Below are 288,358 nucleotides of genomic sequence, written 5' to 3' on the forward strand. Positions count from 1 at the left end.
CTCATTGTTACTGTCAGGAAGGAGGTACAGAAGCCTGAAGGCACACACTCAACATTAGGGACTCTCATCGCTCAGGACGCCCTCTTCTCATTGCTACCATCAAGGTGCTGGTACAGGAACCTGAAGGCACACACTTCAACAGCAGCTTCTTCCCCTCTGCAATCAGATTTCTGAATGGACAGAACAACTCAGGAGTAGCTTCTTTCCCTCTGCCATCTGATTCTTAAATGGGCATTGAAACCATGAACACTTCCTCACTTTTTATTTCACATTATTTCTGTTTTTGCACTATTTTTAATTATTTAAATACTGTAATTGATTTACTTACTTGTTCTATATTATCATATATTCTATTATACTGCTGCAGCTAAGTTAACAAATTTCATGACATATGCTGGTGATATTAACCCTGCTTCTTGTACGAATGCCATCATGTTTTCCCCAATTTCAATTCATCTTCTCTCAACATTAGGCCATCCAATCCAACCCTCTGAAATGTCCTTTTTAGGGAATATAGGTTCCCTTGTACTGTAGTTGATAGAGTGCGCTCAATAATATATTTGTTCTTTACTCTGCCTTCCTTCAGACAAAACAGGGCTACATTTCTCTGAGTCCTCACCTTTCCTCCAGTCTCTGCATCCAGCACATCATCCGTCATCATTTCCACTAGCTAGAATTGGATCCCATTACCAGTCACATCATCTCCTCACTACTCCTTTCCATCTTCCACAGGGACCACTAACTCCCTAATCCATTCAATACATCCTAACACCTGGCACTTTTTCCTGCTCCACGGAAGTGGCTGTTCTTCTTTCTCCTCCCTCACAACCAGCTAGGAAGTCAACAGTCCTTCCAGGTGAGGCACTTCCGTGCATCTCAACCAACCTCATCTACTGCATTTAGTGCTCCCAGCCATAGTAGCTTACAGGTTAGCGCTACACTATTACAGCTCAAGGCACTGGAGTTCAGAGTTTAATCCTGGCATCCTCTGTAAGGAGCTAAACAACTGTTTAATCCTTTCAATGGATGTTACCTGGCCTGCTGAGTTCCTCCAGCAATCTGTGCGTTACTCTAGATTTCCAGCATCTCGTTTTATGTTCTCTGTAAGGAGTTTGTACATCATGCATGGAATGTCTGAGTTTTCTCTGGGTGCTCCAGTTTCCTCCCACAGTCCAAACACCTACTAATTAAGCAGGTTAATTGGCAATGGTAAATTGTCCTGTGATGAAACTTGGTTAAATTGGGGGTCACTGAGCGGCATAGCTTGAAGGGTCAGAAGTGCCTATTTCATGCTGTATCACCAAATAAATAAACCTGGCTTCCTCCAAATGCATAATGATTGAATGATTTGTAGAGCACCTGTACAGTTAACAATGGCCATCCCAATCCAGAGGAACAACTCATTCTGTCTGGGTAGTCTAAACTCAATGGCATGAACATTGAATTTTCCACTTTCAGGTAAACCTCATCTCAGGGTTTTCACTCTGCTGTTTTCTCTCCTTTTAATCCTCCTATAGTTCTCATCCCCCCCATCTTAGTCCTCTTTCTTGTACCTTCCAACTAGCCTCTCTGATCACTCCACCCCATCTCTCCCACTCCTGGTCCCAACCATTCACACAATTCACTCACTTGCTTTCTCCTAACTCTCTGTTAATTGCTGTTCTATAAACTAGGTGGAATTGATAATAATGTGGGTGGATTAAATGGGAAAGTGTAAATAGGTGCAGACTCAGTGAGGTTAAATCTGTTTCAATGGTGAATCTATGATGTTGTAATAGACTATATAACCAGCAATGGGTATAACTGAATAATGAAAACTTGACTTTCCTAATGCATTTCATCCCCAATATAGAGTAAGTAACAAAACAATGAAATATGACTGGAGGTCTGTAATTCTTCAGTTATAGTACTGATACTAATGACATCGCTAATGTTTAAGTGTAGATGGACAAAATATAGTTAATAACCTAAAGTTCAAAAAATACAACATTTAGCAATAATTTTCATAAAGATCAGCTGTGCAAACACCAACAGTTCAGAACTTATCTATAAACTATGCTATAAGGTATCAAAATCTTACCTAGAAGATTTAGAGCTGATCAATTACTAAGTTATTTTTTTCTTTAATTTGCAGATTGGTTGTATTTCTGGTGATTCGTGATGCTTTATATTGGACTTTGAGTATAGTGCAGTTGACAAGGTTATTTAGATCAGCAATAAGGAAGAAATGACAAAATATTTTCAAAGTAATATAGCGGGTGAAGGTGGTGTGTATTTTGTTAATATACACAACACCCAAATACATTGTCATGGTATAGTTGATAAGGTGATGATTAAGCCTTGTTTTACTTCCTACACCCTAACTGTTAACACTGGTTGGTGGCGCATAGACATCGGCGCAATGGCATCAGTGCCAGACTCCGGAGTGAAGGCTTCCGAGTTCGAATCTAAGTTTGGCTACCCCCAAGCCTGCTAACCATCCGTGCCGGGTTGAGTATCAAGCTAGCCACCTGGCCTCGTAACCAAAAAAGGGTCGAGTCAGGAATGTTCATATCATGACCTGGTTAATCCGAAAGGAGACCAATCCTGACACTACACGCTAGACAAGAATGGCTGACTGTCTGGTGTGACATGCTAAACATCTTCCTACATATGCCTCATATGCTATGTCCAGCATTTTCCATTTTTGTTTTTGAAGATCAAGAAACTTCCTTACTTGGATAGTGTCAAACATCTTGACAGTTATTGAAAGTGCAAGTGGAGGGAATTCCTTCACATTCTCGATTTTAGCCTTGTAGATTATAGAAAGATATTGTGGAAAATAAACTTATCCCAAGATCCCTTATAATCTTTTCTCACTTTTAAAAAAAATGATTTTGATTTTCTACCTCATTACCTGCTGTCTCGTTATATCACTGTCATTGTCAGATTTGTACAATTTATTATAGGGTGCAATGTATAACCAAGATAAACTAAATCTGAAACATTTCCAGCCAGATGGAAAACAAAACTGCAAGAAATTAAGTTCTTAAAATCTCTTCCTTTTGATGATCTCTGGTTTCCAGTTGACAGGGTGAGTTTCTTCAGTCTAGGATTAAAAAAACAGAATATTACCCCACCAGATCGAAAAAATATATTCAAGTTAAAACACTGCAAATTTTAAGGCTTTCCTAGCAAAATGAAACATTACAGAATGATTTGCCCAATCCAACAATGACTGATTGAAAATATAAGATTCATGGATTAGTTTATCATGTGATACTCAAATAATTAGAACATAAAACAGTACAGGCCCTTCAGCCCACAATGTTATACCGACCTTTTAACGTGCTCTAAGATCAATCACACGCTTTACTCCAACACAATCCATTTTTAGACTACAAGGTACAGGAGCAGAATTTGGCCACTTGCCCCATCAAGGCTGTTCCACCATTACACATGGCTGATCAAATTTTCCTCTCAGCCCCAATCTCCTGCCTTCTTCCTGTATTCGTTCATGACCTGCCTTAATCTCTGCCTTAAATATATATAAAGACGGCCTCCATAGCTGCCTGTGGCAAAGAATTCCACAGATTCACTCTCTGGCTACAGAAATTCCTCCGCAGCTCCATTGGAAAAGGACACCCATCTATTTTGAGGCTATGTCCTCTGGTCATAGTCACCATCATCCTCTCCACATCCACACTATCAAGTCCTTTCACTATTTGATAGGTTTTAATTAAGTCACCCTTCTGTCTTCTAAATTCCAGTGAATACAGGCCCAGCACCATCAAAACTGTGTGCAGTTTTGGTCACAGAATTACAGGAAGGATATTAATAAGGTTGAAAGAGTGCAGAGAAGGTTTACAAGGATGTTGCTGGGAATTGAGAAACTGAGTTACAGAGAAAGGTTGAATAGGTTAGGACTTTATTCCCTGGAGGGTAGAAGAATGAGGGGAGACTTGATAGAGGTATATACAATTATGATGGGTATAGATAGAGTGAATGCAAGCAGGCTTTTTCCACTGAGGTTAGAGGAGAAAAAAACCAGAGGACCTGGGTTAAGGGTGAAGGGGGAAAAGTTTAAAGGGAACTATGGGGGGGGGGGGGGGGGCTTCTCCACACAGAGAGTGGTGGGAGTGTGGAATGAGCTGCTGGATGAAGTAGTAAATGCAGGCTCACTTTTAACATTTAAGAAAAACTTGGACAGGTACATGGATGGGAGGTGTATGGAGGGATATGGGCCGGGTGCAGGTTAGTGGGACTAGGCAGAAAAATGGTTCGGCATAGCCAAGAAGGGCCAAAAGGCTTGTTTCTGTGCTGTAATGTTCTGTTATTCTAAAGCGCTTCATACAACCTGCCCCTCCTCCTATTTTCATATCATCTGCAAACTTTGCAACAAAGCCATCAATTCCATCATCCAAATCACTGACATACAATGTAAAAAGAATCGGCCCCAACACAGTCCCCTGTGGAACACCACTAGTCACCGGCAGCAAAACTGGAAAGGCTCCCTTTATTCCCATTTGTTGCCTCCTGCCAATCAGCCACTGACTTATCCATGATAGAATCTTTCCTGTAATACCGTGAGCTCGCACTTTGTTAAGCAGTTTCATCTACTGCACCTTGTCAAAGGCATTCTGAAAATCCAAGTGCAGAACATCAACCAATTCTCATTTGTCTACCCTGCTTGCTATTTACTCAAAGAATTCCTACAGATTTGTCAGGCAAGAGTTTCCCTTGAGGAAACCATGCTGACTCTGGCCTAGTTTATCATGTGCCTTCAAGTACCCCGAAACTAAATCCTTAACAATCAACTCCAAAATGAACCAGAAATGTAATTGTAAACCAATTGTCTAATGAACCAGAGGTGAAATGGAAGTGAAGGAACCTTTAGGAGGCAGTGATCACACCATGACTGAGTTCACTGTGAAATTTGAGAAAGAGAAGCCGAAATCCGATGTGTCGGTATTTCAGTGGAGTAAAGGAAATTACAGTGGCATGAGAGAGCAACTGGCCAAGGTTGACTGGAAAGGGACACTAGCGGGAAGGATGGCACAGCAGCAGTGGCTGGAGTTTATGTGAGAAGTGAGGAAGGTGCAAGACAGATACATTCCAAAGAAGAAGAAATTTTCGAATGGAAAAAGGATGCAACCGTGGCTGACAAGAGAAGACAAAGCCAAAGTAAAAGCAAAGCAGAGGGCATACAAGGAAGGAAAAATTAGTGGGAAGACAGAGGATTGGGAAGTTTTTAAAAGCTTACAAAAGGAAACTAAGAAGGTCATTAAGAGGGAAAAGGTGAACTATGAAAGGAAACTACCAAATAATATCAAAGAGGATATTAAAAGTATATAAAGTACTTTATATACTTTTTCAAGTATATAAAAAGTAAAAGACAAGTGAGAGTAGATATAGGACTGATAGAAAATGATGCTGGAGAAATTGTAATGGGAGATAAGGAGATGGCGGAGGAACTGAACGAGTATTTTGCATTAGTCTTCATTGAGGAAGACATCAGCAATATACCAGACATTCAAGGGTGTCAGTGAAGAGAAATATGCGCAGTCACAATTACGACAGAGAAAGTACTCAGGAAGCTGAATAGCCTAAGGGTAGATAAACCTCCCAGACCAGATGGAATGCACCCTCGTTTTCTGAAGGAAGTAGCTGTGGAGATTGCAGAGGTATTAGCAATGATCTTTCAAAAGTCAATAGATTCTGGCCTGGTTCTGGAGGACTGGAAGATTGCAAATGTCACTCTGCTATTTAAGAAGGGGGCAAGGAAGCAAAAAGGAAATTATAGACCTGTTAGCTTGACATCGGTGGTTGGAGTTGATTGTCAAGGATGAGGTTACGGAGTACCTGGAGGCATATGACAAGATAGGCAGAACTCAGCATGACTTCCTACCTGACAAACCTAATGCAATTTTTTGAGGAAATTACGTAGGCTAGATAAGGGAGATGTAGTGGATGTTGTGTATTTGGATTTCAGAAGGCCTCTGACAAGGTGCCGCACATGAGGCTGCTAAACAAGAGCCCATGGAATGATGGGAAAGTTACAAATGTGGATAGAGCGTTGGTTGATCGGCAGGAAACAGAGAGTGGGAATAAAGGGATCCCATTCTCGTTGGCTGCCAGTTACCAGTGGTGTTCCACAGGGGTCCGTGTTGGGGCCGCTTCTTTTTACGTTGTATACCAACGATTTGGATTATGGAATAGATGGCTTTGTGGCTAAGTTTGCTGATGATACAAAGATAGGTGGAGGGGCCGGTAGTGCTGAGGAAACAGAGTCTGCAGAGAGACTTGGATAGATTGGGGGAATGGGCAAAGAAATGGCAAATGAATTACAATGCTGGAAAGTGTACGGTCATACACTTTGGTAGAAGAAATAAACGGGCAGACTATTATTTAAATTATTATTTAAGTTCTGAGATGCAAAGGGACTTGGGAGTCCTCATGCAGGATACCTTTAAGGTTAACCTTCAGGTTGAATCGGTGGTGAAGAAGGTGAAAGCAATGTTGGCATTCATTTCTAGAGGAATAGAGTATAGTAGCAGGGATGTGATGTTGAGGCTCTATAAGGCACTGGTAAGACGTCACTTGGAATACTGTGTGCAATTTTGGGCTCCTTATTTAAGACAGGATGTGCTGACATTGGAGAGGGCTCAGAGAAGATTCACTGGAATGATTCCGGGAATGAGAGGGTTAACATGTGAGGAACGTTTGACCGCTCTTGGACTGTACTCATTGGAGTTTAGAAAAATGAGGGGGGACCTCATAGAAACATTTCGAATGTTGAAAGGCATGGACAGAGTGGATGTGGCAAAGTTGTTTCCCATGGTGGGGGAGTCTAGTACGAGAGGAAATGACTTGAGGATTGCAGGGCGCCCATTCAGAACAGAGATGTGGAAAAAATTTTTTAGCCAGAGGGTGGTGAATCTATGGAATTTGATGCCAAGGGTGGCAGTCATTGGGTGTATTTAAGGCAGAGACTGATAGATATCTGAGTCGTCAGGGCATCAAAGGTTATGGTGAGAAGGCGGGGGAATGGGACAAAAGGGGAGATTGGATCAGCTCATGATGAAATGGCGGAGCAGACTCGATGAGCCGGATGGCCGACTTCTGCTCCTTTGTCTTATGGTCTAAAATCTTCCCAGCCACTGAGGTCAGACTAACTGGCCTATAACTTCCTTTCTTCTGCCTCTCTCTTTTCCTGAAGAGTCGAGTGATACTTGCAATTTTCCAGTCTTCTGAAACCATGCCAGAATTAATTGATTCTTGAAATAGCATTACTAAAGCCTCCTCTTTCAGAACCCTGGGGCATACATCATCTGGTCCAGGTGACTTACCTAACTTCAGACCTTTCAGCTTCCCAAGAACCTTCTTTCCAGTAATTGTAACATCACACACTTCATGACCCTGGACACCTGGAACTTCCACCAAACTGCTAGGATCATCCGCAGTGAAGACTGATGCAAAATACTTATTCAATTTGTCCGTCATCTCCTTGTCCCCGTTGCTACCTCTCCAGCAATTGTTACAGCAGTCTAGTATCTCACTCTTTCCTCTCTTCCACAATTAATAATCTGAAGAATCTTTTGGTTTTGTCTTTACTGTTACTGGCTAGCTTAATTTCACATACCATCGTTACCTTCTTAATCACTTTTCAGTTGCTTTCTGCTGGCATTTAAAAGCTTCTCAATAATTTTTGCTTTATTGTATGCCCTCTCTTTGGCTTTTATGTTGGCTAGTTAGCTATGGTTCGTCAATACTCCTTCCTCTTTGGGGTGTATATATCCTGTGCCTTCTGAATAGCTTCCATCCCTGCCAGTGTTCTTTTCTTATCAATCTGACCAACTGCCTCTAATGCCTCTGTAATTTCCGTAAGTCCACTGAGCCTCTGGCAACGATCTTTGCATCATCAATGGGGACAGCAGAAGTTCCGGAGGATTGTAGGGTTGCGGATATTGTTCCTTTATTCAAGAAGGCTAGTAGAGATAGCCCAGGAAATTATAGACCAGTGAGTCTTACCTCAGTGGTTGGTAAGTTGATGGAGAAGACCCCGAGAGGCAGGGTCTATGAATATTTGGAAAGGTATAATATGATTAGGAATAGTCAGCATGGCTTTGTCAAAGGAAGGTTGTGCCTTACAAGCCTGATTGAATTTTTTCAGGATGTGACTAAGCACATTGATGAAGGAAGAGCAGCAGATGTAGTGTATATGGATTTCAGCATGGCATTTGATAAGGTACCCCATGCAAGGCTTATTGAGAAGGTAAAGAGGCACGGGATCCAAGGGGACATTGCTTTGTGGATCCAGAACTGGCTTGCCCACAGAAGGCAACAGAGTGGCTGTAGATGGGTCATATTCTGCACGGAGGTCGGTCACCAGTGGGGTGCCTCAGGGATCTGTTCTGGGACCCTTACACTTGGTGATTTTTATAAATGACCTGGATGAGGAAGTGGAGGGATGGGTTAGTAAGTTTGCTGATGACACAAAGGTTGGAGGTGTTGTGGATAGTGTGGAGGGCTGTCAGAGGTTACAGTGGGACATTGATAGGATGCAAAACTGGGCTGAGAAGTGGCAGATGGAGATAATCCAGATAAGTGTGAAGTGGTTCATTTTGGTAGGTCAAATATGATGGCAGAATATAGTATTAATGGTAAGACTCTTGGCAGTGTGAGGGATCAGAGGGATCTTGTGGTTGAAGTTGATAGGACGCTCAAAGCAGCTGCGCAGGTTGACTCTGTGGTTGGGAAGGCGTATAGTGTATTGGCCTTCATCAATTGCGGAAATGAATTTAGGAACCGAGAGGTAATGTTGCAACGATATAGGACCCTGGTCAGACCACATTTTTAGTACTGCGCTCAGTTCTGGTTGCCTCACTACAAGAAGGATGTGGAACCCATATAAAGGGTTCCTATGAGAATCTATCCTGAAACGAGAGTACAGGGAGTTAGGAAGGCAGTTAAGAAGAAGGACCGCAAAGGTAGTAATCTCGGAATTACTGCCTGTGCCACGCGACAGTGACAGTAGGAATGGAATTAGGTGGAGGATGAATGCGTGGCTGAGGGATTGGAGCAGGGGGCAGGGAATCAAGTTTCTGGATCATTGTGACCTCTTCTGGGGCAGGCGTGACCTGTTCAAGAAGGACGGGTTACATTTGAATCCTGGGGGGACCAATATCCTAGCGGGGAGGTTTGCTAGGGCTACAGGGCAGACTTTAAACTAGTAAGATGGGGGGGGGGCGGGAATCAATTTGAGGGAACTATGGGAGAGGAGGTTAGTTCACCAGTAGAGCAAGTAAGTAGACTGTGTGTGAGGGAGGAAAGGCAGGTGATGGGGAAGGGATGCGCTCAACCCGAAGATATAGGGGAGAAGAAAGAAAAGGATAATAAATTTGAATGCATTGTTAGGGATGAAAAGAGAGGAGGAGGTGGAGAGTATCTTAAATGTATCTATTCTAATGCTAGAAGCATTGTAAGAAAGGTGGATGAGCTTAAAGCGTGGATTGCTACTTGGAATTCTGATGTTGTAGCTATTAGTGAAATATGGTTGCAGGAAGGGTGTGATTGGCAACTAAATATTCCTGGATTTAGTTGCTTCAGGTGTGATAGAGTAGGAGGGGCCAGAGGAGGAGGTGTTGCATTGCTTGTCCAAGAAAATCTTATGGCGCAGCTTTGCAAGGTTAGATTAGAGAGCTCCTCTAGGGAGGCTATTTGGGTGGAATTGAGGAATGGGAAAGGTGTAGTAACACTGATAGGAGTGTTTTATAGGCCACCTAATGGGCAGTGTGAGTTGGAAGAGCAAATGTGTAAGGAGGTAGCAGATATTTGTAGTAAACACAAGGTGGTGATTGTGGGAGATTTTAATTTTCCACACGTAGATTGGGAAGCTCATTCTGTAAAAGGGCTGGATGGTTTACAGTTTGTGAAATGTGTGCAGGGTAGTTTTTTGCAACAATACATAGAAGTACCGACTAGAGATGGGGCAGTGTTGGATCTCCTGTTAGGGAATGCGATAGGTCAGCTGTCAGATGTATGTGTTGGGGAGAACTTCGGGTCCAGTGATCACAATAGCATTAGCTTCAATATAATTATGGAGAAGGACAGGACTGGACCTAGAGTAGAGATTTTTGATTGGAGAAAGGCTAACTTTGAGGAGATGCGAAGGGATTTAGAGAGAGTGGATTGGGTCAAGTTGTTTTATGGGAAGGATGTAATAGAGAAATGGAGGTCATTTAAGGGTGAAATTATGAGGGTACCGAATCTTTATGTTCCTGTTAGGTTGAAAGGAAAGGTTAAAGGTTTGAAAGCACCATGGTTTTCAAGGGATATTAGAAACTTGGTTCGGAAAAAGAGGGATGTCTACAATAGATATAAGCAGCATGGAGTAAAGGAATTGCTCGAGGAGTATAAAGAATGTAAAAGGAATCTTAAGAAAGAGATTAGAAAAGCTAAAAGAAGATACGAGGTTGGTTTGGCAAATAAGGTGAAATAAATCCGAAAGGTTTCTACAGTTATATTAAAAGCAAGAGGATAGTGAGGGATAAAATTGGTCCCCTAGAGAATCAGGGTGGTCAGCTATGTGTGGAGCCGAGGGAGATGGGAGAGATTTTGAATGATTTCTTCTCTTCGGTATTCACTAAGGAGAAGGATATTGAATTGTCTAAGGTGTGGGAAACAAGTAAGGAAGTTATGGAACCTATGACAATTAAAGAGGTGGAAGTACTGGTGCTTTTAAGAAATTTAAAAGTGGATAAATCTCTGGGTCCTGACAGGATATTCCCCAGGACCTTGAGAGAAGTTTGTGTAGAGATAGCAGGAGCTCTGACGGAGATCTTTCAGATGTCATTAGAAATGGGGATTGTGCCGGAGGATTGGCATATTGCTCATGTGGTTCCATTGTTTAAAAAGGGTTCTAGAAGTAAGCCGAGCAATTATAGACCTGTCAGTTTGACATCAGTGGTGGGTAAATTAATGGAAAGTATTCTTAGAGATAGCATTTATAATCATCTGGATAGACAGGATCTGATTAGGAGTAGCGAGCATGGATTTGTGCGTGGAAGGTCATGTTTGACTAACCTTATTGAATTTTTTGAAGAAGTTACGAGGAATGTTGACGAGGGTAAGGTAGTGGATGTAGTCTATATGGACTTCAGCAAGGCCTTTGACAAAGTTCCACATGGAAGGTTAGTTAAGAAGGTTCAGTCATTAGGTATTAATGCTGGAGTAATAAAATGGATTCAACAATGGCTAGATGGGAGATGCCAGAGAGTAGTGGTGGATAATTGTTTATCAGGATGGAGGCCGATGACTAGCGGGGTGCCTCAGGGATCTGTTTTGGGCCCAATGTTGTTTGTAATATACATAAATGATCTGGATGATGGGATGGTAAATTGGATTAGTAAGTATGCCGATGATACTAAGGTAGGAGGTGTTGTGGATAATGAGGTGGGTTTTCAAAGCTTGCAGGGAGATTTATGCCGGTTAGAAGAATGGGCTGAACGTTGGCAGATGGAGTTTAATGCTGAGAAGTGTGAGGTACTACATTTTGGCAGGAATAATCCAAACAGAACATACAGGGTAAATGGTAGGGCATTGAGGAATGCAGTGGAACAGAGAGATCTAGGAATAACAGTGCATAGTTCCCTGAAGGTAGAGTCTCATGTAGATAGGGTGGTGAAGAAGGCTTTTGGAACGCTGGCCTTTATAAATCAGAGCATTGCGTACAGAAATTGGGATGTAATGTTAAAATTGAACAAGGCATTGGTAAGGCCAAATTTGGAATATTGTGTACAGTTGTGGTCACCGAATTGTAGGAAAGATATCAATAAATTAGAGATAGTGCAGAGACGATTTACTAGGATGTTACCTGGGTTTCAGCACTTAAGTTACAGAGAAAGGTTGAACAAGTTAGGTCTCTATTCATTGGAGCGTAGAAGGGTGAGGGGGGATTTGATCGAGGTATTTAAAATTTTGAGAGGGATAGATAGAGTTGACGTGAATAGGCTGTTTCCATTGAGAGTAGGGGAGATTCAAACGAGAGGACATGATTTGAGAGTTGGGGGCAGAAGTTTAAGGGAAACACGAGGGGGTATTTCTTTACTCAGAGAGTAATAGCTGTGTGGAATGTGCTTCCCGTAGAAGTAGTAGAGGCCAGTTCAGTTGTGTCATTTAAGGTAAAACTGGATAGGTATATGGACAGGAAAGGAGTGGAGGGTTATGGGCTGAGTGCAGGTAGGTGGGCCTAGGTGAGATTAAGAGTTCGGCACGGACTAGGAGGGTTGAGATGGCCTGTTACCGTGCTGTGATTGTTATATGGTTATAAAGACACAGAGGAGATTTACAAGGATGTTGCCTGGATTGGGGAGCTTGCCTTATGAAAATAGGTTGAGTGAACTCCGCCCTTTCTTCTTGGAGCGAAAGTGGATGAGGGGTGACCTGACAGAGATGTATAAGATGATGAGTGGCATTGATCGTGTGGATAGCTTTTTCCCAGGGCTGAAATGGCTGCCACAAGAGGACACAGGTTTAAGGTGCTGGGGAGTAGGTACAGAGGAGATAGAAACACTGAAAACCTACAGCACAATATAGGCCCTTCGGCCCACAAAGTTGTGCTGAACATGTTCTAACCTTAGAAATTACTAGGCTTACCTACAGCTATTATTACTAAGTTCCATGTACCTATCTAAGTGTCTCTTAAAAGACCCTATCATACCCGCCTCCACCGCTGGCTCATTCCACACATTCACCAGTCTCTGAGTAAAAAACTTAACCCCTGACATCTCCTCTGTAGCTACTCCCTGGCACCTTAAACCTCTTGGCTCCTAACTTCAATTCCACAATTGATGAAGGGCAATACACGATTCGCCTTCCTAACCACAGAGTCAACCTGCGCAGCTGCTTTTGAGCGTTCTATGAACTTGGACCCCAAGATCCCTCTGATCCTCCACACTGTCAAGAGTCTTACCATTAATACTATAGTCTGCCATCATATTTGACGTACCAACATGAATCACCTCACACTTATTTGGGTTGAACTCCATCTGCCACTTCTCAGCCCAGTTTTGCATCCTATCAATGTCCAACTGTAATCTTTGACAGCCCTCCACACTACCCACAACACCTCCAACCTTTGTGTCATCAGTGAACTTAATAACCCATCCCTTCACTTCCTCATCCAGGTCATTTATAAAAATCACGAAGTATAAGGGTCCCAGAACAGATCCGAGGCATCCTACTGGTGACTGATCCCCGTGCAGAATATGACCCGTCTACAACCACTCTTTGCCTTCTGTGGGCAAGCCAGTTCTGGATCCACAAAGCAATGTCCCCTTGGATCCTATGCCTCTTTACTTCTCAATAAGCCTTGCATGGGGTACCTTATCAAATGCCTTGCTGATATCCTTATACACTACATCTACTGTTCTTCCTTCATCAATGTGCTTAGTCACATCCTGAAAGAATTCAATCAGGCTCATAAGGCACGACCTGCCCTTGACAAAGCCACACTGACTACTCTTAATCATATTATACCTCTCCAAATGTTCATAGACCCTGCCTCTCAGGATCTTCTCCATCAATTTACCAACCACTGAGGTAAGACTCACTGGTCTATAATTTCCTGGGCTATCTCTACTCCCTTTCTTGAATACAGGAAGAACATTCGCAACCCTCCAATCCAATGGAACCTCTCCCGTCCCTAGTGATGATGCAAAAGTCATCGCCACTGACTCAGTAATCTCCTCCCTCACCTCCCACAGTAGCCTGGGGTACCACTCAACTGGTCCTGGTGACTTATCCAACTTAATGCTTTCCAAAAATTCCAGCACATCCTCTTTCTTAATATCTACATGCTCAAGCTTTTCAGTCTGCTGAAAGTCATCACTACAATCACCAAGATCCTTTTCCATATTGAATACTGAAGTAAAGTATTCATTAAGTACCTCTGCTATTTCCTCAGGTTCCATACACACTTTTCTACTGTCACACTTGATAGGTCCTATTCTTTCATGTTTTATTCTCTTGCTCTTCACATACTTATAACCATATAACAGTTACAGCACAGGAAACAGGCCATCTTGGCCCTTCTAGTCCATGCCAACCACTTACTCTCACCTAGTCCCACTGACCCGCACTCAGCCCATAACCCTCCGTTCCTTTCCTGTCCATACACCTATCCAATTTTACTTTAACTGACAATACCAAACCTGCCTCTACCACTTCTACTGGAAGCTCGTTCCACACAGCTACCACTCTCCCCTCGTGTTACCCTTAAACTTTTGCCCCCTAACTCTCAACATGTCCTCGTTTGAATCTCCCCTACTCTCAATGGAAAAAGCCTATCCATGTCAACTCTATCACCCTCATAATTTTAAATACCTCTATCAAGTCCCTCCTCAACCTTCTACGCTCCAAAGAAGAAAGACCAAACTTGTTCAACCTTTCTCTGTAACTTAGGTGCTGAAACCCAGGTAACATTCTAGTAAATCTTCTCTGTACTCTATTTTGTTGACATCTTTCCTATAATTCGGTGACCAGAACTGTACACAATACTCCAAATTCAGCTTTACCAAAGCCTTGTACAATTCTAACATTACATCCCAACTCCTACACTCAATGGTCTGATTTATAAAGGCCAACATACCAAAAGCTTGTTTCATCACCCTATCCACATGAGATTCCACCTTCAGGGAACTATGCAACATTATTCCTAGATCACTCTGTTCTACTGCATTCTTCAATGTCCTACCATTTACCATGTAGAATGCCTTGGGGTTTTCTTTAATCCTGCCTACCAAGGCCTGCTCATGGCCCCTTCTGGCTCTCCTCATTTCCTTCTTAAGCTCCCATTAGCCTTATAATCTACTGGATCTCTAACATTACCTAGCTCTCTGAACCTTTTGTAAGCTTTTCTTTTCTTCTTGACTAGATTTATTACAGCCTTTATACACCATGGTTCCTGTACCCTACCGTAACTTCTCTGTCACATTGTAATGTACCTATACAGCACTTCACACAAATATTCCCTGAATATTTGCCACATTTCTTCCACACTTTTCCCTGAGAACATGTTTCCAATTTAAGCCTCCAATTTTCTGCCTGATAACCTCATAATTCCCCTTACTCCAATTAAACACTTTTCTAACTTGTTTGTTCCTATCTCTCTCCGATGCTATTGTAAAGGAGATAGAATTATGATCACCATCTCCAAAATGGTCTCCCACTGAGAGATCTGACACCTGACCAAGTTCATTTCCCAATACCAAATCAAGTACAGCCTCACCTCTTCTAGGCCTACCTACATATTGTGTCAAGAAACCTTCCTGAACACACCTAACAAACTCCACCCCTCTAAGCCCCTTCTCTAGGGAGATAGACAATAGACAGTAGGTGCAGGAGTAGGCCATTCGGCCCTTCTAGCCAGCACCTCCATTCACTGTGATCATGGCTGATCATACACAATCAGTACCCCGTTTCTGCCCTCTCCCCATATCCCTTGACCCCACTATCTATAAGAGCTCTAACTCTCTCTTGAATGCATCCAGAGGCTTGGCCTCCACTGCCTTCTGGGGCAGAGCATTCCACATATCCACCACTCTCTGGGTGAAAAAGTTTCTCCGCATCTCTGTTCTAAATGGCCTCCCCCTTATTCTTAAACTGTGGCCTCTAGTTCTGGACTCACCCATCAGAGGGAACATGCTTCCTGCCTCCAGTGTGTCCAATCCCTTAATAATTTTATATGTTTCAATCAGATCCCCTCTCATCCTAAATTCCAGTGTATACAAGCCCAGTTGCTCCAATCTTTCAACATATGACAGTCCCGCCATTCCAGGAATTAACCTTGTGAACCTACACTGCACTCCCTCAATAGCAAGTATGTCCTTCCTCAAATTTGGAGACCAAAACTGCACACAATAATCCAGGTGGGGTCTCACCAGGGCCCTGTACAGCTGCAGAAGGACCTCTTTATTCCTATACTCAATTCCTCTTGTTATAAAAGACAGCATGCCATTAGCTTTCTTCACTGCCTGCTGTACCTGCATGCTTGCTTTCATTGACTGATGTACAAGAACACCTAGATCTCGTTGTACTTCCCCTTTTCCTAACTTGACTCCATTTAGATAGTAATCTGCCTTCCTGTTCTTGCCACCAAAGTGGATAACCTCACATTTATCCACATGCCAACTGACATTTGGGAAATTAAAATCTTCCATCATAACAACTGTTATTATTACACCTTTCGAGGATCTGTTTCCCTATCTACTCCTCAATATCACTGTTACTACTCAGGGTTAAGTTTTTTTACTCAGAGAGTGGTGACTGTGTGGAATGGGCTGCCGGCAATGGTGGTGGAGGCGGATACGATAGGTTCTTTTGAGACTTTTGGATAGGTACATGGAGGTTAGAAAAACAGAGGGTCATAGGTAAGCCTAGTAATTTCTAAGGAGGGGACATGTTCGGCACAACTTTGTGGGCTAAAGGGCCTGTATTGTGCTGTAGGTTTTCTATGTTTCTAAGTAATACTGATACATCTGACCTTAGCTTCTCTCTCAAATTTCAGAGTGAATTCAATCATATTATGGTCAGTTGCCTCCAAGGGTTCTTTTGCCTCAAGCTCTCTAATCAATTCTGGTTATTGCACAACACTTAATCCAGAACAGCTGATCCCCTCCTGGGCTCAACCACTGAGCTGTTCTAAAAATCTGTCTCATATAGGCATTCTACAAATTCACTCCTTTGGAACTTGCACCAACCTGATTTTTCCAATCTACGCGCATATTGAAATCCCCCTTTTCGTACGCGTTTTCTATCTCCTGTGGTAACTTGTAGGCCACATTACTACTGTTTGGGGGTCTGTATACAACTCCCATCTGGGTCTTTTTACCCTTTCAGTCCCTTAGCTCTAACAACAATAATTCAACACCTTCCAACCCTCTTTGTAATGATTTAATTTGTTACCAAAAGAGCCTATCCTTTCAATACAATTTGTATTCTTGGATGTTAATCTCCCAGCTTCTTGCAGCCATGATGCCTACAACATCACACCTGCCAATCTGTAACTGTGCTACAGGTTCATTTCTCTTATTCTATATACTGCACATTCAAATACAACACTTTTAGTTCTGTATTCATCTTTGATTTTGTTCACCTTTTTTGATTTTTTCACCTTTTACCTTGTAACTCATCCTGTTGACTGCAAGTTTGCCCTATCATCAACCTCTTCTTGCTAAAACTCTCACCACACAATGCTTGTTTGTAAACCAATGATCTCATCTTCCACACTATTACTCTGGTTCCCATCCTCCTGCCAAATTAGTATAACCACCTAAACAACTCTAGCCAACCTGTCAGGAAGGATATTGGACCCCCTTGGGTTCACGTGTAACACATTCTAATGATCCATAAATCTGATCCCCTGCCCACTGCATTTCCTCAGCCATACATTCATCTGCCAAATCATCCTATTCTTGCATATGGCACAGGCAGCAATCCAGAGATTACTTTATATTCCTCGAGCACCTCATTTACTCCATGCTGCCTATATTTATTGTAGATCTTCCTCTTTTTCCAAACCAAGTTTCCAATATCCCTTGAAAACCATGGCTCTCTCAAACTTTTAACCTTTCCTTTCAACCTAACAGGAACATTAAGATTCTGTACCCTCAAAATCTCACCTTTAAATGACCTCCATTTCTCTATTATATCCTTTCCATAAAAAAAATTGTCCCAATCCACGCCTAAATCCTTTCGCATCTCCTCAAAGTTAGCCTTTCTCCAATCAAAAATCTCAACCCTGGGTCCAGTCCTATCCTTCTCCATAATTCTATTGAAACTAATGGCATTGGGATCACTGGACCCAAAGTGCTCCCCAACACATACCTCCGTCACCTGACCTATCTCATTCCCTAACAGGAGATCCAACACTGCCCCTTCTCTAGTTGGTACCTCTATGTATTGCTGCAAAAAACTATCCTGCACACATTTTACAAACTCCAAACCATCCAGCCCTTTTATAGAAAGGGCTTCCCAGTCTGAGTGGAAAATTAAAATCTCCCACAATCACAACCTTGTGCTTACTACAAATATCTGCTACTTCTCTACAAATTTGCTCCTCCAATTCTCGTTCCCCATTAGGTGGTCTATAATACACCACCGTAAGTGTTACTACACCTTTCCCATTCCTCAATTCCGCCCAAAGTCTCCCTAAATGAGCTCTCTAATCTATCCTGCCAAAGCACCGCTGTAATATTTTCTGTGACAAGCAATGCAACACCTCCTCCTCTTGCCCTTCCGGTTCTATCACACCTGAAGCAACAAAATCCAGAAATATTTAGTTGCCAATCACACCCCTCCTGCAACTATATTTCACTAATAGCTACAACATCATATTTCCAGGTATCAATCCATGCTCTAAGCTCATCCACCTTTCTTACAATGCTCCATTAAAATAGATGCATTTAAGAAACTCTCCACCTCTTACTCTCCATTTATCCTTAACAGTGCAAACAACTTCATTATCTTTTTCTTCCTTCTCCCCTACATCTTTGGTCTGAGCGCTCCCCTTCTCTGTCACCTGCCTATCCTCCCTCACACACTGTCTACTAGCTTTCTCTATTTGTGAACTAACCTCCTCTCTCCTAGTCTCTTCAATTTGATTCCCACCCCCCAACCATTCCAGTTTAAAGTCTCCCCAGTAGCCTTTGCAAATCTCCCTGCCAGGATATTGGTTACCCTAGGATTCAAGAGCAACCCGTCCTTTTTGTACAGGTCACACCTGCCCCAAAAGAGGTCCCAATGATCCAGAAACTTGAATCCCTGCCCCCTGCTCCATTCCCTCAGCCACACATTTATCCTCCACCTCATTCCATTCCTACTCTCACTGTCGTGTGGCACAGGCAGTAATCCCGAGATTACTACCTTTGCAGTCCTTCTTCTCAACTCCCTTCCTAACTCCCTATATTCTCCTTTCAGGACCTCTTCCCTTTTCCTACCTATGTCATTGGTACCTATATGTACCACGATCTCTGGCTCCTCACCCTCCCACTTCAGGATATCTTGGACGCGATCAGAAACATCCCAGACCCTGGCACCAGGGAGGCAAACTATATATGTGGTCTCCTGACTGCTTCCACAGAATTGCCTATCTGACCCCCTAACTATTGAGTCCCCTATTACTACTGCCTTCCTCTTCCTTTCCCTACCCTTCTGAGCTACAGGGCTGGACTCTGTGCCGAAGGCACGGCCACTGTTGCTTCCCCCAGATAGGCTGTCCCCCCCAACTCCCCTAGACAAACGATCGAGCTGTTTCTTATTGATGGTTATTATTAAAACCGTGCTTTTAGATTGAGTAGTGACGACGTATATTATCTGAATGTTTGTACTAATCTTATTTTTGTGCCCCTTCATAAATAAAGACTTTTAAAAATAGTATCATCAGATTTCAACGGACCTCTCTATCCTTGCTGGTAAGTGATCCAGTTATGGGATTTCGTAACACAATCCTGGCACCAGGGAGGCAACATTCTGGGCATCTCTATTGTTGCCACAGATGCTCATCTCTGTTCCTTCCTATCAACACTGCAGTCTTCTTCACCTCTCTGCTCGTCTGAGCCACGGCACCAGACTCAGTGCCTGACACTTGGTCACTGTGTCTTCCCAACACCGCCCCTAGTAGGTCGACCCCTCAACGGCATCTGAAGTTATATACTTAATATTGAGGGGAACAGCCACAGGTGTACTCTGCACTGGCTGTGCATGTCCTCTCCTCCTCCTGACAGTCACCCAGTTACGTGACTCCTGCAAGTTAGGAGTAGCTTCTTTCTATCACCTCCTCATTCTCCCATGAGTCAAAGGTCATTGAGTTGCAGCTCCAGATCCTCAATACATTCGCTCAAGACCTGTAGCTTGGTACACCTGGTGCAGATGTGTTTCCCAGTCTCCAGTCCCCTAGCCTTCCCACACCCCACACACAATACAAAAACACCGGTGACCCCTGTTTCCATCCAAGGGGTCAGTGTGGACATGGTGGAGGATTACAAATACCTGGGGATACGAATGGACAATAAACTGGACTAGTCAAAGAACACTGAGGCTGTCTACAAGAAGGGTCAGAGCCATCTCTATTTCCTGAGGAGACTGAGGTCCTTTAACATCTGCCGGAAGATGCTGAGGATGTTCTACGAGGCTGTGGTGGCCAGTGCTATCATGTTTGCTGTTGTGTGCTGGGACAGCAGGCTGAGGGTAGCAGAATCAACAAAGTCATTCGTAAGGCCAGTGATGTTGTGGCGTTAGAACTGGACTCTCTGATGGTGGTGTCTGAAAAGAAGATGCTGTCCAAGTTGCATGCCATCTTGGAAATGACTCCCATCCACTCCATAATGTACTGGTTAGGCACAGGAGTACATTCAGCCAGAGACACATTCCACCAAGATGTAACACTGAGCATCATAGGAAGTCATTCCTACCTGTGGCCATCAAACTTTACAACTCCTCCCTGGGACTGTCAGACACCCTGTGCCAATAGGCTGGTCCTGGACTTATTCCCACTTGGCATGATTAACTTATTGTTTAATTATTTATGGTTTTATATTGCTATATTTCTTCACTATTCTTGGTTGGTGTGACTGTAACGAAATCCAATTTCCCTCGGGATCAATAAAGTATGTCTTTCTGTCTGTCTGTCTGCCCCAGCGCCATTCTCACTATACTATGCCAGATAAGAAATGAACAAATACGAACAGAGAGAGTAACTTACAAGACAATCTACCTCACTCAAGCCTGATCTCACCCACACCTGATGAGCCAAGGCCACTCTAAAGACCGGCACACTCACAGGAATGGCTGCTCTGCTTGCACTTGAATTATTCTTATTGGCCCTCTCTAATGGATCCCTCCTCAAATCAGAAAACTGCTGCGAAACATTGCCTTCAAAATCTTGATCGCCACCCTGATTAAAAAGTAGCTCTTTTCACACACCCCCGGTGTGGATTGTGCAGTTCAGTGAAAACTAGCTGAAAGCTCTGCTTTTTTAAAAATCTTGAATGTTTCTATTATCCATGGGCTTATCTAAAAGTTTTGGAAATGTCCTAAAGTACTACGCACCTGGCAAGGCATTCCATGCACCCACCTGACATCCCCCCCAATCATCTTAAAAACACACTGATTTTACTTTTTCCGCTCTGGGGAAAAATGTCTCTGACTATCCACTCTATCCATGTCTCTTATTACCTTGTACACCTGTATCAAATTTCCTCTCAACCCCCTTCACTCCAAGGAGAAAAGCCTGAACTCTCTCGATGAATCCTCATAAGGCATGCCCTCTAGACCAGGTAGCATCCTGGTATATCTCCTCTTCAAACTTTCTAAAGCTTCTCCATCCTTCCGAAAATGAGACAAACAGAACTGAACACAATACTCAAAGTAAGGTTTAACCAGGGTTTTTATAGAGTTGCAACATTAACTCACGACTCTTGAACTCAATCCCCTGACTAATGAAGACCAACCTTCTGCACAACCGTATCAACATGCACAGCAACTTTGAAGATCTATGGACATGGACCTCAAGATTTATCTGTTCCTTCACACCACCAAGAATGCTGACATTAATCTTGTTTTCTGCCTTCAAATCCAGCCTTTCAAAATGAATCACTTCACTTTTCCAGGAAGAACTCCATCTGCCACTGCTCAATCCAGCTCTGTAACCATATAACAATTACAGCATGGAAACAGGCCATCTCGGCCCTTCGAGTCCCTGCCGAATGCTTACTCTCACCTAGTCCCACCTAACTGCACTCAGCCCATAACCCTCCATTCCTTTTCTGTCCATATACTTATCCAATTTTACTTTAAATGACAAAATCGAACCTGCCTCTACCACTTCTACTGGAAGCTCGTTCCACACAGCTACCACTCTCTGAGTAAAGGAATTCCCCCTCGTGTCCTCTTGTTTGAATCTCCCCTGCTCTCAATGGGAAAAGCCTATCCATGTCAACTCTATCTATTCCCCCTCATAATTTTAAATACCTCTATCAAGTCTCCCCTCAACCTTCTATGCTCCAAAGAATAAAGACCTAACTTGTTCAACCTTTCTCTGTAACTTAGGTGCTGAAACCCAGGTAAACCTCCTCTGTACTCTCTCTATTCTGTTGACATCTTTCCTATAATTTGGTGACAGAACTGCAGGGACATGAGGTTTTCTGTTGACTAATATAATACATGGTGTGTAGACCTCGCTGGCAATTCTGGTGTTGTGACCCAAATCGAGACAAACACCACGCTGCCCACTCCACCAACAACATGGCACAGCCGGACACATAACAGGGGACTTTACATCTCACAACACTGGATTCAATGATGAAACCCGTAATTAATGTTGTTGTCCCACTGAAATCATAAGAAATGTCCATTAAGGTGTACCCTGCCAATGTCCTCAATGCAACCTACAACAACCCTCCAAACTATTCACAACTCTGCCATTAGCATGGGTCCAGAACAGATCCCTGTGGATCACCACTGGTCATTGACCTCCAGGCAGAACGTTCTCCACCTACAACCACACTCTGCTTCTACTGACAAGCCAATTCTGCATTCACACAGCCAAAATTCCCTGGATCCCATACCTCCAAACTTCCTGAATGAGTTTACCATGGAGAACTTTATCAAACACCACATCCAGGGCTCTACCTTGTTTAGTATAATTGTCAATCATAGAAAAGCACAGCACAGGCCCTTCTGCCCATCTAAGTCCATACCAAACCAATTAAACTGCTTATTCCCATCGACCTGCATCAGGGCCTACATTCCTCCATATACCTACATTCCATGAACCTATCCAAACTTCTGTTAAACACTGAAATACAGCTTGCATGACAGCTCATTCCACTTTCACACCCCTCTTTGACTGAAAGTTCCCCCTCATGTTCTCCTTAAACTTTTCCTTTCACCAATAACCCATGACCTCTGGCTGTAGTCCCACCCAACCTGAGTGGAAAAAGTCAGCTTGCAATTACACATCTATACCTTGTAATTTTGATCATCTCTATCAATATATCATTTTATGCCACACTGTTGACCAATTTAGAAATTATCCAACTCTTTACAAGTATTATTCTAAACTTTGCTCTTTTTTTCTTTCTGCACATTACAAATTGCATTAAGTTTCTGGCATATTTTTAGACAGATAAGGCAGTTTCTATTCCAGTAGCTTGATTAAATTGGACAAAGATAATTCACATCTGGTCATAAAAACATGATGAAATCCAGTCACAAAAAATTGATATTGCTATTCCTTATAGAACAAGAATACGTTAATACATACAGCCATGTCATCTTCCTTGTAGACTTTGATTGTTTTATCAGCTTCTGCTGTAAGTAACCTGCTTTCTGACTGGTCAAATGTGCATGCAAAAATCCCAGATTCACTATCCAAGGAGCCTGGCTGCACAGCAGCATGTATTCTTTGGAAGTTATACCCAGTTCTCCAGTCCCAAAGATGCATAGTGCCATTGTCAGCTGTTGATATAAATTTAAAATAACAATGTATTAAGCATGCAAATACATGTAACAACATAAGAATGTGTAATATTTTTGTTGTGACTTACACTATCTTGTTCAGTGTGGTACAATTCCTGTGTGGTAGCTGATAACAACATGCATCATTGTGCTCTTGGAAAACTAACATTCTTAAAATATTGCAATGCCAACATTTTGCTTAACAGTTATTTAAATAGACATAGCTTTAAATTAATACAGACAGTGGAAAAAATCTACTCAAGTTAATTTTACGGTGCAGGTAATCAGCAATTTCTATATACAGGCAACCACTGGGTTGCACGAAGGTTGGTTTCCTGATTGTTGTCTGTAAGCAAATTATTCTGTATTATCAGAAACATATGTTTATCCATAACTGTATCATTCTGGAAACACTTAATATTTCTTTAATTTCACTGCATATTCACCTTAATACTAAACTGATAAGACTACTTTATTAGTGTACTGCCCTAAGCAGTGAGCTTAACACCTTCTCAAAAATCATTGACGACTTAAAGCCTTTAAGATCCAGTTGGTGCCATTGCTCATGTTTCTCTCTTGGGAGTGGGACGTCCTGTCCACAAGTGTCTGAGGTCAGCTTTCTGAACATGAAATGCCCCTGGATAGCAGCAGCAAATTCAAGAGGATCAGATAAGCTGCTGATAGTCGAAAACATATCATATTGTCAGTGACCAGGGAAGTAAAGGTGTTCATAATGAGGTCCCATCCAAGGTCCAGACTGCACTTCATAGGAGGGAGATCCAGTACAAGATCAAAATTCTGTAGACCTCGGGCCAGATCTTCAGATGGGAAATGTTGCATGATTGCTGGATGCAATCTTAGAAGTCAGATTAGACTGTGCCAACATGTTTTGTGCTGTGTTCAGCATGTTGACTGCTCCTTCTGCACTAGAAAGCGATTTAAGACCATCATCAATATAAACATGTCCCTATGTGCCTCTGTGCTTCAGTACCGAATACATTCTCTCCCTCGCTGTCTTCTTATTGTCACAGCTGGTGAGGGCCAGCCACCAAATACATGAAGTCCCATGTGGTATTCCACAATCCCCTTGCCCAGTTGATGATCAAAAAAACCACAAGAATCTGAGGTAGTCTCAATGATCCTGTCTCACTCAGAAATTGGGGAACATTTATTCAGTGTTTGCTATCACTGCGATGGACTCAGTTCTGAAGCACATGAGGACTCTGAGCAGACCGCTATTAAGGTCTGGCGCCACAAGGGCACGTCATTCAGAAAAATGGTTTTGACATTTCTTATTTGTGCAGGTTTTTGGGGGAGGGAAACACCAATGTTGGGCAAATACCACTTTTCTTTGTAAAATCTTGTGGAGGAGCTGGTTCAGCATGAATGTTCTTGAAGAATCTCCCAATGAAAGAATTTTTTTCTTTCATTTAGGGTTTCCTTCTGACTAAGGGACATGAGACATGCTCTGTCGTTAGGTAGGAGTTGTTGTGGAGAACAGCTGTGTGATTCCAAGATGGTGGCGCGATGCAGTTTGCAGCAACCACTCCAGAGCTGATTATCTGTTTTTTGTGAAGTGGGGTGCCGTGCGCAATCATAATCGATTGAAAACGGATGTGCGAGCACGTATGAACATCAGGAAATCTCCAGAAAGACCTTCTTCATTGCTGCTGCTGTGAGGTCCGGGACTCTGCTGGGAAGAACAGGCCCCAGTTCTCAGGGTCGCATTGCCGATGGCGGGGCTGTCTTAATACGCTCAGCAGAGGATGGTGCTCGGAGCAGCTGTGCCGGAGGGGATGGTTGTTGGCTCGGAGGTTCAACTGACTCGGAGTTTGCTGCGGTCAGGTCACTTTTGGCGAGGCTGAATCGGGCGGCGCCATGGAAGTCCATAGCGGGGGTATTCCCTCCTGCCGCCAGCGTGGGATGGCGAGTCTGTCAGGACCCTCAGGACTTGTGGAAACTGTGTGGTGATTTCTTTTGAACTTACAGTCCTTTAACATCTTTGGACTATTTTTACTGTGCTCATGGTCTGTTTTTTTAATCAATTATGCTATTGTTTGCACTGTTGTAACTATGTGGTTTTGTGCAGGTCTTGTGGCTTTAGTTTTTGGTCTTGTTTGTCTGGTGGAATTGGAGCTCCTTTCTGGGAAACGCGCTAAGACGGTAGCGCGATATTAATACGCAGCAGTCTCTCCAGACTCTGAATTGGGGATTGCCAAACGTTATGTGGATTTTCTGGTTTAGTCTGTTTTGTCGTATGCTTTTGTGATATCTTTCTGGAGGAACATTGTCTCATTTTTTAACTGTATTGCATTTGTGGTTTCTAAATGACAATAAACTAAATCTGAATTCAAAGGAAGATCTCAACTTCAATGGAAGGGGCCAGCTTATAATCATGCTGTAAGTGACAGAAGATCAACTTGCCTAAATCTGGTAGAGCAAAAGTATATCATGGTATTTGGTTTGCTTACCTACAAGCTACACTTACATACAATGCCAGAAAGTATATTGTGCCGAAGAGGGGCGTTGCCAAGTATGGAAGTGCTTTTGAGGGGCATTGGCAAGTATGGAAGCGTTTCAGGGCTAAGAATGGTTGGGAAACACTGCTCTAGAGTCATCTGATGGTATATGGTTGAAATATATTGATTGCTTCTTTAGAAAGTGTGGCCAATCTGCAAGTGTTTTTCTGAATCCTCTGCAATTCCTTAAGGAGTCAGATTTCTTATGGATAGGGCATCATCTATTGGAGAGTTTTCTACAAACCCCATTTCCAGAAAAGTTGGGATATTTTCCAAAATGCAATAAAAACAAAAATCGGTGATGTTAATTCATGTGAACCTTTATTTAACTGACAAAAGTACAAAGAAAGGATTTTCAATAGTTTTACTGACCAACTTAATTGTATTTTGTAAATATACACAAATTTAGAATTTGATGGCTGCAACACACTCATCAAAAGTTGGGACAGAGGCATGTTTCCCATTGTGTTACATCACTTTTCCTTTTAATAACACTTTTTAATCGTTTTGGAACTGAGGATACTAATTGTAGTAGATTTGCCGTTGGAAATTTTGTCCATTCTTGCTTGATATAAGACTTCAGCTGCTCAACAGTCCGTTGTCTCCGTTGTCTGATTCTCCTCTTCATGATGCGCCATGCATTTTCAATAGGAGATAGATCTGGACTGACAGCAGGCCAGTCAAGCACACGCACTCTGAGTCTACAAAGCCACGCTGTTGTAGCCCGTGCAGAATGTGGTCTGGCATTGACCTGCTGAAATAAGCATGGATGTCCCGGGAAGAGACATCACCTTAATGGCAACATATGTCTCTCTAAAATCCTTACATACACCTCAGAGTCAATGGTACCTTCACATACATGCAACTCACCCATGCCGTGGGCACTGATGCACCCCCATACCATCACAGATGCAGGCTTTTGCACCTTTTGCTGATAACAATCAGGATAGTTGTTTTCATCTTTGGCACGGAGAACTCGACGCCCATTTTTTCCGAAAACTAGCTGAAATGTGGACTCAGCCGATCACAGCACATGGTTCCACAGTCTTTCAGTCCATCTGAGATGAGCTCGGGCCCAGAAAACTCACTGGCGTTTCTGCATAGAGTTGATGTATGGCTTCCTCCTCGCGTAATACAGTTTCAAGTTCCATTTCTGGATGCAGCGACGGACTGTGTTAAGTGACAATGGTTTTCCAAAGTACTCCCGAGCCCAGGTGGCTTTGTCATAGTAGCATGATGGTTTCTTAGGCAGTGCTGCCTGAGGGTTCAAAGATCACACGCATTCAACAGTGGTTTCCGACCTTGCCCTTTACGCACTGAGATGTCTCTGAATTCTCTGAATCTTTTCACAATATTATGTACTGTAGATGTTGAAAGACCTAAATTCTCTGTAATCTTGCATTGGGAAATGTTCCTTTTGAACTGACTAACAATTCTCTCACAAATTTTGGCACAAAGGGGTGAGCCATGACCCATCCTTGCTTGCAAAGACTGAGCCTTGATGGACGCTTCTTTTATACCCAGTCATGATACCTCACCTGCTACCAATTAGCCTGATTAATGTGGAGTCTTCCAAACCGGAGTTACTTGAATATTCTGTGCACTTTTCAATCTTATTTTAACTCTGTCCCAACTTTTGTTGAGTGTGTTGCAGCTATCAAATTCTAAATTTGTGTATATTTACAAAATACAATTAAGTTGGTCAGTAAAACTATTGAAAATCTTTTCTTTGTACTTTTGTCAGTTAAATAAAGGTTCACATGAATTAACATATCACAGATTTTTGTTTTTATTGCATTTTGGACAATATCCCAACTTTTCTGGAAATGGGGTTTGTACTTCAGTTATGTTGACTGTGATAGGGGTTCTGGTTTCCCATATTTTTGCTGCAGACCTCTCTTTGAATGACGTTACCAGAAGTTGAGAGCATAAAACTAGCAACATTTCACATTTCTGCTTGGTGACAGACGAATTCACCAGGAATGAAAATGGCGGATAGTTGGCACGATGCTTTGTTTTCTACTTGACTATTTCTCTACTACAGGGTTTATTCTTCTTGCTGTCAGTCCGAGTACGTAATCATTGCTTTTTGTGACTTGTAGTTGAGAGGGAGGTCTGGAAAATTACCAAGTCTACTGATGAGAGATTCTTTGACTGCCTCTGGACAGCCATAGCATTTGTTCAGTCTCCAGCTAAACACCTTCTTAAAAAACACCCAAGACAGAAGCTTTCTTCAGGGTTTTTAATGAGATCTTACTAGTGAAACTGCAGCAAATAAGTACAATACAGAATGTTGCATAGCTGAATATACTGAATAAAACTGTAGATTATTCTTGCTATCAGTGTTAACCAAAGTAATACACATATGGAACACTCCATTACCATGCTGTGTAGAGAACTTGTGGTGCAACGATAACAATAATAAACATAGAACTCCCTTCAAAATATATTTACAATGTTTACTGTTATTAACAAAACTTAAAACCTACAGAATTTGCTATTCCGAGGGCAAATAAATGATAAATTGAATCCAAATGAACAGTGCAGGAAATGATAAAATACAGCTTACACACAGGAAGCGATGTTCATACAAATTGAGCGGCCCCGCTAGGTAAACCTGTACATCTCCTCGTTAATGAGATACATAATCAGTTGATCACGTGGCAACAACCCAATGCATAAAAGCATGCAGACATTATTAGTCAGACCAAACATTAGAACGTGGAAAAAAATCTGATCTTAGTGCTTTTGACTGTGGAATGATTGATGCCATACAGGCTGGTTGGAGTATCTCAGAAACCATTGATCTCCTGAAATTTTCACGCACAACATTCTCTAGGGTTTACAGAGAATGGTGCAAAACCAGAAACCATTTGGTGAGTGGCAGTAGGTGAAAATACCTTGTAATAAGCTCTCATTCAGGCTGACAAGAAGGTATGCAGAATAGCACCTCTGAACACACATGTCAAACCTTGAAGTGGATACAGCAGAAGACCTCACTGAGTGTATATTGTATCCAGTCATTAGTGAAAACCACAAAATATATTATTACTATCCTGAAAAGTGCTTTAAAAAGTGTACAAGAGAACTTGAGTAAAGCTAGATTCCCTTAAGTCAGGTCATTTGTCACCATGGGAGCTCCTGTAATTGATCACCATTACACATTTCACAAGATTATTTTGTGCACTTTACCACACTATCGAGGTTTAATTTATAGAGATCTAGTGAGGTGTCATATTATAGAACACAGACACAGGTCCTTTAACCCATGGAGTCTCTACTAATCATCAACCACCCATTACACTAATCCAACATTAATCCCAAATTTTCATTTTCACCAGATTTGGCCATTCATCTAGACTAGGTGTAATTAACCCAACAACTCATAAATCTTTGGGATGTGCAAGGACACCAGAGCACCCAAACTAAATCCAAAAGGTGCCATGAAGAATACGCAAACACCACAGACATAGTAATCAAAGTCAGCATTGAAACCGTGCCTCTGGGACTGTGAGGTAGCAGTATTACCAAATGCATCACTGCCACTCTGAAGTTTAATTAATCCTGCCCTAATATGGGCAAAAAATGTGGTTTTGGCCTAAAGAAGATAATTCCCTTTTTTTTGATACTATGGCTTACCTCCAGATACTAACACGCCATCTGAGTTGACAGCAAGTGTGTTGATAATAGCATTGTGACCGGGTAGATTCTGAATAAAAATACCATCTGGACACTTCCACTGCTTTATATTATCTGGAGAACCAGAAGCAAAGGTATACCTATAATAAAATAAATACATTGATCACATAACACATGGTTGATAAACTTTGTGAATAAATAAAACAAAGTAAAATTCACAATGCCCAATTTTAACCAAAGTAACCACCTCATTAATTGTTCAATCAGACCAAAAATATTAACACATTATAGAAACAATATAGAATAAGACGTACTGTCTTGGATGGAGAATGAGAGAACGAACAGACTTCTTATGATTGGTTAAAGTGACTCTAGTTTTCCCTGCTACCAAATCCCACAGTCGTATAGTTGTGTCGTGGCTTCCTACAAGAAATAAACAGATTTACTCAAGCATTCAGTTTACACAATTTCATTAACAATTAAGCAGTTAAGGGTCAGTGCTAATGCAGCAGTTATTGATGTAAGATATGCTATTAGGTTAATTGATTTTTTTGTGATTTATTTTTTTATTGAAGTTCATCAAGCAAACATTTCCATGAGATGTATTTCAGACATTGTACATATATATCAAATAATCATATATATCACAAAATCTCTACAAAGTAAGAATGGAAAGAAAAAAAAGCAAAAGGAAAGAACTATGTACAAATAGGGAGTGATCTTTTTTTTTACAACAGATTCATTGATTTGTGGGAATAAAATCAGGCCTATGAGGCATTATGTAGTTAAACCATTTTTCCCAGTATGAATCAAATTGTTCCAGCTTATGATTAACAGATGCTGTTATCTTCTCCATTTTGTAAATGTCCATTGTAATTTCCATCCATGTACTTAAAGTTAGGCTCTTCTGTGATAACCATTTCCTAGCAAGAGTCTTTTTACCAACCACCAACAATATATTCATAAATATTTATCTTTTTTCAACCATTCTTGAGGTATATATCCATAATATATGGTCTTACTCTCCAAGGGCATTTCACATTTAAAGGTGTCTTGTAGGGCATTGAGTATCCCCCTCCAATAGTTTTTGATAACAGGGAAGTCCCAAAAAATGATAATGATTTGCATTTTGATTTCCACAATTTCTCCAGCAAACAGGAAGGTTACTATCATGATGGGATTTCTGAGAGGGTGTAATAAAATACCTTATCAAGTTTTTCCATCCAAACTCCCTCCATTTCTGTGAACTGGTATACTTCCATTGATATCTCCATATTATTGTCCATTCTTCCTCAGATATAATTATCCCTCCTTCTTTCTCCCAGTTTGTTTTAATGTATGAAATCGAATGTGTTTTAAGATTTGACAACCCCTTATACATGCTTGAAATGATTCTACTACCATTATCTGAATTATATGCTTTTCTAAAGAGCTCTATCAAGCATGTATTTGCCTTAGTTAATTTTTAAGTGTCTTATTAACATATTGTCGCATCTGTAAATACCGATAAAAATCTTGTTTTTCTAATAAGTGTTTCTCTTCAAGCATTTCAAAACTGAACAGTGTTCCTTCTTTCATTATGTTGCAAAGAACTGTTATTCCTTTAGCTGTCCAGTCCTTAAATCTAGCATCCAATTTATTTGGGGTAAAATTCCAGTCATATGCACACCATTTAAGAATTGCAATATCTCCCTCTAGATTATATTCTTTTACAGTAGTTTTCTATATTTTAAGAGTCAATTTCACCCATGGGTTATCAATAGCATTTATGTACCTTTGCAGGTTGTCATCAGCCAAAATTCCTTGTATGGGGATGGGAAATACCTGCTCCTCAATGTTTTTCCATTGAGTGTCCATTGGGATGCACCAACGTATCACAACTCTCAACTGTGCTGCAAAATAATAATCTCTAAGAGAAGGTAAGCCCCATCCCCCCTTTTCCTTTGCTAATTGCAAAGTTTTGAGACGAATTCTAGGCCTTTTACTCTTGTTCCATTCATTGAATTGATTTTGATTAATCTCTATTGGTAGGGTCTGAAAGAGATATAACAGTCTGGGCAGTATATTCATTTTAACAGACAATCCTTGAACTGAGACTGAAAAAAAGGAATCAGGTTCCATCTTGCCACATCTTCCTTAATTTTTTTATATAAAGGCTGATAATTACATTCTGATAATTTTGCCAAATCTTCTGGCATAATGATGCCCAAATATTTGAAAGACTCTGTGTGCCATGCCCAGGGGTATCGATTTTCTATTTCTCTTGGTGGACTATAGTAATTTGAAAGTAATTGGGTTTTATATATGTTGATCTTTTATCCTGATAATTGACCATATTGTTCAAAGGATTGCATCAATTTAGGCAAAGAGTATGTTGGTTGCCCCAGATGGATCAAAATGTCATCCGCATAACAAGCCAATTTATGCTCTGTCCCTTTAATAGTAATTCCCAATACCTTCATTTTGTCAGATGTATTGAGCTAATGGTTCCAGATATAACGCGAAGAGTAGCGGTGACCATGCACAACCCTTTCTCGGGTAAGACTATTTGATAAATATCCATTGATTTTAATCCTAGCAGTAGGATTGTCATATAGTGTCTGTATAGTTTTAATAATTGCATCTTGGAAACGAAATCCATGTACAACTCTGTAAAGGAAATTCCAATTAACCGAATCAAATGCTTTTTCAGCGTCCATGCTTATCACTATTACTTCGATTTTATTTTTTTGTATATGATCCATAATGTGAAGTGTCCTTCGTATATTGTTTTGTGTCTGGCACTGTATAAAACCTGTCTGATCATTATGTATCAGTATGGGTAGAAACTCTTCTAATCGTTTGACCATGATGGAGGTAAATAACCTATAATCTACATTAAGAACGGATATTGGTCTAAATGACCCGTATTCCATTTTATCCTTGCCTTCTTTCGGTATAGCTGAGATGATCGCTTCCTTCCAACTGGGTGGCATTTGTGCCTTTTTTTAGAGCCCAGTTCAATGTGGGGAGTAAAATAGGAATTAATTCATTTTTAAATTCTTTGTACCACTCTGCCGTATACCCATCTGATCCTGGTGACTTGCTTAATTTAAGCCTATTAACTGCAGATTTTAATTCAACAGTTATGCCAGCAGTCATCGTACTATTTTGTTCTTCGCTTAAAGTGGGTAACTCTAGAGAATTCAAGAAGGTGTCAATTTGGGTTATGCTTCCCCCTGGAACTTCGCAATATAGAGTTTTGTAAAACACTTTTCAAAAGCTTCTTGAATTTCACTTAGCTTATTTCTTATCATTTTCGTTCTTGGGTCCCTAATTCTATGAATTGTATTTTCTGCTAGCTTTTTTTTCAGTTTCCACGCCAGTATTTTCATAGATTTCGATCCACTTTCATAAAGTCTTTGTTTCAGAAACATTTAAGTTTTTTTTGATTTCTTGCGTAGCCAAATTATTTATTTCATTCCTTATTCTTTTAATTTCCCCTAATGTATCCTGTGCCAAATTCAATTTGTTTTTTCTCTAGTTCCTTCAGCCTATTTTGTAATTTCTCTAATGTTTTATTCCTTATATGAAGATATCGCTATAATTTTCCCTCTTAAACCTCCTTCAGAGTATCCCATAAAATGGGAGGTGAAACCTCTCCATTATCATTAAATTCTAAGTAGACACCAATTTCTTTTTTAATTTGTTCCTTAAAATATGGATCATTGAGTAGACTTGAATTCAGTTTCCAAATAGTATTCTTTGGTTGCAGGTAAAAATCAACAGATAAATATATAGGTGCACGGTCACTTACGTCTATTGTCCCAATTCCACAGGTTTTTATTTTGGCTTTGTCTTTTCCAAATCTTATGTGTTATGATCCCAGCCCCCTCCTTTGTGAGAATCGCAAGAGCACCTGTTGAAAGGGGGGGGGGGGGGGGGGTCAGTAGACCCAGGAAGTGAGAGAGAGAGAAACGTGCCAAATTGCACGTCCCACCCGGGATACAGAATAAGACGACAGCGACTACTGTCTCACGGAGACCACGTGAAAAGCCCTCGGGCAAGGTGGGCTGGTTGAGAGAGAGATTGCATCATCCCAACCTGATTGACACCTGCGACCCCGTGAGGAAGTATAAAGGAGAGTCTCAGGGGGACAGCCCCCTCAGACGCACCAAGAATTCACGAGAGAGTGTTCCCGCAGCAGCGGGAAGCCATTCTGAAGGAAGCCACGTGCGTTAGATTCCGGGATTGGAATTTGTGGCTGGAATCACAGAAAGCCGCTTTTAACTAACATCGGGGAGAGGAAACCAACGCTCCCCCGATTTCACGGAAGCTTCATCAAGACTCGGCAAGTTCTTTCTCTTCTCCCCCAATCTCTCTCTCTCTCTCGGTCACCCCACATGAAACCCAGCGATTTTCAAAGGGCTGAGGCCTGCAGACTTTCTGAGTGACTTTTATATTTCCAACGGACAATCTATTAACCCCTAGACAACAGCAGAGCTCACTTCTTAATGATGATTATTACTATACCCGCGCTTTAGATTGAGTGTTGACGATGTGCACTATCTGAATGTATGTATTAACCTTACTTTTGTGTCCCTTTATAAATAAAAACGTTTGAAAATAGTGACATCAGACTTCAACGGACCTCTCTATCTTTGCTGGTAAGTTCTCCAGTTACGGGATTCGTAACATATGAAATAGTCCATTCTTGTATATACAGAATGGGGAGCAGAATAATGAGTGTAATCCCTTCTGTCAGGGAAAAGGTCCCTCTATGTATCAATTAAACCAACATCCTCAAAAAGTGTATTAACTTTCTTATGTAAAGATTTTGTTTCATAGGTTTTTCTATTGGAAGAGTCTAAGTTTGGTTGTAATTGTAAATTTAAGTCTCCCCCGCATATCAGGGGACCTTCTGTTTCCGTTACCATAATATCAGTAATTTTCTGAAAGAAACCAGTATCACTTCCCGGGGGTGCGTATATATTCAATTAGAGTAACTGAATTGCCTTCTATATTCCCCCTTACCAGAATATATCTGCCCTCTTTATCTCCCATTTCGAATACTTTTTCAAAATTTAGCTTACTTGAGATAAGAATAGAAACTCCTCTCCTATGTCCTGATTTATATGAGGAGAAAATAGTTTACAATTGTAAACAATATATATTAATGATTTAGATGAGGGAATTAAATGCAGCATCTCCAAGTTTGCGGATGACATGAAGCTGGGCAGTGGTGTTAGCTGTGAGGAGGATGCTAAGAGGATGCAGGGTGCCTTGGATAGTTTAGGTGAGTGGGCAAATTCATGGCAGATGCAATTTAATGTGGATAAATGTGAGGTTATCCACTTTGGTTGCAAGAACAGGAAAACAGATTACTATCTGAACAGTGGCCAATTAGGAAAAGGGGAGATGCAACAAGACCTGGGTGTCATTGTACACTAGTCATTGAAGGTGGGCATGCAGGTACAGCAGGCGGTGAAAAAGGCAAATGGTATGTTGGCATTCATTGCAAAAGGATTTGAATACAGGTGCAGGGAGGTTCAACTGCAGTTGTACAAGGCCTTGGTGAGACCGCACCTAGAATATTGTGTGCAGTTTTGGTCCCCTAATCTGAGGAAAGACATTCTTGCCATAGAGGGAGTACAGAGAAGATTCACCAGATTGATTCCTGGGATGGCAGGACTTTCATATGAAGAAAGACTGGATCGACTATGCTTATACTCACTGGAATTTAGAAGACTGAGGGAGGATCTTATTGAAACGTATAAAATTCTGAAGGGATTGGACAGGCTAGATGCAGGAAGATTGTTTCCGATGTTGGGGAAAGCCCAGAATGAGGGGTCACAGTTTAAGGATAAAGGGGAAGCCTTTTAGGACCGAGATGAGGAAAAACTTCTTCACACAGAGTGATGAATCTGTGGAATTCTCAGCCACAGGAAACAGTTGAGGCCAGTTCATTGGCTATAGTTAAAAGGAAGTTAGATATGGTCCTTATGGCTAACGGGATCAGGGGGTATGGAGAGAAAGCCGAATGGCCTACTCCTGCACCTATTTTCTATGTTTCTATGAAAAACAGATTAGTGAAGCTCATTCTCTTTAGTTTTTTATGCTCATTATCACTTAAATGAGTTTCCTGTAAATATACTACATGGGCTTGTTCTTTTTTCTTTTTGGATAAAATTCTCTTACGTTTGTTTGGATTTAATAGCCCATTGACATTAAAAGAAATGAATTTTATCTTGTCCTTAGCCATCTGTATTTATCTGTCACTGTATCATTGAAATTAGAATAAAATGTAATCGATCAAATAAGAACCAAGAAATGCAAATAATAACAAAAATGGCAACGAAAGTGTGATTCCCAAGACTGAGGTCTCTAGTAGATGACTCTGCATTGAGCTAGAGGAAATGTCTAGCTGTGGGGGATAACCCTTCCTACTTGTGAGTTGAAGGCCCCCATTGCAGTATTCATAAAAGTCTGAACAAATCCATTACACAAAAGAGATCTCCCTGTGTACTCCTCCTATACACACACACACACACACACATACATATATATTCTCATTTTGGTGGGGAAAATGGAGTAAGTGAGTGAATAAAGAATAACAACTAAGTAATATAAAATCCACATTATAATAAGTATTTCTCTAGATAGGTATATCAACGTGTACTTTTGCTTCCGTTTAGCTTCTCTACATTTTTAAAGTTAGCCAAACCTTATGGCTCTTCTGAAGGGGATGAGGACTGTCTTTGGGAAACTCCTGGTCTCTTCCTGATATATTTCTCTTGGCCTCCTCCCATCTCCTGCCTATTAATTTTCTCACTATTTCCCAAGCGGAGCGGGATAATTCCTCAGCCAGGCTTTCCTTCGTTTTGGTCATGCTGACGGGTAACCCTGTCGCCTCTTCCACTGTTTGGTACAACTGCGTCCCGTTATCATAAAACACTCCAAGTTTAGCAGGGTACGGAGTTTGAAATCTAATCATTTTTTTGCTTTAGTACTCGCTTTACCTCTTTGTATTCTTTGCGTTTCTGCAGGGCTGCGGGGATGAAATCTTGGTCGAAATATATTAATTTATCGTCGAAAAACACTCTCTTCTTACCCCAGGCCCTTTGTAGAATCTCTGCCTTGGTGCTGTACCGAAGGAATTTAATTATTATCGAGTGTGGCTTTCTATCTTGAGTAGGTTTTGGGACTAATGCGCGATGGGGTCTTTCAACTTCCAGCTTCGTAGCCGAGGGAAGATCCAGCACGTCCCGCAGTAACTTTCCGACAAACTCCGTCATAAATGAGCCCTCTGCTCCTTCGGGAACGTTGTAGATTCTGATATTTTTCTGCCGTGATCTTCCCTCCAGGTCAAGCAGCTTACCTTCTTGGTGATGTAATCTTTTTATTGTCTTACTCAGTATCCGTTCCACATTTTGAACGCGATCTTCCACCTTCTCAATTCGAGTCTCTTCCTGATATATTTCTCTCGGCCTCCTCCCGTCTCCTGCCTTCTTGATTCTTGCACTATTTCCCAAGTGGAGCGGGATAATTCCTCAGCCAGGCTTTCCTTCGTTTTGGTCATGCTGACAGGCAACCCTCTGGCCTTCATGTCTGTAGTCGCCTCTTCCACTGTCTGGTACAACTGCGTCCCATTGTCATAAAACACTCGAAGTTTAGAAGTGTATGGAGTTTGAAATCTAATTTTATTTTGCTTTAGTACTGCTTTACCGGAGTATTCTTTGCGTTTCTGGAGGACCGCAGGGGGGGGTAATCTTGGTTGAAATATATTAATTTATCCTCTAAAAACACTCTCTTTTTACTCCAGGCCCTCTGTAGAATCTCCGCCTTGGTGCTGTACCGAAGGAACTTAATTATTACTGAGCATGGCTTTCTATGCTGGGTAGGTTTCGGGACTAATGCGCGGATAGGTTCTTTCGACTTCCAGCTTCATAGCCGGGGGAAGATCCAGCACGTCCTGCAGTAACTTTCCAACAAACTCCGTCATAGACGAGCCCTCCACTCCTTCAGAAACGCTGTAGATTCCGATATTTTTCCGCCGTGATCTTCCCTCCAGGTCAAGCAGCTTACCTTCTTGGTGATTTAATATTTTTATTGTCTTACTCAGTATCCGTTCCACATTTTGAACGCGATCTTCCACCTTCTCAATTCGAGTCTCTGCCACCGCTACTTTTTGATTGACGCTGGTGAGCTCTGACTTAATATCACGGAGCTGCTGCTTTATATCTTTCTGGACCTCCATTATTTCTTTCAGGATTTCAAAGATATTTGCCGCTTCACCCGAATGAGGCCCAGCGTCTGCCTCACTGGCCTCAGAAGATGTGCAGAAGATGCCTCAGAAGATGTGCAGGGAGTTGAGACTGATGGGATTATTCTGCTAGGAACTGGCATAAACCTACTTCATTACAAGAATATATTTAAAATTCACATACAGTGCCATTACCTGTAATAATTTGTGGTTCTCCAGCCTGGCACTTCACAGTTGCTACTGTATTTGTGTGCCCTGTTAACGTGTGTACATTTGCTTTTGTTCGAATGTCCCACACCTGCACAAAAAATACCAGTATAAGAACGTGCTGATTTTGAAGGGCATTGTAACGATATTTATTGTTTGGCCAAAGCTATAAATCAGATTGCTGCTGCCTTGCTCATCATTCATAAAGGAAACATTGAATATCATCTTGAAGAATTCCTTGGTTTTAAATCTGACTAAATGTGTAAAGTCAATAATATATTACAATAAAGTTGGAAACAATGAAATTGAAGACTAGATTAATAGGAATATACAGTGGAAGCTTCATTGCCCAATTCCATTTTTGGTACCATTGAGATTTGGTGCTGGGCTGGCAGCTTTTCTGAACTATTTATCTTATTTGGTCCAATCCACCAAATGCCTTTGATTTAGGAAAAAATTTTCATACAAAGGTGTAATATTGTAAATTCTCCCACAAACCCATTTTGTTTAACAAGTGCAGGAAACAGGGTCCCAGAAAGTAGAATACAGTACCAGTGAGCCAGGTTCAATTCCTGCCACTGTCTGTATGATCATTCTCCCCATGACCGTATGAATTCTCTTCGGGTGCTCTGGTTTCCTCCCACTATCCAAAGATGTACGAGCTAGTAGGTTAATTGGTCATTGTAAATCGTCCCATGATTAGACTATGATTAAATCTAGGGATTGCTGAGTAACGCAGCTGGAAGGGCCTATTCTGCACTGTATCTCAATAAATAAATAAATGTAGTTTCATTTCGATAAATGCTAATAAGATAGATTGGACAAACATGATTAATAATCCACTACACAGAGGTGTGGACTTTTAGAAAACAACTTACCCTTGCTGTTGAATCTCTGCCGCATGTTATCAAGACATCAATAGTAGGATGCAAATCAAGCCCGTACACTGCACTTAAATGACCGTGGTAATGACGAATAACCTGAATAAGCAGCAAAAGAATGTTCAAATATTCAGGAATTAATACAATAGGCATTCAGTATTAACAGTTAAATTCAAACTGAAAACTGCAGCATTTTTACCTTGTTATATTCCAGATCCCAGCATTTCACTTGCTTATCTTCTCCACAGGAAAAAAGATATGGGCTGCGTGAACTGACTGCCACTCCACGTACAGTGCTGATGTGCCCAGTCAAGGACAGCTTCAATTTACCACTAGCTAGATCCCAGATCTAAGCAACAAAAACACTATTATTTTTCTTACTATAAAATAAAGCAACTTTATATAAGTCAGCCATGGTCCCTGATAATACCTGAATCTATATCTTGTAAAAAAAACATGACAAACTCCAGAACAGTCTTGTTTGTTCTGCAATTTAATCTAATGAGGTAAAATTAGGGAAACATACCCTCTCATTACAAAATTACAATTTCAGCTACAAAAGTTGTGGGAATAACTCAAAATAAATTGAGTTAATTTGGAGAAAATTTGAAATAAAATTGCTGGGAACATGACTAGGGATGCCTTGACCCATACTTGTCCCTAATCAGACCACGCACCCAAAATAATAATAAATCCTATCCTTAAGAATCCTCTTCATTAGTTTCCGCTACCATTGATATGACACTCACCTGTATTTAGTTATCTGGATTATCCCCAATCCTCTTATTGATCAAAAGAGTATCATTACTCATCAGTCCTCCAGGGTCTCAATTGTGGCTAGAGGATGTAAAAGGTCAAAATCTCATCTCTTGCCTCTCTCAGTAACCTATGGTGCATTCCATCAGGCTCTGGGGACATTTATTTCAAAGTTATTTAAAATGACCTAACACTACTCCTTTCTTAATTTTGAAATGCCCTGGCATTTTAACACACTCCATGTCCTCCTACTTACTAAATACTGGTACAATTTACAATCTCATCTACATCCTCTGCCTCTAAGCACATGTTGCCTTAATTTTTAAATGGTCCTACCCTTTCTTTAGCTGCCTACTTGCTCTTGATTTATGTGTATCTCTTCAATTCTGTTCGATAGGTACTTTTCATGACCCCTTCTAGCTTTCCCAAGTCCCTTCTGGAGTTTCCATCTGGCTCCTTTAGAGTCCTCAAGCACCCTACATATACTCCCTGCTTCTTCTTGACTAAATTAACTACCCCTTTCATCGTCCAAGGTCCCCATACCTTGCCTTTCCTCTAACTGGAACATACCTGACCTGTGCACATACCAGATGTGGATTTTCCCACATTTTAATACTTTCCTGCAAGATCCAATCATCCTTATTCATGGCTAAAGGAGCTCTGTTCACTGTTCACCCATGGACAGGCCAATCACCTGCCCAGACCCTAGAATAAGGGTCTGCTTTCTGGTTGGACTATCCATATACTTCATTAAGAAACCCTTTCGGACACACCGAAACCTTCTAAACCATCTAAACCTTCGGCACTGAGGAGTTCCCAGTCTACACTGTGGGAGTTGATGTCACCCACAAAGATAACCCTGTTGTTAATGCTCCCATCCATAATCTATCTGCATATCTGTTCCTCACTGTCCCTATAGCTATTTGAGGGGTATATAGTATAAAACCATCAGGGCAATGATATGTTCTTATTTTTTTTAAAAAACTTTTTTTATTGAGTTTTCAAATATTTACAGAAATAAAAGAAAATATATGAAAAAAATATATACCCTTCCCCCCTCCCCCCCTATCATCCCTATATAAAAAAAGAAAGAAAGAGTGCCTGGATATCAGAAGATCCCCACATGCTCCATGGAGTTCATAATAACTTTAGTATATATATTTATTTCTTTCCCCAAATAACCAATTATTTCATCTTCAGAGCACCTATATATTTAATCCTGTCTTTTGTAAATAAGGGCGCCAAATTTTCAAAAATGTTTCATATTTATCTCTTAAATTGTAAGTAATTTTTTCAAGTGGAATACAGCCATAAATTTCCTTCTTCCAATGATCTAGACTTAAGTAAGTATCCGATTTCCAAGTAACTGCAATAGCCTTTTTGGCTACCGCCAATGCAATTTTTATAAATTCTTTCTGATATTTATTCAATTTGGGTTTCGGTTTTATCCCTTCAATATCGCCTAGTAAGAATAATATTGGATTATGTGGAAGTTGTGTTCCAATAATTTGTTCCAATAAAACTCTTAAATTTGTTCAAAAAGGTTGAATTTTAGAACAAGACCAAGTAGAATGTAAAAAAGTACCGATTTCTTGGTTACATCGGAAACACTGATTGGATAAATTTGGGTTTAATTTATTTATTTTTTGTGGTGTAATATATAATTGATGTAAAAAATTATATTGCACTAATCTTAACCGGACATTTATTGTATTTGTCATACTATCAAGACATAGTCTTGATCAATTTGTTTCTTCAATTTTAATATTCCAGTCACTTTCCCATTTTTGTCTTGACTTATGGACTCCTTGTTTAATTGCCTGTTTTTGAATCAAGTTATACATACAAGAGATAAATTTTTTAATTTTTCCTTTTTGAATTAAAGTTTCTATTTCATTAGACATTGTTTGACCTAATTTTTCTCTTAAATAAGCTCTTAGTTGGAAGTAACAAAAAAGAGTGTTGTTTGATACTTTATATTTATTCTTTAATTGATCAAATGACATTAATATACCTTCTTCAAAACAATCTCCTATATATCTAATCCCTTTTTGAAACCAATTATATATATAAGTTGATTATCCATTGTCAAAGGAATAAGTCTATTTTGAATTAAAGATCTCTTTGCTAATAAAGATTTCTTTGTCTCATCATCAACATTCATCTTATTCCATAAGTCAATCAAATGTTTTAATATAGGAGATTCTTTCTTTTCCGATATCCATTTAGAATCCCATTTATATATAAAATCTTCTGGTGTATTTTCTCCTATTTTATCCAGTTCTATTCTAATCCATGCCAGTCTATCTTTCTCAAAAAAAGATGCAATACATCTAAGTTGATTTGCTTTGTAATAATTCTTAAAATTTGGAAGTTGTAACCCTCCTAGATCGAATTTCCATGTCAATTTTTCCAACAATATTCTTGACATCTTACCTTTCCAAAGAAACTTCCTCACATATTTGTTTAACTGTTGAAAAAACTTCTGAGGTAGTTGTATTGGTAGTGATTGAAATAAGTATTGTAGTCTAGGGAATATATTCATTTTTATGGTATTTACTCTACCTACTAATGTTATTGGTAATACCATCCATTTATCAAGATCTTCTTGAATTTTTTTCAGTAACAGTAAGTAATTTAATTTATATAAGTTCTTTATATCATTTATCAACTCTTATACCTAAATATTTTATACCATTTGTCAGCCATCTAAATTGAGTTATTAATCGACATTGACTATAATCTCCTTTAGTAAGAGGTAAAATTTCACTTTTATCCCAATTTATTTTATAACCTGATATTTTCCCATATTCTTCTAATCTATAGGATAATTTCGCAACGAGTGCAATGGGTGTGTTAAATAAAGCAGAACATCATCAGCAAATAAGTTAATCTTGTATTCTTCCTGATTAATTCTAAAACCCTTAATATCTGGGTCCATTCTAATTAATTCAGCTAATGGTTCTATCGCCAACACGAATAAAGCAGGTGATAATGGACAACCTTGCCAAGTTGACCTTGTTAGCTGAAATGGTGTTGAAATTTGACCATTTGTCACTACTTTAGCTTTGGGATTAGTATTTAAGGTTTTAATCCATTTTATAAAAGATACTCCTAATCCATATTTTTCCAATACTTTAAATAAAAAATCCCATTCCAATCTATCAAATGCTTCTTCTGCATCCAAAGCAACTGCCATACTCATTTCCTCCCTCTTTTGTGCCAAATGAATTATACTAAATTACATTATCTGCCGATTGATTTTAATAAATCCTGTTTGATCCATATGTACTAATTTTGGTAAGTATTTAGATAATCTGTTAGATAAGATTTTTGCTATTATTTTATAATCAGTGTTTAATAAAGAAATAGGTCTATATGATGCTGGCTTTAAAAGATCTCTATCTTTTTTTGGCAATACTACTAAAATAGCTGTCGAAAAAGATTCTGGAAGTTTATGCGTTCTTTCCGCTTGATGTATTAACTCCATAAAAGGAGGAATTAATAAATCTTTAAACTTCTTATAAAATTCAGGCGGAAAACCATCTTCTCCTGGAGATTTATTACTTTGAAGTGATCCTAAGGCTTCTTCGACCTCTTTCAATGTAAAAGGCATATCTAATCCCTTCTGTTCTTCCGTATTTAATTTGTGATAAAAACCTTTCTATCTTGACATTATCATTTTGTGATTCTGATTTATACAACTCAGAATAAAAATTCTTAAAAGTTTCATTAATTTCTAAAGGTTTATAAGTAGTTTTATTTACTCTTGTTCGAATTGCATTTATTGTTTTAGAAGTCTGGTCTGTTTTTAACTGCCATGCAAGGACCTTATGTGATCTTTCACCTAGTTCATAATATATCTGTTTAGTTTTCATAATTGTTTTTTTTGTTCGATATGTTTGGAGTGTATTATATTGTAACTTCTTATTAATAAGTTGTCTTCGTTTTTCTTCTGTCATATTTCTTTGAGATTTTTTTTCTAATTTTATAATCTTTTTCCAATTGATCTATTTCTATCATACATTCCTTCTTAATTTTAGAAGTATAACTTATTATCTGACCTCTCAAATATGCCTTCATTGCTTCCCCCAATATGAATTTATCATCAACTGAATGTGAATTTGTATCTAAAAAAAACTGAATCTGCTTTTTCATAAAATCACAAAAATCTTGACGTTTTAGTAAGATTGACTTAAATCTCCATCTATAAATTGATTCCTCTTGATCTGTCATTATCATTGTCATTATATTCTCCCTTTATATTCCACATTTTTCACTCTATCTTGAATATTCGTTGATAGTAGGAAAAAATCTATCCTTGAATATGTTTTATGTCTATTTGAATAAAATGAGTAATCTCTTTCTTTTGGATTAACTCTTCTCCATATATCAATCAAGTTTAAGTCTTTCATCAATGATAGAGTTAATTTTACTACTTTTGATTTTGTGACAACCTTTGTTGATCTATCTAAAACTGGATCTAGACAAGAGTTAAAATCTCCACCTATTAATATTTTGTCATGTGCGTTAGCCAAATTCAAAAAGAACTCTTGTATAAATTTTACATCATTTTCATTTTGGTGCATAAATATTCATAAGAGTCCATAGTTCTGAAAAAATTTGACAATGTATAATTACATATCTCCCCGCCGAATCAATTAATACATTTTGTATTTTAATTGGTAAATTTTTATTAACCAAAATTGCAACTCCTCTCGCCTTTGAATTAAATGAAGCTGCAATAACATTTCCAACCCAGTCTCTTTTTAATTTCTAATGTTCTTTGTCTGTTAAATGTGTTTCTTGTAAAAAAGCTATATCTGTTTTCATTTTTTTAATGTATGTTAAAATTCTTTTTCTTTTTACCGGTCCATTAAGCCCATTAACATTAAAACTTCAAAAATCCAGTAAATCAGTCATTATTTTTAATTATGTTACTCCAATCTATAATAATACCTAATCTTTCAACTTTCGTGGTATCTTGGGAAATCTTTTTAAAATTCTCCATGTTGCTATGTGTGTCCCCACCGATTATCCAGGCAGAAAGATAGAAGAAAAATAGAATATAAAGAAAAAAAACAAAATATCCCCCTACTAATGTTGTGAAAAATAAGGAACACAACATTACCCCCCTCTGTTGTATGGGTCATGGCAATCGCCATGATTACACACGTGTATCCCGCAGTAACCGATCCAAAGCTCCCCAGCCCCCCCGCAACATGGAAAAGTATATATATAAGAAGAAAAAAAATACTATTCTCAATTAGTATTTCTGAAATTTTGCTTTTCTCCCTTGTATCATCCTTAAATGTCCATCACTTCCATTCACTGTCTCTATCTTCATCTTTAATCCATTACGCTTGGAAGTCTCTATGTGTAATTAGCGAATAGATGGAAGTTTTTGTGCGAACTCCTCCACTTCTCCATAATCGGTAAAAAATCTTCTTTTTCCCTCCTCCAAAAAAATTATCAGCGTTGCTGGGTGACGCAATATAAATTTATAACCCTTTTCCCTTAAGACTTTTTTCGCTGGGTTAAATTCCTTCTTTCTCTTCAAAAGGTTATAACTTATATCAGGATAAAAAAGAACTAACTGCCTTCCCTGCTATCATCAATGGTTTCTCTTTTTGGCACATTGGGCAGCCGCCTTCAGGATCTTTTCTTTATCTTGGTATCTTAAGCATCTTATTAAAATTAATCGTGGATTTTGATCAGCTTGAGGTCTTGACCTTAAGGCTCTATGAGCCCTTTCAATCTCAATTAGAGTTTCTCCTTCCATTTCCAATTTTTCAGGGATCCATTTTTGAAAAAAAATTATTGGATCTTCTCCTTCTATATATTCTTTAAGTCCAACAATTTTAATATTGTTTCGTCTACTAAAATTTTCAAGCTTATCAATTTTTTCCATAAATTGTTTTCTTTCTGATGTCCAGTCAGTAGTATCATTTTCCATTTTATTCATTCTTTCAACTATGTCTTCCATTGTAGTTTCCAAATCTATAATTCTCTTTTCCATTTTTTCCTGTCTTTTTGTCATTTTATCAAGCATCATCTCCATATTTGTCATTTTTCTTTTAATTACTTTTAATGCGCCTAATTTACACATTATTTGCATCAAAGTCTTTTCTATATTTCCAGAAAGACTTTTACCTCCATCTTCGTCTGATTTTTCCAGAGAATCTGACTCCCTCAGATTCACTTTCACTTTCGGTTTCAGTCGTAACTGGGATTTGTAGTTCTGGTTGCGCTCGTTTGCGCATGCTCCTTCCTTCACGTTTGCGCAGTTCTCGTTGGTCTTTTTCTTTAGAAATGGTCGATGTTGCCGCAGTTTCCTGTTCTGTATCGCTGGTGGTATAATGTACCTGAGCCCGCGGTTCTTTGGCAGAAGTGGGCCTTGATTCTGTTCCAACTTGCATTGCCTTCATGGTAGTAGTTTTCTTCATCTTCTGTTTGTGATGCATAACTTGAAACAATCCGGAGTAGTTTATAAGTAACTTTTAAAAAGTATTGACTAACTTTTCTTCACTTAAACATTAATTTATTGATTTTTTACGGGAGAGCTGGGTTCCAGCGTCTTGATCCTATGTCATCACGTGACGTCCCCATGTTCTTATTTTTGAGTTTTACTCATATTGACTCCATTAACGTGTTCTTCATTTCTTCCCGTCTGACTTATTTGTGCCATTTTCTCTGATTTCTAATGCAACCCCTTCCACCTCTTTTACACCCCCTATCTTTTCTAAACCATTGAAACCCTGGAGCATGCTAAGGACGTCATTATATCATTACTTAAAGAAATGCATTACCAACAGTGCTACTATGCCGGAAAACTGGTGTAAATTGTAGCCCTATATAGTATGGTGCCAATGCTTGATGGCTACTGATTCTGTTAACAAAGAGAAAGATCTGAAAAATAATTCAGTTCTAAATTGCCACAATATTTTTAAATTATAATTTCACCTTAATAGTTCTATCAGCTGAGCCAGTAACAAACCATTGATTGCCAGGTTCCACTGCAAGACATCTCACCCAGCCCAAATGTCCACTGATTACCTGCAGGATAACAAAATATTCACAATTGGAAACACTGGGCATTATACTTGTTTGTGCATGTACAAGTAAAGGATCTTTATACAAATATTCAGCATCATCTGTCTCATATCACCTTAATATTACAGGTTTACAGCTGAGATCATTTTTAGAAACCTTTTTATCAATTACACTTCCATGTAATATACAATGATCCAGTTTCTTTGTTTATTTTTGTTTGTGTCCCATCAAACTCTTGTCACAATTATTTTTTACTTCAGCACTATAGGGTAACTGACAGCATTTAATGACTTCACATTTAAACGTTTAGCTATGCTTGCAATTGACAAGGCATAACCTTCTGCTTTGAAGTTAGCTCATAACTCATGCAAACCTAGCAACTTCATGACATTCACACTCAAGACACCAATAGCAAGGTAAACAGCACAATATTTTTGTAAACCTAGCAGCATGTTTTTTTAAAATCTGAGAAACAGCTATCAACAGCATAATATTTTCCTTCAAGTCTATCTGCTTTTCATTTATAAGACCATAAGACTTAGGAACAGAACTAGGTCATTAAGCCCACTGAGTCCCCCCACCATTTCATCATGGCTCATCCCGGATCCCATACACCTGCCCTCTCACCAAATCCTTTGATGCCCCAACCAATCAGGAATATATCAACTTCTGCTTTAAATATACCCACGGACTTGGCCTCCACCACAGTCTGAGGCAGAGCATTCCACAGATTCACCACTCTTTGGCTAAAAAATATCCTCCTTACTTCTATTCTAAAAGGTCGTCCTTCAATTTGGAGGCTGCGTCCTCTAGTTCTGGATACCTCCACCAAAGGAAACATCCCCTCCACATCCACCTCATCTACATTTGATAGGTTTCCATGAGATCCCCAAGCATTCTTCTAAATTCCAGTGAACACAGGCCCAAAGCAGCCAAACACTCCTTATATGTTAACCCCTTCATTCCTGGAATCATCCTTGTGAACCTCCTCTGGACTCTCTCCAATGACAACACATCCTGAGATATAAGGCCCAAAACTGTTGACAATACTCCCAAGCACAGCCTGACTAGCATCATACAAAGCCTCAGCATCATTTCTTGCTTTTATATTCTATTCTCCTTGAAATAAATGCCAACATTAAATTTACCTCCTTTACCACAGACTCAACCTGTGAATTAACCTTCTAGGAGTCTTGTACGAGGACTCGTAAAGCCTGATTTATACTTCTGTGTCGCATCTATGCCGTAGGGTGACATGTACCTCCCCAAAAAAGTAATTCACATGTTGCGGCAACACAAACCACAATAACTATGATTGGTCTGCTTGGTAGCATCGCATTTCCTCCTACACATTTCAAGTTGCTTCTTCTCCACCATGTCTGCAGACCAATGCAAAACAGATAAACCAAATCGTCAAATCTACCTGCTGATATGCAAAAATGTTTGAAACGCATTTCCTCGTCCATGTCTCTAACAAGAAACTCAACACAGTGGCAACGAAACCCCATCGCTAATAAGTGTTTTGGCACAGATGAACACATGCTTGTTGTGGCGTAGAGCCTATACACATAAGTATAAATCAGCCCCTTTGTTTAAATGGTCCCTTTGCACCTCTGATGTTTGAAATTCCTCCCCATTTAGATAATAGTCTACACTATTGTTCTTTTTACCAAAATACATCGTACGGTTCCCAACACTGTACTCCATCTGCCATTTTTTTGTCCAAGTCTTACTGCAATCGCATTGCTTCCTCAGCACGACCTACCCCTCCATCAATCTTCATATCGTCCACAAACTTTGCCACAAAGCCATCAATTCCATTATCTAAATCACTGACAATGAGAAGTAGCAGTCCCAATACTGACCCCTGAGGAACACCACCAGTCACTGGCAGCCAACCAGAAAAGCCCTCTTTTTATTCCCACTCACTGACTCCTGTCTGTCAGCCATTCCTCTATCCATGTCAGTGTCTTTCCAGTAAAACCATAGGATTTTATCTTGTTAAACAGCCTCATCAAACGCTTTCTGAAAATCGAAGTAAATGACATCCACTGCCTCTTCTTTGTCCACCCTACTTGTTATTTCCTCGATGAGCTCCAACAGATTTGTTAGGCAACATTTTCCTTTAAAGAAACCATGCTGTCTTTTGACTTGTATATCATTAGTCTCAAAGACATAACTTAGCTTTCACTAACAAAGTTCAGACAATGGATTAATATTGGTCAGCTCCTGTCATTATGCCATTTTTCCCTGAAAGCTACAAAAGCAAATTATTGCAGACGCTGCAAGTCTGAAATAATGAAAACAAAAAAAAATGCACTTAACAGGTCAAGCTACTTTCGTGATGAGAGAAAGTGTTAACATTTCTATAAATGCTGAGTATTTCCAGCACTTTTTTTTCCCCACTTAAAATGTTATCAGAATTTGCCCAAAATTGAATATTCTCTTTTTTCATCTTTCCCTCCCTATAAAGTGGCAGCTCTCTGGCCAATTTCTAGTTCCTACTACAATTTTAAACTGAAGAATGATAGTGCCCAGTGAATTTCCCACCAGGTTCATTTTTTCATGTAAATTTGTAAAGTATTTCCATTTGGTTAGGCAATTTGTAAAAAAGGAAAGCACTGAATGTTCATGCATACTGAACAAATTCTGAGGACAGCCGGAAATGGCTCTTTTATCCAAAAAAAAATCACACAATAATTTTCTCACTCTGTATAGTTTCCAAGGTGGATGCCATTGTGGTTTTGGCATTGTAGGAAGTTTTCTTGCTACTTGTAAGGAATTCTTTGTGCTTCCAGCTTCCAACACAGCCTGTAACATGAATCAAAGATAAATAAAGGCAAACTTGTACATCTTTCTTTGAAAATTAAATGAATTTATTTTTCCCATTAGAAATAATGCATTTTAGTATTTACAATTTATTAACTCCAAAGAAGCCATACCATGGATGACACTGGAGGCTGTGAACGTTCAGCAATGCCTGCATGTCTGTGGATGTCAACAACACTGGCAGCGGTATGATTAACTTCTTGCCTTAAAGTGAAATAATGAATCAAACTGAGTAATAGTCAACTGTAGTGTTATTAAAAAGCTTACATTATCTGTTTCCACTTTTTGCACCACTAAAATATTTAATTAATAAACGTCTGGCCTTTATAACAAGAATTCAGTATAGGAGTAAAGCGGTCCTTCTGCAGCTGTACAGGGCCCTGGTGAGACCCCACCTGGAGTATTGTGTGCAGTTTTGGTCTCCAAATTTGAGGAAGGACATTCTTGCTACTGAGGGAGTGCAGCGTAGGTTCACAAGGTTAATTCCCGGAATGGCGGGACTGTCATATGTTGAAAGATTGGAGCAACTGGGCTTGTAACTGGAATTTAGAAGGATGAGAGGGGATCTGATTGAAACATTATTAAGAGATTGGACACGCTGGAGGCAGGAAGCATACTCATACACTGATGAGTGAGTCCAGAACTAGAGGCCACAGTTTAAGAATAAGGGGTAGGCCATTTAGAACAAAGATGCGGAAAAACTTTTTCACCCAGAGAGTGGTGGATATGTGGAATGCTTTGCCCCAGAAGGCAGTGGAGGCCAAGTCTCTGGATGCATTCAAGAGAGAGTTAGATAGAGGTCTTATAGATAGTGGGGTCAAGGGATATGGGGAGAGGGCAGGAACAGGGTACTGATTGTGTATGATCAGCCATGATCACAGTGAATGGTGTGCTGGCTAGAAGGGCCAAATGGCCTATACCTGCTCCTACTGTCTATTGTTTATTGCCTGTAAATTGTGAAAATAAGCACCATAACCTCCATCTTGGATTCAGCAGGCAATCACTAGCTACAAGTGTGATGATGTGTGGACTCTGATCTACAAAATCCACTGTCAAACTATTGATTAAAGCATCTTTCTAAGTCTCCCAAGTTTTGGACCTGAATAAAAATGGGGAAAATGTTACAGATCAAGCAAAACCATGTATAACAAGCCAATTTAAATTTATTGGGAAAAATTAGCTTCTATAGAAAATTATGTAAACTTCCATTTATTTTAGGTTAAATGTTGCAACATGCATGCAGATATTTATTATTTAACCATAGAACCACAGAACATTACAGCACAGAAACAGGTCTTTTGCCCCTTCTTGGCTGGGCCGAACCATTTGTCTGCCTAGTCCCACTAACCTGCACCTGGCACATATTCCTCCATACACCTCTCATCCATGTACCTGTCCAAGTTTTTCTTAAATGTTAAAAGTGAGCACGCATTTACAACTTCATTTTGCAGCTCATTCCACACTCCCACCACTCTGTGTGAAGAAACCTCTCTTCATGTTCCCTTTAAACTTTCCCCCTTCACCCTTAACCCATGTCTTCTGGTTTTTTTTTCTCCCCTAGCCTCAGTGGAAAAAGCCTGCTTGCATTCACTGTATCTATACCCATCATAATTTTATATACCTCTGTCAAGTCTCCCCTCATTCTTCTACGCTCCAGGGAATGAAGTCCTAAGCTATTCAACCTTTCACTGTAACTCAGTTTCTCAAGTCCCAGCAACATCCTTGTAAACTTTCTCTGCACTCTTTCAACCTTATTAATATCCTGCCTGTAATTCGGTGACCAAAACTGCATACAATATTCCAAATTCGGCCTTACCAATGCCTTATGCCTTAATTGTTGACACGTGGCCTAGTGGATAAGGCATCGGTCTGGTGATCTGAAGGTCACTAGTTCAAGCCTCAGCTGAGCTCAGTTGTGTCCTTGAGCAAGGCACTTAACAACACATTGCTCTACGACGACAACGGTGCCAAGCTGCTTGGGTGCTAGTGCCCTTACCTTGGACAACATCGGTGGTGTGGAGAGGGGAAGGCTTGTAGCTTGGGCAACTGCCAGTCTCCCATACAACCATGCCCAGGCCTGCGCCCTGGAAACCTCACAAGGCACAAATCCATGGTCTCACAAGACTAATGGATGCCTATATACAAACGTTTGTAAATGCCTTATACAACCTCACCATAATATCCCATTTCAACATAACATTTGATGGTTCCTTAATTAAGGTGAATGTTTGTAAATGTCAAAGGCATTCACAAATGTTCAATTTAAACAACAGGTCTGAAAGCCATCAAGTTGGGAGCAGAGCACCATCAACACTCAACTTCCAGTGGGCTACTTGCATCAGAAGTGATACCGGCTTACTGGGCTACTGGTGGAAGGAAATGCAAAAATGGAAAAACTTCAGAATACTAAATGTAAAATATTTTTTATCCCGCCACCAAGCACATTTTTCCCTCCCCCTCACTTTCTGTAGGGATTGCTCCCTATGCGACTCCCTTGTCCATTCGTCCCTCCCCACTGATCTTGCTCCTTGCAAGCGGAACAAGTGCTACACCTCCTCTCTCACTACTACTCAGGGCCCCAAACAGTCCTTCCAGGTGAGGAGACACTTCACCTGTGAGTCTGTTGGTGTCATAATTATGTTCGATACTCTCGATGTGGTCTCCTGTATATCAGGGAGACACGACGTAGATTGAGAGACTGCTTCACCAAGCACCTATACTCTACTCCACAGAAGAAGCAGGATCTCCCAGTGGCAACCCATTTTAATTCCACTTCCCATTCCAATGTTAATTCATGGCCTCCTCTACGGTTGTGATGAGGCCACACTCAGGTTGGAGGAACATCATCTTATATTCTGTCGAGGTAGCCTCCAACCTGATGGTATGAATATCGATTTCTCAAACTTCCAGTAATACCAACCCCCCCCTCTCCTTTTCTCTCTTTCACCTTGCCTACCCATTGCCTCTCTCTGGTGCTCCTCTCCTCTTCTCCAGCCCTGTACCTCTTTCACCAATCAATTTCCCAGCTCTTTACTTCATTCCTCCTGAGTCCCGGTTTCACCTATCACCTTGCATTTCTGCCACCCCCCCCCCACCCACCTTTTAAAAGCTACTCTTCATCTTTTTTTCTTCACTCCTGATGAAGGGTCTCAGGCCGAAATGTCGACTGCTTACTCTTTTCCATAGGTGCTGCCTGGCCTGCTAGGTTCCTCCAGCATTTTATGTGTATTGATTTTTTTTTTATTCCTATTTTTATTTTCAATAAAATATCTAAATAAATATAACAAATTTGTAAAAGCAGCAAATTTACAGTTACATGTCATCTTTATTACTCTTGTGCTTTGCAGAACCTTAATACAGCACATCGGTGCCCACTTAAACTCACCGAATTATTTAACATACTTATTTTAAGAGAAACTGAATTAGAAGCACATCAAACGAATAATTGGAATAGCATTCAACTGTCTACCAGTCTAGTTCGACTGAAGACCCAAGTTTGCTACCAGATTTACTGCACAAGTACAAGTACTTTGCAATTACCTGGATTTCTGCATTAATTAGTCGTAACATGTGATCTGATCTTCATCTTAGTCACAATAATAGACAAACACAATTTGCCTAAACTAATACACACAAACAATCGTACCTCTTCTCAATACTGAGTATACCATTTAAACAATCAGTCTAAGTTCAAAAAAGTATGTGAACCTCTGGGGTACTGCCTTCTACCAAAGCTAATTGGAGTCAGGGGTTTCACTCAATCAGATGAGATTGGAGGTGTGGGTTGTGGAGATGCCCTGCCCTATTTAAAAAAAAGGGTGACAGAGCCTCCTGCCCTTCTCAAGAAAGATCTGTTTATGTAGAAGAATGTAGAGAAGCATGAAGCTGGAAAAGGCTACAAAATAATTTCTAAAGACCTGAGACTTTATCAATCCACAGTAAGTGAAATTGTTTACAAATGGAGGAAATTCTGTACTGTTGCTGCTCTCCTTTGGAGTAGATGTCCTGCAAAGATTACACCAAGAGCACAATGTGCAATGTTGAAAGAGGTGAAAAAGAACCCAAGGGCAACAGCAAAAGACCTGCAGAAACCTCTAGAACTTGCTAAGGTCTTTGTTCATATGTCCACTATAAGAAAAACACTGACAAAAATGGTGTTCATGGAAAGGAACCACAGTGGAAACCACTGTTCTCCAAAAATAACATTGCTGCACGTCTCAAGTTTACAAAAGACGACCCGTATCATTGTTCTGTGGTCAGATGAGACAAAAGTTTAACTTTTTGGCAGAAATGCACACCGCTATATTTGGATGAAAAGGCACACCAATACCAAAACCTTATCCCAACTGTGAAGCATGGCGGAAGGAGCATCATGGTTTGGGGCTGCTTTGCTGCCACTGGGCCTGAAAAACTTGCAATCATTGAGGGAACAATGAATTCAAAATCGTATCAAGACATATTGCAGAGAACGTCAGGGTAGCAATCTGTCACCTGAGGCTAAATAGAAGTTGGATGATGCACTAGAAAATTATCCAAAATACAAGAGTAAATCAACAATGGAATGGTCTAAAAAGAAGTAAATTTGTGTTTTGGGAAGGCCAATGCTGTGGCATGACCTGAAGAAGGCTGTTCATGCAAGGTATTCCAGAAATATTGATGAACTGAAACAGTTTTGTATGAAGGAATGGTCTGAAATTCCTCCTTGCAGTTGTGCAAGCCTGATCAGCAGCTACAGGAAGCATTTGATGGAGGTTATTGCTGCTAAAGGAGGTTCTACCAGTTATTAAATACAAGAGGGCACATACTTTTTCTAGCCTGGACTGTGAATGATTAAACAAAGTGTTCAATAAAGACATGAAAAGTATAATTGTTTGTGAGTTATTTCTTTAAGCAGATTGTGCTTGCCTACCAAAGCTCTGAGAAAATAACAGGCAGGATAGACAAAGGAGAGTCAGTGTAAGCTGCTTATTTGGAGTTTCAGAAGGCTTTTTTACAAGGCACCACACACAAGAGCCCAGACTATTACAGTTAAGATGTTAGCATAGATAGAAAATCAGCACTTGGCAGGAGGCAAAGATTCAGAATAAAGTGGGCCTATTCTGGTTGGCTGCCGGTGACAAGAGGTGCCCCGTAGGGGGTCAGTATTGGGACCAAGTTTGTAGATGTTAAAAAGATAATCGGAGAGGCAGGTAACCTTGAGGAAGTAGGAAGTCAATTTGGACAGACTGGGAGAATGGGAACCGAAATGGCAGATGGAATGTAGTGTAGAGAAATGTAAGTTAGAAGGAATAAAGATACAGACAATTTTCTAAACTGGGAGAAATTTCAAAAATCTGAGGTCCAAAGGGACTTGTGCAGGATTCCCTAAAGGTAAATTTGCAGGCTGAATACAGGTAAAGAAGGCAAATGCAATGTAAGAGTAAGGATGTAATGCAGAGGCTTTATAAGGCACTGGTCAGACATTGTAAGCAGTTTTGCACCCTTTATCTAAAATACACACACAAAATGCTGGAGGAACTCAGCAGGCCAGGCAGCACCTATGGAAAAGAGTATAGTCGATGTTACGGGCCAAGACCCTTCAGTAGGACCTTATCTAAAAGATGTGCTGGTGTTGAAGAGTCCGGGATGTTCTTGAGAATGATTCTGGGAATGTAAGGATAATATATGAGGAGTGTTTGATGACTTTGGACCTAAACCCCCTGGAGTTTAGAAGAATAAGGGAGGCTGGGGCGGGGGGGGGGGGGGGGGTATCTCATTGATCCCTTTTGAATATTGAAAGCAATATACAGAGTGGATGTTTCCTATAGTGCACCAGAGGGCACAGCCTCAGAATAGAGGGATATCCTTTTACAAGTTCTTAGTTAGACAGAGCATCACAGATTAATGGAATAAGTGGCAATTCTGTTCCTATGCCTTATGGTCTTAAATACAGTGGTCCCCAAACACCGAGCCGCAGACTGGTACTGGGCCGCTAAGAGACGATATGAGTCAGCTGCACCTTTCCTCGTTCCGTCACGCCCACTGTTGAACTTGAACGCAGGCGAGGTCATTACCCACGTGAGGTCATCAGTCGCCTAAATGCAGTGATACCCTCACACCAGGGAACACTGGTTGGCCTCAGGTGGCCGGTGAGAAGTGCCGTTGGTCCTGGCCTGGAGCACGGACAGATGGGTGCCGCCTCTAAACCTGTTCACCACACCGAATGTTCGTGGGGAAGCTGGTGCTAAAATATTCGCAGATGACCTAATTCGGTCTCAGGGTTTCGTAAGTAGCGCAGCAGCTACCTCGCTGCGATCTACTGAAAGTCATCCCTCGAGACAAACTTTTGTCAGCCGATAGATCCTACCAGGAGGGCGGGGACGCACCCTGTCGCACTCCTCGCTTGGTTGGCCACTCTCTCTGGACCTCGACTGCCATGGCCCTGGCACAGGGATCTCTGACTCTTACTTTGTCCTCTCACCCCATCCACGACCAGCCGCACCTGGCCAAGGCATCTGGCGGTGGGCAGGCGGGAGGCTAGAGTTTGGGCCCGGAGGCTGTCTAATGAGGAAATGAAGCTCTCAAAACTGCTTCAGTACCTTGAGTTGAAGCACCCTGCACTTAAAGACAAACCCATTGAGTATTTTGAGCGGAAAAAACGTGAGCAAGAGGGACAGAAGCAAGTGCTGAGCGCCACGTAAACTAAATTGCGGTGGGGAAAGTAAGCTTCTGACTCTGGACTTTGGATGCTCCGCAGCCTACTCCCTAATGGGAGTGGGATAAACAATCCATGAGCAGGGTGGGTGGGATCCTTCACGATGCTGTTGGCCTTTTACTAGCACCTTTCTATATATACACGTCCTTGACAGTGGGTTGGCTACTGCCGGTGATGCACTGGGCAGTTTTGACTCCCCGTTGTAGAGCCTTCACAACCACTGCTGCGCAGTTACCATACCATTCAGTGATTCTCGCCACTGCACATCCGTAAAAGGATATGAGTATTGATGTGCAGCTCTCTTCAGACAGTAAAGGCGTTGGTGACCTATATTGATTAAAAGAGACCGATAAACCTTTAAAAAAAACTCAATCAAATTCATCTCACATGATCTCCCACGCATAAAGCCCTGCCAAGTATTCCTAACCCTGCCCTTTCTTTTCAAATCCATGTATATCTTTCAGAATCTCCCTGCAGTAAACTGTCACTGGATTGAACTCGGGAACCTCCATTCTCAAGCCCGGTGGTGATCTCACTGTGCCACCAGCCAGCCGGAAAGTGGAGGGGGGTTGGTCAGGGTGAATCTTGCTAAGAAAACTTTAAGCCAAATACAAAGTTACACACTCAACACAGTGTCAATGGCAACAACTTAAAATTGCGGAAGGCAGCGCAATCTGACTTAAAATGGCAGATGGTGTCATAATCCGACTTAAAATGGATTTCGTTAGCTTCTTTATTCGGAGCTTACCTTCCGTTTTCACTCTCCAGAGTAGGTAGACAAGCTCTCAACCCTATTGTTACACATACTTTAAAAATTTGGTTTCAATTTTGTAGATTTTTTGAATTAAATGATTTTCTACTTTCTAGTAATATTTATTCTAATTTCTTTTTTAAACCATCAACTTTGGATAAGGCTTTTTTAGCTGGGCCTCGTTCAGGCGAAGTGACGAATATCTTCAAAATCCTGAAAGAAATAATGGAGGTCCAGAAAGATATAAAACAGCAGCTCCATGATATTAAGTCAGAGCTTGCCAGCATCAATCAAAAAATAGCGGTGGCAGAGACTCGAATTGAGAAGGTGGAAGATCGTGTTCAAAACGTGGAATGGATCCTGAGTAAGACAATAAAAAGATTACATCACCAAGAAGGTAAACTGCTTGACCTGGAGGGAAGATCACGGCAGAAAAATATCAGAATCTACAACGTTCCCGAAGGAGCAGAGGGCTCATTTATGACGGAGTTTGTCGGAAAGTTACTGCGGGACGTGCTGGATCTTCCCTCGGCTACGAAGCTGGAAGCTGAAAGACCCCATCGCGCATTAGTCCCAAAACCTACTCAGGATAGAAAGCCACACTCGATAATAATTAAATTCCTTCGGTACAGCACCAAGGCAGAGATTCTACAAAGGGCCTGGGGTAAGAAGAGAGTGTTTTTCGACGATAAATTAATATATTTCAACCAAGATTTCATCCCCGCAGCCCTGCAGAAACGCAAAGAATACAAAGAGGTAAAGCGGGTACTAAAGCAAAAAAAGATTAGATTTCAAACTCCGTACCCTGCTAAACTTGGAGTGTTTTATGATAACGGGACGCAGTTGTACCAAACAGTGGAAGAGGCGACAGGGTTACCCGTCAGCATGACCAAAACGAAGGAAAGCCTGGCTGAGGAATTATCCCACTCCGCTCGGGAAATAGTGAGAAAATTAATAGGCAGGAGATGGGAGGAGGCCAAGAGAAATATATCAGGAAGAGACCAGGAGTTTCCCAAAGACAGTCCTCATCCCCTTCAGAAGAGCCATAAGGTTTGGCTAACTTTAAAAATGTTGAGAAGCTAAACGGAAGCAAAAGTACATGGTGACATACCTAGCTCGAGAAATACTTATTATAATGTGGATTTTATATTACTTAGTTGTTATTCTTTATTCGCACACTTACTCCTTTCTCCCCACCAAAATGATAATATATATGTGTGTGTGTGTGTGTGTGTGGGGGGGGGGGGGGGGAGGGGAGAGGGAGAGAGGAAGGGAGAGAGGGAGCGAGGGAGGGAGAGGGAGAGGGAGGGAGAGGGAGAGGGGGAGGGGGAGAGGGAGAGAGAGAGAGAGAGAGAGAGAGTGTACACAGGGAAATCTTTTCTGTGCAACGGATTTGTTCACTTACTTTTATGAATACTGCAATGGGTGCCCTCAACTCACAAGTAGGAGAGGTTATCCCCCACGGCTAGACATTTCCTCTAGCTCAACGCAGGGTCATCTACTAGAGACCTCAGCCTTGGGAATCACACGTTCGTTGCCATTTTTGTTATTATTTGCGTTTCTTGGTTCTTATTTGATCAATTAAGTTTTATTCTAATTTCAATGATACTAAGGACAAGGTAAAATTAATTTCTTTTAATGTCAATGGGCTATTAAATCCAATCAAAAGTAAAAGAATTTTATCCAATTTGGAACAATTTGATTCATACTGGGAAAAATGGTTTAACTACATAATGCCTCATAGGCCTGATTTTATTCTCACAAATCAATGAATCTGTGTAAAAAAAAAAGTTCACTCCCTACTTGTATAAAGTTCTTTCCTTTTGCTTATTTTTTTCTTTCCACTCTTTTCTATAAGTGTGTACCTCAGATAAATACTTTGTGGAGAGTTATGATATATATGTTATTATATAATAGATAAGTACAATGTCTGAAATACATCTTATGTAAAAGTTTGTTTGATGATGAACTTCAATAAAAAAATAAATTACAAAAAACAAAAAGGGCTGCACAGATTGACTGGGGTTGTGAAGATGACATATAGCATACTTACCTTTCTTAATCAAAGCACAGTTCAAGAATAAGTACGTTATATTGTAGCATCATAGAAATTCGGGTTAGGCCACATCTGGAATATTCTTATCTGGTTGTCCCTTTATATAAAGAATGTGGGGTGTCTGAACAGGATGCAGAAGAGATTTTCCGGGAAACTGCCTGAATTAGAGGACATTTTCTACAAGGAGAGGTTAGACAAACTTGGGTTCTTTCCTCTGGAGCAGCAGAGGCTGAGGAGAAATCTGATAGAAGTTTATAACATGAGAAACATAGATAGGTAGACAGTAACTTTCTCCCACAAGGTTGAAATGGCTAATGCTAGAGGGCATGAATTTAAGGTGAGCAGAATAGGTTCAAAGGAAATTCAAGGGGCAAGTTTTTCTTTCAATGGAGAGTTTTGGGTGGCTGCAACGTGCTGGCAGATGTGATTCCTGTCTAATGTCATCAAAATTAGCCTCTCCCAATTCAGGATATTTAATTGTGGACCAGACTGTTTTCTATTACTGTTTTAAGGATTTGCTTTGCTTGTCACATGTACATCGAAACACATAGTGAAATGTGTAATTTGCATCAAATCAAGTCATTGAGGTTTGTGCTAGGCAGCCCACAGGTGTCGTCACACTTCCTGCACCAATGTAGCATGCTCGCAACTTCCGAACCCTAAAACTAACTGTACATCTTCAGAATGTGGGAGGAAACCAGAGGACCTGGAGAAATAGTCTTGGGGAGTACCTGCAAACTCTTTACAGACAATGACAGTGGCAGGAATCTTACAGTCATCTTACAGTCAATATGATAAAGCATTGTAGTAATTGCTACACTACTGCGCCACCTATGAAAATTAATAGAATGGTTACTAGTTCCACAGTGTCAAAATTCAGTTCTGAGGTTCCTTAAAGAGCTTACCTGGATTTTGAAGATGGAATTGCCATAGCCAATGCATGAGAGCTTGCTTCACTGGGCATTTTTTGCAGCTGTGTATCACCTGCCAGTGCTACTCCTACAATTTAGAAAGGCAATAAATAAATATTTTATATTAAGCAGGGGATGCTCATGTTCAGTATTACTCTGAAGTAATGCATTGTTCATAATTCTAAAGTTTTATATTTAAAAATTCCAACTTGCTTTGCTAAGCAGTCCCCAGGTTAAAACAGGGCTCCATTCAAGAGAGTGAACAGCTACAGGAAGATTGGCTACTAGTTGGGCTCACTGACTCAGTGAGTTTGCTCAACACTCCCATTTTGTTTACTTTGAATAAGTCCCAATTTTTGAGGCACAGGGGTAAGAAGAAAAGGCACAGAAAGGTTCTGTGTTTCTCAAGAGTACAAATGAATTCAACTCCATGCATTCCATCAGTCTCCCAAACTGTTTGTTGGTATGGATGAGATGCCCATAAGCTGTGCATTTATTTATAAGCCAGAGAGCTGATACGGCAATTTAACTTGCAAATGGAAAATAAACCAACCTTTGCAGAGTGCAAGTTAGTCTAAAACATTCCTAATCTCAAAGTTCACAGTAACACCCCCCTCTCCCCCAAGAAATCTGCTAACCTGGACCTGATGGGTATGGATGAGTACCAGTTATAACATATTCAGGTTCTTGATCTATAACAGAATAGAAACAAAATATAAGGTTTTAGGTTAGATACCGAAGTAAATTTTACAATACAATTGTAATAACCAGCATTCAAATAAAAGTACACAAATGACATTGAATGTTTGCTTACAAAATTGTCTTTCAAATGTAAAATAAAGTTATTTGGAAAAAATGGCATTTGCTAAAACCAGCCACTGATGCTATCCTTATTATGGTTTTCAGAGATCTTTTTCAAGGATGATGCCTGGGCAAGTCTAGTCTGGAATATAGGGGTATAAATACACCAGACTAGACTTGCCCAAGCACCATCCCTGAAAATCGTAAGAGTTTGTCATCGAAATATTGGTTATAGTCGATACTTGTACCAGGCTTGAAGCCTGAAAAGAGTTTATTCATCATATACTCTGGGAAAGCACTAGTTCCTTTTGCATTCAGGTTGTCATGTGTAAACTTGAAATGTGCAGCAATGTTTTTTTTGGAAAGCAGTGGTTTCCTCTGTGGTGTCCTTCCATGAACACCGTTCTTATTCAATGCTTTTCTTATAGTGGACACATGAACAGAGACTTCAGCAAGTTCCAGAGATTTCTCTGTCTTTTGCTGTTACTCTTGGGTTCTTTCTCACCTCCTTCAGCACTGCAGTGCGCTCTTGCTGTGACTGTAACAGGACAGCCACTCAGAGGGAGATTAGCAACAATACTGAATTTCCTCCATCTGGAGACAATTTCTCTTACTGTGGACTCAGGTCTTTAGAAATGCTTTTATAGTCTTATGCAGCTTAATGCATCTCTACAATTCTTCTTCTAAAGTCCTCCGAAAGTTGCTTTGATCAAGGCATGATGCACATAAACAAATCTTTCTTCAGAAGATTGGAACATCAGACTCCAAATAGTTTTTGTAGATGGCATTACCCTGGAGGTTCACATACAGTCAGCCCTCCTATCTGTGGATTCTGAGTGTGTGGATTCAATCAACCGCGGATCGGGAAAACCCGGAAGTTCTCTCCAGCACTTGTTATTTGAGCATGTGTAGACTATTTTTTCTTGTCATTATTCCCTAAACAATCCAGTATAAACAACTATTTACATAGCATTTACATTGTATTAGGTATTATAAGTAATCTAGAAATGACTTAAAAGTACAGGCAGTCCCTGGGTTATGAATGAGTTCCATTCCTGAGTCTGTCTTTAAGTCAGATTTGAAGTCGGAACAGGTACATCCGGTATTACTTAGCGTCAGTCAAACGTTTTTCTTAGTATATAGTACATATTTCACCTTTCTATGCATATAAAACACTTACGAAACATATGTATTTCGATAATTAAACCACTGCATTGCTTAGTAATAATAGTAGTTTTCATCAGGGTAGGGCCTTTCACATGCTCCATTAAAATTGTTCTGATCGTTGACCAACTATAGTCTAATGCTTTTCCAATGACCGATGGCGTTTCACCTCTTTCTGATCGCTTTATTACTTCCACCTTATTTTCAATCACGATCATGATTACTTTTATGAACAGAAACATTGCGGATTCAGAGCTACACCGGGTCCTAAAGACCACCATATTGATTCAGGTTAAATAAGGGACTTGAGCATCTGCGGTTTTTGGTATCTGCGGGGGATCTCGGAACCAATCCCCTGTGGATAAGGAGGGCCGGCTGTACTTTTATGAACTTAGACTGTGATGTTTAAATGATGTACTCAGTGTTGATGAGAAGTACAGTGTTTGTGTTATTAGCTTAGGCAGATTGTGTTTCTCTATTATTGTGACTTATGTGAAGATCAACCATATTTTATGAGTAATTAATGCAGAAAACTAGGTAAGTGCAAATAGTTCACAAACTCTTGCTACTGTAAATAGGAAGCTTGGCATAGTACATGAGTGAGAACTTCAGAGTTTTGTGGTACTGGGGCAATTTTCTAGGATGGGAGGCACTTAATGAACAATCACACCAGGGAATTTCTCTCTGGTCCAAGAAGAACTCAACAGAGAATCCTGGCAACACAATGAGGCATAGCTAAAAAGGACTACATGTATTGAAGTAAAAATACAGTAGCAGCTATTTAGTTGCTAAATACACTCAGTTCAGTGTAAACCAGAATCTGTGGCATTTTGCAATATTAGCAGAGTTAAACCAGAGGACATGGGTTAAAGGTGAAGGGGGAAAAGTTTAAAGGGAATATTGGGGGGGGGGCTGCTTCACATAGAGGATGGTGGGAATGTGGAAATGAGCTACCAGATGAAATGGTAAATGCCGGCTCACATTTAACATTTAGAATAACTTGGAGGGTACATGGATGAGAGGTGCATGAAGGGATATGGGCCGGGTGTAGGTCAGTGGGACTAGGCAGAAAAATGGTTCAGCACAGCCAAGAAGGGCCAAAAGGCCTGTTTCTATGCTGTAATGTTCTATGCTTCCTCCAGTAAAATCAAAAATTTATAAATTAACACTCCTGAAAGGACAAGTCGAAATATAAAATACAGCTGATTCTAGTTAATTTGGGCATCAGTTAATGGAATCAGTCGCTGATTTGGGACAACTCTTAAAGAACAAAACCCAAATGAGAAAACAGCCAGGTTTCCTTTATTTACTTGAGCAGTAACTGGGACAGGATACTGTTGCCAAAGAAGTTCTGATGAGCATCAGTCACACGCATTTGTGTGGCCATTAGACATTATACCCTGCTTACAGCAAACAGTTTTTAAATAGTGTCAGTTGTCTATGTTTGTTCAAAGCTCAAGGTAAATTTATTATCAAAGTACATAGATATCACCAGACACAACCATGGGTTTCATTTTCTTGCGGGCAATCACAAAACAGTAGGAAAGTAACCATAATAGAATCAATGGAAGACAGCAACAACTTGGGTATTCAACCAGTGCACAGAAGACAACAAACTGGGCAAATACAAAAGAAATAATAATAATAATAATAATAATAAAAATAAATAAATAAATAAATAAATAACATGAATATGAGAACATGAGATGAAGAGTCCTTGAAAGTGAGTCCAAGGGTTGTGGGAATATTTCAATGATGGAGCAGGTAAGGTTGTTCTCTTTGGGTCAAGAGCCTGAGGGTTGGGGGGGTGGGGGGTAATAACTGTTCTTGAACCTGGTGGTGAGAGTCCTGAGGCTCCAAACCAACTTTCTGATAGCAGCAGTGAGAAGACAGCAAGACCTGGTTGTTGTGGGGGCGGGGGGGGGGGGGTCCCCTGATGATGGATGCTGTTTTCCTGCAACAGCACTCTGTGTAGATGTGCTCAGTGGTGGGGAGGAGGGCTTTACCTGTGAAAGATTGGGCCATATCCACTATTTTTTTTATAGGATTTTCCCTTCATTTGTATTTCCATATCAGTCTGTGATGATGTAACAATACATGTTACACTACCATCTATAGAAGTTTGTCCAAGTTTTAGATGTCATGTCGAATCTTCACAAACTCCCAAGTACAGGCATTGCTTTGTTTCCTTTGTAATTGCACTTACGTGCTCTCAGGACAGGTCCTCAAAATAATAGCACCAAAGAACTTAAAGTTGCCGACCTGATCCTCCAATGAGGACTGGCTCATGGACCTGTTTCCTCCTCATGAAGCCCTTGGTCTTGCTGACATTGAGTAAGAGGTTTTTGTTATGGCACCACTCAGCCAGTTTTTCAATCTCCTTTCTATAAGCTGTTCGTCACCTTTGATTCGGCCCATGACAGTGGTGTCATCCGCAAACTTGAATATGACATTATAGTTGCAGTAAGCCACAGTGTCATTAAGTGTAAAGCGAGTAGAGCAGGGGACTAAGCACACAGTGTGGTGGTGCAACTGTGCTAATGGAAATTGTGGAGAGGGTGCTGTTGCCCGAGAAGAATTGATGATCCAATTGTACAAGAAGGCATTGAGGTCCGAAAAGCAGTGATTTTTTTCGCTGATTGTTGGTGAGAAATAAGCAGTAAGACAATTCAAAACTGTATTACTCACTGGGGTTTCAAGCATTCAGGCTTGGAGATGCCAGAAATGGTCAGGTACAAAAATGAAATTACTTCATTACTTCAACAAGTTAGAAACTATATAGAATTTAGAGCATAAGATTTAGGTGCAAAATCAAATGATCAGATGATGATTCAATCTGATCATCAGCCATGATGATCAGATTGAATCTGGTCATCATGGCTCTTAGCCTCAATCTCTTGCCTTCTCCTTGCATCCCTCCATGCCCTGAACAATCGAGAATCTATCAACCTCTGACTTAAATATATACACAAAGACTTGGCCTCCACAGCTGTCTGTGGCAAAGAATTCCACAGATTCACCACTCTTTGGCTAAAGAAATTCTTACTCATCTTCATTCTAAAAACATTTCCCTCTAAACTGAGGATGTGCCCTCTGGTCTTAAGATTCTCCCACCACAGGAAACATCCACTCTATCAAGGCCTTTCAACATTTGATAGGTCTCACCTCTCATTCTTCTGAATTCTAGTGAATACCGGCCCAGAGCCATCTAATGCACTTCATATGACAAGCCATTCTATCCTGGAATCATTTGTGAAACTCCTTTGAACTCACTCCAGTTTCAGCACATCCTTTCCAAGATAAGGGGCCCAAACCTGCTCAGAATACTCCGTGAGGCTTCACCAGTGTCTTATAAAGTTACAACACGACAGCTTTGCATTTATATAGCAGTCCTCTTGAAATGAATGCTAACATTGCATTTGTCTTATTCATTAGACTCAACCTGCAAATTAACCTTTAGAGAATTCTGCACAAGGAATCCCAAGTCTCTTTGAAGTCTTTTGTATTTTCTGTCCATTTAGAAAATAGTCAATTCTTTAATTTCTTTTACCAAAGTGCATGACCATACACTTCCCAACACTGTATTTCACCTGCCCATTTTCCTAATCCAAGTCCTTCCAAGTAGCCTACTTCCTCAAAACTACTTGCCCCTTCACGTATCTTCATATTGTCTGCAAACTTTGCAACAAAGCCATTAATTCCATCACCCAAATCATTGACATCTAATGTAAAAAGAATCAGTCTCAACACAAACCCCTGTGGAACACCACTAAGCCAGCAGCCACCAGTAAAGGCTCCATTCATTTCCTCTTTGCCTCCTGCCAATCAGCCACTGCTTTTTCCATGCTACAATCTTTCCTGTAATACCATGGGCTTATAGCGTGATAAGCAGCCTCATGTGTGGCATCTTGTCAAAGGCCTTCTGAAAATCTGAGTGCACAAAATGACGTGATGCTCCTTCGTCTGTCCTGCTTGTTACTTCTTCAAAGAATTCCAACAGGTTTGTCAGGCAAGAATTTTCCCTTGAAGAGACCACACTGACCAGGGCATATTTTAACATGTGCCTCCAAGTACACTGAGACCTCATCCACAATAATCGACTCCAACATCTTCCCAACCATTGAAGTAAGGCTAACTGGCCGAACGCTTCCTTTCTTCTGCCCGCTCCCTTCTTGGAGTGACATTCGGATTTTCCATTCTTCCGAAATCACGCCAGAATCTTGTGATTCTTGAAAATCAATACTAATGCCTCTACAATCTCTTCATCCACCACTTTCAGAACTCTGGGGTGTACACCATCTGGTCCAGATGACTTAACTACATTGAGACTTCTCAGCTTTCCAAAAACCTTCTCTCTAGTAATAGTAACTTCATACACTTCATGCACGATATCCAGAACTTCCATATACTGCTAGTGTCTTCCACAGTGAAGACTGATGCACAATTATTCAATTCGTCTACCATTTCCTTGTTACTATTACTATCTCTCCAGCACAGTTTTCCAGCAGTCCAATATCCACTCTCACCTCTCTTTCACACTTTATGCATCTGAAGAAACTTTTGGTATTCTATTTCGTATTAGTGGCTGGCTTACTTTCATATTCTATTTTTGCCTTCTTAATGACTTTCTTTTAGTTATCTGTTCGTTTTTAAAAGCTTCCCAATACTCTAACCACCTACTAATTTTTTTTCTATCATATGCTCTCACTTTGGCTTTTGTGTTGGCATTGACTTCTCTTGTTAGCCACGATTGTGTCATCTTTCCTTTACAATACTTCTTCCTCTTTCGAAAGTATATATCCTGTGTCTTCTAGAAAGATAGAAAACCTACAGCACAGTACAGGCCCTTCGGCTCACAAAATTGTGCCAAACAAGCCCTTAACTTAAAATTACAAGGCTTACCTACAGCTCTCTATTTTGCTAGGCTCCATGTACCTATCTAAAAGCCTCTTAAAAGACCTTATCGTATCCACCTCCATCACCGTTGCCAGCAACCCATGCTACGTACCCACCACTGAGTAAAAAAACTTACCCTTAACATCTCCTCTGTACCTACTCCCCAGCACCTTAAACCTGGTCCTCAAGTCTCTATTTCCTGAGGAGACTGAGGTCCTTTAACATCTGCCAGAAGATGCTGAGGATGTTCTACGAGGCTGTGGTGGCCAGTGCTGTCACGTTTGCTGTTGTGTGCTGGGGTAGCAGGCTGAGGGTAGCAGAATCAACAAACTCATTCGTAAGGCCAGTGATGTTGTGGGGGTGGAACTGGACTCTCTGATGGTGGTGTCTGAAAAGAGGATGCTATCCAAGTTGCATGCCATCTTGGACAATGACTCCCATCCACTCCATAATGTACTGGTTAGGCACAGGAGTACATTCAGCCAGAGACTTATTCCACCAAGATGTAACACTGAGCATCATAGGAAGTCATTCCTACCTGTGGCCATCAAACTTTACAACTCCTCCCTCGGAGAGTCAGACACCCTGAGCCAATAGGCTGGTCCTGGACTTATTGCACTTGGCATGCATGATTAACTTATTATTATTTAATTATTTATGGTTTTATATTGCTATATTTCTTCACTATTCTTGGTTGGTGCAGCTGTAACGAAACCCAATTTCCCCTTGGGATCAATAAAGTATATCTGTCTGTAACCATTTCAGCCCAGGGAAAAAGCCTCTAACGATCCACACGACCAATGCCTCTCATCATCTTATACACCTCTATCAGGTCACCTCTCATCCTCCGTCGCTCCAAAGAGAAAAGGCCAAATTCACTCAACGTATTCTCATAAAGCATGCTCTCCAATCCAGGCAACATCCTTGTAAATCTCCTCTGCACACTTTCTATGGCTTCCACATCATTCTTGTAGTGAGGCGAACAGAACTGAGCACAGTACTCCAAGTGGGGTCTGACCAGGGTCCTCTATAGTTGGAACATTACCTCTCGATTCTCAAATTCAATTCCACGATTGATGAAGGCCAATACACCATACACCTTCTTAACCACAGAGTCAAACTGTGCAGCTGCTTTGAATGTCCTATGGACTTGGACCCCAAGATTCCGCTGATCCTCCACGCTGCCAAGAGTCTTACCATTAATACTATATTCTGTCATCGTATTTGACCTACCAAAATGAACCACTTCACACTTATCAGGATTGTACTCCCATCTGCCACTTCTAAGCTCTATCAATGTCCTGCTGTAACCTCTGACAGCCCTCCACACTATCCACAACACCTCCAATCTTTGTGTCATCAGCAAACTTACTAACCCATCCCTCCACTTCCTCATCCAGGTTATTTATAAAAATCACAAAGAATAAGGGTCCCAGAACAAATCCGAGGCACTCCACCGGTGACCAACCTCCATGCAGAATATGACACGTCAACAACCACTCTTTGCCTTCTGTGAACAAGCAAGGTCTCCTTGGATTCTATGCCTCCTTACTTTCTCAATAAGCCTTGCGTGGGGTAGCTTATCAAATGCCTTGCTGAGATCCATATACACTTCATCTACTGCTCTTCCTTCATCAACATGTTTAGTCACATCCTCAAAAAATTCAATCAGGTTCTTTGCCCTTAACAAAGCCATGCTGACTACTCCTAAGCATATTATACCTCTCCAAATGTTCATAAATCCTGCCTCTCAGGATCTTCTCCATCAACTTACCAACCACTGAGGTAAGACTCACAGGTCTATAATTTCCTGGGTTATCTCTACTCCCTTTCTTGAATAAAGGAACAACATCTGCAACCCTCCAATCCTCCGGAACCTCTCCCGTCCCTAGTGATGATGCAGAGATCCTCGCCAGAGGCTCAGCAATCTCCTCCCTCACCTCCCACAGTAGCCTGGGGTACATTTTGTCCTGTCCCAGCAACTTATCCAACTTGATGCTTTCCAATAGCTCCAGCACATCCTCTTTCTTAATATCCACATGTTCAAGCTTTTCATTCTGCTGCAAGTCATCACTATAATCACCAAGATCCTTTTCCACAGAGAATACTGCAGTAAAGTATTCATTAAGTACCTCTGCTATTTCCTCCAGTTCCATGCACACTTTCCCACTGTCACACTTGATAGGTCCCATTGTTTCACGTCTTATCCCCTTTCTCTTCACATACTTGTAGAATGCCTTGGGGTTTTCCTTAACCCTGCCCACCGAGGCCTTCTCATGGCCCCTTCTAGCTCTCCTAATTTCCTTCTTAAGCTCCTTCCTAGTAGCCTTATAATCTTCTAGATCTCTAACATTAGCTAGCTCTCTGAACCTTTTGTAAGCTTTTCTTTTCTTCTTGACTAGATTTATTACAGCCTTTATACACCACAGTTCCTGTACCCTACCATAACTTCCCTGTCTCATTGGAACATACCTATACAGAACTCTACACAAATATCCCCTGAATATTTGCCACATTTCTTCTGTACTTTTCCGTAAGAACATCTGTTTCTAATTTAAGCCTCCACTTTCCTGCCAGATAGCCTCATAATTCCCCTTACTCCAATTAAACGCTTTTCTAACTTGTCTCTTCCTATCTCTCTCCAATGCTATTGTAAAGGAGATAGAATTATGATCACTATCTCCAAAATGCTCACCCACTGAGAGATCTGACACCTGACCAGGGGTTCATTTCCCAATACCAAATCAAGTACAGCTTGTAGGCCTACCTACATATTGTGTCAAGAATCCTTCCTGAACACACCTAACAAACTCCACCCCATCTAAACCCCTTGCTCTAGGGAGATGCCAATTGATATCTGGGAAATTAAAATCTACCATCATGACAACTCTGTTATTATTACACCTTTCCAGGACCTGTTTCCCTATCTGCTCCTCGATATCCCTGTTACTATTGGGCGGCCTATAAAAAACATCCAGTAAAGTTATTGACCCCTTCCTGTTCCTAATCTCCAGCCACTGAGACTCCATAGACAATCCCTCCATGGTGTCCACCTTTTCTGCAGCCATGACACTATCTCTGAACAATAATGCCACACCCCTACCTCTTTTCTGAAACACTTAAAACCTGGCACTTTAAATAACCAATCCTGTCCCTGAGCCTTCAAAGTCTCTATAATGGCCACCACATCATATCTCCAAGTACTGATCCACGTTCTAAGCTCGTCCGCTTTGTTCACAACACTCCTTGCATTAAAATAGACAAATCTCAATCCTTTGGTCTGAGCGCACCTGCCTATCCTCCCTCTCACACTGTCTTCAAGCTTCCTCTATTTGTGAGCTAACCTCCTCTCCCCCAGTCTCTTCAGTTCGGTTCCCACCCCCCAACAATTCTAATTTAAACTCTTCCCAGTAGCCTTAGCAAACCTCCCTGCCAGGATATTGGTTCCCCTGGGATTCAAGTGTAACCCATCCTTTTTGTACAGGTCACTCCTGCCCCAAAAGAGGTCCCAATTATCCAGAAATCTGAATCCCTGCACCCTGCTCCAATCGCTCACCTCATCCTATTCCTATTCTCACTATCACGTGGCACAGGCAGTAATCCCGAGATTACTACCTTTGTGGCCCTGCTTCTCAATTTCCTTCCCAATTCCCTGCAGTCTTTTTTCAGGACCTCTCCCCTTATCCTATCAATTTTCATTGGTCATTGATACCAATATATACCACAACCTCTGGCTGTTCTCCCTCTTACTGCAGGATATCTTGGACACGATCTGAAACATGCCAAGGTTGTACCTGGGAGGCAAACTACCATCCTAGTTTCTTTTCTACGTCCACAGAATCGCATTCTGAATTGCTTCCAGAAATTCTACCGTTGCTGCTCTGCTGTCATCTCTGCCAAAGTTCTTTTCTAATTAATTTTGGCCAACTCTTCTCTCAAGCCCCTGTAATTCCCTTCAATCCGCTGCAATACTGGTACATCTGACTTTAGCTCCTCCTTCTCATTTCAGGGTGAATTCGATCATATTATGATCATTTTCCCCTAAGGGTTCTTTTACCTTAAGCTCTCTAATCAATTAGGGTCCATTGCACAACACCCAATCCAGAATAGCTGATCCTCTAGTGGGCTTTTACCAACAGAGCAAGGCCACTTCCTTTGCCTTTCTGCATATCCTTTTGATATATGTATCCCTGGACATTCAGCTCCCAGCTATAATCTCTTAGCCATGATTCAGTGATGCCTACAATATCATATATGGCAATCTGCAACTATGCTGCAAGTTCATCTGCCTTATTCTGTATTCCGCATGCACTCAGATATAACATCTTCAGTCCTGTATTCACCCTTTAGATTTTGCCTGTGCTCAACCTTTTGATCTCTAACTTTGTCTGAGATCTTACAAGCATCTGCCTCCACAACCTCTCCACTAACTGTTATCATCCCCTTGCAACTCTAGCTTAAACCCCACTATGTACTTTTAACAAACCTTCCCCTAGGATATTAGTTCCACTCCAGATCAGGTGCAAATAGTCCCCCTTTCTGGAAGAACGCCCAATGATCCAAAAATCTTATGCCTTTCCTCCTACGCCAACTCCTTAGGCAAGAATGAAACTGTATAATGTTCCTAGTTCTAGCTTTGCTAGCACATGGCATGGATAGCACTCCTGAGATCACAACTGTGGAGGTCCTGCCCTTTAACTTAGCACCTAACTCCCTGAACACCCTATGCAGAAACTCATCACTCATCCTACCCATGTCATTGGTACCTACATGGATCATGGCTCCTGGCTGTTCACCCTCTCACTTAAAAAGGCTGAGGACTTGATCTGAGATATATCAGTCCCAAGCACCTGGGAGGCAACATACCATATAACAATTACAGCATGGAAACAGGCCATCTCGGCCGTTCTAGTCTGTGCCGACGCTTACACTCACCTAGTCTCACTGGCCCGCACTCAGCCCATAACCCTCCATTCTTTTCCTGTCCATATACCTATCCAATTTTACTTTAAATGACAATACCGAACCTGCCTCTACCACTTCTACTGGAAGTTCATTCCACACAGCTACCACTCTCTGAGTAAAGAAATTCCCCCTCATGTTACCCCCAAACTTTTGCCCCCTAACTCTCAAATCATGTCCTCAATTCCCTTCTGGGAATCTCTTTCTCGCCCACAGAATCTCCTGTCCGTTCACCAAACTAATGACCCCTATAACCACAGCGAGTCTCTTCTTCCCACTTCCCTTTCTGAGTCACAGAGGCAGACTCAGTGCCAGAGACCCAACCAGTGACTTTCCTGTTAGGTCATTCCCCCCCCTCCCCAGCAGTATCCAAAGTAATATACCTATTGTTGAGGGGGGCGTGGCCAAAGGGTATTCTTCACTGGCTCCTTAACCCCTTTTCCCTTCCTGACTGTCACCCAGTTGCCTGTGTCTTGTACCTTAGGTGTAACTACCTCGCTGTATGTCTATCACTCCTCAGCCTCTCAAACGATCCAGATTTCATCCAGTTCCAGCTCCACGTCCTTATTGCAGTTTGTGAGAAGCTGCAGCTGGATGCACTTCTCGCAGTTGTAGTTGTATATTTTGAATGTATCTACAATCATTTTGAATGTTGCAATCAAAACAAAGATTAAGAGGATGCAATTATCAGGAGCATTGTATGAAGGCAGTCCATTATCTGCACCACATATTTGCACTGATTTTATTCATTTACAGTCAATCAGAAAACATGACAGCATTCACTGGGTGAATTGCTCCGTCAGTAACTATTGGAACTAATATGCTGTTTTATCACATTGTAGTAGTATTAGTAGAGTTCTAATTTGTTCCGTATTTCATTTAAATACATAATTTGTGATTCTGTTAAATGGCAGTTTGTCTTTTTGTACCTTATGGAATTGCCATTGACAATCATATGCATATTCTTTAATGTGTGTAAGTCACTGATGTTGTTTAGTGTATATTTGCAGATTGTGAACATCACTGGCAAGGGTGATATTTACTTCTCCCAGATGATAAGAGATCACTTTACGTTATCACAATATGCTGGTACTTCCACTCTGTTGCTGCATACTGTTGTAACAGGACTTTTAACCCAAAATATTTACACTCATCTACCAAATGTTGCTGTTATTGTTGCATAACGATTGGCATACTAGCATAGCCAGTTTCAGAACTACAATTTGAACACAAAATCCAAAACTTATTGGCCAAGTTTCATTAGCCATCTTTTGATTGTGCTCTGCACTGGACACTCTATGGAAGAAGTTGTTGAAATCCCCACACAAGGGAATCTATCCAATCCACCAACTCAGTGATTTCACTGAGTACTGGAGGACCACTGGGGGAGCGGGTTGAGAAGAAGAAATGATAATGTTGAGGTTTCTTTAATCATTTGTGGTTTATGAGGGGTATTTTTTTTTTAATTGTTGGATCACTAGACATTTTAAATATCGGTTTGTTTTAATTTTCAAATATCTTTTAAAATTTACCAAGTATGCCAAAATTAAAGATCTAAAATCAATAACATGGAATCTTAAAAATCACCAGAGATTACACAAGAGAACCTAGATTCAACAGGTAAAGACATTTGTATGATTTAATTACATAAACAAGTGAAAATAATAGGAGGAACATGAAACAATGCAGATTATCTTTTGATGTGAATACTTACCTTGACTTAGGCTATAACGTCCATGGTTATAGGAATCAGACTGAGAACTTTTTTCTCTGATTTCTTTAAGTACAGGCATGTGAAGCACAGGACTGTACTCTGTTTGCAACTTCACATTCATCTTGAGCTTGTAACTGATCAATTACAAAAGAAACAAAACAGCAAAATCATACAAATTTCATCAGTCTCCATAGCACTTATCCAATAGCATATCAGCAATGGCTTTGAATAAACAGAATGCAATTTACAGTAAGTCATGAAATTCCCATTTTCTTTTACGATAATGCAGATACCATTTTACATCTAAGCTACATGAATTTTGGGGTGTGCAGGGAGGGGTAGCACCTCTGGTGAAGCTCACTCATCCTTGGTCACCACAGGACACTCAGCTCTCACCTGTAGAAGCAAGTAGCTGTTTACACGTGACAGCAACCACACCCCAGTACACTGCTTCGACAGCTGGGCTGAAAAAGGTGAGGGTAGCCGGCAACCTCATACCCCAATGAAGCAGGGACATGCCTGCCTTAGCATGCAACGTCAGCTCTGGCAGACTGGGTGGATGAGATCTACAGTGAGATCCAATTGCCAGGAAGTGATACGACAATGCTCTGTGGAGAGCAAAGGACACAGAAGACATCATCGTGGTCATTACTGCTACCAAGGAAGACCCCAGTTTGTGATGCTTATTCATACCACTCGACCCAGACTTCTGAGGTTGAGAGAGCAAAAATACCCAAGTACAACAGCTTTTCCACTTTAAAAACCTCATTGTTGAGACATGATGAATTCTGGCTTAAATTGTGATAAGCCAAATTTCCAATTTTTTCCCAATCAGGGGAAGGGGGAAGAGAACCTTAATCCTCTCCTGCCTGTAACCCACCTACTCCCTTCACTGAATTTTACTCAAATTCCTTTTCCTTAATTATCCTTTTACTCTATGTAAAATATTCCAATTATATTTAACAAAGAAATTAAAGACCAAAAAATATTTTAACGACACATTTAACTGTCATTATTTTTATATTACCTGAATTAAAATGTTAAATATACTAAAGCACTGAAGAAATACTTTGCATCAATCTTCACTGCAGAAGACACAAGCAGTATGCTGGAAGTTCTGTAGTCATGGAGTGTGAAGTTACCATTACCAGACAGAAGGTTCCTGGGAAACTTGGGAAGGTAGATAAGTCACCTGGACCAGATGGTGTACACCCCAAGGTACTGAACGAGGTGGCTGAAGAGATTGAGGAGGCATTAGTAATAATATTTCAAAAATGACTAGATTCTGGAATGGCTCTGGAAGAATGGAAAATTGCAAATGTCACTCCACTCAAGAAGGGAGAGAGGTAGAAGAAAGGAAATTAAAGGTTTTTAGTCTGAACTCAGTGGCTGGGAAGATGTTAAAGTTGATTAATAAGGATGAGGTCAAATGATAAAATAGGTATAGTCAGCATGGTTTCCTTAAGGGAAAATCTGACCTGACAAATTTGTTAAAATACAAACTCCATTTCCAGAAAAGTTGGGATATTTTCCAAAATGCAATAAAAACAAATATATGTGATAAGTTAATTCACATGAACCCTTATTTAACTGACAAAAGTACAAAGAAAAGATTTTCAAGTTTTACTGACCAACTTAATTGTATTTTGTAAATATACACAAATTTAGAATTTGATGGCTGCAACACACTCAACAAAAGTTGGGACAGAGTTAAAATAAGATTGAAAAGTACACAGAATATTCAAGTAACATCGGTTTGGAAGACTCCACATTAAGCAGGCTAATTGGTAGCAGGTGAGGTATCATGACTGAGTATAAAAGTAGCGTCCATCAAAGGCTCAGTCTTTGCAAGCAAGGATGGGTCGTGGCTCACTCCTTTGTGCCAAAATTCGTGAGAGAATTGTTAGTCAACTCAAAAGGAACATTTCCCAACGCAAGATTGCAGGGAGTTTAGGTATTTCAACATCTACAGTACATAATATTGTGAAAAGATTCAGAGAATTCAGAGACATCTCAGTGTGTAAAGGGCAAGGTCGGAAACCACTGTTGAATGCGCATGATCTTCGAGCCCTCAAGCGGCACTGCCTAAGAAACCGTCATGCTACTGTGACAATTATAGCCACCTGGGCTCGGGAGTACTTCGGAAAACCATTGTCACCTAACACAGTCCGTCGCTGCATCCAGAAATGCAACTTGAAACTGTATTATGCAAGGAGGAAGCCATACATCAACTCTATGCAGAAATGCCAGTGAGTTCTCTGGGCCTGAGCTCATCTCAGATGGACCGAAAGACTGTGGAACCATGTGCTGTGGTCAGATGAGTCCACGTATCAGCTAGTTTTCGGAAAAAATGGGCATCGAGTTCTCCGTGCCAAAGATGAAAACGACCATCCTGATTGTTATCAGCAAAAGGTACAAAAGCCTGCATCTGTGATGGTATGGGGGTGCATCAGTGCCCAAAGCATGGGTGAGTTGCATGTATGTGAAGGTACCATTGACTCTGAGGCGTATATTAGGATTTTAGAGAGACATATGTTGCCATCAAGGCGACGTCTCTTCCATGCTTATTTCAGCAGGACAATAGCAGACCACATTCTGCACGGGATACAACAGCGTGTGCTTGACTGGCCTGCTGCCAGTCCAGATCGATCTCCTATTGAAAATGTATGGCGCATCATTAAGAGGAGAATCAGACTACGGAGACCACGGACTGTAGAGCAGCTGAAGTCTTATATCAAGCAAGAATGGACCAAATTTCCAATTGCAAATCTAATACAATTAGTCTCCTCAGTTCCAAAACGATTAAAAAGTGTTATTAAAAGGAAAGGTGATGTAACACAATGGTAAACATGCCTCTGTCCCAAGTTTTGTTGAGCGTGTTGCAGCCATCAAATTCTAAATTTGTGTATATTTACAAAATACAATTAAGTTGGTCAGTAAAACTATTGAAAATCTTTTCTTTGTACTTTTGTCAGTTAAATAAAGGTTCACATGAATTAACATATCACAGATTTTTGTCTTTATTGCATTTTGGAAAATATCCCAACTTTTCTGGAAATGGGGTTTGTACTTTGAAAAATTAACAAGCAGGACAGACAATGGAGAATCAGTTGATGTTGTGAGATTTGATTTTCAGTAGACCTTTGACAAGGTGCCACATATGAGGCTGCTTAACAAGCTGTAATGGTATTACAGGAAAGATTCTAGCATGGATAAAGCAGTGGCTGATTGGCAGGAGGCAAAGAGCAGGAATAAATGGTGCCTTTTCTGGTTGGCTGCCACAGGGGTCTGTGTTGGGACCGATTCTTTTTACATTATGTCAATGATTTGGATGATGGAATTTATGGCTTTGTTGCAAAGTTTGCGAAGATAGGTGGAGGGGTAGGTAGTTTTGAGGAAATGGAGAGGCTACAGTAACATTTAGACAGATTAGGAGAGCCTTTAAAGAAGTGCCAGATGGAATAGTGTTGGGAAGTGTATGGTCATGCACTTTGGTAAAAGAAAGGGTTGACTACTTTCTAAATGGAGAGAAAATACAAGGAACTGAGATGCAAAGGTATTGCTGAGTTCTGATCATTTGGACTGTGTAAGTATTTATTATGCATGAGCACTCTCCCAGCTATGTGCGTGCACGTGGGAGGTGAAAGCTGAAATTGTGGGATGCAAAGGTCCTCAAGTAGTGAAGGTAAACATTGAAAGTAAAGTTGCTTAAACAAAAGAATAACAGGTCCTGGTTGTTTGGCCATTAACAGTGGTAGCAGAGGATGGTTTCCAATTATAGGATCCCACTGGCATTTAATGAGTGCAAGCCTCATGAAGGTTGGGGAAATAAAACTGGAATATGGACTCATGTTATGGAACTGGAGAAGATGAAGCAAGCCTTGGCTGTTGCATTGTCACTTTCAGGAAGAATGAGAGACTGCAATGGGAATTTCAGTGGAAGACTTGAACAAAGATGATGGTATGAATACGCTAATAAACACATGTCACTCAGTTTTCCTGAAGGAAGAATAGGATCAGATTTATGAGGTATATTCACACTTTGACAAAATTTATAGAGACAGATCTAAAAAATATGGCTGATTATGTTATTGATTTTGAACAAAAGTAGTTGCATGTGTAAATAAAAAATGGAATTTACGAATTGTTGGATATTATGTGTCTAGACATAAAGGACAGGCAACTGGTGTTAACTGCATGCACAAAACTTACATTTGCATCTATGAAATCAGTACTGAAGAGGATTTTTGGAGAAAAGGCCACTAAGACAACAGACAGAATTAACCTGAGTCAGGAAATGGCATACTTCACTGAGCAGAAACAAAAGTATAGCAGGTGTAGATCCCAGAGGGACCAGACAAGGGTATCATTACCTGGCACAAATCCAATAAACAAGTACAGTAGGAGATCGAAACGTTGTGGTATGTCATGTTTACTCAGAGAATGGTGAGTGCGTGGAATGAGCTGCCAGCAACAGCGGTGGAGGCGGATACAATAGGGTCTTTTAAGAGACTTTTGGATAGGTACATGGAGCTTAGTAAAATAGAAGGCTATGGGTAAGCCTAGTAATTTCTAAGGTAGGGACACGTTTGGCTCAACTTTGTGGGCCGAAGGGCCTGTATTGTGCTGTAGGTTTTCTATGTTTCTATGTATTTACCACTGGGCCAGAAACTGTCCTTGGAGAACCAAACAAGTGAGGCTAACTGAGGAAATAACAAATCTGAAGATGTAGAAGAGTGCCATATCACATTATTTGTGAAGGAATCACTTACTAATGTAGAGAATTTGATGACCGAATCTCTAGGAACTGTTATTGATACAGCATGTACACATAAAGTGCGTAGAGAAAAATAGCTTAAAAGCTATGTAAGTGAACAAAACCAGAATGAAGTGCAGAAGCTGATGAACATAGATACATCCAGTAACAAAGCACTCAAACTTGGAGATGGGAAGATTGTACATTCCACCCGGAGTGAAAATTCCCATACAAATAGGGCAGACAAAATGTTACATTGAAACAGAGATGGTACCAGTGAACATTCCATTGCTCTCGAGTAAACCTCTCTAAAGAAAGCAGAAGCTGTACTGGATATGGAGAATGACCAGACAACAATGATTCAATACCAGTGTCTCTGGAGCTCACCAGCTCAGGACATTACTGTGAACAGTCTAGATAAAGACACTACTGAGAACTGATGTGAGAATGTAGTACTAACTGTCCTCCAAGCTCAGCTGATTGAATCAAAGAAGTGCCAAAATGCTGGCATTGCATCACTGGAATATGCAAAGAGGCTACGAAGAAGCAACAGAAAGACATGGAGCTCTTAACTCAGCACTTTGAATAGAAGGCATCTGCCTAGGTTAAACTGGAAAAGACCAAGAACCGTTTGAAGCAACGGATGAACGATGTAATTGTGGGCCTGAGCTACCTATGGCAGATTGTTTCTGATCTTGAAAAGAAACAGAGGAAACGATCAGTTGCTGGATGAGGAAAAAAAAATCACTTCCTTAAAGAACACAGAGAAGCAGGAGCAGGCACAGGCTGAAGCACGCGAGAACTTTGTCACTGATTTGTGCCCTAGAGAAGGCAATAGAACAGAAGGAAGAGAATCAATCAGCTGCTGTGTGCAAAGATGGAAGACCTCATCAGCTCGTTTTTTCCAAAAGCTAGCTGAAATGTGGACTCATCTGACCACAGCACATGGTTCCACAGTCTTTTGGTCCATCTGAAATGAGCTCGGGCCCACAGAACTCGCCGGTGTTTCTGCATAGAGTTGATGTATGGCTTCCTCCTTGCATAATACAGTATCAAGTTGCATTTCTAGATGCAGCGACAGACTGTGTTTAGTGACAATGCTTTCCTGAAGTACTCCCGAGCCCAGGTGGCTATAATTGTCATAGTAGCATGACGGCTTCTTAGGCAGTGCCGCCTGAGGGCTCGAAGATCACGCGCAATCAACAGTGGTTTCCGACCTTGCCCTTTACGCACTGAGATGTCTCTGAATTCTCTGAATCTTTTCACAGTATTATGTACTGTAGATGTTGATAGACCTAAATTCTCTGCAATCTTGTGTTGGGAAATGTTCCTTTTGAACTGACTAACAATTCTCTCATGAATTTTGGCACAAAGGAGTGAGCCACAACCCATCCTTGCTTGCAAAGACTGAGCCTTTGATGGATGCTATTTTTATACCCAGTCATGATAACTCACCTGCTACCAATTAGCCTGCTTAATGTGGAGTCTTCCAAACCGGTGTTACTTGAATATTCTGTGCACTTTTCAATCTTATTTTAACTCTGTCCCAACTTCTGTTGAGTGTGTTGCAGCCATCAAATTCTAAATTTGTGTATATTTACAAAATGCAATTAAGTTGGTCAGTAATACTATTGAAAATCTTTTCTTTGTACTTTTGTCAGTTAAATAAAGGTTCACGTGAATTAACGTATCACATATTTTTGTTTTTATTGCATTTTGGAAAATATCCCAACTTTTCTGGAAATGGGGTTTGTACAATTGTGTTATTAGTTTAGGCAGTTTGTGTTTTTCTATTATTGTGTCTCAATGACAATCAGACCACATGTTATGAGACATTAATGCAGAAAACCAGGTAATTGCAAAGGGTTCACAAACTTTTTCTTGAAATTGTAAATGTTTCTCCAGGACATTAATGTCTCTCTATATGGGCTGAGCTCAGAAAGGGTTCAGGCTTGTTGTATATAACAATATAATCTGCCACATCAAATTGAATATGGCTTGCACAGATGTACGCATTAATTCCAGCAACCTAGATTAACCCATGGTAAACGGAAACAATGTCGCTCCAATTGTGAAAAATTTCCATATTTTAAACACCAGTGATAAAAAGTTTTTAACATGACAGCAATACAGTCAAGGGCTTTTCATCATAGAAATGCACTCAAGATCCGTCTATGACACTCCTACAGAGAATGCACTTACCTTTTCTCATCAACCGCAATAGGCTTTGCATGATCACTAACAAACATGTCATGAGTTCGCTTCAGTGATCTGAACACCAGTGTGTGTACTGAGTGTTTCTGCACTTCCTAATAAGAAAAATAAATTCCTTTAATTGAAATTTATGAATCAACACTGAACAATGTACACCATTCAAAAATGTGTCTTATAAATACAATGCATTATTAACATTGATGGTATGGGTTTAAATGAAGTGATGAATTCAAACAATGGTATCTCCTTTCTGGATCCATTAATTTAACTTCCAAAAATGCATCACTTCACACTTGTAAATTTCTATTTGCCATTCCCTTGCTCACTTTTCCAGTTAGCCCATGATATAGGAGCTGAATTATGCAATTTGGCCCAACAATTATGTTTCACCATTCAATCAGGCCTGATTTTTTGGACTCCATTCTGCTGCCTTCTCCCTGTAACCCCTTAGCAATCAAAAACCTATCTATCTCTACCTTAGACACAGCCCTAACTTGGCCCCGATAGCCGTCAGTGGCAACAAATTCCACTGATTCACCACCATCTGGTGGAAGAAATTTCTTAACATCTCAGAAATATTCTCCCTATGTTCACTCTATCCAGGTCTATCAGGATCCAATAGATTTTAATGAGAAACAATCCTTGCCCCCACACCAGTACAAACACAGCTTTTAAAAAACCTTTTGTTTGTTCTTTGCTTTTGTAACACTTAATAAAATGGCTGTAGCCACATTTTATGCCTCATTCTTGACTTCAGAAGAACCCCTGGATCAAAATAACAGTGCATTATCACTCTATTATTTGGTGGCATCCGTTAGTCTCGCGAGACCATGGATCTGCGCCTGAAATGGTTTCCAGGGCGCAGGCCTGGGCAAGGTTGTATGGAAGACTAACAGTTGCCCATGCAACAAGTCTCCCCTCTCCACACCACTGATGTCGTCTAAGGGAAGGGTAAGAGCCAATACAGCTTGGTACCAGGGTCATCGCAGGAGTTGCCAGAACGAGGTTGAAGGCAATGTCAGACTGCCTTAGGGACTCCAGCTCCAGATTTGTCCTGAGGACTCTTATCATTTATGACTCTAAGAAACAGTGGGTCGATGAGGTAAGGGATTGTAGACATTTCAAGTTATGACTGCATAATCACTCGTTTTTTGATTCCCTTTCTATATTTCAAAGCCTTACCCCTGCAATCTCACTAAGACTGAGTCTTCTCTGTATGAACCAAGAGATCTGCAATCTGCTAAGGCGGGGGGGGGGGGGGGGGGCGGTTTAAGTACACCTGAAATGTAGGACCCTAAGACATCCCACCCCCTCCCCTGTCTTCATCCTGGCTAATGTACAGATACTGGAAAATAAAACTGCAAACCTCAGTACCAGAGAGACATCACAGAAACATGGTTCAACCCCACATTCCAACCTGGGGGCTTCACTTTCCATGCACAGATTGAACAGTGGCATTTATTACATGGTTAATTCTTGTGGTGTAGTCCTGTTCCCCTCAACCTGGAACACCAGTGGTTAAATGTTGCTTGTTCTCCCTGTCAAGGGGGTTCTCCTCCCTGTCCTGGTAGCAATGCACACTCCCACCCTTGGCTGACAGCAAGCTGGGACTGGAGCTGAGCAATGATCAACAATCACAAGGAAGCACGTCGATCATCATGGGGGGCCTTAATCATGCTAGCTTGAAACAGTACCCTGACCAACTGACACCAACAATTCACCTGTGGGACCAGAGAATTTAAGATCACTGTACATCTCTAACACGCCAATCCAGTCCCACACCTTGGCAAGCTTGATCACCTCCTCCCAGCACATATGCAAAGACTAAGGGCCACAATACCAATGGTGAGGAGGGCAAAGGTATATTCAAGGAAGACAGAGAAGAATTTACAGGATTGGTGGACTGGATCATATTCAGGGATTCATCTTTGAATCCAAATGAATATGCTACAGCCATCGCTAACTTCATCAAGAACTGTGAGGATGTGTATGCACCTTCCAAAAATACCAAATCTTCCCAAACCAGAGAAGCCTTGGAAGAACTAGGAAATTTACAGTCTGTGATGTTGAATGCTGACAATACAAAATCTACAAGAACTGCAGGTATGACATCGTGAGAGTGAAGAGGTAAGCCCAAGTGAATCTAGATACAGAATTGAATGTGTGGTTGGGTTGACACACCATTTCTTCAGTAAGGCAAAACTCCAGTCACCAATATGCACACTTTGAATAAATGCAGTGTTTGTAAAAAACTACATCTGGTGACACTATAATTCCTGTCTTAGCCAATGTTAGAACATCCTTTGAAAAACAGAACCCTCAAGTCGTCAAGCCCATCTACTGAAAAGCTGTGCTGAGCAACTAGCTGTAGTGTTCGAAGCTACCTTCAATCTCTCAATGCTTTCGCCTGAGATTCCCACCTGATGAAGGCCAGTATGCTAACCCACTTTCTTCACCAACCTATCTACTTGTGTAGTCACTTCCAGCCAAATGTGCATTCTTCCTCCCAGTTCCCTCTGTTCTACACTTATCAGTGCCCTATCATTCACTCCATGGGTCCTACATTGGTTTGATTGCCCAAAAGGCCACACCTCTTACTTATCTAAGCTGAAATTCATTTGCCATTCTTCAACCCATCTCCTTAACTGATCAAGATCTCTTTGCAAGTTTTTGTAACCTGCTTCACTATCAACAGGTCATGCTAATTTAGTACATCAGAAAAATTGATAATTATGCCACGTACATCTAAATCATTTACATAAAAAGTGAATAACAAAGATCCCAACCATGTCTCCTAGGGTGTTCCACTAACCACAGGCCTCCAGTTGGAGAATCAACCTTCAACTATCATCCTCTGCTTTCTATCATCAAAACAATTCTGAACCCATCTCACTAGCTTCTTCTGAATTCCATGCGACCTAACCTTCCAGATCAGCCTGCCACATGGGACCTTGTCAAAGGCCTTACTAAAGTCCACTGTCCCACCTTCATCTAGATTCTTTGACATCTCTTTGAAAAACCCCAAGATTTGAAAGACTTCACCAACCATGCATAAATGCTGACTATTTCTGTTCAGGTCTTGACTATCCAAGTGAAGAACATCTTTTCCCTCAAAATCACCTCCAGTATCTTCCCTACAACTGAAGCCAGTAATGCCCAGTTCTTTCTTCACTACCATCATTAAACAGTGGGACATTAGCCTGCCTGCAGATTTCTGCAACTTCACCAGTGACTAACAATGAAGCATTGGTGCCAGTGACAGAGGTAGGAAGTGACAAGGTTCTGCAAAGTGAGTTCAGGGAGTTAGTTGCGAAGTTAAAGAGCAGGGCCTCCAGGATTATGATCTCAGGATAGCTAGCTGAGCCACACGCTAGACCAGATTATACAGTCTAACACATGTATAAGGAATTGGTGAAAGAGGGAAGGCATCAGATTTTTGGATCTCTTCTAGGAAAAGTTCCAGAAGAGATTATTTGCACTTCAATGAGAGGGACCTTCCTAGTGAGAAGGTTTGTTAGTGCTGCACAGTGGGGTTAAACTAGTATTGAAGGGGAATGGGAACTAGAGTGCCAAAACAGATATTGGAGAGGTTGTGGAGAAAGATGTTGTAAGACCACAAAGTCAGGAATCAAAAGGTTCAGCATGGTGCGACTAATATCCTGAGCTGCATATAGTTTAATGCAAGTAGTATTGTTAGAGACAAATGAACTCAGGGCATGGATCAACATATAGAATTACTTTATCGTAGCCATTAGTGAGACGGCTGCAGGAGCAGCAGGACTCGCAGCTCAATAGTCCTTGTTTTGACGCAAAAGAGCAGGAGGGATGAAAGGAGGATGGTTGACTTTACTAGTCAGGGAAAATATCACGGCAGTGCTCAGTCAGAAATGGAAAAGTGTGTCTTCATGGGTGGAACTGAGTAATAAAAAAGGTATGACCATGTTAATGGGCTATATTATAGATCACCCAACAATACATGGGATTTAGAGGAACAATTTTCCAGAGAGATCACAGACTGCGGAGGAAACAAGAGTACATAATTTTAACTTTCCACATATTGACGGGGACTCCCATACTGTAAAAGGACTAGATTGGATGGAGCTTGCCAAATGCATTCAGGAAAGTTTCCTTAATCAATACATTGAGGTCCCAGTGAGAGTGTGCAATATTTCATCTCCTATTAAGGAATGAGACAGGCCAGGTGACAAAAGTTTGTGCAGGGGAACACTCTTCATTTACTGATCACTTATTCCATTAATTTCGAGGTAAATATGCAAAAAGACAGATCTGATCCATGGGTTGAGATTCTAATTTGGAGGAAGGACAATTTTGTTGGTAACAGAAAGGATCCACAAGTGTAGATTGGGGCAGGCTGCTTTCTGGTAAAAGTGTACTCGGTAAGTGGGAGGCCTTCAAAAGTGAAATTTTGAGAGTACAAAACTTGTATGTGCCTGTCAAAATAAAAGGTAAAGATAACAAGTTTAGGGAGCCTTGGTTTTCAAGAGTCATTGAGGTCCTGATTAAGCAGAAGACTGAGGTGCTTATAGGCAGGTAGGAACAAATAGGTACTTATGAAGTATAAGAAATGAGAGAACACTTAAGAAATCAGGAGGGCTAAAAGAAATCATGTTTCCCTAACAAACATGGTGAATCCTCAGGGATTCTACAGTTATGCTAGAGCAAAAGGATTGCAAAGGACAAAATTGGTCCTCTGGAAGATCAGAATGGTAATCCCTGTGTGGAGCCAAAATAGTTGGGGAAGATTACAAGTGGACTTTTTCCATCTGCATTTACTGGAATACAGACACAGACTGTATAGAAGTGAAGCACAGCAGCAGTGGGGTCATGAACCCTATACAGACTACAGAGGAGGAGGTGTTTGCTGGCTTGAGGCAAATTATGATGGACAAATCCACAGGGCCTGACAAAGTGCTCCCTCAGCCCCTGTGAGTAGCAAGTGCAGAAATTGCAGGGTCCTAGATATTTAAATCATCCATAGTGACAGGTGAGGCAACGGAGGGCTGGAGGATAACTAATGCTGTCTAAGGAAGGCTCATAAAAATAAACCAGCAATTATTGGCCAGTGAGGCTGTCATTAGCAGTAGGAAAGTTATTAGAAGTATTCTAAGTGACTGGACATATGACTATTTGGATAGATATGGACTGATTAGTGATGGTCAGGATGCCTTTGTGCACAGTAGGTCATGTCCATACAATCTGTTAAGTTTTTTGAGGAAATTACCAAGAAAGTTGATGAAGGCAAAGCAGTGGATGTTGTCTACATGGACTTTAGTATGGCATTTAACCAAGTCTCACATGGTTGGTCAAGAAGGTTAAGTCCCTTGGCATTCAAGATGAAATAGTAAACTGGATTAGATATTGGCTTTAAGGGAGAAACCAGACAGTGGTTGTACAAACCCCATTTCCAGAAAAGTTGGGATATTTTCCAAAGTGCAATGAAAACAAAAATCTGTGATATGTTAATTCACGTAATTAACTGACAAAAGCACAAAGAAAAGATTTTCAATAGTTTTACTGACCAACTTAATTGTATTTTGTAAATATACACAAATTTAGAATTTGATGGCTCCAACACACTCAACAAAAGTTAGGACAGAGGCATGTTTACCATTGTGTTACATCACCTTTCCTTTTAATAACACTTTTTAATCATTTTGGAACTGAGGAAAATAATCGTAGTAGATTTGCAATTGAAAATTTGGTCCATTCTTGCTTGATATAAGACTTCAGCTGCTCAACAGTCCGTTGTCTCCGTTGTCTGATTCTCCTCTTCATGATGCGCCATACATTTTCAATAGGAGATCGATCTGGACTGGCAGCAGGCCAGTCATGCACTCGCACTCTGTGTCTACAAAGCCACGCTGTTGTAGCCCATGCAGAATGTGGTCTGGCATTGTCCTGCTGAAATAAGCATGGACGTCCCGGGAAGAGACGTCGCCTTGATGGCAACATATGTCTCTCTAAAATCCTAATATATGCCTCAGAGTCAATGGTACCTTCACATACATGCAACTCACCCATGCCGTGGGCACTGATGCACCCCCATACCATCACAGATGCTGGCTTTTGCACCTTTCACTGATAACAATCAGGAAAGGTTTTCATCTTTGGCACAGAGAACTCATCGCCCGTTTTTTCCAAAAACTAGCTGAAATGTGGACTCATCTGACCACAGCACATAGTTCCAGTCTTTCGGTCCATCTGAGATGAGCTCGGGCCCAGAGAACTCGCCGGCATTTCTGCATAGAGTTGACGTATGGCTTCCTCCTCGCGTAATACAGTTTCAAGTTGCATTTCCGGATGCAGCGGCGGACTGTGTTAAGTGACAACGGTTTTCCGAAGTACCCCCGAGCCCAGGTGGCTATAATTGTCACAGTAGCATGACGGTTTCTTAGGCAGTGCCGCCTGAGGGCTCGAAGATCACGCGCATTCAACAGTGGTTTCCGACCTTGCCCTTTACGCACTGAGATGTCTCTGAATTCTCTGAATCTTTTCACAATATTATGTACTGTAGATGTTGATAGACCTAAATTCTCTGCAATCTTATGTTGGGAAATGTTCCTTTTGAACTGACTAACAACTCTCTCACGAATTTTGGCACAAAGGGGTGAGCCACGACCCATCCTTGCTTGCAAAGACTGAGCCTTTGATGAACGCTACTTTTATACCCAGTCATGATACCTCACCTGCTACCAATTAGCCTGCTTAATGTGGAGTCTTCCAAACCAGTGTTACTTGAATATTCTGAGCACTTTTCAATCTCATTTTAACTCTTGTTGAGTGTGTTGCAGCCATCAAATTCTAAATTTGTGTATATTTACAAAATACAATTAAGTTTGTCAGTAAAACTATTGAAAATCTTTTCTTTGTACTTTTGTCAGTTAAATAAAGGTTCACGTGAATTAATGTATCACAGATTTTTGTTTTTATTGCATTTTGGAAAATATTCCAACTTTTCTCGAAATGGGGTTTGTAGATGGTTGCCTCTCTGAGTGGAGGTCTGTGACTGAGTGATGCAGGGGTCAATGTTATGTCATTGTCATTTGTCATCTATGTCAATGATCTGGATGATAATGTGATTAACTCGGTCATGTAGGGATTCATTACTTCCATTAATTCATCCAGACTATGAAGGATTAAGTTCACCCTTACGTGTTATTTTGTACGTTATTATGTTTTGGGAATGTGGTTTTTTCTGATATTATATATATAATAAACGCACACACACGATGTCACCATTTGTTTGCGGGGTAATAAAGTGTACATTAGAATTACACTGGTGTCGATTTTTGCCAACACTGCTGCAATCAGCAAATTTGTAGATGATACCAAGATTGGGGGGTGTAGGCAACAGTGAGGAAGACTTACTTGGCTTGCAGCAGGATCTGGCCCAGTTGAAAAAAAATGACAAATGAAATTTAATGCAGACAAGTGCAAGGAGTTGAACTTCAGTAGGACCAACCAGGGCAGGTCTTTACACAGTGAACGGTAGGGCACTGAGTAGTGTGGTAGAACAAAGGGATCTGGGAATACAGGTCCACAATTCATTGAAAGTGGTGGCACTGGAAGATAGGGTTGTAAAGAAAGCTTCTGGCACATTGGCCTTTATAACTCAAAGAGCTGAGTACAGGAGATGGGATGCTATGTTGAAGTTGTAGAAGACATTTGTGAGGCCTAGTTTGGATAACTGAATGCAGTTTTGGTCCATTTATCCACAAGAAAGAAGTAAATAAGCTTGAAAGAGTGCAGAGAAAATTTATAAGGATATCACCCAGTCTGGAGCACCTGACTTATGAGGCAACATTAAATAGACTAGGACTTCATTCTTTGTAACGTAAAATTAGAGGTTATTTAGAGGTATATAAAATTATGAATAGTAGGGTAAATTCAAGCAGCCTTTTTCCCACTGAGTTTGGGTGGGACTACAACTCGAGGTCATGGAATATTTATGGGGAACATGAGGGGAAAACTACTTCTCTCAGAGGGTGGTGAAAGTGCCAGCTCAAGCAGTTCCTCTCCACCACCACTTTCCTCTGTCTGCTGGAACTTGTCCTCACTCTCAATATTTACTCTTTGATTCCTCCCACTTCCTTCAAACAAAACGTGTAGCCATGGGCACTCACATGGGTGCTAGCTAAACCTGCCTGTTTGTTGGCTACATGGACAGTCTATGTTCCAAGCCTACACTGGTGTCCATCCCCTACTTTTCCTATGCTACAGCGATGACTGCACTGGTGCTGCTCCCCGCAACCTTGGTGAATTTGTTAGCTTCATCCACTTTGCCTCCAACATCCACCCTGCTCTCAAATTCACCTGGTCATTTCCGACACCTCCACCCTCTTCCTTTTCGACCTTACTGTCTCTATCTCCGGAGACACCTTATCCACTGATGTCTATTACAAATGCCATGGATTCTCACAGCTACCTGGACTACACCTCTTCCCACCCTGTTACTTGTAAAATCCCCTTCACTCAATTTCTCCATCTCAGCCGCATCTGCTGTCAGGATGAGGCTTTTCATTCCAGATAGAAAGGAGATGGCCCCCTTTTTCAAAGAAAGAGGCTTCCCTTCCTCCACTATCAATGCTATCTTCAACCACACCTCTTCCATTCACACACGTCTGGTCTTACTACATCCTACCATCCTCCTGGTAAGATGTACCAGGATAGGGTTCCTCTTGTCCTCCCTTACCACCCCACATCCGTGTCCAGCACGTAATTCTCTGAAACTTCCATCACCACCAACAGGATCCCACCACCAAGCACACCCCTCCCCCCCCCACTTTCTGCTGGGATCACTCCCTAAGTGACACCCTTGTCCATTCGTCCCTCCCATTGACCTCCCTCCTGGCACTTTTTCTTGCAAGCAGAACAAGTGCTACACCTCCTCCATCACTACCGTTCAGGCTCCTGAACAGTCCATCCAGATAAGGTGACACTTCACCTGTGAGTCTGTGAGGTCATTTACTGCGTGCAATGCTCCCAGCATGGCCTCTTGTATACTGGTGAAATTGCTTTGCTGAGCAAAGTCTGCCAGAACCAGCGGGATCTCCCAATGGCCACCCATTCCAATATGTCCATCCATGGTCTCCTCCACTGTCACGATAAGGCTACACACAGGTTGCAGGAACAACATCCTATATTCTATTTGGATATCCTCCACCAGGAACATTGATTTCTCAAGCTTCCAATAATATCCCTCCAATCCCTCCTTCACCATTTCCCATCCCCTTTTCCCTCTCTCACATCTCCTTGTCTGCCTATTGCCTCCCTCTAGTGCTCCTCCACTTTCTTTCTTCAATAGCCTTCTGTCTCTTCCACCAATCAACTTTCCAGTTCTCTCCATTCCTCCCTCCCCGCCCCTTTTTAACTCTACTCCAGTTTTTTTTCTCTAACCCTTCCAAAGGGTTTCAGTCTGATCTACTCCACTTTTTTCCTCTAGCCCTTCCGAAGGATTTCGGCCCAAAATGTCGACTGTACTTTTTTTTCCCGTGGATGCTGCCTGGCCTGCTGACTTCCTCCAGCATTTTGTTGATCAAGTGGCGCATGCAAGCTCTGTTTTCAACGTTTAAGAGAATTTTGTTTGGTATGGGTGCAGGTGGGCGGGAGTTGAAATGGTTCGGCACAGACTAGGGCCTGTTTTTGTGTTGCACTTTTCTATGACTCAATTATTTCTGTGAAGGAAACCTAGTTTCGCATTTTCTTCCCTGGCCTCCCATAAGGGGAACTTGGTCAGAGGATTATAGTAACATACTTCAAGACTGCAAATACCGCCTTCCACGTAATATGTATGCAACACACACAAAATGCTGGTGGAACACAGCAGGCCAGGCAGCATCTATAAGGAGAAGCACGGTCGACGTCTCGGGCCGAGACCCTTCGTCAGGACGTAATATGTATGTTTGAAGACCACACTACTGCCGCACACTCCACCCCTTATACAATGGATGCAATGCTACAAACGGCAGAAACTGACCAAAAATCGGGAAGTCACGGTGTAAAAGCCAACCAACCGCCCCACTCTAATTTTCTATCAATGGGTTACAAAGTTTTTCATAACGCCAGGTTCCGAGACGCCTGGGCGCCAAATGAATCCGACCAACCCCTCACCCAAACCACAGAGGCCCAGACCCGAAGATGTTCAACAACAATCCCACCTCCACCATGGTGCCACTTGCTGACAACCGCCAAAACTCCAGCCGCTTTTGAAAACTGCTGTAAGTCCAGCCAACGCCGTAAGCTTCCTGAGCGAAACTCCGCAAATATCAGCGAGGACCAGAGCTCAGGCCTGAAGCAAGATTCCGCTCGCGTCTCTTCCGCGCCGCACTCCGCCGACAGCGACACTCCCGGCCAGCGGCTGCACGCCACACGTACAGCTCGGAGCTGGGAGGCGAACAACAACAATGCTGTTGTCAATCAGGCTGAGGCGACAGGCGGTTAGGTCCTGTTGAAGTCTCTCAGCCCAGAACGTCGACTGTACTCTTTTCTTTGTACTCAGTGCTGCTCCAGCAATTTGTGTTCCTTCATCTCCCAGTATCTGCATATTTTCTCTTGTTAGGGCCAATCAAACGGGATTTAATAAGTAAAAGAATCAACATAAAACTGATTTTTAGCAAACACCCAAGAGTCTTCATACTGTAAGGTTATTTCTATTTTCCCTTTCCATGGATGTCACCTGATCCACTGAGTTTCTGTCAAATCAACCACTTGTCTATCATAATTTGCCAGAAATACCCGGTGAATTGAATATTTAATTGACAATATCTGATTACCACTGAGCAAATACATTCAATTTCCATTGTCATATTGACACTCATAAGCTGATGATATTGGCCTCAAATCATACTACAACACCAAAACCATACACTCATTAGCTATGCTGAACATAATGTCAAGTTAAATTAATCCCATCAACCAGCACATCCTTCTCAACCACAAGGTAAACTGCAGATGGCTGGGGTCAAAGCAACACGTACAACATGCTGGAGGAATTCAGCAGGTTGGGCAGAATCGGTGGAAATGAGCAGTCAACGTTGGGCCAAGACCCTTCGTCAGAACTGAAGAGGGAGGGGGCAGGGGCCCTATAAAGAAGGTGAGAGGAGTATGGGAAAGAGAAGGCCTGGTGAAAAACCAGTAAGGGGAAAGATTAAGGGGTGAGGGAGGGGATAGGCAGGAAAGGTGAAGAAGGAATGTAAAGGGAGCGGTAGGACCCAGCGGCAGTAATAACAGTCCCGGTCCAGAGAGGGTCAGGATCTCGGTCCGAGCTGGATCTAGAGCTGGGGGTGTCGGAGCCTGTGGCCTTCAAGGCACCAGAACTGAGGTCTGAGTCACATCCTTCTAACCTATGACTGCCTAAATCCCTGTTTAGCATTGATATAATCTGTTTCTACACTACCCTTGCTTTTGTGTTCCAGGCCCTATCACTGTGTGCATTAAAAAATACCTCTCAAATCTCCTATATTTTTTACCTCTCACCTTAAACATATGCCTCTAGCATAGGACTTGGGCAATATGAAAGCTCAAAAAAAAATTAACAGCTGATCAAGGGGGAAAGTGATTGAGTTTATTCATACTGAAAATAATTCAGAGCCATTACCATTTTTACTTACCTGTAGATTGGAGGTACAATGATAAAGAAAGAAAGTTACACACTTTCAGTAATTTCTTCCCCTTTTTGCTATCTTCCCACTTTAAATTAGGATATTAAAGTATTTCATTATTTTCATTGTCACTATTTTGAAGTTATTGTATATTTCTGTAAAGTGTCTGAAAGTGTACTTGTCTATCTTATTCCTGATTATTTGGTGATCTAAAATATAAACAGGTCATCTTAATTTGATTCTGTTTTGAACTCATTTGCTTCTCATTATGCAACAAGTTAGTTGTTCAGTATTGTGGCAACATGATCATTTAGTCATTGCTACTAAGAAGAAGGAAATGACAAAAATGTAGCTCCAATCAATTGTATTATATCTTTATTGAAATGATTCTTCAATTAATAACAGGAATGAGAAAATAGTTGATAAGGGCTGATAATCTTTGGGAAGTCTTCCATTGTCTTGACTTGCTGCAAAGTAAAGCAGATGAATTTTATTGATATCATACAGATTATATTGCACACACTAGTAAAAGATCACAGCTGACAAAAAGTGGTTGAATTCATGGAGTTTCTACTCATTATTTTTCAATCAGCCTTAATAAAACTGAGTAATAGATCATGGTGGTTTGGAACATCTTTAGATCATGAGAGGTGTTTCTTTATGATGTTTGGATAAAGAGAGAAACCATCACGCTGGCTATATTGTTACAGATGAAATGGGGAAAAACATGAACGAAGGAAGAAAAGAAGAAGTGAAGGAAAATATAAACAGAATTCAACAAGCAAATGCGAACAATGAGAAAAAATAGGAGAATCAAAGACATTCAAAGAAAAAGTGGTGTTGAAGAAATAAAGGTGAATAAATTGAGATAGAAATTAAAGATTATATTTCTTTACCTTATGAATGCAGCAAATAGACATAAAACAGACAATAATAATTTCAAACAAGAGAAAGTCTGCAGATGCTGGAAATCCAAGCAACCACACAAAATGCTGAGGAAATCAACAGGCCAGGCAGCATCTATGGAGAAGAGTACAGTCGACATTTCGGGCCAAGTCGCTCTATCAGAACTGATAATAATTTCAGTCTGGAGGGAAATTCCACAAGTGGTTTGGAGTCAGGATCACTGCCCTTTGTAATACATTTATTAATGACCTGGACCCTGGCACACAAAGCATAATTTTAAAGTTTTGGGATGATCCTAGACTTATTTTTCAAGACCAACTCCTTACAACAGAGTCAATTAATGAGCAATTTGGAAAAAAAATGTTCAAAATGATGAAGGATTTTGTGCAGGTTAGGGTTTGTAAATCATTTAGATGTAAGATAATTGAGAGGAGATCGAGTAAGATGAGAAGATTCTTTTTCATGTACTGAGTTATTATAATCTGGAAAACATTGACTGGAAAGATAATGAAAACCCATTCAGTACATTTTTAATTCTCGGATGATACTTATTTGAAGAAGAATCACTTTGTCAGATCCATTCACCACACACCCCACCACATTCTTTGCAATCTAAAACTAACATCTTTTTCTCTCAGTGAACCCAGTTCACATGAAAATTCTGTGACTTGTAATGTTTGCTCACAGTTGCGACTGGAGTTACTAAGTGTTTCCAACATTTTATAGTTTTGTTTTAAATCTTCAGAATTGTTGACAAGTTCTTACTGGGATTTTACCCTCCCCATTTCTTCTTACACTTTTACAATTCGCAAAGAAATCTGTGTTTTTTAACCCTAATGCATTCAAATTTCCTGCATGTTACATTATCAGGTCTTTAATTCCTCTAGTACTGGAATTCACAGTTTAAATCTTGTTATCTCTTCATAATTATTTCTTCCTTTAGGACCACCCTTAAAATGTAAACCTTTGACCACCTTTTGGTCATCCCTAACTTTGTCAAGTTGTGCCAAGTTTTCTTGGTGCAATGTAGTATCATAAATATGTAAATTGCTATGATAGTTCTTGACAAGGACATTTCTGTTATTAACCCCCAGGGGTGGTACTGTCATAGAAACATAGAAAACCTACAGCACAGTACAGGCCCTTTGGCCCACAATGCTGTGTTGAACATGTACTTATTTTAGAAATTACCTAGGGTTACCAGTAGCCCTCTATTTTCCTAAGCTCCATGTACCTATCCAGGAGTCTCTTAAAAGACCCTTTTGTATCCGCCTCCACCACCGTCGCCAGCAACCCATTCCACGCACTCACCATTCTCTGTGTAAAAAACTTACCCCTGACATCTCCTCTGTGCCTACTTCCAAGCACCTTAAAACTGTGTCCTCTTAAAACTGTGTCCTCAGCCCTGGGAAAAAGCCTCTGACTATCCACACGGTCAATGCCTCTCATCATCTAATACACCTAATAAAATGTCATTGCATTAAGAATTTTGTAAAATTTGCTGTGATAGTCAATCTTGAAAAAAACAGGAACATTTGGGACTGATATTGAATTGGATACCTGAAACTTGGATTGCATATCTTAAATACTGATTTTGTTAGTGGACTAAGAATATATGCCTGAAGATCCTTATTAACTGTTTGAATTTGGTTCCAACAAAGTGGCTATATTGAAGCTGCTTAATTGATTCTGGAATTTTTTTGAAGCTTTTCATCCCACAGTATTAAATTTTCAGACATTAGCGAATGCCATGCAAATTCTATAATAAATTATTTTACATAGCCAAAAACAAACTCTCATAAATGTATAATTAAAGAAAGCATACTTGTGGAGCCTACCTTTTATCTCATTTGGCCGCTTGCATGATGGTCTCTATTTTCACCAATGAGAAGATCGGACACATTCACGCCATGGCTAACTGTGAATCCCTTTGGTCTACTGTTACTGGACCACTGAGTAATTGTAGTTTTTTTTGTTGAACTACTAAGTCCCTCCATTCCGACACTTGGGTCACTACTAAAATCACTGAAGTCCCCCAGGTTTGAGAAGTCACCTGATTGGCTAGTGACTGTGACTGTCTTTCTGTGAGTTACCTTACCACCTGTCTTAGATGTTGATTTTGTATGGGAAGTTCGAAGCCTTTCAGTTTCAGGCAAGTGAATTATGGATGTGCTAGTAGCAGATCCCTTACCCTTCGCATGTGATGGTATTCCTAACTCGTCAAAAAAATGTTGAAATGAAGTTGAGAAGGAATCAGGCACACCTGATGTGACTGTTTTGGTAACTGTACCATCTTTTGAAATGGTTGTTTCAGTAATTATAGACTCATGTGAAGAGTGCATTTTATCAAAGGAGCTGTGGCCGAAATATGAACTTTCATCAATATGGCCTTCTTGGAAGTGCCCATCACCCCGTGATATGCTACCTACATGAGTTGCACTAGTTGGTATTTTCACATCTGAATGTGGAGTTGCACTAACTGTTTGATTATAAGCTATTAAATGTTTAGTTTCACTAACACTTGAATCTTCCTTATTTGTTTCTAGGGTATATTCCCTCATGCTTATAGCATCCCAGAAAAATGGATATTTTTCATCCGTTGTACGAGATTTAAAATGGCTGTTTGGATTGTCTTTCAATTGACGCATTTTGAACGCATGTGTTGGTTTTCCATATACAGAGCTTCTGATTCCAGATGAAATCAAATGTTCAAGATTTTTTTTCAATTGTGCATTACGTTCTCTATTAATGTTGTAAATGAATGATTTTGAACAAGATCCTCTGCAGGCCCGTATCTTTATGTCGATGTCAACCTAACAAATAAGGATAAATTAAAAGATTTTTAAAAACTTGTTAAAAATGAAAAATATTTTATACACTTTCAAGAGAAATCTTTTTTCTTTTTCAATTTCCAAATTATTTTAAAAATGCACTTACGATAATTCAGTTAAACAATTGGCAAAATGTTCTTCAGCTGGGATCAACAGCTTCTGACACCATAAAAAAAGCACCAAACAAAATCTTAATATTAAATTAACCTGAAAAGTTGATCCCAATTGTACTAATGCGCTCAATATTCCTGTTGTAGGTGCATCTACTCTACAACTTCAGCAGAGTTTCAATTGAAAAGATGCTCAGAGTACACCTTGGGGACCTGGCTGTGCTGTGTTGGATTTCTTCTTCAACTTGCAGAAATACAGCTTTGTGTTGCTGCGCATCTTAAACTGACACTTCCCATTTTCTCATCCTTGCACACTCCCCTACCCCACTGAGCCTACCCGGAGGCTGTCTGCTCATTGCAACCATGTTAAAAGCTGGGGCCAGTTTAATTTTCTCTCTGTAGTCCTTAATACAGATTGGGAGGCAGCAGGAGCACTGAAGAAATCTTCAGTGTACAAATAAAGCAACTGTCATTTTAACCACGTCATCAATGATGCAAAATACATAGCAGAAACTATGCCCTTCTTATGACTAAAGTGGATCTGTAATTTACTTTAATCTCAATCTGAAATATGAACCAAGCCCTCTCTGCAAAAATAGAGAAATAAAAGAAAAATTGAAGTTTTAAATGAATGAAATGGTAGATTGAAAGACAAGCACTAACTAGAAAAAGTCAGCATGATTTTCTGCAGGAGAGATCATGTCTCAGAAATCTGACTGAGTGTTTTGAGGAGATAACAATGGAAATTAATGAAGCAGAGTAGTAGGTGTGATTAATAAAGACTCTGACAAAACAATTGAGAAGGTCCTGCCTAGTAATGTGAAAATGTGAAAAAGACTAAGGAGCTGGTGGTGGACCTGAGGAGGGCTAAGGCGCCGGTGACCCCTGTTTCCATCCAAGGGGTTAGTGTGGACATGGTGAAAGATTACAGATACCTGGGGATACGAATTGTCAATAAACTGAACTGGTCAAAGAACACTGAGGCTGTCTACAAGAAGGGCCAGAGCCGTCTCTATTTCCTGAGGAGACTGAGGTCCTTTAACATCTGCCGGAAGATGCTGAGGATGTTCTTACAAGGCTGTGGTGGCCAGTGCTATCATGTTTGCTGTTGTGTGCTGGGGCAGCAGGCTGAGGGTAGCAGACACCAACAGAATCAACAAACTCATTTGTAAGGCCAGTGATGTTGTGGGGTGGAACTGGACTCTCTGACGGTGGTGTCTGAAAAGAGGATGCTGTCCAACTTGCATGCCATCTTGGACAATGACTCCCATTCACTCCATAATGTACTGGTTTGGCGCAGGAGTACATTCAGCCAGAGACTCATTCCACCGAGATGTAACACTGAGCGTCATAGGAAGTCATTCCTACCTGTGGCCATCAAACTTTACAACTCCTCCCTCAGAACCCCTGAGCCAATAGGCTGGTCCTGGACTTATTTCCACTTGGCATGATTAACATTATAATTTAATTATTTATGGTTTTATATTGCAATAGTTCTTCACTATTCTTGGTTGGTGTGGTTGTAACGAAACCCAATTTCCCCTCAGGATCAATAAAATATGTCTGTCTGTAAGCTGGTCAAGAAGGTTATTAAAGCGCGAGGTGTCCAAGCATGTTGGCAAATAAGATCCAAAATTGGCTTGGAGATAGAATGCAAGGGGTAGTGATAAAGAAGTGGTTTTCTGACAGGATGTTTTCAATAAACGGTATACTGCAGGGGAAGGTGCTGTGACATTTGTTATTTGTGATGTATATTCCTTCAATAAAAGTGTAGGTGGGCTGGATGGTAAGTTTGCAGATGGCACAATAATTGGTAGTAGATAATGAAGAAGGCTGTGAACAAGGTGATGGAGTTTAATTCATGCAAGTCTGAGGTAAGATATTTTGTTCAGTCTAATTCTGGTAGGATACAGCGGAGTAAATGGCATGACCTTCGGAGTGATGGTGTACAAATTTAGTTGAAAAAGGAGTCACAGGTGAATAGCGTAGTAAAGAAGGTATTTGGTAAACTTGTTAAAATAAGACATGGGCCAAGACATTGAGTTCTTGAAATTCCATATAGCTGCTGGATGAAGCATTGTTTAGGCCACTCTTAGTATAATGTACAGTTCTTATCACCATTCTACATGGAAGACAAGGTAGCAATAGAAGAAATTTGCCAGAATTGAACCAGCAGTAACAAAGCGAAATTGAATAAACTGGGGTTATTCTCAGTCGAAATGAGGAGGCTGAGGGGGCAATAGTAGTCTTAATCCCAGGGGAGGGAGACAGAACTAGTCAGCAGAGTTCAAGATCAAAGCATAGAAATTTGAAGTGGATCTCACCACACAGATGGTGGTGAGAATCTGAGCTGCCAGAGGAACTAATAGAAACAGAAACAATTACTGTGGTTAAAAGGTTACAGCCCAGTGGGAGCAGTCATCGTAGTCAACATGCTTGAGCTGGGTAGAAAATACCTATTTCTGGACTACATTACAATTCCATAAAGTTATTACCTCCAGTCTTGTAATGTCTTTGTATTGTTCCAAAATACTTTGTCGCAGTACATTTATTTTATAAATTTGTTCATTGATTTTGGTCTGCAAAATGATAAGTCTGGAATTCAGTTGATTTACTTGCTGATAGTATGTATCACCAAATTCTAAAGAAAGTAAAATATACAAAATTTCTGTCAGAAATCACTGAAGAGAAAAGGCTATATATAAAATTTCAAAATTTCTGAATGGAAGTTACAATTGAGTGAGGGAAAGGAATTGAAAACGACATGCACCACCTAGGTGCAACCTTTCCTAATAGCTAATATTTCCAATACTTAGTTTGGGCTTTACAAAGTCTTTACATAGTCAGTCAGTTTGGGAGAATAACATTAAGAATACTATGACTATAAATGCCAACGAGAATTGTCTTGTTGCAAAAACAATCAAGCCATAACTTCCAGTGAGTTAGTGATAACATTTTAAAAGGCAAAATCCATAAATGTTAAAAGTGAACAACTTTAAACTCCTTATGTTTATGCAAACTCACAAGGTGAATATTTCTAGAAACACTCACTTCCTAGTCCATCCAAAGACTGTTTGATTCTATTGATGGCTTCAGTCACTGTAATGTGAGTGCTCCCAAACATTTTGGAATAATCATCCAACATCTGACGGATGTCTTTTATCTGCTCATCATTTTGTTGGTTTTTAACATCTATTAGTCCTTGCATTCGGCATCCAGATGGACATTTGGGACCCTATAGTAATAATGCATAATTATATTATTTTATTTCTGCGCAATGTTGCAAATCTTCACAAAAATTGATATGATGACCACACCACTTACCCAGTCACTGTCAGTGCAGATTGCCCATTTTGTCTCTGAACATGAAGATGACTTTTGTTGAGCAGTCGTGCTAGGTCGTGGACCACGCGGAACGAGTGGTGTATTCATAGTTTGAACCTTTGTAAAAATCAAAGAATAGGATATTAATTTCACGCTGGCAATGCCAAGCCACAAACATTTCACATAACTGGCTTCTGTTGATCAATTCAAACTTGCAGATGTTGTTGTTTTAAACAGGATGCAAATTAACAATTTTTCATTTGTTTCTGTAAAAGGAAATTTATCATAATTAAAATAAGCATGTTTAACTTTCAAACCAAGACAAACCTACTTCACTTTCATCCCAATGAAAGCAAACTTACTAAGTTGATGAAGCATATTATCAAGCCCAAGACCAATTTCCTTTGCATTTTACCAGCTCTAGAGTATCTAGAATGATTCTGTTCTGTCAAGTTTTAATCCCAAAATCAGCAGGCAGTGCCTGTTTATCAAAACAAGGTTTGTCAAATATTTACCATTCAACTATTTCACAATGTGCATCTGATTGTTCAAAAATCTGTTGGCATAACACAGTATTTTGCAATAAGTAGTAAAGATAGGCTCTTCCGGCCCTATGAGCTACACTGGCCAGCAATCCCCCAACATAATCATAGTCCAATCATGGGACAATTTACAATGACCAAATAACCTACCAACTGGTACATCTTTCGGCCGGAAACGTCATCACTACCTCCTCCCATAGATGCAGTCTGGCCTGCTGAGTTCTGCCAGCATTTTGTGTTTTTATAATGGTGCATGTTGTGTAACAGGAGTGAAAGTGGAGCAGACATTTGTGCTGAATATGCAGCCACAGGACATAGGTTAAGGGTGAAGGGGAAAAAGTTTAAAGGGAAAATTAGAGGGGGTTTCTTCATACAGAGAGTGGTGGGAGTGTGGAATGAGCTGTCGGATGAAGTGGTAAATGTGGGTCACTTTTAACATTTAAGAAAATCTTGGACAGGTACATGGATGGGAGGTGTATGGAGGGATATAGTCCAGGTGCAGGTCAGTGGGACTAGGCAGAAAAATGGTTTGGCACAGCCAAGAAGGGCCAAAAGGCCTGTTTCTGTGCTGTAATGTTCTATGGTTCTATGAGGCTGCAGTAGGCTCTTCTGTGATCTACCAACTGAGTGAACCAACATCTGGTCCTGTTGGGCTCATATCCCTGAGCTCAATATCTGCAAAGAGTTTTGACAAAGCCTTTAAACAAGTTTCTTAAATGTTACCCACACATTACTTCTTATCCATGCTGCTTTCTGTAACTAAATTAATCAATCCCATTCCCCCTCCTCCTGAAAATGGTGTTTCTAAGTATGGCTGAGACTGTATGGCTTGTATGGTAAAGTATGGCCTGATAATTCATTGCTGTAATAATCTGTGGCTGCATATTCAGCACAGATGTCTGCTCCACCTTCACTCCTGTTACACATGCACCATTATAAGTAGTGACAGGGTGAGCCAGAGCCTGTCTCCCTGCTGCACAACTCCACAATTCTGAAACAGCACAGTATTTAACAATGCCACAGGAAGATTGTCGTTGAAATCAATATGAAATGTTAGTGTAAGAATGGATTCCTAAATGTGAAGAAACCTTGAAAACAGAGGAAAAAGGGAAGCAACAAACAATTTTGAGTTTGAGGGAGATCAGCGAGCTGCTTTTTGCAACACTCTCCAATGCTGCAATGCTCAGCATTTATGGGGGTTCCTCCTGAAAACTGAAAGTAACTCAGCTCTAAAACAATTGCATTCTTCAATAAGATTTCTTTCAGTCCCATTTCCAACCCTACTCCAATCAATGAAGTTGAATTATTGTGTGTAGTTCCTCTCAAATCGGTGAGATGAACAACCTTATTGCCTGAATTGGATGTTGGATTGGGGAGATATTGATACAACTTTCTAGGGCATTGGTTGGGCCACAGCAGAGGTATTTTGTACAGTTCTGGTTGACATACTGTGAGAGAATGGAGTGCAAAAGTCACAGTGAGGATAATTGATATAGCTTGAATGCAAGTCCTTTCAATAGTATGTATTTTTAGGGAACTAATTTGAGTAAGACAGTAAATTAATAGAGTCAAAGAATGTAAGATTGAAACAGATCATTCAGCACACCAAATCTGCATGGACTATCAACCTCCCTTTTAAACTAATTAACCTAATTTTTCTCCCCCATCATTCACATCAACTCCCACCCCCTTCAAGATCATACACCTCATCTTCTATTAAGCAGTTTAGTTCGTCAACTAACTATGAAGTCACTTGTTTGTGATGTTGGGGAAAAATTGAAGCTCCTGGAGGAAAACTACATGGTTACGGAGAATGTGCAAACTCCACTCAAACATGCCTGAGATTACATTGAAACTCTCAAGTTTCAATACCCAACACACATTGAGCAGCTTTAGGGTGTTGTATTAATTATAAAAAGGGAAAAGATGAAATATGAGGGCAGACTAGCCAATGATATGAAGCAGGATACCAAAAGTTTCTTCAGTTATATAACAAGTAAAAGGCAGGTGAGAGTTGATATTGGACCACTGGAAGATGATGCTGGTAAAGTAGTAATGGGAGACAAAGAACTTAATGGATACTTTGCTCTGTTTTCACTGTGGAAGGCACTAGCTGTGTGCCAGAGGTCCGTGACTGTCAGGGAGCAGGAATAAGTGTCATTGCTATTACAAAGGAAAAAGTGCTAGGCAAACTAAAAGGTCTTAAGGTGGATAAGTCATCTGGACCAGATAGACTACATTCCAGATTCCTGAGAGAGGTTGCTGAAGAGATAACGGATGCATTATGGGTCATGATCTTTTAAGAATCATTTGATTCTGGCTTGGCCCTGGAGGACTGGAAGATTGCAAATGTCACTCCACTCTTGAAGAAGGGAGGATGGCAAAAGAAAGGGAATTATAGACCAGTTAGCCTATAACTGGTCAGAAATCTGCAGCAAATCTGCAGTCCTTCGGCCTACAATGTTGTGTCGACCATGTAACCTGCTCTAGAAACTGACTAGAATTTCCCTATCGCATAGTCCTCTATTTTTCTAAGCTCCATGTACCCATGTAGAGTCTTTTAAAGTTCCTTGTTGTATCTGCTTTCACCACCGTCGCCAGCGGTGCATTGAAAGCACCCACCACTCTCTGTGTGAAATCCCCTGACATCCCCTCTGTACCTACTCCCCAGAACCTTAAAACTATGTCCTTTTGTGTTAACCATTTCAGCCCTGGGAAAAAGCCTCTGGCTATCTACATGATCAATGCCTTTCATCATCTTATACACCTCTACCAGGTCACCTCTCATTCTCTGTAGCTCCAAGGAGAAAAGGTCAAGTTCACTGAACCTATTTTCATAAGGCACACTCTCCAGTCCAAGCAACATTCTTGAAAATCTCCTCTGCACTCTCTCTACAGTATCCATATCTTTCCTGCAATGAGGTGACCAGAACTGAACATAGTACTCCAAATGGGGTGTGACTAAGGTCTTATATAGCTGTAACGTTATCTCATGGCTCTTGAGCTCAGTCCCATGGTTAATGAAGGCCACCACACCATACACCTTCTTAACAACACTGTCAACTTGCACAGCAGCTTTGAGTGTCGTATGGACTCCACCACATTTCTTGGTGTTCACCTGATGAAGAATCTCACCTGGTCCCTCAACACCAGCTCCATAGCAAAGAAAGACCAGCAGCGTCTCTACTTTTTGCGAAGGCTGAGGAAAGTCCATCTCCCACCCCCCATCCTCATCACATTCTACAGGGGTTGTACTGAGACCACCCTGAGCAGCTGCATCGCTGCCTGGTTCGGAAATTGCACCATCTTGGATCACAAGACCCTGCAGCGGATAGTGAGGACAACTGAGAAGATCATCGGGGTCTCTCTTCCAGCCATCACGGACATTTACACTACATGCTGCATCCGCAAAGGAAACGGCATTATGAAGGACCCCATGCACCCCTCATACAATCTCTTCTCCCTCCTGCCATCTGGGAAAAGGCTCCAAAGCATTCGGACTCTCACGACCAGACTATGTAACAGTTTCTTCCCCCAAGCTATCAGACTCCTCAATACCCGAAGCCTGGACTGACACCTTGCCCTACTGTCCTGTTTATTATTTATTATAAATGACTGCACTTTTTTTGTGTACTTTATGCAGTCCAGTGTAGGTCTGTAGTCTAGAGTAGCTTTCTCTGTGTTGTTTTTTTTATTACGTAGTTCAGTCTAGTTTTTTGTACTGTGTCATGTAACACCATGGTCCTGAAAAACGGTCTCATTTTTACTATGCACTGTACCAGCAGTTATGGTTGAAATGGCAATAAAAGTGACTTGACTTGACTTGACTTGACTCGACCCTCAAGATCCTTCTGATGCTCCACACTGCCAAGAGTCTTACCTTATTCTACTATATTCTGTCTTCAAATTTGACCTACTGAAATGAACCACCTCACACTTATCTGGGTTGAACTCCATCTGCCACTTCTCAGCCCAGTTTTGCATCCTATCAATATCCTGCTGTAACCTGTGACAATCCTCCAGATTATCCAAAACACTTCCAACTTCTGTGTCATCTGCAATCTTACTAACCCACCCGTCTACTTCTTCAGCCAGGTCATTTATAAAACTCACAAATAGGAGGGGTCCCAGAACAGATCTCTGTGGAACACAACTAGTCACCATCCTCCATCCTCCATCTACAACCACCCTCTTCCGTGGGCAAGCCAGTTCTGGATCCACAAAGCAAGGTCTCCTTGATCCCTTGCTTCCTTACTTACCTCCTTATACACTACATCCACTGCTCTACCTTCATCAAAGTGTTTTGTTACATCCTCAAAGAATTCAATCAGGCTCGTAAGGCACAACCTACCTTTGGCAAGCCATGCTGACTATCCCTAATCAGACTATGTCTCTTGAAATGCTCATAAATCCTGCCTCTTAGGATCTTGTCCAACAACTTGCCCACTATTGAAGTCAGACTCATTGATTTATAATATACTAGGTTATCTCTACTCCCGTTTTTGAACAAGGGAACAACATTTACAACCCTCCAATCCTCTCGTACTTCTCCCGTCCCTATTCATAATGCAAAGATCATCACCAGAGGTCAGCAATCTCCCCCTTTGCTCCCCACAGTAGCCTGGGGTACATCCCAACCAGTCCCGGTGATTTATCCAACTCGATGCTTTCCAAAAGCTCCAGCACATCTTCTTTCTTAATGTCTATGTGCTCAAGTGTTTCAGTCTGCTGCAAGTCATCTCTACAGTTGCCAAAGTCTTTTTCACTGGTGAGTACTGAAGCAAATTATTCATTAAGTACCTCCGCTAACTCCTCCGGCTCCATGCACATGTTTCCACTGTCACTTTTAATTTGTCCTATTCTTGCACAGCTCCTCCTCTTCACATAATTGTAGAATGCCTTGGGGTTTTTCTTAAACCATTCCGCCAAGGCCTTCTCATGGCCCCTTCTGCTCTCCTAATTTCATTCTTAAACTCCTTCCTGGCAACTTTGTAATTTTCTAGAGCTCTATCAGTACCTAGTTTCTTGAACCTTTCATAAGCTTTTCTTAACTAGATTTTCCACATCCTTTGTACACCATGGCTCTTTTACCCTACCATCCTTTCCCTGCCTCAGTGGAACATACCTATGCAGAATGCCATGCGAATGTTCTCTAAACAGTTGCCACATTTCTGTTCTGTATTTCCCTGAGAACATCTGCTCCTAATTTATGTTCCAAGTTCCTGTCTAATAGCATCATATTTCTCCCTACCCCAATTAAATGTTTTCCCAAATTGTCTGTTCCTATTCCCCTCCAGTACTATGGTAAAGCAGTTGGAGTTGTGATCACTATTTCCAAAATGCTCTCCCACTGAGAAATCTGACACCTGACCAGGTTCGTTTCCCAACCCCAGATCAAATTAGCCTCTCCTCTGGTTGGCTTATCTACATATTGCATCGGGAAACCTTTCTGAACACACCTAACAAACTTCACCTCATCTGAACTCCTTGTTCTAGGAGATGCCTGTCAATACTAGGAAAGTTAAAAATCTCCCATCACAACAACCCTATTATTATTGCATTGTTTCAGAATCTGCCTCCCCATCTGTTCCCCGATGTCTCTGTTACTGTTGGGGGGGGGGTCTATAAAAAAACACCAAGTAGAGTTATTGCCCTCTTCCCATTCCTAATTTCCACTCACAGTGACTCAGTAGACAATCCCTCCATGACTTCCTCCTTTTCTGCAGTTGTGACACTATCCCTGATCAGCAGTGCCATACCTCTTTTGCCTCACTGTTCTTTTTGGAACATCTAAAGCCTGGCACACTGTGCAGCCATTCTTGCCCCTGAGACATCCAAGTCTCTGTAATGTCCACAATGTCATAGTTCCATGTTTTGATCTACACTCTAAGTTCATCCATCTTGTTTATGATACTCCTTGCATTAAAATAGACACATCTCAAACCATTAGGTTGAATGCATCTTTGCTCTATCATCTACCTATCCTTCCTCACCAACTCCCTACAAGCTGTCTCTACTTGGGCACCAACAGCCTCATCCTCTGCCTCTTCACTTTGGTTCCCACCCCCAACAATTCTAGTTTAAACTCTCCCCAATAGCCTTAGCAAACCACCCTGCCAGGATATTGGTCCTCCTGTGATTCAAGTGCAACCTGTCCTTTTTGTACAGGCCACACCTGCCCCAAAAGAGGTCCCAATGATCCAGAGATCTGAATCCCTGCCCCCTGCTCCAATCCCTCAGCCACACATTTATCCTCCACCTCATTCTATTCCTATTCTCACTGTCACGTGGCACAGGCAGCAATCCTGAGATAACTACTCTTGAGGTCCTGCTTCTCAGCTTCCTTCCTAACACCCTGTTTTCTGTTTTCAGGACCTCAACCCTTTTTCTACCAATGTTGTTGGTACCAATATATACCAGGACCTCTGGCTGCTCACCCTCCCTTTTCAGGATATTGTGGATGTGTCCTGAAAGATATTGTGGAGGCACTCAAAAACATCATGAACCCTAGCACCTGGGATGCAAACTACCATTCTTGTTTCTTTTTCGCGCTGACATAATCGCCTATCTGACCCCCTAACTATAGAGTCCCTATTACTGCTGCCATCCTCTTCCATTCCCTACCCTTCTGAGCCACAGGGACAGACCTGTGCCAGAGACACGGCCACTGGTGATCAGAATCAGAATCAGGTTTATTATCTCTGGGATGTGACGTGAAATTTGTTAACTTAGCAGCAATAATTCAATGCAATACATAATATAGAAGAAGAAGAAAAATAATAGTAATGATAATAATATATAAGTAAACCTTATTCAGTATACTTTATACAGTATATGTATATTGAATAGATTAAATATCGTGCAAAAAACAGAAATACTGTATATTTTTTAAAACGTGAGGTTGTGTCCAACGGTTCAATGTCCATTTAGGAATCAGATAGCAGAGGGGAAGAAGCTGAGAATTGCAGAATTGCAGAGAGTGTGCTTTCAGTCTTCTGTACCTCCTACGGTACCTCCTGATGGTAACAGTGAGAAAAGAGCACGCCCTAGGTGCTGGAGGTCCTTAATAATGGACACTGCCTTTCTGAGACACTGCTTCTTGAAGATATCCTGGGTACTTTGTAGGCTAATACCCAAGATGGAGCTGACTAAATTTACAACCCTCTGCAGCTTTTTACATTCCTGTGCAGTAGCCCCTCCATTCCAGACAGTGATGCAGCCTGTCAGAATGCTCTCCACGGTATATTTATAGAAGTTATTGAGTGTATTTGTTGGCATACCAAATCTCTTTTAACTCCTAATGAAGTATAACTGCTGCCTTACCTTCTTTATAACCACGTCAATGTTTTGGGACCAGGTGAGATCCTCAGAGATCTTGACACCGAGGAACTTGAAGCTGCTCACTCTCTCCTCTTCTGATCCTTCTATGAGGACTCCTTCGTCTTACCCTTCCTGAAGCCCACAAACAGCTCTTTCGTCTTACTGACATTGAGTGCCAGGTTGTTGCTGTGGCACCATTTCACTGGTTGGCATATCTCACTCCTGAACGCCCTCTCATCACCACCTGAGATTCTACCAACAATGGTTGTATCATCAGCAAGTTTATAGATGGTATTTGAGCTATGCCTAGCCACACAGTCATGTGTATATAGAGAGTAGAGCATTGGGCTAAGCACACACTCCTGAGGCGCACCAGTGTTGATCATCAGTGAGGAGGATATGTTAGACCATAAAACCACAAGACCATAAGATATAGGAGCAGAGGTAGGCCAGCTGGCCCATCGAATCCACTCCACCATTCAATCATGGGCTGATCCAAACCTTTCGGTCATCCCCACTCCCCTGCCTTCTCCCCATACCCTCTGATGCCCTGGCTAATCAAGAACATATCTATCACTTCTTTAAAAACATCCAATGACTTGGCCTCCACAGCCACTAGTGGCAACAAATTCCACAGATTTACCACCTTCTGATTAAAGTAATTTCTGGGCATCTCAGTTCTAAAAGAATGTCCTTCAATCGTGAAGTTGTGCCCTCTTATCCTAGAATCTCCTACCATGGGAAATAACATTGCCATATCTAATCTATTCAGGCTTTTTAACATTTAAAATATTTCTATGCGATCCCCCCTCATTCTCCTGAACTCCAGGGATTATAGCCCAAGCGCTGCCAGATGTTCCTCATACAGTAACCCATTCATTCCTGGAATCATTCTCATGAATCTTCTCTGAACCCTCTCTAATGTCCTTTATCCAGTCTCCGACATCCTTTCTAAAATAAGGAGCCCAAAACTGCACACAATACTCCTAGAGTGGTCTCACAAGTGTCTTCTAGAGCCTCAACATCACATCCCTGCTCTTATATTCTATACCTCTAGAAATGAATGCCAACATTTCATTTGCCTTCTTCACAACCAACTCAACCTGGAGATGAACCTTTAGGGTATCTTGCCCAAGGACTCCCAAGTCTCTTTGCATCTCTGCATTTTGAATTCTCGCTCCATCTAAATAATAGTCTGCCTGTTTCTTTCTTCCACCCAAGTGCATGACCATACACTTCCCAAATTTGTATTTCATTTGCCACTTCTTTGCCTATTCCCTTAAACTATCAAAGTCTCTCTGCAGGCTATCTGTTTCCTCAACACTACTGGCTCTTCCACCTATCTTTGTATCATTGGCAAATTTAGCCACAAGTCCATTAATACTGTAGTCCAAACCATTGACATACATCATAAAAAGCAGTGGTCCCAACACCAATCCATGTGGAACTCCACTGGTAACCAGCAGCCAGCCAGAAGAGGATCCCTTTATTCCCACACTCTGTTTTCTGCCAACCAGCCAATGCTCCACCCATGCTAGGAATTTCTCTGTAACTCTATGGGCTCTTATCTTGCTAAGCAGCCTTATGTACAGCATCTTGTCAAAGGCCTTCTGAAAATCCAAGTACACCACATCTACTGTATCTTTTTGGTCTACCCTGCTTGTAATTTCCTCAAAGAATTGCAGTAGGTTAGTCAGGCAGGATTTTCCTTTCAGGAAACCATGCTGGCTTTGGCCTATCTTGTCATGTGCCTCCAGGTACTCTGTAATCTCATCCCTAACAATCAATTCCAACAACTTCCGAACCACTGATGTCAGGCTAACAGGTCTATAGTTTACTTTCTGCTGCCTTCCACCCTTTTAAATAGCGGAGTAACATTTGCAATTTTTCAGTCATCCAGTACAATACCAGAAACTATCGATTCTTGAAAGATCATTGTTAATGCCTCTACAATCTCTCCAGCTACTTCCTTCAGAATCCAAGGGTGCATTCCATTAGGTCCATGAGATTTATCCATCCTCAGACCATTAAACTTCCTGAGCACCTTCTCAGTCATAATTTTCACTGCACGAACTTCACTACCCTGACACTCTGGAATGTCTGGTATATTGTAGATGTCTTCCACTATGAAGAATGATGCAAAATACACATTCAATTTCTTTGCTATCTCTGCATCTCTCATTTCAATATCTCCAGTGTCATTTTCTTTATCCTTTATAATACTTAAAATAGACTTTTTATGTTATCACTAATCTGCACAGATAGTGGTCTTCTGATTAGGAAGTCGAGGATCCATTTGCAGAGGGAGGTACAGAGACCCATGTTCTGTAACTTATCAATGAGGATTGATGGTATTAACTGCTGAGCTATAGTCAATGAACAGCCATCTTGACGTAAGTGTTTGTGTTGTCTAGGTGGTCTAAAGCTGTGTGAAAAGCCATTGAGGTTGCGTCTGCCATTGACCTATTGTGGCAATAGGCAAACTGCAAAGGGTCCAAGTCCTTGCTGAGGCAGGAATTCAGTCTAGTCATGACCAGCCTCTCAAAGCATTTCATCACTGTTGATGTGGGTGCTACCGGGCGATGGTCATTAAGACAGCTCACATTATTCTTCTTAGGCACTGGTATAATTGTTGCCTTTTAGATGCAAGTGGGAATTTCCAACGTAGCAGTGAGAGATTGAAAATGTCCTTGAATACTCCAACTAGTTTGTTGGCATAGGTTTTCAGACCTTTACCAGGTACTCCATCGGGACATTCTGCCTTATGAGGGTTCACTCTCTTTAAAGATAGCCTGACGTTGGACCCTGAGACGGAGATCACAGGGTCATCAGGTGCAACAGGGATCCTCACAGCTGTAGTTGTATTCTCCCTTTCAAAGCGGGCATAGAAGACATTGAGTTCATCTGGTAGTGAAGCATCCCTGCCATTCATTGCTTCCCCCAGGTAAGCTTTCACCCCCAACAGTACTCAAAATGGAGTACTTACTGTTAATGGGATGGCCACAGAGGTACTCTCCATTATCTGATGTTCTCCCTTCCCTCTCCTGACAGTAACCCACTTATCTGTCTTCTGTAGCCCCAGGGTGACTACCTACCTGTAGCTCCAGTCTATCACCCCTTCACTCTCCCAAATCAGCCGAAGGTCATCAAACTGCAGCTCCAGTTCCCTAACTCAGTCTCTAAGGAGCTGCAGCTAGATACACCTGGTGCAGATCTGACCATCAGGGAGGCTGGAAGTCACCCTGATATCCCACATCTGACACCCAGAACAGAAAACTGGCCTTGCAGTTATACCCACCATTCTTAAAAAGAGATATGAAAGTAACTTAACTCCTTATTTCACCTAGGCCCATTTTTGCCAAAGTTCCAATGAGCCAAAGCCCTACTACTCTGACTCAAGCTACTCTGATGACCACTTCTCTATGCCAAGCCTCCCTTTTATCCTGGAAACTTCACAGCAGCCTTGCTTGATGTTAAGCCGCACACTTCCCCAATTGAATCTATTATTAAGGATGAAGTTTTGAGTTAATTGGACACTAATGATAAAATAAATCAAAGTCAGAATTGTTTCTGTTAAGGGAAATCTTGTCTGAAAAATCTGTTAGAGTTCTTTGAGGAAGTAACAAGCAGGGTGGACAAAAGAGAGGCAATAAATGTCATTTACTTGGATTTTCAGAAGGTGTTTCATCAGGTGCCACACATGAGGTTTCTTAATGAGATAAAATCCTATGGTGTTACAGGAAAGATACTGGCATGGATAGAGGAATGGTTGACTGACAGGAGGCAGCAAGTGGGAATAAAATGGGCTTTTACTGACCCTTTTATTTGGCTGGCTGCTGGTGACTAGTGGTATTCCTCAGGGATCAGTATTGGGACCACTGTTTTTCACATTGGTTGTCCATGATTTAGATAATGCAATTTATGGCTTTGTGGCAAAGTTTGCGGATGTTACAAAGATAGGTGGAGGAGTTGGTAGTGCTGAGGAAGCAAAGTGATTGCAGCACAACTTAGACAAATTGGAAGAATGGCAAAAAAGTGGCAGATGGAATATAGTGTTGGGAAATGTATGGAGAAGCATTTTGGTATAAAGGAGAATAGTGCAGACTATTATTTAAATGAGCAGATGGTTCAAATATCAGAGGTGCAGAGAGACTTAGGAGTCCTTATGCAAGCCTCCCAGAAGGTGAATTTATAGGTTGAGTCTGTGGTGAAGAAGGCAAATGCAATGTTGGCATTTTTTCCAAGGGGTGTAGAATATAAAAGTAAGGAGATAATGCCGACCCTTTATAAGACACTAGCAAGGCTGCACTTGGAGTATTGTCAATAGTTTTGGACTCCATATCTCAGAAAGGATGTGTTGGCATTGGAAGGAGTCCAGAGGAGGTTCATGAGGATGATTCCGGGAATGAAGGGGTTAAACTGAGGAGCTTTTGACAGCTTTAGGCCTGTACTCACTGGAATTTAGAAGAATGTGGAGGGATCTCATTGAAACCTACTGAATGTTGAAAGGACTAGACAGGGTGGATATGGAGAGGATGCTTCCTATGGTGGGGGTATTCAGAAATGGAGGGCACAGCCTCAAAACTGAGGGGCGATTCTTTAGAACAGAGGTAAGGAAGAATCTTTTTATCTAGAGAGCAGTAAATCTATAAAATGCTCTGCCAGACTGCAGTGGAGGCCAAGTCTGTGCATATATTTAAGGTGGAAGTTGATTGTATCCTGATTGGCTGGAATATCAAACGATGTAGCGAGCAGGGAAGTGTATGAGATAGAGTGGGATCCAGGATCAGCCATGATGGCAGGGTGGAGCAGACTCGATGGGCTGAATGGCCTAGTTCTGCTCATATGCTTTATGGTCTTATGGTCTAATCTTGAAGTTATTTGCAGCTAATGTTATGAATTGAACTTTCTGATGACCACTAACACATCTAGAACTCTGTACAAAATAGCTGTGCTCTGGGTACAACACCATTTCTTTTGGAGTTTTGCATAACTTTAGTTGTATTAAACTGGACATGCTTTCAATATATTATTTAAAACTTCATAAAGCTTGGAGTTCCAATCTTTTTGGTGCACTTTGTGTATTTGATTGGTAACCAATCGAATGATCTGCAAAGAAATAACAGCAAATTAGCATTCTGTGGATCCCTGTTCATGCAAAGATTTTACCTACATATTTCCTAACAGCCACCGCAAGCCACTTATGTAAATGCTCATCAGCCCTCATAAATACTCTCCAAGGCAATCAATGTACAGCAGTGTAAAAGTCTGCCATGGAGGCAAGAAAACACAAAGGAGAATTGGGAGAGTGAACTTTCCTTTGTCTCCAGGTTGAAGCAAAATGATTGCCTGGCCTGATAAATTTTGCATATTGTGAGTGACAGCTCCTACACTTCCAAGCCTTATCAAGGCAAGGTCCAAACACATTGCAAATTATGGGCACACCCAGGGGAAAATGATCACAGCATCTTACAGTGAAGTGCACAATGTAGAGTATACATTTTGTCAGTGACACTTTGGATTAAAGCTGAGAAAAATCAAACAAGTAATGGACAAAACTAGTCATCAATATTTCAGTTGGGCCACCTCATTTTATGTCTCTTGCCAACTTGCTATAATTTTTGTTTTGTGTTTTACTGTGAATGAGAATTGATGCAATGGATTCCATTTCATGGTCATATTCTGCATAAAGGTGAATCAAGCCTGGAAGTGCCCAAGCCAGTGTCCCAATTTCCAGGCAGGTGTACTTGGTATATTGTAAAGCTGTTCAGTGGGTTGACCATACACTGAACCACAAATGCACAGAGTTATCTATGTCGATCAAAGTGTCCATTTGCCTACATTTGGTCCATGTCCATTTAAACCTTTCTCATCTGTGTACAATACCCGTTCAAATGGTCTTTTAAACATGATGTTTGCACCTACTTCTACCCCTGCAGTTTGCTCCATATACCCACCAACCTACACGGGAAGAACTTGACCCTCAGGTCTTCTTTAATTTTTTCTACTTTCAGCCTTAAACAAATATCCTCAAGTTTTAGATTCTTACCCTGGGAAAAAGACTGTCAAAATCCATTTTACTTATGCCCCTCATGATTTTATAAACCTCTATAAGCTCACCCCTCAGCCTCTTTTATGCCAGGGATAATATTCTCCTTGTAAGGGCAGGACCCTTAGCTGAGGGTGGTAATGAAGACAAGCTCCTACTATCAATTAAATGTTCCCAATGAGGCACACCTCAAATAACCTCTGACAACCAAGTCCAGCTCCTGGCCTTCATATGTGGCTGAATTACTAAGCGTGGTGGAACCATATTTACTGACAGGAGAAGGGGCAAAGGCAGGTAACTGGTGCATTAAAACCAGTTACTTCAGGCAGATGAAACTCATCAACCGTGGTTTGCAGATCATCCAGGAGAAGAAAAACTCTGATCTCAAACCTCTGCTGCGTTGCAGCTATATCCACTCTTGGGGAAGGCTTTGAGAGTAAGCCCCAAGGGAAAGATCTGGAGCTGGTCCCTAAGGCAGTACTATTCTAAGCTTAATGCTAACCGGCAACTCCTAGGATGCTGCTGGTATAAAACTGCATCGGTCTCTGCCATTCCTTTGGATTCATCAGATGCACGGAGAGGGGGAGCTTGTTACATGGGTAACAGCTTGCTCTCCATTTTCTTCTGCCCAGACTTGCATATCCAGATAGCTAGGACACTCATATTTGTGGTTAAATCTGCCCAACGGAGGTCCTCACTCACTCATAAGTACAGGGCCCTTGGGACCATTGCTGTAGAGAGGAATTTTGGATCCAAGTTCATAGCAACCTGGAAGTGGAAACACAAAAGCATGGCGTGGTTAAGAAATTTCATAGCATGCTGGCTTTCATTAGTCAGGGTATTGAATATAAGTCATGAAGTCATGTAACAGCTATAAAAAAACGTTGTTTGAACTGCATTTGGATTATTGTGTGTAATTTGGGTGTTCCATTATCGGAAGGATACTGAAACTTTGGAGAAGCTGCCTAACCAGCATGCTGTCTGATTTATGGAGTTTACTCTATAAGGAGAATTGGACAGACTAATTGCTTTCAGTCTGATTGCAACAGAAAAATTAGCCTTTTCTGAACTGGCCTGCAATGATGTGCATTTCAAGGTGTCTCACTCCAGGAATTCGCCTGTGCCATCACTTTCAGCAAAGGATGTCTAATCATTATTCTGTAAACCTCATGCACCCGCTTTCCTCTGATCGCAGCACAAAGACACACTCTCTCTATGCATCCCTCCACAAAAATAACAAGATCCCTCTCAGTGAAGCAGGGTTTCACTCTGCCCCTTACCAACAGTAATTGCAGCTATTTTGAGCCTGAATTATGCAGGTCTCCTGGGTCCATCGACTGGCTGCAAACACGTTCATTTCTGTCTATTTCATATCCCAGGCCTTTGCACAGCTGGCATTGAAGAGATGTTTGTATGTCCATCAGAGCACTGGTAGGAGATGTTAGTATGTCCATCAGAGCACTGGTAGGAGATGTTTGTATGTCCATCAGAGCACTGGTAGGAGATGTTTGTATGTCCATCAGAGCACTGGTAGGAGATGTTTGAATGTCCATCAGAGCACTAGTAGGAGATGTTTGTATGTCCATCAGAACACTGATAGGAGATGTTTGTATGTCCATCAGAGCACTGATAGGAGATGTTTGTATGTCCATCAGAGCACTGGTAGGAGATGTTTGTATGTCCATCAGAGCACAGGTAGGAGATGTTTGTATGTCCATCAGAACACTGATAGGAGATGTTTGTATGTCCATCAGAGCACTGATAGGAGATGTTTGTATGTCCATCAGAACACTGATAGGAGATGTTTGTATGTCCATCAGAGCACTGGTAGGAGATGTTTGTATGTCCATCAGAGCACTAGTAGGAGATGTTTGTATGTCCATCAGAACACTGATAGGAGATTTTTGTATGTCCATCACAGCACTGATAGGAGATGTTTGTATGTCATTCAGAGCACTGGTAAGAGATGTTTGTAAGTCCATCAGAGCACTGGTAAGAGATGTTTGTATGTCCATCAGAACACTGGTAAGAGATGTTTGTATGTCCATCAGAGCACTGGTAAGAGATGTTTGTATGTCCATCAGAGCACTGGTAGGAGATGTTTGTATGTCATTCAGCATTGGTAGGAGATGTTTGTAAGTCCATCAGAGCACTGGTAAGAGATGTTTCTATGTCCATCAGAGCACTGTTAGGAGATGTTTGTATGTCCATCACAGCACTGGTAGGAGATGTTTGTATATCCATCAGAGCACTAGTAGATGTTTGTATGTCATTCAGAGCACTGGTAAGAGATGTTTGTATGTCCATCAGAGCACTGGTAGGAGATGTTTGTATGTCCATCAGAGCACTGGTAAGAGATGTTTGTATATCCATCAGAACACTGGTAGGAGATGTTTGTATGTCCATCAGAGCACTCGTAAGAGATGTTTGTATGTCCATCAGAGCACTGGTAGGAGATGTTTGTATGTCATTCAGAGCACTGATAGGAGATGTTTGTATGTCCAATAGATAACAGGTAAGAAATGTTTCTATGTCATTCAGAGCACTGGTAAGAGATGTTTGTATGTCATTCAGAGCACTGGTAAGAGATGTTTGTATGTCCATCAGAACACTGATAGGAGATGTTTGTATGTCCATCAGAGCACTGATAGGAGATGTTTGTATGTCCATCAGAGCACTGATAGGAGATGTTTGTATGTCCATCAGAGCACTGGTAGGAGATGTTTGTATGTCCATCAGAGCACTGGTAAGAGATGTTTCTATGTCCATCAGAGCACTGGTAAGAGATGTTTGTATGTCCATCAGAGCACTGTTAGGAGATGTTTGTATGTCCATCAGAACACTGGTAGGAGATGTTTGTATGTCCATCAGAGCACTGGTAGGAGATGTTTGTATGTCCATCAGAGCACTGGTAAGAGATGTTTGTATGTCCATCAGAGCACTGATAAGAAATGTTTGTATGTCCATCAGAGCACTGGTAAGAGATGTTTGTATGTCCATCAGAGCACTGGTAAGAGATGTTTGTATGTCCATCAGAGCACTGATAGGAGATGTTTGTATGTCCATCAGAGCACTGGTAAGAGATGTTTGTATGTCCATCAGAGCACTGTCAGGAGATGTTTGTATGTCCATCAGAGCACTGATAGGAGATGTTTGTATGTCCATCAGTGCACTGGTAAGTGATGTTTTTATGTCCATCAGAGCACTGGTAGGAGATGTTTGTAAGTCCATCAGAGCACTGGTAAGAGATGTTTGTATGTCCATCAGAGCACTGATAGGAGATGTTTGTATGTCCATCAAAACACTGGTAGGAGATGTTTGTATGTCCATCAGAGCAATGGTAGGAGATGTTTGTATGTCATTCAGAGCACTGATAGGAGATGTTTGTATGTCCAATAGATAACAGGTAAGAGATGTTTCTATGTCATTCAGAGCACTGGTAAGAGATGTTTGTATGTCCATCAGAGCACTGATAGGAGATGTTTGTATGTCGATCAGGGCACTGGTAGGAGATGTTTGTATGTCCATCAGAGCACTGGTAGGAGATGTTTGTATGTCATTCAGAGCACTGGTAAGAGATGTTTGCATGTCCATCAGAGCACTGATAGGAGATGTTTGTATGTCCATCAGAGCACTGGTAGGAGATGTTTGTATGTCCATCAGAGCACTAGTAAGAGATGTTTGTATGTCCATCAGAGCCCTGGTAGGAGATGTTTGTATGTCCATCAGAGCACCGGTAAGAGATGTTTGTATGTCCATCAGAGCACTGTCAGGAGATGTTTGTATGTCCATCAGAGCACTGGTAAGAGATGTTTGTATGTCCATCAGTGCACTGGTAAGTGATGTTTGTATGTCCATCAGAGCACTGGTAGGAGATGTTTGTATGTCATTCAGAGCACTGGTAAGAGATGTTTGTATGTCCAATAGATAACAGGTAAGAGATGTTTCTATGTCATTCAGAGCACTGGTAGGAGATGTTTGTATGTCCATCAGAGCACTGGTAGGAGATGTTTGTATGTCCATCAAAACACTGGTAAGAGATGTTTGTATGTCCATCAGAGCACTGGTAGGAGATGTTTGTATGTCCATCAAAACACTGGTAGGAGATGTTTCTATGTCCATCAGAGCACTGGTAAGAGATGTTTGTATGTCCATCAGAGCACTGATAGGAAATGTTTGTATGTCCATCAGAGCACTGGTAGGAGATGTTTGTATGTCCATCAGAGCACTGGTAAGAGATGTTTGTATGTCCATCAGAGCACTGATAGGAGATGTTTGTATGTCCATCAGAGCACTGGTAAGAGATGTTTGTATGTCCATCAGAGCACTGGTAGGAGATGTTTGTATGTCCATCAGAGCACTGGTAAGAGATGTTTGTCTGTACATCAGAACACTTGTAAGAGATGTTTGTATGTCCATCAGAGCACTGGTAGGAGATGTTTGTATGTGCATCAGAGCACTGGTAGGACATGTTTGTATGTCCATCAGAGCACTGGTAGGAGATGTTTGTATGTCATTCAGAGCACTGATAGGAGATGTTTGTATGTCCAATAGATAACAGGTAAGAGATGTTTCTATGTCATTCAGAGCACTGGTAAGAGCTGTTTGTATGTCCATTAGAGCACTGTTAGGAGATGTTTGTATGTCCATCAGAGCAGTGATAGGAGATGTTTGTATGTCCATCAGAGCACTGGTAAGTGATGTTTGTATGTCCATCAGAGCACTGATAGGAGATGTTTGTATGTCCATCAGAGCACTGATAGGAGATGTTTGTATGTCCAATAGATAACAGGTAAGAGATGATTCTATGTCATTCAGAGCACTGGTAAGAGATGTTTGTATGTCCATCAGAGCACTGATAGGAGATGTTTGTATGTCCAATAGATAACAGGTAAGAGATGTTTCTATGTCATTCAGAGCACTGGTAAGAGATGTTTGTATGTCCATCAGAGCACTGGTAGGAGATGTTTGTATGTCATTCAGAGCACTGGAAAGAGATGTTTGTATGTCCATCAGAGCACTGGTAGGAGATGTTTGTATGTCCATCAGAGCACTGGTAAGAGATGTTTGCATGTCCATCAGAGCACTGGTAAGAGCTGTTTGTATGTCCATCAGAGCACTGTTAGGAGATGTTTGTATGTCCATCAGAGCACTGATAGGAGATGTTTGTATGTCCATCAGAGCACTGGTAAGTGATGTTTGTATGTCCATCAGAGCACTGATAGGAGATGTTTGTATGTCCAATAGATAACAGGTAAGAGATGATTCTATGTCATTCAGAGCACTGGTAAGAGATGTTTGTATGTCCATCAGAGCACTGATAGGAGATGTTTGTATGTCCATCAGAGCACTGGTAGGAGATGTTTGAATGTCCATCAGAGCACTGGTACGAGATGTTTGTATGTCCATCAGAGCACTGATAGGAGATGTTTGCATGTCCAACAGAGCACTGGTAACAGATGTTTGTATGTCCATCAGAGCACTGGTAAGAGATGTTTGTATGTCCATCAGAGTACTGGTAAGAGATTTTTCTCTGTCTATCAGAGCACTTCTAGGAGATGTTTGTATGTCCATCAGAACACTGGTAGGAGATGTTTGTATGTCCATCAGAGCACTGGTTGGAGATCATTGTCTGCCCATCAGAGCTCTGGTAGGAGATGTTTGTATGTCCATTAGAGCACTGGTAGGAAATGTTTGTATGTGCATCAGAGCACTAGTAAGAGATGTTTGTATGTCCATGAGAGCACTTGTAAGAGATGTTTGTATGTCCATCAGAGCACTGATAGGAGATGTTTGTATGTCCATCAGAGCACTGGTAAGAGATGTTTGTATGTCCATCAGTGCACTGGTAAGAGATGTTTTTATGTCCATCAGAGCACTGGTAGGAGATGTTTGTATGTCCATCAGAGCACTTGTAGGAGATGTTTGTATGTGATACATTGCACTGGTAAGAGATGTTTGTATGTCCATCAGAGCACTGATAGGAGATGTTTGTATGTCCAATAGATAACAGGTAAGAGATGATTCTATGTCATTCAGAGCACTGGTAAGAGATGTTTGTATGTCCATCAGAGCTCTGATAGGAGATGTTTGTATGTCTATCAGAGCACTGATAAGAGATGTTTGTATGTCCATCAGAGCACTGGTAGGAGATGTTTGTATGTCCATCAGAGCACTGGTAAGAGATATTTGTATGTCCATGAGAGCACTGGTAAGAGATGTTTGTATGTCCATCAAAACACTGGTAAGAGATGTTTGTATGTCCATCAGAGCACTGGTAGGAGATGTTTGTATGTCATTCATAGCACTGGTAAGAGATGTTTCTATGTCCATCAGAGTACTGGTAGGAGATGTTTATATGCCCATCAGAGCACTGGTAGGAGATGTTTGTATGTCCATCAGAGCACTGGTAGGAGATGTTTGTTTGTTCATCAGACACTGGTAAGTGATGTTTGTATGTCCATCAGAGCACTGGTAGGAAACGTTTTTGGATGTCCATCAGAGTACTGGTAGGAGATGGTTGTCTGTCCATCAGAGCACAGGTAGGAGATGTTTATATGCCCATCAGAGCACTGGTAGGAGATGTTTGCATGTCCATCAGAGCACTGGTAGGAGATGTTTGTATGTCCATCAGAGCACTGGTAGGAGATGTTTGTATGTCATTCATAGCACTGGTAAGAGATGTTTGTATGTCCATCAGAGCACTGGTAGTAGATGTTTGTATGTCCAATAGATAACAGGTAAGAGATGATTCTATGTCATTCAGAGCATTGGTAAGAGATGTTTGTATGTCCATCAGAGCACTGATAGGAGATGTTTGTATGTCCATCAGAGCACTGATAAGAGATGTTTGTATGTCCATCAGAGCACTGGTCGGAGATGTTTGTATGTCCATCAGAGCAGTGGTAAGAGATGATTGTATGTCCATGAGAGCACTGGTAAGAGATGTTTGTATGTCCATCAGAGCACTAATAGGAGATGTTTGTATGTCCATCAGAGTACTGGCAAGAGATTTTTGTCTGTCTATCAGAGCACTTCTAGGAGATGTTTGTATGTCCATCAGAACACTGGTAAGAGATGTTTGTATGTCCATCAGAGCACTGGTAGGAGATGTTTGTATGTCCATCAGAGTACTGGCAGAGATTTTTGTCTGTCTATCAGAGCACTTCTAGGAGATGTTTGTATGTCCATCAGAACACTGGTAAGAGATGTTTGTATGTCCATCAGAGCACTGGTAGGAGATGTTTGTCTGTCCATCAGAGCACTGTTAGGAGATGTTTGTATGTCCATCAGAGCACTGGTAAGAGATGTTTGTATGTCCATCAGAGCACTGGTAAGAGATGTTGGTATGTCCATCGGAGCACTTGTAAGAGATGTTTGTATGTCCATCAAAACACTGGTAAGAGATGTTTGTATGTCCATCAGAGCACTGGTAGGAGATGTTTGTATGTCCATCAGAGCACTGGTAGGAGATGTTTGTCTGTCCATCAGAGCACTGTTAGGAGATGTTTGTATGTCCATCAGAGCACTGGTAAGAGATGTTGGTATGTCCATCAGAGCACTGGTAATAGATGTTTGTATGTCCATCAGAGCACTGGTAGGAGATGTCTGTATGTCCAATAGATAACAGGTAAGAGATGATTCTATGTCATTCAGAGCACTGGTAAGAGATGTTTGTATGTCCATCAGAGCACTGATAGGAGATGTTTGTATGTCCATCAGAGCACTGATAAGAGATGTTTGTATGTCCATCAGAGCACTGGTCGGAGATGTTTCTATGTCCATCAGAGCAGTGGTAAGAGATGATTGTATGTCCATCAGAGCACTGGTAAGAGATGTTTGTATGTCCATCAGAGCACTAATAGGAGATGTTTGTATGTCCATCAGAGTACTGGCAAGAGATTTTTGTCTGTCTATCAGAGCACTTCTAGGAGATGTTTGTATGTCCATCAGAACACTGGTAAGAGATGTTTGTATGTCCATCAGAGCACTGGTAGGAGATGTTTGTATGTCCATCAGAGTACTGGCAGAGATTTTTGTCTGTCTATCAGAGCACTTCTAGGAGATGTTTGTATGTCCATCAGAACACTGGTAAGAGATGTTTGTATGTCCATCAGAGCACTGGTAGGAGATGTTTGTCTGTCCATCAGAGCACTGTTAGGAGATGTTTGTATGTCCATCAGAGCACTGGTAAGAGATGTTTGTATGTCCATCAGAGCACTGGTAAGAGATGTTGGTATGTCCATCGGAGCACTTGTAAGAGATGTTTGTATGTCCATCAAAACACTGGTAAGAGATGTTTGTATGTCCATCAGAGCACTGGTAGGAGATGTTTGTATGTCCATCAGAGCACTGGTAGGAGATGTTTGTCTGTCCATCAGAGCACTGTTAGGAGATGTTTGTATGTCCATCAGAGCACTGGTAAGAGATGTTGGTATGTCCATCAGAGCACTGGTAATAGATGTTTGTATGTCCATCAGAGCACTGGTAGGAGATGTCTGTATGTCCAATAGATAACAGGTAAGAGATGATTCTATGTCATTCAGAGCATTGGTAAGAGATGTTTGTATGTCCATCAGAGCACTGATAGGAGATGTTTGTATGTCCATCAGAGTACTGGCAGAGATTTTTGTCTGTCTATCAGAGCACTTCTAGGAGATGTTTGTATGTCCATCAGAACACTGGTAAGAGATGTTTGTATGTCCATCAGAGCACTGGTAGGAGATGTTTGTATGTCCATCAGAGTACTGGCAAGAGATTTTTGTCTATCTATCAGAGTATTTCTAGGAGATGTTTGTATGTCCATCAGAGTACTGGTAAGAGATGTTGGTATGTCCATCGGAGCACTGGTAAGAGATGTTTGTCTGTCCATCAAAACACTGGTAAGAGATGTTTGTATGTCCATCAGAGCACTGGTAGGAGATGTTTGTATGTCCATCAGAGCACTGGTAGGAGAAGTTTGTTTGTTCATCAGAACACTGGTAAGTGATGTTTGTAAGTCCATCAGGGCACTGGTAAGAGATGTTTGTATGTCCATCAGAGCACTGATAGGAGATGTTTGTATGTCCATCAGAGCACTGGTAGGAGATGTTTGTATGTCATTCATTGCACTGGTAAGAGATGTTTGTATGTCCATCAGAGTACTGGTAGGAGATGTTTATATGCCCATCAGAGCACTGGTAGGAGATGTTTGTATGTCCATCAGAGCACTGATAGGAGATGTTTGTATGTCCATCAGAGCACTGGTAGGAGATGTTTGTATGTCTATCAGAGTACTGGCAAGAGATTTTTGTCTGTCTATCAGAGCACTTCTAGGAGATGTTTGTATGTCCATCAGAACACTGGTAAGAGATGTTTGTATGTCCATCAGAGCACTGGTAGGAGATGTTTGTATGTCCATCAGAGTACTGGCAAGAGATTTTTGTCTGTCTATCAGAGCACTTCTAGGAGATGTTTGTATGTCCATCAGAACACTGGTAAGAGATGTTTGTATGTCCATCAGAGCACTGGTAGGAGATGTTTGTCTGTCCATCAGAGCACTGTTAGGAGATGTTTGTATGTCCATCAGAGCACTGGTAAGAGATGTTTGTATGTCCATCAGAGCACTGGTAAGAGATGTTGGTATGTCCATCAGAGCACTGGTAATAGATGTTTGTATGTCCATCAGAGCACTGGTAGGAGATGTCTGTATGTCCAATAGATAACAGGTAAGAGATGATTCTATGTCATTCAGAGCATTGGTAAGAGATGTTTGTATGTCCATCAGAGCACTGATAGGAGATGTTTGTATGTCCATCAGAGTACTGGCAGAGATTTTTGTCTGTCTATCAGAGCACTTCTAGGAGATGTTTGTATGTCCATCAGAACACTGGTAAGAGATGTTTGTATGTCCATCAGAGCACTGGTAGGAGATGTTTGTATGTCCATCAGAGTACTGGCAAGAGATTTTTGTCTGTCTATCAGAGTACTTCTAGGAGATGTTTGTATGTCCATCAGAGCACTGGTAAGAGATGTTGGTATGTCCATCGGAGCACTGGTAAGAGATGTTTGTCTGTCCATCAAAACACTGATAAGAGATGTTTGTATGTCCATCAGAGCACTGGTAGGAGATGTTTGTATGTCCATCAGAGCACTGGTAGGAGATGTTTGTTCATCAGAACACTGGTAAGTGATGTTTGTAAGTCCATCAGGGCACTGGTAAGAGATGTTTGTATGTCCATCAGAGCACTGATAGGAGATGTTTGTATGTCCATCAGAGCACTGGTAGGAGATGTTTGTATGTCATTCATTGCACTGGTAAGAGATGTTTGTATGTCCATCAGAGTACTGGTAGGAGATGTTTATATGCCCATCAGAGCACTGGTAGGAGATGTTTGTATGTCCATCAGAGCACTGATAGGAGATGTTTGTATGTCCATCAGAGCACTGGTAGGAGATGTTTGTATGTCTATCAGAGTACTGGCAAGAGATTTTTGTCTGTCTATCAGAGCACTTCTAGGAGATGTTTTTATGTCCATCAGAACACTGGTAAGAGATGTTTGTATGTCCATCAGAGCACTGGTAGGAGATGTTTGTCTGTCCATCAGAGCACTGTTAGGAGATGTTTGTATGTCCATCAGAGCACTGGTAAGAGATGTTTGTATGTCCATCAGAGCACTGGTAAGAGATGTTGGTATGTCCATCAGAGCACTGGTAATAGATGTTTGTATGTCCATCAGAGCACTGGTAGGAGATGTCTGTATGTCCAATAGATAACAGGTAAGAGATGATTCTATGTCATTCAGAGCATTGGTAAGAGATGTTTGTATGTCCATCAGAGCACTGATAGGAGATGTTTGTATGTCCATCAGAGTACTGGCAGAGATTTTTGTCTGTCTATCAGAGCACTTCTAGGAGATGTTTGTATGTCCATCAGAACACTGGTAAGAGATGTTTGTATGTCCATCAGAGCACTGGTAGGAGATGTTTGTATGTCCATCAGAGTACTGGCAAGAGATTTTTGTCTGTCTATCAGAGTACTTCTAGGAGATGTTTGTATGTCCATCAGAGCACTGGTAAGAGATGTTGGTATGTCCATCGGAGCACTGGTAAGAGATGTTTGTCTGTCCATCAAAACACTGGTAAGAGATGTTTGTATGTCCATCAGAGCACTGGTAGGAGATGTTTGTATGTCCATCAGAGCACTGGTAGGAGATGTTTGTTTGTTCATCAGAACACTGGTAGGAGATGTTTGTATGTCATTCATTGCACTGGTAAGAGATGTTTGTATGTCCATCAGAGTACTGGTAGGAGATGTTTATATGCCCATCAGAGCACTGGTAGGAGATGTTTGTATGTCCATCAGAGCACTGATAGGAGATGTTTGTATGTCATTCATTGCACTGGTAGGAGATGTTTTTATGTCCATCAGAACACTGGTAAGATGACACTTGAATATTGTATGTAAAATGTGTGGTGCTGTTGTTTTTATTTTACCGTGTATTCCCTCAATACACTTTCAATGGATGGTACAATGGATGACAATTTTTCACTGCACCTGAGGACATATGACAATGAAATGCCAAATTTAACAATTTTACCGAAGAAAGAAAAGAACCTGTAATAGAGAGAATGCAATAAGGTAAGTACAGTTTACTGGGAATTTAGGGGGTTAGGGGAGTGGGGAGAGGCAATTGGCCTTTTTAGGAACAAATAAATAGGTTAGCTTAAGCTAGAACAATAGAAGGCCACTTCAATGCAACATATGAAATTTGTACAAGACTTGACCAATTTAGACTCATAGAGTTAAGCTGCCCTTTGACCCCAGTATACATGCTGACCAACGTGCCTAGTCGCATTAGCCTTTACTTGCCCCATATCTGTGAAAAACTTCCCTATCTTTGAACCCATCCAAATGTCTTATAAACATTTCATTTGTCCATGCCTACATCACTTTGTCTAGCTCAGAATTAATTTCACAATACTGAAAAAACAAATTCCTATAGAACAGAGTATGTTATGCAGTATAGTGGATAATGAGGAAGATTATAAAAAAACTACACTGCACAAGTGGGCTGAGGAATGGCAAAAGGGGGTTAATTCAAGTAACCGTGAGATTCTGTAGTTTGGAAAATCAAATCAAGGTAGGACTTTCCACAGTGAACAGTGCGACCTTGGAGAACAAGGGCCTTGGAGTTCAGTACGTGGTTCTGTGAAATTGGTGTTACAGGCAGACAATAGAGTGAAGGCAGCTTTTGGCGCATTGACCTTCATCACTCAGGGTACTGATCATGAAGTAAAATCCAGGAGGTCACAGTGTGGTTGTAAAGAATGCTATCAAGGCCACACTTGGGTTATCGTGTTCAGTTTTAGTCACCCGGAAATTGGAAAGTTGTTATAAACTGAAAAAAGTGCAGAAAAAGTTTACAAGGAGTCAAGGATTGAGTTATGGAGAGAGATTGGACTTTATACAATGGAGTATAGGAGTTTAAGAGGTAATCTTACAGAGGGGTATAAATCATGAGGAGTATAGATAGGGAAATATACTCTTTTTTCTACCCCAGGATTGAGGAATCGAGGGCATAGGATTAAGATGAGGGGGAAATGATTTAATGGGATGTTAGGGACAACTTTTTATGTCGAGCCTTGTATTTATGTGGAATGAGCTACTAGAGGAAATGCTTGAGACAGTGAGATAGATTGGAAAATTTTAGCATATCTTGCAAATCCGACTGCAAGGTTGGATATCCAACTAGCCTGAATACTACTCAATTATCAATCGGTATACTATCATAAGGAAATCAGTAGAAATCAGAATTAATTTGTCCTTCAAAGTACACTTATTATCAACCTTGAGACTTGTCTCCTTACAGGCAGCCACAAAACAGAGAAACCCAAAAGAACACATTAAAAAAACATAGTCAAACACCCTGTGTGCAGAAAAATAACAAATCATGCAAACAATAAAAGTAAGCAATAGTGGTCAAAATGGCTTTCAGATCACTCTGCTACGGATAGGGGAGACTGCCATTTTATTCCTGGTGGGATCGCTCTGCATTGGAGAGAGGAGGCTACCTTTTGATTGCTGGTAGGATCACTCTCTGATGGAGAGGGGAGACTGCCTTTTTGCCACTGGAGAGATCGCTCTGCTACAGAGAGAGAATATTGACCAGGTTTCCTGCGTTTGGATGTGGACTTGGACCGTGGACTTTTTTTCAGTCTTATGATTTTTTTGTATTCTGTGTTTTTCTCTCCAACTTGCTCATTTTTTTGTGTGTGGGGGGATGGGATTTTGGGGTCAATGTACCTCTTCAGTTTTTGTTCGCTTGTTTGTGTGGGGAGGAGGGATTCGGAGTTGACGATTGTGCTGCAGTCTACTTCTTTCTCAGCTTTATGGTTATCTGGAGAAGAATAATTTCAGAGTTGTATACTTTGGTAATAAATGAACCCTTTGAAACATTGGAAGAACTGAATTTCATGAAAGTGAGTCCACAGCCATGAAGCCAGCAACTGACTCAGAAGTCCATTAGTTGCATGCCACAGCCTTGGTTCAATGCAGTGATGAATAAACTTCATGGAACAGCGAGTTGAACCAGCCCATCCCTTACCTCTGGCCTTGATATCCTGACCTTTTCAATCATTTAAACCATAAAAACCTCGGCCCGTTCCTCACTCTCAGCCCAGACCCTGCCACTTCGATAGGCTCTCAAGCCCAGGCCCTATCACTTCGATAGGCTCTCAAGCCCAAGCCCTGCCATTCCTCACTCTCAGACCCAGGCCCTGCCACTTCGATAGGCTCTCAAGCCCAGGCCCTGCCACTTCGATAGGCTCTCAAGCCCAAGCCCTGCTGTTCCTCACTCTTAGCCCAGGCCCTGCCACTTCAATATGCTCTCAGACCCAGGCCCTGCCTCTTCGATATGCTCTCAAGGGCAGGCCCTGCTTCTTCGATATGCTCTCAAGGGCAGGCCCTGCTTCTTCGATATGTTCTCAAGCCCAGGCCCTGCCGTTCCTCACTCTTAGACCTAGACCCTGCCGCTTCAATATGCTCTCAAGCCCAGGCTCTGCTACTTCAATATTCTCTCAAGCCTGGGCCACGCTGCCTCGATTCAGCTCATCTCTGACCTTCCTAATTTGGCCCAGTGCTTATATTGATCAAACCATGGGCCTTTCCTCACTCTCGGGCTTGGGTCCCACCTACCTCAACTCTGCCTTGCCTCTGCTGCACCCTGAAGACTGCTCCAGCAATAGTTAAACATTGGGTCATTCCCTGCTCTCATGCCTAGGCCTAGCTACTTTGATTTGGCCCAAAAATGCCCCACTGCAGCCGTCCTGCACCTTTAAACCGCAGTTCTCACCTCAAAAATGCCGGATTGTATAGGGGTTTTGAAGCTCTAGTCCAAAAGTGAAGTTACAGGCTATCAAAAGCAGTGATCATTTACCAGAAAAAGGGTGATTAATAAAGTAATTAGTTGAGTTTGCTGTCAGCAAGCAGAGCCATCTGAAACCCAGTAATACAAATTCTTGTTAATGACCCGTTAATTAATTCTCAACAACTCATCACTTTAGAAAGCATTACTTCTGAAGTCAAGATTAGGTATGGTGATATTCAGATAATCATTCATTTTCATTAAAGGCTTATTTTGATGTCATTTCTGAGAAGCTCAACATTTTGTTAAAGGGTCATTTTGTTGCCGTTTTCTGCTAACCTTCACTTTTGATGTTGAGTTAAAAACCAATGACCTTTAGTATTTTTTATTAACTGGAAAAACACTCAGTGCTAATTTAATCAGAAAGGAGTATTTGGAAAAGAAAAAATTTACACATGATGTAACTTTTAAATATTGACACAGTGATGCATTTTGAGGTCAGCTTGAAAGGCAAATTTATCTTTGGTAACTTTTACACAAAGTAGTTAACAGAGCCTTAAAGCACAGGTAGGACCAGACCCTTTCGTGCCCCATGTCTATCATGACCTCAGGTTCCCCTCTATTCTAATCACATCGACTATGCTTTGGCAATTCAGATGCTCATCCATCTGTGAGTGCACTTTCCTGCAGCATCTTCTCATGCAGTGCATCTCATGCCCACACCATCCTCTCAGTGAAAATCTCCTCCGTTCTCAACTGTTTAATTCAAATTGGATATTAAAAATATTAAAGAGGATACCAAAAGTTTCTTCAGATACATAAAATGCAAAAGAGAGGTGAGAGTGGATATTGGACTGCTGGAAAACATGGCTGGAGGGATAAGGAAATGGTGGATGAATTGAATAAGTACTTTGCATTAGTCTTCACTCTGGAAGACACTAGCAGTGTGGTAGAAGCTTCAGGTGTCAGTGGGCATGAAGTGTGTGAAGTTACCATTACTAGAGAGAAGGTTCTTGAGAAACTGAAAGGTCTGAAGGTAGATAAATCACCTGGACTAAATGGTGTACACCCCAGGGTTCTGAAAGAGTTGGCTGAAGAGAAGCAATGATCTTTCAAGAATCACTAGATTCTGGAATGGTTCTGGAAGGCTCGAAAATTGCAAATGTCACTCCATTCTTCAAGAAGGTAGAGAGGCAGAAGAAAGAAAACTATAGACCAGTTAGCTGACCTTAGTGGTTCAGAAGATGTTGGAGTCGATTATTAAAGATGAGGTCTTAGGGTACTTGGAAGTGCATGATTAAATAGGCTGTAGTCAACATGGTTTCCTCAAGGGAAAATCCTGCCTGACAATCTGTTGGAATTCTTTGAAGAAATAACAAGCAGGATAGATTAAGAAGAATTGGTGGATGTTGTGTACTTGGATTTTCAGAAGGGCTTGACAAAGTGTCACATGAGTCTGCTTAACAAGGTACTACAGGAAAGATCCAGTCATGGATAAAGCAGTGGCTGATTGGCAAGAGGCAAAAAGTGGGAATAAAAAGAGCCTTTTCTGGTGGCTGCCAGTGACTAGTGTGTTCCACAGGGGTTCCACTGAGGGCCCTCATGAATTTTCATAGCTTCTTTCTACTCCTGTGCAACCACATCCCTCCCACAGTGTAGTGACCAGAACTGTCTACAACATTCTAGCCATGGACTGACAAAATCTCTGCAAAGCTGCACCATATTTTCCTGTTGCATGTTCTATGCCACAGCCAGGAACACATTGATCTTACTTGTCCTCTCCACATCCCATCCACTCGTGCTGCTATCTTCAAGGATACTCAGATGTGTACATCAAAGTACACCCCCACCCATCAACATTCCCCAGGGCCCCATAACTCAGTATACCTTCTACTCTCATCCAGCAACACCATCATTCAACCCAAGTGCACCAATTCCCAGCCATCAGGACCAATCCTTGTTCCATCTACCATCATATACCCCTTTGGAGATGTCACCATCATAATGGGCTGCATCTCAAACAATGATGAGATGGAGTACAGGAAGGAGTGCAAGAAAACCTATTGGCAAGGTGTCAAAGTTTACCTTTCTGTCAATGTTAGCAAAACAAAAGAACTGGTCATTGAGTTCAAGAAGTGGGGTGAACAGCATACCATTGGCTGTATTAATAGTGCTGAATTGAACTTGGATGAGATCTTCGAGTTCTTCAGTTTAAGTATTACCAACAACTTGTCTTGGTCCAGCCACATTTATTCCATTTCCTAAAAAAGCACAGTTGTGCCTCAAATTCATCAGAAAACTATGGAAAATCTATATAAAATGGGTTGGGGCACCATGGTAGTGTTGAGATTAGTGTGACACCACTACAGCTGGACCATTCCGGAGTTCAGAGTTCAACTCCAGCGCCATTCTATAATGAGTCTCTGTAAGCCCTCCCCGTAGAACGTGTGGGTTTTCTCTGAGCCCTCCATTCTCCTCCCACATTCCCAAGGTTAATTGGTCATTATAAATTGTCCCACGAACAGATTATGGTTAATTGTTTTTGTCGGGGTGCTGGGACAGTGTGGCTCAAAGGGCTGGACTCTGTGTTGTGTTGCGAAATAAAAATTAACATTACCCCCATGACCCTCACCAGTGGGATGCAGCCTCCTGTGGACAAGCATTACTAATGGGTATGGAAACTGCTCTGCACAACACAGCAAGAGATTTCAGAGTTATCAACACAGCCCAGTCTATCATGAAAACCAGCTTCCCATCACTGACCCCGTTACACTTCCCACTGCCTCAGGAAAGCATCCTGTAGAATCAAATACTCCTCCCATCACAGTCATTTTCTCTTCACCCCACTTCCATCAGGCAGAAAATATAAAAACTAGTGACGATGTACCACCAACGTTAAGAGCATCTTCTACCCTGTTGTATAGAACATTCCTCTTGTTATAGTCTCTTCCTCTGGAACAGACCTCTTCTACAATAAAGGTGAACTCTTGATCTTTCGGTTTATGTTGTCATAGCCCTTGCAGCTCATCTTTCTCCTTAACTGTAACATAATATTTACCATTCTTTCATTGTTTGTCTTTGCACTGTCTCGAAAAGGCATGCAAACAAAGCTTTTCTTTCTTTCCATATTAATTTCTTATGTAAAAGAATAGTACAGTAAGATATATAATATATAACAATTACAATATATTAAAATCACTGATGAAGTGTAATTATCCCATATCCATATAAAATAAATTTAAACATAAAATTGAAAAGAAATAATTTTATTATACAAAAAATCTAATCCCACTACCGGAAAAAAGGAAAGTTTAAAAAAAGAAAAGGAAAAAATCCTTAACATATAGTAAAACATATTATTAGCTAACATCTGTGCTTAATAGCAAATCAAAGATTTTGAAAGTAATTCAAAAAAGGTCCCAACAATGTTAAAAAAAATCGTGTCTACATTTAGAAATTGAACAGCGAATCTTCTCTAAATTTAAGCAAGACATAATATCATGTAGCCAATGAGTATGATTCGGCAGAGTGGCATCCTTCCACTTAAACAACAATGCCCTCCTGGTTATAAGAGAAATAAGCGCCAAAATATGCAAATCATGTGTCTCCAAAATAATACAATTTCCTCTAACAATACCAAATAAGGCAGTCAAAGGATTGGGTTTAAAATTTTCTTTAAAAAGCACTGATCGCTATTCATCTTTTAACATTAGAAAATTAATTAATATTATTTATACTTCTTCAGCTAAAATACCAGAATGTGTTATTTCTTTAGATGCTGAAAAAGCATTTGATAGAGTTGAATGGTCATATTTATTTACTACAATGCAACAATTTAATTTTAGTTCAAAATTTATATCATGGATTAAATTAATATACCATAAACCTTTAGCTTCGGTTTTTACCAATAATCAAAGATCCCCTTTTTTTCAGCTATTTGGTGGTACAAGGCAAGGTTGCCCTTTAAGTCCTTTCCTATTTGACATCACTTTAGAACCTTTGGCTATGGCTATTCGTGAATCACCTAATATTCTGGGTATTACCCGTGGGGAGAGGACGTATAAAGTATCATTATATGCTGATGATTTGTTACTATATATATCTGACCCTGAAAGATCTATCCCTGCTATTTCATCTTTGCTTGCCCAATTTAGTAATTTTTCTAGTTATAAATTGAATTTTAACAAGAGTGGACTATTTCCATTAAATATGCAAGTTCCAATTTATAAACATTTACCATATAAAATTGTTACAGATTATTTTACTTACCTAGGTATTAAAATTACTAAAAAAACATAAAGATTTATTTAAGGTTAACTTTTTACCTTTAATTGATCAAATTAAGCAACTTGCGATTAGGTGGTCTCCACTATCTTTGTCATTGGTTGGTAGAGTTAATGCTATTAAGATGATGATACTACCGAAATTCCTATATTTATTTCAAGCATTACCAATTTTTATTCCTAAAGCTTTTTTTGATACTATTGACTCTAAAAATATCTTCTTACTTGTGGCAGAACAAAAATCCTAGATTGGGCAAAAAATATTTACAGAAGCCTAAGAAGGAGGGCGGCTTGGCTTTACCAAACTTAAGATTTTACTATTGGGCAGTTAATATACGGTATTTAATATTCTGGACACAAGAATTGACTATCGCTACTTGCCCACAATGGGTAAATTTGGAATGTAAATCTGTGCAAGATTTTTCACTGATTTCAATCTTAGGATCTTCACTTCCTTTTTCTTTATTCAAATTGAATAAACAGATAACTAATCCTATAGTCAGATATACATTACGAACTTGGTTTCAATTTTGTAAATTTTTTGGTTTGAATAAATTTATTTTATCATGTCCTATAATATCTAATTATTTTTTTCGGCCTTCATCTATGGATCAAGCTTTTTTTTTAATGGAAAACAAAAGGTATAACATGTTTTCGTGATTTGTTTCTGGATGATAACATTATGTCCTTTGAACAGCTATCTAATAAATATAATTTACCTAAAACCCATTTTTTTTAGATATTTGCAAGTTAGAAATTTTTTGTATAATGAGTTAGTCTTTTTCGAAAGAATGTCCATTGGACATTACAGAAAGACTTTTAGCCCTTAATCCTTATCAAAAGGGTTTAGTAGCCATCATTTATAAGATGATCATGAATTTACAGTCAGATATATCAGAAAAAATTAAGAAGGAATGGCAAGAAGAGTTGCATTGTCCTATATCTACTGAGCAATGGGAAAAAATTTTATTATTGGTAAATTCGTCCTCTATTTGTGCTAAACATGCCCTAATACAATTTGAGGTTGTACATAGAGCTCATATGTCTAAGGATAAACTGGCTCGATTTTATCTTAATTCAACCTGCGATAGAGGACTCTGACCCTTCCTATCCCTTGCCGCTGATGGGTTGTGCCCCGCGACTTGCCCAGGCCCCTGTGTCCTGCCTGGGAGGTCTGGGCCCTGCCCAGGAGTTCTGCAGCCTGCCCAGAGGGCTATCCTCCCAGGGTCCCAAAAACCCATCCGCTAGTCTAGTCTCATGACTACAATGAACTCCAAGGTCAACTCTGAACTCCAAGATCGTCTCTGAACTCCGGGGTCCTCTCTGAACCCCAGGATCACCTACGTCCCTCACACACGCCACGGTCCCCACATCTTATTCTATCGTTTAGCTGTTCCTGTCCTGCCCCTAGTACTTCAGTGCCTGTGTCCTGCATTTGGGTCCAGTCTCATGTCCTCTATGACATCACAATGAAATGATAATTAGTGACACATGCATATTCACGAGCACAATTGCCAAATCTGCTGCACAGCCAAGTTTGTGGTTGTGACGTCAATGAACCGACAATGTTAGGACAATTTATCAGCCACCTCATTCTATTCTTATCCTCACTGTCACATGGCACAGGCAGTAACCCTGAGATTACTACCCTGGATGTCCTGATTCTCAGCTTCCTTCTTAACTCCCTATTTTTTTTTCAGGGCCTCCTCACTTTTTCTTTCCATCTTGTTGGTACTAACAAGTACCAGGACTTCTGGATGCTCACCCTCCCTTTTCAAGATATTTTGGATGCATCTAGAGCCATCCCGGACCCTGGCACCTTGGAGTCAAACTATCATCCACGTTTCCTTTTTGCATCCACAGAATCGCTTATCTGTGCCCCTGACGATAGAGTCCTGTATAATTGCTGCCATCCTCTTCCATTCCCTACCCTTCTGAGCCACAGGACTAGACTCAGTGCCAGAGGAATGGCCACTGGCAGGTAGGAACCCCAGGTAGGTACCTCCCCCAACAGTACTCAAAATGGAGTGCATATTCTTGAGGGGGACGGCTACAGGGATTCTCTCCACTACCTGGTGTTTTCCTTTCCCATTGACAGTCACCCATTTATCTGTATCCTGTGGCCTTGGGCTGACTACCTCCCTGTAGCTACTGTCTGTCAACTCACTTTCCCCAACAAGCCAAAGGTCATCGAGCTGCAGCTCCACTTCCCTAACTCGGTCTCTAAGGATCTGCATCTTGATGTACCTGCTGCAGATGTGACCTTTGGGGAGGGTAGGAGTCTCTTCAAAATCCCAGATCTGACACTCAAGAGCACTGGCCCTGCAGACATACCATGTATTTTCTGTAGAGCTGAATAAAAAATAAGGAATGAATTTACCTAGACCCTGCCTGATCTTGTCAGCCCTGTTTGAGCCAAAGCCTTCCTATTCTGCGTCGGACTACTCCAAAAATGATCACTCCGCTAGGCAGTACCTCTCTTTTATAGAGACTGAGTTTCCTCTCGAAAATCTTTGTCAGATCTGCGTGGGAACACTCCCGTTGCGTCTATGCAGTACTCCAATCAAAGCCACCATATACAATCTTCACATTCATTTTATTGTGGGATACTCAATAAATCTTTGAGTAATAATTGTGACAAGAGACCTAAGTGAGGATGCTAGGACCCAACTGTTAGAGCATCAGAGACAAGAATCAAGACACGATATACGACTGAGATGAGGACAGATTTCTAAAGCAGATGAAAAACAAGAATCTGAAGTGGAAATGATGAATGACTGCTGAACCTCAGTTCAAATGCTGTTTAAATGATAAGATCCTGGCAACAAAACATGGATGCCAATTAGCGGGATGGGATGGGCTGAATCTTTAAAGGTGCCGCTCCAGTTATCCGCAGAGCCAGGGTATCTAAATCTTGGAAGCTGGTGTGGCCGGGTGTGTTTCATAACAGGACCCCCTCCCCTATGGCAGACTCCTGACAGTTTCCTGGCTGTTTGGAAACATGATGATTGTAGTCATGGATGAGAGCCACATCCAAGATGTCTCTTTCAGGAACTCAGGTTCCTCGGGTCCAATTCCTTCCCAGTCTCTGAGGAACTGCCGAACACCCTGAGCAGTTTGTGCATCCAGAATTCTTTTCACGGTGAAAACCTGTTCCCCATCAATAAATCCTGATGGCAGTGGGCTGATGGTGGTAGGTCTAAAGGACTGGTACTCACATTGATATATGGAAGGTGGGATTGATCTTCAGGGTCTTGAGGAACTGCAATGAGAATGCAACTGGGTTTTCTTTCTTAAAAACTTTGAAGGGTCCAATGAACTTGGGTGCCAGTGACTCTGGGATTCCACCTGGAGAGGCATATTCTAAGTGGACAGCCAGACCTCTTGCACGGTCTATAAAGCTGGCCTCTGTCTCTTGTGGTTGGCCTTCAATTCAGCCTTATGGGCCAACAAGATCTACCTTGCCTTATTCTATTTCTCCCTGTGGCCTCAGACACAGAACCCTCAACCTCAGCCTCCTGTTCAGGGAAGATCGGCAGAGAGTACCCAAATTGGCATTCAAACGGGGATATCCCATGTGCAAAATGCTGTAATGCATTGTGTTCACCTTTATCCACATCAAATGGTTGCACTGTAGCCCTGATCAGTGTACAAAACGCCCTTCAAAAACGTGATGTGAGTTGTGGACCACAATCTGACACAATGTCCACTGAAAATGCGTGGATCCTGAAGACCTGATGAAGGATGATCTGGGCTGTCTCTGCCACTGATGTTAGTTTGTCTAATGCAATGAACTTGCAGGCTTTTGAAAAATGGTCTACAATTTCCATGCTTATGGTCTTCCCGTTGGAAGTCGAAAGACATGTCACAAAGCTCATTGCGATGTGTGCCCATGGTCTATCTGGAACAGGCAGATGGTGAAGAAGCCCCTGAAGCTGGGTGCGTATCTCCTTGTTTTGGGCACACACAGTGCATACCTGAAAGTATTGTTGGAACTCTTTAGCCCTTCCAGGCCACCAGTATCCAGGCCACCCTTGAACTCGAGGGTTCTGGCAACCCCTGGGTGAGTGGTCATTCTAGATGCTTAGACCTGACTGAACTTGGGACAAACAGACAACCCAGAGGACCATTCTTGGCAATCTCCCCTTGCGCCAGGGTCTTGCGAACAAGCAGGTCAATTCTCCACTGAACTTGGTGCAAAATGGTGGTTGACTGCTCCTCTCTTCTGGGTTCATCGAAATGATGAGACGAGGCATCCAGTTTTGGATTCTTCGACTCTGGTTGATAGGTCAGAATAAAATGGAACTGGTTAAAGAAAAGAGGTCACCTGGCCTGCCTGGAATTCAGTCCTTTGGCCTCCTGAATATAAGCCTGGATTTTGTGGTCTGTCTGTACAATAAAAGGGTTCTTGACCCCCTCAAGCCAGTGATGCTATTTCACCAATGACAACTTGTCCACATGCAGCTCTCTATTTCTGATGTCATAGTTCATCTCTACTGAGGGTAGCTGCCCAGAGAAGAATGCACATGAGTGCAGTTGAGATAACATTGCTCCGCACTCTGACGTCTGAGGCATCCAACTCCACAATGAAGGGAAGGTCCGGGTTAGGCGAGATCAAAATGGGAGTTGTCATGAACTGGTGTTTGAGTTCTGCAAAAGCAGCCTCAGCTTCGTTACTCCACACAAAAGGGCCTGTGCATCTCCTGATTAGCACTGTCAGTGCAGCTGCCACTGAGCTGAAGCTCCTGATGAACTTTCTGTAAAAGTTGGCAAATCCCAGAAATCGTTGGACTTGTTTCACATTGGATGGTTGTAGCCAATCACTGATTGCCTGTGTCTTAGTAGGGCCCATCTTGAGATTGCCATTAGAGATGATAAAACTCTAAAATGAAACAGTGGTTATGTGAAATTCGGATTTCTCCAGCTTGACATAAAGACCATGATCTGGAAGCCTCTTTAGGATATCGCTGACATGAGCAACCGTGCTCCTCCAAGGACTTTGAGAAAATTAGGATGTCACCAAAGTAGATGAAGGCATACTTATGGGGAGCATCCTGGAGCATGTCGTTTATAAAGGCCTGCAAAACTGCTGGCATGTTCACAAGGCTGAAGAACCTGACCAGGTACTCAAAGTGCCCTGTCGGTGTGTTGAATGTAGTCTTACACTTGTCACCTTCCTTTATGTGGACCTGATTATACTCACTCCACAAGTCTAGCTTTGAGTATACTCTTGTCCCTTGAAGGACTTTAAAGGCAGTGTTCATGATTCAAAGGGGGTAACATTCTTGGCTGTTAAGGGATTCAGCCCTTTATAATCAATGCATGGCTGCAGGCTTCTGTCTTTTTTCTGTACAAAGAAGAAGCCTGCACCAGCTGGTGCTGTGGAGGGCTGAATGAATCCATTGCAAGAGCCTCTTTTATGTACTCCTCCATAGCAGTACTCTCCAAGCCTGAGAGCATGGAGGACAATAGGCAGTAAATCTATTGCACGTTCATAGAGTTGGTGGCTTGACAAGTCAAGGCCTTCCACTTGCTAAACACCTTTTCCAAATCCTTGTAGAAGGAAGGGATTTCAACCAGCTTGGGTGTTGCAGCTACCTCCGACTATTCCTCCAAGGATGACTCCTGAGGCTCCCTAGTAGTGGGGGAGATTTGGCTAACCTCACTCCTCCATAGGTTCACTAGAGTCTTTTGTTGAAACAGAGTCCAGTTCTTATCTGATTCCGGAAACTGAACCAAATCAGATTTCAAATCTTCATCCGTATCCTTGGATGATGGCAACAAGGTGCTACAAGTAGTCTTTCTCCTCGTGGGACAATGCTCTAAGGGTCAATGTTTTGGAGCCTTTCCCTTAGATAGGAATTGGTGACTAATTCCCTTAGGCTTGGCTGCTAGTTTGGGACTCGCACAGTCCTGTGGACTGGAGCCAGCTTGTCTGATTTTAGAGGCAGGACTGGGTTTCCTGAAAGCTTCGGGTTAACTCAAGCAGAAGGATGTTGCCTGGATTGGGGAGCATGCCTTATGAGAATAGGTTGAGTAAACTCAGCCTCTTCTCCTTGGAGTGATGGAAGATGAGAGGTGACCTGATAGAGGGGTAAAAGATGATGAGAGGCATTGATCATGTGGATAGTCAGAGGCTTTTTCCCAGGGATGAAATGGTTAGCACGAGAAGGCAGTTTTAAGGTGCTGGGGAGTAGGTACAGAGGAGATGTCAGGAGTAAGTTTTTTACACAGTGTGGTAAATGTGTGGAATGGGCTGCCAGTGACAGTGGTGGAGGCAGATACAATAGGGTCTTTTAAGAGATTCCTGGAGCTTAGAAAAATAAAGGGCTATGAGTAACCCAAGGTGATTTCTAAGGTAAGAACATGTTTGGCACAGCTTTGTGGGCTGTATTGTGCTGTAGGTTTTCTATGTTTCTGTGTAAAATCAATTACAGTATACATATATTGAGTAGATTAAAATCATGCAAAACAGAAATAATATATATTAAAAAAGTGAGGTAGTGTTCACGGGTTCAAAGTCCGCTTAGGAATTGGATGGCAGAGGGGAAGAAGAAGAAGAGAAGAAACTGATCCTGAATCACTTATGTTTAGATATCAGCAACATTCATTTTCAGCTGGTTTAGTTACAACAGTTAAGCTACAAAGGAAACAATGTTTTTCCACCTATTGCACTCTGTAACACTTGTTTTTCATTGGCTATTTATTTGTTTCAAATTACTGCTCAATTCATTCCGTAAAGATCATCCAATTAATTGCTTTGCAACTGAACTCATCTACCTTCCCAATGAGTAGCTAGCTATTTCTTCTTTTTATTTCTTTATTTTTATTATCACCTGGTACTCACTGTTTATAAACTCATGAATTTTGTCCATTTTCTGCCTTTTTTAACTTGAGTGTTTCTCTCCTCTTCTGAAGAAAGCAAAGTGCTGCACTTTTCAAAAACTTGAACATCTCTCTCTCTCTGCCTTCTGTAAAAAAATGTGCTACCTTTTTTGTATTACTCAAATTTCATGTAATGCTACAGCAGGGAGGCAGACATATAACCATATAACAATTACAGCACGGAAACAGGCCATCTCGGCCCTTCTAGTCTGTGCCAAACGCTTACTCTCACCTAATCCCACTGACCCGCACTCAGCCCATAACCCTCCATTCCTTTCTTGTCCATATACCTATCCAATTTTGCTTTAAATGACAATACCTCTACCATTTCTACTGGAAGCTCATTCCACACAGCTACCACTCTCTGAGTAAAGAAATTCCCCCTCATGTTACCCTTAAACTTTTGCCCCTTAAGTCTCAACTCATGTCCGCTTGTTTGAATCTCCCCTACTCTCAATGGAAAAAGCCTATCCACGTCAACTCTATCTATCCCCCTCATAATTTTAAATTCTATCAAGTCCCCCCTCAACCTTCTACGCTCCAAGGAATGAAGACCTAACTTGTTCAATCTTACCCTGCAACTTAGGTGCTGAAACCCAGGTAACTTTCTAGTAAATCTTCTCTGTACTCTGTCTATTTTGCTGACATCTTTCCTATAATTTGGTGACCAGAACTGTACACAATACTCCAAATTCAGCTTTACCAATGTCTTGTACAATTTTAACATTGCATCCCAACTCCTATACTCAATGCTCTGATTTATAAAGGCCAACATACCAAAAGCTTTCTTCACCACCCTATCCACATGAGATCCCACCTTCAGGGAACTATGCATCATTATACCTAGATCACTCTGATCTACTGCATTCTTCAATGCCCTACCATTTACCATGTATGTCTTATTTGGATTATTCCTACCAAAATGTAGCACCTCACACTTATCAGCATTAAACTCCATCTACCATCGCTCAGCTCACTCTTCTAACTGGCCTAAATCTCTCTGCAAACTTTGAAAACATACTTCATTATCCACAACGCCACCTACCTTAGTATCATCTGCATACTTACTAATCCAATTTACCACCCCATCATCCAGATCATTAATGTATATGACAAACAACATTGGACCCAGTACAGATCCCTGAGGCACACCACTAGTCACCGGCCTCCAACCTGACAAACAGTTATCCACCACTACTCTCTGGCATCTCCCATCCAGCCACTGTTGAATCCGTCTTACTACTTCAATATTAATATCTAACAATTGAACCTTCCTAACTAACCGTCCGTGCGGAACCTTGTCACAGGCCTTGCTGAAGTCCATATAGACAACATCCACTGCTTTACCCTCGTCAACTTTCCTCGTAACCTCTTCAAAAAATTCAATAAGATTTGTCAAACATGACCTTCCACGCACAAATCCATGTTGACTGTTCCTAATCAGACCCTGTCTATCCAGATCTCGGGTTTGTTTTAAACCTAGTTGTTTCCACTGTTTTGTCTTGTAACTCCAGAAATTACTAGAAGGGAAAACAGATCACCTCACTACAGGAAGGAGCCATAGAAAGGGTGCAGAGGAGATTTACAAGGATGTTGCCTGGATTGGGGAGCATGCCTTATGAAAAAAGGTTGAGGGAGCTCGACCTTTTCTCCTTGGAGTGACGGAGGATGAGAGGTGAACTGATAGAGGTGTACAAAATGATGAGAAGCATTGATCGTGTGGGTAGTCAGAGGCTTCTTCCCAGGGCTGAAGTGGTTGCCACAAGAGAACACAGGTTTAAAGTGCTGGGGAATAGGTACAGAGGAGATGTCAGGGGTAAGTTTTTTATGCAGAAAGTTGTGAGTGCGTGGAATGGGCTGCCGGCAACGTTGATGGAGGTGGATACGATAGGGTCTTTTAAGAGGCTTTTAGATAGGTACATGGAGCTTAGTAAAATAGAGGGCTATGTGTAAGCCTAGTAATTTCTAAGGTAGGGACGTGTTCGGCATATCTTTGTGGGCTGAAGGGCCTGTATTGTGCTGTAGGTTTTCTATGTTTCTGTGTTTCTAGAGGATTCCAGGATAACTAACAAGGAATGCGTCATCAAACAATATATTTACAATATTATTCAAATATTACTGAAATACTAAATACACAACATTAAGCTATGACAATCTAGTACACTGTTCACAATACCACCAACCTTTGTATCATCTGCAAACTTATTAACCCAACCTTCCACTTCCTCATCCAAGTTATTTATAAAAATCATAATTTTAAAGGGATTGGGGTAAAATATAATAAGGATGTCAGATGTAGGTTTTTATTTAGTGTTTTAAGTTGAAAACATTTAAGAGATTCTTAGATAGGTTCAAGGATGAAAGAAACATGAAGGGCTATGTAGGAGGGAAGAGTTAGATTGATTTTGGATTTGGTTAAAAAGTGGCTAACGGGTCTGTCTATTTTCTATGTTCTATATTCATTTGTTATCTCATGCAGATAAATATACTGTTACATTCAGGTCAAACCTTGAAAAAAATCATTAAAGACCATCTGGTCAAGTTTAAAATTGACAAAACCACAGTTTAAGCAAATATAATGGGTCACTTTTATCAAAATTATCAGTCTTGCAACAGATGGCTCTGGAAAATTTAGGAAAACATTTACTCATGTGATTAGTCACTGATAACTCACCAGCAAACCAGTTGCAAAATATGTTCTTGCAGTACAGAGAAAATATGTGATTTGCTAATATCACATGTTGATGAACTTTTCATCGAATGAAGCCTATTTCTGTAAATACTGCATGTAAATACAAATGCTAAATCCTCTCATCTATTTTATTAGATAATTTATAACCGTTAATATCTTTAACTATAATTATTTAAGGAGGAAGACACAAAGGTAATAAATATGTGAAATTATATTGTTCAAAGCCATATTTTTTTAACATTTTGGGCATTATGGTCTTATGTTGACAGACAAGAAAATACTGACTGAGCTTTTGCTGACCAAATGACCAATATTGAATAGCAAATCGATATTTATTATTTCAAGAAAAAATGCACTGCTTCAGGAAGTCAAGTCCTTAAAAATTTGTTTACAATAATTTCCATATTTAGTGCATTTTGCTATTGTTTTATAAAGCTTTAGTTCTGTTGTTTCAAAAAAGAAGATACCAAGTAAAGATAGAGATGAGTTAAAAGGTTTACTCTTTTCGAAAGTCTTTTGGGAATTCTCTTCCTCAAAGAGAAGATGAATCAGTTTTTGAAAATTTATAATGCAGATTTATGGAATCAATTGAGCAAAAGGTTACTGCATAATTAATGGTGTGCAGAGTTGAGATTATAATCAATCAGATATGATCTTATTAAATAGCATTCTTGAGGGCCTGCTTCTCATTCACTTATAGTCAATGAATTAACAGTGGAAATAATTAATGAGTGAGTGAACTTTGTGTAGTTAGAAGTGTCCAAAACTCTAACAATATTTATGGTTTTAGTTATATATAATTTATAGGATTGCCATTGAAAAATTCCTTTTGGAAAAATTGTATTTTTCCAAAAATACAGAATACAGGCCCTGTATCCTGCTTTCAAGACCTCCATCCTTTTTCTACCCATGTTGTTGGTACCAATATGTACCAGGACCTCTGGCTGCTCACCCTCCCTTTTCAGGATATCATGGACGCATCCAGAAACATCTCGGACCCTGGCACATGGGAGACAAACTACCATCCGAGTTTCTTTTTTGGCACCCATGGTATTAACTATCTGTCTGCCTAGCTATAGAGTCCCCTATTACTGCTGCCTTCCTCTTCTATTCCCTACCCTTCTGAGCCACAGGGCCAGACTCAGTGCCAGAGGTACGGCCACTGTCGCTTCCTGCAGCTAGGTCATCCCCCCAACAGTACTCAAAATGGAGTACTTATTGTTAAGGGGGATGATCACAGGGGGGCTCTCCACTATCTGATGTTCCCCCTTCAGGAACTGAAAAAAGGCTCTGAGTGAATTGCTGATTTTTTGGAGTGAAGGGAGCAATAGAGTGACAGGGCTTTGGCTCAATGGGCTTAGGTGGTAACAGGATGAGGCGAGGTGGGAAGTATGTGTGTGAGGCTAGTTTTCTGTGCTTGATGTCAGATGTGGGAGGTCCTGGAGTCTCCCAGCCTCCCAGATGGCCATATCTGCACCTGGTGTGTTGAGCTTCAGCTCCTGAGGGACCGTGTTAGGGAACTGGAGATGCAGCTCGATGACATTCGCCTGGTCAGGGAGAGCGAGGAGGTGATAGAAAGGAGTTATAGGTAGGTGGTCACACTGGGGCCTTGGGAGACAGACAAGTGGGTCACAGTCAGGAGGAGGATGGGGAAAAATCAGGTACTAGAGAGTACCCCTGTGGCTGTACCCCTTGACAATAAGTACTCCTGTTTGAGTACTTTTGGGGGGAACAGTCTACCTGGGGGAGACGGCAGTGGCCACACCTCTGGCACAGAGTCTGGCTCTGTGGCTCAGAAGGATAGGAAAGGGAAGAGGAAGGAAGTAGTGGTAGGGGACTCTATACTTAGGGGGACAGACAGGTGATTCTGTGGATGCAGGAAAGAAACTTGGATGGTAGTTTGCCTCCCAGCTGCCAGGGTACAGGATGTTTTGGATCGCGTCCAAGATATCCTGCGGTGGGAGGGAGAACAGCCAGAGGTCGTGGTACATATTGGTACCAATAAGATAGGTAGGGAAAGGGAAGAGGTCCTGAAAAAAGACTACAGGGAGTTAGGAAGCAAGTTGAGAAGCAGGACTGCAAAGGTAGTAATCTCGGGATTACTGCCTGTGCCACGCAACTGTGAGAATAGGTAGAGGATAAATGCGTGGCTGAGGGATTGGAGCAGGGGGCAGGGATTCAGATTTCTAGATCATTGGGACCTCTTTTGGGGCAGATGTGACCTGTACAAAAAGGACGGATTGCACTTGAATCCCAGGGGGACCAATATCCTGGCTATTTGGGAGAGTTTAATTTAGAATTGTTGGGGAGTGGGAACCGAACTGAAGAGACCGGGGAAGAGGAGGTTAGCTCACAAATAGAGAAAGCTTGTAGACAGTGCAAGAGGGAGGATAGGCAGGTGATAGAGAAGGGATACACTCAGACCGAAAGCTTGAGATGTGTCTATTTTAACGCAAGGAGTGTTGGGAACAAAGCAGAAGAGCTTAGAGCAAGGAGCAGTACTTGGAGATATGATGTGGTGGCCATTACAGAGACTTGGATGGCTCAAGGACAGGAATGGTTACTTCAAGTGCCGGGTTTTAGATGTTTCAGAAAGGACAAGGAGGGAGGCAAAAGAGGTGGGGGCATGGCACTGTTGATCAGAGATAGTGTCACGGCTGCAGAAAAGGAGGATGCCATGGAGGGATTGTCTATGGAGTCTCTGTGGGTGGAGGTTAGGAACAGGAAGGGGTCGATAACTTTAGTGTGTATTTTTTATAGGTTGCCTAATAGTAACAGGGATATTGAGGAGCACATAAGGAAACAGATCCTGGAAAGGTGTAATAATAACAGAGTTGTCGTGATGGGAGATTTTAATTTCCCAAATATCGATTGGCATCTCCCTAGAGCAAGGGGCTTAGATGGGGTGGAGTTTGGTCGGTGTGTTCAGGAAGGTTTCCTGACACAGTATATAGAGAAGCCTACAAGAGGAGAGGCTGTACTTGATTTGATATTGGAAAATGAACCTGATCAGGTGTCAGATCTCTCAGTGGGAGAGCATTTTTGAGATAGAGATCATAATTCTATCTCCTTTACAACTGCATTGGAGAGAGATAGGAACAGACAAGTTAGGAAAGTGATAAATTGGAGTAAGGGGAATTATGAGGCTGTCATGCAGGATAGCCAGTAGGCTTAAATTGGAAACATGTTTTCAGGGAAAAGTACAGAAGAAATGTGGCAAATATTCAGGGAATATTTATGTAGAGCTCCGTATAGGTACGTTCCAATGCGACAGGAAGTTATGGTAGGGTACAGGAACCATTGCATACAAAGGCTGTAATAAATCTAGTCAAGAAGAAAAGAAAAGCTTACAAAAGGTTCAGAGAGCTAGGTAATGTTAGAGATCTAGAAGATTATAGAGCTACTAGGAAGGAGCTTAAGAAGGAAATTAGGAGAGCCAGAAGGAGCCATGAGAAGGCCTTGGCGGGCAGAGTTAAGGAAAACCCCAAGGCATCTTACAACTATGAAAAGAGCAAAAGGATAAGACATGGAAAAATAGGACCTATCACATGTGACAGTGGGAAAGTGTGTATGGAATCGGGTGAAACAGCAGAGGTACTCAATGAATACTTTACTTCAATATTCACTATGGAAAAGGATCTTAGTGATTACAATGGTGACTTAACAGCAAACTGAAAAGCTTGAGCTTAAGAAAGAAGATATGCTGGAGCTTTTGGAAAGTATTAAGACGGATAAGTCCCCAGGACCAGACAAAATGTACCCCAGGCTACTGTGGGAGGCAAGGGAGGAGATTGCTGAGTTTTGTATTGTTTAGTATTGCAATGTCCTATAATAGTCCTATTAATGTGAAAACTCTCTTAATAGACTGTTGAGAACCAAAGCAGGCTTTGGTAGAAAGAAATTATTTCAGCTTATTAACTCAAATAAGAATGTTTCATTTATCTTTCTTTCTAAATCTTTTTATTAATATTAGTAATATGGACAGAATACAGATGATATATTGATAAAGAAATACCCAACATACACATTCCATTACATATGAAAAAAAAACATACATAATAGTTACAATATAAATGAGTTTACCAAGACATAAGCCATAAGATATATGTATGGACATAGTAAATCTAAATATTTCATAATGTATAATATAAAAAAAACAGAAAAAAGAAAGAAAAAAAACAAAAAAAATTATATAATGCAGAACTAGCTAATCTAATCTAATAACTATAACTAATAAGTAATATAAAAGAAAAAAAACAAAAGAGAAGGGAAAAAAAAGCGGGCTGTTTATAATATCTCACAAAAATAAGTATTCATCAATGCTGTCACTTCCGGTCATTTATCAAATAACATATTCATTTGGATCTTATAGCAAAAATTGCTGAAGCTCCCAATGAACATTATTATTAAAATGTAAATCAGACAGAAGATGGTCTTATTTTTGTACATTTAACTTCAGTCCCACCTTTCTCCTCTTCTATTTTTCTATGACTTTTTTCTTTTGCTTTCAAATCAGAATTTAGTTTTGAATTCGCCATCCTGACCCGGATCTGGGCCGTACCTTCCAAATATCCGGACCTGACTTGCACTACCTTACTTTCCCTTTTCTATTTTCTAATTATGATTTATAATTTAAATTTTTATTATATTTACTTTGATTTGTACTTTAGGGAGCACGAAAAGCAGTATCAAATATCACTGTGATGATTGTACGCTCTAGTATCAATTGTTTGGTGACAATAAAGTAAAGCAAAATAAAGTAACTTTCATTTCCTAGTTGAGTCTCTGTAGACTGGATTTTAAAGTTGAGACAAGTATGGAAGAGAATAGGATAGTGTTTGTTGTTGGAAAACCTGAAAGAATAGGTTTTTGCAAGTCTATTTCTGGTATCTTTGTTCCCATTTTGTAGAACAGCTATTTAGGTTTGTAAAGGCATAGGTAGCCAGCAATATTAGGTTATAAGCTATGATATTGGGTTGAAAGCTGCGATGGAGAAATGGAGAAAATCAAAAAGCCTGAATGGAATGTGCTATGGCTGAAGGTTTGAAAGATGGGCATTTAAGAGGATTAAGATTCTCATTCAAAATAATCACTCAGAGATTGCATTTGTTTAACTAGACAATGTTTGACAAAATAGATAAACAGGATCCTACTGAGAAGTACAAAGATTTGTAAATTACTCTATTTCTTAGCATTATGCAATTGAGAAATTGTGAAATATTGATGACTTGAAGGCAAATGGTATTTTGTCCTTTATTGCAAAAGGCTTTTAATGCAAGAATAAGATGGATTTCTGTAGTTATAAATTTTATATATCTTGTCCTCCTTACCTAGTAGAGAGAAAGATTTCATCAAAGATTCAGCAGATTGGTCACTTGGATAACAGGTCTGAGAAGATATTGCTCAGGCCTCTATTGTATAGTTTGGATGATAGAGAGGAGTCTTCAATGCACATGCGGTTACTGGACTAGGGTAGTGAAACAGCTACATGGTCCTCAAAACCAATTCTACTATTTAATAAAGTATGGCTGATCAGATTGTGGCCTCAGTTCTGCATCCCCACCTATTCATTATCTTACCAAATATCTATTTAAATCTAACTTAACAATAGATTACAACACCCAGTTCCCACCATCCTGTGAAGGATTGAAGACTTCTTGTTTTAAATATACTCAATACCCTGGCCTCCACAACTGCCTATGGCAATGGATTCCACAGATTCAGTAATGTCTGGCTATAAAATAAAAAATCCTCCTCATGTCTGTTCTACACGGACGTCACCCTGTGCCCTCTGGTCCTAGACTCACCCACTGTAGAAAACATCTTCTCCACATCCACCCCATCTAGGCTTTACAATATTCAATAGGTTTCAAAGAGGATCCCCCTTCATTCTTCATAAGTCCAGGGAGTACAGACCCAGAGCCATCAATCGCTCTTCATATATGAACCTTTTAATTCCCAGAATCATTCTCTTGAACCTCCTCTGGATCCTCTTCGATGCCAACACATCTGTTCTTAGATAAGCAACCCAAAACTGCTCACTATACTCCAAGTAAGGTCTGAAAAATACCTTATAAAGCATTATAGATTAAAGCAATCAAGGTGGTGGGGCGTGGCTGCAAGAGCATATTGAAGTGGCAGGGTCTGGGTCCAAAAACGAGGAATGAGCAAAGTTTGGCTGATTTAATTGCCCGGTTAGGGTGTTGAGGCTGGAAGAGAGGGGCAAGCTGGTGTTCAGCTCGCTGCTCCACATTTACTCATCTCTGTACTAAACTGAAGCTGTAGCCTGCAACTAACAGGCTCCTGGATCAGTTGCTGCGATGCCTGACTTTGTGGCCGTGGACTCACATATGTGGATTTCAACTCTGAATGTTATTACTTTTATTGTTTGAACAAGGACTCACTTATGTGCCTGTGGTATTGATTCAGAGCTGGCTTGTGCATAGAAGGCAGGGTGATGGTTGAAGGGACTTGTTCGAGCTGGAGTTCTGTAATTAGTGGTGCTCCACAGAGATCTGTGTTAGGACCTCTGCTGTTTGTGATGTATAGAAATGACATAGCTGAAAATATAGATGGGAGGGTTAGTAAGTTTGTGGATGAGACACAGATTGGTGGAACTGTGGATAGTGTCGAAGACTGGCAAGGAATACAGTGCAATATAGACCTGTTACAGATGTGGGCAGAGAAATGGCAGATGGAGTTTAACCCAGATAAATGTGAGGTTGAGCACCTCGGTAGGGCAAATACATGGAGACAGTACACTGTAATGGACAAGATCCTTAACAGAGTTGCTGATACAAGAGATCTTGGGATCCAAGTTCATAGCTTCTTGAAAGTGGCTACACAGGTTGATAAGGTGGTTAAGAAGGCTTATGGATTTAATTTTCTACACATAGACTGGGAAGCACATACTGTGAAAGGGCTGGATGGTTTGGAGTTTGTAAAATGAGTGCAGGATAGTTTTTTGCAGCAATATTTAGAGGTACCAACTAGAGAAGGGGCAGTGTTGGATCTCCTGTTAGGGAATGAGATAGGTCAGGTGACAGAGGTATGTATTGGGAGCACTTCGGGTCCAGTGATCACAATGCCATTAGTTTCAATATAATTATGGAGAAGGACAGGTCTAGACCCAGGGTTGAGATTTCTGATTGAAGAAAGGTTCACTTTGAGGAGATGCGAAAGGATTTAGAAGGAGTGGATTGGGACAATTTGTTTTTTGGGAAGGATGTAATAGAGAAATGGAGGTCACTTAAAGGTGAAATTTTGAAGGTAGAGAATCTTTATGTTCCTGTTAGGTTGAAAGGAAAGGTTAAAAGTTTGAGAGAGCCATGGTTTTCAAGGGATATTAGAAACTTGGTTTGGAAAAAGAGAGATATCTACAATAAGTATAGGCAGAATGGAGTAAATGAGGTGCTTGAGGAATAGAAAGAATGTAAAAAGAATCTTAAGAAAGGAATTAGAAAAGCTAAAAGATGATATGAGGTCACTTCAGCATGTAAGGTGAAATAAATTTGAAGGGTTTCTACTGTTATATTAATAGCAAAAGGATAGTGAGGGATAAAATTGGTCCCTTAGAGAATCAGAGTGGACAGCTATGTGAGGAGCCAAAAGAGATGGGGGAGATTTTGAACAATTTCTTTTCTTCGGTATTCACAAAGGAGAAGGATATTGAATTGTGTAAGGTAAGGGAAACAAGTAGGGAAGTTATGGAAACTATGTTGATTAAAGAGGAGGAAGTACTGGTGCTTTTAAGGAATATAAACATGGATAAATCTCTGGGTCGTGACAGGATATTCCCTAGGACCTTGAGGGAGTTTAGTGTAGAAATAGCAGGGGATCTGACAGAAATATTTCAAATGTCATTAGAAACAGGGATGGTGCCAGAGGATTGGTATATTGCTCATGTTGTTCCATTGTTTAAAAAGGGTTCTAAGAGTAAACCTAATAATTATAGGCCTGTAAGTTTGACGTCAGTGGTGGGTAAATTAATGGAAAGTATTCTTAGAGATATATATATATATAATATCCTGGATAGACAGGATCTGATTAGGAGTAGCCAGCATGGATTTGTGCGTGGAAGGTCATGTTTGACAAACCTTATTGAATTTTTTGAAGAAGTTACGAGGAATGTTGACGAGGGTAAGGCAGTGGATGTAGTCTATATGGACTTCAGCAAGGCCTTTGACAAAGTTCCACATGGAAGGTTAGTTAAGAAGGTTCAGTCATTAGGTATTAATGCTGGAGTAATAAAATGGATTCAACAGTGGCTAGATGGGAGATGCCAGAGAGTAGTGGTGGATAATTGTTTATCGGGATGGAGGCCGGTGACTAGTGGGGTGCCTCAGGGATCTGTTTTGGGTCCAATGTTGTTCGTAATATACATAAATGATCTGGATGATGGGGTGGTAAATTGGATTAGTAAGTATGCCGATGATACTAAGGTAGGAGGTGTTGTGGATAATGAGGTGGGTTTTCAAAGCTTGCAGGGAGATTTATGCCGGTTAGAAGAATGGGCTAAACATTGGCAGATGGAGTTTAATGCTGAGAAGTGTGAGGTTCTACATTTTGGCAGGAATAATCCAAATAGAACATACAGGGTTAATGGTAGGGCATTGAGGAATGCAGTGGAACAGAGAGATCTAGGAATAACAGCGCATAGTTCCCTGAAGGTGGAGTCTCATGTAGATAGGGTGGTGAAGGAGGCTTTTGGAACACTGGCCTTTATAAATCAGAGCATTGAGTACAGAAGTTGGGATGTAATGTTAAAATTGTACAAGGCATTGGTAAGGCCAAATTTGGAATATTGTGTACAGTTCTAGTCACCGAATTATAGGAAAGATATCAATAAATTAGAGAGAGTGCAGAGACAATTTACTAGGATGTTACCTGGGTTTCAACACTTAAGTTACAGAGAAAGGTTGAACAAGTTAGGTCTCTATTCATTGGAACGTAGAAGGTTGAGGGGGGATTTGATCGAGGTATTTAAAATTTTGAGAGGGATACATAGAGTTGACGTGAATAGGCTGTTTCCATTGAGAGTAGGGGAGATTCAAACGAGAGGACATGATTTGAGAGTTAGGGGGCAAAAGTTTAAGGGAAACACGAGGGGGTATTTCTTTACTCAGAGAGTGATAGCTGTGTGGAATGAGCTTCCTGTAGAAGTAGTAGAGTTACAAGGAATGTTGACGAAGTTAAGGCAGTGGATGTAGTCTATATGGACTTCAGCAAGGCCTTTGACAAAGTTCCACATGGAAGGTTAGTTAAGAAGGTTCAGTCATTAGGTATTAATGCTGGAGTAATAAAATGGATTCAACAGTGGCTAGATGGGAGATGCCAGAGAGTAATGGTGGATAACTGTTTGTCAGGTTGGAGGCCGGTGACTAGTGGTGTGCCTCAGGGATCTGTACTGGGTCCAATGTTGTTTGTCATATACATTAATGATCTGGATGATGGGGTGGTAAATTGGATTAGTAAGTAAGCAGATGATATTAAGATAGGTGGTATTGTGATAATGAAGTAGGTTTTCAAAGCTTGCAGAAAGATTTAGGCCAGTTAGAAGAGTGGGCTGAGCGATGGTAGATGGAGTTTAATGCTGATAAGTGTGAGGTGCTACATGTTGGTAGGAATAATCAAAATAAGACATACATGGTAAATGGTAGGGCGTTGAAGAATGCAGTAGAACAGAGTGATCTAGGAATAATGATGCATAGTTCCCTGAAGGTGGAATCTCATGTGGATAGGGTGGTGAAGAAAGCTTTTAGTATGCTAGCCTTTATAAATCAGAGCATTGAGTATAGGAGTTGGGATGTAATGTTAAAATTGTACAAGGCATTGGTAAGGCCGAATTTGGAGTATTGTGTACAGTTCTGGTCACCGAATTATAGGAAAGATGTCAACAAAATAGAGAGAGTACAGAGGAGATTTACTAGAATGTTACCTGGGTTTCAGCACCTATGTTGCAGAGAAAGGTTGAACAAGTTAGGTCTTTATTCTTTGGAGCATAGAAGGTTGAAGGGGGACGATAGAGGTATTTAAAATTATGAGGGGGGTAGATAGAGATGACGTGGATAGGCTTTTTCCATTGATAGTAGGGGAAATTCAAACAAGAGGACTTGAGTTGAAAGTTAGGGGGCAAAAGTTTAGGGGTAATACGAGGGGGCATTTCTTTACTCAGAGAGTGGTAGCTGTGTGGAACGAGCTTCCAGTAGAAGTGGTAGAGGCAGCTTCGGTACTGTCATTTAAAATAAAATTGGATAGGTATATGGATAGGAAAAGAATGGAGGGTTATGGGCTGAGTGCAGGTCAGTGGGACCAGGTGAGAATAAGCGTTCAGCATGGACTAGAATGGCTGAGATGGCCTGTTTCTATGGTTATATGCTCAAAGCAAACTTCAGCACAACAGTTAAAATCTATTCTTTGGGCAAGGTTAAGGATAAAGAGTCAACTGCTTCATTACTACCAAAAATGAATCTAGCCCTTTAAATTCTTTACACAAGAGAATCAATATGAAAATATTTTGCAAAAACATCTTTATTAAATCAAACATATATTTTACTAAAAATGACCAATGAACTCATTCCTAATATTCAATAGGAGAATTGTTTTATAATCTGGAACCCAAGTGCAATTAGGTTGTGTCTGTATATACTATATTTGAAAACTTGTGTATTTTATACTTCCAAAAGCAGTAATGCTCAACACATAATATGTTACAGACAGGAAGGATAAACACCCAGTGTACAATCTGACTTTGATAAATTTGCTGTGGTTTAAAGATTAACTCACTGATAATGATTTCAAGTACAGCAAACAATTGCACCAATCTCTATCCTCTATTCCCTTGAGGTTCAATATAGAAACATATAAAAAGGCAGGATAAAGACTTCAGAAAGACTTTGATGAAAAGTACGATATAGGCAGGGAGTAATCGAAGAATCTTCAAAATGAAATTAATTTTTCTATGTCTCTTCAGCATCCCGATGGTCAGTTTGACAGATTTTGAATATGATCAAGTACCTGAAGCCGTAGGAACTCAAGTAAGGAATTTAATTTGCTTTGTGTTGGCGGTGGGTATCTGTGTGGCGACTTTATAGAAAGATACCCAAATGAAACCTGACAATGAGACCCATTGTAAATTGGTTGACTGATTTGTAGAGCATGTCCACTTTATCTGGCAACAGCAGAACTTCCCAGTGCCCTAACATTTTAATTCTGATTCCTATTCCCGTTTCCATGGCTTCCCTTCATGCCATGATGAGACTACCCTCAGGGTGGAGGAACAACACCTTATATTCCATCTGGGTAAGCTTCCAACCTGATGGAATGAATATTGATTTCTCCTTCTGGCAAAAAAAAATACCCTCCCCCTCCCCTCTTCTATTCTCCACTCCGGACTCTTCTCATACCAGATTCCTTCATTTCCAGCCCTTTAACTTTCCCACCTACCTGGCTTCACTTATCTCCTGATGAAGGGTCTCGGCCCAAAATGTTGACTGCTTGTTTCCACGGATGCTGCCCGACCTGCTGAGTTCATCCAGCTTTTGTACGTGTTGCTTTGACCACAGTATTTGCAATGTACTTTGTGTTCACCTATCACCTTCTAGCTATCCATCTTCCCCTTTCCTCACCTTTTAATTCCACTATCTTTCCCCTTCCGTTCCAGTCCTAAAAAAGAGTCTTGCCCCAAAATGTGACAGTTTATTAATTCCATACATGCTGCCTGACTTGCAGAGAACCTCCAGCAGAATGTGTGTGTTGCTTTGGTTTTCGAGCATCTGCAGACTTTCTTGTGTTTATATCAAAACTGTGGCACTTTCATGCAATATTAAAACCTTATGGGTTTTTTTATCCTGACTTCCAAAATCACCAAAATCTTGAGTGAACTGCTCATAAATTTCTCTTGCATATGTTAACATTGTTTGTATTAAATGTGTGAGGCAAATTTTTCTACACGGAGAGTGATGAAATGTGCTGCTGGGTCAGAACCAAATGCAATAGAAATTCACAGATAAGCAGAGAGATTAGAGGGATATGGACATTGTTTAGGCAGAAGGAATTAGTTTAGTTAGATGTTTAATTACTAGATTGGCACAATGTTGTAAACTGAAGGGCTGTTCCTGTGAAGTACGTTGGAAGGGAAGTGCATAGCAAGATGTTGATTTGCACTTGTAGAATAATAGCAACCTTCATTATCCAATCTAAACCTAATGTCCTCACAGCAAATGGAGGCATTTCTTCACAGCTGCTGACATTAGTTTTGGAAACATGGTCTAATCCCAGAGTTTACTCAATTACCTTGCAACCTCTTCCCCACTCTTCAGTCATTTCCAAAGCACCAACACTCCCAGATCTCTGGGTTAATGGACTAATGAAAATCAGAAGTTTTGAGGCTTGTGGAGAGGATTGTGCAGATAATCAGGGAGATAGGTAATTATTTTTGAGAAGATAATACAAGACTGGATAAGGAACAAGAAAAGAATTGTAGATGACAAATGATCCAGGAAGATAAATGTGGAGAGGGATGAGATGAACAGGAGTAGATGAACTAGGATTCGATAGTGGGCCTCATCCTGCTCCTATGTCTTTTGATCTTATGGTCTCCGTGACCTCTAAACACCTAACATATTTATACACTCAGCACTGATCTTCTGGTCCTCCATATGCTTTTCCTTCGTAACTACTGAAACAAAGTACTCATTAAATACCCACTCACATTCACCACATACAAACAATCTTCCTCCCTTTTATCCTCAATTGTTCCCACCATCTTCCTAGTTATTCTCTTACTTTTGATGTACCTGTAGAACGCCTTGGAATTCACCTTAATCCTACTTCCTGAGGACTTTTCATGGCCTCTCCTGGCTTTCCTAATTCCCTTCTTTAGTTCTTTTCTGACTTCTTCACACTCCTCATGTGCTCTGCTTGATCCTGACTTCTGAAGCTTGACATACTTTTCCTTTTTCATCTTGACTAAATTCATCTCCTCTCTGGATGTCCATGGTTCTCTTATCTTTCCATCCCCATCCTTCCTTCTCACAGGAGCATACCATTCCTGTACTCTTTAAACACCCTCCACGTGTCTGATGTAGACTTGCTAGAGACAAGGCATTTCCTTTTATCCTATCTATACCCTTCATGATTTGATACCTCGATCTAATGACCCCTCATTCTTCTACATTCTAGGGAATAAAGTCATAACTTTCAACCTTTTTCTATATACTCAGATCCTCAAGTTCTAGCAACTTCCTTGTAAGTTTTCTCTGCACTCTTTCAATCTTATTGACATCTTTCCTGTTGATAGTTAACCAAAACTGGATACAATACTCAAAATTAGGCCTCCCCAATATCTTACACAACTTTAACATCCTAATTCCTGTACTCAATACTTTGAGTTATGAAGGCCAATGTTCCAAAAGCTTTCTTTATGACCCTATCTATCTGTGATACCCCTCTCAAGGAATTATGGGTCTCTACTCCTAGATCTCTCTGTTCTACTGCACTCCCCAGTGCTCTATCTCTCACCAGACGTGAAAATTGTGAGAAGTGGTTCGTGGAAAAGGTAAGTGAGTCAAATTGATAGGATATGTTTGTTGGATGTAGAGACGAAGGTGCAGCTGGAATGCAATTGATCAATCTGGATGAGAAGGCAGAATAGGACAAGAATTTAGTTTAAGGTTGGTGAATGGTCCAGATAAAGGTGATATATATGTATACAAAATGCATGTACATACTGTAAATCTGGCTCTCTCTCTCTCTATCACCCTCTCTCTTAATAAGAACACAGCATGTACAGTAATTGAAGAAGCCAAACTAAGAACTTTGCTTGTAATGTCTCCCACTTCCTTTGTAGCCTTACTTTTAAAATATATTTCCTCTTAAACTGTAGGTGGAACTTAGTTGTGGCTGAGTTCCACAGACACAAATAGTAACTTATAATTCTGGACATAAATATTATCCAGCTTAAATGAATGGAAGATTATCTTTCAGTGCCTTACTTATGTACAAAAAATACACATCTTGTTGATTTTATGTCTTTCAACTAAAATGTAAATTAACATGAAAAAGGTCTGAAAAGAGAAAACACATGAAGCTACCATGTATTGTTCAGTGTTTTTATTTACCTGTAGCATGAAAGAATCGATCCCCGGGGGCCCAGACCTTATGATGCTGGTTCTGAGCCACCTGAAACAATTCAACAAGTCCCTAGTAGAAATGAACCAAGCGTTAGAAGAAGCAGGTTCCAGACTCCTACCAAAACCCAAGCACAAAAAGCTAGTCAGAGGACATTCGACAATGACAAAGGAGGATGCCTCTTCATCGGCAATGAAATGGTAAGACAACAAAGAATGACTCAGAAACTGTTTTGAGAAAGAAAGCTTAAGGAAGATAAAATAGACATATATGGCAATTTCCCTTAACTTTGAGTACATTGAATTTGGGGAACAGGGCAGAAGAGAACTGAGCCTATATTTCTGCAGGAGATTTTTCAAAAAAATTGCATTTTGAATACTAGCTGCAATGTTTTCTGAATTTGAAGAAATGCTTGTTGTGTCTGTGACAGGTAAGCCCCCGTGAAAATGTACACTTCTTGGTATTAATTGAATAATATTCATGATCAGCAATCATCCACTTCCATGGGTTGAAAATTAAGTACAGAAAAGGGTCACTGTATGTTAGATCTTTGGATTTACATAGAAGATAGTTGAATGTAGAACAAGCAGCCAGGAATGGTGTAAGAGGTGGGCACAGTAATGTTTAAGAGACTTTTGGGGAGGTACAGTAAAAGAAAAGTTTTAAAGAGATATAGGCCAAATGCAGGCAAATGGGACTGGCTCAGGAAGACACTTAGATGACTTGGGCCAAAGGGCCAGTGTCCATTCTATAGAACTCGAGAACTCTGGTTGCATTATCTTAAGATGACTGGCAGTTTTTTAGTACATGAAAATTGTCTGAGATCTAGAAAATTTCTGGAACAGCTCCAATCACTTTTGACATTATTTCCCCCAGATAAAACTAGTGTGGTGAAGAAACTGAAAGGGAAGCAAGTGGAAAGGTAGAGAAAGGCACTGCTCTGCTATTACCTTGTTGGTTTGTGACTTTTTTCTTAATCCAAGAGGTTCTATAGCTATATTAAGAGTAAAAGGGTGTCCACAGAGAGAGTAGATCCCTGAGAGATCAGCAAGGCTGCTAAATCTTGAGCTACAGGAGAAGGGTAGGATTTTAAGTGAGTATTTCTCCTTGGTATTCATTGTGGAGAAAATCATGGTTGCTTGAGATATAAGGGAATTTAATAGAGATATTTGGAGGATATTTTTGTTACCGGGAAAGAGGTACAGTTTTTGTAATTTTACAGCACACTAAGGTGGTGAAAGCCCTGCTGCATGACTAAATGCATTCTTGACTTCATGCGAGGTTAGTGAAAAAATTGCTGAGGCCCTTGTCGTTCATTGTTAGCCATTACTGAAGTTTCTGAAGACTGGAAAGGATCTAATGTTCTTCTGCTGTTAAGGATAAACCAAGGAACTATAGGCTGGTCAGCCTGACAGCAGTGATAGCAAAGATACTGGAGGGAATTCTGAGGGAGAGGATCTATCAGCATTCGGATAGACAGAATGTGATTAGTAGTCAGCATAACTTTGTGTGTGGAAATCATGACTGACAAATCCTTTTAAGTTCTTTGTTGAAGTAACAAAAAGGATAGATAAGATTAGGGCAATGGATGTTGTATATTTGGACTTTAGCAAGACCTTCAACAAGGTCCGGAACGGTAGGCTGGTTCCAGGGAAGCCATCTTTGTATCACTATGACGTGGCTGAAAAGAAGATCATAGTTGGAAAATTAATATCCAAGGATATGCATTTTATCAAAAGGGCAGGCAGTTAGCCAAGGGGCTGAGGTGGCTCTGTTGGTAAAAAATGAAATGAAATCCTTTGGTGACATAGGATCACAAAATGTAGAACCTTTGTGGGTAAAGTTACTGCAAGGAACTGCAAGAAACTGCAAGGGCAAAAAGATCCTGATGGGAGTTAAATCCAGGATGTGGGATATAAATAGAAAAAGCCTGTAATTAGGACAATGTTACAATAGTCATGGGGGATTTTAATATGCAAGTAGATTGGGAAGATCAGGTTGGTGCTGGATCCCAACAGAGGGAATTTGTAGAATCCCTACGAGATGATATTTTAGAGCAGCTTGTGGTTGAGCCCACTCAGGGAAAGGCAATTCTGGATTGGGTGTTGTGTAATGAACCAGATTTGTTTATGGAGTTTAAGGTAAAGGACCCCTTGGGAGACAGTTATCATAATATGATAGAATTCACTCTGCAGTTTGAGAGGGAGCTGATTAAGTCAGATGTATCAGTATTAAAGTTGAATAAAGGGAATTACAGAGGCATGAGAAAGGAGCTGGCCAAAATTGATTGGAAGGGGACACCAGTGGGAATGAAGGCAGAACAGCAATGGCTGGAGTTTCTTGGGGCAATTCAGAAGGTGCAGGATAAGTACGTCCAAAAGATGAAGAATATTCTAAAGGGAGGATGAGGCAACCATGGCTAACAAGACATGTCAACAACAGCATAAAAGCAAAAGGCCAAAATATAATGCAACAACTAGTGGGAAATTGGAGGATTGGGAAGCTTTTAAAATCCTACAGAAGACAACAATAAAGTCCATAATGAGAGAAATGATGAAATATAAAGATAACCTAGTCAAAAATATCAGAAAATACCAAAAATCTTTTTCAGATTTTTCAGTAAAAAGAGGCAAGAGATGCTAATGGACAACTGGAAAATAACATTGGAGGCATAGTGATGGTGGATAAAGAAATGACTAGAGAATTTTGTGTCAATGTTCACTGTAGAAGACACCAGCAGTGAGCCAGAAATTCGAGGCTGTCAAGGGCAGAAGTGATTGTATTCCTTATTACTAAGGAGTTGGTACTTGGGCAGCTGAAAGGTTTGAAGGTAGTTAAGTCACCTGGACCAGATGGGTTATACCCCAGGATTCTGAAAAAGGTAGTTAAGAAATTAAGCATCAAATAAATTCACTACCTGATACATTTAGCGTTCTAATTTGGATAGTGGTCAGAAGGACCTGAAGTGGACAGAGCAAATACTAAGTGAAAACTTGCTGATTGAAGGCCTCATCCCAGTTGACTAACTGGTGATGACATAAATCATTAACTAAAGATGAGTTCAGGTATCATAACCTGCTGGGACAACATACTTTGGTTGAACATTGTGTTAGTTGTACCCTACCAGGAAGAGGCAATAAAGCTTCAAAATATTTAACTTACCAACTATCAAATGTGTCAATTGGGCAGAATCTGACATTGGAAATTTGCAGACACAAATATAAAAGCAAAGCTTTAGAAAATACACTATTATTTCATTTGAACTATGATACTCAATTCTGTTTCCAACACTTCTCATTATTTTAACTCACCTATTTCTTTTAAAGGGAGTGCTATGCCCAAATGGCTGTGAATTGAGGACTGCTCTTTTAAAGGATGAACAAAATATGATGCCAGTTATTGAAAACTTAAAATTACAAGTTTCAAATCTTTCCCGATCTTCAAAAGCAATTAACATTTATGTAGAAAGAGTAGATAATGAAATGCACCGGCGTGAATCTCAGTATCTGGGTAAGACTTTCTTGATGATAATTAAAATACTGCAGATGCTGGAAATTTGATATTAAACAAAAAATATTGGAAACAGTCAGCAGGTATCTGACTTGCTAAGTAATCCAGATTTTTCTGTTGAGAAATATTTTTATCTTTAATAATTTAATCTATATCTTCATGTTCTACTGTAATGCACATACTTCTTCGCAGGTAACAGTCATGTATTAAGTTCATACAGTACAGAACTGGAGGAACGTTTTTCATTGATAAAAGAAAAGGTTACACAAACACTCCCTTCTTCGATTCGTGTTATGCGTTCCCTGGTGGACAGTCTCAAAGAGAAACTGAAAAATCTTGAACATGCAGTAATGATGCAGAAGGAATATTGTACAAATCCTTGTGTAGTTTCCTGCAACATACCAGTTGTTTCAGGCAAAGGTGCGTAGGTTTAGAAAGTAAGTTCAAATCTTGAGTTTGTTTTCATTTCTTTCAGTTTCCCTGTTAAGGATAAATTGATTTTTTTTTCAGAATGCAATGATATTTTTGAAAAAGGTGGTAGAACATCTCAGCTTTACTTAATCCAACCCGATACCTTCAAGCCACCTTACAAAGTTTACTGTGATATGATAACTGATGAAGGAGGTACCTACGTTACTTCAAAGTGCAAACAATATTATTTTAATTAAATTCAGTATATCTTATTAACCAATGTTTGCTTTTTATTTATTAATTTTTTTCCAGGATGGACATTGATTCAGAACAGACAAGATGGTAGTGTTGACTTTGGTAGATCATGGGATGCCTATAAAAATGGATTTGGAAACATCGCATATGATTCAGGAAAAGGTTTCTGTGATACACCAGGTGAGACAGGAAAAATTATCTTAAAAAGTTAATTGGTCTTGTAATTGCTTTCTCCTGAAGGGGTGGGGGCAGATGAGGGACTGATGTCCAATGGATAATTTAATATTGATGGAATGGTGAGGACATCCAAACTGAGGTCCTCAGGTCCCATTTAGGTTTTGAAAATTGAAAACTTGGCTCATGAAAGACTATGAAATTCTAAGATAGAGTTATGTTTATTATCATAAGACATTAAGACTTAAAAGCTAAATTAGGCCATTTGGCTAATCGAGTCTGTTCCACCATTCTGAAATGGCTGATTTATTATCTCTCTCAGCCCCATTGTTCTGCCTTTTCACCATATTTGTTGACTAATCCAAAAACTATTAAACCCTGATTTGATCTCTACAGACATCTGTGGCAATGAATTACTCAGAGTCAATACCCTTTGGCTGAAGAAATGTCTCCTGATCTCTGTACGAAAGGGATATCCAGGGCTGTACCCTCTAGTGCTAAACTTTCCCACTATTGGAAACATCCATTCTATCTAGCCCTTTCAATATTTGGTAGGTTTCAATAAGATCCTGCTTCTACACTCCAGCAAGTACAGTCCGTCAAACAATCCCCATGTTAACCCTTTCATTCCCAGCATCATTCTCGTGAACCTCCTCTGGACTCTCTCCAATACCAGTGTATTGTTTAGAAACATAGTAACATAGAAAACCTACAGCATAATACAGGCCCTTCAGCCCACAAAGTTGTGCCGAACATGTCCCTACCTTAGAAATTACTAGGCTTAACCATAGCCCTCTATTTTTCTAAGCTCTCTGTACATATCCAAAAGTCTCTTAAAAGACCCTATGATATCCGCTTCCACCGCCATTGTCGGCAGCCCATTCCATGCACTCACCACTCTCTGAGTAAAAACTTACCCTTGACATCTACTCTGTACCTACTCCCCAGCACTTTAAACCCATGTCCTCTTGTGGCAACCATTTCAGTCCTGTGAAAAAGCCTCTGGCTATCCATATGATCAATGCCTCTCATCATCTTGTACACCTCTATCAGGTCACCTCTCATCCTCCTTCGCTCCAAGGAGAAAAGGCTGAGTTCACTCAACCTATTCTCACAAGGCATGCTCCCCAATCCAGGCAACATCCTTGTAAATCTCCTCTGCACCCTTTCTATGGCTTCCACATCCTTCCTGTAGTGAGGTGACCAGAACTGAGCACAGTACTCCAAGTGGGGTCTGACCAGGGTCCTATATAGCTGCAACATTACCTCTCGGCTCCTAAATTCAATTTCATGATTGATGAAGGCCAATACACCATATGCTTTCTTAACCACAGAGTCAACCTGCGCAGCTGCTTTGAGTGTCCTATGGACTCAGACCCCAAGATCCCTCTTATCTTCCACACTGCCAAGAGTCTTACCATTAATACTATATTCTGCCATCATATTTGACCTACCAAAATGAACCACTTCACACTTATCTGGGTTGAACTCCATCTGCTACTTCTCAGCCCAGTTTTGCATCCTATCAATGTCCTGCTGTAACTTCTAACAGCGCTACACATTATCCACATCACCTCCAACCTTTGTGTCATCAGCAAATTTACTAACCCATCCCTCCACTTCCTCATCCAGGTCATTTATAAAAATCATGAAGAGTAAGGGTCCTAGAACAGATCCCTGAGGCACTCCACTGGCGACCGACCTCCATGCAGAATATGACCCATCTACAGCCACTCTTTGCCTTCTGTGGGCAAGCCAGTTCTGGTTCTACAAAGCAATGTCCCCTTGGATCCTATGCCTCCTTACTTTCTCAATAAGCCTTGCCTGGGGTACTTTAACAAATACCTTGCTGAAATCTATATACACTACATTTACAGCTCTTCCTTCATCAATGTGTTTAGTCACATCCTCAAAAAATTCAATCAGTCTCGTAAGGCACCACCTGCCCTTAACAAAGCAATGCTGACTATTCCTTATCATATGATACCTCTCCAAATGTTCATCAATCCTGCCTCTCAGAATCTTCTCCATCAACTTACCAACCACTGAGGTAAGACTCACTGGTCTATAATTTCCTGGGCTATCTCTGCTCCCTTTCTTGAATTAAGGAACAACATCTGCAACCCTCCATCCCTCCGCAACCTCTCCCGTACCTAGTGATGATGCAGAGATCCTCGCCAGAGGCTCAGCAATCTCCTCCCTCACCTCCCACAGTAGCCTGGGGTACATCTCAACAGGTTCAGATGACTTGTCCATCTTGATGTCTTCCATAAGCTCCAGCACATCTTCATTCTTAATATCTACATGCTCAAGCTTTTAGTCTGCTGCAAGTCATCACTATTATCACCAAGATCCTTTTCCATAGTGAATACAGGTGTCCCTCGCTTTACGAATGTTCACTTTATGCCACTTCGCTTTTACAAAAGACCTACATTAGTAACCTGTTTTCGCATTACAAAGATGATTTTCGCTTTTACAAGAATTTTTTCCATATAAATTAATGGTTCTTCACTTCACGCTATTTCGGCTTAAGAAAAGTTTCATAGGAACGCTCTATCTTTGTAAAAGGGGTACACCTGTACTGAAGTAAAGTATTCATCAAATACCTCTGCTGTTTCCTCCTGTTCCATACACACTTTCCCACTGTCACACTTGATAGGTCCTATTCTTTCACATCTTATCCTCTTGCTCTTCACATACTTGTAGAATGCCTTGGGGTTTTCCTTAATCCTGCCCGCCAAGGCCTTCTCATGGTCCCTTCTGGCTCTCCTAATTTTCTTCTTAAGCTCCTTCCTGTTAGCCTTATAATCTTCTAGATCTCTAACATTAACCAGCTCTCTGAACCTTTTGCAAGCTTTTCTTTTCTTCTTGACTAGATTTATTACAGCCTTTGTACACCACGGTTCCTGTATCCTACCATAACTTCCCAGTTAAGGGACCCACAACCACTCACAATACTCCAAGTGCTCTGTTCATCTGCTCTCTAATAAGATCAAAGGAGTTTCTCAGCGATGTGGGCTTGTGATATTGCCGCAAGCACTAGCTCACCCCATTCAAACCGGGCATGTCCTGGGATTTCTAGTTGGATTTCCATTAGATTCAATATAACCTTAAATGTAAAGATTGTTTCTCTGTGCAATTCAGGGACTTTGTTTACTTTTGAATATGTCTCTCCAGCAGTATTTGGAGATAGGACTATAGAACCATAGAACATTACAACACAGAAACAGGCCCTTTGGCCCTTCTTGGCTGTGCCGAACCATTATTCTACCTAGTCCCACTGACCTGCACCCGACCCAAATTCCTCCATACACCTCTCATCCATGTACCTGTCCAAGTTTTTCTTAAATGTTATAAGTGAGCCCGCATTTACCACTTCATCTGTCAGGTCATTCCACACTCCCAATACTCTCTGTGTGAAGAAGCCCCCCCATTAATGTTTCCTTTAAACTTTTCCCCCTTCACCCTTAACCCATGTCCTCTGTTTTTTTTCCTCCCCTAACCTCAGTGGAAAAAGCCTGCTTGCATTCACTCTATCTATACCCATCATAATTTTATACACCTCTATCAAATCTCCCCTCATTCTTCTACGCTCCAGGGAATAAAGTCCTAACCTATTCAACTTTTCTCTGTAACTCAGTTTCTCAAGTCCCGGCAACATCCTTGTAAACCTTCTCTGCACTCTTTCAACCTTATTAATATCCTTCCTGTAATTAGGTGACCAAAACTGCACACAATACTCCAAATTCGGCCTCACCAATGCCTTATACAACCTCACCATAACATTCCAACTCTTATACTCAATACTTTGGTTTATAAAGGCCAATGTACCAAAAGCTCTCTTTACTAACCTATCTACTTGTGACGCCACTTTTAGGGAATTTTGTATCTGTATTCCCAGATCCCTCTGTTCTACTGCACTCCTCAGTGCCCTACCATTTACCTTGTATGTTCTACCTTGGTTTTTCCTTCCAATGTGCAATACCTCACACTTGTCCGCATTAAACTCCATCTGCCATTTCACAGCCCATTTTTCCAGCTGGTCCAAATCACTCTGCAAGCTTTGAAAACCTTCCTCACTGTCCACTACACCTCCAATATTTGTATCATCAGCAAATTTGCTGACCCAATGTACCACATTATCATCCAGATCATCGATATAGATGACAAATAACAATGGATCCAGCACTGATCCCTGTGGCACACCACTAGTCACAGGCCTCCACTAAGAGAAGCAATCCTCCACTACCACTCTCTGACTTCTCCCAGTGAGCCAATGTCTAATCCAATTTACTACCTCTCCAAGTATACCTAGCGATTGAATCTTCCTAACTAACCTCCCATGCGGGACCTCATCAAAGGCCTTACTGAAGTCCATGTATACAACATCCACTACCTTCCCTTCATCCACTTTCCTGGTAACTTCCTCGAAAAACTCCAATAGATTGGTTAATCATGACCTACCACACACAAAGCCATGTTGACTTTCCCTAATAAGTCCTTGTCCATCCAAATACTTGTAGATCCTATCTGTTAGTACTCCTTCCAATAATTTACCTACTACTGACGTCAAACTTGCTGGCCTATAATTTCCTGGATTACTTTTAGAGCCTTTTTTAAACAATGGAACAACATGAGCTATCCTCCAATCCCCCAGCACCTCACCCGTAGATACCAACATTTTAAATATATCTGCCAGAGCCCCTGCAATTTCAACACTAGTCTCCTTCAAGGTCCGAGGGAATACCCTGTCAGGTCCTGAGGATTTATCTACTCTGATTTGCCTCAAGACAACAAGCACCTCCTCCTCTTCAATCTGTATGACCTCACTACTTGTTTGCCTTATTTCCATTGACTCCATGCCAATTTCTTTAGTAAATACAGACACAAAAAACCCATTTAAAATCTCCCCCATTTCTTTTGGTTTCATACGTAGCTGACCACTCTGATCTTCAAGAGGACCAATTTTATCCCTTACTATCCTTTTGTTCTTAATATACCTGTTTCCTATACATGTCATACATCTCTCTCTTCTTCTTTATCAGAGTTCCAGTATCCCTAGAGAACCAAGGGTCCTTATTCTTATTCACTTTGCCTTTCATCCTGACAGGAACATACAAACTCTGCACTCTCAAAGTTTCTCCTTTGAAGGCCCCCCGCTTACCAATCACATCCTTGCCAGAGAACAACCTGTGGCAATCCACGCTTTTTAGATCCTTTCTCATTTCTTCAGTTTTGGCCTTTTTCCAGTTTAGAACCTCAAGCCGAGGACCAGATCTATCTTTATCCATGATCAAGTCAAAACTAATGACATTATGATCACTGGAACCAAAGTGTTTCCCTACACATACTTCCGTCACCTGTCCTAACTCATTTCCTAATAGGAGATCTAATATTGCATCCTCTCTAGTTGGTACATCTATATATTGATCTAGAAAACTTTACTGAACACATTTTACAAACTCTAACCCGTCTAGACCTTTAACAGTATGGGAGTCCCAATCAATATGCGGAAAATTAAAATCCCCTGCTATCATAACTTTATGCTTCCTGCAGTTGTCTGCTATCTCTCTGCAGAATTGCTCCTCCAATTCTTGCTGATTATTGAGTGGTCTATAATACAACCCCATTAATGTGGTCATACCTTTCCTGTTTCTCAGCTCCACCCACATGGCCTCAGTAGACAAGCCCTCTAATCTGTCCTGCCTGAGCACTGCTGTAACATTTTCCCTGACTAGAAATCCCACCCCTCCACCTTTCATCTCTCTGCCTCTATCACATCTGAAACATTGGAACCCTGGAACATTAAGCTGCCTGTCCTGCCCCTCCTGTAGCCAAGTTTCACTAATGGTCACAATGTCATAATTCCATGTATCAATCCACGCCCTCTGCCTTCCCTATAATACTCCTCGCATTGAAATAGACACACCTCAGATTATTACCACCACACAGAAACCTTCTATTTATGACTTTGCATGAATAGAATAAACCTTCAATAAACCTTCTATTTATGACTTTGCACCCCACTATCTGCTCTGTCACTGGTTTCCATCCCCCCTGCAAATCCCCCTCCCAAATAGCTCTAACAAACCTCCTTGCAAGGATATTGGTCCCCGTATAGTTCAGGTGTAACCCGTCTCTCTTGTAGAGGTCCCAACTCCCCCAGAAGAGGTCCCAATGATCCTGAAATCTGAAACCCCGCCCCCTACACCAATTCCTCAGCCATGTATTCATCCTCCAGAGCATCCTATTCTTACCCTCTCCGGCATGTGGCACGGGTAGCAATCCTGAGATTACCACCCTCGAAGCCTCGCTTTTTAACTTCCTACCAAGCTCTCTATACTCACTCTTCAGGACCTCCTCACTCTTTCTTCCTACGTCATTGGTACTGATGTGTACCATAACATCTGGCTGATCACCCTCCCATTTCAGAATGCTGTGCACGTGATCAGAGACATCCCTGACCCTGGCACCCACGAGGCAACAAACCATCTGGGATTCTCTGTCATGACCACAGAACCTCCTGTCTGTACTATCGAGTCCCCTATCACTACTGCTCTCCTCTTCCCCCCTCCCTTCTGCACTGCAGAACCAGACTCAGAGCCAGAGATCCGGCTGCCACAGCTTGTCCCAGGTAAGTCATTTCCCCCCCCCCCCAACAGTATCCAAATTGGTATACTTGTTGTTGAGGGGAATGACCACAGGGGAGCCCTGCTCTGCTTGCCCTTTCCCCTTCCCTCACCTGACGGTAACCCAATTACCTGTGCACTGCTCCTTTGGCATAACTACCTCCCTGAAACTGCTATCTATAAACTTCTCATTCTCCCGAATGATCCGAAGGCCATTCAGCTCCTGTCCAGTTCCCTAACGCGGTTTGTTAGGAGCTGCAGCTGGATGCACTTCTTGCAGGTGTTGTTGTCTCCCACATCCTTCAAGTGGAGCATTCCAACATCCTGTCTGGCATTCTCTCTACTCTAAATGCACAAAACAAAACTTACCAGAACCTACCCTTGCCTCTGCCTGTTCACACCGAAGCCTGTTGAGCCAAAGCCCTCTCACTCTGCTGCCCGCTGTATATGGTGGTCGCCTTTTTAAACCTTTGGCGCTCTACTGATATCTCTACTGATATATTGAACGTTTGAAGACACCACCCCTCAAAATTCAAAGTACTATTATCCTGTTAATTGCATAGTTTATAAAACATGATATAAATGGATCTAAAATAAAAAGAGATTTAGTTGGGGACAACTGACAGAAAATAGAAAAATATTGGTATTTTCCTAGCACATAGATAGGCTCTGATCAGAACAAACAGTCAGTGAAGTCAGATTAAGTAATAGTTTCAAAGCTTAAACTTGCCTTTCAAGCACTCCTTAAACAATTGTGAATTTTCCATATTTTTAAGATTCGAAGTACATTTATTACCAAAGGTGTATACATTATACAACCTTGAGATTTTTGGCTTACATTCAGCTGCAAAGCAAGGAACCCAAAAGAACCCAATTAAAAAAAACTAACCCCCAATGCACACAGAGAAAGAGAAAAAACAAATCATGCAAACAATAGAATTGAGCAAAAACAACAGAAGTTTATACTGAAAGTTAACACTTGAACTCATTGTTTTGGCAGTTAGATTTTTTCATTTGACCTGGCAAGTTTTGATGAAGTAAAATTTTGTTTTTCTTGTATAGAATTTAGTGTCTTGCCTCATAGAATTGTGTTGCCGTCTCTTAGATTCTGCAAGTATTCCTTTGGTGTTCAATTTCTTCTAGAGAAGCCCCATTTATTTAACTTTCAACTCATTAAAAAGAATGCAGAAGTGCTTTCTTCCCAAATGATATTAGCTCTTCTGTTAATATCAAGCTTCTCAATAAAAAAAGTCAATGTTTGCAATATTTTTTGTATTTATATCTTCACTCTTGGTTTATCCAGAATAGTTTTCTTTCTGAAATTACACTTGATGAAACATCTTTCTGATCTTTATTTTAACTTTTTGATATCAAGGCAATATTTAAATGAGCCAATGCATTCAAACATAATTAGTCAAATAAAATTGTTTTTATAAATTCCACATCAGTTTATTACTGTGCTGCAGAGTGATGCAATTAGTAGAGCTGTTGTCTAACAGCTCCAGCAAACCAGCTTCAATTCTGACCCTCAGTACCATTTGTACAGAGTCTGCATGTGCCTGGTGACTACATCGGTTTTCTTTGAAATCACATAATTAGGATTAATTGGCCGCTGAATTTGGTCCCTAGTATTTAGCTGAGTGACAAACTCTGAAAGGAAATGATGAAAAAGTGAGGAGAATACATTGGTTCTGAAAGGATTTTTGAAAATGTGGGCACAAGATGGTCAGCATGAACTCAGTGTGCTGAAGGGCCTAATCCCATGATATCTTTCTTGATGATTGCATATAGATCATATAGTCTGCATGATAATTCTTTTTTTTGTAAAAGCAGATGAAAACAAAAAATGAAAGATTATTTTCATTGTGATCCTCTCTACATCTGCACCAAAACCCACAGAAGAATCTGAAGATGCATAGAGGCATCCAATTATGTGGATGCCAACACTCTTCCTTCTGTACCATCCGCATACTGATACACACACAAAACGCTGGAGCAAATGAGCAGGCCAGGGCACCGGGGGGGGGGGGGGGGCAGATGATAGGCAGGTGTGGAGAAGAGAAGAGACAAGAAAGGGACCAGGGTGAATAATTGAAGAAGAATGAAGGAGGAGGGAGAAAAATTGCTGCAAGTTGGAAAATACTTGGAGGCTATACAGATGGCATATGAAGTGTTGCTCCTCCAACCAGAGTGGGCTCATTATGGCAGTAGAGGAGGCCATTGACCGATGTGTCAGAATGGGAATGGAGATTTGAATTAAAATGGTTGGCCACCGCAAAATCCTGCTTTTTGTTTTCATGGTTATAAGTTAATGTTTTTACGGCTTCATACACTTCAGTTTTACTGTAGTCTTCTATAACTTACCTAAAATGTCTTAACTCAATGCAATTAATCAACTTAATACATTGAATCCAATCTACCCCTCACCTGTTGTCCCTCTTTAATCCATGTTGTTAACATTTGAGATCATAAAACATTCATGTGACTAAACCTAATGGATATCATTATGGAAAGAATCATCCCTGCCAGTAATCATATACCCATTTCCCCTGCATAACGTCTATATGTATACACTTGTATAGACTTCTATCAAGTGTAGTAAACCCCGATGGTTGTCCCCTTTCAAAGTGAGAATTACTCAGCTGTGATCTGATTGAAATTAGTATCTTCATGACATGCACACATTTATGAAGTGATAATGACTTCATTTCTATAAACATTTCTTCAGGTGAATACTGGCTGGGAAATGACCGCATCAGTCAATTGACAAAAGTGAAAACTACTGAGCTCCTTTTTGAAATGCGTGACTGGAATGATGATAGTGTGAAAGCTCACTATTCCAAATTTGTAGTACAGTCTGAAGTCAACAAATATCGGCTGTCAGTCAATGGCTATTCAGGTGTGGCTGGTAATACTCTTATGGAAGGAGCCAAATCGCTCTTTGGAATCAACCGAACCATGACTATACATCAGGACATGATGTTCAGTACCTACGACAGAGACAATGATGGATGGTAAGTCAAGGAGAACAGGATGCTGCTGTTTTGTTACTTCTAACTTTTAAATTAGTTTAGTTGGTTTTAAATCTCAGGATGACTTTTTAAATGTATATGGAAGGATATCTGAAATTCACGCGTACAATTCCACTACATACTTGAAGCTGGTGTGAAATGCAGATGAATTGGGTGTCCACCAACATAAGAAGAACTACAAATGACAATGCATTGCATCTAGCAGTGTGTGTTTTGTGTAAATCTGGATGCTCAAATGTCTCAATTTAATATCAGAGAATGTGTATACAGTATACAATCTGGAATTCTCACTCTTCACAGAAACAGCTGTAGCAAGTCTGGATTTGTTGTGTCTGACTAAACTGTCTGAATTCTTTGGGAAGTTAGAAGGACAATGAATGAGGCAGTGAATTTGATGTAGGCTAAGTGGACAAAAACCAGGTTTTTAACAAGGTAATAGACAACAGGCTGGACAAAAGTACAAATCCATAGTGTCAAAGAGAGAAGGGGGAGCTTTCTCTTTTATTTAACTGGTATGTTGTGGCTCCAGATAGTACAAAAGAGTTCATTATAGGACATTATTTACAGAATTATATATAACTGTCTCAAAACAGCTTGATAAAGGAAACCAAATGGAAGATTTTCTTTATTGGTCCAGATATAGAATACAAGAAGTGGGAGTTCATGCCTGAATTTCATGCAATGCTATCTGGATCTCAGCTTGAGTATGCCATACAGATTTGGTCGTGGCATGAGTTTGAAGAGATTATTGCACTTAGGGCATTCATGAGAATAAATGGAAAACTAAAGATTAGGCAGGCTAGGACAGTATCTTTGAAACAATGCAAAGTGAGGGGAGATATGTATAATTATGAGGGACCTTGATAATCAGGAATATTGGCATGGAAATGCTGCCACAGCCTCACAATACTAGCAATGATATGAAGTTTGATGCATTCCACTGACATACAAGAATCACTTAAAGAACATAACCTGTTTCAAGAAAATAAGTTAGAATCTCCTAAAGAAGAAGCTGTCTATAGACCTTCTGAGAATTCTGTCAAATATTATACAATCCACGTTCCATTTTATTGAGAATTAAATTACTTTTTACCCAAAAAGCTAAACTCTAAGCCCAGTCAAAAAGATACTTATTCCTAGTATACATAAAGACTAATGTAATTTTGTTTTAATATGTTGGCAAATTGTAACATTTAAATGTATTCTAACTGGCAAAGGTGACCAGTTGCAAGATGTAGAAGATGGTAAGAGGCATAGTAGATGGTACATAGCCAAAAAGCTTTTTCCAGAGCTGGAAATGACTCATGCAAGGGGCATAATTTTATGGTGATTGAAGGAAAGTATAGGTGAATGTCAGAGATAGGTTCTTTACACAGAGAATGGTGGGTGTGTGGAATGCCCCACCAGAGGTGGTGGTAAAGGCAGGGCATCTAAGCAACTCCTAGACAGGCACACGGATGATAGAGAAATGGAAAAGGATCCTGTACATGATAAAGAGGCCACTACGTGTATTTTGTGGTCCTTTTCTGCTATGGCCCATCCATTTTGAAGTGTTGTGCATTCAGAGATGCTCTTCTGTATGCTATTATTGTAACACGTGGTTATTTGAGTTGCTGTCACCTTGCTGTCAGTCTGGCCGTTCTCTTCTGATGTTCCTCATTAACAATGTATTCTTACTCACAGATCTGCCACTCACTGCATTTTTCTGTTTTTTTTTTATGCCATTCTCTGTAAACTCTAAAGCAGGGGTTCCCAACCTCGATTTATGCCAAGGACATCTCCCATTAACCGAGGGGTCTATGAACCCCAGACTGGGAACCCCTGCTCTAGAGAGGCCCAAGGGATCAACAGTTTCTGAGATACTCAACCTATTGTTTCTGTCACCAATGGTCAAAGTCACCTAGGCCGTATATCTTACCCTTTCTGATGTCTGTTTTGAACAACAACAGAATTTCCTGACCATTTCTGCATGTTCCAATTAGTTTGTTTTAATCTCAACAGGGAACCTGAAAATCCAACAAAACAATGTGCCAGAGAAGATGGTGGTGGTTGGTGGTATAATAGGTGTCATTCTGCAAATCCCAATGGTAGATATTACATTGGTGGAGAATATACAAAAGAAGTGGCAAAGCATGGCACTGATGATGGAATCGTGTGGATGGACTGGAAAGGATCATGGTATTCACTGAAGAAGATGAGCATGAAGATCCGGCCACAGTTCACTTCCACAGTGCCAGATGGGGAGCAAATACCTATGCAGTTCCTAACACCCTGATCCATTTATATCTTTATAGGATATGCAACTAAAAAGTAAATATTACATGAGCTTCAGATTGTCACTTTGGATCTAGTTTTACATTTAATCTATTTGTGAATCATGAAAAGAGAACGATTAGTGACATGTTTGTGAATACTAAAAATTAATAAATATTGCACTTAAAAATCTTACTTTGTTGAATGGCAAAAATTGTAAGAAATTCTAATTACGTACATTTTTAGGGACTCTGAGGTTGGCCTTCAGAGTCGTGTACTGTATAATTACCCCTCTTCTATTTCTTCAGTCTGCTCTATGTTCCTCTCCTTTACATTAGCTTCCTCGTAATTTTTTACCATATCTTTATCTTTTTTTCTTTTAATATTCCTCCTCTTGCTCCAACATAGCATCCATCTTTTCCATCCCCTCATTCTCCACTTTTCCTGTTTCTGTTCTTCCACCTTTTCCACACTCCCCTTTCCTCTGCTGTTCTTACAGCAGATCTATAGAACAGTAATTGTAAACAAGATCAACAAGAGCATAGAAGACAACACAATGTGCAAATGCAAATATATATAAACAGCAATAAATAAAAAAGAATGAAATAACAAGATGAAAGAGTCCTTAAAGTGAGATCATTGGTTGTGGGAACACCAGAAATAGAATGAGGGTAACTATTCCCTTTTGTTCCAGAAACTGATGGTTGAGGGGTAGTAACTGTTCTTGAACTTGATGGTGTAAGTCCTAAGGCTCTTGCACCTTCTACCTGATGAAGCAGTGAGAAAAGAGATGATCTGGATGGTGGGGATCTTTGATGATGGATTCTGCTTTTCTACAGCAACGATTCATGTAGATGTGCTCAATGGTTGGGAGGGTTTTACCTGTGATATGCAGTGAAATACATCATCTTGTGTTAATGACTAACACAGTCCATGAATATGCTGGGAGCCTGCAAGTGTCACCATGCCTCCAACATAGTATGCCAAAAACTTACTAACCCAAATCTGTACTTTGTTGGATGTGGGAACAAAGGAGAGTACCCAGAGGAAACCCATGCAGAAATTATTAACTTCTTTTACAGTGACGGATTAATCTACCAACCCATTCTCTTCAGTCTGTGTGAGGAAATCAAAGCACTGGGAGGAAACTGATGTGATACAGAGTGAATATGAGACTCCATCAGATAACCACAGAAGCTCCATTAGCTCTGCCATGATATCACTCTCTTTTATTCCTTCCCTTCAGCCTGCTAAAACACTAATCTCCTCTCTCATACCTCCATTTCCCCTGAGGCATCTGGTTCCTCCCCAAAATCTCACTCATTTCTTCTGATATCAGGGATTGGCACCCTTCTGAACAGCAAGGAAATCAATAGATTTTGGCATTGGGCAAGCAAATTGTACTGATATACATCAGCCAGGACTTTAGTAGAATACTGGCTCAAACTCAAAGAGGAAAATGGAGGATGCTCTCAGGACATCAGCCAAACAGGCCATGGCAGTTGACTTCAGAAATAAGAAGGGGATTTTGATTTGCCCCAGATAAGCTCACAGAGATCCCAGATAGTTGTTAAGAGGAATAGATTTGCATTAGTAAGTGACTTCAACATCCTTAATATTGTCTGGGATTGCCACAGTGCAAACGAGTCAGAATTTATCAATTGTGCCCAGAAAAGCAAAAATCTTTGTTGATCTGTATCTGTCCCTACCAGAGAGGAGGCAAACCAGGACTTCCTATTTGGAAACTAGGCAGGGTCAGTGGTGCCAATGATGCTATTTCTACTTGTTTTGATATTGTTATGATAAAGGATAGGACTGTTGTACAAGTCAGAGTCCTAAATTTGGACAAGGTTAATTTTGATGGCACTTGACAGGAATTTGCAAAGGCTAATTGAGGGAGGTTGTTTGCAGATAAAGAAGTGTCTGACAAGTGGTTGCCAAATTGTGGAACCACAGGAGCTGTGAGAAGTGGATTCAACAGTGACTGGATGGGAGATGCCAGAGAGTAGTGGTGGATAACTGTTTGTCAGGTTGGGGGCCGGTGACTAGTGGTGTGCCTCAGGGATCTGTACTGAGTCCAAGGTTGTTTGTCATATACATTAATGATCTGGATGATGGGGTGGTAAATTGGATTAGTAAGTATGCAGATGATACTAAGGTAGGTGGCGTTGTGGATAATGAAGTAGGTTTTCAAAGCTTGCAGAGAGATTTAGGCCAGTTAGAAGAATGGGCTGAAAGATGGCAGATGGCAGATAGAGTTTAATACTGATGAGTGTTACATTTTGGTAGGAATAATCCAAATAGGACATGCATGGTAAATGGTAGGGCATTGAAGAATGTAGTAGAACAGAGTGATAATGGTGCATAGTTCTTTGAAGATGGAATCTTATGTGGATAGGGTGGTGAAGAAAGCTTTTGGTATGTTGGCCTTTATAAATCAGAGCATTGAGTATAGGAGTTAGGATTTAATGTTAAAATTGTACAGGGCATTGGTAAGGCTGAATTTGGAATATTGTGTACAGTTCCGGTCATCGGATTATAGGAAAGATGTCAACAAAATAGAAAGAGTACAGAGGAGATTTACTAGAATGTTACCTGTGTTTCAGCACCTAAGTTACAGAGAAAGGTTGACCAAGTTAGGTCTTTATTCTTTGGAGCATAGAAGGTTGAGGGGGGACTTGATAGAGGTATTTTAAAATAATGAGGGGGATAGATAGAGTTGATGTGGATAGGCTTTTTCCATTGAGAGTAGGGGAGATTCAAAAAAGAGGACATGAGTTGAGAGTTAGGGGGCAAAAGTTTAGGGGAAACACAAGGGGGAACTTCTTTACTCAGAGAGTGGTAGCTGTGTGGAACGAACTTCCAGTAGAAGTGATAGAGGCAGGATCGATATTGTTATTTTAAAAAAAATTGGATAGATATATGGACAGGAAAGAAATGGAGGGTTATGGGCTGAGTGCAGGTCAGTGGGACTAGGTGGGAGTAAATGTTTGGCATGGACTAGGAGGGCTGAGATGGCCTGTTTCCATGTTGTAATTATTATATGGTTATAAGTCTCAGTTTGTATTTGGAACAGGTCTGGGAGCTAAAAAAATAAAATGAGGAACATATTCATATTATAAAAACTAAGGAGCTGGAGAAGAAATCACAAGGATCAATCAGATATTTGCATTATTTAGCTGGAGGTGAGGTGCAGGAATAATGGAGGATGGTAAAGGTGTCTTTATTTAAGAAAGGTTGCAAGGACAAGCTAAGCCACTGCATGCTCTTGACCCAACATCAGTGGTGAGAAACTTACAAATAGGGATTCTGAACGACAGGATCTCGCAGCAGCTGGAAAGGCAAGGACTGATCAGGGATACTTAGCATGCCTTTGTAAATGGGAAATAATGTGTCACAAATCTGACTGAATTTGTTAAAAGGTGATCAAATGGTATGACAAGGGCAGACAGTGGGTATTATCTACAAGAACTTTAACAAGGCCTTTGATAGGGTTGCATGTTGCAGGCTAGTCAAAAGTTTACAGCACATTGGATATGGGTCAATAGAGTGCTGGTGCTGGTCAATAGAGTATAAAATTGTCCTGGTAGAAGGAGTAAGAGAGTGGTGGTGGAGGGTATTTTTCAGATTGGAGGCATGCGACCAGTGGTGTGCCACAGGGATCGGTGCAGGGTCCACCTTTCTTTGCCACATTTTAACAACACAGATGAGAATGCAGGTGGCATGACTGGCAAGTTTGTGGATGACACCACAAGTTAGTTGTATCATGGACAGTGAAGAGGATTTTCTAACAATCATGCAATCTAGATTACCTGTGGAAGTGAGACTCAGACGTTGGCCCTTCCAGCATTCGATAAGGAAATCTCCCCTCATTCTTCTAAATTCCAGTGAGTACTGGCCCAGGGCAATCAAATACTCCTTAAATGATATGCCTGTACAGGTGGCCCCCATTTTTCGAACGTTCGCTTTACGACAGCTTTGCTGTTACAAAAGACCTACATTAGCACCTGTTTTCGCTAACCAAAGAGGATTTTCGCTTTTACGAAAAAAAGACGCCTGCTTTATACATGTGTTTACCCTGAGAAAGACTACCATGATCGTGAAGCCTCGTGCAGGCAGTTGTGAGCAAGCGTGTACGTGCCTATTTTTTTCTCCAAATCGGTTTTTGCTAAATCTTCCCGATTCTGATAAGTGAAACTACACCATACATACAATATTTTTTACTTTATATAGGCTGTATATTTATCATATCATTCCTGCTTTTACTATATGTTCCTGTTATTTTAGGTTTTATGTGTTACTTGGTTTGATTTGGTAGGTTATTTTTTGGGTCTGGGAACACTCAAAAAGTTTTCCAATATCAATTAACGCTAATTGCTTCTTTGCTTTACAACATTTCGGCTTACAAACAGTTTCATAGAAACGCTCTACCTTTGGATAGCTGGGGAAACCTGTATTTTACACATGTCCTGCTAAACATGCCCTATCTATACAGCTGTCTATGTCTTTCAGATATGATTATCATACCTACTCTGGCAGCTCATTTTATATACATTTATTTTCATCCACTGCGTGAAAATGTTGCTCTTCAGCTTTCTATTAAATCTTGCTCCTCTCACCTTAAATTGGTGTCCTCTAGTTGGTGATCTCCCAGTCCTACGGAGAACACTAAGGACATTCACCCTCCTTATCACCCCCATGATCTATACACCCTGATAAGATCATGCCTCCAGTCTAAAGAATAAAGTTCTAGCATGCCCACTCAGTCCCTTCATTCCAGTCCTTTGTGTCCTGGCAACATGCTTGTGAAATTTTTTCTGCGTTCATTACAATTTAATGACATCTTTCCTACCACAGGTTTGCCAAAATATTCTGAATGCAACTTCAACAATATCTTGTATAATTGCAACATAGTTCCATTCTACATCAGACTAATGTACACAATATACATCCCGAAATTCTTGTTCTTTGCAGACACCCATGAAAACAGAAGGGTGCCCCAAAGAGTGAGTGACAGTTAAATTATTAGAACCCCAAAGCCCCCCCCCCACTTCCTCCTCCCATGCACAAGCAGCAGCAAGGCAACAATCCTCACCCACCCACTTCTGTAAAAAAACATGAGAGAAAGAGAGAGAGAGATAGAGAGAGAGAGATAGAGAGAGAGAGAGAGATTCACTGAGTACAGAGCCTCTGACAGCTGATCTGATGTTCCTGATGTTCTGTTCTCTCCCATGAGACTTGATTCAGTGGCACCAGCTTAGAATCAGCCAGTGAATAGGGCCATGAAACGTTACAACACTGAAGGTGTGCTTGTCTTCTTGGCCGCATCCTTGGGATCTCAAAAAACAGCTGGCCTTGAGCCCTTGGGAGCGAGTCCCACCACCACTAAGATCCAAAGCCTGAGTGTAACTCCAGCTCAGGGTCTTCAACAGAACCTCATCCACCCTGAAAAGGGGAAAGAGAGACATCAAAGGTTGAAATTAAGCTGTTTTGTAGATGAACATGAAGGAGTCACAATTTAGCGCCATCATAGCTCCACCTCTGCCAATGTCCCACATTCTATGCTCACTGCCTTGGCCTTGCCCAAGAATCATGACCTGCATGCCAAAAGCTTTCTTCACCATCCTGTCCACCAGCGATGCCACTTCCAGGAAATTACACACTGTACCTGTACTCCTTGGTTCCTCTGTCCTTCAACACTTCACAGGGCTCAACCATTAACTATGAAGTTCCTACCCTTATCCTGGTTTGCCTCCTTCACTTATCTGAAGGATAAGTTACCATTTGTTATCCCATGTATTCAGCTAATTAAAATGCTGCTGGAATTGTACAGATTCCAATAAGAAGGAAGGACAAAGCTAGCAAGGGTAGGAAACAGCAAGAGGTGATGAATTTAGTGAAGGAATAAAACTAAATGCATGTAAAACTTAGGAAGGTACAATCAGACAAAGCCCTTGAGGATTGTAAAAAAGCCAGAGAAGGACTCAAGAAAGGAGAGACCATAAGACAAGACAAAGGAGCTGAAGTTGGCCATTCAGCCCATCGAGTCTGCTCCGCCATTCCATCAGGAGCTGATCCAATCTCCCCTTTAGTCCCATTCCCCCGCCTTCTCACCATAACCTTTGATGCCCTGACTACTCAGATACCTATCAATCTCTGCTTTAAATATACCCAATGACTTGGCCTCCACTGCCACCCTTGGCAACAAATTCCATAGATTCACCACCCTCTGGCTAAAAAAATTTTCGCATCTCTGTTCTGAATGGGCACCCTGCAATCCTCAAGTCATGTCCTCTCATACTAGACTCCCCCACCATGGGAAACAACTTTGCCACATCCACTCTGTCCATGCCTTTCAACATTTGAAATGTTTCTATGAGGTCCCCCCTCATTCTTCTAAACTCCAATGAGTACAGTCCAAGAGCAGTCAAACGTTCCTCATATGTTAACCCTCTCATTCCCGGAATCATTCTAGTGAATCTTCTCTGAACCCTCTCCAATGTCAGCACATCCTTTCTTAAATAAAGAGCCCAAAACTGCACACAGTACTCCAAGTGAAGTCTTAGCAGTGCCTTAAAGAGCCTCAAAATCACATCCCTGCTCCTATACTCTATTCCTCTAGAAATGAATTCCAACATTGCATTCACCTTCTTCACCACTGACTCAACCTGGAGGTTAACCTCAAGGGTACCCTGCACAAGGACTCTCAAGTCCTGTTGCATCTCAGAACTTTGAATTCTCTCCCCATTTAAATAACAGTCTGCCTGTTTATTTCTTCTACCAAAGTGCATGTCCATACACTTTCCGACATTGTAATTCATTTGCCATTTCTTTGCCCATTCCCCCAATCTATCCAAGTCTCTCTGCAGACTCTGTTTCCTCAGCACTACCGGCCCCTCCACCTATCTTTGTATTATCAGCAAACTTAGCCACAAAGCCATCTATTCCAAAATCCAAATAATTGATATACGACGTAAAAAGAAACGGCCCCAACACGGACCCCTGTGGAACACCACTGGTAACCAGCAGCCAACGAGAATGGGATCCCTTTATTCCCACTCTCTGTTTCCTGCCGATCAACCAACGCTCTATCCACATACGTAACTTTCCCATAATTCCATGGGCTCGTACCTTGTTTAGCAGCCTCATGTGCGGCACCTTGTCAAAGGCCTTCTGAAAATCCAAATACACAACATCCACTGCATCTCCCTTGTCTAGCCTACTTGTAATTCCCTCAAACAAATTGCACTAGGTTTGTCAGGCAGGATTTTCCTTTAAGAAAACCATGCTGAGTTCTGCCTATCTTGTAATATGCCTCCAGGTACTCCGTAACCTCATCCTTGACAATCAACTTCAACAACTTCCCAACCATTAATGTCAAGCTAACAGGTCTATAATTTCCTTTTTGCTTCCTTGCCCCCTTCTTAAATAGCAGAGTGACATTTGCAATCTTCCAGTCCTCCAGAACTAGGCCAGAATCTATCGACTTTTGAAAGATCATTGCTAATGCCTCCGCAATCTCCACAGCTACTTCCTTCAGAAAACGAGGGTGCATTCCATCTGGTCCAGGAGATTTATCTACCCTTAGACTATTCAGCTTCCTGAATACTTTTTCTGTCATAATTGTGACTGCGCATTTCTCTTCACTGACACCCTTGAATGTCTGGTATATTGTTGATGTCTTCCTCAGTGAAGACTGATGCAAAATACTCAATCAGTTCCTCCGCCATCTCCTTATCTCCCATTACAATTTCTTCAGCATCATTTTCTATCGGTAGTATATCTACTCTCACCTGTCTTTTACTCTTTAGATACTTGAAAAAGATTTTAGTATTTTCTTTGATATTATTTGCTAGCTTCCTTTCATAGTTCATCTTTTCCCTCTTAATGACCTTCTTAGTTTCCTTTTGTAAGCTTTTAAAAACTTCCCAATCCTCTGTCTTCCCACTAAGTTTTCCTTTCTTGTATGCCCTCTGCTTTGCTTTTACTTTGGCTTTGTCTTCTCTTGTCAGCCACGGTTGCATCCTTTATCCATTTGAAAATTTTTTTTTCTTTGGAATATATCCATCTTGCATCTTCCTCACTTCTCGCATAAACTCCAGCCACTGCTGCTCTGCCGTCCTTCCCGCTAGTGTCCCTTTCCAGTCAACCTTGGCCAGTTCCTCTCTCCTGCCACTGTAACTTCCTTTACTCCACTGAAATACCGATACATCGGATTTTGGCTTCTCTTTCTCAAATTTCACAGTGAACTCAATCATGTTGTGATCACTGCCTCCTAAAGTTTCGTCCACTTCCATCTCTCTAATCACCTCTGGTTCATTACACAATACCCAATCCAATACAGCCAATCCCCTAGTGGGCTCAACAACAAGCTGTTCTAAAAAGCCATCTCGTAGACATTCTACAAATTCTCTCCCTTGAGATCCAATGCCGACCAGATTTTCCCAATCCACTCGCAGGCCTTTGACAAGGTTCTGCACGGAAGGTTAGTTAGGAAGGTTCAATATTAATATTGAAGTAGTAAAATGGATTCAACAGTGGCTAGATGGGAGATATCAGACAGTAGTGGTGGATCACTGTTTGTCAGTTTGGAGGCCAGTGATTAGTGGTGTGCCTCAGGGATCTGTATTGGGTCCAATGTTGTTTATCATATACATTAATGATCTGGATGGTGGGGTGGTAAATTGGATTAGTAAGTATGCAGATGATACTAAGGTAGGTGGCGTTGTGGATAATGAGGTAGGTTTCAAAGCTTGCAGAGAGATTTAGGCCAGTTAGATGAGTGGGCTGAATGATGGCAGATGGAATTTAATGCTGATAAGTGTGAGGTGCTACATTTTGGTAGGAATAATCCAAATAGAACATACATGGTAAATGGTAGGGCATTGAAGAATGCAGTAGAACAGAATGATCTAGGAATAATGGTGCATAGTTCCCTGAAGGTGGAATCTCATGTGGATAGGGTGGTGAAGAAAGCTTTTAGTATGCTAGCCTTTATAAATCAGAGCATTGAGTATAGGAGTTGGGATGTAATGTTAAAATTGTACAAGGCATTGGTAAGGCCGAATTTGGAGTATTGTGTATAGTTCTGGTCACCGAATTACAGGAAAGATATCAACAAAATAGAGAGAGTACAGAGAAGATTTACTAGAATGTCGCCTGGGTTTCAACACCTAAGTTACAGGGAAAGGTTGAACAAGTTAGGTCTTTATTCTTTGGAGCGTAGAAGGTTGAGAGGGGACTTGATAGAGGTATCTAAAATAATGAGGGGGATAGATTGAGTTGACGTGGATAGGCTTTTTCCATTGAGATTCAAACAAGAGGACATGATTTGAGAGTTGGGGGCAAAAGTTTAAGGGTAACACGAGGGGGAACTTCTTTACTCAGAGAGTGGTAGCTGTGTGTAATGAGCTTCCAGTAGAAGGGGTAGAGGCAGGTTCAGTATTATCATTTAAAGTAAAATTGGATAGGTATATGGACAGGAAAGGAATGGAGGGTTGTGGGCTGAGTGCAGGCCAGTGGGACTAGGTGAGAGTAAGTGGATTAGAAGGGCCAAGATGGACTAGAAGTGCTGGGATGGCCTGTTTCCATGCTGTAATTGTTATATGGTTATATGTTAAAATCCCCTACAATTATCATAACACTGCCCTTCTGGCAAGCCTTTTCTATTTCCTGTTGTAATTTGTAGTCTTCATCACTGCAGCTGTTTGGAGGCCTGTAGATAACTGCCATCAGGGTCCTTTTACCCCTGAGATCTCTTATCTCAACCCATAAAGATTCTGTACCTTCCAATCCTATGTCAACTCTTTCTAATAATTTAATATAATTTCTTAACATTAAAGCCACACCACTCCCTCTACCTAACTGCTTATCCTTCCGATACACCATGTATCCTTGGACATTCAGCTCCCAGAGACATGCATTCTTTAGCCACGTCTCAGTGATGGCCACAATATCATACCTGCCAATCTGTAACTGTACAAGATCTTCCACCTTATTCCTTATGCTGCGTGCATTTAAGTATAACACCTTAAGTCCAGTATTTGGTACATTTTGCATCGATAGCACTGCAACTTTATTGCACTGCAACTCATCCCAACGGCTGCAAATTTGCTTCATCACCTGTCTGTCCTTCCTGACATCCTTACTGCTCACTACCTTAGATCTATTCCTGTTTTCCCTCTCCTCCACTCCATCATTCCGGTTCCCATCCCCCTGCCAAATTAGCTTATTTGGGCTCTCCTTTCTTAGCAAGTCGGATTAAAGACATCAACAGCAAGAAGATAAATAAGGAGAGAGTAGGACCAGTCAAGGATAAATGAGGGGTCATGTGCTTGGAGGCAGAGAATGTGGGTAAATTCTAAATTTGTGTCAATATTTACAAAGGGGAAGGATAGTGAGACTAGTGTGGATTGTGCTAATTTGCTATGGCATTTCAAGATAAAGAACGGGATAGTGTGGAGCTTCTTAACAAAAAATAAAGTAGGTATGTTCCAGGGTCAAATGGGATATATCACAAGTTATTGAGAGAGGTAAGAGATGAGATTTTTGGGAACAAGCATCTTCATCTCCTCTCTCACTACAGGTGGACTGGCAAGAAATTAATATTGTTCCATGTAGAAGTAGGGAGAAACCTGGAAACTAGAGACCAGTGACTCTCAAGTCAGTGGTAGGGAGGTGATTGCTGAGGGTTCTTAGGGATAATATTTGTGAACTATTGGGAAATGGGAAATTGCTAATTATGGACAGCATGGTTTTGTGCAGTACAAATCTCGTTTTACGAATTTGATTCAGTTTTGTTGAACAGGTGACAAAGATGTATTATGAAGGTAAAGCTGACAATGTTATCTTCAGGGATCTTAACAAGGTCTCTTGTGGGCAGTTCATCAAGAAGATTGAGATATATGAAATCTGCAGTAGATTGACTGGCTTCAGAAACAACTTGTCTGATGAGATAGTGGTCTATGGGACTAAATCTGGCTGGAGACTATAACTAGTCATCCTCTGCAAAGATCCATACTGAGTGCGGAAGAAAAATAGTAAGACATTGTGACGAATGTTAAGGGGTTAATGATCTTCTTCTAGTATGTGAATTCAAAGTCTCTAATCACTTATCTGCCACTAATGTACACTGTGTGACTGAAATGTGCTTTGTAGATGGGATGGGAAAATAACTATGTCTGTACTTCCTTGTTCTACGAATCACATGTCTGCGCTTGGGAAAGCCTGATACACTGTCCTGAGAAATAACACTTAAAAAAATGTGTAACCGCTCAAGGACATATAGTGCAACTTCACCATTCTAATGAGTTGTAGTTGAAGTTCCCTCCTTTTTCAGCTTTAAGTGCTTCTTGTCACGTACGCCTGGGGTATAAATAAGAGTGTAATCCATTGTTGAGCAGAGTCTCAGAACTCCACTTTCAGTGTCTGGGCTCTCCATGATATCACGTAATAAAACCCTTTAGTCTGAAACAGTTCTCTGAGTCGGCCTGATCTATTCTGTCTGCTGCTCCTGAGATTTTTTTTCCACAACAGTTTGGCAACGAGGATGGGATCCTCAATCTGGTCTCCCAGCTGAAAGGGGGGAGGCTAGAAGAGCAGGATTAAAAAAAGAGCCCTAGGCTGAAAAGGAGAAGCAAGACAGAAATGTGCCTTCCAAGTTCGGAAGGAGAATCAGCCTCCTAACTGAAACGGGGAGACAGGTGTCCTTTGACCTAGCTGAAAGGGGAACAGCAGGGAGTGCTCGTGGGAGTACTAAGGTAGCTACCGATTTATTCCGTGACTGAACTCAGAGACTCGTGGAGAGAGAGAGGAAACACACCAGTGAGTGCTCATTGTGTACATAGTGTGAATAAAGAAACTGTGTGCTGTCTTAACTGAAATTGAAATCCTAAACAGGAAAAACGGGAAGTGCGAGCAGTCAGTCGGCTAGTGCTGATCCTGCTAATAAACCGACGGGTTCCGGAGGTAAGACAAAGGCTTTGAACACTCTACTACAGGTAGGGAAAAAAAGACCGCAAAAAAAAAGATTAAAGGGATAAAATGGCACAACCAACAAATGGGAGACCTCTTAGTCCTGCCTAGATCCCCGGCAGGTATGGTAATCAGAGGGACCAGAGATGATTGTTATGCGGTAATATTCAGTAGTGATTTGCATGCGTGATCACATGGGGATTGGCCGCGTGGGGGAAGTTTTAATTTAAGACTAATCCTGTACTGGGAGGACGCCACCCAAAATGGGGACGGTGACCCAAACTGGGATGCTGATTACATGCAAAGGCGTTTTAAACAATGTAGGAGGTGGCTAGGAGACACCAATCTCCAAAGAAAAAGGAGATTAAGCAGCCTGAAACAGAGAAGGCTGGGGTTGAAACGAAAGCTGCCACGGGTCTTTATCCACAACTCCTCGTACCGGCCGGTGCCCCATTGGCACCCAATAGTGAAATAGATGATTTAATAATGACGACGACTGTCTTGGGACTACCCGAATCACTCCTTACAAACACCCATGCCAGAAGTTCAGGCACCTGACACCCCCAGGGGAGCAGACATCACTGTGACAAGAGAAGGGTCTCAGGAAAGAGGAATTGAAGCTGACGGAGCTGAAGGAAGTGTTAGCAGTACTAGAGATGATTAAGAAAAAATATGCCCAAAAAGGCAGAAAAAAGAGGCAGGAAAAGAGAAAAACAGAATGGAGGATAAGCTTTTAACAGACTCCTTCATTATATCTAAAGCAGCCCCGCTTCCCCTGCTGAGTCCGCAGACCCTTTGTAAATTAGGGGCAACACTGCACTGTGCAGCTGAAAGTATATACATGGAGTTTCCTCAAATTAGGGTCCTTCAAATGCTGAAATTAATGAATGGGCGAGAAAAGGACAGTTCAGAACCCATACTAAACTGTTGGCAGCTGGGTAACAATCTCCGTGCTTGGCAGGTTCAGAACATGGACAGGACGGGTCAACCTCTACATGCAAAACCTGCAATACTTGATTAACAGCAGCCAAGAAAAGAAGCAGCTCCACTGCCCAGTCTATTACACTTTACAAACTGACCCGCACCATGATCAGGCTGCAACCCCTTATTTAAACGGTAACACTGAAGGCAACACCGTATGTTTATTTTGGTCCTGAGGGATGAGGGCTCCTGGTGGACTTAGTGGAAGATTAGAAAAAAGATTTTGACCTCAATGCCTCATTTGACAGTGGCCATAAAACCACCAGCAAAGCCTAAAGATATTGGGACGATGATAAAATGATTGGTGAAAGAAACCAAGGCTGTCTATACTACAACTCTGCCGGTACTGGGACAAGAAGCCCGAATAGAATTCTTTAATGAAAAGGAGGGTAGAAATATGTTAAGTCTGAGATCTGGGAAACATCCTTTGAAAAGAACAACCACCAGCAGAAGACTCCCTGCTTCCCCCTAGAGCCTTAGAGAGGGTATAGGGAACCTATGGGCCCAACATAAAAATCATGTGGGAAAGGCCCAATTAGCTTCGGAGCATAAAGTTACTCTTAAAAAAAATGTGCCACTGCCCTGTATAAAACAGTACCATATGGCTACGGAAGCTGAAGAGGGTATTGCTCCAGTAATTGACTCATTGCAGCAAGGGGTGCTGCTGAAGACACAAAGCCTGTGTACACCCCTATACTACCTATCCCAAAACCGGGCCGGGGAAATGAGTGGCACTTTGTGTAGGACCTTAGAGTCGTTAATAAGACAGTCACCCCTATTGCTCCGCTGGTGCTGGACACCAACATTATGCTTACCTCTGTACCTGTGGGAGCTAGCATCTTTACTGTAGTGGATCGGTGCTCAGCATTTTTCTCCATACCTTTGCATGAGGATAGCCAGTATTTATTTGCCTTTAATTATAAGAATGAGCAATATACGTGGACACGTCTGCTCCAGGGATATACTGAAAGCCCCACAGTTTATACCGCAGCAGTTAAAAATGATTTGGCCGAATGCCGGCTGTCTGAATATTCCACGCTGATTCAGTATGCAGACGACGTCCCGATAGCTTCTGCTACAGGGACACAATGTCTGACAGATTCTTTAACACTCCTTGAACTTTTGCTGAGAAGAGGGCACAGGGTGCCTGTGGAGAAAATGCAGTTTTGCCAAGAGACTGTCCAGTAGCTTGGATTCCAGCTCAATAAAGGTTGGTGAAGTTTGAGAAGGGATCAAATAAAAGCAATAAGGAAGATCCCAGTCCCCAAAACAGAAAAATTACATTCTTTCTATCCTGGACTTGGTAGGGCACTGTCGACAGTGGATTCCGGAATATCGGGAGAGGGATGCAGTAATGAGTTCTGCTACATTGAAAACGGAGCCCCTCATCGTGGAATAGACACCCGAAAGGGAGAAAGCCGTCCATGACCTAAATGTAATGATAGAAAAATCTATTCCTATGGTATTGGATCACCCATGTACTGTGATAGTATCCCATGCCGTAATGCTACTGTTGAATTCATCTGCTACTCAGCATTTTACCAGGGCTAGAAGGACCGGTTATGAGGTGATTCTTCCCTCTTGATCCAACTGTACATGCAAAAGATCTCCGGCTATTAATCCAGCTACTTTTGTTCCGTTACCTTCTGCACAGCAGGATGGGGATGGCCACGACTCTCTGCTCACAGTGGAAGCCACTACTACTCCCCGACCAGATCTGAGAAGTGAACCTATTGATAACTCTGATTTAATTCTTTTCACAGATGGCTCTTTGCACCGCCCAAGAGATGATCTGTTGTTGGCAGAGTTTGCTATAGTAACTCCCCACGAGGTAGTAGGAGCTTACGCCTTGACAGTAGGAACATCAGCGCAGGCGGCAGAACTCTATGCTGTTACCCGAGTTTGCTTGCATTTTGGCCTAAGGAAAAATTGCCAATGTTTATTCCAACTCACGTTATGCCTTTGGGATAGCACATGACTTTGGGCAATTGTGGAAAAGTAGAGGATTTATCACCTTCTCGGGGAAAGCTATTAAACACGCCTCCTTCGTACTGAAACTTTTAGAAGCTATACAGTTGCCACAGACTTTAGTAACATTTAAGTGCGAGGCACAAACTTCAGCCGAGAATGAGGTCTCCAAGAGAAATCGGTTTGCAGATATGGTAGCAAAACAGGTAGCCCTTCAGTGACAACCTGGTGCCATAGAACCCTCGGGTTGAATCGGGAGGGAAGGAGCCCCCTGTGTGTATTGACGTCCAGCAGATGCAAGAAGCCCAAAATCTTGCCTCACAGCAAGATAAATGTGCCTGGAGCAAATCTACATGTTACCAGAGTACCAGGCTATGGCGTCACCCAGACATCTGAGTATGGTGCCTGCATCGTTTATTTTTGCCCGTGGTTCGGCTGGCACATGGCCAGGCTCACACGGGCAAAGGAGGGATGCAGCATGCCATCATTCAACAATGGTACACCCCTGCAAATTGACTTTGTACATATGCCTGCTGAAAGGAGGTTTGAGTATATATCGGTAATAGGAGACATGTTTTTCAGATGGGCAGAGGCCTATCCAACTAGGAGGATGATGCACCATCAATAACTCACTCTGAGACGTAAGGCAAGATATCGGCTTTTATTGACTGGAAGAAGGAACAAGCAGTGAGTGACCATCATACTACATCCTGGAGACTGAGGCCGAGGAGCAGGCCTCAGATCGCCTTTATACAGGGGCCTGTGGGAGGAGCCACAGGAGCAGTCAGCAGGGGGCGTGTCCAGACAGGCACACGTAGTTCACCACATTCACCCCCCCTTTGTTTAAAAGAGTCCCCATGTGGCGAAGTTTCTTACAAGTCAAGTCTATCAGGTGGTCGAATCTGTCGCTGCGATCTACGTAGCACCGGCTGTGATTGCACAGATGCCGGCGACATTGGTGATTGCACAGGAGACGGAGGTTGTGCTGGTTCCAGCCCACTAGGCGCCAGTGATCGCTCACGCATGTGCGAGGCGCCTGGTATATATGCGTACGAAACGCCCGGTATACAAGTGTCGTGAGGAGTCTGTGTAGGGCCTGGTGAGCACAGTGTCACCTCAGGTGCAGGGTTCATAGTTACCAGAGAGTCTTCGGAGTAGTGGTCTGCTGCACCTGCGGGTGCCAGGTCGCGGATGGAGACTGTGTCCTCCCGCCCATCAGGTAAGACCACGTAGGCATACTGGGGGTTCGCATGTAGAAGGTGAACCCTCTCGACCAGCGGGGAGTATTTATTACTCCTCACATGTTTCCGGAGCAGCACTGGCCCCGGGGACGTCAGCCAAACTGGTAGGGTGGTCCTAGTGACAGACTTCCTGGGAAAAGAGAATAGGCGTTCGTGAGGGGTGGCATTGGTGGACGTACATAACAGAGAGCAGATAGAGTGGAGTGCCTCAGGGAGGACCTCCTGCCACCGAGAGACCGGCATCCCTTTTGACTTAAGAGCTAAAAGTGTGGCCTTCCACACCGCGGCATTCTCCCGCTCCACCTGTCCATTACCCCGGGGATTATAACTCGTGGTCTGACTAGTAGCAATGCCCCTAGCTAGCAGGTACTGGCGCAGCTCGTCACTCATAAAGGAGGACCCTCTATCACTGTGGATATAGCAGAGATATCAAAACAGAGTGAAGAGCTGGCGCAGGGCTTTTATAACGGACGTGGCAGTGGTGTCGGGGCAGGGGATGGCAAAGGGGAACCGTGAGTACTTGTCGATAACATTGTGAAAATAGACATTGCAGTCAGTGGAGGGAAGGGGGCCCTTAAAGTCAACACTCAGTCGCTCAAAGGGGCGGGTGGCCTTGACAAGTTGCACCGTGTCAGGACGGTAGAAGTGCGGTTTGCACTCAGCGCAAATTTGGCAGTCTCTGGTCATCGTCCTGATGTCCTCCAGGGAGTACGGCAGGTTCCGGGCTTTCACGAAATGGTAAAATCGGGTGACCCCTGGATGGCAAAGTTGTGCATGAAGGGCGTATAGCTGGTCGAGCTGTGTGCTAGCACATGTTCCCCGGGATAGGGCATCAGGGGGCTCATTGAGTCTGCCAGGCCGGTACAGGATATCATAGTTGTAGGTGGAGAGTTCTATTCTCCACCGCAAAATCTTATCATTTTTGATTTTGCCCCGCTGTTGGTTGCTGAACAGGAACGCAACCAAGCGCTGGTCGGTCAGCAAGGTGAACCTTTTACCAGCGAGATAGTGCCTCCAGTGCCTAACAGCCTCCACTATGGCCTGGGCTTCTTTCTCCACCGCGGAGTGACGAATTTCAGAGCCTTGGAGGGTGCGAGAAAAGAATGCTACTGGCCTGCCTTCCTGACTGAGGGTAGCAGCCAGAGCGAAATCGGAGGCGTCACACTCCACTTGGAAGGGAATGGTATGCATCCACCGCATGCATCGTAGCTTTGGCAATGTCCCCTTCAATGCAACTGAAGGCCGCACAGGCCTTAGCAGAGAGGGGAAAAGTGGTAGACTTGACTAGGGGGCGGGCCTTGTCTGCGTAATGGGGGACCCATTGGGCGTAATAGGAAAAAAACCCAGGCACCGTCTGAGGGCTTTGAGAGTGGTGGGAAGAGGGAGTTCTAACAGGGGGCGCATACGGTCGGGATCAGGGCCAATGACCCCGTTTTCCACGACATACCCAAGGATAGCAAGGCGGGTGGTTCCAAACACACACTTGTCCCTGTTATAAGTAAGGTTCAGAGCTGCGGCCACTTGGAGAAATCGTTGGAGGTTGGCGTCGTGATCTGGCCAGTCGTGACCACAGATGGTGATGTTATCCAGATAGGGAAATGTGGCCTGCAGTTGGTACTGGTCCACTATCCGGTCCATTTCCCTCTGGAAGACAGAGTCACCATTCGTGACACCGAAAGGGACGCGCAGGAAGTGATAGAGAAGGCGGTGTAGGGGCGGTCCTCTGGGCAGATGGGGAGCTGGTGATAAGTGGATTTCAGATCTATTGTCGAGTACACCTTGTACTGAGCTATCTGGTTGACCATATCCGTGATGCGGGGTAGGGGGTACGCGTCAAGCTGCGTGAACCTATTGATGGTTTGACTATAGTCCACCACCATCCTATTTTTCTGCCCAGTCCGAACAACAACCACCTGGGCCCTCCAAGGGCTTGAGCTTGGCTCAATGATCCCCTCCCTGAGCAGCCGCTGCACCTCTGACTGAATGAAGGCCCTGTCCCCCGCGCTGTACCTCCTGTTTTTAGTTGCCACAGGTTTACAGTCAAGGGTCAGGTTGGCGATCAGCGGTGGGGGAGGGACCTTGAGGGTGGAGAGACTGCAAATGGTGTCGGTAGCGCAGCTGTCGGCATGGTGCTGGGTGGGATGTGTGGGCCCGTGTGTGTGCGTGGTCAGTAGTGATGAAGTCCCACAAAACTGAGGATTCCGGACAGTGAGTGGTGGGAGGGGCCCGTCATATACCATAGTCACACTTTCAAGATGGCTCTGGAAGTCCAGCCCCAATAGCACAGGTGCGCACAGTTTAGGCATGACCAGTAGCGCGAAGTTCCGATATTCTGTGCCTTGCACCACCAATGTCGCTACACAACCCACCTTGATGTCTGCGGAATGCGACCCAGAAGCCAAATTGATCCTCCGACTTACCGGCCGTGTTGCGAGTCCGCAGCGTTGCATTGTGTCCGGGTGAATAAAACTCTCAGTGCTGCCTGTGTCAAACAGGCATCTAGTCCTGTGCCCCTCCACCAGGATGTCCATCATGGACCTTGCAAGCTGGTGTGGGGCGCTTTGGTCGAGGGTTACAGTGGCCAGAGTAGAGCCGTTGGGGTACCCAGTAAGCATCGGTGGGTCGGGGGCGGGGCATGCTGATGCAGACAAAGATGGCCGCTTACATCAGGGCATGCAAGATGGCACGTCTCACCCGCAGCGCTGCACTCCGCTCGTAGTTTAGACTTACAGACCTTGGCAAAATGGCCCCACTTTCCGCAGCTGGAGCAGGTCGCTTCTCGCGCTGGACAGCGTTGTCAGGGGTGCTTTTTGAGTCCGCAGAAATAATAAAGCACGGGCTTCTGACGGGCCGCAGCCATGGTCAGGTTCGGGGAGCTCGTGGAATTGCAACTGGCAGTGGCGTTGGCGAATTCGCTCCCGAGAGCCGCCGGTGGCGGGGTCTGAGGTGTCCACGGAACCGGCGGGGAATCGCGCGACTGGACAGCATCAGCATTGTGCAGAGCAGCTTCTCGATGGCTGTCTCGATCGCCGAGCGTAAGGTCAGATCGCCTTTTTCCAGCAGCCGCTGGCGCACGTACACTGACCTCAGTCCAGTCACAAAGGCGTCTCGTACTAGCAGCTCCGCATGCTGTTCTGCCGTGAGCGTCTTGCAGTCACAAGTTCGGAGAACTCTGTAGTGCTCGGAGAAACTCAGCGCTCGATTCGCTCGGAGAAACTCAGTGCTCGATTCGCCAGGCCGCTGTCGCCGGGTAGCAAAACGATGTCTTGTGTAGACGTTGTTCACCGGCCGCAGGTACTGTCTTTCGAGGGCGTCCAGTGCCCCATCGTAGGTCGGCAGGTCCCGGATAATGGAGTAAACTTTTGGGGTGACCCTCGAGAGGAGAATTCTGTGCATAACGGCGGGTTCAGTTGCACAAACCTCCTCCAAGTATGATTGGAAGCATGCAAGCCAGAGTTCAAAAGCAAGAGCTGCTTCAGGGTCTTGAGGGTCCAAATCCAACCTTTCCAGACGTAAAACGGTTTCCATGTTTTAAAACTTCCAGTCAATAAAATTGATGCACCATCAATAACTCACTCTGAGACGTAAGGCGAGATATCAGCTTTTATTGACTGGAAGAAGGAACCAGAAGTGAGTGACCACCATACTACATCCTGGAGACTGAGGCTGAGGATCAGGCCTCAGATCGCCTTTATACAGGGGCCTGTGGGAGGAGCCACAGGAGCAGTCAGCAGGGGGCGTGTCCAGACAGGCACATGTAGTTCACCACAGAGGAATGATGTAAGAAATGTGGTGAACATATTGATGAAAGGAATTACACCAAGGTTTGAAATTCCTCTATGGATAAATAGCGACAGGGGAACCCACTTTACAAATAAATTAGTGCAGGAACTGAAGGAAGCCTTGGGGTTCCAGTAGAAATTGTACATCCCCTACCAGCCTCAGTCCTCAGGTATGGTGGAAAGAGCAAACGGGGAAATAAAAGCGGCGCTGACAAAAGTTTGTCAGCAAGACGGTCTCAGATGGCCAGAGGCCGTGCCCTTAGTAATGTACACTCTGCAAAATCAGAAGAATAGAAATACAGGACTTAACCCTCATGAAATTTTGATGGGGCAGCCTATGACAACAGGAACTAAGCCTCCCATGACCTCAGAAACGGTAGCGCTAATATGAAGTGATGAGAAGACACTGAAGCATGCACAAGCATTGTGTCAGGAGGCAGGGAAATTGTACGAGAGGGTTCGGCAAGCCCAGCCACCTTTAACTGAAGGTACGTGCATCAGTTTAGGCTGGCAAATGGAATATATGTGAGATCAATGATCAATTCTTTCCCAGGCCTGTACAGCCGTTAAGGTGAAGGAGAAACCTGATTGGATCAATGCCAGCAGGTGCAAATTGCACTACGATGAGGACGAAATAAAACACTGAACAAGTGACATCTTCCCTGGGAGAGAGAGAGAGGAATGGTGCTGAGAACCAAGAACCAAGTGTTATTGAGAGATTGGAACATAAATCTATTTAACCTGAACCTCATGTTATATACATAGAGACTGATTATTAACAAAATATATACTCAACAGAGGATTAACATGAAGGAAGTAGTGGTAATAATCATATTGGGGGTGGAACTGATTGATTACCTAACAGCATTGGAGGGCAAATACAAAGAAACAGGGAAGTGGAGAAGTATGAGCCTGAGAATGATGGGTCTGTACATTAGTAGAGAAAGAATGTTGCACCTACATATCTGATGCTTCAGAAAATATGACCCATGTATTAGAACATATGACCCAGGTGCGAGATGGAATGCACAGACTGAAGTCTCAAGCCCCTCCAGGAGGCTGGGATTTCTTTAAGTGGGTTAAATCAGTTTTAGGAGAGGGAATATTTTCCTGGCTACAGCCCCTCTTTTACAGCCTCATTGCCCTGGTCTGCTTAGCGGTGGTAGTTCATTGTGTCGGGGAGACAGTAGCATTACTCTATGTGCAATCATACATCACAGGAGATGGGAAAAAAGAGGATAGTTACGATGAAGAGGAATGTTGTATTTATATTCCCAATGCCACAGAAAACATAACTGACTTAGGCCAGCACCTAAGGTGAAGGTTAAGGAGATTAGGAAGATTGGAGAACAGCTCAAAAACTTCAACAGTGGAGGATCTTCGTGGGGAGGAATATGGGGATGGTTTCCTGGCTGGGGAAGCTGGATAACGCATGGAATAATTGTAGTGGTAACGATGTATGTTTTAGTGTGCTATGTATGTGGAGCACTGAGTTTGTGCTGTTATCAGCTGATAGAGGACTTTGTCTGGCCCGGAGGGTGGCCCGATGATAATGTACTCGGGGAAGGAAAGACCCTTCCTCTATGGATATGAGCCCCCTTATGAGGAAGAGGAGGAAATACCACAGTAAGAAATGTTAATCTAGAAGATTAACAAGAAGGGAGCTGTGGAAGAAAAATAGTAAGACATTGTGACGAACATTAAGGGGTTAATGACCTTCTTCTAGTATGTGAATTCAAAGTCTCTAATCACTTATCTGCGACAAATGTACACTATGTGACTGAAATGTGCTTTGTAGATGGGATGGGAAAATAACTATGTCTGTACTTCCTTGTTCTAAGAATCACATGTCTGCGCTTGGGAAAGCCTGATACACTGTCCTGAGAAATAACACTTAAAAAAATGTGTAACCGCTCAAGGACATATAGTGCAACTTCACCATTCTAATGAGTTGTAGTTGAAGTTCCCTCCTTTTTCAGCTTTAAGTGCTTCTTGTCACGTACGCCTGGGGTATAAATAAGAGTGTAATCCATTGTTGAGCAGAGTCTCAGAACTCCACTTTCAGTGGCTGGGCTCTCCATGATATCACATAATAAAACCCTTTAGTCTGAAACAGTTCTCTGAGTCGGCCTGATCTATTCTGTCTTCTGCTCCTGAGATTTTTTCCCACAACACTGAGACCTATACTGTTTGTGATTTTTAAAAATTAATTAGATGAGAATAGATGGGTATGTTAGTAAGTTTGCAGATGATACAACGATTAGTGGTGTTGTGGATAGCGAAGAAGACTGGCAAAGTCTAGAGCAGGATATTTTGCAGATATAAGCAGAAAGAATTTAACCTAACCAAACTGAAACCTTACATGTTGAGATATCAAATGTTAGGATCTTGGAGTCTGAGTTCCTGTCTCAGTGAGTTTCAATCATTGCAAGCACTCACTTGTGGGAGAGGCACTGTAAAAAAAGCTCAGGACCTTTCAGGGTATTTTTGCTGGGCTTCAGTCATCGCAAGCACTCAGGAACAATTGATTGTGGGAGAGCAACACGTACAGCATGCTGGAGGAACTCAGTGGGTCGGGCAGCATCTGTGAAAAGGAACAGACAATGTTTTGGGCTGAGACGCTTCGTCAGGACTGAAGAGGGAGGGGGTAGGGGCCCTATAAAGAAGGTGGGGGGAGGGGGAAAGGAGAAGGCTGGTAGGTGCCTGGTGAAAAACCAGTAAGGGGATAGATCAAGGGGTGGGGGAGGGGAAACAGGGAGGGGATAGGCAGGATAGGTGAAGAAGGAATGTAAGGGGAAAGCACTGTGTTGTAGATGAAGGCAGAATCATGAGATAGGCAGCTGGAAGAGGAGGTAGAGTGAAACTGGGATGGGGGAAGGTAGATGGAGGGAATTACCGGAAGTTGGAGAATTCGATGTTCATACCAAGGGGCTGGAGACTACCCAGAAGGTATATGAGGTGTTGCTTCTCCAACCTGAGTTTGGCCTCATTATGGCAGTAGAGGAGGCCATATATGGACATATCCAAATGGGAACGTGAAGGAGAGTTGAAGTGGGTGGCAACTGGGAGATCCTGTCTGTTGTGGCAGACAGAGCAGAAGTGCTTGACGAAGCAGTCTCCCAATCTGCATTGGGTCTCACCGATGTAGAGGAGGCCACACCAGGAGCACCGGCTGTAACAGATGACCCCAACAGACTCACAAGTGAAGTGTTGCCTCACCTGGAAGGACTGTTTGGGGCCCTGAAAGGTGGTAAGAGAGGAGGTGTAGGGACAGGTGTAGCACTTACGCTTGCAGGGTTAAGTACCAGGTGAGAGATCTGTGGGGAGGGATGTGTGGACCAGGCAGTCACGGAGGGAACGATCCCTGTGAAAAGCAGAGAGGGGTAGAGAGGGAAAGATGTGCTTAGTGGTTGGGTCCTGTTGAAGGTGACGGAAGTTGCAGAGGATAATATGCTGGATCCGGAGGCTGATGGGGTGGTAGGTGAGGACAAGGGGAACTCAGTCCCTGTTGTGACGGGAGGATGGGGTGAGGGCTGAAGTGCGGGAAATGGAGGAGATGCGGGTGAAGGCATCATTGATGACGGTAGAATGGAAACAACAATCCTTAAAGAAAGAGGACATTTGAGATGTCCTGGAATGGAAAGCCCCATCCTGGGAGCAGATGCAGCAGAGTTGGAGGAACTGGGAACAGGGAATAGCATTTTTGCATTTGGCAGATTGGGAAGAAGTCAACCTCATGCTGCTTGTGGGAGAGGCAACATGAGGTTTGAAAAGAGGTCAGGAACTTTCAGGGTTTTCCAGAGGGCATCAGACAAAACAATTTATCAGGCATTTGCCAAAGATCAAAAAAAGAGAAGCAAGATGTAAGTGGAATAGCCATTGTGAGACTGGGGCACTGTAAGAGTGGTCAGGCTTTGGCGAGAAGAGGTGTAGGAAAGTTGATTGCAGATCACCTTAGGTTTCATAAGATGAATTCAAAAGAGGGGGAGTCCATTTCAGTGTACACAAACAAATTGAAGAGATTCTGTAATGTGCTTAAACATATTCTAAGCAATCATTCAGTTTGTGGAACAGCCTAAGTGCTTGACTCTGTTGCCCATGGAGACGATGCATTCCAGATCCCAATTCCTCCGCTGTTCAGTACGAAACTCATTACCTTATACACTAAACCCTATATAATAGACCTCTGTTCAATACTACATGCACTATCCTATACACTAAACCTCTGTTCAACGCTAAACTTGTTACCTGATACTCTAAACTTTTATTCAGTTCTAAACTCACGTTACCCTATGTACTAAACCTCTGTTCAATACTAAACTCATTACCCTATACATTAAATCTATGTTCAATACGAAACTCATTACCCTATACACTAAATCTATGTTCAATACGAAACCCATTACCCTATACACTAAATCTATGTTCAATACTAAACTCATTACCCTATACACTAAATCTATGTTCAATACAAAACTCATTACCCTATACACTAAATCTATGTTCAATACTAAACTCATTACCCTATACACTAAATCTATGTTCAATACTAAATTCGATACCCTATACACTAAATCTCTGTTTAGTACTAAACTTGTTACCTGATATGCTAAGCAGCTGTTCAGTACAAAACTCGTTATTAGAGACATAGAAAACCTACAGCACAGTACAGGCCCCTGAGCCCATAAAGTTGTGCCGAACATGTCCCTACCTTAGAAATTACTAGGCCTACCTACAGTCCTCTATTTTACTAAGCTCCATGTCTATATACTACTAAAACTCTCATGCTCTGTCTGTCTGTTTGTGACCTCCAATTAGCGCAAACGGTGCATTACAGCAGCACTTTTTTTTGGCTAAATCAACTAAAAATGCTCGAACTTACAGAATGCAGACAAAGTTCAGGGTTATATATTCATATAAAATTGCTTATTCGCCAAAATCAACAGGCTCCCTTTCACCCGAGAGCCAATCCACCAGCATGGCCAGCCTCAGCAGCAACACCAACTGGAGCAGAAGGGCAGGGCAGCTGTGGTAAACTATGTATACCTGTCTGGACACGCCCCTCTGCTGACTGCTCCTGTGGCTCCTCCCACAGACCCCTGGATAAAGGCAATTGGAGGCACTGCTCTCCCCTCAGTCTCCGAGATGCCATGCTCCATTTTGCTGCTAATAAAAGCCTATTGTTCGCCTCCCATCTCCGAGAGTTATTGATGGTGCATCAGCAGCTCTATTTCGAGTGGACACATACCACCATGAGCACGTGCAGGATTGGGGCAGAATCTAATTGCCATCCATCAATAAGAGATCATTATATCTTATTGTAACGATGTGCTTCACATCAATATTTTTAATGGTTTCTGCATCAAGGAATACAGAGTACAAGAAGATATATAAGTAAAAAAAAGTACCAAATGCATTGTATTAAAAATACAGTTACAATCACAAAACAACACACGCGAGGCATCTATTATTCTTTTATTAAAAAAGGGTAAAGACCCAACAGAGTGTTCCTCGTATAGGCCGATCTCTTTGCTTAATGTTGATGTTAAAATCTTGGCTAAAGTTTTGGCTTATAGATTAGAAACTGTTCTTCCCTCTATTATCTCTGATGACCAAACTGGGTTTATTAAAAACCGTCTCCCTTTTTTTAACATTCGGCGTCTATTCAAAATTTTATATTCACCTCCAACTGGGATTCCTGAATGTGTTATTTCCCTTGATGCAGAGAAAGCATTTGATCATATAGAGTGGAACTACCTTTTTGCAGTTTTAGAAAAATTTGACTTTGGTCAAAGTTTTATCTCTTGGATCAAATTGCTGTATTTGTGTCCTATTGCCTCTGTTTTAACTAATTTTCAGAAATCCCATTTATTTAACCTCAAATGTGGCACCCGTCAGGGATGCTCTTTAAGTCCCTTTCTCTTTGATTTGGCTATAGAACCTTTGGCGATAGCATTTCAAAATTGTCCTGAATTGACCGGGATTTGGAGAGGGGGTGTTGAGCATAAAGTTTCTCTTTATGCTGATGACTTATTACTTTTTCTTTCAAATCTGTCTACATCCTTACCTCCAATGTTTTCACTTCTTGACCAGTTTAGCCAGATCTCAGGCTATAAACTTAATTTACATAAGAGCGAACTTTTCCCAATTAATAAAGAAGCACAAGAATTAACATTTCGTGATCTCCCTTTTAAGGTAGTTCATAATCAATTTACCTATCTTGGGATTACAGTCACAAGGAAGCTCTTTCGTGAAAATTTTGCCAATCTTGCATATAATATAAAACAGAGTCTGGTACAATGGTCACCTCTATCTATGTCTTTGGTAGGTCGTATTAATGTTGTTAAAATGTATGTTCTCCCTAAACTTTTATACTTATTTCAATCAATCCAAATTTTTATTCCTAAATCTTTTTTTGATTCCTTAGACTCTATTATTTTGTCATATCTGTGGAAGAATAAGCGCTCTAGAATTAATAAAGTCTATCTCCAAAAACCTAAAAAAGAGGGTGTCATGGCTTTACCTAACTTTTGTTTATATTACTGGGCAGCCAATATATGTTGTGCTACCTTTTGGTCTTTTTTCCATGGCCAACCCAAGTGCCCTAATTGGGTGGCAATGGAGTTGAGCTCCACTAAAGAACTATCTATCTCTGCACTTCTTGGCTATGTACTCCCTAGTAGTTTGTCCAGATTAATAGTTAATCCTCTTGTTAGACACACTTTGCGTATTTGGGCTCAGTTTAGGAAATTTTATGGTTTCCATGGTTTTTCCGTTTCCAGCCCTGTCGTACATAATCACCTTTTTCTACCCACTATGTATGACTCAGCATTCCATGATTGGTATAGGAAAGGCATTAGACATTTTGAAGATCTTTTTATTGATAATCACTTCGCTTCTTTCCAACAGCTCTCTGCTAAGTTCAATCTGCCCAATGCTCATTTTTTTAGATATCTCCAAATTAGACACTTCATTGTTCCTTTAATTCCTAACTTCCCTGAAATGCCTGAGAAAAATGTTATGGACTTTTTTCTTTCCATTAATCCACTAGGTAAAGGTTTAATATCAAGTATTCAAGATAAATTAGCAGCCTTATGACGTGTCCCTGTGGATAAAATTAAAATGGCATGGGAGCAGGATTTAAATACCTCCTTATCTGATGAGACTTGGGACTCAATTCTCAAATCGGTTAATACAACCTCTCTTTGCGCTTGCCATTGCCTCCTACAGTTTAAGATTGGTCATAGAGCCCATATGTCTAAATCTAAATTATCTCGATTTTACCCTAGCATCAGTCCGCTTTGTGATAAATGCAAAAGGGGCGAGGCCTCTCTCATTCGTATGTACTGGTTTTGTCCTAGCTTGGAGAAATTTTGGAAAGATGTCTTTATAACAGTATCATATTTTCTGAATCACCACAGAACCAAACCCTTTAATTGCTCTGTTCGGTTTCTGGGGTGAGACAGATTTACGTCTGAGTTCATCTAAGTGTCGAATATTATCATTTGCCTCTCTCCTGGCTAGACGTTTAATCCTTCTTAGATGGAGAGATGTTGCCCCGCCCACACATGCTCATTGGCTTAATGATATTATGGCCTGCTTGGACCTTGAAAAAATTCATTATTCAATTCTTAACTTGGACTTAAAGTTCCATAAGGTCTGAGGACCTTTTATTGAGTACTTTCATAACCTTCCTCCTAACTAAGGTTTTTTTTTTGGTCCCTTGCTTTCAGCTCCTTTTTCTTTTGGTAGTAGGCATTAATATCTTCTGTTGCTAAGTGTATTCACAGTTTGGGGGTTTGATTGTCCTGATTTATATTCTCTATATTGTGTTGTGGGTGGTCTGGAGTTTCCTTTTTTTGTTTTGCGTTGTGGGGCTTGGGAAGGACACTAATTTTACTTGTCTTCAATTTGGGTGCTTTTTCAATTATCTTTCTCTGTATCAGATTGTTATTGTATGCTTATTTTTGCACTGTATCAATGTCCTTCATTTTGATCTGGGTTTTTTTTTAATCTGTAGTTATGTAGAAAATGTATAAAAAAACTAATTAAAAAACACACACACACACAAAATGCTGGTGTGTGGCCAGCAGGCCAGGCAGCATCTATAGGAAGAAGCACTGTCGACGATTCGGGCCAAGACCTATAGATGCTGTCTGGCCTGCTGCGTTACACCAGCATTTTGTGTGTATTGCTTGAACTTTCAGCATCTGCAGATTTCCTCATGTTTATAATTACAAAACCCTGTATACATAAAAATCAAATTAAATCGTAACATTGAAATATAAAAAACTTGGTATACAGAAGAAAAATCTAAGCCCACTACTAAAGTCAGAGCTGTTAAGAAAAGCAAGAAAAAAGGGGGAAAAACCCTTATCATATAATAAATTATGTTATTATCCATCATCTGTACTTCTACAACAAATCAAAGGTTTTGAAAATAACTCAAAAACGGTCCACATAATGTATAAAAGTCTTGACTAGATTCAAAAACTGAACATCGGATCTTCTCTAAATTTAAGCATGACATAACATACCGTAACCTGTAATGACGTACTTCGAGACACCAATACAACCCTTTGCTGCAGACAAAGAACAGTGGTGACTATATCACGTCCATTTAGGAGAGCGGCAACCACATCATCAAGAATTATCAGCTTCTTTGGTATTACTACTTTGTATCTTCTATCTAGCATTAGGGTAAAAAAAAATGGTCAGCCTAATTATGCCACGTGGAAAGAGAAGGGGGACGCCAAACGTCGTTGGAAAGCAGCAAGGAGAGGGAGAGAACAAGAATCGGATGAGGCCAGGTGTGGCCAATTCCAAGATCAAAGAGTCAGGACAAAAAAGATGAAAGAAGAAGAGACAGGGGAGGAGAGGCATGCACATCTCCTGAATGACAACAACAGGAGGAGAGAGGAAAAAGCAAACAAGCTGAGAAATGCACGTCTTCAAGATCAGAGACAAACAGTAGAAGAGATGAAGAGACCACATGAAAGGACTGCACGTCTCCAAAATGACAACGAGAGTCACAAGGGTGGCAGATCAACCAGAAATGTTGCCATCAGAAGTGTCCTTCGTTAAACAAGGAGGAGCTATATTTGCCTTGCTACGCATCTTTCTTCTTTAATAAACTGGGTTTTATTCTTCAATTTCCAAAGCAAAGCAATACCAATAACATTCAGGAAAATTTAGTGTTCATTCTGGTCACATCAGACTGCACTACCTTTCTCTCAAAGGGTGACCCAACAGGTCACCCAGTTGTCTATTACCTATCTAAAAGTCTCTTAAAAGACTCTAGCATATCTGCCTCCACCACCGTTGCCGGCAGCCCATTCCACGCACTCACCACTCTCTAAGTAAAAAAACTTACCCTGACATCTCCTCTGTACCAACTCCCCAGCACATTAAACCTGGTCCTCTTGTGCCAACCATTTCAGCCCTGGGAAAAAGCCTCTGACTATCCACAATATCAATGCCTCTCATCATCTTATACACCTCTATCAGGTCAGCTCTCATCCTCCTTCGCTCCAAGGAGAAAAGGCCGAGTTCCCTCAACCTATTCTCATAAGGCATGCTCCCCAATCCAGGCACCATCCTTGTAAATCTCCTCTGCACCCTTTCTATGGCTTCCACATCCTTCCTATAGTGAGGTAACAAGAACTGAGACTGCACTCCAAGTGAGGTCTGACCAGGGTCCTATATAGCTGCAACATTACCTCTTGGCTCCTAAATTCAATTCCATGATTGATGAAGGCCAATACACTGTACGCTTTTTAACCACAGAGTCAACCTGCGCAGCTGCTTTGAGAGTACTATGGACTCAAACCCCGAGATCCCTCTGACCCTGCACACAGCCAAGAGTCTTACCATTAATACTATATTCTGCCATCATATTTGACCTAATAAAATGAAAAACTTCGCACTTATCTGGTTTGAACTCCATCTGCCACTTCTCAGCCCAGTTTTGCATCCTATCAATGTCTCGCTGTAACCTCTGACAGTCCTCCACACTATCCACAACACCTCCAACCTTTGTACCATCAGCAAACTTACTAACCCAACCCTCTACTTCCTCATCCAGGTCATTGATGAAAATCACAAAGAGGAAGGGTCCCAGAACAGATCCCTGAGGCACTCCACTGGTGACTGACCATGCAGAATATGACCCATCTACAACCACTCTTTGCCTTCTGTGGGTAAGCCAGTTCTGGATCCACAAAGCAACTTTCCCTTGGATCCCATGTCTCCTTACTTTCTCAATAAGCCTTGCATGGGGTATCTTATCAAATGCCTTGCTGAAATCCATGTACACTAGATCTACAGCTCTTCTTTCATCAATGTGTTTGGCCACACCCTCAAAAAATTCAATCAGGCTCGTGAGGCACAACCTGCCCTTGACAAAGCCATGTTGACTACTTCTAATCATATTATACCTGTCCAAATGTTCATAAGTCCTGCCTCTCAGGATTTTCTCCATCAACTTATCAACCACTGAGGTAAGTCTCACTGGTCTATAATTTCCTGGGCTATCTCTACTCCCTTTCTTGAATAAAGGAACAACAGGCTCTAAAAGTAATCTGGGAAATTATAGGCTGGTAAGTTTGACATCAGTAGTAGATAAAGTATTGGAAAGAGTACAAAGAGAAATGATCTACAAGTATTTGGATAGACAGGGACTTATTAGGGAGAGCCATCATGGCTTTGTGCGTGGTAGATCATGTTTAACAAATGTATTTGAGTTTTTCAAGGAGGTTACCAGGAAAGTGGATGAAGGGAAGGCAGTGGATGTTGTCTACATGGACTTCAGTAAAACCTTTGACAAGGTTCCACATGTGAGGTTAGTTAGGAAGATTCAGTTGCTGGGTATACATGGTGAGGTAGTAAATGGGATTAGACATTGGCTCAATGGAAGAAGCCAGAGAGTGGTAGTGGAGGATTGCTTCTCTGAGTGGAGGCCTGTGACTAGTGGTGTGCCACAGGGATCAGTGCTGGGTCCATTGTTGTTTGTCATCTATATCAATGATCTGGATGATAATGTGGTAAATTGGATCAGCAAATTTGCTGATGATACAAATATTGGAGGTGTAGTGGACAGTGAGGAAGGTTTTCAAAGCTTGCAGAGTGATTTGGACCAGCTGGAAAAATGGGCTGTGAAATGGCAGATGGAGTTTAAAGCAGACAAGTGTGAGGTATTGCACTTCGGAAGGTCAAACCAAGGTAGAACATACAAGGTAAATGGTAGGTCACTGAGGAGTGCAGTAGAACAGAGGGATCTGGGAATACAGATACAAAATTCCCTAAAAGTGGCATCACAAGTAGATAGGGTAGTAAAGAGAACTTTTGGTACATTGGCCTTTATAAACCAAAGTATTGAGTATAAGAGTTGGAATGTTATGGTGAGGTTGTATAAGGCATTGGTGAGGCCGAATTTGGAGTATTGTGTGCAGTTTTGGTCACCTAATTACAGGAAGGATATTAATAAGGTTGAAAGAGTGCAGAGAAGGTTTACAAGGATGTTGCTGGTTTTGAGAAACTGAGTTACAGAGAAAGGTTGAATAGGTTAGGACTTCATTCCCTGGAGTGTAGAAGAAAGAGGGGAGATTTGATAGAGGTATATAAAATTATGATGGGTATAGATAGAGTGAATGCAAGCAGGCCTTTTCCAGCGAGGCTAGGGGAGAAAAAAAAGAGGACGAGAGTTAAGGGTGAAAAGGGAAAAGTTTAAAGGGAACAATGGGGGGGGGGGGGCTTCTTCACACAGAGAGTGGTGGGAATGTGGAATGAGCTGCCAGATGAAGTGGTGAATGCGGGCTCACTTTTAATATTTAAGAAAATCTTGGACAGGTACATGGATGAGAGGTCTATTGAGGGATATGATCCAGGTACAGGCCAGTGGGACTAGGCAGGAAAATGGTTTGGCGTAGCCAAGAAGGGCCAAATGGCCTGTTTCTGTGCTGTAATGTTCTATGGTTCTATCCACCACCCTCCAATCCTCCGGAACCTAAGGGAGAATGAGGCAGTCATAGATGAGAGCTACAGGGAGGTAGTCATACCTAGGCTGCCGGAAGCAGGTCATTGGGTGACAGTCCGAGGGGGGAAAGCGAAGGAAAATAGACAGGTGGTGCAGAGCACCCCGTAGCCATTCCCCTGAATAATAAGTTTACCATCCTGGATGCTGTTGGCGAGGACGACTGACCAGGTGTGAGCCATGGTGGCAGGGCCTCTGGTACTGAGTCTGACCCTGTGGTGCAGAAGGATGGGACGGAGAAGAGGAGAGCTGTCGTCATTGGAGACTCTATAGTCAGGGGAGCCTACAGGAGATTTTGTGGACGTGAGAAGGACACCCGCATGGCTTGTTGCCTCCCGGGTGCCAGGGTCTGGGATGTCTCTGACCGGGTGCATGACATCCTGGTATGAGAAGGAAAGCAACCAGAAGTCATGATACATGTTGGTACCAATGATGTAGACAGGAAGAGGGATGAGGTCCTGAAGTGTGAGTTTCGGGAACTAGGCAGAAGGCTGAAGAACAGGACCTCAAGGGTGGCGTTCTCAGGATTGCTGCCAGTGCTACGTGATAGTGATGGTAAGAATTGGAGGAGATGGCAGTTGAATGCGTGGCTGAGGAGTTAGTGCAGGGGGCAGGCTTTTAGATTTTTGGACCATTGGGATCTCTTCTGGGGAAGGTGGAACCTGTGCAGATTGGATGGGTTGTACCTGAACTCGAGGGGGAGCAATATCCCTGCTGGTAGGTTTACTAGCATGGTTCGGGAGGGTTTAAACTAATTTGCAAGGGGGATGGGACCTGGAGCGATAGAGCAGTGAAAGAAGTGCATGGAGTAAAGCCAGATCTAACATATAGAGGTGCTTTGAGGAAAGAGCAGCAGAATAAAGGATATAAAGGTAGTAAGGTAGAAGGGCCAAAGTGTGTGTACTTCAATGCAAGAAGCATCAGGAACAAAGGTGATGAACTGAGAGCTTGGATACATACATGGAATTATGATGGAATTTGGGCCATTACAGAGACTTGGCTGGCACCAGGGCAGGAATGGATTCTCAATATTCTTGGAATTCAGTGCTTTAAAAGGGGCAGAGAGGAGGGAAAAGGGGAGGAGGGGTGGCATTACTGGTCAGGGATACTATTACAGCTGCAGAAAAGGTGGGTAATGTAGCAGGATCCTCTTTTGAGTCAGTATGGGTGGAAGTCAGGAACAGTTACTCTACTGGGGCTATTCTATAGGCCCCCTGGTAGTAGCAGAGATACCGAGGAGCAGATTGGGAGGCAGATTTTGGAAAGGTGCAAAAATAACAGGATTGTTATCATGGGTGACTTTAACTTCCCTAATATTGATTGGCACTTGATTAGTTCCAAGGGTTTAGATGGGGCAGAGTTTGTTAAGTGTGTCCAGGATGGATTCCTGTCACAGTACGTTGACAGGCTGACTAGGGGGAATGCCATACTAGATCTAGTGTTAGGTAACAAACCAGGTCAGGTCACAGATCTGTCAGTGGGTGAGCATCTGGGGGACAGTGATCACCACTCCCTGACCTTTAGTATTATCATGGAAAAGGACAGAATCAGTGAGGACAGGAAAATTTTTAATTGGGGAAGGGCAAATTATGAGGCTATAAGGCTAGAACTTGCGTGTGTGAATTGGGATGATGTTTTTGCAGGGAAATGTAATATGGACGTGGTCAATGTTTAAGGAACTCTTGAAGGATGTTAGGGATAAATTTGTCCTGGTGAGGAAGATAAAGAATGGTAGGGTGAAGGAACCATGGGTGACAAGTGAGGTGGAAAATCTAGTCAGGTGGAAGAAGGCAGCATAGATGAGGTTTAGGACGCAAGGATCAGATGGATCTATTGAGGAATATAGGGTAGCAAGAAAGGAGCTTAAGAAGGGGCTGAGTTACATTATCTAACTCGGATAATGTAACCCGGTTATTTAGTATAATTCATTTGGCACAAAAGAGGGAGGAAATGAGTGTGGCAGTTGCTTTAGATGCAGAAAAAGCATTTGATAGATTGGAATGGGATTTTTTATTTAAAGTATTGGAAAAATATAGATAAGGAGTATTTTTATAAAATGGATTAAAACCTTAAATACTAATCCCAAAGCTAAAGTAGTGACAAATGGTCAAATTTCAACACCATTTCAGCTAATAAGGTCAACTAGGTAAGGTTGTCCATTATCACCTGCTTTATTTGTGTTGGCGATAGAACCATTAGCTGAATTAATTAGAATGGACCCAGATATTAAGGGTTTTAGAGTTAATCAGGAAGAATACAAGATTAACTTATTTGCTGATGATGTTCTGCTTTATTTAACAAACCCATTGCACTCATTGCCTAAATTATCCTATAGATTAGAAGAATATGGGAAAATATCAGGTTATAAAATAAATTGGGATAAAAGTGAAATTGTACCTCTTACTAAAGGAGATTATAGTCAATATTGATTAATAACTCAATTTAGATGGCCGACAAATGGTATAAAATACTTCGGTATCAGAGTTGATCATGATATAAAGAACTTATATAAATTAAATTACTTACCGTTACTGAAAAAAATTCAAGAAGATCTTGATAAATGGATGGTATTACCAATAACATTAGTAGGTAGAGTAAATACCATAAAAATGAATATATTCCCTAGACTACAATACTTACTTCAATCACTACCAGTACAACTACCTCAGAAGTTTTTTCAAGAGTTAAACAAATATGTGAGGAAGTTTCTTTGGAAAGGTAAGATGTCAAGAATATCGTTGGAAAAATTGACATGGAAATTTGATCTAGGAGGGTTACAACTTCCAAATTTTAAGAATTATTATAAAGCAAATCAACTTAGATTCATTGCATCTTTTTTTGAGAAAGATAGACTGGCATGGATTGGAATAGAACTGGATAAAATAGGAGAAAATACACCAGAAGATTTTATATATAAATGGGAATCTAAATGGATACGGGAAAAGAAAGAATCTCCTATATTAAAACATTTGATTGACTTATGGAATAAGATAAATGTTGATGATGAGACAAAGAAATCTTTATTAGCAAAGAGATCTTTAATTGAAAATAGACTTATTCCTTTTACAATGGATAATCAACTTTTATATAATTGGCTTCAAAAAGGGATTAGATATATAGGAGATTGTTTTGGTATATTAATGTCATTTGATCAATTAAAGAATAAATATAAAGTATCAAACAATACTCTTTTTTGTTACTTCCAACTAAGAGCTTATTTAAGAGAAAAATTAGGTCAAACAATGTTATTGCCGAAATCTAATGAAATAGAAACTTTAATTCAAAAAGGAAAGATTAAAAAATTTATCTCTTGTATGTATAACTTGATTCAAAAACAGGCAATTAAACAAGGAGTCCATAAGTCAAGACAAACATGGGAAAGTGACTTGAATATTAAAATTGAAGAAACAAATTGGTCAAGACAATGTCTTGATAGTATGACAAATACAATAAATGTCCGGTTAAGATTAGTGCAATATAATTTTTTCATCAATTATATATTACACCACAAAAAATAAATAAATTATACCCAAATTTATCCGATCAGTGTTTCCGATGTAACCAAGAAATCGGTACTTTTTTACATTCTACTTGGTCTTGTTCTAAAATTCAACCTTTTTGGACAAATTTAAGAGTTTTATTGGAAGAAATTATTGGAACAAATTATTGGAACACAACTTCCACATAATCCAATATTATTCTTACTAGGCGACATTGAAGGGATAAAACCGAAACCCAAATTGAATAAATATCAGAAAGAATTTATAAAAATTGCATTGGCAGTAGCCAAAAAGGCTATTGCAGTTACTTGGAAATCGGATACATACATAAGTCTAGATAGTTGGAAGAAGGAAATTTATGGCTGTATTCCACTTGAAAAAATTACTTACAATTTAAGAGATAAATATGAAACATTTTTGAAAATTTGGCGCCCTTATTTACAAAGGACAGGATTAAATATATAGGTGCTCCGAAGATGAAATAATTGGTTATTTGGGGAAAGAAATAAATATATATACTAAAGTTAATACGAACTCCATGGAGCATGTGGGGATCTTCCGATATCCAGGCACTCTTTCTTTTTTTTTCCTTTCTTTCTTTTTTTTATATAGGGATGTTAGGGGTAGGGGTTAAGGGGAGGGGGGGAAGGGTATATATATATTTCTCATATATTTTCTTTTATTTCTGTAATTATTTGAAAACTCAATAAAAAAAGTTTATAAAAAAAAGAAGGGGCTGAGAAGAGCAAGAAGGGGGCATGAGAAGTCCTTGGCAAGTAGGGTAAGGGAAAACCCCAAGGCATTCTTCAATTAAGTGAAGAACAAAAGGATGACAGGATTGAAGGTAGGACCGATTAGAGATAAAAGTGGGAAGATGTGCCTGCAGGCTGTGGAAGTGAGCGAGGTCCTCAGTGAATACTTCTCTTCAGTATTCACCACTGAGAGGGAACTTGATGATGGTGAGGACAATACGAATGAGGTTGATGTTCTGGAGCATGTTGATATTAAAGGAGAGGAGGTGTTGGAGTTGTTAAAATACATTAGGACGGATAAGTCCCCGGGGCCTGATGGAATATTCCCCAGGCTGCTCCACGAGGCAAGGGAAGAGATTGCTGAGCCTCTGGCTAGGATCTTAATGTCCTTATTGTCCACAGGAATGGTACCGGAGGATTGGAGGGAGGCAAATGTTGTCCCCTTGTTCAAAAAAGGTAGTAGGGATAGTCTGGGTAATTATAGACCAGTGAGCCTTACGTCTGTGGTGGGAAAGCTGTTGGAAAAGATTCTGAGAAATAGGATACATGGGCATTTAGAGAATCATGGTCTGATCAGGGACAGTCAGCATGGCTTTATGAAGGGCAGATTGTGCCTAACAAGCCAGATAGAGTTCTTTGAGGAGGTGACCAGGTATATAGATGAGGGTAGTGCAGTGAATGTGATCTACATGGATTTTAGTAAGGCATTTGACAAGGTTCCACATGATAGGCTTATTTAGAAAGTCAGAAGGCATGGGATCCAGGGAAGTTTGGCCAGGTGGATTCAGAATTGGCTTGCCTGCAGAAGGCAGGGGTCATGGTGGAGGGAGTACATTCAGATTGGAGGGTTGTGACTAGTGGTGTCCCACAAGGATCTGTTCTGGGACCTCTACTTTTTGTGATTTTTATTAACGACCTGGTGTGGGGGTAGAAGGGTGGGTTGGTAAGTTTGCAGATGACACAAAGGTTGATGGTGTTGTAGATAGTATAGAGGATTGTTGAAGGTTGCAGAGAGACATTGATAGGATGCAGAAGTGGGCTGAGGAGTGGCAGATGCAGTTCAACCCGGTGAAGTGTGAAGTGGTACACTTTGGAAGGACAAACTCCAAGGCAGAGTACAAAGTAAATGGCAGGATACTTGGAAGTGTGGAGGAGCAGAGGCATCTGGGGGTACAGGTCCACAGATCCCAGAAAGTTGCCTCACAGGTAGATAGGGTAGTTAAGAAAGCTTATGAGGTGTTAGCTATCATAAGTTGAGGGACAGAGTTTAAGAGTCGCGATGTAATGATGCAGCTCTATAAAACTCTGGTTAGGCCACACTTGGAGTACTGCATCCAGTTCTGGTCACCTCACTATAGGAAGGATGTGGAAGCATTGGAAAGGGTACAGAGGAGATTTACCAGGATGCTGCCTGGTTTAAAGAGTATGGATTATGATCAGAGATTAAGGGAGCTAGGGCTTTACTCTTTGGAGAGAAGGAGGATGAGAGGAGACATGATAGAGGTGTACAATATATTAAGAGGAATAGACAGAGTGGACAGCCAGCACCTCTTCCCCAGGGCACCACTGCTCAGTACAAGAGGACATGGCTTTAAGGTAAATGGAGGGAAGTTCAAGGGGGATATTAGACGAAGGTTTTTCACTCAGAGAGTGGTTGGTGTGTGGAATGCTCTGCCTGAGTCAGTGGTGTTTACCACCAGTCATGGAATGTTAATTTTCGCACAATGTGGGAAATTTAAAAACAGTTCAGGTCAGTCGATTCCACCAAATGATGAAAAATTGGACGACCGAAGGACAGTGATCAGGATGAGGCAATCGAAAAGGTTTGTGCATTCCTGGAGGAAACCGATGAAGAACAGCTAACTTTATTGGACCTTGTCGCTAAAATGGGAGAATACTTGTGTGATAGCAAATTAGCGGTGTATGGAAATCAGTACCTTAAGGAAAAGCTTCTAAAATGATATGGAGACTCTATATTCATGGCTGAAGGCAATGGTGTCAAAAACGTTGTGACCTTTAGGGAAAAAACCTGTCAGATTCTTCATGATTACTACAATTCACCTCAGGAAGATGATGAGGAAGCACAGAAATGAGTAGTTCTACAAGCCGCAGCAAAACTTATCAAAAGTGACATAAAAACAACAGTTGTGCCACTGGGGGATACATATCTAACTCCGGCAGAACTACAACTTGCGGCTGCATTGGATTATGTCCCAGCAAGTTTGCGATTCTTGCTGCAGCATCTGTTTATTGGGAAGGATACGTCCAAAAAGTTTGCTGGCATTGGGTAAGCAGTTTTTCAAGTAGTGTGTCCAAGGGCTGTAATTGCGCCATTACAGCTTGGTCTGGCTGTGCAAATGCAAATATTGGTGATGGCTCTTGATTGATAGTCTTTGATCCATGGGGTTTTCTTCTTCTTACACTGAAGTGCAAAGGTTCGAAATGAATGCAACTTTTTCACTTGCTCCAGATGTGTTGGGTAGTGACATGGACATTCTTGATATATCCCTGTTATTTGCTAGAGACAATGTGGACCATAACATTATAACCTTGGATGAAAGGGTACCTTCCATAGGATAGGCATGATAGCCACCATCACTCCAGGGAAGCAAGTTAGTCGTACCAGAGCATGTGGGCATTGCCAAGATGGCAATTGTGACAATATGACAAATGAGCCACTGATAGAAGAGGATGATGAACAAGACTGCATCTGAGAAGCCATAAGGTAGCATTTTATGTGTCATGATGTCAGTACCAGAGTCGTCCCTTGATTACGTCATTCATGACGTCAGTACAAATGCAACTTTAATTCCAGGAACTACTGTTATTTGAAAAAACATTGGTGAAAAGAGCATTCATTAAAACATCAGGTTTAAAAAATTTGCAATTTAATGGTTATCAGTCAGATTTTTGAGATTTTTGACATTTTTCTGCTAGCAGCCATCTTGTTTTTTGGTGTAATTTTTGGAGATGTGTCAAATGTGTAATGGTCAAAATTGTCCAACTTTTGCTACGTTTTTCTCCACATCAAATAGTAAAATAAACAATCATAAACTTTTTTTTTGCAGTTTTTTTGGGGTTAGGTGGTATATTGACCCGCCTATGGGATGAGAAATGGCAGATGGGGTTTAACCCTGATAAATGTGAGGTTGTGCACTTTGATAGGGCAAATGCAAGGAGACAGTACACTGTTAAGGGCAAGGTCTTGGGATCCAAGTTCAGAGCTCCTTGAAAGTGGTTACGCAAGTCAATAGGGTGGGTAAGAAAGTTTTCGGAATGCTTGCTTTTATTAGCAGAAGCATTGAGTTCAAAAATCAGAGGTTATGTTATAACTATAAAACTCTGGTTAAGCCAGTTCTGGGCAGTATGGTAATATAGTGGTTAGCACAATGCTTTACAATACAAATAACCTGGGTTCAACTTTCACTGCTGCCTTTAAGGAATTTGTATGTTCACCTTATAACCATGTGGGTTTTCTACAAGTACTCCAGCTTCCTCTCACAGTCCAAAGACATACCGGTTGGTAGGTTAATTGGTCATTAGGTAGGTAAATTGTTCTGTGATTAGGCTAGGATTAAATCAGAGCTTTGCTGAGGGGACGGCTTGAAGTGCCAGAACAGCCTATTTTGCACTGTATCTTGATAAATAAATAAATAAACAAATAAATAGGCCGCATCTGGAGTATTGCGTACAGTTCTGGTCACCCCACTACAGGAAGCAAGTTGAGGCTTTGGAGAGGGTACAGAAGAGGATGCTGCCTGGTTTAGAGAACACGTCCTATCATAAGAGGCTGGATAAATTTGGGTTGTTTTCTCTGGAGCGGTGGCCGCTGAGGAGAGATCCGATAGTGGTTTATAAAATTATGAGAGGCATGGATAGAGTAGACAGAGCATATCTGTTTCCCAGGGTTGAAATGTCTAATACCAGAGGGCATGCATTGAAGGTGAGAGGGAGTAGGTTGAAGGGTGATGTAAGTGGTATGTTTTTTATTCAGAAATGCCTGGATTGCGCTGCCTGCTATGGTGGGAGAGGAAAATCCATTACGGGCTTTAAGAGACACTTAGACAGGCACGTGGGTGTGAGGGAGATGGGATACGGATATGGTGTAGTTAGGAAAGACTAGTGTTTGGGTGTTTTTAATTTGCTTTTTAGTACAACACTATTAGGTGAATAGCCTATTCCTGTACTGTACTCTTCTATGCTCGAAGATTACTAATAAATAACATCATCACACTCTTATGAAACCTGTTCTATGTTTATTTGCACACTCATTCTACATAGAATCATGAAGTTACACAGCATGGAAACAAGAACTTTCATCGATGAAGCAAAGATCTAATCTAGACCTATTTATATGTTTGGTCCACATACCTCTAAACTCTTACTTCCTATTCTCAGCCTTTAAATACATTACCTTTACTGTTTCCTTTGGTAGTAGTGAATGGTACGGTAGCTTAACAATAGCATAATGCCATCACCATAAGACCCAAACATATAGGAGTAGAATTAGGCCATTTGTCCCATCCGAGAATTCTCAGAGGCTTTGTTTTCCAAACAGAATTCCATCAACAAGCACGTCAAAATGAACCCGGATTACATCCTACTTAAGCTTCAAGTCATCAATCCAGAGCCAAGAGCCAATTTACACCTGATTACAAAGTCAATCATTGAGGACGATATTAATCCTGCATAATGATCAACTAACACAGCCCGGACAACAATTATCTAATCAAACCAATCACAGATTACATAAACAGAAACCAATAGAAATGGCACACACACACACACACACACACACACACACACACACACACACACACACACACACACACACACACACACACACATACACACACACACTCACACACTCACACACTCACACACACACACACACTCACACATTGATGCACCATCAATAACTGTCGGAGACATGAGGCGAGAGATAGGCTTTTATTAGCTGGAAGAAAGCACTGTCAGCAGCAAGAGACCATCACACAGCATCCTGGAGACTGAGGGAGGAGCAGTGCCTCCGATCGCCTTTATACAGGGGTCTGTGGGAGGAGCCACAGGAGCAGTCAGCAGGTTGGGGGGTGTGTCCAGACAGGTATATGTAGTTCACCACACACACACACACACTCACTCACACTCACACAATCACTCTAATTACAAGACACACAAAAGACAAAGAATTACCAACATTTCATTCGAAGTTGCACTGATGATGTTGCCCAGCTGGGTAACGAAATGTCTGCAAGCTAACAAGCCAGCTCGGCAAGCCACTCAACAACTAAAAACTTTTGGTATCTTTTTCAATGTTATAGCTAGTTTACTTTGGTATTCCATCTTTATCTTTGTGAAGACTTTTTTTAGTTGTCTTCTGTAGGTTTCCCAACCCTTCAACTTCCCATTCATTTTCTTCTATTACACTCTCTCTTGTTTTGGTTTTTACATTGGCTTTGCCTTCTCAGCACTAGCGACACACCTCAATTCTGTTGTTTCCTGTAAGGATATTATACCTTCTTAGTGCAAAGGTTTCCTCTGGGTTCTCTACTTTCCTCCCACATTCCAAAGATGTACAAGTTAGTTGGTTATTTGGTCACATGAATGTAATTCAGTCCTACTGGTTAATTGCACCAGTCGTGCCTGTAACTGTTTTGTTAAAATAAAATAAGTAAGCTCTTTCTATATAGCCATTGCATCCTGTGTGGAAAAACCTGCCTTTCAGACTTCACAGAACATAGATATAGATATCTACAGCACATTACAGACCCTTCAGCCCACAATGTTGTGTCGACCATGTAACCTACTCTAGAAACTGCCTAGAATTTCTCTACCACATTGTCCTCTATTTTTCTAAGCTCAACATCAGGTGCAGCAGGGATCTTCACAGCTGTAGTTGTGTTTTCCCTTTCAAAGCGGGCATAGAAGGTGTAGTGAAGTATCGCTGCCATTCATGCTATTGGGCTTTGCTTTGTAGGAAGTAATGTCTTGCAAACCTGGCAGAGTTGCCATGCATCCGATGTCACTTCCGACCTCATTAGAAATTGTCTCTTTGCCCTTGAAATAGCCCTCTGCAAATTATACCTGACTTTCTGGTACAGGCCTGGGTTACCAGACTAGAGTGCCACAGATCTAGCCTTCAGCAGACAACGTATCTCCTGGTTCATCCACGGTTGAGTACAGTTGCTATTACAAGGGAGAAGGTGCTTAAAAAGCTGAAAGACCTAAGGGTACATAAATTACTTAGACAGATGAACTGGTAGCAGTAGAGATTGTGGAGGCATTAGTATTGATTTTACAAGAATCATTGGACTCTGGCATGTTTCTGGAGGACTAGAAAATTGCAAATGTTGCTCTACTCTTTAAGAAAGGAAGGGGGCAGCAGAAAGGAAATTGTGGACCTGTTAGCCCGAATTCAGTGGTTGGGAAGGTGTTGGAGTCAATTGTTAAGGATGAAGTTATGGAGTACTTGGTGACTCAGGATAAGATAGGACAAAGTCAGCATGGTTTCCTTCAGGGAAAATCCTGCCTGATGAACTGGTTGGAATTGTTTGAGAAGATTACAAGTAGGAAAGATAAAGGGGATGCAGTGGATGTTGTATATTTGAACTTTCAGAAGGCCTTTGACAAGGTGCCACACATGAGGCTGCTTACCACGTTAGGAGCCCATGATATTACAGGAAAGTATTTTAAAGTATTGGCTGATTGGTAGGAGGCAGTGAGTGGGAATAAAAAGATCCTTTTCTGGTTCGCTGCTAGTGACTAGTGGTGTTCCGCAGGTGTCGGCGTTGGGACCACTTCTTTTTATGCTGTATATAAATGATTTAGATGATGCAATAGATGGCTTTGTTGTCAAGTTTGCAGATGATACGAAGATTGGTGGAGAGGTAGGTGGTGTTGAGGAAACAGGTAGGTTGCAGAACGACTTTGACAGATTAGAGAATGGGCAAGAAAGTAGGAAATGAAATACAAATGTAACACTTACCCAACAGGCTGGTATATGGAAAAGGAGATGCAGCCACACACCAACCCCACCTCCCGTACACGCAGGTGCTGTGAGAATCAAGTTTATGCCGCGCGCACACACACCATATCAAACTCACACCAGATACCGTTATGGGATACACTTTAAAAATTTTACTAAAACTAAAAGAGTACTATGCAATACAGTATATATGAAAGAAAAGAAAATAAAGTAAAAGGCGCCAACTTATCAAAGTTCAGTCAGTTTAGTGCACATCGTTGGAACTCAACCATCGAACCATCTGACCCCTCGTCACTTTCCTCCGACCTCCACGTCCTCGCACCTGGGACCACCCGGGTGGTCAACCAAGCAGTGCAGTGCACATCCACCTTCCTCGGCGTCTTCTTCGCGAATCCCCTGAAAAGACTGCGAAAACCCCCAAGCTCCCAACCTCACAAGACAAAATAACATTCCCCATTGGTCAACAAATGAATACAATCCCGATATCAGCACGTCTAAAGCTAAACAGCTGCGAGAGAAAGCACTTACCATACAAAGAAGCATTCCTACTCTTAACAAAACAAAGAAGCCATTTTGATTACATACACAGTACATTGTACATTCTCTCCCCACCAGCAAATGTCATGCCTTCATGACATTACCAGAGTTCCCCAAGGCTTCTTGCAACACACAAACCCAACCCAGGTGCAGAAAGCAGCGACATAACTACCCAGAGCAGTACAAATCACACTCGGTTCTCCTGGCACCACATAAGTCAACTGCACCGGGGGAGGGGGGGGGCACCTACTCCTCTGAGATCTGCATACCCTTTCTGCCGACCCTTCTGCCTCAGACCCCGCGGGGGACACTCCTGTCGGACCCTCATCCTCCCCCTCACTGGGGTCCCTCTTCACCTGCGAACCCTCTGCCTCGGACACTCCAGATCTACCTGTCAGATCCTCACTCCCTCCCTCACGGGGATCCCCCCTCATCTGAGAACCCTCTAGCTCATGTTTGGGTTCCACCCTCTCTCCCCCCAACGCTGGCTGCCTCTCCATCTGACTATCAACACCTTCCCTCCTCTCACCCAACTCAGTAGGGGAAGGGCCAGGAGCCTCCTCTTCTGGTACTGAACTGCCAGCGAATGGGAACAGGGGCCACTCATCTGAGTCATCCTCTTCCGAATCGGTAGCCATTCCCGGTTAAGGACCCGTCTCCGCTCTTCAGCAGCGGCCTCTTCCCTCGTTCTTCACCCTTGCAGAGTCATTTGTACTAGGCGCAACCTCCCACTCTGGCTCCTTGTCCACCTGCACAGCTTGGCCCAGGGGCAGCAGGTGATTCTGATGGAGTACCTTGACAGGCCCATTCCCATCCTTAGGTTTCACCTGGTAAACTGATAGATTTGGCATCTGGCTTTCTATCACATAGGGGGTGGCTGCCCATCGATCTGCCAACTTGTGCTTACCGGGGAGTCCCAAATTCCGTAAAAGGACCCAGTCACCCGGCAATAATTGAGCAAACTTCACCTTTTGATCATATCTCCTCTTATTCCTCTGATTTTGTTTGGTAGCCGCCGCCTCGGCCAACTCGTACGCCCTCTGTAACTCCCTCTTCATATTGGACACGTACTTTAGCTAGGGCTTCCCGGGTAATTCACCCACTTCAGCCCCAAAACACAAGTCAATGGGCAACCTCGCTTCCTGCCCGAACATCAGATAATAGGGCACGTACCCTGTAGCATCATTTCGAGTACAATTGTAACAATGAACCAATTGTCCAATATGATGACTCCACTTATTTTTTTGCCCAATCTCCAGCGTCCCAAGCAGATCCAACAGGGTCCTGTTGAACCTCTCAGGCTGAGGATCACCCTGTGGGTGATAAGGGGTAGTCCTGGATTTCTCAACCCCAAGCATAGTCAGTAATTCCTGGATAAGGCGGCTCTCAAAGTCCCGCCCCTGATCACTGTGGATTCGCCTGGGAAGGCCATAATGAACAAAATACTCCTCCCATAACACCTTCGCCACTGTAGTTGCCTTCTGATCCTTAGTGCCTGAGCATATCGAGTGTAGTGATCCGTGATAATGAAGACATTTGTGGTGTTGCTGGTGTCTGGCTCAATCGACAGGAAATCCATACATACCAAGTCCAGAGGTCCCGCACTCTGCAAGTGTGACAGTGGAGCCGCCGACGCTGGCAGGGTCTTCTTCCGGATGCAATAACTGCACTTCTTACAATATTCTTCAACCTCCCCCCTCATCTGGGGGCAGTAGAACCGGTCTTTGAGTAATCCATAGGTCTTTTCCACCCCCAAGTGTCCGGAATCATCATGCAGGGCCTGGAGTACAGTCTGCCGATACTTCTCCGGCAGGACCAGTTGCCAATGGCGGGGTTGGTCCTGAGGTGCCGTGACCCGATACAAGATTTGGTTCTTTAACTTTAACCGAGACCACTCCTTCAACAACAGAGGCACGCATGGGTGTTTCGCCTTCTCAGCCAATGCCCCATTCCCCTTCTCGACCGCTCTCCACACTGTGCCAAGACCCGGGTCATTTTGCTGAGCAGCTGCCACTTCCCCCAGACTCAGTTCCGGCAACTGTTTAGTCCGCAGTGCAGTCAGGTCACAGTAAGCTAGGGGTATGGCATCATCAAAAACCCCCAAATGGTCCACTGCTCGCTCCAGCCTTCCTCTTCCCCCGGTCTTCACGGTGATAGCAAACTGACACATTGCCTTCACTCCAGGGGCAGGGACACTCTCTCACTCCTCATCCCTCTCCTCCTCCCCCGGATCCACAAGTGACAAAGCATCCACATCGACATTCTTGCTTCCTGACTGGTACTTCAGGTTGAAATCATATGCCGACAAGGCCGCCAGCCACCGATGTCCTGTGGCATCCAGCTTCGCCGAAGTCAGAATATAAGTGAGAGGATTGTTATCTGTTCTCACCTCAAACTTGGCTCCGTCCAGGTAATCGCCCAGCTTGTCCACCACCGCCCACTTCAGTGCCAGGAACTCCAACTTGTGAGTGGGATAGTTTCTCTCAGATGGCGACAAGCTTTGGCTGACAAATGCTACCGGTCTCAATGCTTTGCCATGCTCCTGGTACAGAACAGCCCCTAGACCCTCTCGGCTGGCATCAGTGTGCAGCACATATGGCTTTTGGGGATTGGCAATAGCCAACACCGGGGCCTGGGTCAGTGCCCTTTTCAAAGATCGGAACGCCTCTTCACATCGCTCATCCCATCTCGAACCAAACGGTTCCGCCGGGTTCCAGTATCCATCAGCGTCTTGCCTCCGGTCCCCCTTCCTTTTCATCCCCACCGGGGGATAGCCACACAACAGCTGAGTCAACGGGTGACACACTTTGGCGTATCCTTTCACGAATCGCCGGTAATACCCACAGAACCCCAAAAATGAGTGCAGAGCACCCACTTTCTGGGGTCTCGGCCAGGTGGTCACGGCCTCTATCTTGGTTGGATCAGTAGCCACTCCCTCTCACGAAATGATATGGCCAACGTAGCTGACCAACGACTTGCAGAACTGGCATTTGTCCAGGGAAAGCTTCAGCCCTTCTTCATTAAGGCCTTCCTTCCTCCTTCTTACCTTGAGTCCTCTCCATGAGCCTCTGGAAGGTGGCTGGGGCCCCCGATATGCCTTGGGGCATTCATTCAAACTGAAAGAAGCCCAGCGGGCAGATAAAGGCTGTCTTTTCTTTATCACCCTCACTCATCGGGATCTGGTAATACCCACTTCTTAAGTCCAGCACACTGAACCACTTCGCACCGCTCAGGCAGGCCAGCACGTCCTCGACCCTCGGGACGGTATATTGATCAGGGACGGTTCGCCGATTCAAAGTCCTATAGTCAATGCACATGTGCACCCTCCCCTTCTTCTTCTGTGCCACTACTATTGGGGACGCATAAGGACTTCGAGACTCAGCTATGATCCCAGCCTCCAACTTGCACAAGTGCTGCCGCACATCCTCAACATCTGCCGGAGCCAGCCGCCGGGATCTCTCTCGGAACAGGGTGTCCTCCGTCACCCGGATGGTGTGGCGAGTGCTTTTGGAGCAGCCCACATCAAACTTGCCCCGAGAAAAAACAGCTTCCATCTTCAGCATCTTCTCCATCAGCCTGTGTTTCCACTCCAGTGACACAGGAGAATCCCCGAAGTTAAAGGCTTCAGCGGTCAGCTCCCCTCGATGCTCCAACCCCTCCCCGTTAGAAGTCCTCACTGGTGCGCTAGACATTACCGTCACCGGGAACAGATGCGCCAGCGGCATTCCCCTCTTAAAGGTGATTTCTCTTGCCATAGTGTTCCTGACACTCACGGCTATACGCCTCGCATGTACCACCCCTGGTCTCTGCACTTCGGGCCTCACCAGTGCCCCCGCCAGAAATCGGGTCTCCCCTCAAGATCTTCTGGGGTGTCTACTAACAGGGCTTCGCCCGTGAGCACTCCGGGGAATCTGGGGGTCCCCATCACGAGTGCTACCTCCCCTGGTCAGATCACCTTGGGCCTCGCCTGCGTACAACACACCATCTCTCGTTTACACTCCGGGTCCAGCCCTTGGGGGGGCAACCCCTCCTTCGAATACCGCTCGAAACAGTGGATGCACTGGGAGGGTCTCCAGAAAGTGTTCCCCCCTCCTTCTCTTTACAAGCTCCCAGGAGCCGTCGCACAACGGGGGAGTTAGTCCCCACCAGGAGGGCAGCACCACCGGTTTCCACCGGGTCCGGACACACCAACACCAACATCTCAATAGCTTCAGACACTCCCACATTGCCCTCTGAGAACTCCAATCTCACCGATAGGTACCCATCGTACGGGTAATCACCTTCGCTCACACCCCAAATCTGCAGGGTGTCAAATGAGGTTATGGGCAAATGCTTTAGATATTGGTTGTAGAATGACCGGTACAATAAGGTCATTTGTGATCCCGTAACAAGAACGGCTTTTGCGTAAACTCCCTCTATCTGTAGGCACACACTGGCACGGGGTCCTACCAGCCCATCCGGAATAAAGGCATGGGCACCCGGTGGTCCCCTGGCTGATCTCTGGGAACGTGTTCCTCCAGAGGCTCCAGTCCGTTCCCTCACTGAGCCTCTCCTAAGTTTCCCGACACCTCTCCCTTCTTAGTCGCAGGGGGGCTTCCCTCTGCGGGACTCCCTGTCTCTCACAATCCCACCGAAAGTGTCCCTCCTCTCCACAGCTATAGCAGACCCTTGGCCACCCACAGTCCCACCTGAAATGCCTCTCTTTCCCACAGTTAAAGCACACACTGCCCGCCGTCCCACCTCTCCCAGGACAGCCCTCCTGCTCCCAACCCACTGCACGGGCCACCCCCGGGAGTGGGTACCTAGCTTGTCCTTCCCCTCCAGAGGGGGGGGGGGTCCCTACTCCCCTGGGGGTTTTCAATCCTCCACCCAGCCACCACTTCCTGTATCGCTGAGGATTGCTCCTGGTGGCCCGAGCCCCTTTTCCGCCCCAATGCTCTCTCTTCCTCCTGCACCTCTCTAATCAGTTGCCCAAAGGATGGAGGGGGGCCCTTTCTATAAGCCTGCCAGATAGTCCACACCACCTTGTCCTCCTCCAGAGAGCCACTGAATAGCTGACTCATCCTCACGCTAGCCACGTCAGGCGCCTTCACTACCCCCCGGCGCCGCAGCCCCGAGAGCATCCCCTCCATCCTAAATATGTACTCGGAGAGCTTTCCCCTCTCCGTTGTTCCAGGCGTTGAAACTCTGCTAAAAGTAGCCAGGGTTCCCCTGACAACCCAAATGCTCCCTCCAAAACTTCTATGCATTCCTCCACTGAAGCCCCAGGGTTCTCAGCTTTCAACTCCCGGACGGTTTTGGCTGCCGAACCCCTCAAACTTCCCACCAATCGCTGCCTCTTCTCCTCCTCTGAGCCTGGCCACTCCTCTAACAGCAAAATTGATACAGATTACAAATAACAATGGACCCAGCACTGATCCGTGTGGCACACCACTAGTCACAGGCCTCCACTCAGAGAAGCAATCCTCCACTACCACTCTCTGGTTTTTCCTATTGAGCCAATTTTTAATCCAATTTACTACCTCACCATGTATCTAGCGAAAGAATCTTACTAATTAACCTCCCATGCAGGACCTTGTCAAAGGCCTTACTGAAGTCTATGTAGACAACATCCACTGCCTTCCCTTCATCCACTTTCCCTGCAATCTCCTTGAAAAACTAACAGATTTGTTAAACATGACCTGCTACGCACAAAGCCATGTTGACTCTCCCTATTAAATCCCTGTCTATCTAAATACTTGCAGATCCTATCTCTTAGTACTCCTTCCAATAATTTACCTACTACCGACATCAAACTTAACAGCCTATAATTTCCCGGACTGCTTTTTGAGCCTTTTTTAGACAACGGAACAACATGATATCCTCCAATCCTTTGGCACCTCACCCAAAGATACCGACATTTTAAATATATCTGCCAGGGCCCCTGCAATTTTAACATGAAACTCCTTCAAGGTCTGAGGGAATATCCTTTCAGGTCCTGGGGATTTATCTACTCTGATTTGCCTCAAGATAGCAAGCACCTCCTCCTCTTCAATCTGTACAGGTTCCATGACCTCACTACTTGTTTGCCTTATTTCCATTGAGTCCATACCAGTTTCCTTAGTAAATACATATGCAAAAAAAACATTTAAGATCTCCCCCATTTCTTTTGGTTCCATACATAGCCGATCACTCTGATCTTCAAGAGGACCAATTTTATCCCTTGCTGTCCTTTTGCTCTTAATATACCTGTAGAAGATCTTTGGATTATCCTTCACCTTGACTGCCAAAGCTACCTCATGTCTTCTTCTAGCCTCCTGATTTCTTTCTTAAGTATTTTTTGCACTTTTTATATTCCTCAAGCACCTTATTTGCTCCCTGTTTCATATGCATGTCATACATCTCCCTCTTCTTCTTTATCAGAGTTCCATTATCACTACAGAACCAAGGTTCCTTATCCTTATTCACTTTGCCTTTAATCTTGACAGGACCATAAAAACTCTGCACTCTCAAAATTTCTCCTTTGAAGGCCTCCCACTTACCAATCACATCCTTGCCAGAGAACAACCTGTCTCAATCCACGCTTTTTAGATCCTTTCTCATTTCTTCAAATTTGGCCTTCTTCCAGTTTAGAACCTCAACCCGAGGACCAGATCTATCTTTATCCATGACCAAGTCAAAACTAATGACGTTATGATCACTGGAACCAAAGTGTTCCCCTACACACACTTCCGTCACCTGTCCTAACTTGCTACCTAATATGAGATCTAATATTGCATCCTCTCTAGTCGGTCCCTCTATATATTGATCTAGAAAACTTTCCTGAACATATTTTACAAACTCTAACCCATCTGGACCTTTAATAGTATGGGAGTCCCAATCAATATATGAAAAATTAAAATCCCCTACTATCACAACTTTATGCTTCCTGCAGTTGTCTGCTATCTCTCTGCAGATTTGCTACTCTAATTCTCACTGACTATAATACAACACTATTAATGTGGTCATACCTTTCCTGTTTCTCAGCTTCACCCATATGGCCTCGGTAGACAAGCCCTCTAATCTGTCTTGCCTGAGCACTGCTGTAACATTTTCCCTGACTAGCAATGCCACCCCCCCCCCCCCCCCAACCCTTCATCCCTCTGCCTCTATCACGTCTGAAACATCGGAACCCTGGAACATTAAGCTGCCAGTCCTGCCTCTCCTGTAGCCAAGTTTCACTAATGGCTACAATGTCATAACTCCATGTGTCAATCCATGCCCTCAGCTCGTCAGCCTTCCCCACAATACTCCTCACATTGAAATAGACACACTTCGGAAGATTGTTACCACCACACTCAACCTTTCTATTTGTGACTTCGCATGAACCTTTAACATAATTTATTTTCACCCCCACCCCCACTATCTGCTCTGGCACTCTGATTCCCACCCCCCTGCAAATCTAGTTTAAATTGCACCCCCCCCCAATAGCACTAACAAACCTCCCTGCAAAGGGGCTTCTTCACGCAGAGAGTGGTGGGAGTGTGGAATGAGCTGCCGGATGAAGTAGTAAATGTGGGCTCACTTTTGACATTTAAGAAAAACTTGGACAGGTATATGGATGAGAGGAGTTTGGAGGGATATGGCCCAGGTGCAGGTCAGTGGGACTAGACAGAAAATGGTTCGGCACAGCCAAGAAGGGCCAAAAGACCTGTTTCTGTGCTGTAATGTTCTATGGTTCTATGGTTCTATATTGGTCCCCCTGTAGTTCAGGTGTAACCCGTCTCTCTTGTACAGGTCCCACTTGCCCCAGAAGAGGTCCCAATGATCTAGAAATCTGAAACCCCGCCCCCTACACCAGTTCCTCAGCCACGTGTTCGTCCTTCAGAGCATCCTATTCTTACCCTCACTGGCACGTGGCAGAGGAAGCAATCCTGAGATTACCACCCCCAGGTCCTGCTTTTTAACTTCCTACCAAGCTCCCTGTACTCACTCTTCAGGACCTCCTCACTCTTTCTTCCTACATCATCGTGTACCATGACATCTGGCTGCTCATCCTCCCATTTCAGAATGCTGTGCACGTGATCAGAGACATCCCTGACCCTGGCACCCGGGAGGCAACAAACCATTCGGGAGTCTCTATCACAACCATAGAACCTCCTGTCTGTACCTCTAACTATCGAGTCCTCTATCACTACCGCTCTCCTCTTCTTCCACCCTCCCTTCTGCACTGCAGAACCAGACTCAGTGCCAGAGATCCGGCTGCCACAGCTTGTCCCAGGTAAGCCGTCCCCCCCTCCCCCCAACAGTATCCAAATTGTATACTTGTTATTGAGGGGAATGGCCACAGGGGAGCCCTGCTCTGCTTGCCCTTTCCCCTTCCTTCGCCTGACAGTAACCCAATTACCTGTGCACTGCTCCTTGGCGTAACTACCTCCCTGAAACTACTATCTATAAACTTCTCATTCTCCCGAATGATCCGGAGGTCATCCAGCTCCTGCACCAGTTCTCTAGTGCGGTTTGTTAGGAGCTGCAGGTGGATGCATTTCTTGCAGGTATCGTTATCAGGGACACCAGAGGTCTCCCTGACTTCCCACATCCTGCAAAAGGAGCATTCCAATATCCTGCCTGGCACTCTCTCTACTCTAAATGAACAAAACAAATCTTGCCAGAACCTACGCTCGTCTCTGCTTGTTCACGCCGAAGCCTGTTGAGCCAAAGCCGTCCCACTCTGACTCAGTCCACTCCGATCTTGTCCGCTGTATATGGCGGTCTTTTTTCAAACCTTTGGCATGCTACGTCAAACACCTGTGCAGTCTAGCCTCTTTTCCCCGATCAGTAAAAAAAAATGGTTTCTCTTTGCGATGTCTTTAGTCCTTCACTCTTAGCCTCTTGCTTCGGCCCTTGTGAATCTTTTCTGCAAATTCTCTAACGTTAATCTCATCCTTCCAGAGCTACACTCAATACTCCAAGTACAACTTGTAGAGCTGTAACATGATGCTGCAACTTCAGTACCCAGTTCCACAACTCATGAAGGCCTGTACATGCCTTCTTCTCTACCCAGACTACTTGTGTCACCATTTTTAGGGAACTAAAGCAGGTAGGTTCTGTACAGCTAGACCCCCAGATTATCAACAGTGCTCAGAGTTCTGCCCTTCACTGTCTTTGTCCTGGGTACTGGGTGAAGTCGGCTGGTAGCTGTCAACAGAAAAAAGTTAGCATTTCTCTTAAAAAAAAACATCAAGATTGATTGTTATGTTTCCATAGATGAGTCAACTAAGCACATATAGGGAGCATGGATTAAATCGGAGGTTTTGTCAGCCTTTCGTACGCAATACAAAATAGTACATGCAGAATGCCTACTATCCCTTTTAGTTACATATTCTTGACTATATTTGAATTAAAATTGAATCTATGAGCAAGTTTTTTGTTCCTGGTTTATTATTAACTGAAATATTATAATCACTTATTTGTTCTTCACTTTGGAAATCTTATGTTCAAGTGTTGAGGCATTACAAAAGGAATTTATCCACAGAGGTAGATTTTTGCTGAAGTCAGTACAAACATACTGTTTTTGTGACAACATTTAACCCACAAGGACAGAAGCTCCCTGTCTAAACTGAAGTATCTGGTCGAATTTTCATCTTCACCACTTTAAGAGAGTAGTCAATACCCTTAAAAGGGGCCCAGACTACTCCATTCTCTATTTCATAGGGCACATTATCACGAGGATCATATGGTCCTCCATGGTAATAGATCCCATTTAGATTAGCTGCCTGACAATTATTATACCACCAACCTCCTCCATAAAACTGGGCACAATTCTCCTCCCATTTATCATTATCTCGGTCAAAAGTACTGAATTTCATGTTTACATGGGAAATATATGCCCCATCCACTGCTAACCCTGTTATTAATGCATCCCCAGCATCCCCAGTATAACTGGTTATATTCAACATGTAGTTTTCTGATTCAGAGCTTATATTTGCAATATACTCGGCATGCTTCTTATTTCCAGACCAGTCCTCCAGCTCGATACGAAGGAAAGTTTCCTTTTGTGTGAGGATGTGAAGGATGTCATTCCCTAGCCAGATATTGCCTTCACCTTGATCATCAAGGCTACCAAATCCCCTTCTGTACTCATCCCAGGACCGGTTGAAATTTTCTGATTCATCCATTCGCTGCTGAACCAACATCCAACCACCAACACCAGTGCTCTGATCACAGTAAACTGTCAGAATATCAGGACATCCAGTGGGTTTTATCTTAAACAAGCCATTTTCATGGCCCTTTGCATGTTTTTGCATGATATCATCACAATCTGGAAAAAGAGTAACAAGAAGAGATATGTTTTAAAATAGAGAATCTGATGAGCATATTTTGGATATCAACAATAATATGTGCATTACTATTCTAACACGACCCCCAGAAGGCCTTTAGAATCTATCATCCGCCCATAGTGCACTTGCTGGCCTATGAAAAGTATCTACTTTATTTATTTGATATTATTTATATGTTTTCTATCAAGATATATCCATCAAAACAGAAACATCAGCCCAACTAATCATGTCAGGTTTTCTGCATCTGCAATATTACATTCTGGGTCAGATACTGTACATACCTATGGACTCCTAGATTAATAAAATGATCACAGCCTGGAAGGGGATTATTTGACCTATTAAGCCTATACTTCCTTAATGAAAAGTACAACTGGTAACATTTCTCCACTTCTTTACCTTTAGATATTTATGCTTTGACTGCTACCTGTGGTCGTACATTCAAGACTCTAGCCACTCAAGGTTCTGCTCAACCCTTATTCTCTGTCCCTTTGTTCCTGATAGCTTGACCTATGGAATGATTATATTGCTGCTCTTTGTTATCTTAAATACTTTAATTAGATTGTTTTGTCTCACAACCTTCTCTGTTCCGTGGAAAAGAGCCTGAACTTCTCTAGTCCATACGTATAATGAAAAAATCTTATCCCAGTTTCCTTTTAGTAAAGTTCATCTGAAATCTCTCTAAAACATTTTCATTCCTGAAGTGTGTCAGCTGAAATTGGGCACAATACTCCAGTTGTGGCCAAACCATTATTTTATTAAAAAATGACATTGATTCCATTCCTCTACTCTTTGTCTCACTTTATAAAGCCCAGTATCTTGTATGGTTTTTATAAATACTCCAAAGTGGCCCTTCCACTTTTAATGAACAATGCACACATACTCCTGGTGCTCACAGTTTACTACCTTATTTTAGAATTAGAATTATATTCTAATTTAATATCTTTTAGAGTTATATTTAGAATTATGTATATTGCTCCATTCAGAATTCTGCCCTCCACCCTACCTGAGACGTGGGTAGGACTGGCAGTGTATAGAAGTTTCAGGCATGATGGGATGAGAATGCAAAAGTGGAGGAGCCATTGTATTGATGACCAAGGAGGCCATTGCAGTGGTAATAAGGTAGGATGTTTTAAAATATACTTCAAACAGGACCAATCTAATATAGATCTTAGAAATAAAGAAGAGATTGTTTACTTTGACTTTTTACAACTCCTGGCCTTTTGACAGTCAGGAAGAGATAGAAGAGCAGATATATAGACAAATGACAGAGAGGAAAGGAATTGTGGTAGTAAAGGATTTCAACCTCCCCAATGTTAACTAGGATCACCTTAGTATGAAACAACAAAAATAGGGTGGAACTTTAAAAGTGCATCAGGAAGAGCTTCTATGCCAACACATGGCCCAGCAATGAGCGAGGTGCTAGCAGATGAGCCCTTTGGAGGGAGTGACCATAACTCCATAAGTTTCTAAGTAATTACAGAAATGGATATGAATTAAGTGCGTGACTTTGGGGAAGATCAAACAGGAGCTGCCAAGTATGAACTTCCACTTCCAATGACCATTCAGAATCAGGTTTAATATCACCTGGATGTGTAGTCAAATTTGTTAACTTATCAGCAGCGGTACAATGCAATACATGACAATATAAGAAAAAAGTAAATCAATTACAGTAAGCATATATATATGCATGTTAAATAGTTAAATTAAAAATAGTGCAAAAACAGAAATAATAAAGAAGTGAGGGAGTTGTCATGGGTTCAATGTCTGTTTAGGAATCGGATGGCAGAGGGAAAGAAGCTGTTCCTGAATCACTGATTATGTGCCTTCAGGCTTCTGTATCTCCTTCCCGACATTAACAATGAGAAGAGGGCATGCCCTGGCTGATGAAGGTCCTCAGTAATGGACACCACCTTTCTGAGGCAGGACTTCTTGAAGATGTCTTGCCTTCCTGTAGTTGCTTGGAAATGTTGGGTCCTCAGAGATAGTGCCATTCAGGAAATTGAAATTTCTCACTCTTTCCACTTCTGATCCCTCTCTGAGGATTGGTTCGCACCCTCAGTTCTCACCATTTCCTGCAGTCACAGAGTAACAGAGCAATACAATTTGGATACAGGCCCTTCGGCCCCAGCAGTCCAAGCTGTCCTCCCGCTAGTCCTAATCTTCTCAGTTTGGCCAATGTTGTTTTAAGCTCCATCCTTCTATGTACTTATCCAAGTGCTTCTTAAAGCACAAATGACTACTTATGGTAAATTTATACCTGAAGTTAGAGTCATTTAAAAGTGAAGTAGTGAGAGTTCGGGATCAGTGTGAAGGATAAGGATGGGATATTCAAGGAACTGCATGTCAAGGAAAATCAAGGTTTTGATGAAAAATGAAAAGGATGTTTGCAGTGAGTGAGTACATAGTACTGAACGCAGATGTATAGGAAGTGTACAGGGGTGTTTAATAAAGGGATCTGGATGGGATAGAGGTTGAAGTAAATATCTTAGGTAGGAAATATTATGGAACATCACAAGCTGTTTTATAAGTGTGTGTGTGTGTGTGTGTATGTGTGTGTGTGTGTGTGTGTGTGTGTGTGTGTGTGTGTGTGTGTGTGTGTGTGTGTGTGTGTGTGTGTGTGTGTGTGTGTGTGTGTGTGTGTGTGTGTGTGTGTGTTCCTGGTGGAGTCATTGGGGCACTGTCATAACAAGCTTTTTGCACCAGTCTTTTTGGTGATTGTTCATCATATGGCATGTTTTGGACAGCTGAAACCTGGTGGAGCCCATCCCTCTTCAGGTTTTTTTTACGAGGTCAAGTTGCTAGCTCGACACTCAACCCAGGCATGGATGGAGAGCGTGCAACTTCAGACCTCTTGTTCTGAAGTCCAGCACTGATGCCACTATGCCACCAGCTGGCTTTGTTTTATAAGTACAATTTATTAAGAATAAGAGGTGGAAGAGTGGGGTCATTAGATATCTAAGGAACATTTTTAAATAAAGAATGTAGGCATGCTTTTAAATTGATGGTTTTCATGATCAGTTTCAACTGTAAAAATCTGATTGGCTGAATTGCCACATACTATGCAATAATAAATAAGTAGGGTTGTAGGTTTTTGCCAATAAAATGAGGTGAGGCGTTTTATGTTTAATGAAACTGTAACACATTTTATTGAATTCCAAAACCTACACATAAGAACATAAGAAATAGGAGCAGGAGTCGGCCATCTGGCCCATCAAGCCTGCTCCACCATCCAATAAGATCATGGCTGATCTGGCCATGGACTCATCTCCACTTACCTGCCATTTTCCCAGAACCCTTAAATCCCCTACTATCCCCTACACAACAAAAACATATTAAAAACCTTTTAGGTAATAATGTCATCATGTCAGATCAGCCTTTGAAAGCAAAACCCTAACTCAATGTTGGTGGTTGTGAATTATGTACATTTCTCCCAGTTACGTTACTTGACGTGGTCAAGTTGAACAGCTGTTTTGGATAGTCATTTTGAGAGTGGGCTAAAGTACGATTGAGAGCAGATGCTTTCACTAGAGAGGCTCAAGTAAAAATCAGCAAGGTTTCTGGTTTCTTGTTAATCGATGCCCTTTGACAATGTAGATAAAATGGTAAACAGGGTAGTGGAATGGTCCATCAGAGAACGTTGCAGCCTTTCTGACGACTACATCTGTGAGAGTGCACCCAGCAGCAACTCCTGACAGACTGGGTGAAGGAACTGCAGGTAAGTTGCAAGTACTCAGCATCTGAGTATTTTGAGACATTAAGGGAATTTAAGATGCCCCTAGATAGGCACATGGATCATAGGAAAACAGAAGGATATGTAGGCGGGTTGGGTTAGATTGATCTTCAAGTAGTTTAAAAGGTTGGCATAACACTGTGGCCCAAAAGGCCTGTACTGTACTGTAATGCTCTACTGCTATGTTGTATGAGTTGTGTGAGGTGGTTACAACTCAGATGCAGGCTGCCAATGAAATGGGAAGCAAGGTGAGTAGGCAGTCAGAACAGGGCTATTGCCCTCACCAACAGGTGAGCTCCTTTTGATACTGTTGGGAAGAATGACCTTTCAGAGACAAGAAGCAGAAGCTGGGTCAGTGCTCTCCTCTATAGGGGGAACTCTAGATGGCACCAATAAGTGGTTACATTCTAATGGGAATCATCAAATATTCCCCTTTAGGACAACTACAGCTGAAACCCATAGTCACTAATCCATGGATACTTCACTAAGCAACATTGTTTTGAGATGTCTAAAAAATCTATTGATCCTAAAAACTGATGGATCCCAGATGGCAGACTCAGGTTATAAATGCAGTTCCCCTTTAAGAAAACAGAAGTGGAGAGGTGCACTGAGCTACAGGTACGATTGAAATACAGAGGCCTTAGACCACTATTCCCCCACTCCTGACAATCCTGATGGTGAATGCACAGTCTCTTGAAAATACCATGGAGGAGCTCAGAGCAAGGTTGCAATACCAGAAGGACATCAGCAACTGCTGTGTACTTTGCTTCATGGAAACATGTCTAACCCATTACAGACCCATGGCTTCACCGTTCACTGCAAAGACAGATCAGTTGAGTCTCTTGAAGGTAGGGGAGGGGGAGTATGCTTCATGATATCTGCTGCGGGAAATTTCAGCAATCATTTTGCTAGCTATGTACATTCCACCTCAGGCCAATGTCAAACAGCTTCCAGATGAATGTACAATGTGATGAACAAGCATGAAACAGCACACTTTGATGTCTTCTCCATCACTTTGTGGAATTTTAACCAGGCCAGTTTGAAAATGTCTAACTATTTATTACCAACAAATCACTTGTAGCACCAGAGGAACCAACACACTGGACACTGTCACAGCACCATCAAGAGTGCCTACCAGGTCAACACTCAGAGGAATCTGGTCACCTGGCTGTACTTCTACTTCCTGAGCAGAGACTGAAGACTGCAGCACCAGTAGTGAGAATCAAGAAGGTCTGGACAGGGAGGAACAGGAATAATTACAGGACTGCTTTGAATAGATGGACTGGACTGCATTCAGGGATTAATCTTTGAGTCTGAATGAATACACCATAGCTGTCACTGACTTCATTAAAACCTGTGTGGATGAATATGTGCTGATGAGATCTTACCCAAATCAAAAAACGTGGATGAATCAGGTGGTTTTGAGTGTAAGTCTGGCGACCCAGATCTGTTCAAGAAAACCAGGTAAGACTTGCAGAAGGATATTTCAAGAGCTGAAAAACAATTCTGAGTAAGGTTGGAGGTGATGTTGCATGAACGTCAACTCCAGCAGGGTTTGCAGGACATTACTTCTGACAGAGCAAAACTGAACATCATGAATGGTAGTGATGCTTCACTCCTAGACAAGCTCATCACTGCCAGAGGTTACAGAGAAACATTAATAGGATGAAAAACTGGGCCGAGAAGTGGCAGATGGAGTTCAACCAAGGTAAGTGTGAGGTGGTTCATCTTGGTAGGTCAAATATGATGGCAGAATATAGCATTAATGGTAAGACTCTTGGCAGTGTGAGGATCAGAGGGATCTTGGGGTCTGAGTCCATAGGACGCTCAAAGCAGCTGCACAATTTGACTCTGATTAAGAAGGTAAATAGTGCATTGGCCTTCATCAATCATGGGATTGAGTTTAGGAGCCGAGGGGTAATGTTGCTGCTATATATGACCCTGGTCAGACCCCACTTGGAGTATTGTGCTCAGTTCTGGTCACCTCACTACAGGAAAGATGTGGAAACCATAGAAAGGGTGCAGAGTAGATTTACATGGATGTTGTCTGGATTGGGGAACATGCCTTCTGAGAATAGTTTGAGTGAACTTGGCCTTTTTGCCTTGGAGCGAAGGAGGATGAGAAGTGACCTAATAGAGGTGTATAAGATGATAAGAGGCATTGATCGTGTGGATAGTCAGAGGCTTCTTCCCAGGGCTGAAATGGCTAACACGAGAGGGCACAGTTTTAAGGTGCTTGGAAGTAGGTACAGAAGAGATGTCAGGGGTAAGGACTTTGGACTGTACTCCTTGGAGTTTAGAAGAATGAGGGGGGACCTCATAGAAACATTTCAAATGTTGAAAGGCATGGACAGAGTGGATGTGGCAAAGTTGTTTCCCATGGTGAGGGAGTCTAGTATAAGAGGACATGACTTGAGGATTGCAGGGTGCCCATTCAGAACAGAGATGCGAAAATTTTTTTAGCCAGAGGGTGGTGAATCTATGGAATTTGTTGCCAAGGGTGGCAGTGGAGGCCAAGTCATTGGGTGTATTTAAGGCAGAGATTGATAGATATCTGAGTCATCAGGACATCAAAGGTTATGGTGAGAAGGTGGAGGAATGGGACTAAAGGGGAGATTGGATCAGCTTATGATGAAATGGCAGAGCAAAGTCTATGGGCTGAATGGCCGACTTCTGCTCCTTTGTCTTATGGTCTTATGGTAAGTTTTTTATGCAGAGAGTGGTGAGTGAGCGGAATGCGCTGCTGGTGATGGTGGTGGAGGTTGTTACAATAGGGTCTTTTAAGAGACTCCTGGACAGGTATGTGGAGCTCAGAAAAATAGAGGGCTATGGGTAACCCTAGGTAATTTCTAAGGTAAGGACATGTTCGGCACAGCTTTGCGGGCTGAAGAGTTTGTATTGTACTGTACGTTTTCTCCCTCCCTCCTTTCTTAAAAAGTGGGATAACATTAGCCATTCTCCAATCCTCAGGAACTGATCCTGAATCTAAGGAACATTGGAAAATAATTACCAATGCATCCGCAATTTCCAGAGCCACCTCCTTTAGTACCCTAGGATGCAGACCATCTGGACCTGGGGATTTGTCAGCCTTCAGTCCCATCAGTTTACTCATCACTGTTTCCTTCCTAATGTCAATCTGTTTCATTTCCTCTGTTACCCTATGTCCTTGGCCCATCCAGACATCTGGGAAATTGCTTGTGTCTTCCCTAGTGAAGACAGATCTGAAGTACTTATTAAATTCTTCTGCCATTTCTCTGTTTCCCATAACAATTTCACCCAATTCATTCTTCAAGGGCCCAACATTGTTCTTAACTATCTTCTTTCTCTTCACATACCTAAAAAAGCTTTCCTTTATATTCCTGGCTAGCTTGCGTTCGTACCTCATTTTTTCTCCCTTTATTGCCTTTTTAGTTATGTTCTGTTGTTCCTTAAAAATTTCCCAATCATCTGTCCTCCCACTCACCTTAGCTCTGTCGTACTTCCTTTTTTTTAATGCTGTGCAATCTCTGACTTCCTTTGTCAACCACTGTGGTTCCTTTCCCCCCTTTGAATCCTTCCTTCTCCAGGGGATGAACTGATTTTGCACCTTGTGCATTATTCCCAAGAATACCTGCCATTGCTGTTCCACTGTCTTTTCTGCTAGGCTATCCGTCCAGTTAACTTTGGCCAGCTCCTCCCTCATGGCTCCATAGTCTCCCCTGTTCAACTGCAACACTGACACCTCTGATCTGCCCTTATCCTTCTCAAATTGCAGATAAAAACTTATCATATTATGGCCACTACCTCCTAATGGCTCCTTTACTGCGAGATCGCTTATCAAATCCTGTTCATTACACAAGACTAAATCCAGAATAGCCTTGTCCCTGGTCGGCTCCTGTACAAGCTGTTCCAAGAATGCATCCTGTAGGCACTCTACACACTCCCTATCCTGGGGTCCAGCACCAACCTGATTCTCCCATTTCACCTGCATGTTGAAATCCCCCATAACTACTGCGACATTACCTTTGCCACATGCCAATGTTAACTCCCTATTCAACTTGCACCCAATATCCATGCTACTGTTTGGTGGACAGTAGACAACACCCATTAGGGTTTTTTTGCCCTTACTGTTCCTCAGTTCTATCCACACAGACTCTACTTCTCCTGATCCTATGTCCCCCCTTGCAAAGGACTGAATTTCATTCCTCACCAACATGGCCATCCCACCCCCTCTGTCCACATTTCTGTCCCTACGATAGCTCATATACCCTTGTACATTCATTTCCCAGATCTGATCTCCCTGCAGCCATGTCTCCGTTATCCCAACAACATCATAGTTACCCATTCGCACATGAGCTTCAAGCTCATCTGCCTTATTTCTGACACTTCGTGCATTCAGATATAGAATTTTTAGCCCATTTCTCCTCTCTCTGTTTAAATCGCTGCCTATTGTGCTTAACCCAGCTCCCTGAACTCCCATTGGGCTATACGCCCCTTGAATTTTGTTGTCCTTCCTAAATTTACTTATTCTTTCTGCACATTTAACTCCATGTTCCGTCAGACCATCCATCTGTACATGTGTCCTCCTTATCACTTGTTCTGCCTCACCTTTCTCTACTACACACTTAATATTCCAGAACCGTGAGGTCCCCTCCTGTCCTTTATTCTTTATCTCGCTATCCTCTCTCGCATTCTGGATCCCTGCCCCCTGCAAATTTAGTTTAAACCCTCCCGAGAAGCACTAGCGAACTTTCCTGCAAGAATGTTAGTACCGCTCCAGTTCAGGTGTAAACTGTCCCATCGGAACAGATCTCACCTTCCCTGGATAAAAGCCCAATTATCTAAAAACCTGAAGCCCTCCCTCCTGCACCATCCTCTCAGCCACGTATTAATCTGTATAATCCTTCTGTTCTTTGCCTCACTCACACGTGGCACAGGTAGCAATCCTGAGATTGTTACCCCGGAGGACCTGCCCTTCAGCTTCGCACCTAACTCCCTGAACTCACTACGCAGGACCCCCTCACTCATCCTACCCACGTCGTTGGTCCCTACATGGACCACAACATCTGGGTTCTTGCCCTCCCTCTCGAGAATAACCTGCACCCAATCTGAGATGTCCCGATCTTGTTGCACTATTACAGATAGTCAGGCATGGTGTTGTGACCATCATTGAATCATGGCTGAAGGATGGTTGTAGTTGGGAGCTGAATGTCCAAGGTTACACATTGTATTGGAGGGATAGGAAGGTCGGCAGAGGGGGAGGCGTGGCATAGCTGGTAAAGAATGGCATCAAATCATTAAAAAGACATGACATAGGATTGGAAGATGTCAAATCATTGTAGGTTGAGTTAAAAAACTGCAAGGTTAAAAGAACCCTAATGGCAGTTATATTCAGTAGCTGGGATGTGGATCATGGAAAAGGGAAACAGAAACGGGAAATAGAAAAAGCGTTTCAAAAAAGCAATGCCATGGTAATCTGGGAGATTTTAACATGCAAGTAGATTGGGAAATCAGGTTGGTAATGGATCTCAAGACAGTGAGTTTGTTGAATGCCGATGAGATGACTTTTTAGGGCAGTTTGTCGTTGAACCTACTAGGGGATTATCTATATGGATTGGGTGTTATGTAATTAACTGGAAGTGATTAAAGGAGCTTAAGATTGGAATATAGTTGAGTTCAACTTGAAATTTGATAGGGAGAAAATTAAGTCTGATGTAGCAGTATTTCAGTGGAGTAATGGAAATTACAATGGTATGAGGGAGGAGTTGGGCAGAGTAAATTGGAAAGAGATGTTGGCAGGGATGACAGCAGAGCAGCAAAAGTGAGAGTTTTTGGGAAAAATGAGGAAGGTGCAGGATAGATGTATTCCAAAAATGAAGAAATGCTCAAATGACAAAATAATAGAACTGTGGCTGACAAGGGAAGGCAAAGCTAATGTAAAAGCAAAAGCGAGGGCATACAACAAAGCAAAATTTAGCAGGAAGGTAAAGGATTGGGAAGCTTTTAAAAACCTACAGAGAGCAACTAAAAGAATCATTAGGAGGAGGAAAGATGAAATATGAAAGCAAGCTTGGTGGATATCAAGCTATCAAGGTAGATAGAAAAAGCTTTCTTCAAAATATATTAAAAAAAAGAGATGAGAGTGGATATAGGACTGCTAGTAAATGAGGCCGGAGAAACAATAGAATTTAGAATTTATTTAAAATTACATCCTGCCTGCAATGTGAGGGAGTAAAATTCCTTTTGTTACCACTCTGCCCTAATGTACAGACATACAAATTTAAAAGTCTAATGGCTTGTAGAAAGAAGCTGTCCTGTAGCCTGTTGATCCTCATGCAGAACATCCGAAGTGCTAACTCATTGGTGAGGAAAGCAAATTCACCAGATGGTGGTGAATTTGTAGAATTTGCTACCACAGGCAGCTGTGGAGACCAAACCCTTTGCTGTATTTAAGGTGGTGATTGATAGGTTCTTGATTGGCCACAGCATCATAGGTTATGGGGTGAAGGCCAGGGAGTGGGGATGAGGAGGGAAAAAAGAGGAGTAGCCACGATTGAATGGCAAAGCAGTCAATGGGCCAAGAAGCTTAATTCTGCCTCTATGGCTTGTGGTCTTCAGTCTTAAATGTCATCTATAAATTTATTGATGATACAACCATTGTTTGCCGAAACTCAGACGTCAGTAACAACCCTACACTCAGTGTCAGTAAGATCAAAGAGCTGATTGTGGATTTCAGGAAGGATAAGACGAGGGAACACCAACCAATCCTCACAAAGGGCTCAGAAGTGGAGAGAGTGAGCAATTTTAAGTTCCTGGATTAATATCTCTGAGGACCTAAACTGGCCACAACATATCGATGCAGTTATAAAGAAGGCAGGACAGTGACTATATTTCATTAGGAGTTTGAGGAGATTTGGTATATCACCTAAAACATCCACAAATTTCTGCAATTGTACCATGGAGAGCATTCTAACTGGCTGCATCAGTGTCTTTGATGAGGGGTATGGGGGGTGGGGCTACTGCACAGGATCAAAGTGAGCTCTAGAGTGTTGTAAAATTAGTCAGCTCCATCATGGGCAGTAGCCTGCATAGAATCCAAGACATCTTCTGGGAGCAGTGTTTCAAAAAGGTAGCATTCATCATTAAGGACCCCCTCTACCCAGGACATGCCTCTTCTCATTGCTACCGTCAGGAAGGAGGTACAGGAGCCTGAAGACACACACTCAATGATTCAGGAACAGCTTCTTCCCCTCTGCCATCTGACTTCTGAATGGACATTGAACCAAATCACTACTTCACTGCTTATTTAATTTAACTATTTAAAAATATATTCTTACTGTAATTCAGTTATGTTTTAGATATTATCATATATTACATTGTACTGCTGTCACAAAGCTAACGAATTTCACGCCATATGTTGGTGATAGTAAACCTGATTCTGACTGAATACCAGGCCATGGTGCACAGGCATGACTGTTTTGTTTCAGTTTTGCCCACCCGACCTTGGCAGATACGTTTTATCTGCCGAGGGAGTTTTCTGCCATCATCCTGGTAGCACTATACATTCCACCTCACTGCACCTTGATCAGCAGTCACAAAACAGCAATTTTCAAGTCTTCTGGAACTATTTCAGAATCTAGATCTTCAAAGATTATTGCTAATACCTCCATGATCTCTTCATCCACTACTTTCAGAACGCTGGAGTGTACACCATCTGGTCCAGGTGACTTCAGACCTTTCAGTTTCACAAGAAACTTCTCTCTAGTTATGGTAACTTCACATACTTCATCACCCCTGACATCTGGAACTTCAACTATCTTCCACAGTGAAGGCTGGTGCAAAATACTTATTCAGTTTGTCCACTATTTCATTGTCCCTCATAACTACCTCTCCAGGATCGTTTTCCTGTGTTTTAATATCCCAGTCTTCCCTCTCTTTTACACTTCATGTATCTGAAGAAAAATTTGGTATCCCCTTTAATATTATTGGCTAGCTTACTTTTATATTCCATCTTTACCTTCTTAATGACTTTTTAGTTGCCTTCTGTTGGTTTTAAAATCCTCTAACTTCCCATTAATCTTTGTTCTATTATATGCCCATCTCTGTCTTTTCTGTTGGCTTTGACTTCTCTTGTTAGCCACGGTTTTGTTGTCTTTCCTTCAGAATGCTTTTTCCTCTTTGGGATCCTGTGCCTTCTAATATCTTCCAGAAATTCCAGCCATCGCTGCTGTCGTGACATCCCTGCCAGAGTTCTTTTCCAATCAATTCTGGCCAACTCCTCTGTCATGCCTCTGTAATTCTCTTTACTCTGCTGTAATACTGTTTCATCTCTTCAGCTTCTCCTTCTCAAATTTCAGGATGAATTTGATCATATTATGATCACTTGCCACTAAGGCTTCTTTTACCATAAGCTCTCTAATCAGTTCTGGTTCTTTGCACAACACTTAATCCAAAATAGCTGATCCTCTAGTGGGCTTAACAATGAGATGCTCTAAAAAGCCATCTCATAGGCATTTTAGAAATTTCTCCCTCTTTGAATCCAGCACCAACCTGATTCTCCCAATCTACTGCATATTGAAATCTCCCATGACTATTGTAACATTGCCCTTTTGACATGCATTTTTTATCTCCCATTGTAATTAGTAGGCAACATCTTTACTACTGTTTGGGGGTCTGTATACAACTCCCATCAGGGTTCTTTTACCCTTGCAGTTCCTTAGCTCTATCCACAATGATTCAACACCTTCCAAATCTATGCTACTTCTTTGCAAGCAGGAAGATTGAGAAAATAAGGTTGGTGCTGGATTTCAAGAGGTGGAGTTTAGAGAATGCCTATCAGGTGGCTTTCTGAAGCAGCTTGTGGTTGATCCCATTGGAGGAAAGGTAATTATGGATTGGGTGTTTGTAATGAACCAAATTTGATTGAGGAGCTTAAGGTAAATGAACCATTAGGAGACAGTGGTCATAATATGATAGAATTCACCCTACAGTTTGAGAGGATGATGCTAAAGTCGGATATATTGAAACTACATTGGAGTAAAGAGAACTACAGAGGCATGAGAGAGAAACTGACCAAAGTTGATTGGAAGGGGACAGTAGCAGGGATGAAGGCAGAAAAGCAATGGCTGAAGTTTCTGAAAGCAATTTTTAAGGCACTGGATATATATATATCCCAAAGAAGAAGAAATATCCTAAAGGGAAACTATTTCTTGGCTGACAAGGGAAGCCAAAACCAAGATAAAAACAAAATAGAGGACATATAATAGAGCAAAATTAGTGGAATGTTCAAGGATTGGGAAGCTATTAAACTAGAAGACAAGTAAAAAAAGAAAGAAAAGATGAAATATGAAGGTAAGCTAGTCAATAATATAAAAGAAGATACCAATAATATTTTCAGATATATAAAGAGTAAAAGAGGTGAGATTGGAAAATGACACTGAAGAGGTAGAAATGGGGACAAAGTAATAGCAGATAGAATTAATAAGAATTTTATGTCAAATTGTGGATTACATAGGCAGTATGTCAGAAATCCTAGTTTCAGCAGGCAGAGGTTGCTATAAAAGGAGAAGGTGCTTGGGAAGCTGAATTGCCAAAGCATGCTAGGCTGTGGACCATTATCAAGTGCTGGTAAAAGTGCATGTAGATGGACAATCACTAGTATAGACATAGTGCATGGAAGACAGTGCCTTATCAAGAAAAAATATTTTTACCTTAAGTGATGCTTATTCCTACCTTTCCCAATGTAATTCGTAATCTTGTGCATTGTTTCCACATTAAGGTTGTGCACATGTACATCAGGAACATATTCTGCAACTCCTTCATCAAAGAACAGGCTTCGGTTCACAGAAGGATACATGGTATTTGAATCCTCCATGTAAGTGAATTGGTAGTTGCTGTTACAGGTTTCTATACAGGGTGCATTGTCTTTGAACTCTGTCACCTCTTTGGTTGAGAAGATGGCATGTTCCCTGGATTCAATTAATTTAGAACTGTCAGCATCCTTGGAATCTGAATAATCATTAAAATCACTAGTCTTCACGTATGTTGAATTACCAGGAACATGCTTACTCTCCTGTGGCAACATTGTTTTCTCAAGGCCAATTTGTTCTAAACTTCGGAATGACGGATTAGAAAAATTCACTGAGTTAGTGATTTTGCTAATATTCTGTTGCAAAACAGATTGAGAACCACTTAAGGAGTGGAATAGTTCTGTGAAATTGGAACTTCCTGAAAAATTTCCTTTGACAGAGCTTTTTGTCAAATATTGTTTCTCTGAGCTGACAGCTGCATGAACATGAGTTAAGGATGCATTAGAATTTCTTGTACTGTTTATCCCATGGTTTAAAAGTGTATTTTCCCTTCTTGTGCTGTTGATTCCACTAAGAGTATCAGATACATTACCATTTGCTATGATATCTGTGTCAACGTTCAGATCTTTACTTGCAGATCCAGTACTCATATCAAAAGAAGTAGGAGGACTATCATCACTTAAGCTAAATAAACCCACGGGCACTTCTTCCCAGAATTTGGGATATTTCAGATTGAAATCAGATTTGAAGCCAGTCACTGCATTAAATTTCTTCACTAAACTGAGCTTGTGTATTGGTTTATTATATACGATGCTATCAAGCCTCATGCTATTCAATGAGTTGACAGATTTCTCCATTTGGGCATTATGTTCACTGTTGATGTTGTAAATAAATGGCATGTTGCAAGATCCTTTGCAAGATCGCATCTTGAGAGCAATGTCAATCTAACAATAAGAGAATAACATTATGATCATTATCATCATTAGGATTTTAAATATTGGTCATTTTCCACTTGAATACTGAAGCCCTTTTGATAAATGAAGACAAAACTAGAACATCTTCCCATTTTACACAAAAGTGATAATAACATTGACAAGAAAAACTTGCTTTGTTAACCTTTAGAATGAAGATTTCAGCAAGAGTTTGTTTTCCAAAAATAAATATATTTATTTAAATTGTAGTATTTTGCACATAAAAGGTTCTTAATGATACTGTTCAACGTAACTAAAAGCGTATGTTGTCGAATATACAAAAGGGCCATAATATTTGCATCTTCTTTTGGAATAGTACCATATAAAATCTTTAAAGAAGAAGTCTTCAAAGCATTTGTAGAGCAGAGGAAAAAGGTCAGAACTAACAATGGAAGCTCAGTTTATATTGAAATTTTAGGAGGCATATTTTCCCGAGGAAATTATGGTTATAATTTTTGTTTTTCAGGAGGAAAAGGGATAGAAGTTAAATCAACCAAAATTACAAAGTTACTTTTCTATTGACTATAGTTTCAGTTCTGGTGAGAGGCCGTGTCTTTGGGCTCTGGTGAAACTGTTGGGATTTGATGCCATTTGAATGAAGTGTAACATATGACCCTTCTATTAAATTTGAAAAGACTTGGAGGCCATTTATTCAATATTTTCACATGATGTAATTCGACCCTGTTCCAATCTTATTTGTTTTTCCGGTTTTGATTATATGTATGTTGAGAGGATCGGAGTTGGGGACACTGATGATTCTTTGTCTTTTTATAGATCCTATAAACTGCCCATTTTTTTCCCTTCCTTATTTTCCTTTTTTTCTCTTTATTAGTTAGTGGTTAGTTTTTTAGATTAGTTTTTCTTTGGGCAATAATATTTTTTTTTCTCTTTTTCTCTTTTCTGTTTGTTCAACATGATATACCTAGTTTTTTTGTTGTTTCGTTTATATGATAGTTGTATCATTCATGATTTGGGAAGACTTAACTATATTGTACTTATTGCCTATGTATCCTTTTATGTTCATTTTAATTTTGTAATCCCAATAACTATGTATTAATCTTATCATGTTGATTTTAATAAAAAGATTGAAAAAGAAAGAAGTGTAACACCATGCCAGTGACCACTAGCGACAAAGGACAATAAGAAATGATTGGGACTGGTGCAGCTCTGGCAGGAAGAAAGTACTTTGTAAAATGTATTTTATTCAACACTTTCTCATTTTCTGTGTTAGTATAACAGTTATTCCTGCTTCAGGGTTCCCTCTTTCTTTGTGATATTTGTGCTGTTCTGCTAATTAGCAATTCTGTGATGGGACAGGGTAGAATTTCTGTATTTAAGAAGGTTGGTGCAGCAGGCATCACACACAAAATTGATCTGATTTCTGATATTTGCATACCATGAGAGAAAAAATAACAGGACTTTTGGGAGAAACTTTTAAAGTTGTTGTAAACTGGGTAATTTGCTAAAGGAGTTGCTCACACAAACACAACTATTCCAAAGACAGAATTTACTTATCTGTTTATACACAGAACTTCTGAGATACGACTACCCACTGAATTTATAAATGAATGTTCAGGTTGTTTTGAAAAGGTGTCACATGATCGATTCATGTAGATTCAAGTAGATTCGAACACATTGAGATACATGGTGAGCCAGCCAATTGGGTAGAATATTGGCTAAGTGATAGGAATCCAACAGGGCATCACAAGTTCTGTTTCTTTTCCTTGTCATCCATATTAACATTTTGGATGAGAATTTGGTGGGATAATTAGTCAGTTTGCATATGATGCCAGAATTGATGGATTTGTGAAGGAGGTTGACTGAGATTATAGTAGGCTTAAGATCAGCTAAAAACAGCCAAGTAATGGCAGGTGGAATTTAACTCTGAAAAGCATTTTGGGAAGATCTATACAGTCATGGGCTCTTGGAAAAGTACAGCACAGGAAGAGGCCCTTAGGCCCATCTAGTCCATGCTGAACCATTTAAACTGCCTATTCACATTGAGCTGCACTGGGACCATAGCCCTCCATACCACGCCCAACCATGTACCTATCCAAACTTCTCTTAAATATTGAAATCGATCTTGCATGCACCACTTGTACTGGCAGCTTGTTCCACACTCTCCCAATGAGTGAAGAATTCTACCCTTGTTCCCCTTAAGCTGTTCACCTTTCACCCTTAACCCATGACCTCTAGTTGTAGACCAACTCAACCTCAGTGGGAAAAAGCCTGCTTGCATTTATGCTATCTATACCCCTCATAAATTTGTATACTTCTATCAAATCTCTCCTCAGTCTTCCATGTTATAAGGAATAAAGTAAATGTATTCAATCTCTCTCTGTAACTCAGGTTCTCCAGTCACGGCAACATCATTGTAAATTTTCAATGCACTCTTTCAATCTTGTTACATCTTTCCTGTAGGCAGGTGATAAAAACTGCACACAATACTCCAAATTAGGCCTCACCAACATCTTATACAACTTCAACATAACATCCTGTCTCCTGTATTCAATACTTTGATTTATGAAGGCCAATGTACAAAAGCTTTCTTTACGACACTATCTACCTGTGCCACCACTTTCATTAGACCTATATTTCCCAGATCTCCTTGTTCTCATTCACTCCTACTGTTCACTGTGTAAGACCTACCCTGGTTGCTCCTCCAAAAGTGCAACACCTCGCACTTGTCTGTATTAAATTCTATCTGCCATTTTTCACCTGGTCCAGTTCCTGCTGCAAGCTCTGCTAGTCTTCCTCATTGTCCATTGCACCCTCAATCTCGGTGTCACCTGCAGCCTTCGTTTCCAGTTAACCACATTAGCATTCGGATCATTGACAAACAACAAAGGACCCTGCGCCGATCCCTATGGCATTCCACTAGTCATAGGCTCCGGTCAGAGAAGCAACCCTCTACTACTACCACTCTCTGGTTTTCCCAGAAGCCAATGTCTGATCCAATTTACTACCCCATCTTGAATGCCAAGCGATTGAATCTTCTTGACCAGCCTCCCATGTGGGATCTTGTCAAATGCCTTGCTAAAGTCCATGTAGACAACATTTACTGCCTTTCCTTCATCAACTTTCCTGATAACTTCCTTGAAAAACTTGGTTAGACAGGACCTACCATGCACAAAGCCATGCTGACTATCCTTAATCAGTTCTGTCTATCCAAATACTCATATATTCGGTCCCTTAGTAGCTTCCCTACTACTGATGTCAGGCTCACCAACCTATAATTACCTGGCTTATTTTTACAGCCTTTCTTAAACAGCAGAACAACATTGGCTATCCTCCAATCCTCTGGTACTTCACCTGTCATTCAGGATGTTTCTCAGGACGGGCTGTCATGACCTGAAAGCCCATCCTGAGGTCTCTGTGCAACTGTGCAACAGTTTCTTCCCACAAGCCATCAGACTCCTCAATACTCAGAGTCTAGACTGACATCTACATAATTTATTATTATATTATATTGTAATTTGTGCTCTACTGTGTCTATTGTCTTATTAATTATTGTACTGTACTGCTGTGCACTGTTTTGTGCATTTTATGTATTCCTGTGCAAGTCTGTAGTCTAGTGCAGTTTTTATGTTCTTTTATGCAGTCTAGTGTAGCCTTGTGCTGTCTCATATAGTCTAGTGTAGTTTTTTGTGTTGTTTCATGTAGCACCATGGTCCTGGAGGAAAGTTGTTTTGTTTTTGCTGCGTACTGTTATCAGCAATTTATGGTTGAAATGACAATAAACTTGACTTTAAGTATCTCTGCTAGGACCCCTGCAATTTCTGCACTTGCCCGCCACAGGGTTCAAGGACACACTTTGTCAAGCCCTGGGGATTTATCCATCCAAATTTGCCTCAAGACAGCAAACACAACCTCCTCTATACAGTGTCCTCTGTAATTTATATAGGGTCCATAACTTCACTGCCATTTTGCTTCACTTTTATAGACTCTGTGTCTGACTTCCAAGGATTTACAGCTGCAAAAATCCATTTAAGATCTCCCTCATCTCTTTGAGCTCCACACATGGATTACCATTCTGATCTTCTAGAGGACCAATTTTGTCCAATGCAAACCTTTTGTTCTTAACACATTGCTAGAATCCCTTAGGATTCTCCTTCATCTTGTCTCCAAGGACAACCTCATGCCTTCTTCTAGCCCTCCTGATATCTTTCTTAAGTGTTCTCTTACATTTCTTATACTCCATAAGCACATCATTTGTTCCAACCTGCCTGTACCTGCTATGCACCTCCTTTATTTTGTTACCAGTACATAGAAATTCACAGCACATTACAGGTCCTTCGGCCCACAATGTTGTGCTGACCATGTAACCTACTCTAGAAATTGCCTAGAATTTCCCTACTGCATAGCCCTCTATTTTTCTAAGATCCATGTATCTCTTAAAATACCCTATTGTATCCACCTCCATCGCTGTTGCCTGCAGTACATTCCACGCATCCACCACTCTCTGTGTGAAAAATTTACCTCTGACATCCACCCCCACCCCCGTATCTACTTCCATTCACCTTAAAACTATGTATCCTCATGTTAGCCATTTCAGCCCTGGGAAACAGCCTCTGACTTTCCACACAATCAGTGCCTCTCATCATCTGATACACCTCTATCAGGTCACCTCTTATCCTTTGCCATTCCAAGGAGAAAAAGCTGAGTTCACTCAACATATTCTCATAAGGCATGCTCCCCAATCCAGGCAACATCCTTGTAAATCTCTTCTTCACTCTCAGTAACTCACCATCTCTTGAAAGCCTGATATCTTTACCTTTGATTCTGAAATGCTCATACAAGCTTTGTACTCTCAAAACTTCACTTTTGAAGTACACTTACCAAGTACACCATTAACAGAAAACAACCTGTCCCAATCTACACTTGCCAGAACCTTTCAGATGCCATCAAAATTGGCCTTTCTCCAACTTAGAATCTCAACCCATAGACCAGACCTATCTTTTTCCATATTTAGTCTCAAATGCGGATAGAATTTGCACAGAGAAGACACGATAAAATGGTGCCTACTGCAGCCCTCAATATTGTGCTGCCTTTTACCTAATCCTTCCCTCCTACAGCATCCTCCATTTTTCTATCATCTATGTGCCTATCTAGAGTATCTCTAATGTATCTGTCTCTATCGCCACCCTGAGCAATGCCTACAACACAACCACCACTCTCTGTGTAAAAAATTTACCTTGAATATCCCCCCAATACTTTCCTCCAACCAGCTGAAAGATATGTCCCTTTGCTTTAGCCATTTCTGTCTTGGGAAAATGTTGGCTTTCTACTTTCTACTTTCTACTTGGCTTCTTGTCATCTTTTACTCCTCTGTTAAGACACCTCTCATCCTCCTTCACTCAAAAGAGAAAAGCCCTGGCTCACTCAGCCTATCTTTATAAGACATACTTTTTAATCCAGGAAATATCCTATTAAATCTCCCTTGCACCTTCTCTAAATCTTCCATTTCCTTCCTATAGTGAGGCAACCAGAACTGAACCCAGTATTCCAGTTGTGGTCTAACCATGGTTTTATAGAGTTGCAACATTATCTTGCACCTGTTGAACTCAATCCCCTCACACTATATACCTTCTCAACCACTCTTGCAGGGCAACTTTAAGGGATATATAGATGTTGACCTCAAAATTATTCTTCCATACTGATAAAAATTTTACCATTAACCCTGTATTCCACCTTCAAATTTGACCTCCCAAAATGAATTATTTCATACTTCACTGGGTTGCACTCCATCTGCAACTTCTCACCCATCTCTGCATCCTGTCAATGTCCCATTATGTATTATCCACAGCTCCACCAACCTTCATGTCATCTGAAAACTTACTAACCCACGCTTCCCACTTCCTCATCCAAAAATGTTTTTATGAGTCACAAAGAGCAGGTGTTCCAGAACAGATCACTGCAGAATAGCACTAGTCACTGATCTCCAGGCAGAATATGTTTCATCTACAACCACCCTTTGCCCTCTTTGGATAAGCCATTTCTAAATTCACACAGTGAAGTTATCCTGGATCCCATGGAGACTGCAGATGCAGGAATCTGGGGCAACGCAAAGAGCTGGAGTAAGTCGGTGGGTCAGGCAGCATCTGCAGATGAAATGAAGAGTTGGTGTATCAGGTTGAGACTGAAAGTAAGAGGGAAGACAGCCAGTATAGAAAGTGGAGGGAAGGTTTGAGCAAGAATTGAGATCTTCCCTCACCCTCCAGGTTTCAGCTATCACCTGCTGGTAATCTCTCCCCTCCCCTGACCTTTTAAATCTACTCCTCGTTTTTTTTTTCTCCAGCCCTGCCAGAGGGTTTCAGACCGAAACACCAACAGTACTCTTTTCCATAGATGCTGCCTGGCCTGCTGAGTTTCTCCACCATTTTGTGTGTGTTTCCCAGAGGAAGTGGTAGAAGGATGAACAATTACAATGTTTTAAAGACATTTGTACATGTGTATGGATAAAAAGGACCAAATGCAGGCAAATGGGACTAACTTAGAAAGATATTTTAGTTTACCCAGACAGGTTGCTGTATAACTTCGAAGACAGAAGGATTTACAAATGTTGACATCTGGAGGAAGTCTAGAGCAACATCTCTAGAATAACTCACCAAGTCAGTCCTGATGCAGGAACTTAATCTGAAATGGTCATGATCTCTTTTCCTCCAGAAATGTATATTTTTGTTCTACAACTGACTCTGATTCTTCCCCGTCAGAACAATGTGATCAAAACTGACTCAGGACAAACCTATTGATATATATGACATATATATGATACCATCAAGGGGGAAAAGCTTGCTTCATCAAAGTTCAAGGTACATTTTTACTAACATGCATGTCACCATCTAACCCTGAGATTCATTTCTTGAGGGCACACTCAACAAATCTATAGAATAGTAACTATAACAAGATGAATGAAAGCTCAACCAGGATGCAAAGGACAACAAACTGTGCAAATGCAAGTATAAATAAATAATGAGAACATGAGATGAAGAGTCCTTGAAAGTAAGATCATTGGTTGTGGGAACATTTCAATGATGGGGCAAGTGAACTTGAGTATAATTATCCCCTTTTGTTCAAGAGTCTGATGGTTGAGGGGTAGTAACTGTTCCTGAACCTGGTGGTGTGAGCAATGCTAATGAGTCTGATTGTTGTAAAATCAAAGCTGACAATTGAAGGCTATCTTGGCTGAAGAGCCTGTGTCTATACTTTAATACAATGATGTTATCTCTGAATGAAGCTCCGTGCTGCCAGAGACATATAGAAACGAGCAGAGGGAGTAGCAGGTTCTCTAGATCACTGAATCCATGCCAATCATCAAGTACCCATTGTTATTTGAATTTTACCCTAACCCATTTCTTGAGAAAATGCCAAGATCATACATCATCTCATAAATATTTCTCAAATATATTCAGATCCAAACAATAGTTAATTTAACATATTAATCATTCAGAATTTTATTTTTATATAAAAATTATTAAGTACATAAATGATAGGAGGCATGGTGCATGAAGTTATACAAAGTTTTATTCTCAGGATGGACATGTCAAATAGGACATGGGTTTAAGGTGAGAAGAGAAATGCTTAAAGGAGATATGCAAGGTATCTTTTTACAGTGTTAGGTGCCAGGATTGCATTACCAATTGTCAGAAGCATAGAAATGTAGACAAGCACATACAATGGAGGGATATGGACAACGTGCAAGCAAAAGAGTTTTAGACAAATTTTTATCATGTTTCGCACAGTCATGGTGGATCAGTGGGCCTGTTCTATTTTCTATGCTTTATGACATAAATGTCTTTAATGATTAGAATGAAATATAACCTGTAATTTCAAAGTATTAGCTACATTACCTCAAATCCTGTGATACTTCTAAATTGTTTTAGTACCCTCTTCTTCAGGAGCCTCAATTTGACACTTTGATTATTGATTTTGTACTGCAAGCTGATCAATTTGCTATTCATATCATCCACTAACTGATAGTAAGTGTCTCCAAACTCTAAAAAAGTAAAAAAGAAATAAAAATTGGAGTAACTCTAAAAGGTTTTAAATAAAATCCTACCTGTATGCTAAAAATCTAAATCCAGCTGAACGTAAAACAATGTACTTTGTTAAATATGCTATAAAATCATCAAAAATCAATATCTTAATATCTTTAGTGAGACAGTAAGACAATTTTCAGATGAAAATCTGTACAGATCAAATGTCTTGCTGACTTATGTGAATATAAAATGTAGTTGAGTAACCATAAACACAGCAGGCACTGACCTCCCAGTCCATCCAGAGACTGTCTGATTCTATTGACAACTTTGGCCACAGTAATGTCAGTACCCCCGAACATTTTGGAATAGTTCTTCAGCATGTGCTGCATCTCTTGTATCCGCTCATCATTTTGTTGATTCTTAACATCTATTAACCTTTGCATTCGGCATCCAGATGGGCACTTAGAGCCCTATTGTAATAATGCACAATTATTTTATTTTACTTCCTGAAAATAAAATAAATCTTCACTAAAGATAAGCCAATGACTGTACCACCTACCCAATTATCATCAGTGCAGATTAGCCACTTCTCTGTGCATTCAGATTGTACATCAACCATCTCCCCAGGCTGTGCTCTGCCAGCTGTGAGGCTGGCCTCTGACTGAAGCTTCAGTTGTATGTTTGTTGTAAGATGCCAAAAGGAGCAATCATTTTACAAATGGAGGGTAGAATCACAAGCAGGATTCAATTAAGTAAGCAAAGAGCAATGTATTTATGCATCAATAAAAATATATAATATTCTACACAGTTTTACAGTTGTGAAACGAAAACAAGCAAATTTTAATAAAAATTTGCATTATTCCATTGGTTCAAACTGAGTATACCACTATCTGTGTGATAAATAAATATTCTGAAATATTAACATTTGTGTAAAAGGGGTAGACGCTCATCTTCATCTCCTAGGAAGTAATTTGATGGAGCAGATGTCTGCATATTATAGAACCACTGATTTCAAGTATATAGAAAGATATGGAGTACTGGAGTGTGTCCTGAATTCAGATAATTAGAGAAGTGAAATTGATAGTTAGACTGCCAATTACATCATAGAAAGTGAATAAGGAGCACTGTATCAGTGTTCAATATCCTGAATTGTAATACAGAGGTAGGAAGTGGCGCAGGAAGGACTCAGTTTACAGTTCTGGCTTCATACCAAGATGCAGATGTATGGTGCTTGGTCAGCAGCCCAACTGTTGAAATACTACTTCTGAGAAACTAACATGAGTACCAGCTTGAACCTGATTTTCATCTTGTCAATTGTCAATTTCACATGACAATTCATCCCACCTTTTCAGTGTTTGTGTGGAAGTATCTATAAGAGCTGACTAGACTAATTATTACTTTGTTTTCCTGTTTACATCACTAGAGATCATGACAATTGTTGTTGTTCTACATGGTGTTGTTTGACAATTCAAACTCCAAGAATTATTATTTCTTCAAAGATTTACTCAATCCTCCAAATTCATATCATTCAGTATTTCCCAAACATAATGGACCAGAAGGTCCAATCTGCAAAGGAATATGGGACAGCTCTTTAAATAGGATGATTTTACCTGTTATCTGAATAATAGACAATAGACAATAGGTGCAGAAGTAGACCATTCGGCCCCTCGAGTCTGCACCGCCATTCTGAGATCATGGCTGATCATTCACTATCAATACCCAGTCCCTGCCTTGTCCCCATATCCCTTGATTCTCCTATCCATCAGACATCTAGCTCCTTCTTGAAAGCATCCAGAGAATTGGCCTCCACCATCTTCCGAGGCAGTGCATTCCACACCTCCACAACTCTCTGGGAGAAGAAGCTCTTCCACATACTATAGAAATAAAAGTAAATCTGAAGAAGAAAGGGAGCAGATTTATATTCTACAGCTGTCATTGTTTGCCACATATTTTGAACTTTATTACTCGGAAGAATGTCAAAATCACAGCCCACGGGCTCTCTGCATTGTATCTCTATGTATAGGGGTTATTCAGAAGGACAACTTACCCAGTCAAATAAAATGAAGCATACAAACAAACCAAAGACCTGTGCAGCTCTCATCTTTCACCAAAGGCTTTCTCTCCCTTTCATTTCATCCCTACAGATTTACTAACTGTCAGTGTTACTGGGAAACCTGTTTACCCATACTTCAAAGACACTGTTGATCATTTGCCATTCAGGTCTTGTCGAGATCCTTGAAATTCTATGATGCTTTGTTGAATTCTAAAGGTCAACAGTTTCCAAAGTCAATAAACCACTTTGAGTAAATAAAACATGGAATTTGGTTGGGCACCCAACTAGTATGTTTTTTTGCTCAGATGTTCACCATAAAGCTGAGTAAATGATTGAAAATAACTGCATAAATTATAATCTGGCAGTCTTCTTCATCATCAGTAGGACAGAGATTTTTCAGAACCGTAATAATTAGTTAACTCCCTGAATCAAATATTTAGTGTTTATCTTTCTGAAGAGGGTGTTGACAAGAATAAGGCACTACTTGAAATAGTGATGTCAAGCTGATATTGTATTTTAGCCAAAACGAATGACCTGATCATTACATCAGGTTTATTTGATTAGTTCTTTTTACAGGATCTACCTAACACTTAACGTCCATTCTTCATTACTCGACATTAATAATGAAGTGGCTTCTTGAACCACTGTGAACTTTCTAGTGAAGTTACTTCCACAGCCTTGCCATCATTCAATGAGCAACAGCAGTGCAGTTTTAAGATGGTGCTCCCTCAGCCTATGGCTGACAGTGGTGGAGGTAATGGCTTCTTTGTCCCAGATAGTGTCAAGATTCTTGAGCGTTCTTGGAATTGCACTTATCTGGAGAAGTGGAGGATATTCTGCTGTTTTCCTTGAGGATGGTAAAAAAGAGTTTTGGGTGTAGGAGAGGAATCCCTCATTACAGGATGCCTATCCCTAGACCAGCTCTTGTAGCTACAATATTTGTATGGCTATTCCCTGTCTCCAGGATGTTGCTGACAGGAAACTTGGCAATGATAAAACCATTAATTATCTATGGAAGTGTGAGACTCTTGGGTTGGAAAGGGCCATTGCCTGGCACTCTGGAGGCAGGAATATTACTTGTGACCATAATGAATATATAAGTAGCATAGTGGCTGGCACCATTACAGTGCCAGTGTCCTGGCTGTGATTCCTGCTCCTGTCTGCCATGCAGTTTGTACATTCTCCCCATGTCTACATGGGTTTCCTTTGTTTGCTCCAATTTCCTTCCACATTCCAAAGGCTTATTGGTTACTGGGCCACACTGATGTTGTTGAGTGGTGTGGACTTGTGGTGCTGGAAGCGGCTGGTACTGTGCTGTGTCTCTGGATAAAAATCAATTGGCACTTACTATCTGGGGCTGAAATGTCATATGCAGACATGAGCTATTGCATTTCCTAAGTCGCAAAGTGTATAAAACAGTGAACAATTGTCAGATCATCAGCATAAAACTTACTTTCCAACTTGTGATAAAATTACGGTCATTTGCGAACTAATAGTTGTGCTTATGAAGCTCTTCAAAATGTCCTGTGACTGGGTGATTTAATCCCCAATGATGACAAGCACCTTCCTTTATGTAAATTATGATGCCAACACCTGAAAGCTTTCTTCTTGGTGGGAGAGTCGACATCCAGAGCATATGGCTTCAGAAGAGAGGGGTGTCCTTTTAGAATGGAGATGAGGAGGGATTTCTTTAGCCAGAGAGTGGCAAATCTGTGGAATTCATTGCCACAGGCAGTTGTAGAAGCCAAGTCTTTATGTATACTTAAGGCAGAGGTTAATAGATTCTAGATTGGTCAGGGCATGAAGGATTACAGGGAGAAGACAGGAGAGTGGGGCTGAGAGGAAAATTCGATCAGCCATGATGAATTGGGAGAACAGACTCAATGGGCCAAATGGTCCAATTATGCTCTTATATCTTGTGGTCTAATGGTGTCTTAATGCCCATTAACTAATGTTGCTTATTGCCACACTTGGTCAAATGTTGCCTTGTGCTCAGGAACTGTCACTCTCATCTCAGTCCATGTGTGAGGGCATTCGGTGAAGTCTGCATGCCACAGATGACTACGAGCCAACAGACAGAGTTACAGGGGGTTGAGAACCAGAGTGCCAGAGCAGACAGTGGAGTGTTTGTGGGAAAGATGTTGCTAAGTATGCATTCAAAGACAGGAATTGAAAGGCTGAGCATGCTGAGAAGAATGTTCTGAATTGTTGTCTGTCCTCCTGATCCGCAGGTTCCACATTCAACCAACTGTGAATTGGGAAAACCGGAAGTTCTCTCTCTAGCACTTGTTGTTTGAGCATTGTTCGCCTCGTGTCTCATGTACAGACTTTTTCTCGTCATTATTCCCTAAACAATACAGTATAACAGCTATTTACATAACATTTACATTGCATTAGGTATTATAAGTAATCTAGAGATGATTTAAAGTATACGGGAGGATGTGCGTGGGTTATATGCAAATACTACGCCATTTTATATAAGGGACGAGCATCCGCATTTTTTGGTATCCTGGGGGGGTCCGCAGATACCAAGGGCTGACTGTATTTCAATTCACGGAGTATTGCAGGAAAGGGAGATATTCTTAGAGTTGGATGATCATATGGATTAATATTATTGTGGCCATTAGTGAGCCTTGGTCGCAGCCGAGGCAGGACTGGCAGCTCCAAGTTCCAGGGTTCCACCGGTTTAGATGTGATACAGTGGGAGGGATTAAGGAGTGAGAGGTGCCAATACTTATCAGGGAAATAGGTTAATCACTTACTGAGGCTACATGGGCAAAGCCGAGGGAAAAGAAATGAGTGACCACATTAATGGGACTATATTATAGTCAGCGGGATTTAAAGGTGCAAATTTCTAGAGGGATCACAGTCCATTGCAAGAAACATAGCCAGCACTGCAGTTTGGCATATAGCTGAGTAAACATCGCAGAACAGTGAGCAAAACTGGCCCTTGCTTTCCCTACTGTCTTGACAGACACGCTGACTCTTTCAATCTGGTGGTGTACCATATAGACTGGTGCTGGGTCCACGGTTGTTTGCATCCATATCAGCAATCTGGCTGATAATGTGTTAACTGGATCTACACATTTGCAGGAAACACCAAATCTGTGGTGTAGTGGACAGTGAGGAAGACTATCAAAGCTTGCTGAAGGATCTGGACCAGCTGGAAAAATGAACTGAGAAATGGAGAATGGAATTGAATACAGGCAAATGCGAGGCATTGCACTTCAGTAGGTCCAACCAACAAGTGATTGGGCACTGAGGAGTGCTGTAGTTCAAAAGGCACTGGGAATACAGATTCATTGAAAATAGTGTCATGGGTAGAGAGGGTCATAAAGAAAGTTTTTGGCACATTGTCCTTCATAGATCAAAGGATTGAGTACAGGAGTTGGGATGTTATGTTGAAGTTGTATAAAATGTGGGAAAGGCCTAATTTGGAGTATTGTGTGCATTTCCTACCTACAAGAAAGGTTGAAAGGGTATAACGAAATTTTACATGGATGTTGCCTGGACTGGAGGACCTGAGCTGTAAGATAGAATGATTAGAACTTTATTCCCTAGAATGTAAAAGATTGAGGGGAGATTTGTAGAGGAATACAAAATTATGAGGGGTAAAGAGAGGGTAAGTGCAAAAAGGCTTTATTTGCTGAGGGTGGGTGAGACTAGATGTCATGGGTTAAGGGTGAAAGGTGAAGTGAGGTGTTTAAGAGGGGAAAGGTCTTCAGCCAAAAGGTGAGAGTGTGGAATGAGCTGCCAGTGTAAGTGGTGGATGTGATCCTGATTTCAAAAAGAGGTATGGTTTGGCATGGATTTGTCATAGTTCAGTCTGTGAAGTCTGCGTTCCGGTTCACGGTCTGGTCCGTGGACTCCGGACTCTGGGTCTTCTGGCTGTCTGTTTTTTCAGTTGGGCTTAATCACAGGCACCTGATTCTCATATTGGGGCTGGAACATAAGTGGCCCTGGGTTCAAGTGTGGTTGCTGGTTTGTCTTGTTGGTATCCTGTCCTCGCCTCTGTGGGGTAAGTCAGGCTGTTCTTGCCACTACCCTACGGTGGGATCTGTCCCTTCCTGTCCTTGCCTCTGTTGGGTAAGTCAGGACGTCTTTGCCGTTACCCTGAGGCCCTTCCTTTCCTCTGAAGTCTGGCCTGAAGCCCTGCCAACTACGCATGCCTGAAGCCTTGCTGGCAACTTCGCCTGTGTCCTCGCCTGTTTCACCGTCAAGTTCAGCTGCCAGAGTGAGACTGGAGCCTTGCCATGCCAACAGAAGGAACTATCTATCGTTGCACTTGGAACTGTCTTTTTGTGTCCCTGTGATTAGTATCTATGTATGAGTCCTGGCCCTACGTCCTGTCCCCAAGGAGGGGTCCTGACTTTGTATTCTGTGTTCCTGTGCTCAAGTCCAAGGTTCCGTGGAGGTTCCATTCCGTGTCCTTGTCAAAGTCTGAGCTTCATGTCCTTGTCCATCCCTGGAGTCCCGCATCCTGCCCTCACATCCAGTCTTTGTCTGGATCCGGAGTCAAGACCCAGGTTCCAGGTCCCTGTACAGTCTCTGGCTCGGAGTCCTTGTCCAGTTTTCTAGTTCCTGGTTCCCAGTTCCTTGCTCCTCATCCAGGTCCCAATTTCCTACTCTAGTCCTAGCCCATGCCCTGTCTCCTAGTCTTGTCCTGGGCCTGTGTCTTGTCCAGTGTTGTTTCTTCCCCACTTCCCTTGCTTCCTTGATACACCTATCCCTCTCCCTAGTACTTCAGTGTCTGTGTCTTGCATTTGGGTCCGTTCCCAACACACACCTTATGACAGGTTCAGATGGACTGAAGGGCCTCTTTCTGTGCTGGAGTTTTCTGTTACTCTGTGACTCTACTGTAAAAGGGCAGGATGGGAAACATGTTCAATAAAGTTTCTTTAATCAATACATCGAAGTTCCAACTAGAGAGAGTGTAGATCTTCAGCAGTGTAACAGGCAGCACCTATGAGGGAATAAGACAAGGCAGGTGACAGTGGTGTGAGTTAGGGAACATTTTGGATCTGGTGATCGTCATGCCTTTACTTTCAGGATAATTATGGAAGAGAGGTCTGCTCCTTAAGATATAATTCTGAATTGGAGGAAAACCAATTTTGATGGTATCAGAAAGGATCTGGCAAGTGTTGATTGGGACAGGCTGTTTTCTGGCAAAGGTGTAAAATTAGTGGTCACCAACCTTTTGAAGCCCAAGATCCCCTACCTCAGCCTCAGTGAAAGGCAAGATCGACTCCAAATCGATTAGTTACACGCATGCGCACCAGGGCAGAAAAGACTGGAAGTAAAACCCCGCAACCTGGAAGTAGAAATAATGTATGAACACCAGGGGTCACCACCCTTTTTTGCACCACAGAGCGGTTTAATATTGACAATATTCTTGCAGACCGGCCGATGGGGGAGGGGGAGGGGGTGTTAAACATGATCGGAAAACAGTGATACTCGAAGCAGGTTCTTTATGTCCAGTCTGTTCCGCAATTTCGTTTTCACGGCTATCAGCACTTAGCTTCTGTCCCGCTTGCTCATGTTTTTTTCACTTAAAAAACTCAACGGATTTGTCTTTAAGTGCAAGGTGCTTGAACTCAAGGTACTGAAGCAGTTTTGAGGGCTTCATTGCCTCATTAGACAGACTCCCGCCTGCCTGCCGCCAAACGCCTTGGCCAGGTGCAGCTGTTCCCATATCGGGGCTGCAGTGGTCGCAGTCCGGAGAGAGCGACCAACCAAGCTAGAAGTGTGACAGGACACATGCTTGCTCCCCTTGTAGGATCTACCGGCTGACAAAAGTTTGCTTTAGTAGATCACAGCGAGGTAGCTGCTCTGCTGCTTATGAAACCCTGAGCCCGAATTAGGTCGTCTGCGAATATTTTAGCACCGGGTTCCCCATGAACATTCGGTATGGTAAACAGGTTTAGAGGCAGCGCCCATCGGTCTGCGCTCCAGGTTAGTAGCAACGGCACTTCTCGCCGGCTGGTTACCCGAGGCCAACCAGTGACCTCTGGCGTGCCTAGGTAATGACCTTGCGTGTATTCAAGTTCAGCAGTGGGCATGACAGGGAATGAGGAAAGGTACAGCTGACTCACATCGTTTCCTCGCGGCCTGGTGGTTGGGGACCACTGAAGTGCACTGTAGTGCGTGGCAGGGGAGCTACACACTTGCGCACTGGGCAGAAAGAATGAAACTAGAACCCTGCAACCTGGAAACAATCTCTCAAAAGTATTTGTGTAGTTATTTTTCTTTTTTTTTGGGATCTACTGGAAAAGTCTCAAAGATGAACTAGTCGATCGCGATCCACGGGTTGGCCACAGTACTACACACTGTGCATAGTAAGTGGAAGGCCTTCAAAAGTGAAAGTTTGAGAGTTTAGAGCTTGCATGATCTTGTCAGAATAAAAGGCAAGGATAACAGGTAAAAGAAACCTTGGTTTACGATAGATATTGAGGCCATAGTGGAGAAGGAGAAGGAGGTGCATAGCAGGTTTCAGCAGCAAGGAAGTATTTGAGGGATATAAGAAATGAAAGGGAGTACTTCAGAATAAAATGAGGAGGGCTAAAAGAAGGCATGAGGTTGCTCCAGCAGATAAGGTGAAGGAGAATCCTAAGGGAAGGGGATGAGAGTGATGAGGCTGAGGATGGAGCAGTTGGTATACCAGTAAGTAGAGTTTCTAGTGAGGCTGTGAGGAAGGATAGACAGAGGATTGTGCAAATTGCAGTCAGTGCACGAGTTGAAGTGGAGACAAAATTGAATAGGGTGATGAATACAGGACTGAACATTTTATATTTGAATGCACGCGGTATTCAGAATAAGGTAGATGATCTTGTAGCACAGTTAGTGATTGGCAGGTGTGGCATTGTGAGCTGAAAGAAGATCATAGTTGGGAGGTCAACATCTAAGGACATACATTGTATTGCAAGGACAGACAAGTAGGCTGAGGGGGTGGGGTGGTTCTGTTGGTAAAAAATAAAATCAAATCTTAGAAAGAGATGACATAGAATCAGAAGATGGAGATTCCTTGTGGCTAGTGTTAAGAAACTGTATGTGTAACAAGACCCTGATGGGAGTTATAGTCACTACCAAATACAACAGGAGATAGAAAAAGCATGTCAAAAGGGCAATGTCGCAATAGTTATGGGGATTTCAATATGTAGGTTAATCAGTGAAATGAGGTTGGTGGAGATGGAATTTGTAGAATACCTACAAAATAGCTTTTTAGAGTAGCTTGTGGTTGAGCCAACTCAGGGGAAGGGCAATTCTGGATTAGGTGTTGCATAATGAACCAGATTTGATTAGGAAGCTAAAGACTAGGAAACACTTAGGAGACAGTGATCACAATAGAATTGACTTCACCCTGCAGTTTGAAGGGAAAAGCTAAAGGCTGATGTATCACTAGTTCAGTGTGGTAATGGGAATTATAGAGGCATGAGACAGGAGATGGCCCAAGTAGAGTCAATGGATATTGTTTACTTGGGTTTTCAGAAGGCCTTTGACAGGGTGCCTCACATCAGGTTGCTTCACAAAATAAGAGCCCATGTTATTACAGCGAAGATACTAGCATGGAGAGATGATTGGCTGACTAGTAGGAGGCAAACAATGGGAATAAAGGGGGTTTATTGTGGTTCACCACTGTTGACTAGTGGGGTTGGTGCTGGGCCTTCTCTTAATCTAAATGCATGCTGTATAGTATTAAGCATTTCCATAAGACATAAGAGCAGAAATAAAAAAGAATCTTAAGAAAGAAATTAGAAAAGCTAAAAGAAGATACGAGGTTGCTTTGGCAAGTGAGGTGAAAATAAATCCAAAGGGTTTCTACAGTTATATTAATAGCAAAAAGATAGTGAGGGATAAAATTGGTCCCTTAGGAATCAGAGTGGACAGCTATGTGTGGAGCCAAAAGAGATGGAGGAAATTTTGAACAATTTTTTTTCTTCGGTATTCACTCAGGAGAAGGATATTGAATTGTGTAAGATAAGGGAAACGAGTAGGGAAGTTATGGAAACTATGATGTTTAAAGAAGAGGAAGTCCTGGCGCTTTTAAGGAATATAAAAGTGAATAAGTCTCTGGCTCCTGACAGGATGTTCCCTAGGACCTTGAGGGAAGTTAGTGTAGAAATAGAAGGCTCTGACAGAAATATTTCAAATGTCATTAGAAACAGGGAAGGTGCTGGAGGATTGGAGTATTGCTCATGTGGTTCCATTGTTTAAAAAGGGTTCTAAAAGTAAACCTAGCAATTATAGGCCTGTAAGTTTGATGTCAGTGGTGGGTAAATTAATGGAAAGTATTCTTAGAGATGGTGTATATAATTATCTGGATAGACAGGGTCTAATTAGGAACAGTCAACATGGATTTGTGTGTGGAAGGTCATATCCGACAAATCTTATTGAATTTTTTGAAGAGGTTACTAGGAAAGTTGATGAAGGTAAAGCAGTTGATGTTGTTTATATAGGCTTCAGTAAGGCCTTTGACAAAGTTCCACATGGAAGGTTAGTTAGGAAGGTTCAATCGTTAGGTATTAATATTGAAGTAGTAAAATGGATTCAACAGTGGCTAGATGGGAGATGCCAGAGAGTAGTGGTGGATAACTGTTTGTCAGGTTGGAGGCCAGTGACTAGTGATGTGCCTTAGGGATCTGTGCTGGGATCAATGTTGTTTGTCATATACATTAATGATCTGGATGATGGGGTGGTAAATTGGATTAGTAAGTATGCAGATGATACTAAGATAAGTGGCGTTGTGGATAATGAAGTAGGTTTTCAAAGCTTGCAGGGGGATTTAGGCCAGTTAGAAGAGTGGGCTGAAAGATGGCAGATGGAGTTTAATGCTGATAAGTGTGAGGTGCTATATTTTGGTAGGGCTAATCTAAATAGGACATACATGGTAAATGGAAGGACATTGAAGAATACAGTAGAACAGAGTGATCTATCCCATCCAGTTACTTTTAAAATGCCATCCCCCTCTCTCAATTCCTCCACCTCCACCACATCTGCTCTCAGGATGAGGCCTTTCATTCCAGATTTAAGCAAATGCCTTTCTTCTTCAAAGAAAGGGGCTTCCCTTCCTCCATCAACAATGCTACCCTCAACCACATTTCTTCCATTTCATGCACGTCTGCTCTCACCTCATCCTCCTGCCACCCTTCCAGGCATAGGGTTCTTGTCCTCACCTACCACTGCAACAGGCTCTATGTCCAGCTCATAATTCTCCAAAACTTCCACCATCTCCAGTGTGATCCCACCACCAAGCACATCTTTCCTTCTCCAACCCCTGCTCCCCATTTTCTGCTTTCCTTAGACTCACTTGTCCATTCATCCCTCCCCACTGATCTCCCTCCTTGCACTTATCCTTGCAAGTGGAACAAGTGCTACACCTGCCCCTACACCTCCTCCCTCACTACCATTCATGGCCCTAAATGGTCCTTCCAGGTGAGGCGACATTTCACCTATGAGTTTGTTGGGGTCATCTACTGCATCCAGTGCTCCCGGTGTGGCTTCCTGTATCAGTGAGGCTGGATGTGGATTAGGAGATCACTTCACCAAGCACCTATACTCTGTCTGCCAGAAAAAGTGTGATTTCCCAGTGGCCATCCCTATTCTGACATGTTAATCCATGTCCTTCTCTACTGTTGTGATGAGGCTACAGTCAGGTTGGAAGAACAACCAGAACAGGAAGGATTGCAAGTACTGCTCCATGGGGTTTAAACTAGAGTGCAGGAGGATAGGAACCAGAGTGCCAGAGCAGCTAATGGAGTAGATGATAAACCTACATAGAGACAGGAAAAAAAAAGGTTGAGTATGATAGGACCAACGTCTATTTCAATGCAAGAAGTATTGTAGGAAAAGCAGATGAGATTAGACCATGGAGAGGGATCCATAATCAGCCATGATGGAATGGCAGAGCAGACTTGATGGGCTGAAAGGCCTACTTCTGCTCCTATATCTTATGGTCTTATATATCAAGATGTGGAACTATGATACTGTTGCTATTAGTAAAAATTGGTTACAGGCAGGCAGGATGGGCAGCTCAAAGTTCCAGGGTTACTTTGCTTTAGGCATGATAGAGTAGGAGATATTAAAGGGGAGGAGTGGTCCATGCCCAGGCAGGACAGACTTGAAAGGCTTGTTTACTGAGGCTACATGAATGGAACTAAAGAGTAAGAAAGGAATGGCCACATTAATGGGATTATATTATAGTCAATGTGATTTAGAAGATCAAATTTATAGAGAGATTGAAGAACAGTTGCAGGAAAAAAAAGGTTGTGCTACTAAGTGTCTGGGACTCCCATCCTGTGAATGGACTGGATGGGACTGATTTTGCCAAATGTGCTCTGGAAAGTTTCCTTAATCAATATATAGAGGTCCCAACTAGAGAGAGCACAATACTGGATCTCCTATTAGGAAATGAAACAGGGCAGGTGACAGAAGTGTGTGTAGGGAACTCTCTGCATTTAGTGATCATAATTCCATTAATTCAATATAATTATGGAGAAGGATGGAAATAGACCTTTAGTTGACATTTAAAATTGGAGAAAGGCCAATTTTGATGGCATTTGAAAGGATCTGACAAGTGTGGATTGGGATATGTTGTTTTCTGGTACAGGAACTGTTGGTAAGCAGGAGGCTTTCAAAAATGAAATACTGAGTGTATGTCCCTGTTAGAATGAAGGGTAAGGCTAACAGGTTTACAGAGCCTCTGTTTTCAAGGGTTATTGAGGCTATAATTAGGAAGAAGAAGAGGGAGCAAGGGACAAGCAAGATACTCAAGGAGTATAAGAAATACAAGAGACCACTGAAGAGGGAAATCAGGAGGATTTAAAAAGGCATGAGATTGCTCTGGCAGACAAGGCGAAGGAAAATCCCAGGAGCTTTTACAAATGGTTTAAGAGCAAATGGATAGAAGGGTCCACTTGAAGATTAGGTTTGTTACCTATGAATGGAGCTGAAAGAGGTGGGGGGGACGTTTGTTTTGGACGTTTTGTTTTGCACCTGTATTTACTCAGGAGTTGAACACGGGGTCTATAGAGATGAGAAAAAAGAGTAGTGATGTCATGAACTGTTTCCAGACTACAGAAGAGGAAGTACTGGTTTTTCTGGTGACGTCATTGCCGAGAATGGCAGCTTAAGTCACTAGCTCCTCCGGAAAAACGCATATTAAGCCCCGTTAACCCATCAAATATAGTACTTTTCAAAAAATATTTGAACTGAAAAGAGGGGCAAGAATGGGGAGAAGAAATGGAAATAAAAAAAGCGACACTGCGGAGCCTGCATCTGAGAGGAGTGCAGCGAGCGGCTCTCCTACCCGACCGCGTGCTAGCCAGGCGGCTGCTGGGCCTCGTTTAGTCGAAGCAGAGAATACCTTCGAAATCCTAAAAGAAATAATGGAGGTCCAGAAAGATATGAAGCAGCAGCTCCGTGTTATTAAGGCAGAGCTCGCCAGCGTTAATCAATAAATAGCGGTGGCAGAGACTCGCATTGAGAAGGTGGAAGATCACATTCAAAACGTGGAACGGTTACTGAGCAAGACAGTAAAAATAATACATCACCAAGAAGGTAAACTGCTTGACCTGGGAGGGAAGAGGGAAGATCACGGTGGAAAAACATCGGAATCTACAATGTTCCCAAAGCAGCGGAGGGTTTGTCGATGACGGAGTTTGTTGGAAAGTTACTGTGGGACGCGCTGGAGCTTCCCCCGGCTATGGAGATGGAAATTGAAAGTGCATTAGTCCCAAAATCTACCCAGGATAGAAAGCCACGCTCAATAATAATTAAATTCCTTCGATACAGCACCAAGGCGGAGATTCTATGAAGGGCCTGGGGTAAAAAGAGAGTGTTTTTAGAGGATAAATTAACATATTTCAACCAAGATTACCCCCCCCCCCCGGCGGTCCTCCAAAAACGCAAAGAATACTCCGAAGTAAAGCAAGTATTAAAGCAAAATAAGATTAGATTTCAAACTCCATACCCTGCTAAACTTCGAGTGTTTTTTGACAACGGGACATGGTTGTACCAGACCGTGGAAGAGGTGACTACAGACATGAAGGCCAGAGGGTTGTCCGTCAGCGTGATCAAAACGAAGGAAAGCCTGACTGAGGAATTGTCCCGCTCGGCTTGGGAAATAGTGCGAGAATCGAGAAGGCAGGATTCGGGAGGAAGCCGAGAGAAACATATCAGGAAGAGACCGGGAGTTTCCCAAAGACAGTCCTCACCCCCTCCAGAAGAGCCATTAGGTTTGGCTAACTTTAAAAATGTTGAGAAGCTGAACAGAAGCAAAAGTACATGGTGATATACCTATCTCGAGAAATACTTATTATAATGTGGATTTTATATTACTCAGTTGTTATTCTTTATTCGCTTACTTACTCCCTTTTCCCCACCAAAATGAGAATATATATATATGTGTGTGTGTATAATATGTATATACAGGAGTACACAGGGAAATCTTTTCTGTGTAATGGATTTGTTCACTGACTTTTATGAATGCTGCAATGGGGGCCTTCAACTCACAAGTAGGAGGGGTTATCCCCCACAGCTAGACATTTCCTCTAGCTCAACGGAGGGTCATCTACTAGAGACCTCAGCCTTGGAATCACACGTTTGTTGCCATTTTTGTTATTATTTGAGTTTTTTGGTTCTTATTTGTTCAGGGAGTAGATTGATTAAGTTTTATTCTAATTTCAATGATACATTGACAGATAAATACAGATGGCTAAGGACAAGGTAAAATTCATTTCTTTTAATGTAAATGGGCTATTAAATCCAATCAAACGTTAGAGAATTTTATCCAAAATGAAAAAAAGAACAAGCCCATGTAATATGTTTACAGGAAACTCATTTAAGTGATAGTGAGCATAAAAAACTAAAGAGAATGGGCTTCACTAATCTGTTTTTCTCCTGATATAAATCAGGACATAGGAGGGGCGTTGCTATTCTTATCTCAAGTAAGCTAAATTTTGTAAAAATATTCAAAATGGGAGATAAAGAAGGCAGATATATTCTGGTAAGGGTGAATATAGACGGCAATTCAGTTACTCTATTGAATATATACGCACCCCTGGGAAGTGATATTGGTTTCTTTCAGAAAGTTACTGGTATTATGGTAATGGAAACAGAAGGTCTCCTGATATGTGGGGGAGTCTTAAATTTACAATTACAACCAAACTTAGACTCTTCCAATAGAAAAATCTATGAAACAAAATCTTTACATAAGAAAGTTAATACACTTTTTGAGGATGTTGGTTTAATTGATATATGGAGGGATCTTTTCCCTGATAGAAGGGATTACACTCATTATTCTGCTCCACATTCTGTATATACAAGAATAGACTATTTCATAACATTTGGAAAAGACAAAGACAAAATGAACACCTGTGGAATTGGGACAATAGATGTAAGTAACCATGCACCTATATATTTATCTGTTGATTTTGACCTACAACCAAAGAATACTATTTGGAAACTAAATTCAAGTCTACTCAATGATCCGTACTTTAAGGAACAAATTAAAAAAGAAATTGGTCTCTACTTAGTATTTAATGATGTTTCACCTCCCATTTTATGGGATACTCTGAAGGTGGTCTTAAGAGGGAAAATTATAGCGATATCTTCATATAAGAAAAAAATAAGGAATAAAACATTAGAGGAATTACAAAATAGGCCGAAGGAACTAGAGAAAACACACAAATTGAATTGGCACAGAATACATTAGGGGAAATTAAAAGAATTAGGAATGAAATAAATAATTTGGCTATGCAAGAAATCAGGAAAAATTTAATGTTTCTGAAACAGAGACATTATTAAAGTGGATCAAAATCTATGAAAATACTGGCATGGAAAATGAAAAAAAGATAGCAGAAAATACAATTCATAGAATTAGGGACCCAAGAACGAAAATGATAAGAAATAAGCTAAGTGAAATTCAAGAATCTTTTGAAGTGTTTTACAAAACGCTATATTGCAATGTTCCAGGGGAAAGCATAACCCAAATTAACACCTTCTTGAATTCTCTAGAGTTACCCACTTTAAGCGAAGAACAAAATAGAATGATGTCTGTGGACGTAACTGAAGTTGAATTAAAAGCTGCAATTAAGTAGGCTTAAATTAAGCAAGTCACCAGGATCAGATGGGTATACAGCAGAGCAGTACAAAGAATTTAAAAATGAGTTAATTCCCGTTTTACTCCCCACACTGAACTGGGCTCTAAAAAAGGCACAAATGCCACCCAGTTGGAAGGAAGCGATAATCTCAGCTATACCGAAAAAAGGCAAGGATAAAATGGAATGCGGGTCATTTAGACCAATATCCGTTCTTAATGTAGATTATAGATTATTTACCTCCATGATGGCCAAATGATTAGAGGAGTTTCTACCCATACTGATACGTAATGATCAGTCAGCTTTTATACGACAACACCAGACTCAAGACAATATATGAAGGACATTTCACATTATGGATCATATACAAAAAAATAAAATTGAAGCAATAGTGATAAGTGTGGACGCTGAAAAAGCATTTGATTTGGTTAATTGGAATTTTCTTTACAGAGTTTTACGTAGATTTGGTTTCCAAGACACAATTATTAAAACTATACAGACACTAAATGACAATCCTACTGCTAGGATTAAAATCAATGGATATTTATCAAATAGTCTTACCCTAGAAAGGGGCATGAGACAGGGTTGTGCATGGTCACCACTACTCTTCGCGTTATATCTGGAACCATTAGCCTAATACATCAGACAAAATGAAGATATCAGGGTAATTACTATTAAAGGGACAGAGCATAAATTGGCTTTTTATGCGGATGACATTTTGATCTAACTAGGGCAACCAACATAATCTTTACCTAAATTGATGCAATCCTTTGAACAATATGGTCAATTATCAGGATACAAGATCAACATAGATAAAACCCAATTACTTTCATATTACTATAGCCCACCAAGAGAAATTGAAAGTCGATACCCCTGGGCATGGCACACAGAGTCTTTCAAATATTTGGGCATCATTATGCGAAAAGATTTGGCAAAATTATCAGCCTTTATATAAAAAAAAATTAAGGAAGATGTGGCAAGATGGAGCCTGATTCCTTTTTTCAGTCTCAGTTCAAGGATTGAGTCTATTAAAATGAATATACTGCCCAGACTGTTATATCTCTTTCAGACCCTACCAATGGAGATTAATCAAAATAAATTCAATGAATGGAACAAGATGTTATCAAGGTATAATTGGCAGGGTAAAAGGCCTAGAGTTCGTCTCAAAACTTTGCAATTAGCAAAGGAAAAGGGGAGATGGGGCTTACCTTCTCTTAGATATTATTATTTTGCAGCACAGTTGAGAGCTGTGATATGTTGGTTCAACCCGTCATATGACGCTCAATGGAAAAACATTGTGGAGCAGGTACTTCCCATCCCCATACAAGCAATTTTGGCTGATAACAACCTGCAAAGGTACATAAATACTATTGATAATCCATGGGTGAAATTGACTCTTAAAATATGGAGAACTACTATAAAAGAATATAATCTAGAGTGAGATATTGCAATTCTTAAATGGTGTGCATATGACTCTGATTTTACACCAAATAAATTGGATGCTCGATTTAAGGACTGGACAGCTAAAGGAATAACAGTTCTTTGCAACATAATGAAAGAAGGAACACTGTTCAGTTTTGAAATGCTTAAAGAGAAACACATTAAAAAAACAAGATTTTTTATCAGTATTTACAGATTTGACAATATGTTAATAAGACGCTTAAAAATGTAACTAAGGCAAAATATATGCTTGATAGAGCTCTTTAGAAAAGCATATAATTCAGATAATGGTAGTAGAATAATTTCAAGCATGTAGAAGGGGTTGTCAAATCTTAAAACACATTCGACTTCATACATTAAAACAAACTGGGAGAAGGAAGGAGGGATAATTATATCTGAGGAAGAATGTATAACCATATGGAGGTATCAATGGAAGTGTACCAGTTCACAGAAATGGAGGGAGCTTGGATGGAAAAACTTGATAATATACTTTATTACACCCTCTCAGAAATCCCATTATGATAGTAACCTCCCTGTTTGCTGGAGAAATTGTGGAAATCAAAATGCAAATCATTATCATATTTTTGGTACTGCCCTGTTATCAAAAAAACTATTGGAGGGGGATACACAATGCCCTACAAGACATCTTTAAATGTGAAATACCCTTGGAGAGTAAGACCATATATTTTGGATATATACCTCAAGAATGATTGAAAAGAGATAAATATTTAATGAATATACTGTTGGTGGCTGGTAAAAAGACTCTTACTAGGAAATGGTTATCACAGGAGAGCCCAACTTTAAATACATGGATGGAAATTACAATGGACATTTACAAAATGGAGAAGATAACAGCATCTGTTAATCATAAGCTGGAACAATTTGATTCATACTGGGAAAAATGGTTTAACTACATAATGCCTCATAGGCCTGATTTTATTCTCACAAATCAATGAATCTGTTGTAAAAAAAAGATCACTCCCTACTTGTACATAGTTCTTTCCTTTTGCTTGTTTTTTCTTTCCACTCTTTTCTATAAATGTATATCCCAGATAAATACTTTGTGGAGATTTTGTGATATATATGATTAGATGATATATACGTACGATGTCTGAAATACATCTTATGGAAAGGTTTGTTTGATGAACTTCAATAAAAAAAATAAATTACAAAAAAAAGAAGAGGAAGTGCTTACTGCCTTTGAAGCAAATTAAGGCGGATAGGTCCCCAGGGTCTAATAAGGTGTCTTCTCAGATCTTGCGGGAGGTTAGTATAAGGATTTCTGGGGCCCTGGCAGAGATATTTAAAACATCTTTAACTGTGAGTGAAGTGCTGGAGGGCTGTGGAGTCATAAAAATAGCAGAGCGCAGAAACATGCCCTTCAGCCCATCGAATCCATGCCTAACCTTTTAAACTGACTAGACCCATCAACCTGCTCCTGGACTATAACCCTCCATGCCCCTGCCATCTACGTACCTACCTAAACTTCTCTTAATCACTGAAATCGTGCTTGCATGCACCACTTATGTTGACAGTTCATTTCAAACTCTCACAAACCTCTGAAGGAAGTAAGTTCCCCTCATGTTCCCCTTAAACTTTTCTCCATTCTCCCTTAACCCATGGCTTCTAGTTGTGGAAAAAGCCTGCTTGCATTTATCCTATCTATACCTCTAAAAATTTGCAAACTGCTATCAAATCTCCTCTCAATCTTCTACATTCCAGGGAATAAAGTTCTAATCTATTCAATCTTTCCTTACAACCTAGATCCTCAAGTCCTGGTGACGTCCTTGTAAATTTTCTCTCTACTCTTTCAACCTTATTTACATCTTTCCTGCAGGTAGGTAACCAAAACCAAAATCTTCATCTATGTACTATGTTTTATGTTCAACATAACCCAACTCTTGTACTTAGTACTTTGACTTATTAAGGTCCATGTGCCAACAGCTTTTAGAACACTTCTCCTGCAATGTCAATGTCCTATCCAATTTACTACCTCATCTTGAATGCTGAGAAGTGGAGCTTTCTTGACCCCCTCCGTGTGGGACCTTGCTGAAGTCTATGTAGACAACATCCTCTGCCTTGCCTTCATCAACTTTCTGAAACTTTCTTGAAAAGCTCTATAAGATTGGTGAGACACAATATACCAAGCACAAAGCCATGCTAACATTCCCTAATCTGTACATTTCTATCTAAGAAGGTAGTAAATTGGCTTTATGTGTGAAGCCAGAGAGTGATAATAGATGGCTGCCTCTCTGACTGGAAGCCTGTGACTTCTGGAGAGCTGCAGTGATCAGTCTTGTTGTTTGTCATCTGGGTATATCAATGACCTGGATGAAAATGTGATTAACTGGATCAGCAGGTCCAAATATTGGGAGCGTAGTGGACAGTGAGGAAGACTACCAAAGCTTGCAGCGGGATCTGGACTGGCTGAGAAAACGGCAAATGGAATTTAATGCAAATAAGCGCCAAGTGTTGCACTTGAGTAGGACCAAACAGAATCGGTCTTACACAGTGAATGATAAGGCAGTAGAACAAAAGGATCTGGGAAAGCAGGTCCATAATTCATTGAAAGTGGTGTCACAGGGTCATAAAGAAAGGTTTTGGCACATTGGCCTTCATAAATCAAAGTATTGAGTACAGGAGATGGGATGTTATGTTGAAGTTGTACATGACATTGGCGAGGCTTAATATGGAGTACTGTGTGCAGTTTTGGTCATCTACCTACGAGAAAAATGTAAATAAGTTTGAAAGAGTACAGAGAAGATATACAAAGATGTTGTCATGTCTGGATAGTCTGAATTATTAGAAAAGATTGAATAGTTTAGGACTTTATTCCTCGGAACATAGAGAATTGAAAGGAGACTTGGTAGAGGTATACATATTTATGAGGGGTATAGGTAGGGTAAATGCAAGCAGGCTTTTACCACTGAGAGTTGGACTACAACTGGAGGTCATGGGTTAAGGGTAAAAGGTGAAAAGTTTAAAGGGAACATGAAGGGAAACTTCTTCAGTCAGAGGGTTGTGAGAGTGTGGAATGAGCTGCCAGTGCAAGTGGTGCATGAGAGCTTGTTTTCAATGTTTTAGACAACTTTGGATAGGTACATGGATGGTAGGGGTATGGAGGGCTATGGTCCTGCTGCAGGTTATTGGGCTGGGCAGTTTAAATGGCTTGGCATGGACTGGATGGGCTGAAGGGCCTGTTTTGTGATGTATTTCTCTCTGCCTCTAAATACTCATACATCCATTCCTTTAGAACACCTTCCAATAATTTCCCCACTACTGATATCAGGCTAACTGGCCTATAGTTCCATAGCTTAGATTTAGAGCCTTTCTTAAACTGTAGAGTGTAACAAAATTAGCTATCTTCCAATTCCCCGATACTTTCAGTAATGCTGCTCCATCGTTCAGGAAATGCTCTACAAAGGACCCAGGAAATTATAAGCCAGTGGGCCTGATATTAGAAATGAGTGTTCTTAGAAGGGACAGTTATGTAAATATTTGAATAGTCAGTGTCTGATTAAGGAGAGTCAGCATAGCTTTGTGTATGGTATGTCATGTCTACCAATCCTACTAATTTTTTCAAGTTGATGAAGAGTCCATTGTTGCGTGTCACCATATCAACAATCTGCATAATAATGGTATAAACTGCATTAACAAATTTGCAGATGACTCCATGATTAGGAATGTAGTGGACAGCGAAGAAGGCTTTCAAAGGCTATCAAAGCTTGAAGCAGGATCTGGACCAGCTGGAAAATTGTATTAAAAAATGGCAGATGGAATTTAATGTAGACAAGTGTGAGGTGTTGCACTTTGGGAGGACAAACCAGGGGAGGTTTGACAAACACAATGAACAATAGAACACTGAGGAGTGTGAAAAAGCAAAATGACCTGGGAATACAGACCCATAATTCCTTGAAAGTGGTGACACAGGTAGAGAGACGCTGGCCTTCACACAGCAAGGAACTGAGTATAGAAATTAGGAAGTTATATTGAATTTGATCACTCATTGGTGAGGCCAATTGAGGAATATTGTGTGCTATTTGGGTCAATTACCAGAAAGAAAGATAGGGAAAGTGAGCAGGAGATAGAGAGGAGCTACAGGGAGTTAGTCACTCCGAGGCTGCAGAAGTTAGGTAAGTGGGTGACGGTCAGGGAAGCGAAGGGAAGAGCTCAGATAGTAGAGCTCACCCCTGTGGACATCCCCTTCAGTAATTATTATCTCGTTTTGTATGTGGTTGAGGGGGATGACCTGACAGAAGACGACCATGGCGATCAGGTCTCTGGCACTGAGCCTGGTTCCGTGGTGCAGTACGGAAAGAGGAATGCGGTAGTCATAGGGGATTCCACAGTAAGGGGAACAGACAGGAGGCTCTGTCAGCCTGATAGAGATAGCCGTATGGTGTGTTGCCTCCAGGTGACAGGATACGGGATATCTCAGATCAGGTGCAGAGTATTCTGAAAGGGGAGGGTGAATAGCCAGAAGTCTTGATACACGTTGGTACAGTATCAGAAAGATAGGTTGGAAGACAGAGGAGGTGGTGTAGCTCTGTGTATAAGAAATAATATTAAATCATTAGAACATAGGATTGGAAAGTGTAGAGTCTTTATGGGTTGAGTTAAGAAATGGCAAGGGTAAAATGACACCATAGAACCAGAGAACACTACGGAACAGTACAGGCCCTTCAGCCCTCCATGTTGTGCCAACCCATATAATCCTTAAAAAAAGTACTAAACCCACACTACCCCATAACCCTCTATTTTTCTTTCATTCATGTGCCTGTCCAAGAGGCTCTTAAATACCCCTAATGTTTTAGCCTCCACCACCATCCCTGGCAAGTCACTCCAGGCACTCACAATCCTCTGTGTAAAAAACTTACTCCTGATGTCTCCCCTAAACTTCCCTCCCTTAATTTTGTACATATGCCCTCTGGTGTTTGCTATTGGTGCCCTGGGAAACAGGTACTGACTATCCACCCTACCTATGCCTCTCGAAATCTTGTAGACCTCTATCAAGTCCCCTCTCATTCTTCTAGACTCCAAAGAGAGAAGTCCCAGCTCTGCTAACCTTGCTTCATGACTTGTTCTCCAAACCAGGCAACATCCTGGTAAATCACCTCTGCACCCTCTCCATAGCTTCTACATCCTTCCTGGCATTGGAGCATTGGCTGATTGGCAGAGAACAGAGAGTGGGAATAAAGGAATCCTACTCTGGCTGGCTGCCGGCTACCAGTGCAGTTCCACAGTGGTCAGTGCTGGGAGTGATGCTTTTTACGATATTTGTCAATGATTTGTGGCTAAATTTGCCAATGATATAAAGATAGGTGGAGGAGCACGTAGTGTTGAGGAAACGGAGAGCCTGCAGAGAGACTTAGGTAGCTTAGGGGAATGAGCAAAGAAGTGGCAAATGAAATACAATGTTGGAAAGTGTATGGTCATGCACTTTGGTGGAAGAAATAAATGGACAAACTATTATTTAGATGGGAAGAGAATTCAAAACGCAGAGATGCAAAGGGAGTTGAGAGTCCTTGTGCAAGATACCCTAAAGTTTAACTTCCAGGTTGAGTTGGTTGTGAAGAAGGTGAATGCATTGATGGCATTCATTTCTAGAGGTATAGAATATAAGGGCAGGGATGTAATGTTGATGCTCAATAAGGCACTTGTGAGACCACACTTGGAGTATTGTGTGCAATTTTGGGCTCCTTATTTTACAAAGGATATACTGATATTGGAGAAGGTTCAGAGAAGATTCACAAGAATGATTCCAGGAATGAAAGGGTTACCATATGAGGAATGTCTGGCAGCTCTTGGGCTGTATTCCCTGGAGTTTGGGAGAATAAGGGGGGAATCTCATAGAAACATTCCAAATGTTAAAAGGCCTGAACCGATTAGATATGGTAAAGTTATTTCCCATGGTCGGGGAGTCAGGACAAGCAGGCACACTTCAGGGTTGAATGACATCCTTTTGGAACAGAGATGCAGAGAAATTACTTTATTCAGAGGGTGGTAAATCTGTGGAATTTAATGCCACGAGTGGCTGTGGAGGTCAAGTCATTGGGTGTGTTTAAGGCAGAGATAGATAGGCTCTTGATTAGCCAAGGCATCAAAGGGCATGGGGAGAAGGCAGGGAGTGGGGATGACTGGAAGAATTGGATCAGCCCATGATTGAATGGTGGAGCAGACATGATGGGCTGAATGGCCTACTTCTCTGCTCCTTTATTTTATGGTCTTATAATATGATTGAAAGGAAGTTTTAATAAAAGTTAAAGTCTGTCCAGAGCCTTATAGGCTCATCAGGCTGGTACTTATGCCCATTTCCGTGGCGTGAAGCAACTGAGATTACAAGACTCCCTTCCGGATAGGAAGTCAGTCTATCTCAAGGTTAATCCCCAGCACTTTGCCAGTACCCATTTTCAGCTGGGTGCAATATGTGCTTAAGTGCCTTACTCAAGGACAGAACACGCTGCCTCAGCTGGGGCTCAAACTCACGACCTTCAGATCGCTAGTCCAACACCTTAACCACTTGGCCACGCACCACACATAATTGAAAGAGTACAGGAAAAATTTACAAGAATGTTGTTAGAAGTCGAGGACTGGAATTACAGGGAAGGGATAAGATAGTTAGGTCCCTATATACAGGAACATAGAAGAATGAGGGGAGATTTAATAGAGGCTTATAGAATTATGAGGGGTATAGATGGGATAAATAACAAGCAAGCTTTTTCCTCTAAGGTTAGGTGAGAGTAGAACTAGCTGAGAGTCATAGAAACATAGAAAACCTACAGCATAATACAGGCCCCTTGGCCCACAAAGATGTGCTGAACATATCCCTACCTTAGAAATTACTAGGCTTACCTATAGCCCTCTATTTTATGAAGTTCCATGAAAAAGCCTCTTAAAAGACCTTATCATATCCTCCTCCACCACCGTTGCTGGCAGCCCATTCCATGCACTCACCACTGTCTGAAATCTCCTGAAATCTCCTCTGTACCTACTCCTCAGAACCTTAAACCTGTGTCCTCTTGTGGCAACCATTTCAGCCCTGGAAAACACCTCTGACTATTCACATAATCAATACCCCACATCATCTTATACACCTCTATCAGGTCACCGCTCATCCTCCTTCACTCCAAGGAAAAAAGGCCGAGTTTACTCAATCTATTCTCATAAGGCATGCTCCCCAATCCAGGCCACATCCTTGTAAATCTCCTCTGCACCCTTTCTATGGCTTCCATATCCTTCCTTTAGTCAGGCGACCAGAACTGAGCACAGTACTCCAAGTGGGGTCTGACCAGCTGCAACATTACCTCTCAGCTCCTAAATTCAGTTCCATGACTGATGAAGGCCAATACACCGTAAGCCATCTTAACCACAGAGTCAACATGCACAGTTGCTTTGAATGTCCTATGGACTCAGACCCCAAGATCCCTCTGATCCTCCACACTGCCAAGAGTCATACCATCAATATTATATCCTGCCATCACATTTGACCTACCAAAATGAATCACTTCACACTTATGTGGGTTAAACTCCATCTGCCACTTCTCAGCCCAGTTCATCATATCAATGTCCTGCTGTAACCTCTGACAGCCCTCCACACTATCCACAACACTTCCAACCTTTCTGTCATCAGAAAACTTACTAACCCATCCCTCCACTTCCTCATCTTGGTCATTTATAAAACTCACGAAGTGTAAGGGTCCCAGAACAGATCCCTGAGGCACACCACTGGTGACCAACTTCTATGCAGAATATTACCCATCTATAACCACTCTTTGCCTTCTGTGGGCAAGCCGGTTCTGGATCCACAAAGCAATGTCTCCTTGGATCCCATGACTCCTTACTTTCTCAATAAGTCTTGCATGGGGTACCTTATCAAATGCCTTGCTGAAATCCTTATACACTACATCTACTGCTCTTCCTTCCTCAATGTGTTTAGTCACATCCTCAAAATATTCAATCAGGCTCATAAGGCACGACCTGCCCTTTACAAAGCCATGCTAACTAACTCCTAATTTTATTATACCTCTCCTAATGTTCATAAATCCTGCCTCTCAGGATCTTCTCCATCAACTTACCAACCACTAAGGTAAGACTCACTGGTCTATAATTTCCTGTGCTATCTCTACTCCCTTTCTTGAATAAGGGAACAACATCCACTACCCTCTAATCCTCCAGAATTGAGCCAGAGGCTCAACAATCTCGTCCCTCGCCTCCCACATTAGCCTGGGGTACATTTTGTCTGGTCCTGGCGACTTATCCAGCTTGATGCATTCCAAAAGCTCCTGCACATCCTCTTTCTTAATGCTCAAGCTTATCAGTCTGCTGTGAGTCATCACTACAATCACTAAGATCCTTTTCCATACCTCCGGTTCCATACACACTTTCCCACTGTCACACTTGATAGGTCCTATTCTTTCATACCTCTTGCTCTTCACATACTTGTAGAATGCCTTGGAGTTTTCCTTAATTCTGCCTGCCAAGGCCTTCTCATGGCCCCTTCTGGCTCTTCTAATTTCCTTCTTAAGCTCCTTCCTAGTAGCCTTATAATCTTCTAGATCTCTAACATTACCTAACTCTCTGAAACTTATGTAAGCTTTTCTTTTCTTCTTGACTAGATTTATTACACCCTTTGTACACACATTCCTATACCCTACCATAACCACCCTGTCTCATTGGAATGTACCTATACAGAGCTCTACCCAAATATCTCCTTAATATTTGCCACATTTCTTCCGTACTTTTCCCTGAGAACATCTGTTTCCAATTTAAGCCTTCAATTTTCTGCCTGATAGCCTCTCCTTTTCAGGGTTTATCTACACAGTATCAAGAAAACTTCCTGAACACACCTAACAAACTCCACCCCATCTAAACTCCTCACACTAGGGAGATGCCAATCGATTTTTGGGAAATTAATATCTCCCATCACGACAACTCTGTTATTATTACATCTTTCCAGGATCTGTTTCACTATCTGCTCCTTGATATCCCTGTTACTATTAGGCAACCTATAAAAAATACACACTAAAGTTACCGACCCCTTCCTGTTCCTAACCTCCACCCACAGAGACTCCATAGACAATCCCTCCATGGCATCCTCCTTTTCTGCAGCCGTGACACTATCTCTGATCAACAGTGCCATGCCCCCACCTCTTTTGCCTCCCTCCTTGTCCTTTCTGAAACATCTAAAACCCGGCACTTGAAGTAACCATTCCTGTCCCTGAGCCATCCAAGTCTCCGTAATGGCTACCACATCATATCTCCAAGTACCGATCCACGCTCTAAGCTCATCCGCTTTGTTCACAACACTCCTTGCATTAAAATAGACACATCTCAAGCTTTCGGTCTGAGCGTATCCCTTCTCTCTCACCTGCCTATCCTCCCTTTCGCACTGTCTACAAGGTTTCTTTATTTGTGAGCCAACCTCCTCTTCCCCAGTCTCTTCAGTTCAGTTCCCATCCCCCAACAATTCTAGTTTAAACTCTCCCCAGTAGCCGTAGCAAACCTCCCTGCCAGGATATTGGTCCCCCTGGGATTCAAGTGCAACCTGTCACACCTGCCCCAAAAGAGGTCCCAATTATCCAGAAATCTGCTTCAATCCCTCAGCCACGCACTTATCCATCTCATTCTATTCCTATTCTCACTGTTGCGTGGCACAGGCAGTAATCCCGAGATTACTACTTTTGCGGTCCTGTTTCTCAACTTTCTTCCTAACTCCCTGTAGTCTTCTTTCAGGACCTCTTTCCTTTCCCTACTTATGTCATTGGTACCAATATATACCACGACCTCTGGCTGTTCTCCCTCCCACCGCAGGATATCTTGGGCGCGATCCAAAACATCCGGGACCCTGGCACCTGGGAGGCAAACGACCATCTGATTTTCTTTCCTGCGTCCACAGAATTGCCTGTTTAACCCCCTATCTATAATGAATCATAGGATAAGAATGAAAGGTGAAATACAAATACTTAAGGGGCTCCTGAGGGGAGCAACTTCACTCAGAGGGTGGTGCAAGTGTGGAACAGGCTGCCAGCAGAAGTAGTTAATTGCAACATTTAAGCTAAGTGAATAAGTAAATGGATGGGGGTGGTATGGAAGGCTATGGTCTCGGTGTGGGTCAATGGATCTAGGCAGAGTAACAGTTTGACATGGACTCAATGGGCAGAAACACTGTATGATTCCATGTCTGTATGTGCTGACAGGATGTCGTGAAGCAGAAGCAATAAGCACATTTCGACAGACACGCAACAAGGCAGGGAATAGGCTGTAAGACTGTGCGGAGCGATGAGATCAGTATAATTTGACAGCATGGTCACCATAGACATTTTTGGCCAAGGGTAGTGCCCATATTCCAATAGAATTCAGTGTGATCATTACTTTTGGTCCATAAGCAATGTCTTCAATTTAATTAAGGGTTTAAGAGAAAGCACTCGGTAACCACACTACACACACACACACACCCTTGTTGCACCGTGTGCACCCTTCTATATCTTCCCCAGTATATTCTCATGATGATGGATGGTTCTTCACTTGCAAAGATCAGGAGGGAAGAACAGACCTCAGCAGTGACAGCACGATCTTTGGAGACTGTAGAGGCCAACTCTGGATCTGCAGTCTCTGGAGCAGTAGGGACACGGGAATATCTGGGATGCGGGCACTTGGGTAGTACGATCCTTCCTGCACCTCCTCTCCTCTGGATTCCTCAAAATTCTTGGCTGCTCCATGGATCAGTGTTCTCCAGTGGTCTCTGTCACAAGCCAGATGCTGACTCTCACTGACCTCGATACTTAACTGGGAGAGCTACTGTGTAAGCTGGTCTTATTCTCATAATGAGTCCTAAACTGAGCCAATGTACTCGGGTTGCCTTTCCCACCATACATTGTGGAATATTCAATTACTTTAGTAATTGGACGTATAAATGTGTACATGTTGTTGGTATACTGTACTTCAAGTCGATACTTCTGTTTATTTTGCAAAATGATTTTAACTACATTGTGAGGTGCATCATATTCTAATTAAGTTAATTTTGTAGGTAAAGTTAAAGATGGTATGTCATTGTGCCTAATAGCTGGGCTTCATCGCTCTCAGTAGAAGAGAGAGACATTGGGGCTGCCAGGAGTTCATACTGGCCAAGTGTAAGCACCAAACTATTGTGAGTTTTCTGGCAGATTCCTTTTTGTAAATATTGGCAGCTTACTTTTCACTGTTTTCACTAATTTTTGTAAGTTTGCGCTAAAGTGGTAAGTAACTCCAGCCATTGCTTTCTTTAGACAGAACTCACAGACCTAACAAAGGGTGATTATCAAGGTATGAGGGAGGTAACACTGAACATTTCAAGATCTGTTCAACATTGTGTGCAGATTGTTTTGTTTAGTGCTATGTTCTCTGACTGAGTATATAAGCTAAGAGACAAGTGTCAAATATTCAAATCATCTGGCCTATAGTGCTCAGCAAGGGTTGATCCCAATCACAAAGAGGGATTCCATGAAAAAGAGGTATAATCTGTGGTTAACAAATGAAGTAGAATAATGCCAAATTGAAAACTAGGGCAGATATAGTGGCAAGACTAGAAGACTAGTAGGTCCATAAGCGAGAAAATTAACTTTGAGAGAAATATTAATATAATATGAAATCAGGCAATAGAAGTTTCTATGGACATATAAATAGGAAGAGGGTAGCTAGGGTAAATGTGGGGTTTCTAAGGAATGAGACTGCAAATAAAAGCAAACAAACAAATGGGAAAAATGTTTAATAAACTTTTGCATCAGTCATCACAATTGAGGGCAAGATTTATAACTGAGTCTTTTATTTCTGAAGAAGTTACAAAATGAAGAATGTATCATTAAAGACAGCTAAAGGTTGTCAATAGTGAGAAAAGTGGCAGTGAGTTGCATGAGATATAATCGCATGATTTATTACTTTGCTTCAAAAAGTTGTCAAATCAGTGAAAGATGATAGATTCCCGAAATGTACAAAAACAAAGTTATTAACAACCCAGAGTAAAGATTTTGAATTGGAATCCAATATGTTTGTTATTCTACCTTCAGTCAGAATAATGATTAACACAGTTTATCTTTCTATTTTGAGTGCTCTTCAAACTTAAGACATTCAAATGGAAATGCAGTAGCCATATTATGTCTCTCTATGAAATTTAATTATGCTTGAAGCCATTAAATATCGCCTCTGTCAAATTGACCCTGTGCAATTTGGGATCTCAATTGTATATATCTCTTGTATGGTATGATTTTCATTGTGGTCTCTTTAAGAGAATACCAGCGGTCATGCCATGTTGCCCAGATAATTCCATTGTCATATCCACCTGTAGTTTCATCAACCGTATAAATTCCACCTGAAATAAAGTAAAAAGTAAACAGCATTCAGTAATAATTCCCTAATAATCTGCAGGGAGGATTATGAAAACTGATTTCCAAATTGGAGAAAGGCTGATTTTGATGGTGTCAGAAATGATCTGTAAGTGTGGATTGAGGCAGGTTGGTAAGTGTGAGGCCTTCAAAAGTGAAATTTGGAGAGTACAGGGTTTGTATGTTCCTGTCAGAATAAAAGGCAAGGATAACAGGTTTAGGGTACCTTAGCTTTTGAGAGATTTTGAACACCTGCTTAAAAAAATAAGGTGCATAGCAGGTATCAGCAGAAAGGAGCAAATGAGACACTGTCACCTCCCCTGGCAGCAAGCTCAACTACAGTACTTTTAACCACTCTGTGTAAAAGCCATTAGGCTTCCTTTCTCCTCCCATAGATGCTGTCTGGCCTGCTGAGTTCTGCCAGCATTTTGTGTTTTTATTTATTTCCAGCATCTGCAGATTCACTCGTGTAGGCTTCCTTTGAAACTGTTTACCCTAACTGCACTTCTATTGTCACTTTCAGTCTCCAGGGAAACGAAGCCCAGACTTTCGAGTTCTCCTGAAGTCCTCCAATTCAAGCAACATCCTGATTAATCTTCCCTGTACTCCCTTCTATATTGTGGTAACCAGAAATCTACACAGTAATCACAAGTGTGGCCTAACGGGCATTTTATAAAGTTGCAACATAATATCTTAAATTTTATATTCTAGGCCCTGATCTATGATGACATGCTTTCTTCCTTACCTTTGTCATTGAATTTATAAGCCTCTGAGATTGGAATTCCCCTGCTGATTTTGTACCTCAGGTGGTCTGCTGAGAACAAGTGTGTGCTATAGCTCATTTGGCACAACCCCTGACACTGATAAGGGTGGTTCATGCTTTACCCCAGAGGCACAGCAAAAAAGGACACTGAATGACACTATTAAATTGTTTGTTTTCTCACCTTCTGGCACATTGGGCAGCAGTTTTGCTGTTTCCATAGCATTTGTCTGTTTTTTACTAGCTCAGTGATCAACCCAGCACAGGTGGAAAGAGTGCAAGGAGCTGGACAGATTCAAACCTGAGACCAGTGCTGATGCCTCTACACCACTGGCCAGCTGATAACATTGCTACCTCTTTGTACATTTGGGACTTAGTTGTTCATGCACAGTCTCCGAGCTCTGATGCAAGGATGGTAATATTAACTTTACAAGTTTCTGTTTAGTGAAATGTTGTCTCTTTGCATTGCTGGTGGCATTGTAGTTATGTATGAGGACCATTACCTTGGTAATATTTGCCATTAAGATTTGCTGCATGGCATCTGTTCATCCACCAGCCAGACTGATCCTGTTCAGCACAGTTGGCCTCATCGTATTTATCATTGTCAACATCTGGTGTACTGAACTGCATTCCATTGTGTGCTGTTAAGAATGCACTGCTGGATTCACCTTCAAAGTTGTAACCTTCAAAAGCATTTCCAGCATCTCCTCCTTCAAAATAACTATAACGTAAACGATATTTGTCCTCTTCAGTTCCCACTTTAAAATCCATATACTGAGCAGTTCTGGATGGAGAGAAAGTAACGGTAATGCAGAATGTAAAACAAAGAACATAGAACATTACAGCACGTTACAGACCCTTTGGTCCACCTGTTACCTACTCTGAGATCAATCTAGCCCTTCCCTCCTACATAGCCCTCCATTTGTCTATCATCAGCTGCAGTCAGCATCCTGGTGAATCTCCTCTGTGCTCTCTCCAGTACAGTCCTACAGCGTGGCAATCAGAACTGCCAACAGTGCTCCAATTGAGGCCAAACTAGCATTTTCAATATTTACAGTATGTACAATAACTGCCTTGCTTCTATATTCTACATCCAGCTAATGAAGACAGCTCAACCTATCCCTCCATAACCTCTTAACCTACTGTGTGTCTGCATTCAAAAATCCTCCAATGTGTACTCTATTCATCAGTATTTCCTAAGTTGAAGAGACACATTTTAAACCATGGTAACTATTTCTAATTGGGCCTTAACGTCCCAAATGCAAATAAACCATATCTCTCAGAACCCCTTCCGTTAATTTTCCTACTAATAATGTAAGGCTCCCTAGCATTTAATTTGTTGGTTTAATGAAAACACAACCTTAGCTATCCTAAATCTTCTGGTGCTTCACCTGTGGCTAACAAAGATATAAAAATCTCTGCCAGGATCACAACAATGCTTGCTTCTCATACCTCCTGGTCAGGTCCAATGTACTTATCCACCATTTTTGTTTCAGTACCTGCAACATATCCTCCTTCATGAAGCTGATTTTTCAAGGGCTGTTCTATTTCCTTAATTTGCGAGCTTTCAAGTCCTTCTCCAAGGTATATACAAGAATTAATCATTTAAGATCTTGTACATATCTTCTGTTGCTCCACTAACAGATTACCACGCTGATGTTTTAATACATTAACAGAACTTTTTGTGGATTCTCCTTCAACTTTTCCATCAGATAGATCACATGGCTCTTTCTTGTCCTCTCAGCTTACGTCTTGTGTCCTCCCACAATTCCTATACAAGACATATGTCTACACACGAGGGATTCTGCAGATGATGGAATTCTTCAGCAACACACACAGAATGCTGGAAGAGCACAAGTCAGGTAGAATATATGGAGGGCAATAAACATCTACGGAAGGGAACGTACTGCTTAAGGGTCTTAGCTGGAAATATGGGTTTTCTATTCCTCTCTACAGGTGCTACCTGACGATGAGTTTTTCCAGCGTTTTGTGTGTGTTCTTCAAAACATATGTCTACCTCTTTTTCAGGATCAGATCCTCATATCTCTCACTGACCAAGGTTCCCTAATCTCCCCAGCTGTGCCTTTCACTCAAACAGGAGCATGCCAGCTCTGAACTCTTCCAACCTCTGTTTAAAAAAACTATCACTTACCAGATGTCCCTTTAAGTGCAAACAGCCTGCCCCAAACAACTTTTGAGATTTCCTAACTGATGCTACAGAAGTTAGCCTTCTCCTAGTTTAGGACTTTAACTTGAAGACTAGACTATTTTTTCCATGACGATCTTGAAACTGGTCCTAACTAGAGACCCCACTCACAGACCAACCACTTATCAGGCCTCGATCCCTCGGAGGAAATAGTGTTTCACACTTAACAACATTCTACCCTCTACGCCATCTAAACCATTAGCATTGAGACAGCCCTAGCCAATATCTGGGAAGCTAAACTTACTTACTATTATAACTCTATCATCCTACTTGCATATGTGATCTCCCTACATTTTAGCATCAGTTTAACATCAACATCTGATAATTCAACTAAAACATGAACCATCAAGACCATGGATTTATTTTCAAGACTACCAAGTTACCGTATAGTCACATGGTTAAAAAAGAGGAGTCTACTCCTGGAGAGCTTCAGGCACATTAGCCTTAAATCAAACTATTAAGGAGTTGTAGACCTGCTGAAGAGCAGCAAAGAATAGTTGAATTAAAAAAAATAAGGGCAGCACATATTCTTCAGGAGGAAAGACATGATCAGGTTTTAAAAAAGTCAGAGAATAAAAGGATTCACAGGTTACAAAAAGTGAGTATCAGATGATAACAAACATTTTAAAAATCAGAAATTGCTGGCTTCATAAGAAAGATTGATGCATTCAATTGCTCAACAGGTACCTGGTTCGTGTATACTGAGCTGATTAAACAGTATTTTGAAGCAAATGAAACAGCCACTGAGAAACAAGTACCAATTTTCAAGTCAAGTGAAGTCACTTTTTATTGTCATTTCGACCATAATTGCTGGCACAGTAAAAACGAGACAACGTTTTTCAGGACCATGGTGCTACATGAACAATACAAAAACCACACTGAACTATGTAAACCAACACAAAAACTACACTAGACTACAGACCTACCCAGGACTGCAAAAAGTACACAGAACAGTGCAGGCATTACAATAAATAATAAATAAGACAATAGGCACAGCAGAGGGCAGTAGGTTGGTAGTCCAATGGCTTGGGGGAAAAACTGTTACATAAGTAAACAGATGAATGGTGGCCCCCGGGATTCCGTCCGTTTCTGTACTCCCACTGAGTATTTCATTGCCACAGATGTAGTCCAAATTAATGTCCATTGGAGAGCAGAATGGACTGGAGAGCCGGCCAACTAGGGCTTGCTTTTTTCTTAGCACGAACTCCTACCCGCTCGCCTCACTTCCACTTCCACGCCCACCGCTTACGACGTCCCCACCTCCGGCCACAGGCATCAGGCGATTCCGAGGACTGCAGGCCCGATTCCCTCAGCAAACCGAGGTCATGCAATCTAACTAGCAGGTTTTCATGAAGGTTTGTTTTGGGCAATCTCTGTATTGTAGCAGTATCTGGTGATGGTAGATAGTCGCTCTGTTATCCATTGCCCTAAACCTTAATTGTGCCTTGAAATTAAATTAAAAAACTAAATTAAAGTAGCACCAGATCCAAAAGGCCACTGCTGCCATTTGCCGCACTGCCTAATTCATTGGGTTTAAAGGCATCCAGTTTGGTTTGAAGTTTGACTGCTACAACCAAACCTGCAGAAATGATCTTTGCTGATATTGTGAAGTTAATAAAGGAACATTTGAACCACCACCATTGTCGATGACAGAATGCTTTAGGTTTCATAAGTGGAATCAAAAACAAGAGTCCATTTCGCTGTACATGGCTGAATTGAAGAAATTGAACATTGTCAGTTTCATTGTCATTGAAATTGCTGTATCAATGGAAACAACAGGCTGAGGTATAATTGAGTAGCAGTCAAGAATGAAAGTGAGTGTAAACAGAGATAGGAGCAGACAAGTTGAAAAAGCATTTAATTGAAGTAAGGGAATTATGAGGCTATCAGACAGGAAATTGGAAGCTTAAATTGGAAACAGATGTTCTCAGTGAAAAGTACGGAAGAAATGTGGTAAATATTCAGTGGATATTTGTGTAGAGTTCTGTATAGGTACATTCCAATGAGACAAAGAAGTTATGGTAGGGTACAGGAACCATGGTGTACAAAGACTATAATAAATCTAATCAAGAAGAAAAGAAAAGCTTACAAAAGGTTCAGAGAGCTAGCTAATGTTAGAGATCTAGAATATTATAAGCCTACTAGGAAGGAATTTAAGAAGGAAATTAGAAGAGCCAGAAGGGGCCATGAAAAAGCCTTGGCAGGCAGAATTAAGGAAAACCCCAAGGCATTCTACAAGTATATGAAGAGCAAGAGGATAGGACATGAAAGAATAGGACCTATCAAGTGTGACAGTGGGAAAGTGTGTATGAAACCGGAGGAAATAGCAGAGGTACTTAATGAATACTTTACTTCAATATTCACTATGGAAAAGGATCTTAGTGATTGCAGTGATGACTTGCAGCAGACTGAAAAGCTTGAGCATGTAGATATTAAAAAAGAGGATGTGCTGGAGCTTTCAGAAAGCATCAAGTTGGAAAAGTTGCCGGGACTGCATGATTGCTGAGCCTCTGGAGATGATCTTTGCATCATCAATGAGGACGGGAGAGGTTCCGGAGGGATGGAGGGTTGCGGATGTTGTTCCTTTATTCAAGAAAGGGAGTAGCGATAGCCCAGGAAATTATAGACCAGTGAGACTTACCTCAGTGGTTGGTAAGTTGATGGAGAAGATCCTGAGAGGCAGGATTTATGAACATTTGGAGAGGTATCATATGATAAGGAATAGTCAGCATTGCTTTGTTAAGGGCAGGTGGTGCCTTACGAGACTGATTGAATTTTTTGAGGATGTGACTAAACACATTGATGAAGGAAGAGCAGTAAATGTAGTGTATATAGATTTCAGCAAGGTATTTGTTAAGGTACCCCAGGCAAAGCTTATTGAGAAAGTAAGGAGGCATGGGATCCTTGCTTTATGGATCCAGAACTGGCTTGCCCACAGAAGGCAAAGAGTGGTTGCAGATGGGTCACATTCTGCATGGAGGTCGGTCACCAGTGGAGTGCCTCAGGGATCTGTTCTGGGACTCTTACTCTTCATGATTTTTATAAATGACCTGGATGAGGAAGTGGAGGGATGGATTAGTAAGTTTGCTGATGACACAAAAGTTGGAGGTGTGGATAGTGTGGAGGGCTGTCAGAGGTTACAACAGGATGTTGATAGGATGCAAAATTGGGCTGAGAAGTGGCAGATGGAGTTCAACCCAGATAAGTGTGAGGTGGTTCATGTTGGTAGGTCAAATATGATGGCAGAATATAGCATTAATTATAAGACTCTTTGCAGTGTGGAGGATCAGAGGGAGCTTGGGGTCTGAGTCCATAGGACACTCAAAGCAGCTGTGCAGGTTGACTCTGTGGTTAAGTAGAGTGCATTGGCCTTCATCTATCATGGAATTGAATTTAGGAGCCAAGAGGTAATGTTGCAGCTATATAGGACCCTGGTCAGATCCCACTTGGAGTACTGTGCTCAGTTCTGGTCGTCTCACTACAGGAAGGATTTATAAGCCATAGAAAGGGTGCAGAGGAGATTTACAAGGATGTTGCCTAGATTGGGGATAATGCCTTATGAGAATAGGTTGAGTAAACTCGGCCTTCTCTCCTTGGTGCGAAGGAGGATGAGAGGTGACCTGATAGAGGTGTATAAAATGATGAGAGGCATTGAATGTGTGGATAGTCAGAGGCTTTTTTCCAGGGCTGCCACAGGAGAACACAGGTTTAAGGTGCTGGTGAGTAGGTACAGAGGAAATGTCAGGGGTAATTTGTTTCTCAGAGGGTGGTGATGGTGTGGAATGGGCTGCCCAGCAATGGTCGTGGAGGCGGATACGATAAGTCTTTTAAGAGACTTTTAGATAGGTACATGGAGCTTTGTAAAATAGAGGGCTATAGTTACCTATAGTAATTTCTAAGGAAGGGATATGTTCGGCACAACTTTGTGGGCCGAAAGGCCTGTATTGTGCTGTAGGTTTTCTATGTTTCTATATGAACAAAATTACAGCATCTAAGTAGAATGGGCCTAGCTGTTTGTTACCGTTGTGGCAAGGGTTTACATACAGCAGATCAATGGAGATTTCAAAGTAAAAGCTTGCAGAAATGAAGACATTGAAGTGACAATGGTCAGACAATCTCTCATTACTGAGGTGACAATGCTCAGACAATCTCTTCACTTGAAGTGACAATGCTCAGACAATCTCTCATTACTGAAGTGACAATGATTAGACAATCTCTCATTACTGTGACAATGCTCAGACAATCTCTTCACTTGAAGTGACAATGCTCAGACAATCTCTCATTACTGAGGTGACAATGCTCAGACAATCTCTTCACTTGAAGTGACAATGCTCAGACAATCTCTCATTACTGAAGTGACAATGCTCAGACAATCTCTCATTACTGAGGTGACAATGCTCAGACAATCTCTTCACGAAGTGACAATGCTCAGACAATCTCTCATTACTGAAGTGACAATGCTCAGACAATCTCTCATTACTGAGGTGACAATGCTCAGACAATCTCTTCACTTGAAGTGACAATGCTCAGACAATCTCTCATTACTGAGGTGACAATGCTCAGACAATCTCTTCACTTGAAGTGACAATGCTCAGACAATCTCTCATTACTGAAGTGACAATGCTCAGACAATCTCTCATTACTGAGGTGACAATGCTCAGACAATCTCTTCACTTGAAGTGACAATGCTCAGACAATCTCTCATTACTGAAGTGACAATGCTCAGACAATCTCTCATTACTGAGGTGACAATGCTCAGACAATCTCTTCACTTGAAGTGACAATGCTCAGACAATCTCTCATTACTGAGGTGACAATGCTCAGACAATCTCTTCACTTGAAGTGACAATGCTCAGACAATCTCTCATTACTGGTGACAATGCTCAGACAATCTCTCATTACTGAGGTGACAATGCTCAGACAATCTCTTCACTTGAAGTGACAATGCTCAGACAATCTCTCATTAATGAAGTGACAATGCTCAGACAATCTCTTCACTTGAAGTGACAATGCTCAGACAATCTCCAGTTTGGCCATGAATTGATGAGTTTGGAAATGAACTCCCATTCATTTTGATTTTGCTTATGAAACATAAAGTGTTGTGCAATCAACAACAGTTTCAGCTTGAAATATTCTTGCATTACTTTCATGATAGCGGCAAAGCTCATTTTAGCTGATTTGTTTGGAGCAGTTAAATTCTAAGTAAGTTGTACGCTCCTCCACCTTTTACACGCAGCAAAACTGGCACTTGTTTCTCATTTGCTTTAAAATGTTGCTCAATTCACTCAGTATTTATCACCCATTTTATCTTTGTGCAACTGAATGCATCTATCTTTCTGATGCAGCCCGCTATTTCTACTTTTTTATTTATTAGCATCCAGTATTCATTGTTTATGAACCTGTGAAATTTGTCTGTTTTCTGCCTTTATTTTAACTCAACCATCTTCCCATGCAAAGAAGAAAATGTGCTGCACTTTATTTTGTAACTTGAATGTCTCCCTGTGCTTCAACAGGTACTGTAGGTAGTTCTCTTGGGTTCATTTCAAAATTACTCATCAGCACTGTTACGTTTTGTAACTTCATAACATAAAACTAGTCAAAAGAAAAACATGGAGTCAGGGATAAAGTGTCCTTAGTTCGTTTTACTTTTACATATAACCCATATGTAAACAAACAGAGACTGCTTAATCAAACAATATATTTACAATATTACTCAGATATTAAATACACAACAAGGAGGGCTATGGTCCAGGTGCAGACTGATGAAACCAGGCAGAGTAATTGTTTAGCACAGACTAGATGGGCCGAAGGGTCTGTTTCTGTTCTCTGTGACTCCCCATGACTCTATGCCTCATGTTATTTGCCAAACTTTGTATGCCATTGATTACATTGACCTCAATACAAACACAAAGCATACAACAACTTTACAAAATTTGTATCAGGCCGAACATATCAGTCCTGTTTAAGAATATCGAGTAGGGACGGGCCCTTCCGGGGGGGAAGATAAAGATAACCAGAGAGGGAGTGCCAATCAAAACCCTATGGCAAGAATGTTAAGAAGCATCTTCATCAGAAACTGAAAAGTTCTACAAATGTGTTGATCAAATTAAATAGCAAATAGTTTAAAACATCAATTAAACACTGACACTGTACAGTATTCGGTTTACTTCTTATGAATGATCGCACATTATACATTATGCTGTATCGAATATAATCCAACATTACCTGCGTTCATTTGACCAGTCCTTCAGGACAACTTCGAGCAGATAGGGCCCACCACTCTGTGTAGTTAAAAAATGTATCTTCTCATTGCCAAGCCAGTATTCTGTGCTATCATCAGGTGACAAATATCCAAATCCTTCTTTATAAGGAATCCATTTTTGAGCAAAGTTCACACTGCCATCGACCCTCTAAAAGACATTAGATCAAAACTCTCAGTGGTCTTACAAAACACCTACTGATCAATACTGAGCTGTGATGTAACATACCCTCTGCAGCACTGTCCAGCCTCTTCCGGTGGCATCTATCTCACAGTACACCAAGAACTGCCGACGGGCTCTTAGTGGTTTGACGTAATAAAGACCATTTGTTCTTTCACCCTGATCGGCAATGTCTTGGCAGTCTGAATAGGATCACATTATAGTTCAATAATATCAACTCCATATTTTTCAAAGGCAAAACTCAGAAAATTCAACAATGGCTAAATGCATAGTATATTCCAATAATACATTCAGATAATGCTACATTGTAAAATGACAAAACTTTTTATTAGGCACAATTTGATTTCAAACTACTACAGAAGATAAAAAGAAAGGTTTCAAAGAATGAGTGGAAACATTGTGAATTATATGAACATTTGGGAAGGAATTTTAGATTTCTTAGACAACTGAAATTATACTTAAAACATAGTAGAGTACAGTGCCTCAAAGCTCTCTGGTTATTTCTAGACACCAGACCCAACCAGATCCCCTCCACCAGCATTCTCTTCTGCCTAGCGGAACTTGCCTTCATTCTAAATAATTTATCCTTTGGCTCCTCCCACTTCTTTCAAACAAAAGGAACTCAGCTATGCTTGCCTTTTTGTCGGCTAT

General features: G+C 41.5%; 5 protein-coding genes across 13 annotated transcripts in view; 1 reads left to right on the plus strand and 4 right to left on the minus strand.

The window, feature by feature from the left end:
• Positions 1–245: 245 nt before the first annotated feature.
• Positions 246–90,899, minus strand: plrg1 (pleiotropic regulator 1). 2 transcript variants are annotated; one of them, XM_059964798.1, is made up of 15 exons: positions 90,720–90,899; positions 80,530–80,636; positions 73,572–73,705; positions 60,673–60,726; positions 60,029–60,122; positions 49,736–49,826; positions 49,503–49,604; positions 46,704–46,796; positions 39,184–39,333; positions 38,982–39,083; positions 38,092–38,194; positions 29,969–30,077; positions 29,655–29,794; positions 23,303–23,496; positions 246–3,088 (listed from the first exon to the last, which is right to left on the minus strand). In XM_059964798.1, the coding sequence occupies exons 1-15, from the start codon at positions 90,726–90,728 to the stop codon at positions 3,029–3,031; spliced, it is 1,542 nt and encodes a 513-aa protein (XP_059820781.1). In that variant the 5' UTR covers positions 90,729–90,899; the 3' UTR covers positions 246–3,028. The 2 variants fall into 2 exon arrangements, with proteins under 2 accessions (XP_059820781.1, XP_059820782.1); XM_059964799.1 differs by lacking the exon at positions 80,530–80,636.
• Positions 30,089–172,420, plus strand: fgb (fibrinogen beta chain). 2 transcript variants are annotated; one of them, XM_059964804.1, is made up of 10 exons: positions 30,089–31,573; positions 32,125–32,192; positions 152,422–152,485; positions 155,576–155,779; positions 158,906–159,089; positions 159,282–159,509; positions 159,600–159,713; positions 159,813–159,935; positions 169,287–169,572; positions 171,592–172,420. In XM_059964804.1, exons 3-10 carry the CDS (start codon positions 152,429–152,431, stop codon positions 171,863–171,865), a joined length of 1,470 nt encoding a protein of 489 aa, XP_059820787.1. In that variant the 5' UTR covers positions 30,089–31,573; positions 32,125–32,192; positions 152,422–152,428; the 3' UTR covers positions 171,866–172,420. The 2 variants fall into 2 exon arrangements, with proteins under 2 accessions (XP_059820787.1, XP_059820786.1); XM_059964803.1 differs by lacking the exons at positions 30,089–31,573; positions 32,125–32,192 and having other exon boundaries at positions 152,087–152,485.
• Positions 92,520–99,774, minus strand: LOC132391517 (fibrinogen alpha chain-like). Its single transcript, XM_059964805.1, has 6 exons — positions 99,696–99,774; positions 99,334–99,450; positions 99,061–99,244; positions 98,505–98,650; positions 94,907–95,881; positions 92,520–92,629 (listed from the first exon to the last, which is right to left on the minus strand). The coding sequence occupies exons 1-5, from the start codon at positions 99,741–99,743 to the stop codon at positions 94,910–94,912; spliced, it is 1,467 nt and encodes a 488-aa protein (XP_059820788.1). The 5' UTR covers positions 99,744–99,774; the 3' UTR covers positions 92,520–92,629; positions 94,907–94,909.
• A 52,745-nt stretch (positions 172,421–225,165) lies between the features above and the next one.
• On the minus strand, positions 225,166–250,460 carry fga (fibrinogen alpha chain). The gene is made up of 7 exons (XM_059963341.1): positions 250,403–250,460; positions 249,622–249,623; positions 248,919–249,026; positions 248,646–248,829; positions 248,231–248,376; positions 239,333–240,353; positions 225,166–225,872 (listed from the first exon to the last, which is right to left on the minus strand). Exons 1-7 carry the CDS (start codon positions 250,458–250,460, stop codon positions 225,166–225,168), a joined length of 2,226 nt encoding a protein of 741 aa, XP_059819324.1.
• Positions 250,461–277,683: 27,223 nt separating this feature from the next.
• Positions 277,684–288,358, minus strand: part of fgg (fibrinogen gamma chain) — an 87,875-nt gene continuing 77,200 nt past the window's right edge. For all 7 annotated transcript variants that reach the window (XM_059964813.1, XM_059964809.1, XM_059964808.1 and 4 more), the window contains 4 exons: positions 287,756–287,889; positions 287,493–287,677; positions 279,565–279,845; positions 277,684–278,288 (listed from right to left, as the gene is read on the minus strand). In XM_059964813.1, the coding sequence (XP_059820796.1) occupies positions 278,110–278,288; positions 279,565–279,845; positions 287,493–287,677; positions 287,756–287,889 (779 nt within the window). In that variant the 3' untranslated portion in view covers positions 277,684–278,109. The remainder of the gene's footprint in view (positions 278,289–279,564; positions 279,846–287,492; positions 287,678–287,755; positions 287,890–288,358) is intronic.

The sequence above is a fragment of the Hypanus sabinus genome, chromosome 3, assembly GCF_030144855.1.
Source record: "Hypanus sabinus isolate sHypSab1 chromosome 3, sHypSab1.hap1, whole genome shotgun sequence".
Lineage (NCBI taxonomy): Eukaryota > Metazoa > Chordata > Chondrichthyes > Myliobatiformes > Dasyatidae > Hypanus > Hypanus sabinus.

Bases quoted from the DNA above. Each gene is read 5' to 3' on its own strand.
- LOC132391517 (XM_059964805.1), bottom strand. From the start codon at position 99,743: ATGCAAAGGAAATTGGTCTTGGGCTTGATAATATGCTTCATCAACTTA. The intron at 99,451-99,695 runs GTAAGTTTGCTT...ATTTTTACAAAG, and splicing joins TAATATGCTTCATCAACTTA to GTTCAAACTATGAATACACC. The intron at 98,651-99,060 runs GTGAGTGTTTCT...TACTTTCTTTAG, and splicing joins GTCTTTGGATGGACTAGGAA to AATTTGGTGATACATACTAT.
- fgb (XM_059964803.1), top strand. From the start codon at position 152,393: ATGAAATTAATTTTTCTATGTCTCTTCAGCATCCCGATGGTCAGTTTG. The intron at 152,486-155,575 runs GTAAGGAATTTA...ATTTACCTGTAG, and splicing joins CTGAAGCCGTAGGAACTCAA to CATGAAAGAATCGATCCCCG. The intron at 159,090-159,281 runs GTAAGACTTTCT...ACTTCTTCGCAG, and splicing joins GCGTGAATCTCAGTATCTGG to GTAACAGTCATGTATTAAGT.
- fga (XM_059963341.1), bottom strand. From the start codon at position 250,460: ATGAGAGCTGCACAGGTCTTTGGTTTGTTTGTATGCTTCATTTTATTT. The intron at 248,377-248,645 runs GTCAGTGCCTGC...TTACTTTTTTAG, and splicing joins GTCTCTGGATGGACTGGGAG to AGTTTGGAGACACTTACTAT. The intron at 225,873-239,332 runs GTAGGAATAAGC...CTCTTTTTCCAG, and splicing joins TACGAATTACATTGGGAAAG to ATTGTGATGATATCATGCAA.
- plrg1 (XM_059964798.1), bottom strand. The intron at 73,706-80,529 runs GTAAGTGCATTC...GTAATTGATCAG, and splicing joins ATTGCGGTTGATGAGAAAAG to TTACAAGCTCAAGATGAATG. The intron at 39,334-46,703 runs GTGAAATTATAA...TTTGTTGCTTAG, and splicing joins CAGCTGATAGAACTATTAAG to ATCTGGGATCTAGCTAGTGG.